Source organism: Armigeres subalbatus, chromosome 1 (assembly GCF_024139115.2).
Source record: "Armigeres subalbatus isolate Guangzhou_Male chromosome 1, GZ_Asu_2, whole genome shotgun sequence".
In the NCBI taxonomy this organism is placed as follows: domain Eukaryota; kingdom Metazoa; phylum Arthropoda; class Insecta; order Diptera; family Culicidae; genus Armigeres; species Armigeres subalbatus.
Window position 1 is genome coordinate 311,848,228 of NC_085139.1, and position 288,358 is coordinate 312,136,585.

The 288,358-nt window shown below is 40.9% G+C and overlaps 2 protein-coding genes and 1 non-coding gene across 4 annotated transcripts; 2 read left to right on the forward strand and 1 right to left on the reverse strand.

Annotated features, from left to right (window-relative positions):
* The first annotated feature begins 12,922 nt into the window (after positions 1-12,922).
* Positions 12,923-216,556, forward strand: LOC134207928 (protein artichoke). Its single transcript, XM_062684005.1, has 7 exons — positions 12,923-14,489; positions 163,087-163,619; positions 163,951-164,288; positions 182,434-183,120; positions 183,362-185,669; positions 186,299-186,582; positions 214,506-216,556. Exons 2-7 carry the CDS (start codon positions 163,310-163,312, stop codon positions 215,253-215,255), a joined length of 4,677 nt encoding a protein of 1,558 aa, XP_062539989.1. The 5' UTR covers positions 12,923-14,489; positions 163,087-163,309; the 3' UTR covers positions 215,256-216,556.
* LOC134217814 (cuticle protein 18.7-like) lies at positions 129,589-130,867 on the forward strand. 2 transcript variants are annotated; one of them, XM_062696634.1, is made up of 2 exons: positions 129,589-129,732; positions 129,842-130,864. In XM_062696634.1, exons 1-2 carry the CDS (start codon positions 129,721-129,723, stop codon positions 130,370-130,372), a joined length of 543 nt encoding a protein of 180 aa, XP_062552618.1. In that variant the 5' UTR covers positions 129,589-129,720; the 3' UTR covers positions 130,373-130,864. The 2 variants fall into 2 exon arrangements, with proteins under 2 accessions (XP_062552618.1, XP_062552625.1); XM_062696641.1 differs by having other exon boundaries at positions 129,591-129,745; positions 129,842-130,867.
* Positions 195,439-195,513, reverse strand: Trnad-guc (transfer RNA aspartic acid (anticodon GUC)). The gene has a single exon. It is a non-coding gene; the product is annotated as a tRNA-Asp (tRNA).
* Positions 216,557-288,358: the final 71,802 nt, after the last annotated feature.

Here is a 288,358-nt window from a genome sequence, read left to right on the forward strand (position 1 = left end):
TAAGATTTTAATATTTGATGCCGTAATTGGGTGATTTTCCTTATACACATGCTCTGCTACCTTAGATCTAAATTCGTAATGTAATCCCTTATCGTTTTCTCTTTTCGCCTTACTCACTTCCGCCATATGTTCCTTGAACCTTATATCTAATGATCTTTTGTTTGGCCTACATAGATTTTTTTCACATTGGGAACAACTTATCTTATAAACGCCTGCCTTATTCAACATTTCTACTTTATCCTTCGTTGAACCCAATAGAGACTTGAGTTGGTTGCTTCTACTGGAGAATACTAGATCGCTGCCGAATTTCCTTAGTCGAGGGCGTAGCTGGTTGGTGATGTGTTTATCATATGGGACCGAAACTCTTTTCAGCGGCTCCTCTATCGGTGTCAGCGTTGTATGTCCATTTCGTCGTAGGGTCCTTTCCTTCTTGTTGATGATCGCTCGTATAGTCCTCTCCTGGTATCCGTTGATCTTCGCTGTTTCCAAGATGTATTGTAGTTCCTTCGTTTTTCCTTCTTCGCTCAGGGGTATCGTCTGCATCCTGTGGATCATGTGATGAAATGCTGCCATTTTATGTTGGTATGAATGGTTCGATGTATATGGGATGACTCTCATGGTGTTCGTGGGCTTCCTGTAGATTTCGAGGCTCAATGTTGTATTTGCTTCCCTGATGACTAGTAGATCCAAGAAAGGTAGTTTACCTTCTTTTTCCTCTTCGAAGGTAAATTTGATGTCCTTATGCACGTTGTTTATCGCTTCCAAAATCCTGGGTAGATCCTTTCGGTTGATGATGCTGAAAATGTCGTCGACGTATCTCCACCACTTCTGGGGTAGTTTTTTTATGGGAAACAGTCCCAAATCCAGGATTCTTCAGTGCACATATTCATATCCAGGATTCTTCAATTGGCGCAAATAAAAAATCGAGAAAAAAAGTCAAGCAGTTGCTCGTAATGTATTCTTTGTTTGACCTGTTTTAAACCTAAAACTGAGGAAATATTGAGGTAATTACATAGGTATTTGATTTTTCAAAAATACCAAAGTAACTTTTATTTCTGGCGGCATGTTTTTCTTAGGCGACTATCTGACGCTCATTTTCTGTTGCGATTAAAAATAAGCGGAGGAGTAGATTTTTTTTATGAGCGGTACAGTACTGGATACGGTTTGCAATATTTTCTTCTTTGTATACTTGATAAAGCTCATGATTCATGCGTCAGCGCCACACACCATTTTTTAGTTTCCCTCCGAGTATTGTACGCAGCTTTTTTTTTTTGCTCGAGAACCCCGAAAGCTCTCCGGTCCGCCTCTTTTAACGTCCATGCTCCATGTCCATAAAGGGCCACTGATCAGAGTTTTGTATAGTACAGCGGTTCTCAACGTGGGGGTACCTTCGCTGGCCTCTGGGGGTACCTCGAGCAAAAATGCGTAATGCCGAATGTATTACAGCCTCCTGTTAAGAGGCTCGGAAGCCTCCTTTCAAGATGCTCGGAAGCCTCCTTTCAAGAGGCTTGGAAGCCTCCTTTCAAGAGGCTTGGAAGCCTCCTTTCAAGAGGCTTGGAAGCCTCCTTTCAAGAGGCTTGGAAGCCTCCTTTCAAGAGGCTTGGAAGCCTCCTTTCAAGAGGCTTGGAAGCCTCCTTTCAAGAGGCTTGGAAGCCTCCTTTCAAGAGGCTTGGAAGCCTCCTTTCAAGAGGCTTGGAAGCATCCTTTCAAGAGGCTTGGAAGCCTCCTTTCAAGAGGCTTGGAAGCCTCCTTTCAAGAGGCTCGGAAGCCTCCTTTCAAGAGGCTCGGAAGCCTCCTTTCAAGAGGCTCGGAAGCCTCCTTTCAAGAAGCTCCAGCCTCCTTTCAAGAGGCCCGGAAGCCTCCTTTCAAGAGGCTCAGAAGCCTCCTTTCAAGAGGCTCAGGCCTCCTTTCAAGAGGCTCAAGCCTCCTTTCAAGAGGCTCAGGAAGCCTCCTTTCAAGAGGCTCAGAGCCTCCTTTCAAGAGGCTCAGGAAGCCTCCTTTCAAGAGGCTCAGAAGCCTCCTTTCAAGAGGCTCAGAAGCCTCCTTTCAAGAGGCTGGAAGCCTCCTTTCAAGAGGCTCAGAAGCCTCCTTTCAAGAGGCTCCAAGCCTCCTTTCAAGAGGCTCAGAAGCCTCCTTCAAGAGGCTCAGGAAGCCTCCTTTCAAGAGGCCTCGGAAGCCTCCTTTCAAGAGCTCAGGAAGCCTCCTTTCAAGAGGCTCAGAAGCCTCCTTTCAAGAGGCCTGGAAGCCTCCTTTCAAGAGGCTCAGAAGCCTCCTTTCAAGAGGCTCAAGCCTCCTTTCAAGAGGCTCAGAGCCTCCTTTCAAGAGGCTCAGGAAGCCTCCTTTCAAGAGGCTCAGAGCCTCCTTTCAAGAGGCCTCAAGCCTCCTTTCAAGAGGCTCAGGAAGCCTCCTTTCAAGAGGCTCAAGCCTCCTTTCAAGAGGCTCAGAAGCCTCCTTTCAAGAGGCTCAGAGCCTCCTTTCAAGAGGCTCAGAGCCTCCTTTCAAGAGGCTCAGGAAGCCTCCTTTCAAGAGGCCTGGAAGCCTCCTTTCAAGAGGCTCAGAAGCCTCCTTTCAAGAGGCCTGGAAGCCTCCTTTCAAGAGGCTCAGAGCCTCCTTTCAAGAGGCTCAGAAGCCTCCTTTCAAGAGGCTCAGAGCCTCCTTTCAAGAGGCTCAGGAAGCCTCCTTTCAAGAGGCTCGGAAGCCTCCTTTCAAGAGGCTCAGAGCCTCCTTTCAAGAGGCTCAGGCCTCCTTTCAAGAGGCTCGAAGCCTCCTTTCAAGAGGCCTGGAAGCCTCCTTTCAAGAGGCCTGGAAGCCTCCTTTCAAGAGGCTCTGGAAGCCTCCTTTCAAGAGGCTCAGAAGCCTCCTTTCAAGAGGCCTGGAAGCCTCCTTTCAAGAGGCTCAGGCCTCCTTTCAAGAGGCCTGGAAGCCTCCTTTCAAGAGGCTCGGAAGCCTCCTTTCAAGAGGCTCAGGCCTCCTTTCAAGAGGCTCAGAAGCCTCCTTTCAAGAGGCTCAGAGCCTCCTTTCAAGAGGCCTGGAAGCCTCCTTTCAAGAGGCCTCGGAAGCCTCCTTCAAGAGGCCTGGAAGCCTTCTTCCAAGAGGCTCAGAAGCCTCCTTCCAAGAGGCTCGGAAGCCTCCTTCCAAGAGGCCTGGAAGCCTCCTTCCAAGAGGCTCGAAGCCTCCTTCCAAGAGGCTCGAAAGCCTCCTCCAAGAGGCTTGGAAGCCTCCTTCACGAGGCCCGGAAGCCTCCTTCCAAGAGGCTCGGAAGCCTCCTTCAAGAGGCCTGGAAGCCTCCTTTCAAGAGGCCTCAGGCCTCCTTCAAGAGGCCTCGGAAGCCTCCTTTCAAGAGGCTCAGGAAGCCTCCTTTCAAGAGGCTCAGAAGCCTCCTTTCAAGAGGCTCTGGAAGCCTCCTTTCAAGAGGTTCAGAAGCCTCCTTTAACGAGGCTCGGATGCATCCTTTCAAGAGGCTCGGAAGCTTCCTTTTAAGAGGATCGGCAGATTCCCTTCATGAGGCTCGGAAGCCTCCTTTCAAGAGGCTCAGAGGCCTCCTTTCAAGAGGCTCGGAAGCCTCCTTTCAAGAGGCTCGGAAGCCTCCTTTCAAGAGGCTCGGAAGCCTCCTTTCAAGAGGCTCAGTAGCCATATAACCATATAAACATATAACCCGTTAGTTTCCAGGTCCGTTTATTATATACTATCTTATGAAATACTGCCGTCGTGGGTGACAGTGGGTCAAATGGGGGTGAGAATAGGTCACCGTTTCAACTACTTACACCTTCAGACTGTCGGTAAGAGCGATTACCCATTCTCACCCCCCAGACGCATTGTCACACCCGAATACGGTACGAGTATTGCTGATCGGGTTGATACCCCAATTTAAAAAAAAAACATTTTTAAAACAAGTTTAAAATTATCAAATAATCAAGAACAACAGTCTTATACGTTCTACATGTGGCAGTACTCGTTTTAAAAATATGAAGAAAGCTATGACTTCACTAATGGGGTAAATGTTTACAAAACAATTAATAAAATGATCAATTATCAATAATTTGTTTTTTTTTTCACGTTTATCATTCACGAACTTTTTAAAAGATGAGTTAGACGTTATTTATTTCCACTATTGGTTTATGTTAAATTTGTGTAAAAAAAAACAAAACAAAGCCCACATATTTTATAACCAAAACTTTGAAACCATTTGCATTTCATTTTATGTATTTTTGTTCCAAAACTTTGAGCACATATTACAATAATGTGATCAATAAGCGTCCTGCATATCACGGGACGCCTATTTGGATGTCGACACTAACTATAAAATGAATACGCCTGAAGTGCATTATGCTTTTGTTTTATCCTAAAAAATATTTGGAAATATTTGTGAGGCTGCATAAATAAATTGGTATAGCTGAAAAAATGAAGATAGAAATGGTCACATTATATTAGGAATTAAAAATCTCTGGATTTCTATTGCGCAAGTTGGCATTCTATATTTTTGTAATTTTTTTTCCTAAATTTGTAAAAAAAGAATGTTATCACTTATTTGTCTCTTAGCTGCAAGTATCAGCATTGAAGATTTTGAAACTTGTCATTGGAAATTAGTTTGAAAAAATATGTTTTGTGTGGCATACATTAAATATTAGAATGTTTACATTTTATATAAACAATCGCTTTTCCTTCGGATTTGTTTGTTTGTTGCGTTGAGTGCGATTACACCAATAGCCAAAAAATGAAAACAGTATGCAATATCCGGTCATGGCGGTGATTATTTTTGTTTAGTGTCAAATATAATCTGGTAAATATAAAGTAAAAATATAGTATAATTTTATCGTCTCATGAGTTTTTGCTTGTTTTTCATCGTTCCAGAGAGCGAGAAATGGCGCTTAAACGTAGGCCTATATGTACACTATAATATTTAGTAGAGAACCCGGAAAAGGCCGCAGGCTTCGTGGAAGGCCGCGTACACGATGGCTTTTTGCAGTTGAAGAGGACAGAGGAAGAGGAGGGCGCTCAATGCTCAGGGCGACTGGAAGCGATTGGCCCAGGATCGAGTCCAGTGGAGAAGGATACTTCATTCGGCGTAAGTTCATCGAAGAGCTGTAGCCCATCAAGTAGGTATATGTACACTAGACTGATTCAAATTTTGACTTTTTCGCTCCCATGTGCTCAAGCGATTATATTTGCTATTTTAACAATCATCCTACATTTTTAGCTAATTTGGTTGTAATTTGAGTGAGCACGCGCATTATGAAGTTTGTATGAAAATCGATATGAAAACAGTAACTTTTGGGCAAACCGTTCCACAACGTTTTCCATTAAACTTCAAAAACGTATGAATACATTGGCTACATAGCAAATTTAGAAAGGAGGCAGCTCATCTTTGTTGCGAATCGATTTGATGCTTACAAGAAAAGTTATTAACGAAACACTGAATCGTGGGAAATTCAATTTAACACGTAAAAGAATAACATCAATATCAATAATGAGCATTCTTGTTTTCTATATAACTTCGCTTACAAAAGTCAAATCACTTCGCAACAACAACTGTCTTTCAGCTTAGGAAGTGTTCTATGAAGTCTGCGCCTTAATTATATTCAAATAGTTCATGGGCCACCTCACGGAACGATCTTTTACATAAATGGCGATTTCCATAGTAATTTTCATACAAACTTCAAATGACGTGTGCACAATCAAATAACATTCAAATTAACTAAAAATTTAGGAGGTTTATTTAAATAGCAAATGCAACCGTTTAAGCATGGGGGTGCAAAAAAGTCAAAATTTGAATCACTCTAATGTACACTGATGTACATAATTATTTGTCATGCTATCATAGTAATCTATCTAATACTTTTGCCCATCAGTGAATAAACCAGGATACTAGACTAAAAACTGTGTCCCATACCACGACGTCGAGGACCCAAGGAGTGTACATTAATCTTCTTAGCAAAGTCACTCCCAACGATTCGTCAATTATATTTCCCCCTGAATGTGAAAAGGTTGGTACGGCTGTCCCCGTTTCTTCCTTTCGTAAATTCAAAACTCTTCGTTGATCATGTTATTTGATACATTATAATCTGATTGCCGGGGTGTTATGGATTACCTCCCAAATTCAAGCCTGCACGGTGGGCCTGACCGTTTTAATACTTGTGTTATATTTATGGCTTGCTGCAAATATTAATGCAGACCTGGGTGGTGCGGATAAAATCGATTTGGTTGTCAAACTGAAGCCAAAATTTTCTATTGTGCCGGAGCCAAACATTGAAGATTGTGGTTATGTTCGTTTTAGATCTTATATTCAGAAGTATTGTTTTTATGCCCCGTAACGCTGGGTAGACACCTTTGCGTGATGTGTTACGGTGCAAGATCTATCACGATCACACATTGTCAGCTACAGGCAAATCCTGACCCAACGAATACCTTCCCCAATATCCAACTCCGTGGTATTTATGAGGGTGTCGCTAAGTCGGGGGCCTCTCGTTAAGTAAGTACTACATCAACACTTCCTTCCCCTCCCAAGTTATGGTGAAGATGGGCGTGGCCAGGAGTAGTAATCCTCATGCTTTTGTGATTTTTATCCCAGATTGAAATCAAGGACCACACCCACCTTGATTTCTGATAGCAATCTGAATAGGGATTTCAAAAGAAAAACATAAGTATCACTAGTGTCCAATCTACGAAGTACACCGTAACTATGCTGTGCTATGCTATGCTATGCTTATATTGAGAAATATTTTTATTATTTGGGGAAAAAATAAAAATAAACTTAGTTTGAGTTTTGCATTCTTTGTAACAAATATATCCACATTATATTTCGGGTGGATAATTTGTAGGAATGCAACTTAAAAGCACTAGCTACGGGATTTCACGAGATTCAGCAGCTGATTGGAGCAGGAATGTATGTAAATCATCGTAAAGTCATGTAGAGTCTCGTGCATTTGTGCGCTTTCATGCAGCATGGAAAGAGAAATTCGAAGAGCGTGAAATGTTTGACAGCTGAGTAACTGCAACATAATTTTGCTTATGGGATTGATTTCAAAATATCCCGCTACTCGTTTGAGAGCAGAAAAGCGGGTCTATTCGCAGCACCCAGGTGCAGACAAGAAAATGCTCGGAAATACAACCGACATTTCCAGGATGCTTTTCAATACTGACTGTGCAAGACAAGACAAGACGTGAAAGCTGGCTTGCAGGGCCTGACACCAACCCCCTAAATTTGCTGAGGACCATTCTGCTTAAATTTCCGGTGGTCCATGGTGCACAATTTTGCTTATAGTCCTTCGCTGGCACTTGGTCGATAATCCAGCCTCCCCTGATATGGAGAACAGACGCACACTGGTTCAAAAGCCCCCCAAACGTGCGTTTTTTTGTTTTCGACCTGAAAACTACGTTTTAGAGTCAAGATGTCTTCAGAAGAAGTTGAAGGATATTTTTTGAGCTTTCTTTTGATAAGAAAACATCAATGATCTATCCACCTTAAAGGGCGGTATGAAATAAAAAAAATACGCAGATGTACAAAATCAGTGGTTGTCCTCTACAATGTTATAAAGAATGTGAATTTGAACATCTTTTCTGAAGACACAATATTGGTATAACGGTTTTGTAACGAGTTAGAACACATTTTGTATGAATGACCCCCAAAAATCATATTTTGATCATAACTTTTTTGAAAATGATTTTAGCAGTATGGTTCATTCTAGAAAGTTGTTCATAATGCCAAAAAACATGTTCGTCCAGAAGACTACTTTGATCTATCTTGAAACCTGTCCTGCCCATGATTCCATAGTTGACGTAACAGCCATTGCACTTTCACATGTATTTCGAATAATTTAGGGACAACCATCGCAAATTTAAAACATTTCAAAGCACTTAAATGAGGCTTGGAACAAGAAACGTGTCGATGTTGCAGCGGTCGAATTATTCTAGTAAATCTATATCTGTCTGTCTGAACTTTCTGACTCGGAAACTACTGAACCGATCGACGTGAAAATTTGTATGCAGAGGTTTTTGGGGCGGGGGAAGGTTCTTAAGATGATTCGAGACCCCTCCCCGCTTTGAAAAGGGGGGCTCCCATACAAATGAAACACCAATTTCTTCATAACTCGAGATGTAATCAGAGAATAAATCAATTTTAGGCGAAACGAAGTTCGTCGGGTCTGCTAGTGCGTAATAAAAGAAACCCAAGGAGCACACGCAACTTCTTCCTAAAAGCACATTGTTGCTTTTTTTTTCCAAGTTCGTTTATTTGGTAGGCTCAGGCGTGTATAACACTTTACGGAGCCATATTTCTTTGTGATATATACAATCAATGTCAATTTTTTCAGTTAGTAAGAGAGGCGCGATCCCGGGGAAGACGGTTGCTTCCTCTTTTCTACCATGGCAGCTGAATGCAACTCCTTGCAATCCAGAATATCCACAGTAGACTCCATTGCATTCTTTAAGCGGCCTTTTCCCGCAAGTACATCCTTGAAAGTCAGGCTCGCTGCGTTGATCACACCTTCGATTTCGACCTCCCGCGAGGGGACATAAACAAAATATTCAACATTGTAGGCCTTGTCTTTAGCGATTTCGTTTGCATCCTTGTATGTAGGTGCGGTTACGCGTAGTTTGTTCCGATTTACCTGATGGAAATCAGTTTTCGGAAAACGACGCGTCAAATCTCGCTTAATGCCGAGAAAATCTAGGCTTTTCACTTTCTGCCGAAAGTAAACAACCCAAGGCCCAGGAGAAGATGCATGGTAGAATCGTGTGCGACCACCATCTTTGGGAGGCCCACTGCCCTCCGCAGTTTCCGCCTCCATTATCACCTCGCAAGGTGTTGGAAGTATAGTTATTACAAGCTAAGAACAAATAACTATTAACTAATTAGAAAAAAAACTAATAAAAAAACTAATTCAAACTATTTTAATCAGACCCACTCTATGGGAGAACAATACAACAATCTTTGCCATTTATCTGCGGCTGCTGCTGTAGGTAGCAGCAGTAACAATAGCCTGCTTCACTGGCGTCGCCAGAAGCAGCTACTTCCCCTCGCCGACAGTGATCGCCTTGGATCCGTAGGTAGGATACGCACCACACAATAGCACTCGCACTACCGAACACAATCCGCGATGAGACACAGCACACACGTCTGGCTCGTTCGAACTATCGGCACGGAATGAACACACATTGTTTCTATTCAGTTTCATTAGAGGCATTCGAAAAACATCAAAGCACGATAAAGTTGCATCAAGATGTCAAAAATGTTCGAATTGTGATCAATGTTTCATTAAAAATGAAATGCAGTACGTGTTTGACATTTGGAAACAAACAACCAAAGAATAATGCACTTCATGTTGCAAACACGAAACAAAATCATTAAATTGCATATTTTTTGCCATGTAACTTCAATGCATCTTGCAAAATTTAATTGTTTGTTAAAATTAAGTTGCAGATAAGTTGAGTGTGTCTTCATGTTTAATTTAGCATCGTTCAATGTTTTGACAACACACATTTTTTTTCCTGTGATGGTGGAATCAAGTAACAGGAAACCCGAGAACAAACTTCATAATCGTATGGTTTTTATGGTAAGTCAACATGCAGTCCCTTCGAAGTGTTGAATGGTGCTGTGGTAGAGTGAAGGACTATCAAGATCCATAAATCGAATCCAGTTTTATATTTTTGTTTTACTTTTTTTCCGCTGTAGTATTTTGCAACATTATTGCAATTTTACTGCAATCGAATGATGTTTCCGTAGGCTCCACCTCTTGCGCTTTTTAGATTGCAAGAGAGTTATATTTGATTGCACATACGCAAAGATTGTTTCTTTCCGAATAGTTGCAACACAGTGAAATGTTCTGTAGTGAAACAGTTTGTGCTGCTTGGGAATTCGCTTAAATTTCGAATGGTTGATACGTAAACTATGAAATCATGGGCAGTGTCAAAGTTATTGAGGAATATTTAGAAAAAATAGTCAATTTTCACATCAACATACCATGAAAAGCGGCAAGAAGGGACAAGCTAAACAACCATCATCTGAAATATTCGGTTTTAAGCTACCGAATGTACAATGTTTTGTTTTGTTCCGCCGTGTTCCACTATTATTTTGAATCAATTTGAAATAGTCCTTAATGTACGTTTTTCAGTACAACTCTTACGTAAACAATGAATAATTCATAATTATTATTGGCAGTGGCTGATTTACTACCCGCCGCTTCTACATCCAGGCGCTTTCGTATAGGCGCAAATAGCCAGCATGAGTGAACCGCCAGAAATTTGTATGGCGGAAGACATCTAACGCGGGTTTTCTCAAATTATGAAACTTTTCATGAAAAATTATTTGGTACCGGTTATGAAGGATGGTGTCCGCTACTACGCCTACCAAATATTTTTTCGTTTAAGGTGCTTAGTTTTGAGAAATCGAACCTTAGATGCCTTTTGCCATACTGACTTCAGAAAGTTAACTCCTAGTGCGCCGCTGTAAGCACGCTCATAGCAGGCGATTCATTAAAAAGTGGCTAACATGATTAGTTATTTATTGCATGGATACAATCTCGACAAATGCCAGCCATTCGTCTTACATGTGGATGTTTCGTGTTGAAAAAGATTGTTGTAATAAATAACCAATCATGTTAGTCAACTTTAAATTGTTTACGTAAGATTTATACCGAAAAACGTACATTAAGAACTATTTAAAATTGAATCAAAATAATAGCGGAACACGGCGGAACAAAACAAAACATTGTGCATTCGGTAGCTTAAAACCGAATCTTTCAGATGGTGGCTGTTTGGCTTGCCGCTTCTTGCCGCTTTTCATGGTGCGTTGATGTGAAAATTGACTATTTTTTTTCTAAATGTTCCTCAATAACTTTGACAGGTTTCAAAATAGATAGTCTTCTAGACAAACATGTTTTTTGTCATAATGAACAACTTTCTAGTATAAACCATACTGCTAAAATCATCTTCAAAAAAGTTATATTCAAAATATGATTTTTGGGGTTCATTCATACAAAATGTGTTCTAACTCGTTACAAAACCGTTATACCAATATTGTGTTTTCTATATAACATTGTAGAGGACAACCACTGATTTTGTACATCTGCGTAATTTTTTTTATTTCATACCGCCCTTTAAGGTTGATAGATCATTAATGTTTTCTTATCAAAAGAAAGCTCAAAAAATATCCTTCAACTCTTCGAAGACATCTTGACTCTAAAACGTAGTTTTCAGGTCGAAAACTAAAAAAACGCACGTTTGGGGGGCTTTTGAACCAGTGTGAGACGCTCAGTAAGATTTGCACCTCCGGAGAGGAGCAAACCTCTCCTTCCCTGTCAGCATACGACCATAGTTCCCATCGGAGTTGGTTGCCCGATCTTTCCTAAGGTTGATCGTATTCCAGCCAGCACCACGAAGAGGTAGGGAAAGGAATTGCTGGGTAAGATGCTAAGGACCGCGAGATGGGGTCAATTTTATTCCTACAGGTACGCGAAGTACTAATTGTACGCTTTACACAACCTTTGCCGTGTGAGTATCAATACTCGGTGAATCAAGTTGGGTTTGTTTATTGGTATTCTCGAATGCATGTGCTTTTTTCATTAATTGCGTCCCCGGAATCCATGTGCTGGCCATAACAAACCGCTTGGTAGACTGTCAAGTTTTGTCAGAATATCATAACCGCTACTACGTAACTTAGGCCAACTCCATTTTAGTCGCTACAGAACTTCACACTCTTCCACATCTTTTCCATGTATGTATTTACCTTGATAATACCCCTTAACTTGCTACCCTGCAACCGAAGGAAGCGTTCTTTCCATACTCCGATGATACAATCTGCGTGTCCGAACGGCCGATAATGTTTAAACTACATAAACCCGTCCGTAAGCTTTCTGTTTTCGAACATTCGATTTGTAGCAGTTTCTGGTGGGCAGAAGCACCCAAGATGAATACAGTAGTAGGTGCTCCAACCTGTCAAGTTTGTAGAAGAGAAGACGGCGGGGGTGAAAAATTCATTTTCAGTGCAAAACGAAAACAAACCGGCTGGCTCTCCCATACTAAAATCTAAGATGGCTGAATCGTGAATTTGGCAGATTGGAACACCTAGTGGTGTATTCATCTTGGAAGCACCCACGCGCTCGCTGTGCGTGGAGTAAACTTCGATGTTATTGTTGTTGTCTAGCAGTAGGCGATTTGTCGCGCGTTGGTAGGTGCAAGTGCGCAAGCTCGGGAACTTTCGATTGGTTCGATTTAACAGTGTAAAAAAGCTGGAGAGCAGCTCATGCGGGATGCATGTTTTCCTTTCTCGCGAATGAGAATTGAGAAAATGGAATGGAGAGAGCGGCGAACAGCTGTGCATTGACCAAAGAAGCGGGCGCACGGTAGTATGATGGGTGGTGATCCTACAGTCAGTGGGTGATCGGGCGGGTGACCCGAGAGCATGGATTGGTTTCATCCGAGGAGCATCAATTTGTAATGCTGCATGTTTATTTTCTCGGTGTCCGTTTATTTTGATACAATAGCATAGAAGTAACGTGCGTTGGTGTAGTAAAACCCGATGATGAGCGGGGGTGGCGTAAGAGGAGTGGCAGTGCTGCAACAAGTATAAAAGAAAATTGACGCGCATTGAGCGCTGAATATTTACTCATTTGATGTTTAGAATGGCTAATTTCAGAAGTAGACATACGAATTGGACATTTGTTTTCGATAGCATAGTACCATTCCGGCAGAAAATTGATAAACAGTGATGCGTCTCTCGCGAATTCTGCTCGCACGTGTGACTCGATGCTCGCGGGGGATAGGAATCTCAAATTGCGTGCGGGTTTTCTCGTTTTTCTTCGGGTCGAGCCTACCGAAGCGCCAGCGAGGACAGAGCGATGCTGGCTGGGTGGAAACAGCATCTGACGGTCGTTCTTCGACTGCGGAGTCAGTTATTCATTTACTCTCGTCCGGTTCGGTCGGAAAACTGCCAAAGTTCTTGTAGCCAGTGACTTGCTCCAGTGCTACAGAATTACAGGTGCTGGGAGCAACAGAGACACTTGGAAAGGTGTTGTCTTAAAATATCATTATCTAGAACGGGTCTGGCAAAGCACACACTCAACCTGAATATAGGCAAAGGATTATAACCACCCCCCAGGATTCGGTTCTGCAGCGTCATCATCGTCCGTGGCTCGGGGGTACGGATTATCACTCCCCGGTATCTATACCAATGTTTGACGTTCGATTTTTCCTCGGATGCTAGTTTGCTGCTGCAGCGAGTGTGAGATGATAATGCGAAAATATCGATTCGTAATGGTGTCATTCGTGCGATTCGGGTCGTTCTCGTGCTAAATGAACGCGAACCTCCCTACGTTGTTCAGAGTTCCGCTCAAGACGAAGGGAGCGAGAAGAGTTGCATAAATTATATAACTTTTTGGTGAAAAACCGGCGAAACGGCATTTTGGAAAGCGTGGTGGTGTCATGGATTACTGGGATTGCTATTCTGAATGTGAACGCTTGGTGAAAGAAATTCACATCACAGCCAGCTGCGTTCGTTCAGGGAGCGTGCATTTCTCGCGTTTTGCTGAGTGCTCGCGCAAGTGGAAGATAATTGCTTCTAAGTGAGTTGTAAATTGAACAAAAGCGTTCCAGAAAGTCGTCTCAATTGAGGAGATATGCGTTGACAAGGGACGGGGAGCTCCTTGACTGTCACCGGAAAAATTCCATTAGTGATCCACTTAAGACAAGCGTGAAAACCAAATAACATCGGCCAATGGTTCGATTCAAGGTTCCTGTGTGTCGCGAGTCTCACCGCGGGAGTGAGAGTGATTGATGGATCGATGACCCTCCGCCTTCGATTCCGGTGCGGACGCCAGTAGTGCCCGATCATTGGCTGGTTGATGGTTAGTTAATCGAGAGCGCCAAAGTGAATTGGCGGTTCGGGAGGCGGAAAATTAAAGCGCAGCACGTGTTGTTGTTGTCGTCTAGGCCGGAATAGACGCCGTTGACGACGGCGGCGTGGTGCAAGGAGAGTGCTGCAGCTGAGGGAAGATTAATGATTTTGATCTCCGTTGTTGTCATCGCGCGGTGCTACTCTATAGGAAGTGCGTGAAGACGTGCGACGAAGGAATTCGTGCTCGAGAGGAAAAATCTGTGTAGTGGCAAGAGTTCACGGTAATAATGATGATGTCGGTTGCTGGAGTTGTTTGCTAGTGGCCGTAGATTACGCGTGGAGTCAGGAATACTGCTGGAAGGGGAACGGACGCGCATAGCAAAGTAGAGCAGGAAATAGGAAAATAATACGATTATAAATAAATGCCGTCAGCAGCTGTTTGCGGCAAGTGGAAACCGTGAATGCACGCACGACATAAAGAAAAGCTAACAGATGTTATTGTTGATGTTATTTGGTGATGCTTTGGTTATTGTTGTTGGGATGTTCCTTTGGTGCGTGAACCACAACGAACAGCTCTGAAGGAGATTTTGTGAAGAAAAGCGGTGCTGCAAAGGAGGAAACGGAGAGTGACGGAGGCAGCGGCTCGCAGTGGAAGCTTAAAGTAGGTAAACCCATACATTTAAGTCGGAGCCAGGTTCGACCTAATAACTTTAAACTTTATTGACTGCGGTTGTCAGGTTTAATTGAAACGCTTTCACGTCAGATGGTTCGGATGAGCCTATGCGGATAATGGTGACTGAATTAATTCTGCTATAATTTTCAACGCTAATTGTTGCGCTATCGGATTGAGCTCGGTTATGGCGTTTAAATTTGCAGCCTTCAAATTGGGAAAATGTTTCGTATGACGAACGACATTGTAATAGGTGTTAGCAGTAAGTTAATTGAAATGTTGAAAGCAATTGTATGGAAATGGCGTGATGGTAGCTGCGTAATTAATGATAATGATATGGCGGAGATCATTATTGGAATCTTATTATCATTGATATTGAGTTGCATTCGTTCATTCTGCACGCACGTTTTGTGAAACATTACAAATAGGTAGACTTACCCTTCACTATATTATCCAGAAGTGTAGTGATCGTTTTGAAGAGACTTATTTTTTGTATTGATAGCAACATTTAGCTTTCAGTGAAGGTCGTGACCATCTTTTTATAATCATGAGCGGTATCTCATATTGTAGGGTAGCGATATTGTCGTGATAGTATCGAAGTAGCAATCGTATCATGCAAGCATTAACTCGGGGCATAATTGTGTCGAGCCTTAAACCTTCAGCATTAGCCACATCATCGTTTCTGAACGGATTACTCAATGCATGTTTCTTAGCGAGCGTTATCATGCTGGAAGAGAAAATCGGTATGTCATGGCTAAGCAAAATATGATTATGATGCTTCATTTGTTACGACAGTTAATGAGCGTAGCTAAATAGATGCCATAAAATTGCATTAAAAAAATGATATGTTTTGTTGACGAGAATCTCATGATGCAAAACGCCTATTTAAATGGAATTCCTTACAAAACAACACAAAGACGTCTGCTTTTCCTCTTCTAGAGCGGAGGCGCGTGGTTCATTGTAGCTTAGTGTCGCGAAAACGTTTTGTCGTACAAAGTCGTTATTTGTTTGTCGACTATTTTTGCTAACATGCGTGATTAGTGGTCACTTGAAGCTCTATACGAATAAGTGGCAAACAATATTATCACGTCAATTCTGCAATATTTCTCGGGTACTTATTCAAAAGGACGTATGTGATTCTGTAAACAAAGATTCAAATGTCGATTTGTTCAATCTGACGGAACTCCCACGCAAACCAACACCACCAACAGGTAGCCAAAGGTTTCCCCTATCTGTCTGTGGTGATAGTTTGCGTGGGAATGCTATCAGATTGGACAAATCGACGTTTGAATCTTTGTTTACAAAATCACATACGTCCTTTTGAATAAGTACCCGAGATTTCACACTTATTTCAAAGATTAATGTCTAAAATTTGTGAAATAACTGTTTTACAGATCACTTATACTTCCAAGGTTTCCATAACCCAAGGAATATACCCCTTTAATCTCCATAGGATGTAGCCCTTCGATCTAGGCGCGTAATATGTGCCCTGCAGTGGCCTACACAATCAAATCTTTCCGTCGATCTCGGCTTTTCAAATCTCGGTTTAAGTTCGTTTGTTGAAATATCAGCAAGAATGGACGATTGATTACGACGGCTCCTTTGAGTGCCGCGGCTGTACGGATCTTGACAAAGAAATCAAAAAAAAGTCGCGCTGAACTGAGTGTGTATGGATGTGTTTCTCAATAGCATAGATCTGTAGAATTCATTCTAGGAAATCGTTTATTGATTTGAGGTGTACATATGTTCTAGGTCGCTTAAGGATTCCATGGAATACGTTTTACAAAGATCCGAAAAAGCCTGCGAAGTTTATTAAAAGTCTGTGGAGGTTAACGAAGAAAAAGATCCGCATAGATTTGTAAAGGTCTACTAAGGCATTCCTTTGAGAACGCTCGCGAGGGGTCTGGAAGGTCTTTGAAGGTTTACAAAGTTTTGCGAAGGTCTCTGAAGTTTCATGAAGATCCATCGAGAACAAAGAAGACTGTGAAGGTCTTTAAGAGTCTGTAAAGATAGCTTCGAAAAGCCTCTAAAGGTCTGTTAAAGGCTTAGGCAAAAATTCTACATTTTGAGAAATAAACTCAAATATATAGCCCGGTAACTTTTCGTTACCCTAATGTGTGGCCTGATTCCGCCGAACGAGCTATCCGTTGATTTGATCGCTTGTGTGCTGTCTTCTCGAGCGTGCAACTCCGGGCGTGCCCGATGAGGAAAGAGGCAAAGTCATGGCCTTCTATTCACTAGTCAATGTTGGCAACCGAACCGTTATACGGATGATATTTACATGTTTGTCATCAATGCACGCTCAGAGTGAATTGCACAATTTCTATTAAATCTCACCCTCACATTCCCCTTCTTCTTTCATCAAAAAAGAGAAAAAAAACATTGACTTGCGATTTTCACAAAACAACTATTTACATCATTTTTTTCACGCATTTTTTTTTACATTACAGCCAAATTTAATTTTACAATTCAGTCTCCAATTCCCATATTCAAAATCATCCTTATTCAAATAGTTTAATCCTCCAATCCATATGCAAGTGCATATTTACTAAACAAATTAATCCAGCATTTTTCTGAGCCTTCTGAACTGTCAACTTTTTTTTATGTTTATGATCTTCCATCTGTATTCCTTCTTATCCAGTATTGCAATCCAAAACCAAATAGAATTCGAGCCGGCAGACCATATCCAATACAATTTTGATGGCCTTCCAACAGGAAAATTCAAGACAATATCGGTGGCTCTCCAAGCATACTCTGTATTGGTCTTTCAAGCCAATCAGTCCGGCACCCTCACACAACACCTTTGAAATTCAAATTTGAAACGTTGCGTTCTGCTGGTCCACCGCATTACCGTTTCTTTGACGCGAACAATCCGCCCCTCTTTTACACAACCATCAAAAGCTGCAACAATGCGATAATCTTCCAGAGCACTTTCGACAACACAAGCAAAAAATCCCATGAGAAAACAAATCATTTATTCCGAAAACAAATCATGTTTAATCAAAACCGATAAGAACAACAAATCATTCAATCTGGTACCTTCGACATTACAAGTGGAAACCGATGAGAAAACGAATCACTTGCTTCAACGCTACTTCAGAGTTCTTTCGATATTTAAACTCGTTTAAGTCAAACCGATAAGAAAACATATAAATTATTTCAGCGCTCTTCCAGAGGGTATTCGACGTCACAAGCCAAAACTGATGGGCAAATCCGCAAATCATTCAATCCGGTGCATCACATATACAAACCGATAAGAAAATAAATCATTTATGCTGGCGCTCTTGCAGAGCACCTTCGACTTTTTAAGTCGAAACTGTTGAGAAACAACACATTTTTCAATCAAGAGTCCCTTCGACACTACAAGTCGAAACCGATGAGCAAATCTTTCAATTCGACGTTCTTCCAGAGCTTCTTCGATATCACAAGTCTAAACCGATTAACAAATCATTCAATCCGACGCTCTTCCAGAACGCCTTCGACACTATAAGTCGGAACCGATGAGCAAATCATTCAATCCGACGCTCTTCCAGAGCGTCTTCGACATTACAAGTCGAAACCGATGAGAAAACAAATAATTTATTCCGGCGATCACAAGTCGAAACCGAAGAAAAAAATGTCCCAATCACACACACAGCCCACAGGATACAGAACAATAATTCCCAACCAGCAACAACCTGGCAGGATCGCCAAAAGTGTGGCCCGATTCCGCCGAACGAGCTATCCGTTGATTTGATCGCTTGTGTGCTGTCTTCTCGAGCGTGCAACTCCGGGCGTGCCCGACGAGGAAAGAGGCAAAGTCTTGGCCTGTTATTCACTAGTCAATGTTGGCAACCGAACCGTTATACGGATGATATTTACATGTTTGTCATCAATGTACGCTCAGAGTGGATTGCCCAATTTCTATTAAATCTCATCCTCACACCTATGAGAGCTTTTTTACATTTTATCACATAATACTTGATACATAATGGGCTGCCTCTTCTTGGTGCGCCTACGCCTAATGGAGTACCATTCGCCAGCTGCAGAAACCATCCTGTACACGTACTACTACGAAGCCTAACGTGTCTTTCGGGTTCTCTATTCTCTCTATTTTTATCTTCACTTGATGCTCTTCTGGTATACAAATGAAATAGGTGTTCAGCCCGCCGCAGTCTATCGTTTTTCATAAGAATTTCTAATAAAATCAATAATTTGTCAAGAGATTTGTATTTTGGCCAGAACATCGGATCACATAGGTCGATCCGGCTTATTTGCAATAGGGAATAATAGAACAGCATTCTGCGTCGAATGCGACCTGTTGCGAGCATTTCGGTAGATGACAAATGCTTGATAAATGAGTGACATTTTTTGCGCGCAAACACACACATCACTTCAATTTTTCAGAGGTGAACCAGCCAAGAGCTGAAAGCCTCTTTAGTAAAGAAGAAAAAAAAACATCACTTCAATTCGCCAAGAAGAACTAAATAAAAAAAAACTAAGCACGACATTATAGCGCTTGAACAATCTTTTTTGTAAGAGGTGAGCCAGCCAAGGGCTGAAAACCTCTTTAATAAAGACGATAATAAAAATCTTTTTTGTGTGCTTATTTTCTTTTTGTTTTTACGTAACAGGACATGGAATTGTTGTATATTTTCCAATACTGGACGCATATTGATTCCACAATCGGTGATCAAATTTTGCAAGCAGATAATGATGATTTACAATTACTTTTTACTGCTTTCATTCTTGATAAGAGTTGTTCATACAGATATGTACTTCTGAAGAGAGAAAATATCTTACAAGAGATGTGTCTTTCTGAAATTTAGATTTGAGCTCGTTGTTGCATTGGAGGTCAATTATCTCCATTTAAAACATTTCAGGTACATTATTCACATCAGTAAACGGTGTTGAGGAACTGTGTCCTCAAAAATTAGAAAATAGGTCTGAAAATTTCTGTCAAAAGGATTCGAGTTTAACAGCATATTTAACAGACTTGCATGAACTGCTTTCTACAGGATTAGAGAAATGTATCTGTTTTCGAAAATCAATTGTGTCAAATTGTTTCAATTTTGTTTCGATAGTTTGTATGTTGAATAATAAAAGTTCGACGTGTTGATCCCTGACTTGCAGCTCTATGTTCAAGTCATTGAAATGTTTGGTAACATGTACTATAAAGGTCAAGCCACTCACCCATTCAGGACCATGCAGCTTGGACATTGGTTTTGCTTTATCTTGTAAAAATAGTGTACCATAGGTTACGGCCAACGGCCAACGAACTAACATAACAAATCTCCGTATTTTGCTTCCATTCCCGTCAACATAATTTGGAATTAGTGGTGGTTGAGTTTCCTCGCTTAGGTAAAGTTGATTTTCTTAATAGCGAGCGTCGCTACATCACGAATATTGATCGTTTTTGCAAAAGATATTTTAGTTACCAGATAAAGATTGTCGCTTCGGTTCCCTTTGTTCTGCTTTCCGAAACATGTGTGGTATCTAAGTGTCAAATCGTATGTATTTTTCCTTCATTGTCATTTAGATCCCCCATATTTTCCCCAGCAAAAGATGTTCCGGACAGCGACGACAGCGACAATCTTTATCTAGTAACTAAAATATCTTTTGTTTTTGCAGATAGATCTGTTTTGGTGAAACAATCAATGTACAGAGAAATATCACAAATCAACTCTTGTGGCTGATTAACAATTAACAAATTGCTTTAATTTTCAAGTGTCACAACGCCCGTGTTCTTTATCGTCATTGTCGGAGCTCCATCAGTTTTCAGGCTTTAAGCTTTCAAAGAAGTGTTCCATCTCCTTCATACAGAGCTAAACAGCTTTTCTCAGGTCTATACCAGTCTTCAGATGATCATTGTTGGCACGGATTGTGACGTAGAAATAACCAGTCACGGTCTTACAAGTAATCAATATTTTTGTTCTGTTCTTCTCAATAATGCTGTCCAATAAGCAGCTCGAAGTAGCTCGAAGTTGTTCCCGTCCCACTCGTTCTTTTTTGTTAACAAATGGGCATGAGCAGGACAGGGAGAAACTTCGAGTTACTTCAAGCTCTCATTGGACTGCACTAATAATATTTTTGCCTTTCTCGTATACTAAGTATACGGTAAAGGCTATATGATCGCTCCAAAAACAAACTTTTTATAGAAGGCCCGGAGACCCATAGTGTTATATACCAATCGACTCAGTTCGACGAATTGAGGTGATGTCTGTCTGTGTGTGTGTGTGTATGTGTGTGTGTGCGCAAAACTACTAAAAAAATGTCACTCATTTTTCTGGCACTTATCCTCAACCGATTTGCTCGCAACAAGTTGCATTCGACGCAGAATCCTGTCCCATTGTTTCCTATTTGAAATTGGCCAGATCGGACTATGGGATCAGAAGTTATGGCCAAAATACAAATTCATACGAAAAAACCGCGTAAAAAATGTCACTCATTTTTCGGGCACTTATCCTCAACCGATTTGCTCGCAACAAGTTCGACGCAGAATCTTGTCCCATTGTTTCCTATTTGAAATTGGCCAGATCGGACTATGGGATCAGAAGTTATGGTCAAAATACAAATTCATACAAAAAAATCGCGTAAAAAATGTCACTCATTTTTCGGGCACTTATCCTCAACCGATTTGCTCACAACAAGTTGCATTCGACGCAGAATCCTGTCCCATTGATCCCTATTTGAAATTGGTAAGATCGGACTATGGGATCAGAAGTTATGGCCAAAATACAAATTCATACAAAAAAATCGCGTAAAAAATGTCACTCATTTTTCGGGCACTTATCCTCAACCGATTTGCTCGCAACAAGTTGCATTCGACGCAGAATCTTGTCCCATTGTTCCCTATCTGAAATTGGCCAGATCGGACTATGGGATCAGAAGTTATGGCCAAAATACAAATTCATACGAAAAACCCGCGTAAAAAATGTCACTCATTTTTCGGGCACTTATCCTCAACCGATTTGCTCGCAACAAGTTGCATTCGACGCAGAATCCTGTCCCATTGTTTCCTATTTGAAATTGGCCACATCGGACTATGGGATCAAAAGTTATGATCATAATACAAATTCATACAAAAAAAATTGCGTAAAAAATGTCACTCATTTTTCGGGCACACATCTTTAAGATCACTCCTGACGGAATCCGAGTTTCAAAGTACTCGTGTTTTCGGGGGCACACCACTCGATACGGAAGCAACGCACAACTGTCATTTTTATTTTTTCACGCATGCTGCGACGCAGCAAAGCTAAATCAACAAAAATGACAGTTGTGCACCGTTTCCGTATCGAGTGGTGTGCCCCCGAAAACGCGAGCACTTTGAAACTTGGATTCCGTCAGGAGTGACCTTAACCGATTTGCTCACAACAAGTTGCATTCGACGTAGAATCCTGTCCCGTTCCTATTGAAAATTGGCCATATCGGACTATGGGATCAAAAATTATACCATTTTTTATGGAAAAATCGCTAAAAAAACTCACTCATTTTTCAGGCACTTTTCCTCAACCGATTTGCTCGCATTCAATTGCATTCGACGCAGAATGTCTCATATTTTCTTATTGAAAATTAGCCAGATCGGACTATGGGCTTAGATGTTATGGTCAAATTTCTATTTATTGTGAAAAAAAGTTCAAAAAAGTCTAGCTCACTTTTTTAGCACTTAGACTTCATATATTCCCCAAGCAACACAAGTTCAACAAATCTGGTTGCAGCAACCACATTGTGACTGAATACGGTCATATATAAGTTACTGTGATTGATGTGCAATATGTGTGCTTCTCAGGTCGCTCGCATTAGATTGCATTCGACGCAGAATCTTGTCCCATTGTTTCCTATAGAAACTTGGCCGGATCGTACAATTGGGTCAAAAGTTATGGCGAAAATACTAATTTTAAAACTACAAAATTAAATGCCATTTTTTGTTCTTATGCTCATCCGATTTGTTTGCAACAAATTACGTTTGGCGAGAAGAAGAAGAATTTATGCATATAAACAAATATGAAAAATAAGACCAATCCACATGTTGGTGTTATTTGAGATTTTTTCAAACCTTTTGAACGAACGAGAAAGGCACCATCACCGCTAGGTGGATTAATCTGGGTTTTTTTTCCTTTTGTTGACCTTTCGTTGTCATCCCCATGCACACCAACGGTGCTGTTCGTAGACAAGTGATCCGTCAGATCTGCACCTGTGGTGCATTTCTGTTGAACGGTCGTAACGCCTCCCGATACAATCATGAATGCTTTTTATGAAGATTACATGCGTCTTGTTTTTACATTAAGTGTTTTCATCGATTGTGAGCAGGTAGAACGTAACGTAAGTTTCAAATCTACTGTGAGAACTTTAACTCTTCACCGTGCTTTAGAGCACACGATATCGCCAAAAATCGATATGCATTCCCTAACAAGTTCTCCATTCTGGAAAGGTTGCATCCGTATTGCCAAAACCTCATTAAGGCTTCTTGACATATCAGTCAGAATGGCTGCCTTGCGGCTTATCAACACAGTCAAACAATCAAAACCCCACCCACCCCAATATGCACGGATAAATTTAATTCATATATTGACTACATACCTCACCATCTTCTCACTAAAAAAGTAAATCTGGACTTAGTTCGAAGTTCAATCTACGCGGCGGTATGATTATAATATCACATTTTTATAGCCTATTCAGATTGGGCTATTTATGACTTTGTTAAGTGAGAGGGTATCCAATTATTACGAGGTGTTCAGACTGCAGCAAGATAATATATCTTGACGTTTCCATGTTTCCTCATTTGCACGCTAATACAGGGTTGAATTCAAGGAGAGTTTTAAAATTTTATTTGCGAAATCAAGCATTTGTGTGGCGACAATCGAACATTTTTTTCTGAACAAAGTTTCTACGAAAAAAAAAATATTAAAAAAAATATTAAAAGGGATTTTCGAAGAATATTTGAAGCTCTCATTAAGGATAATGAGCGAAGCTACATTCATTAGTTGGGTGCGCCGTTCTTCTGGGAATCAGACTATTCCTCAATTTATGTTTAAGTTTAAAAAGTATTTTGATTCTGTACTATGATCGAACGGAGATTTGATAGAAAAATTTAGATACTTTTGGGAATTCTCACAAATAAATAAAAAAAGGACGATTGGACCAATTTTCAAGAAATATTATCGAACTAAAATGTATTTCCACCAGTATCTCCATGTATGAAGGGCAACTCAGCAATTTAATTTTTTTTCAAAAATGGAAACTGAACCATTGCGTTCTACTCGACAATCAATGATACAGCTTCTAACAAAATCGAATCGTGTGAATGTGATATAATTTAAACTGGATGTTGGATGAATTAATGCATTACCAATCCATGTTTTATTGCCTTTCTCGTATACTAAGTATACGGTAAAGGCTATATGATCGCTCCAAAAACAAACTTTTTATAGAAGGCCCGGAGACCCATAGTGTTATATACCAATCGACTCAGTTCGACGAATTGAGGTGATGTCTGTGTGTGTGTGTGTGTGTGTGTGTGTATGTGTGTGTGTATGTGTGTGTGTGTGTGTGCGCAAAACTACTAAAAAAAATGTCACTCATTTTTCGGGCACTTACCCTTAACCGATTTGCTCGCAACAAGTTGCATTCGACGCAGGATCCTGCCCCATTGTTTCCTATTTGAAATTGGCCAGATCGGACTATGGGATCAAAAGTTATGGCCAAAATACAAATTCATACGAAAAAATCGCGTAAAAAATGTCACTCATTTTTCGGGCACTTATCCTCAACCAATTTGCTCGCAACAAGTTGCATTCGACGCAGAATCCTGTCCCATTGTTTCCTATTTGAAATTGGCCAGATCGGACTATGGGATCGAAAGTTATGGCCAAAATACCAATTCATACGAAAAAATCGCGTAAAAAATGTCACTCATTTTTCGGGCACTTATCCTCAACCGATTTGCTTGCAACAAGTTGCATTCGACGCAGAATCCTGTCCCATTGTTTCCTATTTGAAATTGGCCAGATCGGACTATGGGATCAGAAGTTATGGCCAAAATACAAATTCATACGAAATCATCGCGTAAAAAATGTCACTCATTTTTCGGGCACTTACCCTCAACCGATTTACTCGCAACAAGTTGCATTCGACGCAGAATCCTGTCCCATTGTTTCCTATTTGAAATTGGCCAGATCGGACTATGGGATCAGAAGTTATGGCCAAAATACAAATTCATACGAAAAAAATCGCGTAAAAAATGTCACTCATTTTTCGGGCACTTACCCTCAACCGATTTGCTCGCAACAAGTTGCTTTCGACGCAGAATCCTGTCCCATTGTTTCCTATTTGAAATTGGCCAGATCGAACTATGGGATCGAAAGTTATGACCAAAATACAAATTCATACGAAAAAATCGCGTAAAAAATGTCACTCATTTTTCGGGCACTTATCCCCAACCGTTTTGCTCGCAACATGATGCATTCGACGCAGAATCCTATCCCATTGTTTCCTATTTGAATTTGGCCAGATCGGACTATGGGATCGAAAGTTATGGCCAAAATACAAATTCATACGAAAAAATCGCGTCAAAAATGTCACTCATTTTTCGGGCACATATCCTTAACCGATTTGCTCACAACAAGTTGCATTCGACGCAGAATGTCTCATACTTTTTTATTGAAAATTGGCCAGATCGGACTATGGGCTTAGATGTTATGGTCAAATTACTATTTATTGTGAAAAAGAGTTCGAAAAAGTCTAGCTCACTTTTTTAGCACTTAGATTTCATCTATTGACGCTCGCAACAGATTGCATTCGACGCAGAATCTTGTCCCATTGTTTTCTATTGAAAATTGGCTAGATCGGACTATGGGATCGGAAATTATGGCTGAAACACCATTTTTGCCTTTTTCTACGAAAAGGCTGTATGTTCGCTCCAAAACCAAACTTTTACAGAAGGCCTGGAGACACATAGTGTTATATACGTATAAGCTCGATGAACTGCGATGATGTCTCTGTGTGTGTGTGCGCACCAAAAGTGCGAAAAGTTTAGCTCACTTTTTTGGAACTTATCCTCAACCGATTTAATACCAACTATAGATAGTAGAATATATAGATGAGCGAAAGCATCTTCTTCTTCTTCTTCTTCTTATTGGCATTACATCCCACACTGGGACAGAGCCGCCTCGCAGCTTAGTGTTCATTAAGCACTTCCACAGTTATTAACTGCGAGGTTTCTAAGCCAGGTTACCATTTTTGCATTCGTATATCATGAGGCTAACACGATGATACTTTTATGCCCAGGGAAGTCGAGACAATTTCCAATCCGAAAATTGCCTAGACCGGCACCGGGAATCGAACCCAGCCACCCTCAGCATGGTCTTGCTTTGTAGCCGCGCGTCTTACCACACGGCTAAGCGAAGCATGGCTGAGTCGATTTTTCTGCCCGTGCACACGCACATATGACGTCACAGCCCTTAACGTTTCCATTAAAATCGTGACGTCATGCTCGTTTGGAGACACGTTTGACAGTTCGTTTGGAGACAGAGGATTTATCTTCACTCATCTATATATTCCACTATCTATAATTCCAACAAGTTTCATTCGACGCGGAATCCTGTCGTATTGTTTTCTATTGAAAATTTGGACCATGGGCACAGAAATTATGGCCAAAATATACTATGTGTTATAAAAAAGCGAGTAAAAAAGTCTAGCTGACTTTTAATGGACTTACCCTCAACCGATTTACTCACGACAAATTGCATTAGATGCGGAATCCTGTTCTATTTAGAAAGTTGGCCAGATTGAACTATTACCTTTGAAATTATGACCAAAATACTTTTTGCCTTTCTTGTGCAACAAAGTTGTACCGAAAGGCTATAATTTCTTTCCGAAAACGAACTATCGGATGCTTCCACACTGATACACTTCCCTTCCTCTTCATACGGGAGTTTGGTAGAAAGACGGTCATGAGATTTATATCATAACAAATATTGCCCTCCGCTCGCTTGATGGGAATGACATTTTCGTTTTCTTTTTGTGTAGTCGGAGCTTCAGTTCAATTTACATCCAAAAGTGATATCCTTAAAATATATGACTGGGTAAAATAAAACAGGGGTATGTACGTCAAAAGATTGGAAAAGGAAACAAAAATGTCGAAATTCTTATTAGCATATTGTAGATCAAGCTGAAAACCGAACCGAGGTTTCGCGACAATCGCATTTTCTCGCATTTCCGGATGTTGCAACTGCATCGCGAGTAGTGCGCAACGGACAAAGAAATTTGTCTTTTTTACTCCTAGCTACTAGCTCATCTATTTTCAAGCACACACATTTTACGAAGGTCGAGAAAGGCACCATCACCGCTAGGTGGATTAATCTGGGTTTTTAATGTTATTCTACTATTATATGTGTTGAAATAATAGAGCTTGCTGACGTTTGATCATCTTTCTCTTGTACGCGCACAAAATGGATAGGATTTGTTTTCATCGGGAAACGCTTCGGAAGCGTTTCCGATGAAAACAAATCTATCCTCACCGTGCGCGTGCAAGAGAAAGACGATTAACGTCAGCAAGCTCTATAGCAAACTGTGTGGCAGTTAGTTTTTGTTAATCGTAGTAAGCCATCAGTAACATTTGAATTTGTAATCGAAGCAATCTAGTCAAGATTTGAATTTATACATAACGTCACCATAGCAACACCGGTTGCTATGCACTTAGTATATAACGACTGCAACTATAAAACCGGCCTCTGTGGCTAGATTCTTTTAGTCGTAATTGAATAAACCTCCAGTGTTAAAGTTATTAAAACGTGTTTCTCTTCAATATGTATATACCCATTCAAATCGTACAGTTGTCCCACGTGAAAAATGTTGAAATCCAAAGTATATTAAGCCATTCAAGGAGCAGAATTGAAACAATTTATGAAATCATGTTTATTCATCAAATATATTCGTTTTACAACCATTCCTACGTTTTAAATTGTCTTCCGCATTGGCCCTTGAACTTTAAAAATTTATTCGATTTGTTCTATTAAATCTAGGTTTAAGTTAAATACTTCATGTTAATTCTAGAGAGCATCTGTTTTTTAAACAATTCATGTTGAATAAGTGGAGAATAAATAATTATCATCATTATTTTTCATCATATAAAATGCTTTCCACAAAACCATCACAATCCGAGTTATTCTTCAGCGCTCAGAAGATTTCCATCTAACATGCATTCGACCCTGGTGCGACAGAAAGAGCATGACTGTCAACTACGAAACGAAATGAAAACAGAGAGAATTTTCTCTCTGGCAAAGAGAGCGTGACGCTTGTCAGTTTTGTTTTGTTGAATTTCTCCCTGCATCCCAGTTAGAACGAAAGCTCTCTCGTAATAATTGTTCGTAATAAATTCTTTTTAGAGGGTATCTTTTGACAGCGCAAAATGTATGGAATATTACGTAAATAATGACATCATAAAGCGTATTTACCCTGAAACGCCAATTATTATGTCATTAATGGCGTAATCTGAATAGGCTATTAGGGAAGATATATATATTATATAAGCACAGAGCACAGGATAAACAACGAAAACAGATTCACTTTGGGCATAAAAAACTATTGCTTTGGTCTTATCGAACACAAAAGTCGAAAACCTGTACATTACATACAGCTACGTAGTTCAACGTCTCCTTTGTGTACAACCCGATTGGGCTGCACCTTTGAGATTTCATGATTTATATACACTAACTGTTAGTTTTGGGGAACCGGAAGACTCGCGGTGTGGCCGAGGTTAGGGAATACAATATCATACAATAGGAAAGGAAGGGAATTTAGGATCTTCCTTCTTCTTCTTATTGGCATTACGTCTCCACACTGGGACAGAGCCGCCTCGCAAGCTTAATGTTCATTAAGCACTTCCACAGTTATTAACTGCGAAGTTTCTAAGCCAGGTTACCATTTTTGCATTCGTATATCATGAGGCTAGCACGATGATACTTTTATGCCCAGGGAAGTCGAGACAATTTCGAATCCGAAAATTGCCTAGACCGGCACCGGGAATCGAACCCAGCCATCCTCAGCATGGTCTTGCTTTGTAGCCGCGCATCTTACCACACGGCTAAGGAGGGCCTGGATGCTTAATAAATTACAATATAAAAATACATTTTACCTATAAATACTTGTAAAACTATCATACTATGTGAATATGGAAGTATTTTTGTATTACATAATAAAAAAAAGCAAAATACAAAAAGTTACAGTTTTGATGTAACTTTCAATGTTAGTTAGCTCAACATTATGGAGCGACGCTAGCATACTGTCCGCAAAACCTGCACTGGAACACTCAGTTGGGCAACAAAATAACTTTTCTCAGTGGTTAATATGATATAAAATTGCTTCCATCTTCAAAAATGTAACGTTTTTCAAAAATATGTTTTACTGGACAAAACGCCCCAGTGTGGGCAGGGCGATATGTCTTTACCAACTGGACACAAGCGCGGCGAGCTTGCGGCAGTTGCTTCCAAATTATATAGAAACTATTGAAATGTAATTCAAACCTGCTTAAATGGACTTTGTTGGTTTTCCAATGTCAAGCACATAAGGATTTGTAACATTTTTATAATGGGATTGATAAAATGCTAATGAAGGGCTATGAAACGTATTTGGTTAAGGTGGGGTGTATTGCCCAGGCACTTTTTGAAATCCATGTTTTCACGACTTTTCGAAAAAGCTTTATTTCGTGTTATCTGTAATATTTTTATATGACAACTCATGGGCAATGCATTTGCGACTTCCTGGACTACCAAATAACACAAAGTTTGCATAAATTGCGTTGAAAAGTAAAAAGTTATCAAGGAGTTGCCTTAGGCGGGGAATATTATATCGTCTTACGCTACGCAGCGATAGCTTCGATGAATTTTCAGAGTTAGCCGCATGCTGCCTTAGATTTTGTCGTAATTGTCGGACAAGCAATGATCGATCGTCTGGAGATTTGACCGGTATGGAATTCAATGATGCTCAAAAATCATTCATTCCAGTGGCACAATAAGAATCCTTTCCTACGGAAATCAGAACTATACAAAAGATATAAGGTGATGATCACAATTCCAGTGAAATTAATTTCAATTTGTTGTTGTAAGGACTAAATGTAATTTTGCTTGAAGGTAATTTACTGCGAGTAAAGAGTCGACTAGAAAAATTATCTGCTTCGGTCGACACTAAATATCCATTATTGTTGCCATACGACCACCTATTATCGAGATTAATTGCACGATCTATCCATTTGCAAACCATACATGGTAATCCTATGACAGTGCTTGCGACCATGCGACAGCGATATTGGTTTACTCGAGGAAGTGCGCTTGTAAGGAAGATAATAAGCAAATGTTTAACATGTTTCCGATGTAAGGTCAGGATCACTCCGGCTCGAGTATTTTCTAACTGCGGCCTAGACTATCGTGGTCCATTTTCAGTGCGTGCTCTAGTCGGTCGTGGCCCATCAGTAAAAGTGTATGTCGCATGTTTTGTGTACATGGTGTCGAAGGCAATACACCTTGAAATAGTTCACGACCTCACGTTATTATCTTGTATAAATGCACTAAAACGATTTATTTCGAGACGAGGAAAATTGAGGAATCTTTATTGTGATTACGCTACAACGTTCGAAGGGTCAAATCGTGAGCTTAAAGCACTTAGGTCCCCGTTCTTACAGCAATTCAAAACTGACACGTGTACTCTTTTTCTCTGACTCAAGGGATAACGTTTCATTTTATTACTACTCGTTCACCTCATTTCTGATGGTTACGAGAAGCGGGTGTTAATTCGTTTAAATAGCATTTTCGTTGTGTGTTCAATTGAAGGCTCTGAATGTAGAACAGATGTCGACTGTGGTTACGCAAATAGAAGAATTGCTTAATTCGAGATCCCTAACACCTATGCCAAACGACTCCAAGAACCTAACAGCTTTAACCCCAGGTTATTTGTTTTCCATACCAGAACCAGTTTGTTCGGATGTCGACATGAATCGCTTTCGAATCGATTCCAGGAATTGAAACGTCCGGTTCAAGATTTGTTGGCGTATGTGGATTCGAGACTACATCAACCAACAACATCAACGTTCTTATGGGGAAAACAGCGGTGCCAATCGAAATATGCGTAGGCCCGTTAGTTTTGCTGAATGACGACAGATTGTCCCCTATGCAATTGAACATAGGGCGAATCGAAGAAATATTCCCAGGGAACGATGGACGAGTGCGGGTAGTTCAAGTACGAACATCAACAGGACTGTTCAAAAGAGCTATCACTGCGGTATGTCTGCTTCCAATAGATGCCCCAGCGAAGATCGGAGACGAAAGAAGAAAGGAGTTACAGACGTCAATAAACTCAAACCATGCAATGAAACCAGGTCCAAGGATCGAAGGGGTAAGGCATGATTAGCAATTGGTTGAAGTCATTATCTTCAACGAGGTGCGGTGTGTTTAGACTTAATTAAAATTGAATTTTAAGTTTTTATTTGAATTTATTACATTGCATTACCTTTATAATTTAATAGTTAAATTGCGAAACCCCTCGATCACCGTTAAGGTCTGAGGGAAGGGTTTTCCGTTAAAAAAGCACGTGGTAGCACTCTCTGAGAGAGAATATTGCCCAATTCAGCCCGCCAGAATGACGCTGGCAGCGTCGCCAAAATTATTTCATCATTATGCAGTTTACAATTGCTTGAGAATTTGCCGTAAACGAAGAACAAAAGGAATTGGCAACAATGGTGAAGAAATTTATCACTCATGCAGTGGTTCGGCGAGAGAACAGCAGCAGCGCCGACCAATCACGCAATGAGGAAATCAAAATAAACAAACTCCAGCTGGTTTTGGAAAATGAAAACATGAGCCGTTTCTAGAACACCATTAGAAAATATCGTGAGAGGATTTCTTTACAAGGTTTTCACACAAGCTTTGAAAAGTATTTGGGTGATAACAGTGGTTGTGTTAGTAAGACAAATGAGAAAAATAAGACAAATAAGACAAATAAGCCAAATAAGACAAATAAGACCAATAAGACAAATAAGACAAATAAGACAAATTAGACAAATTAAACAAATAAGACAAATAAGATAGATGAGACTAAGGAGTAAAATAAAGTAAGTTCCTCCAGGAATTCTTCCGAAAGTTCCTCCGGGAATTCTTCCGGAATGCCTCCGGAAGTTCCCACGGGAATGCCTCCGGAAGTTCCTCCGGGAATGCCTCCGGAAGTTCCTCCGGAAAATCCCCCGGGAATTCCTCCGGAAGAATTCCCGGGGAACTTCCGGAAGAATTCCCGGGGGAACTTCCGGAGGAATTCCCGGGAGAACTTCCGGAGGAATTCCCGGGAGAACTTCCGGGGGAATTCCCGGGAGAACTTCCGGAGGAATTCTCGGGAGAACTTCCGGAGGAATTCCCGGGAGAACTTCCGGAGGAATTCCCGGGAGAACTTCCGGAGGAATTCCCGAGGGAATTTCCGGAGAAATTTTCGGGGGAACTTCCGGAGGTATTCCCGGGGGAACTTCTGGAGGAATTCCTGGAGGAACTTCCGGAGGAATTCCTGCAGGGACCTCCGGAGGAATTCCTGGAAGAACTTCCGGAGGAATTCCTGGAAGAACTTCCGGAGGAATTCCTGGAGGAACTTCCGGAGGAATTCCTGGAGGAACTTCCGGAGGAATTCCTGGAGGAACCTCCGGAGGAATTTCCGGAGGAATTCCTGAAGGAATCTCCCGAGGAATTCCTGGAGGAATTTCCGGAGGAACTTCCGGATGAATTTCCAGAGTAACTTCTGGAGGAGTTCATGGAGGGACTTCCGTAGGAATTTGTCTTATTTGCTTTATTTGTCTTTCTTGTCTTATTTGTTTTATTTATTATCAATTGTTTATCTTTTATCTTATCTAGTTCCTATATTTGATTTCAATTTATATATTCGGTATCCTCGTGTCCACATTGTCAGCTGGGATAAGCGAAATTCGTTTCCAATTCCGAGTTATAGACATTTTAGTACGAAAATAGCGCTCTACCGCGAGAGAGCTTCCCTCAGACCTTAAGGTCAACGGTGAGGGTTTCCGGTGAGAAATAAATTGTTTTGAATATGTTTGTACTATTTGAGGAAATGAAAGGTGGGCAAAATCTATGACACTACTACTACAAAACTAACTCTGAGAAGTGCTGTACCGTGAAAGAAGACCTAAGGAAGCGCCCACAAAAAACGTAACGCTTATAGGGGGAGGGTGGGTTGAGCGAAGTGTGACGGTCTATACAAAATTTTGAGTTATTTCATACAAAAAGTGTGACCTCCGTCCCGGAAGGTGGAGCGAAAATGTCCAATTTTTGCTTTACGTAGTTAATGAATCAGGGGCCCTCCTTAGTCGTGCGGTAAGACGCGCGGCTACAAAGCAAGACCATGCTGAGGGTGGCTGGGTTCGATTCCCGGTGCCGGTCTAGGCAATTTTCGGATTGGAAATTGTCTCGACTTCCCTGGGCATAAAAGTATCATCGTGCTAGCCTCATGATATACGAATGCAAAAATGGTAACCTGGCTTAGAAACCTCGCAGTTAATAACTGTGGAAGTGCTTAATGAACACTAAGCTTCGAGGCGGCTCTGTCGCAGTGTGGGGATGTAATGCCTATAAGAAGAAGAAGTTAATGAATCTTTCCTAAGGGGAGTATCGTTCCACATCAAGTTCGCAGACAAAAGCGAGGTGATTACAAAGGGGATATTAAATCTACTATCGTGTAGATCAGCGGTTCTCAACCTGGGGTACATGTACCCCCGGGGCGGGGGTACCTTCGCTGATCCCTTGGGGTACCTCGGACAAAAATGCGTAATGGCGGACGTATTACAATTCTAAAAAAAACTATTGGTTAAGTTTTAATAATAGTATAAATTTATATTCCAAGACTTTGTATTATGTACTATGCATAACAATAAGTAAATCAAAACATATCGAATCATGTCCACCACACCCAACACAGTGTGGGATAAAAGATTTAAAAAATCTTCAAAGGCAATCTACTTAATCGAAACAAAATTATGGAATATGTTAATAATATACTTCCAAACTAAAATATTAAATTTGAAGGTTCAGAAGCCTTGAGGCATAAAGGCATAAAAAAACTCTTGGAAGCCTTCTTCTACGCGGTTCAAAAGCCTCCTTCCAAGCAAAATAATTGAAATATTAAAATTGGAGGTTAGGATAAAGGAGGTTAGGCCAAAAAACAAGCCTTCTTGTACGCGGTTCAAAAGCCTCTTCCAAGACACCTTCAAAAAACTTTGAAGACTCCTTTTTTGGGGCTCAGAATTCTTCTTTCAGCTAGCCCCCTTTCAAGTGGTTCGGAAAGCCTTTTTTTCGAAAGGGTCATAAGCCCCCTTCAGGAGACTCGGTAGTCCCCTTTTCAAGAGAGTTGGAAGCCCCTTTTCAAAAGACTTGGAAACCCCCTTTCAAGAGGCTCAGAAGTCCTATTTCAAGTGGCTCGGAAACTTCCTTTAAAGGGGGTCCGAATTCCACCTTCGAGAAGCTTGGAAGCCTATTTTTAAAAGGCTCAACAACGTCATTTCAAAAGGCTCGAAAGTCCTCTTTCATGAGGCTTGAAAGCCTCCTTTTAAGAGGCTCGGAAACCTCCTTTCGAGGGGCTCCAAATTCTTTCAGCCAACCCCCACAAGTGGTTCGGAAGCCTAATTTCAGAAGGGTCGGAAACCCATTTTCAGGAGGTTGAGAAGAGGTTCAAGAGGTTCAGAAGCCCACTTTTAAGAGAATCGGAAACCCCCTTTCAAGTGGCTCGGAAACTTCCTTTCGAGGGGCTCGGAATTCTTCCTTAGAGAAGCTTGGTAGTCTATTTTTAGAAGGCTCAGCAACGTCATCTTAAAATGCTCAATGCCTCTTTTCAAGGGATACGAAAACCCCTTTCATGCGGCTCGGAAGCACCATTTTAAGAGGCTCGGAAACCTCCTTTCGAGGGGCTCGGGATTCTTTTTTCAGTCAGCCCCCTTTGAAGTGATTCGGAAGCCTCTTTTCGGAAGCCCCCTTTCAAAACAGATAGGAAGCCTTCATTCAAGAGGCTCAGATGCCTCTTTTTTAAAAGGAATCACAAGCCCCCTTTTCCAGGGGGCTGGAAGACCCGGAAGCCCCTTTTCAAGAGGCTAAAAAGCCCACTTTCAAGTGGCTCGGAAACCCAATCGAGGGGCTCGGAATATTTCGTTCAAGAAGCATAGAAGCCAATTTTCAAAAGGCTTTCAAGTGGCTCGGAAGCCTTTTTTTCAAAAGGGTCGGAGGCCCAGTTTCAAGAGGCTTGAAAGCCCCCTTTCAAGAGGCTTAGAATTTACAGACCAGAACTTCCAATACCATAGTCCGGTCCATTCAATTTTCAATAGGAAACAATGGGCACGATTCCCCGTCGAATGTAACTTGTTGAAGCAAATCCGTTAAGGGAAACAATGGACGGGATTTTTTTGCGCACATACACATACATACACACGCACACACACAGACATCATCCCATTTCGTCGAACTGAGTCGATCGGTATATAACACTATGGGTCTCCCGGCCTTCTATGATTTTCCAAATGATAATTGTTTTGATCAAGCCCTATTACGCAAATCATTCGATTCACGAATGATTCTTGAAGCCCCTAATGTAAAAAGCATTCCGCCCTGGACATTTATAGTAATATTCTATAATATTATAGATTGCGTTTGATATAGCGGGAAGAAAAGAAAAGGTACAAAAATAATGTTTGGTGAGTTCAAGCGAAAAAAAAATTGTAGTTAGATCTGTGCCATGATGGCCGAAGATGACAAGATAACAAAGATGGATTATCGTTCTTCTGGCTCATCTGTCGCTTGTTTGCGAAAATCAATACGAAACGTTTCGCTCGTCATAGTATCGCAAATTGCGCAAATTTCAACGCATCCAACTGAGAGTCAATGCTAACCTAAGAAAGGGCTTTTACAAAGTTTCGCTGCCCGTATGCACCAAAACTGTCACCAAATAAATGCAAAACTGCCGAAGATGTGAATGTACGCTACGGCTGAGGTTTAGTTTAAATGATGTCCCGTTTTAGTTGCGATGGTTTAAAAAATGCGATGATCTGTTTAACCTCATAAAAAATATTGATTATAAATATTATAGGACGAGCATCCCGACTAGCACACTTGTCATATACCGGTCACTGTAACTTATATGCAACCAAATCCAGTCACATTGGAGTTGCTGCAACAAAATCGATCGGAATTGTGCTACTTGGGATTTAACCTAGTGGTTGGTTGTGAAATCAAGTTGAGGAACAAGGATTGATTTCCACAGATATGGTAAATAACGATGAATCACATGCAGTTTGGTGTTTCACTCACTCGACTGTGAAGGTCTTCCTGTGGGACTATATTAACCAGACCATCGACAAGCATCCTCGAGGATCCTAAGATTTGTCTAAGGCTAACATTTTAAAACATAACAACAAAAGTTATCATCATTCCAGATAATTTCAATTTTCTAATAGTCGACATTATCGATTTCTATATTCACATCGAACCGACGATCATTTTATTTCATGAGACGCCTTCGAAAATTTCCTACCTTATTCGACTTTCCCCATCTCACGTAACTAGTTGAATGAGCCCAAAACTTATTAGAATTCAGATGTCAGCCACCCAATTCCCAACATCATAATATTTTCCATCTGAAGCAGTCAACTTGTAAGAGGCATTATGTTGGTTAAAGCCATCAAAGCGTGTTGTGTGCGAATTAGATATGGTACATGCGTGCTTCCTTGTGACCCTCTCAGAAGGATATCATCGCAGGCAACAGGAACAACACCATAAAACGCGGCCGCGCTTCCGTTTACTCAAGCTTTATGTTCTGATATAAACATTAACCTTAATGATTATGAACAGCAATATTTTTATGATTAAAATTTGAACAGATGGTTCCATCGAAGCTAAAACCACGCGAGTCCCCCATGACGTAAGCCGGGCGGAATACCATACCAGGGACCATTTTCGAACGTCACGTTCGAGATTTCCCTCCCCTTTGCGTTCTATCGTGCCAAGCGATGAAGGTTCGCATAAGAGGGCATATACGGGCTACGCAATTTCTGCAAATCCACTGTCTGAAAGAATCGAACAAATCAAATGAAACTTTTGTTTGAAGGTCATTACCAAGTCAATTGGGCAAATTCTAAGTACGGCATCATCGAATGATTCGAAAATTTGCGAATTCAATTAGTATAATTGGATTGAGTCGAGTAAGAATAGACGAATGCGAAAGTCATTCTACTCAATAATAAAGAGCAAATGTGAATCGGTTGATCATTTATCGATTCATTGCAATAGAAAAATGTCTTCGAGCAATTTTGTAAAGCAATTTAATGGCACTTGAGAGATATAGCCGATTGAAGAAATCAATTCAGATACAATTTTCCTATGTTTGGTATCGTGATACCCATCGCCTTTACAATGGTTGGAGCATATCCTTGAATAAGTATTTATGAAATTTGCTTTGGTTTCGATGGGATACATCAAATAAATCAGTATCGAGGAATGCAACTACCAAAAAGGAAAGGTATTCACAATTTTGTGAAAAATCTTTGATGTTTTTTTTTCATATAATTCCACTAGTTTAAGTTTGCACGTACATCAACATCAATTGTAAAGTCGTCCCTAGAATTTAATACTAAATTCGACTACATCATATTGTTGATTGGACTGAACACTGGATTGAACAAATTTAATATTCAACAGCCGATTTTGATGAGAGAATTGTAATCCAATCCTCTTAAAAAACGACAGGGACACAACTTCAGGTCAACTGAGTCCGACTGTTCGCTTGGTTAACTTTGAAGTGCATAAATTTTCACAACAATTACTTACATTTTTATCTCCCCTAGCCTCGAGGGAAGGTTTTCCCACTGATAACAAACTTCCACTCGAAATATGGTAATCGCATGGATGTTGCTGCCCAATCGACAAGGAACGCCGTAGGCGTTAAATCTAAATAGACCGTGAAATTGTTCTCTGCCCGTGGAGCGACGCAATCCGCGTTAAACAAGCTGCCCGTTGGGAATATTTTTGCTAACCTCTCCACACCGGCGACGTTCTTTTCCCGATGGACAGAAGGCGAACAAGCGGGAGGTGTCGCAGAATTTCCGCGCGCATCATGTTTACTATCATGAGGTTGACCTCGTTCGTTCGTTCGTTCGTTCGTACTCTCGTGTGACACGTCCAACCCGCTGCGGAATCGCCCGTCCACTGGGAATGGCCGGCACACATGCCAGCACTTCCAGATGTATGAAATTAATTAACTAATGTTAATTCATTATAGGACCCTGGTTCAGGAGCCGAGGTAAAACTACTATTTACCGGAAAGGCTAATGGACTGCGGACCACGACAGCAGAGGAGATGGTTCCGTAATGAACGTTGGCACCTGCGCTGCTGGTGCCAGAGCAGTGGCACTGGGCGGTGCGTGCGCTCGAATCGGAGCGTCAAGGGTCTTGAATGGAAATTATGCCACCCAACCTCAGCCAGCGAGCGAGCCAATTTTCGGGCGAGTCTGCGGTGATAAAATTTATTAGCCACAATGGTTAAAGCTAGTGCTCTGCTAATTACATTAGGGATAGTGCTATATGGAATCGACTCAATTCGAAGGGGCAGTTTGTTTTCGGTGTAGGGAAAATATTGTAATTGAAAGTGAGTTTAATTGAACGTGATTCCCTGGGAGTGGTTTCAATGAAGTTCGAAAATATGCAAAATAGGAATTTGGGCTTTTTTTCATTTGTAGAGTGAAGAAGCACAATTAAGACATGCCGAGCATGGTTTGACGTGAAAACATGGTATTTTTATGAAGTTTTGTTCAGCTATCGATTAGACTTGATCCCACATTTTCTATTGAGTTCTTAAGCGCGTTTCCATTTATAGCTAAAACTAAACTGAAATTGTAGACGGTTAATAACGTTGGTCAACATAAAAAATAAAAAGTAATAACTTGGTGATTGGGGCTCCCCATCGACCATTGACCGTGTCAAGTGGGTCTCTCGTGATGGACATACTGAAAATTAAATAGACCACATCTGCTTCAGCTGAAACTGGAGACGGAGCCTTCTTGATGACCGGAATAGAAGCAGCTGACAACGCGTCTGATCATCAACTTCCAATTGGCGAGATCCAATGCATTTCTTGGATTCAGCACACTCCGACTTGAAAAATCAGCTATCGAGATATTGTTCATTAAAGAATTTGGAACTCGAGTAGCGGATATTCCGGATGGTGGCAGTACAGAAAAGCTGTGGACGGTCAATAGGCATTTATCTATACCAGCGGTTCTCAACCTGTTCCTTGAAAGGTACCCCTTCGAACTTTTGCACTTTTTGAGTTACCCCTTCATAATAAGATACACGAAAAGAGGACCTGGAACTTTCCAGTTCATATTTTGTTTATACATCAAGCTTCCCAAGTGGCACATTTTGAAAAGATTTGGTTGCAGCACCTTAAATGTGACCTAATATGGGTTGCGGCAACTGACTTGCAACAAATGTGCTACTCGGGCTACTACAAGACAAGGGAATTTTGGAGGCTTCCGAGCCACTAGAAACAAGGCGTCTATGCATCTTGAAAGGACGCTTCAGCCATTTGAAAGAATTCCAAGCCTCTTGGAAGGAGGCTTCCGAGCCTCTTGGAAGGAGGCTTCCGAGCCTCTTGGAAGGAGGCTTCCGAGCCTCTTGAAAGGAGGCTTCCGAGCCTCTTGAATGGAGGCTTCCGAGCCTCTTGAAAGGAGGCTTCCGAGCCTCTTAAAGGAGGCTTGAGGCCTCTTGAAAGGAGGGTTTCGAGCCTCTTGAAAGGAGGCTTCTGTGCCTCTTGAAAGGAGGCTTCCGGGCCTCTTGAAGTGAGGCTTCCGAGCCTCTTGAAAGGAGGCTTCCGAGCCTCTTGAAAGGAGGCTTCCGAGCCTCTTGAAAGGAGGCTTCCGAGCCTCTTGAAAGGAGGCTTCCCAGCCTCTTGAAAGGAGGCTTCCCAGCCTCTTGAAATGAGGCTTCCCAGCCTCTTGAAATGAGGCTTCCCAGCCTCTTGAAATGAGGCTTCCCAGCCTCTTGAAAGGAGGCTTCCCAGCCTCTTGAAAGGAGGCTTCCCAGCCTCTTGAAAAGAGGCTTCCCAGCCTATTGAAAGGAGGCTTCCCAGCCTGTTGAAAGGAGGCTTCCCAGCCTCTTGAAAGGAGGCTTCCCAGTCTCTTGAAAGGAGGCTTCCCAGCCTCTTGAAAGGAGGCTTCCCAGCCTGTTGAAAGAAGGCCTCCGACCCTGGTACATTTTTAAATTCATTCGATTTTTTGTCCTTTTGATCTTTTGTCCCATACACTGTGCCACCCCTTCATATGGTGGTTGGGGTGGGCAGGATTTAGAAAGAAGGCTTTGCTTTACTAATCCTCATGCACATTATGCACAATATAATGTTATAATGTTAGAGAATAAAAATAATCAAACCTTTATCAATAAGTTTTGAATCAAACGGTAATACATCCGCCATTACGCATTTTTGTCCGCTGCCACTATTTTCGGCTTCTGTGAGGGCTTGTTTAACTCACTCTGCCCAGGCCGCTGCTCCTGCTGCTGCTGTTGTTGCTGTAGCACTACTGCTACTGGTGGCGGTGATCTTACCAACCCACTACTAGTGAACGGGTTCGCCGCTGCTGAATCTGCTTCTGTGTGGTATGTCGATTCACTCACCAAACCGTTATTTCCACCCGTCGTACGTAGTCGCTTATGACCTATGGATTGTCAGATTTCAGTTTTGTGATGTATTTCGCGGGAAGTAGTAGTGCTTCTGAGCTGCTGCGGATACGACAATGGCCAAGTCGGTACATTGTGATTAGTAGTGCTCCCGAAATGACAAGCTCGGTCACAGTAGCGTGGAAAAAGAAAAAAAATCAGAAATCGTGCGTGCTTGTCAAGGTTGAAAAAAAAACGCACGGAATTTTTTTTTTAAGTTTTCGTTCGAGACATTAGTGACACTGAAAATAAATGTTTGCAAAAATAGAATGTGTGTCATTAAAGAAATCTCGCTTAACTTTCTAAAGGACCTACACTCAGGAAAATCGACACATACTTTATGGCAAAAATCCATGTATTTTTGAAATATGCATATCATGCGTCTGCACATACTTCATTGCATACAAATTCACACATGGATACTATGACCAACATGGATAGTATGTGTGAACACTCATGCAATGCATGTGGGCGCATGGAATATATGTGTCGAAAATATAGAATCCATTTCGTTAACCCCATTGCACTATGGTCCAGGATTCAGATTTACGCGGAAAGATGCATTTTACGCCAAAACTATATTTTTTAGAAAAAACTGTTGTTCTACAAAATTGTTCGAAATAGTAAGGCCATTATTATGGTTTTACCAAAAAATAGGGTGGCCCATCATATAAAAAAAATTAGAAAATATTTTTTTTATTTCTCAGAATATTGACATGTTATGTTCTACAATGTTGTAGCGCAGCTTATTCCAATCAATTTTGCTAAAAAAACTTTTTCTGTAGCTCTTAAGTTGGCTGATTTAGAGCAATTTTACCTAATTGGATTAGGGTGTACCTCAAAAAACTGTATTTTTGATCTACTTTTTTTGTTTTACATTTCTCGAAAAAGTCGTCTTCAGGTGACTTTTAGAGCTCAAAAAAATGCAACTTTTGATGGGTAAATACGCTCAATATCCCTTTCCGATCAAAAGTTATAATCGTTTTTCTGTCAAAATTACATTTTTTTTATAAGTTTATATCTCCGGTTAGGGCAGACCAAAAAATATATTCACACGGTATTTAAAAGAGAAATTAATATTCTTTATTATGTCAAAAAATTGGGGATATGTTATTTTTTTATCTCAAGTGTTATCAATTTTACTAAAATAATGTTTTTTTAAATAAACTGATATAACTCGACAACGGAAGAAGATACAGACGATATTCTTATAGCAAAACACGCGTTTTGAAAAGCCCCAAAAGTTTTCAGAAGACGACATTCGTGAGAAATGAAAAATAGAAAATGTACAGCTTAAACACTTTTTATAAATTTTATCAATATCATCGTATTGCAAGATTTACGAGAAAAGATGCATTTTCGGTCTGAAGCATACTTTTAAGAAACAAAATTTGTTCTACAAAGTTGTTCTGGATACTTGGGCCTTTATTATAAAGTTACTGAAAAATAGGGTGGGCCATTTTATAAAAATGTGAAATTTTTATTTTTTATTTTACGGAAAATTGACATAAAATGTTCTACAAAGTTGTAGCGCAGCTTTTCCCATCAACTTTGCTATATAAACTTTTATGTAGCTCTCAAGCTCACTTGTTTAGAGTAATTTTACTTACCAGGATTAGGGTGTCCCTCAAAAAAGAATATTTATGATCTGCTCATTTCATTTTTCATTTCTCACGGATGTCACCTTCTGAAAACTTTTGAGGCTTTTTAAAACGCGTGTTTTGCTATAAGAATATCGTCTGTATCTTCTTCCGTTGTCGATTTATATCAATTTATTTGAAAAAACATGATTTCAGTAAAATTGGTGAAACTTGAAATAAAAAAATAACATATCCCTAATTTTTTGACATAATAAAGCATATGAATTTCTCTTTCAAATACCGTGTGAATATATTTTTTTGGTCTGCCTTTACCGGAGATATATACTTTTGAAAAAAACGTAATTTTAACAGAAAAACGATTATAACTTTTGATCGGAAAAAGATATTGAGCGTTACCCATCAAAAGTTGCATTTTTTTGAGCTCTAAAAGTCACTCGAAGACGACTTTTTCGAGAAATTTAAAACAAAAAAAGTAGATCAAAAATACTGTTTTTTGAGGTATACCCTAATCCAATTAGGTAAAATTGCTCTAAATCAGCCAACTTAAGGGCTATAGAAAAAGCTTTTTTAGCTAAATTTATTGGGATAAGCTGCGCTACAACTTTGTAGAACATAACATGTCAATATTCTGAGAAATAAAAAAAATATTTTCTATTTTTTTTTATATGATGGGCCACCCTATTTTTTGGTATAAACATAATGATGGCCTTACTATTTCGAACAATTTTGTAAAACAACAGTTTTTTCTAAAAAATATAGTTTTGGCGTAAAATGCATCTTTCCGCGTAAATCTGAATCCTGAACCATAGTGCATTGCAAAAATCCATGTTTGAACTCATGAATATAATGCGGAGTTTTTTTGTGAGTGTAAGTAACCTGAGTATTTATTTTTGGTAAATGTAAATTAATTAGTCGGGACACATTATTTATGTTATGGATAGTATGAAGAATATTTATGTGCGCACTTATGAAATTTGTTGATTGCATTGATTTTACATATAACAAAGTGTGGTATATTAGTAATGTTGACTAGACAATTTTCCGAGAGGTAAGCCCTGATAGGGTAAATAATAATTCCCCAGAAAGGGTATGTTCAGTAAAGTAAATAATGATTCCCCCGAGAGGGTATTTTTCCGATTTTGATTCAAGATTGATGTTTTAGAGCCTGGTAAGTTCTATTTATGACTGTATTCCGAGATCAGTTCAGTGTTAGAAATAGTAAACAAATCATGAGAACAAGTAAGGAGAGAGTTGCTTAGAATGTTGTTGGGGATTATTTTTTTCTGTTTTTGATGTTCTGGAGCCTGGTAAGCTCTATCCATGACTGCATTCCGAGATCAGTGGTTGAGTCGAGTTCAGTGTTAGAAAATATAAACAAAGAGAAAATATAATAAAGATTTGCGTTGAATATTGGTAATGATTTTTTTTTCTGATTTTTGGTACTAGATTGATGTTCTTAGGTATAATATAAGTAGTAGAGTAAAATAATAATAATATTGTAAAAGAGTAGAGCAGCGGGAAGATGTGAGATTGAATTGAATAAGAAGGCATATTCTTTAGTCATGAGAGCCACATGCGAGAGTGACAGATGATCGAAGTCAGATTTCAGTTTTGTGATGTATTTCGCGGGATGTAGTAGTGCTTCCGAGCTGCTGCGGATCGAACAGCAGCTGGAGATGGCTGATTCGGATGCAGCCGTCTCCTCCGGACACGACACAGAGGACTGCTAGTTTTTTACCGGGACGGGTGCGGCCGTACTGTTAGCCAACTGGCCATTTCAAGATGGAGTCACCCTTCCTTACTCAGGGAGTAGAACAGCACGACCGTGAGCCCAATGTCGTCGTTTCCAATCTACTACCCAGATTCTGTCCGTTGTCGTAAGTCGTAACCAGTGTATCGTAATTAGGACCATACTGGTATCGATCCTAATGTGCCGGTTGGCACTCCTGTTCAGGAGCTGAAGTGCTTGTACAGAGCTGCTTATAGACTTGTGGTTTTTTGTAGGGATTGAACAGAGCCCACGGTCAAACCTCCACCACGTCCCCTTGGCAGATTCCGCTTGGGCTGGCTGGGAACCTGTGAACTGGTACTAGGGCCCGGTCATCTCCCGAAGGAAACGCCACCTGGTGGTTTTTCATTGGCGCCCGGGAACAAGTCCCGAGCTACTACATCTTTTTTTGATTGTTGATTAAATAGATTAAATATTTTTGAATTAAATTGACAAAATTGATTAAATTTTTCATGAACAGTAAACGCTTCTAAAGAAGGGGCCATCAATGGAAAAAATGCTCAGTTTTATTGCTTTTATATATTTGAGTAATTCTCGCTGAAACCGGGCCACTATATGCACGAGGTTCTTAAAAATGCCTAAATTTATATTCTTTCCAAAGCTTTCAGCGAGTATATTAAGGATCCGAGTTAAATTCTTCAGAAAGATGAACCCCTTGTTAGTTATACACGAAATCATTTTAATGGACCCCTCGATTTTTGTCAATTCTTGACTGTTATAACTCCAACTCCAAATTTATTAATATTCAATATATATTGAAAAATAGTATTCAAGAATAGTTTTCAAAAAGAAATCCAAGATGGCGGCTAAATTCAATATGGCTGCTTATATTTTTATTATTGCAAATTGAGGATACACTCTTCCTCTTTCCAACGATATGCTGATCTCTATGATCGGTTGAAAAATGTTGGAGTTATGACAGTTTTGGTGAGTCAAGAATTGACAAAAATCGAGGGGTCCATTAAAATGATTTCGTGTATAACTAACGAGGGGTTCATCTTTCTGAAGAATTTAACTCGGATCCTTAATATACTCGCTGAAAGCTTTCGAAAGAATATAAATTTATGCATTTTTAAGAACCACGTGTAAATAGTGGCCCGGTTTCAGCGAGAATTACTCATATTATTAATGGAAAATTTTATATATTTTTTATTGTTCTCTACTGATTTTTTGTGGGAAAAATGTTTATTTTGTGTGAAATTTTTCAATTGTTTATTGCTAATATTGATCTATTTATGGATTCTTTATATTTTGTTCCTGCCAATCGATTAGAAATTTTCGTGAGAATCATTTTTTTTATCTATCGTTCAGTTGGAAGGCTCGTTTGCCGTGAAGTGTTACGAAGCCGAAACCATTTGTACAGGGTCCGGCAATTGAAGTGCCACATTAGAAAGAACAGATACTTTTATCAAAACAAGAATAAATATTTCAATTTTATAATAATTCTCTTACAAGGTTGTGACAATTAAATTCTTCCTATCGTTTGAATATACAGTTCTATTACACTCGGCCACAACTTGTATAATAGCTTTGTATTCTGTGTCTACAGGTTGTACATCCAATTAAAGGATAGTCTCTTGAAGTTGTTTCATTCACTTTTTAAGCACCAACAATTCCCACCTTTTGCAATCAACATCTAATTTAATCATGTTCCTATACATCAATATTATAACTGATTTTTAAACCTTCTAATGCTGTCGTAACGCTCATAGTGTGGTTCATACAACTTGGATTTGATGTTATGGCTACAATCTCAATTTTTGTCTAAAGACAGTTTTATTTATTTCAGAACTGACGCACACTTTTATTCATTTGGAGAACTCGACTAGGCCGTTACAAATATTTAATTAAAATTAACATTATGTCCTTCTGGTCTCCGAAAGGTCAAGAAGGGGAGGGGGATGTGGAAAAATAAATATTAAAATTAAAAAAATTAAAAAAATCCTCCGATTTGTTAAAGAATGTTTTGAAAACCCTCAAAACTATCCAATTTGTTTGTGTTGTCCCCTCAAAATATTATTTTAAGGCAAAAAAATCCGATTGTTTTTAAATATTTTTATCGGCCTTATTTAGAAAACTGAACCAAATTTAAGTTGAGCCAAATGAGCGTGCGTTTTAATTCATCCAGTGGTGAACATAAAAAAATAACCACTTGTTTTCTACTTTCACTGTAAAAAGCCTACATCTGACGTAATAAATTTCGTATTTTTTCAATGCCTAAAATTGATCTGATTGTTCAACATAAGTATGCAAATGATTTCTAATTGTTTAAAACTTATGCACGTTATGGTACTGTCAACTCGAGCTCTTAAAAAATGCTTGAAAAGATGTCCAGGATAGCCAATATGTGGATTATAGTACAACAAAAACAAATCACCTGAATATGGGTGACTTTTTCTACTGAAAACTGTAAGCAAACGGTAAATGGCACCGATAATTTACCATTTTTCTACTACAATGTCTGGTTGGCAAATAAAATGATTGCTGCTGACAATAGAAATTGCATTGCCAATAAAACAAAGAGGACTTATTTCTCCGGTTTTCTTCATATTAACTCCAAGGTAAAACTAAAAAAAAATCTTGGAACAATTTTAGACAACATATGAAATGGTAGACAAAATCTAAGAAACAGTAAGAAACCTACTGCTCAGAAAGTATTATTGCTATTATTTTCCAGAATTTTTTATTTCCTCACCACCCAACTCAAAATTGACTTCACTAGCAACAGTCTAAACAATTTGAACTTCATTTCGGGTAGATGGATTCCTTGGAATTTCCGAAGGATTTCCCGCTGAAATCCAATGAATTTTACGTTGAACTCAAATGTTTGAACGAGGAAGGGTCGTATTTGGCCGGAAGTCATTCGGCTGAAGGCCAATTGGCCGAAGGCCACAAGGACGAAAGTCGTTTGGTCGAATATGTCATTTCAACAAACAAACCCCACGCCGCACTATGGGGAATCAGGTGGCCGAAAATAAAAAAAATCGACTTTCTCTGATTCGTAATTCAAGTTGACCTACTAAATGCTAATGCTTTGGAGCATTAAACCCCAGCATATCAGCACTCTAAGCCATATGGTTATCAAGATATAGGCATTAGAGCCAGACACTTTTTAGTTCTTGAAAAATCAATGCATTATTCAACTGTCAATATCTTCGGCTACAGTAGCTCTTTTCCAACTCTTTAAAAAGTTTCTGAAAGCTTGTTTCATGGACTTGCGTTTCATGAAGAACGGGTTAGTTATGGGAAAATAGGTAGCGAAACATCCGAAAATGACCCGAAGAAATTTTTTTTTTCATACAGAAAGTTCCATACAAAAAAAGTTTCTCAAAGTTTCGCTTAGCGACTACCACTACGACTTTCTTTGGACCTCCCAGAAGGCATTAAAACAAATTCCAGCTGCTTATGGCTGCAAATCTGCGATTCCGATCACTTTTTCGAAAAAAGTCATTAATTTTGAAACATTAAATGTAATTATTCTCATAATACACGGCAGACTGTGATGGGCTGGATACAAATCCCATGCGTATGACAAAAGAGCATCAAGAACAGTTAAAATAGAGATAGAAGATAACACAAAAAGTGTCGTAGGCTTCGTGGTAGGCCGTGTACACGATAGCTTATGCAGCTATATGATACTCCATTTGGCGTAGGCTCACCAAGAGGAGGCAACTCATTATCTATCAAGTATCAAGCAAATAAATATGAAAAAAAACAATATACTCTTGAGGGTTACGAAAATACTCTAGGCTTCATTTGAAATTATTTCATAAAAAGTAAAATTTTGATATTAATTAAAATCCAATATGTGAATACAAGAAGCAAAAATGTCTGTACCTGGATTTTAAAAAGTGGCAGGTATCAAAGATATTAAAGGAAGCGTACTTGAAGAGAAAACAACTTATACAGAAAAGGCTTTATGATAGCTTTGGTGTGAGAGTCGATCAGCCAAGGCAAGGTGGAGCAGGATCAAGTACAACTGGAAACATTTGTCGACGAGCGTTTTCGAATCCAAATCTGTTAAGTGAAGCATTAAATGTCAACGAAGAGCTAATTCACCGGTTCTGGAACATTCTGATCGCGATAGCCATCAAGCGCGACTGTCAAGAGCCAATCAATCCTGAAAAGCTAGACAGTTATTGTAAAGCAACCTACCGGTTATATTTGCAGCTGTATGATTGGTATAAAATTCCTGCTACGGTGCATAAAGTCCTTGCCCATGATGGGGATATAATTATTCATTCACCAGCACCACTTGGAATGATGGCTGAAGAAGCAGCTGAGTGTCAACACAAGCACTTAAAAAAAAGTCGGACTCATCATGCCAGGAAAGCCTCAAGAGAAGAAAATTTACATGACGTTTTCATTCGTGCTATGAACTCGTCGGATCCTTTGATAAGCTCCCTCAACTTAGGTAAGCGACTTCAAAATAAATCTAATCTGGAATATACAGAAGATGTTCAAAGTTTTTTAGTGACTGAAACTTCTTGCAATACAACAGATTCGAGTACAGAAAAATATACCATCGCAGATATTTTAATCGATCTTGAAGAAATAAATGATGATTTTGTTGAGGATGTTCATGTACATAATGAATAAATAAATGTTGTTGCAGTATACTTATATATCTTGAAGCTTTCATTGCATGGAGTTCGTTTAGCTTTAATAGAGCTTTATATTGTATTCCCTTTACTTGTTTTACGGGTTAAGAGCCTGAACCAATCTGAAAAATCCTACAAAGACAACCTGTTACGTATGTAGATGCAATGGCCTGTATTTGACGGAGTCCTTGTGCAACTTAGAACATCTGTACAACTCAATTCACATGAAAACAGTTTACAATTTTCTAGTTTGAACTCTACAGGTCTGCGCTGCAATAAAATACACATCTATAGACTGCTGTGTACATGAGACATTCGTAGATAAAAGGGATATATTCCATAGAGATCAAAGGTCTGTATTCCAGGGAGTTTGGAGACCTTAGAAGTAATAACGACCTGCAAAACAAGTAATTCACATCTTTTAGACAATAATCTACGATATAAGTGTGAAATATTGCAGAAATGAAATGAAAATATTTTCGGCCACCTACTTGTATGGAGCCGCTCCATAGTGCGCCGGTCGGCTGGCAGTTATTCAGCTGAAAATGTTATTTGGTCGAGAATATCGTTTGGCCGGACTGGTCATTTGACCGATGTTGTCGTTTTTCCAGAAGGGCCGAAAACGTCATGTGGCTGAAAGTATCTTCGACTGAACGGCTGAAGGCCACAACGCCGAAAGTTATTTGGCCGAATCCCGTCTAACCGAAATAGTAACAAGACGGCCTTACTGTTGAGGTGGAAATTCGTATCTGTCAAAGGTACAATGAAGTAGTTGAATTAAATGGAATTGTACATACTCCTCTTATGACAAGCATGCAAGCGAAAATGTCATTTGACCAAAATGGGCATACGGCCGAACTGGTCATTTGGCTTAAATGGACAAATGGCCGAAAATTTCGTTTGGCCGAAATGCACATTTGGCTACTCCACCTCTCCAGATGGAAAACGATGCATTATTACGCCTCCCAGTTCGTACTTGGAAGCGTCGGTAGTAACAATGATCTTTTTTAAAGCTTAGTAGTTGGTCAGCAGAAAATCCGAGAGGAACCGGTCGAACGATTTTTGACACTCTTCCGGCCTATTTCAACGGAGCTTATGGTCCAGAAGCGCTCTGAGCTCCTTCATCTACTTGATAACCGGCAGTAGTAGTACACTGCACCAAGGAATGACCGGAGTTGCTGAACGTCTTGAGAGGGTGGCATTTGAGAAATGAATTTAGTCTTCACTTTTTTGGAGCAGATGCCACAATTCTCCACATTGTGGTTTTCGGACATGCAAAATGGCGCTTTTCGAACTTCAAGTAAAACCCATACTCACGAACTCGTTCTAAAACTGCTTGAAGAATTTGGTAGTGTTCTTCTCTAGTTCGACCAGCTATAAGGATGTCGTCCAAGATCGATCAGTTTCATATTATCTCTTCTGAGCACGTTTAAATTGGGGTTGTCTGCAACGAAGATTAATCCTTTCTTGGTAATGTTACAAATTGTGATGTCTGTCCAGAACTCTGCAATGAGGTTGAAACCGGTTGAAAGTGGCTGGTATTTCGATGACGTCCCACATGTGCTCCGAACTGACGGTGATGTTGGTCCAAGTGTTGGACGCAGAATAATGCTAGAGCTTGAGGCTGACACCGTTTGGAAGAATTGGAAAGAGTTGATTGCTTGTGAGCTTCGATAATTGGAATTTCACGCAATGCATAACGACGTGAAAACATCCGCATCATTCTGCAGGCATTGAAACCGGGCTTAAAGCTTGGATTAAGCCGAACCTTAGCCGCGTCGTCGAGGCTCCAAACATTCTTCCTTGAAAACGTCTTCATAGTGTGCGGACCATCCGGACCATCATATTCCTGTACCGTATCCTGTACCCGATACAGTATGTTGTTCCGTTCGCCATCTGAAGAAGTAGGCTTATCTTTATCTTCACCACCAAATGTTGTAACGGGTGGCCGCTAAATAGCGGGAATAGAAAGAATGACTCGGGAAGAAAACTACAAAGAAGTACAGCACAATCTGAATTAAGATTATACAAAGGGTAGTCCTCAGTATTTCAACATAGAATAATAAATAATAGTATGTTCCGTGGTCCGCTGTGCGGCGTAGTTTAATCTTGCAGGTTCAGACCCCATTCGATTTTGGCAACACGTTCGGAACATTTTTGTTGCCAAAATCGAATGTTGCCAAAATTGAATGGCTTTGTTGCCAAAATCGAATGTTGCCAAAACCGAATGTTGCCAAAATCGAATGGGGTCTGTATTATATAACCGCTGGACGGATTCCATTACCGGATGCTGCTGCTTATCCTATTGATGAATTGCTTCGTGTCTTTGGCCTTCCAATCACTTTTGTATACAATGGAGCTCAGTAGACCAAAAATACTTTACCAGTTTTCGAAACATTTTCACGCTTAATATTGTCCACCGTGTTTCTCACGTTTCATTCACATAAAGTATTATTCCTCTAAATGCATTAATGTTCTCATAGAAAATAATTGAAGTATTGAAATTTCCGCTTTCAGTGGCAACAGGTGTTCATTGAATAGTTGGTTACATAATGAATATAAGAAAAGTCTCTTACTTCCAACAAAGCAACCTCATGCTACTCTGCTACAAGAATTGGGATTTATTGATACATATTCTGTCACAGCTCTAAACGGAGCCAATGTTCATTAAATTTAATGAAAATATTTGCAGATTTATTTATTGAACGTGCTCTGGAAAAACAGTTTTGTATACGCGTTAAACTCATTCGAAACACATAGCCCAATAAAGAACTTGGGGCCGAAAAAGGCTTTATCGGAGGCTTCGATTCGGAAATAAATTATCTAAATCGGAGCATAAAACCCAGCAAGCCTTGCTCGCCATGTGGTTCAAAGTACCATTACGACCGTGAAGCAATCAGACAATGCCCTGTGTCTTGCCTTGGCCGCTGGCTGCGTGCGGATAATCGATGGGGACGCCCTTCTGCTTCTGATGCCGCCATGCATCGGTTGTCATGACACTCCTTCGACGACGGAGTCTCGCTGGTCGGTCTGTGCGAAAGCAAACCGCAACCGCTGAAGGGCCGAACGTGTTTGAAATAATTTCGTTTATTAACTCAATTTAAATTGACTGAGTGAAATTATCTATCCGGACGTTATGCCTTCTGGCTGATGGAAGGGAAAGAAGGGGAATCTTCGCTGCTGGTCCGCCCGGGATTCCGTTTCCATTCTGTATCGTATGCGAGTGTAGGATTGGAGATGTGATTCAAGCTGCAACATATGGAACGTGAATACGCATAAATCATTCCCTGCTGTGGTGCGGTTGGCACAAGTTCTACTGGCGATGGTGGCGCCAGCGGCGGTAGAAGGGGGACATTGTCATAGTAGGCGTACGGCCCCAGTCGGGCTTGTGATGCAGAGCGTAGGTACCTCTACCTCTTGACTATTTGCATTTATCTGTAACAATATAGCCTTTCTATTGTGATGGAGCATGTGGTGAAAGACGTACGGCAGCAGATAGAGAAGGAACTCGGAATCCCGGTGCTTGATTCCCCGAAGGTACAGAGCAAGGAGGAAGACGTGCATAGTTGGAATAATTTAGAATACTTGAGCGGATCCTGGATTGTTGGGCGGGACGAACGGGCGGCATCGGGTCGAACGGGGCTTGCTAACGAGAAGCGAGAACGGACGTTAATTCAACTTTAATTTGAGAAATAAATTCCCCAGGTTCGGGCTGTGAATGCGCTGCTCCGGATTGCACATATGAATGCATCGACGGAGAGAGATACTACCCGGTGATGCGGATGAGAAATGTGCCAGTGCATGTGCTTGCCGTATAATGTGCGGAATAGGCAATACCGGGAATCGGACCACTACTGGTCGTTGGAGGCTGTTTGTGTGGTTGTACACAAACAATTTGTACATTTAAGGGATATAATTGGAATTTATTGGAGCCTTTCTATTCGGTGTGGAATCATTTGAATAAGCGGCCTTTAATCGGATGTTGCATCGGAGTTCCGAAGGGGTAATCGAATGGGGATTCGATTAATATTGGGAAAGGATCGGGAGTAATTAACTGGGAACTTCGATAGAATTTTATCGATAATCTTGTTTATCGTCTATTGTTTGGCCATGCTGTTAGAAATGATACTACCTTAATTATGAATTGTTAAGAGAATTGTCGTCGTGGAATGGTTTGCCATTTCCTTCAAACCTTGAAACTCAGTGAAGGAGTTTGATCAAATTGATTAGCTCTTGAAGAAAATCTATGTCTGTATTGTCGGCTCGGTCGAAAAGATCTTTTGGGCAAAAAAATTCTCGATTTCTCTGGGCAAAGCTGCAACTGCAGTTTTTCCGGGGTTGACGATCGTTGACCGTTCAGCTTCATCCTGTCCATCATTGCGGTAAGAGCCAGCCCGTCAAAGCCGTTTGCAAAAACATTAACGTCGTCGTAAAAACTAACAACGCAGTCCAACCCTTGTAGAACGCACTTCATGCGTCGATACACGAACTCATTCGTCCCACAAGAGTTGGTCTTGTGAGACGAATGAGTCCGTGCGTCGACGTGTTAGAATGAGCACATGGCGGAACTCATCATCGATTGGCAGGTGTGCGTAGGCAGGTACGTAAGGGGGCTGGGGGTAATATGGACACTCTAAGGATTCGTGCCATTTTCACAAGGAAAACGTCGTAATCTTGGGGACCTAAACCACTTACGTGAATCTTAAATATTGTGATTTTTTTGACAATGAAAATCAAGATAAAAAAATGTTTGTACTTCATATGTTCATCCGTTTACCCCACACAGTTCGAACGAATCATGTACATTTACATCAAATAGCATGCACATAATTGGAGCATGATAAACGATAGAAATTTGCATTTCATTTTTACATCACTTATCATTTCCAATTTATGTGTTGTTTTAAATTTACATAATCTATTTTATGCTGTATAAATAAAAAAAGGTCAACATGAGAATCGAACTCAGGCCCGCAGAGTGATAGTTCGTTCTGATACCACTCTACCGTTTTTACTTCTTGAAACCAATGTTGCTCAAAGAGTAACATGTTCTGAGTTATGGCGATTCTAACATACAATACCGAACCCGTCGTGATCGGGTTCTGGCTAGGTAATGTAAATTTACATGATCTGAGTAAGCGTATCGTCAAGGGAAAATATCTGATGGATGAAGTGCAAGAAGTTGTTCAAAGTTTTCAAAGTACTTCAAAGTTTTCCATCGATTTAAGAAAACGCCTGATAAAGTACACCAATGAAATGCAGCATCATGGATGCTGCTTTGTAGTCGCAATGGAAAATCTTCGCTTTAGTATGACGGTGGCCGAAAACGATGGTTTCCCGCTGCATTTGCAGCTGCCTTGATGGAACTGTTGATTTGTTTACATTCTACCGAGATCGTCGCAAGCGTGGCCACCTTTTGTTTCGGTTCACATAATTTCATGTAAACTTAATGGTTTATAAATTAATTTTCAGGGTGGATAAAGTATTGTTTTCAATAGAGTGTAGTTATAATGGTAAGGTGATGTATCTATACGGTTTGATTCATGCTCCGTTTATGTGCATGATTTTCAACCCATAATTACATTGAAAAACGATTACATGATCTGTATTCACATTAGTTTTATTGATTACATTACCAGTAAAAGTCAAATTTATTTGCTGTGCACCATGATCCAATTTCTTAAAAAATATTTAAAAAAAAATTAAGTTTGAGCTAATTCATCAATTCGACCCGTACACAATCTTTGGATAGACAAAGTTTGAGATCCTCGAGGATCATGCGGATTTCTGTTTTAAAAGCGACCACAAATACTGCACATCAAAAATAACATCAGTTTTCATTATTTGAATGAAGTAAAACATGTTGCACTCATAATTTGAAACAAGCAATAAGATCCACTTTATAGAGTGCCAAATTTGTAACGATTTAGCTCAAACGGGACCTCTGTCCTGTTTTACCCCGACCTCCCCTATGACAAAACACGGCGTTTCAATCTTGGGTATTAATGATGGGTAGACGACTCCGAGGCACTTTTCTTTATTCCGGACGAGAGAGCTCCGAGGCAATTTTTGTTTATTCCGGAGCCAGAGAACTCCAAGGCGCTTTTTGTTTATTTAGGAGCGAAAGAAGTCCGAGGCATTTTTTATTTATTATGGAGCGAAAAAACTCCGAGACAATTTTTCATTATTCCGAAGCATGAAGAGTCCGATTCACTTTTTGTTTATTCCGGAGCGGGGGGACTCCGAGGCAATTTTTGTTTATTCCGGAATGAAAGGAGTCCGATGCATTTTTATTTATTACTGAGCGAGAGGACTCCGAGACACTTTTTGTTTATTATGGATCGAAAGGACTTCGAGGCATTTTTATTTAGTTATTTCGAAGCGAGAGGACCACAGGTAATTTTTTATTTATTCCAGAACGAGAGGGGTTCGGAGCATTTTTGTATTTATTACGAAGCGAGAGGACTTCGAGGCATTTTTCGTTTATTCCGGAGCAAGAGGACTCCAAGGCACATTTTGTTTATTCCAGAGCCAAAGTTCTCCAAGGCTTTTTTTGTTTATTTCGGAGCTTCCGGTGCGATAGGATTCCGAGGATTTTTTTTATTATGGAGCGAGAAGACCACGAGGCAATTTTTGAGTAAGAGGGCACCGAGGCACATTTTGTTTATTCCAGAGCGACAGGACTCCGAGGTACTTTTTGTTTATTCCAGAACTGTAGGACTACGAAGCAATTTTTGTTTTTCCTGTGCGGGGGGACTCCGAGGCCCATTTTGTTTATTCCGGAGCGAAAGGAGTCCGAAGTACTTTTGGTTAGTTCGAAGCCATAGGGATACGTGGCTTTTTTTGTTTATTCCGCAGCGGAAAGCACTTCAAAGCACTTTTTGATTTTTCCGAAGCAAGAAGGACTCCGGGCCTTTTTAACGTAGGGCTTATGTCTTTCTTCACTATACTGGGTGTCATTTAGATTTTTGGAAATCGAGAGCGTTACGCTGAAAGGGAAGATTTCGCACGTTACTAACGCCTTTATCTTTCCATGGATTTTTAAGATTTATATTTCAATCGACTCAGAAGCTCTTTAGCAACTTGCCTATTTAATTGAAACTTAGGAATATTAACGATAAGCTATTGAAAATTTCATTTTTTGCAAAGCCAGCAAAAAATTCATATGTAACCAAACCCGTGTATTCCTAACACGGACATCATAATGCGAAATGTCACGGGCCTTCGGGTCTACCGCAAGATTTTCTTTGTGTATTAAAGAAGCAGTGCCTGCTGTGTGCGAGTCATTACAATGGTGACAGCAGCGCGTACTAACGTGCTTTTTGCTCGCGCATTTTTCGTTTCGTTCGTTCGCTGTGCTAATCTACACAGCATGCAGTCGCCAGCGGTAGAACTGCCGGTGGGTCTGCGAATATGCATGTAAGAAGTGGGGGCAGTTTTTGTCAATTGTGCTTGACGATGGTCGGATGCAGTGGTGTCGGTTCGGTTCCTACATACACACTTAAAAAGGATTTCGGACTTCGGTAATTTCGGTAACCTTGTAAATCACAGATTTATCGGTAATTTAACGTCTGGGTACTGGCAGCTGTAAATAAAATTTCGGTAATTGTAAATGAATTAACCGAAACCAGTGAAAAATTTCACCGAAATTATTGTTGGATTACAAATACAGATTTCGGTAAATTATTGAGCTGAACTTTCGGTAAACTGCATGATCACACAGCAGCACATCAGTCGATGACATCGAACACGCCATTGCTTTTTAGTTCGACGCATCCGATCTGTGCGTGGAGAAAAAGAAGTGATATACTATTTTTTGGAATTGAAGGTGAGTAACAATTTATTTTTCAATATGTGCTAAGCGCATGAGTGCTGTAATACTTCTTTCTGGCTGTTTTTGCGCAGGCACTGACAATCTGGAGAATAACACCCTTGTTGTAGGTACAAGCAGCTAATACACCAAATTTTTTTTTTTTGGTATTTTTTAAATTTCCCGGTTAACCTGATCGTTCACTGCTTTTTAAATATCACCAGAATTTTCTTTGATTTTTCGTGAATTTGTCCATGGGAATAACTCATAGTTTCATCAACGCTAAAGATCGTAATCAACTAAAAGCCACCCGTGTAAAAAAACCGGGTGTACAGCGGAACCGAAACTACAGGGGAAAAATGTTAACATCATGTTCACATCTTTTCCAGCATCAAAATTCACGGATGCATGCCAAATACCAGCACCGAAAACAGTGATTAACACTGAAAAAATGAAAATAAAATGAACATGAATACATACAATTGTGAATTTAATTTTCAACCGAAAGCAAACCCCCTTTTTACAAAGAAAATTATTTTAGCAGTTTCGGACATTTTTCTTCCAAATTACAGTTCTTCGGTAATCTAGATTACAGAAAACGCAACTTTTTTTCGGTGAATGTTACCGAATTCTCAGTAAATTTGACGATTCTTTCCTCTGCTGTAATTAACCGAATTCCGAATACCGAACACATTACCGACTGTTCAGCTGTTGATAATTCGGTAAACCAATTACCGAAGTCGGTGATTTTGGCTAAGTGTGTACGCAGCATGGAAGTTGTCGTTTCCAATATCAATACCTATGATCAAACTCCATAGATCCAAAAGTTAGAAGTTAATTGTAAATACGTTACGTTTATACAAGTCCTACGGCTTCTCGCTGTTATGTTAAAAATATTACCCATTGCTCGTTTTTTTTTTATTCCGGAGCGAGAAGGCTCCTAGGCTTTTTTTTGTTTATTCTGGGGCGAGGACTTCGATGCATTTTTTGTTTATTCCGAAGTGAGAAGGATTCCCAGCTCTTTATTTGGTAATATTCTACTTTTGAGAAAACGATATAGAAAATCAAGTCAATAATCAATGATGGCGATGCATGGATTAGTTGATTTGAATTTACTCACAATCTGCAAGTACAAACGCACAACTTTGCCACTAAATGTCAAATTTCGTGAAGAACGAAAGAGAAAGAGATTGGTCCGTGCAGTGCCCTATCAGAAGAATGGGACGACACTGTTGTTTCATAAAGGTGAAAGTCGCAAACGTGAACAATGCCTTCTCCTGTAAATTCCTCAACAACTAGGACCACTTCCGGCTAACAACCACTTGAAACTGATGAAGGTCTTTGCCTTCTACCGAACGGAAGTGGAAAATACCGCCAGAAGTCTACAATCCATTTGAAATCGGCAGAAGAAGTCAATGTTTACGTTTGCGACTTTCGCCCTTATGGAACAACATTTTTTGATTTTTTGTTTAAAATTTTAAAAATCCTTAGAGGCATGAAGGGTTCTTTGGGAAAGTTGATCTTAAATGAAATAAGGAATCGATTTAGCGAATAAAAACTTTGACGGGAAAAGTCAATAGGACTGTTTAGCTCAGAATTTTAATATCAGGGTTTTTGCAGTTTAGCATGCTTTTCTGAACTTTATTATGTTTTTATTTTATTTGTGAACCTTCTATTTATATTTTTAAACATAAAATTAATAATCATTGATATAATAAAATGACACTAATATGACGTTTGGCCCATGCAGCATAAGAACAAATTATTTACTTACTTACTTATGGATCCTGTACACCTCCGGTGGTGCAAAGGGCCGACTTGAAAGATCTCCATCCTGAGCGTTGCCCGGCTATCGCTTTAACTTGTTACCAGATTAGATTTCGGACGACTTCTTTTATTTCTTTATTGAGGCTTCGCCGTCATGAGCCTCTGGCTCTGCTGCGATGTCCCGCTGGGTTCCAGTCTAATGCTTGTTTACAGATTTCCTTTCCGCCCCTAAGTAGAGTGTGGCCGACCCAGCCCCACTTCCGATCCCGAATTTCTGTTGCTATCGGCCTCTGGTGATAACGACGATGGAGCTCGTTGTTTGAGATCCAGTTGTGAGGCCATCAGGCCCGAATTATATACCGCAGGCATCTGTTGATGAACACCTGCAGCCGTTGAGTGTGAGTGTTGTTGAGTGTGTCCACTGATTCACACCATGTTTCGCTAGCGTATAACAGCACAGATTTCACGTTAAGCCCTCTGTACACCTCCCGTGAACATGAACATGAACAAGAGGTGAGAAAGAGCGATAATTTCACAGTGAACATCGTCGTGGACAATCGAGTCTAGTTGGAAGTGTTGAATTATTGCCCACGAATGCAGGCAGCAAGTAAGTGTGCAGTAGTAAACGAAGAAAATAAAAATGAAACATATTGTCGCATATATGTATATGAATTATTTGAGTGGGTAATCTACGGAACGATATTGATCAAGTTGTTTAATTTTAAACATCTTTTCGTTTAAATGTTCGGGAATTTTGTTATGAAAAGCCAGTAGGTACATATACTTAATGATTTCTGAATGGCAAATTTTCAACTGTGCTACCAAATGTATACATTTTGCACCGTTCAAAGCTGAATTAACAAGTTCCGGTGATCAATTGACCTGAATCCAAATATTATCTTTCGATTGGTTCGCATCAAAGGAGTTCTGGCAAAACTACCCACGAAACATTAATACAATAATGTTCAATTATGCAATTATCAGGGACGGGAATGGTTGACATTTCTTTTTACCATTCCTTCTTCTATGCAAAGAAATAAAAACAAAACCACGGCAGCCACAGCAGCAGCCACGCTAATACTATCGACAGACATATGATTTCCGCACAATGATTTTCGTATCACGCTGTACGCGTACAGTGACAAGATGACACACATCTTTTCCTATTTGACAGCTTGTTTTGAAACTGATTCTACCGCTTTCCAAAACTATATTTTTCATCAAAATGTATAGAAATCATAAACTGTTACTATAGTTCTTATGAGTATTACACAATATTTACCCATATTTTTTGAATAAATTGTGAATTCGCGTCAGCAGTTCATTCATCGATATGAAAGCTGTTCTATGGTTTGGAGTGATTTCAGTGCAAACGACACTGATCGTTCAATTCATTTGGACATTATGAAGGATAAAGCCAGCACCGTTCAATAGGGTCATAGATCCAATTTCGAATTTGTCCGAAACAACGGTACAAAATATTTTTCCCATATAAAAAAGTAGATGCTGACTAATAACAAATCAAATATCCTGCATCCTTCGCAATCCCCAGACCTCATTCCAATTAAAACCCATGGGATCCTTGCACAAAATGTTCGAAATCACACGATACAGAACTCAAACCATTGAATATCATACAAAAGTGACGGTAAATCTTCCCGGAAACAACCCAAGAACTGGCAAAATCAATAGAAAGACATCTTCAGAGCGTAATTGTAGCAAATAATGGGCTTACGAATAATTATTTTGCCAATGTTGTGAAAAATATCATCCGGAATTGCAGAAAAACGAATTTTACTCAGTCAGCTTGCAAATGTTTGTTTTTATTTCATATGTCAAACGGCGGATTTGTCATTTGAAAACAACAAATTATGTTTTGTTTGGTACAACACAACGGTCGAAGGGCAGGGTACGGAAATCATCGTGCTATCGTGATACCAGCGTGATTCTGGGTGACAGACTTATGATTTTATGCTGTACAGTGATATTGGTATCTTATATGTGTCACAAGTATAAGCAGACGATAGTCAGCACATGCTTTTACCATTTTCTCTCCCCACAATTAATGTCTTCGTACAATAATTTCACAGCGTATCCAGTTTTCCGCGAACGGTAATGGCCGCCAACTTGCCTGCGGGTTAGTCTCTGATTTGACTTTTCTGGAGGTCAACTGCACCCACCGCTCCGAGCATTCTGACCAATGTGGCATATAAGAAGGTGCTGATTAAGTGAATTCAAGCCTTCTTATATACCACATTGATCAAAATGCTCGAACGGTGGGTGCAGTTGACCTCCACAAATGTCAAATCAGAGACTAACCCGCAGGCAAGTTGGCGGCCATTACCGCTCGCGGAAAACTGGATAACCGTTTTTGGTGGGAAATATTCATTTCATTACTACTTGCTTGATTTAGAGACAAGAACGAATAAATCAGTACCTACGGATAGCACTCCTTCTAGGCTTTGCGCCACAGGTAATTAAACTCGATTCTGTGCTGTTTGCTCTGCGCACGAGCCGAAACAAAAAATCTCACGCAAATGTTGACCGCGCGCCGGCACGACTCTAACGTAGCAGCAACCAAACAGTTTGCTTCATCGGAAAAATAAATGTCACGATGTCGCGTAAATTTTTTTGACAAACTGTTTCGGCTTGTTTGGCGCAAGAAATTTGACTGAAAAAAAGATAAACATTCGCATAATCAAAGTGTTTTAATGTACATTTCCCAACACTGGCAATTATAGTTAAGAAAATACGAATTTACGAAAAGAGAAGTAATTTCTTCTAATTTTCTATCTAGAGACTTCTATCCCATTTGAACGATTGACTTTGACATGTAGTAACAAGTTTAATTTAATGAGGAGTTATTTTTTTTTACTTTTGTTAGATATCATTTTTGACTTTCCCTTTTGGCTTACATTTGTTTAATACTTTTCTTCATCTCATTTTTTTAAATTTATTATTCATTTGTTCGAATAGTGTTAATTAATGTTTGAATATTTGACCAGTTCGCCAATAAAAAATCCCAATTTTCGCTCAAGTTTTCGTGTATAAAATTCAATTGATCACGTATCGTATATCCGTACCGTATTTAATTGTTGTGTTTACTATTGAAAGTCTTAATATGTATTCAATAATTTTTGCTGTGCTAAGATTTTGTTGATAGTCATTATCCAAATTATGTAAATTACTCACATAAACTGTTTCAAATAAACAACTTTATTGTATAAACTCATATAGGGGAAAATACCTATTCTTGGCAGTCTAAGACATTCACCAAATTGAATGATAAAAATAATCAATAATTACACTAAAAAATAGGTACAGTTTAACTGGTATACATTTGTATGCTCTTTCTTTTATGATTGGTATTCACTAAATATAGCAGCTTTTACCACAAACTCAGTAAATTTAATATAAAGTAACAGGTCAACGTTTCTTCTATTGGCATAGCAATTTCTATTATTAGCAAAGAGTCTGCTCCCTTTAGCAACTAGACATGGAAGTAGAAAACTGGTAATGTATTGGTGCCAAATGCTGTTTGTTTATATCCTCCAGTAGTAAAATTTATTCATATTAATCGGCCGCACGCTCATCTCGCTTCACTCAATTTTGGAAAAACTTTATTATTTATCAAAACTGGCTTAAAACAAAACATGAATTTTTAGCCTTGGCATCAATTTTATGTCTGTAGACGAATAGGCAAAAGCATTTAAACACATTGTAAAATAAATTTAACCCTTATGCGTCCAACAAAAAACAGACGTGAATGGCAGATAGGGTACTAGTGTATTCAGATATTGACATTTCCATAACTTTTACCATTTTCAACATATTTGAATAATGTTGGCCATTTTGGAGAAGAGAACTTATATGCTTTTTGTCCGCTGCCAAGATTTACATCTTTTGTCTTTTGTAATGCCTTAGAGTCGTAAGCAAAAGTCTATCAACCAGTTTCAAATATACAACTTGCTCTTTGCGGTCCTTACGTGATATGTTTGTTTCATCAAAAAAAAATCTTGGTGGTTGTGTACAAGACACGACCGCTCGACGTAAACTACTTAAAACCAAATCTTTACACTTAAGAATTAATTTTTGTCTGTCTGCCCTTATAGATCAGGAAACGGCATGAACATTTGTATGTAGAGGTTTTTGGGAACGATAAAGATTCTTATGATGGTATTAGACCCCTCATCTTCTGGAGGGGGACTCCCATACAAATAAAGTACAAATTTCTGCTGTAATCGAAAATTAATCTAAAAAATGGAATCCAAATTTGCAAATTTCGAATACTTCTTTTAAATGATGTAAAAAATATATAATTAATCAATTTTAGGTGAAACGAAGCTCGTTGGTTCTGGTAGTATAGTATATTAACAATATATTCTACCTCGTAAGTCTTCATATGTTGAATAATGGGCAGCACTGTCTTATCCAGCTGCTGGAGCCACCCCATTCTTACACTACGTTTCACAGTTGAATAATAGATAATACCTTAAAAGTAGGCAATTATTTATGGTTGAAATGCGCTATGTAGGAACGGCCATAGCAGCACAATTCACGTTGATTTGGTTGCAATAACTCATATATGACCAAATTTGGTCATATATGAGTATCATCAACTGATTTACAACATGTGTGTTGCTCGGGGGGAATGGTTATGATTTTTTTGATGAGCTTGGAAAGTATTGAAGTTGCAAAAGGAAAACGGTCCTGTCAGCCACATAAGGGTTAAAATACTACGGTGTTACTATCACTTTTGATATAATGCATGGTTTGCGTAAAAATATGAAGCATTTGTATTTTAACACTTTTTTTTAAATAAATGCCATCGCCGGATATTTTGTTCGTATTTTTGCTAAAATCAACTCACATAGAATTGTGCGTGGTATCTCCTAAGCGTGTGTTTGATATGCTCACAAACACATTCTCTCGCTCTATTCCGAAGTGTGCTGCTGTCAAAGAAAACGAACAGTCCCGATTTTATTTAGTGAAACATAGAGCAAATATTGCTTAAATTTGCTCTTTGTGGTGATAATCAAGTGGTGATAAAGTGTAAAAAGTAGTTTACGTACTTAATTTGTCGTGTCATACGCAATTAAGAAGAGAAACAGGCGATCCAAAAAAGTAAGTAACAGTTTGCTTTTCGTGCGCTGCTTTCTTTGGCAATGCAATAATGGCAAGAATTTCGTAGGTGCAAATTTGTTTCGGTGATTAACACATCAAATCTTGCTACTTTTACACAAACAACTTATTCAAATGAAAGCTTAGACTTGAAATTGTTTGATTGGATTAAAATTATGTTTCTAAATAAAGTATGTTTGCTGGAAAATGCAAATATTGTTGAGGGTGCCAACAACTGTCGCACCCTGACAATGCCGTATTCTACCCTAGGTATATCTAATCACAAACATTCTGAATGATAATTATTATTAATATCTGTACCTCGTGGATGGTCATAACGCAAAGAGCATACGAGCATGTGTGTACCAAAAAAGCAAGGGCAGACAGACAGGCAGGATGAAAACGACAGAGAGGCAATCTACACATCTTGTTAGATTCTTCATTCTCCCTGTATTGCTGTGGTGGATATATGGCGTATATGGTGTATATATCAGAGAGGAGAGAAGCTTTCTCTGGTAAATCAGGTAAAAAAAATCCACGGGGCTCGTTCACGTTCGAATGGCAAAAGCATTCTGAAAATCTGTTCACCGTGAACAACAGAGACGATGCACAAGCATATCGGAAGCATATCAAATGATTCAGTAGTAGCAAAGCAGAAAAGTATGCCAAGCATTTATAACTAATATAGCTAAGACTTTGAATAAACAAAAGAATAAATAAATAAATAAATGACTTCAAATTAATGGGTTGATAAATTAAAAAATGAACAATCGATTAAATTACAAAATTATTGATTTGAAAAACTAATAAATGGATAATTTTTTAGATTAATAAATTCAGAAATGAATGAATTTATAAATTATTGAATAAAAAAAATAAATAAATATAATAAAATAATCAAAAATAAAATAGTAAAATAATTAAAAATATTTCATAATAAGTTTATAAAGGTATGGTAATAAATTATTAAATTACCAAATTGATAAATAAACAAATTTATAAATCAATGCAATAATAAATTAATAAATTGATGAATAAAAAAAATGATAAATTAATCAATTAATAATTAATAAATTGATAAATTGCCGCTGCAAGCATAACTGTCCAATATTTACATGATTTTCTATCTATATGGTAAAGTTATGCTTTTATGAACAGTAAATTAATAAATTAAAAAGAAATTAATAAACTAATCACTCAAAAATCTAATATATCAACAATAAAAAATAATAAATCAATAAATTTATTTTGAAACCTAGTAAATCAGTGACTCAATAAATAAGCAAATGAACGAATTATAATTAATGAACAATAATGACGGTGTTGTAAAAAAATCACAAAAAAATGATATTTTCTCCTTCATTGCACATTAGGTAATCCGCTTTCAAAAGAAGAAAAAATAATAACTTTCTTTACGAACAACTTACAGAAGAGATTAAGGGCTTATTCAAAAAGGAATTTTCCAAAGAATTTAAGAATCAAGGACGTGGAACACTTCTGTATGTAGTTATGAGGCTCGTTTTGCCCCAATTCCCATACATCACGAGTTTACATATTTTTTTTCATTTTATCTTTAGGACGTTCCTCTAAAATTGTGTTTATCACTTCACTGTGGATCGACAGAAGAGCACTACATATATTTTGCTGGAAAAAGTTGAAAATTTCAGGGATTTTGGTGTTTAATAAGCGTCAAAATGCATTTTATTTGATTTTTTCGGCCGCGATTTCTAATTGAATCGTCGCAAAGCATATTGTCGCCAGCAAACATAGCCATAAGATCTGTCAGATCAACTACGAACAAAATTGTTTGATTTCAATAATCAGATTTTTTTTTTTGCATGTTTTAATGATTTGGCTTTGCATTAACACAGATTTAAATTAAAGATATTGGCGACGATTTTAAAGGTGCATAAAAAGTGATCGACGCGATTTGTTACCAGCGAAACTGAAAATACTATTAATTTAAATGATATTTGCCAATGATATAATGAAAATAACAAATAATCATATATTTCATTGAATGTATTGAATTATAGGGGAGTTTGGGGTCATACAAGTCTAAAAGCTCAATAAATATATTTTTTTTTACAAAATAGGATAACTTTTTTCACGGACGACAGAGGAGAATGAGAGCTTATTCAAAAGAAAATTTTCAAATAAATTCAGTGAGTGATTTTATTTATAGACGCGGGATACTACTGTATGTAGTTATTGAGCTCGTTTTACTCAAATGTCCCATAAATCTTTTTTTTTCATATTTTTCGTCCTTTTATCTTTAAAATATTGTACTAAAATTGTGTTTTCCTCTTCATTGTGGATCCTCAAAAAGCACTATACATATTTTGTTGGCAAAAGTTGAAAATTAAAGTGTTTTTGGGGTAAAATAATCATCAAAGCGCATTTTTGTGAATTTATTTTTAATATAAAATAAGCTTCTGAGCTTGTTGACCTCAAAAACCCCTCGAATCAATTTTTTCAATGCAATATACGAGTATTTGTTATTTTCATAGTATAATTGACAAATTATCATTAAATTAATATTACTCCATCATCTATTAACTCACAATTATTGAGCTATATAATTGCATAGAGGAATTTGGGCGAAAAGGCATGAGAAACGAATATTTCCGATCTCATCCTATCTATTGTCACATCGACTCTCAAATAATATGATAACTCTTGTCTAGTTGTGCCTTGTGCGATCGGGTATGGTTTGGAAACGTTCGGCATCAGCTCTATCAAGAAGTATTTAAAAACCGTATTTTATCCAATAAATCACAAAACAAAACATTTGCGAAATGATTTACTTCATTAGTTATTGTTTCATAAACATTTATCAATGTCTGTACAACATTTTTGGACAAGAATATCAACAATTATCTGTAAATATTATTTATTTTTACAGAATACATGGAAAATTCACATAAAATGCACTTTGATGCCTATTTGACCCCTAAATCCCTTAAATTTCTAACTATTACCATATTTAGTGCACCTCTATGGATCCACAGTGAAGAGATGAACACAATTTTAAAGAAATTTCCTAAAGATAAAATATAGAAAAAATATGTAAACTCGTGATATGGAACATTGGGGCAAAACATGCTCAATATCTACATACAGAAGTGTTCCACGTCCAATGAAACAGCACTCACCGAATTTTCTTGGGAAATTCTCTTTCGAATAAGCCCTTGATTTTTTTCTGTAAATCGCTCGTAAAGAAAGTTAAAAAAAATTTCCTCCTTCGAAATCGGATTTTCCCATTGTGCATTGGCTCTACATTCCACTGAAACTTGGCTTACCTTCTAGAGTAATAATTTAAAAGCTGTCAATCGCATAAGTATGTATCTTGTGTAGCAAGTAAAATAGATACACTATACACTGGAAGGGAGCCGATAATCTTTCCAACCGCAAACATTCTAGGCCGGACCGAGAATCGAACTCGCCATTTGTGTTGGGAATCTTACGCCTTTGCTCGCAAGGCTAACTGGAGACCCGTATAAATTAATATAATTTAATAAAAATGAAACACCAATAAAAAACCAAATCATCCAGTCGTATTTCTTTTAGTAAAGAAGCAGGCCAAGTTTCAGTGGTATTGAGAGCCATTGAAGAGGAAGAAGAAGAAGAAAAAGAATGAATTATTTTTTTTTATGACTGAAGTAATCTATCTATGAAAATATAAATTTTTCGATTGAATATACGAATGATTGTAGTATTAAAATAAATATTTAAAACAGAAAAAATAATATTACCAAATAATAAAAAAGAAACACAATTCATTTATGAGAAACTACTGAGTTAGTTTCTTTCCGACCAAACCGATACGAGTAGTAAAATGAGCGACAGCGACACACAAATCAGGAACCCACCGAAACCGATTCAACGAGAACAGTAAACACTCTCGGTCGGTGTGAACTCCCAATCCAAATCAATCTATTCTCCTTGTATTTTTGAATTCACCACAGCTCCACGTTCATGTTCACCGTCGCGTTTACACTTGCGATGAGTTCACCGCAGATACGATTTCACGATGATTTGACAGGCATGACCGTGGAATGCTCATAAATCTGATATTATTGATGTTTTCATGTTTTATGCATCTCACTACTAAATGCAGCATCTGCCTTTCATTTGAACATGATTCCCTCACGATTTGAGTATGTATCAAGAAGTTATTATCAAAAAACAGTTTGTTCACGTTCACGTTCACAGGAGGTGTAAAATGCGCTTTAGAGTCGAAAATTCGTATTTTGGTGCGTTCACTTATCTGCCTGTTTTTCCAGATATTTCTTAAACTCGCAAAGGCAGCCCTTGCTTTCTTGATCCGTGCGTCTATGTCGATCTTGGTACCGCCGTCTGACGCCATTTGGCTACCAAGATATTGGAAGCTTTCAACATTCTCCACTGGTTGCCTGGCTACTGTGAAACTGGAAGGAGTCACCGTGTTTTCATCCAACGATTTGGTTTTGTTGACGTTGATGACTAAACCTGCCGAGGAGGAGCGCTCGGTAAGGTCGTTGAGCTTACTCTGCATATCAGAGCGCCGTTGCGCGAGGAGCGCAACGTCATCAGCCAATTCGAAGTCGTTTAGGTGCTCCATGGTTATAGGCTGCCATAACAGCCCGCGGTTTGGTTCACGGTCAATCGCATCTACCAGAATCTCATCGATTATGATGAGGAACAGTAACGGTGATAGAATACATCCTTGCCTCACACCAGCTACGACCCGGATAGGGTCGGACTGGACCCCATTGTGCAGCACTCTACACGAGAAGGCCTCGTACTGTGCTTCGATGAGGCCGATGATTTTCTTAGGAACCCCCTTGCGTCTCAAGGCGCCCCACATATTCTCGTGATTGAGACGGTCGAAAGCTTTTTCATAGTCAATGAATACCAAGTAAAGGGACTCTTGGAATTCGTTGACCTGCTCCAGGATTATGCGGAGCGTGTCAATGTGGTCCACACAGGATCTTTCGGCACGGAATCCGGCCTGCTGCCGCCGGAGAGTCGCATCGATCTTCTAGTGAATCTGGGCTAGGATAATTTTGCACAAAACTTTGAGAACGGTACACAGCAACATAATGCCTCGCCAGTTATCGCATACAGTCAGGTCACCTATTTTGGGCACCTTCACTAGGATACCTTGCATCCAGTCGACCGGGAAAGTTGCGGTGTCCCAGATATTACGAAATAAACGATGCAATAGTTATGCGGATGTCATGGGGTCAGATTTGAGCATCTCGGCTGATATGTGGTCGACCCCTGGGGCTTTATTCGATTTCATGCTTTGGATGGCTGTTTGAATCTCTAGCAGTGATGGAGCTTCGGTATTGACGCGTGTTATACGTCGGATCCTAGGCAAATCATGCCGAGGTGGTGATGGCCAGGTTGGCACTTGAAAAAGTTATTCAAAGTGCTCGAACCAGCGTTTCAGCTGGTCAGTTGGGTCGGTCAATAACTGATCATTCGCGTCTTTCACAGGCATCGTTGCATTCATGTCCAATGTCCATTCAATGTTCCCGGTTGCAACGGCTCTCTCTCCTTTGTCGGCCAGAGAGTCCAAACACGCTCGCTTGTCCCGTCGACATGAGCGTTTTACTTCCTTCTCAAGAGCCGTGTATCGTTGACGGGCTAAAACTTTGGCTCCTCTGGTTTTCGATCGCTCTATCGCGGCTTTGGCTTTTCTTCGCTCCTCTATCTTCCTCCAGGTCTCATCGGTGATCCATTGTTTTCTCTGGGTGGGCAGTTCGCCCAGATTGTTCTCGCTGGTGGCGATGAAGGCATTCTTGATGGCGGTCCATTGGCCTTCCACGTTGCCACCTTCCGGAATGTCTGCAGCATGCGTCTCCAGTTCTTCAACGAAGGACCGTTTCACCGTGGCATCTTCCAGTCGGCGTGTGTTGAATCGTCGTCCAACTCTTTTCTCCTGCCGACGAATCCGCGCAATGCGCAGGCGTATTTCGCCGATGAGGAGGTGATGATCAGACGCGATATCGGCACTACGTTTATTCCGTACAGCAAGAAGGCTCTGTTTCCATTTTCGGCTGATGCAGATGTGGTCGATTTGATTTTCTGTAAAGCCGTCACGGGAGACCCACGTGACCTTGTGAACCGGTCGATGAGGGAAGAGCGATCCCCCGATCACCATGTCGTTATTACCACAAAATTCTGCGAACAGCTCTCCGTTTTCGCTCATTTCTCCGAGACCATGGCGTCCCATAATGCGCTCATGGTTCGAGTTGTCGGATCCGATCTTCGCATTGAAGTCGCCCAAACAGATCTTGATATCACCCTTCGGAATTCTATCTACGACGGCATTGAGTTGGCTGGAGAAGTTCTCTATGTCTTGCAGATCGGCAGCATCGCATCGGTTGGCGCATAACATTGGATTATAGTAAGGTTTCGGACCCGTGTTCCTAATTTGGCAACGATTATCCTTTCACTTATAGGTTCCCACTTCATAAGGGCAGAATGTGCCTGGGCGCTTAATAGGAAGTCGACTCGATGTCGGGGAGCGTGTTCACCTCGTAAATCAAAGTATAGCAAAATTTGTCCCGACGGCATTCTGTGCTCTCCAAAGTTTGGCCAACGGACTTCACTCAGTCCCAGGATCTCAAGCTTCATGCGGCGTGTCTCAATGGCAAGTTGTGCCAATTTACCCTGCTGGGCTAGGGTTAAAACGTCCCATGTTCCTATTCGTGTTCGTTGTTTCGCGCTAAGAGTCGTCGCTGTAAAATTAGTCCGTATTCCTTCATTATCGGATTCTCGAACAAATTGATGTTTCGGGAGCAGTAGGTTGTTGGCCCAAGGTTCCCTATCTACCGGGATGGGGCTGCCATCTCAGGTATAGCTTCCGGGGAATAGCATTTCATACTCAGCCGCTGGATGCCAGAACAGACGCTGTTAGAGCTGAACAGGCGCTCGATTAGTCGGGTCAAATTTGTTTAAAGTCCCATAATTGTCAGTGACATCATTCATTTCAAAGCAATTCGAAATAGTTTATTCTCTTGATCTCCACTGAGAAAATTTTAGATTAAGGGCAATTAAACGTTATTTATTACAGTTTATGTATATCTTGTCAATCATCTGTCATGAAGAACATTTTAGCGCCTTTTTTCAAAACTCCAGGCTCTTTTTTTCTTTCCGAGCTTCCAGCAATACATTTTAAAAATTCCTACAAAACAAATTCAGAATTCTCACGAAAATTTAATCAGAATTTCCATAGATTTTTTTTTAAATTTTCTTTGGATACTCTTCGGAATTTCCTCGGGAAATTCTTTGAAATTTCGTCGAAAAATTGTCCGGAATTGAATTCGAAATTTCTTTAGGAAACTTTTCGAAATTTCCTCGGGAATCGCTTCCGAATTCTCTGGACAAACTTTCCAAAATTTCCTTTGGAAACGCATCCGGATTCGCAGGGAAGAGTCCCTCCGGTAAAAATCATCGGGAAACTGTTTAAAATTTCCCCGAGAAATACTTCGGAATTACTTTGTGAGTTTCTTCAAACTGTTTTCGGGAAACTCCTCAAAATTCGTTCAAAAAACTGTATGGAATGTGATCGACTCGTCGGAATGTTCTATAAAAACTTTATCGGGAAACCTTTCGATTTTTTTTTGGAAAACGACCGCGCCTCTGAGCACATCTGTATATGGAGGCCCATATACAGATGTGCTCGACTTGCGGTTAGCGGCAGTGAAGCGAAATAATAAAATTGTAATTTGGTATTGTTTTACACCTCAACATAGTCCAAAAACACAATTTCATCTAAATGATAATCCTTGAATTAAAACAAACATCCAAAAATCACGCAACGCTGAGCTCAGAGGGGTTGCGGGATGTATGACGATTCATAGAATTTTTAGAGGATTCTTACTAAAAGTATAAGATAGGGGGAAGAGATGATTAAATGGTCAAATTTTCCGTTACGTAATTAGTGGTCTTTCTTTAAAAATAATTCCTTTTTTCAATCCACGCGAAACCAGGTATATTTTTTACCTTTGTAGTTTTTTTTGTATATAATAAAAAACAATGGTTTTTCGTGTGAAAGTTCATATTTCTAGGACCCCCTCCTCCTTTCAGAGTTACGTAATCTTTAAACATTCTTTAATATACTTTCAATAATCATCAATTAAATGTTATTGTGTGTCCATTTTATTCATTTGTCCACGTGGTGATCCAGTGATCGTTGCTTTGTTCGGTTGCCATTAATTGAAGTACGCTGGAGGAGTGCCTCCGAGAAGAACAGTTTTGTCAGTCGTCATCAGGCAGCCGTATCGATGAGGCGCGTTCCCTAAAACGCCACCGTATGGACGCGCTTCTGGCGTCTGATGAAGGTTTGGTGGAGGGGCTGGAAATCGAACTCATGACCATTCGCTTATAAGGCGAACGTGTAGCCAACTACGCTACAGAACCCCCAACAATCGATTATAATTGATTTGTTTTCCGAATAAAACGCATAGTACCGTTTTTCTTTCACTTCGTCGCTTGTGTCCCGGTCAGTTGCTTCTGTCTCTGTTTGTACTACACGAACCTTTTTGTCCTGTCTATCAGAAGTGAACTTAAACGACAAGCGCTTTTTATTCCGGCAAACCGTTTTAAAATGTCCCTTCTGTCTGCAATTGCGACATATTTGATTCTTTGCTGGGCACTGTGGTGACTTTGCCCAGTGTCCGTTGTATCCACAATTGAAGCAAACAGTTTTATGCAGGTACGATGGACGTGTTGCCAAGGGCTCTTTCTCTATCACTTGAACTTGAAAAACTTTCTCATCCACCTTTTGGTCAGTACTAAATCCTTTCACTTGCTCTTCCACTCCTTCAAGCATTGCACACTGGGGATTTTCAAAAGCAAAAGGCTCGAAATTCAATTACTCCAGCTGTGCTGCAAAATTTCCAGAAAGTACATGTTTCCTGAAGGAAAAAAGTGCGATGAATCGATTGCGCGGGGTTTCGTGCTGGGCAGACTACTTTAAAGTGCCCATTTTGCCCCAATTCCCCTAAAAATCACAATATTTCTACTATGCCTCAGGCTGACGCTGATATTTCTTCAATAAATATATGTTTCCTGAAGGGAAAAAGTGCGATGAATCGTTTGCGTAGGGTTTCGTGATAAGCTGATCCTTTTAAAGTGAGCATTTTGCCCCAATTCCCCTGAAATCACAAAATTTTTACTATGCCTCAAGCTGACGCTGATATTTCTTCGATAATTATAGGTTTTATGAAGCTAAAAGTGCGATGAATCGATTGCGCGTGGTTTCGTGGTGGTCAGACCACTTTGAAGTGCTCATTTTGCCCCAATTCCCCTGATATCATAAAATTTCTGTTATGCCTCGAGCTGACGCTGATATTTCTTCAATAACAATAAGTTTTCTGAAGCGAAAAAGTGCGACGAATCGATTGCGCGGGGTTTCGTGCTGAGCGGACCCTTTTAAAATTACCATTTTGCCCCAATTCCCCTGAAATTACAAATTTTTTGCTGTGCCTCGAGCTGACGCTGATATTTCTTCAATAATTATAAATTTCCTGAAGGTAAAACATGCGACGAATCGATTCCGCGGGGTTTCGTGCTGGACAAACTACTTTAAAGTGACCATTTTGACCCAATTCCCCTTAAATTACAATATTTCTGTAATGCCTCGAACTGACGCAAATATTTCTTCAATAATTTGAAGTTTGCTGAAAGGAAAAAGTACGATTAATCGATTGCGCGGGGTTTCATGCTGGGCAGACCACTTGAAAGTGACCATTTTGCCCCAATTCTCCTAAAATCACAATATTTCTGTAATGCCTCGAGCTGACGCTGATATTTCTTCAATAAATATATATTTCCTGAAGGGAAAAAGTACGATGAATCGTTTGCGTGGGGTTTCGTGATGAGCAGACCCTTTTAAAGTTTTTTTTGCTATGCCTCGAGTTGACGCTGATATAAGTTTCCTGAAGGGAAATCGACGAATCAATTCCGCGGGGTTTTGTGCTGGAAAGACTACTTCAAAGTGACAATTTTACCCCAATTCCCCTTAAATCACAATATTTCTGTAATGCCTCGAGCTGACGCTGATATTTCTTGCGAAAAAGTGGAAAAAGTGCGATGAATCGTTTGCGTGGGATGTCGTGCTGGATAAACCACTTTAAAGTACCCATTTGCCCCAATTTCCCCAAAAATCACAATATTTTTACTACTACTACTTACTACTACAGCGTCAGCTCGAGGCATCAATTGTATATATTGTGAATTTGGGGGAATTGGAGCAAAATGGTCTGTTCAGCACGAAACCCCGCGAAATTGATTAATCGTACTTTTTTCTTACAGCCAACTTAAAATTATTGAATAAATATCAGCGTCAGCTCGAGGCATAGCAAAAAAAAAGCGATTTCAGGGGAATTGGGGCAAAATGGTAACTTTAAAGTGGTCTGCTCAGCATGAAACCCCGCGCAATCGATTAATCATACTTTTTCCTTTCAGCAAACTTAAAATTATTGAAGAAATATCAGCGTCAGCTCGAGGCATAGCAGAAATATTGTGATTTCAGGGGAATCGGGGCAAAATGGTCACTTCAAAGTGGACTGCCCAGCACGAAACCCCGCATAAACGATTTGTCGCACTTTTTCTCTTCAGGAAACTTATTGTTATTGAAGAAATATTAGCGTCAGCTCGAGGCATAACAGAAATATTGTGATTTCAGGGGAATTAGGGTAAAATGAGCACTTCATAGTGGTCTGACCAGCACGAAACCACGCGCAATCGATTAATCATACTTTCAGCAAACTTAAAATTATTGCAGAATTATCAGCGGCAGCTCGAGGCATAGCAAAAATTTTGTGATTTCAGGGGAATTGGGGCAAAATGATCACTTTAAAAGGGTCTGCCCATTACGAAACCCTACGCAAACGATTCATCGCACTTTTTCCCTTCAGGAAACATATATTTATTGAAGAAATATCAGCGTCAGTCTGAGGCATAGTAGAAATATTGTGTTTTTTAGGGGAATTGGGGCAAAATGGGCACTTTAAAGTAGTCTGCCCAGCACGAAACCCCGCGCAATCGATTCATCGCACGTTTTTCCTTCAGGAATCATGTACTTTCTGGAAGCGGGCTTGGTAGTCATATGGCTACTGCTTCTGCCTCATACGCAGGAGGTCGTGGGTTCAATCCCAGGTCCGTTCCATTCTCCTACTTTGTATCTTTCTCTTTATTTCTCATGTTCTAGCAATCCCATACCGTTTCCATTACTATTCCTATACCTTCAACTTGAGTTTTCTAACAGTAATCTGCTAGAATTGGAAATGAACTATAGAGCTCGTTTCCTACATCCAATTAGAAATTCCATCAGTTACCTTCTCCTATCTATCACATTGGCAGCTCGTTAACCAAGACGGACCTCTGCCTCTCCAACCTAACCCAAAAATTCCAACAAATTCCGCATGAACTCGTGGCAAGTGCAGAGGTATATTCGGCTTGCAGTGGGCGAGTTATTGCATCATCATTTCCTCCCCCTTCCCTACATTGACTTGTATTCTGACGTGGCAGGCGCCAGCATGACCTAACAAATGAGATCACCAGTACTTGCACATTGAAGATGTGTGCTAGTCCCAAGCAAACATCTGTTGGTTCCCTGTGCAAGAACAGCTGATCTGGTCATAATGGAGTAGCAACTACGAGCAGTCAATCAAGCTAAAAAAATATTTCGTTTAAGCAAGAATCAAACACTTTTTGGATCCATTAAATAAACTATCATTGAAAATATTTAATAAATAATTCCAATAGTCATAACAACGCAGCACTATAAACTGACTGCTTTCGATCTGTGTATTGCCTCTTCCTACTACGAAGGATTCGTTTGTGCATATTCTAATTTAAATACTTGCTCCAATCTCCCGATTGGGAATAACAACACGTTACCGATTCCAACCTCTTTATCACAAATTACATCTGTAATCCAACCTCCCGGCTGCGGATAATTATTTCCAATAGATACCAACCTCCCGGTTGCGGATTCCAACTTATCATCTATCCAATTATGCATTTCAATCTTTCGGGTACATAAATGTTCCAACCTCCCGGTTGCGGAGATCGTTTTTTTTCATGTCGGCCTAACTTCATTTTTTTTTTCTTTCAATGGATTGATAATAACGTATCCATTTGAAATTGTTGAATTTCTTACCTGTCCTCGCTTCTAGGCTTCTAGAAATCTAGTAGATCGGCCTTTTTTTAACCCTTCGTCGCCAATTGTAGCGTCCCGGAAAAACTTCCTCTCGCGTTCGCGTCTCAAAACTGTCTCCCCCTTCCTCTCCCAAAGTCTCCTCCATTCAGGTCATCTTTCAAGTAATGTTTATTTTCATAGCAGGTATAACAATTATTTGCACACTACCTCTACAGAAAGGAGGTTTACGAATCTCTTGAAAGAAAGCTTCCAAGCCTATTGGCAGGATGTTTCGGAGTCTCTTGAAGAAGGCTTACGAGCTTTGAAGGAGCCTTTTGAATGGAGGCTTCCAAGCTTCTTGCAACGAAGCAACTGAGCTTTTCGAAAATGCCGTTCTACAGGAGCCTTCCGAACCTCCAGATTCTAGATTTTAGTTTAAATGCAACATTTTGTCTCGATAGATTACATTATCGATACATTACATTGAAGATTTTTAATTGCCAGCGAATGTACCCCCTGGGGTACATGTACTCCAGGTTGAGAACCGCTGCCGTACGTAATACAAATGTCACAATCCGCAGATTCAAGGGATTGATAATAGTAATGTTATTATATTTGCAATTTGACAGAAGAATACGGTTCTTATGTTTATATTTCGGTCCTACTACAAATTCCTCCTATAGCTAAGCTTTTGACTGACTACACATATCTATGGTTGCTACTCCGTGATTGACCAGAATCAGTGAAATTGCACAAAGAATCAACTGAATCATTGACTGGGATTGTTCAAACATTCTCAGTGTGCAAGTTTCAGTGACTCAAATGTTCAAATGATCAACAATGGCGTCGGCCACGTCCTTGTAGTAAGTTAGGAAGAGGAAAGAAATATTAGTAGGTGGTTTTTTGTTATTTGAAGACCGTGTTTACCTCTGCGTCTCCACAAAAAGCACAGGAAGGATTATGAGTTAGTCGGTGGGCATAATTAGATCTGGATTCACTAAGCGGTAAGACCGTGCCATTCTTTTTACACTAACTTACCATGATTCGGCTGCACAAAGCAGAACAAATTAACTACCTGCACACCGAGCAGGAACACGATCAAACGCATATCAATTGATTTAGCGAACACCAAATAGATATTTTATCATTTTCGCGACGACTAATACTTGTGATGGGACTACAATTTGGCACATCGACGATTGTTAATGCATTGAATAAATATGGTCATGATCGGAAAACGGCACACAATAGATTAGGCTCGGCTTATAAAGGATACGAAAGAAAAGCACCGCCCAGGCGGCCTTAATCTGGCACAGGATTTTTTCCTAGCTGGGGGCCTAACAAGAACAAAATCTATTCAATTGAAATTCATAGCGGGTGATTGCTCTGGGGTGATCAGTGCCAGGTTTATTTGGTCAACCCACACAAAAATAAATAGGTCGATATACAGTTGCAATGCGTCGAGAACGACAAAAATCACATTTCGGTCGATTGAAAACCCATAAACAACAATAAATCGACTATCTTCACTCATCCGTTGACAATATTCCGATTTGTGCGAACCGGCTAAATGCTACCAAGCTCGACGGAAATCCCGTAGGACGGGATAAACCAGTTGACGCTAAATCATATTCCACGGACACGAAATGATAAAAAATGACACAAAGACGAGAGGTTTATAAACGGCTAAACGAGGGGCACCTCCCGGCCCGGCAACAGAGGAAACAATAAAACAATATTGATTGTGTCTCTGCAGGTTTTTCTTTCGTTTTGGAGAAAACCCCATCGCCGGAAGGTCCCCAGAGCAAGGACCAGAGAAACAAGCGCTCTTCCACAAGCGGAAAGACATCGCCAGATGAATAAAACATTGATTCTGTCGACATTTTTCGGGGCATTTCTCCCTTGGGGGGTGAGGTGTGCGGGCGACTCACTTTGATGTGACATTCTTATTTCGGTCGGACCGAATCTTTTGTGCTGCTCGCGCGGAACCCCAAAAGCTTGCACCAGCAGCACCAGAAGAATAACCTCTATCTTCTCTTTTTTTGCGGTCCCGTGTCACCCGGGACCACTCCGGGGACCGAAATTATTGTTTTAATTTTCGCCGCGCGACTTTTTGTGACACGGAGCCGAGAGGCCAAGCGAATTGGGTGGGACCAGAAAGAAGTGCCCGCCGGGTGTGCTTGTGGGTGGGTGTGTTTCGATTCTTAGGGAAATTGTATAAAGCGACGGTGCTGACTATGCGGGAAATGGGATGTTTGCCGTTTGTGCAATGGTGTAGGTAGGTTTTCAAGAAAAGGGGGGAAAATCAGAAATAAACAGGAATTAATAGATACAAAATATCAATAGAAATAAGTAAATTATAAGTGCAAAATAAAGAACTCTGAAACAAGTCATCGACATCTTCTAGTTACGTCAACGCGTCCAAGCCGAAAGATATCGAACAGTAGTAGTGACAGCAACAGCAGCAGGTCCTGGCACGAGGTCGGCGGGGTGATAAAAATATGTTCCGCTTGGAACGTGAGCTGAATCAAAACCGAACCGACAGTTGTTCGGTAGTGAATGAATGGCGACGGGTGCGGGGAACGCACCGACGGAGCACATTTTCGCGTGTGAAGAGGAGGCCTCCTTCAAGACCGGGCTGATGCGTAAAAGTCCTTATAGGAAAGGAAGGCAATTTCATTTTGATAGTTTATTCTGGGACGAGAGCTTTTCAGAGGCTTTTATGGTCTTATCTTGGGGTCTTTCGTAAAGTACTTATGGTATCATGGCCTGTTTGTAGGTTCATGGCATGCTAAGGCTGCGTCGTCGTTGTCGCGGCCGAGTGGTATCACCGTGAATCAATTTTCAATGACAACTTGATTGGTGTGCCGAAAGGGCCGACAGAAGCTATCAAGGGATGTGGCAAGTAAAAATAATAAAATTTTATCGTGAAACATGCTCGGCAGTTTTGGTGATATTTTATTAACCATTACGACATTGTATGGAGAAGCGTACCCGTGGCGTAAATTTTGGGACGCAGTAGATTATTCTTCCGCCGAACTCCGTAGGCGTTTGGATGTTCGTTTCATCATCCAACCGAACGGCCTAATAAAGCTCGTTAATCGATTTCATTAGCCTGGGAATGTGGCAGCGCTTATGTGAAAACAATTTGGAATTTAATCGAATTTGCTGGAACTGTTTGATGTCATTTAAGTGCTGCATTTTAAGGTTCTGACACATACGTGTCAGACCATGCTTGATTGGATGGATCGTGCGTGCGTTCGAGGGGATGGGGCATTTACGTCGATGTATTTGCGATAATTAGAGCACAAACGCCCTTTCGCTACGCTAAGTAAATTGCAGTAGGGAATGGTCTGAACAGTACAGCTAGGGTCAGATTATTCATCAAACAGAATCATTCGTGGAAGCCGGATATTGATAAAAATTGTTTTTTTTTATTATTACTCGACATCCAAGAGCATATTGAAAAATGGATCATATTGTAGTTATTGTGCCTTCGTGAAGCATGATACAGACTTGAAAGTCCATATTGTACTATGCTCCTCAGGCGGTGGCAGTCAACATGCAGAAGGTGCCTCATTGCCAGGAATTCTATCTTTGATGGAATCACTTTATGTTCTTTGAATGAGCAGAAGGAATCTTATCTGTGATGATGATGTTGATTGAAGCTGGATGGGAGCGGGACCGAGAAGTATCATTAGGAGAGCAGATGAGATCACATGCACTGACAGCACGTTGTAACTGGAACAAGGTTCTCTCTAGCGTAACGTAATCAGACAACGGCTTCGTTCGACGGAGATGAGTTGGCTTTGTGCGGAGAAAATGCGTGAAGGGTTCTTATGATTGTTGAACAATTACGCAACGACGTAGGCTCCCATATCTGCATCACTTTAGCCCTGCTATGTGCCGGCATAAATGCAGTTATTTTTTTGTAACCGGGACAACCTTTGAATACTTTGGATTAATTCGCTGAAAGTCTCCTCATGAACGATACAATATTGTGAATTCCGTTGGATGTAAAAGAGATATGCAAAGTACAAGTGAACGACTTCACAAATTAGGACTAGACAAATTTTGAACTATTATTTATTTCATCTTCATTATAGCGAATTGTAGTGAACTATTCTAGAGAATTAAAAGTCATAAGGGTTGTGTACATGACACGACCGTCCGACGTAAACTACGTAAAACGTAAAACGTAATACATGAAGAGTACAAAATACTCCAAATTAAGGATAATTACTGTCAAATCGCTGAGGAGGCACCTTGATAAATAAATTTTCTGTCGCAATCCACCAAAACGTACTTGAAATTTCGCCATCGATGACTTCGTTTTGGTTGAACTGTAGTCAAGCGAATGTGTTTTGCAAAATTATTTCGGATCAACAATCACTTCACAACATTCACAAGAGGCTCGGGAGCCTCCTTTCAAGAGGCTCGGGAGCCTCCTTTCAAGAGGCTCGGGAGCCTCCTTTCAAGAGGCTCGGGAGCCTCCTTTCAAGAGGCTCGGGAGCCTCCTTTCAAGAGGCTCGGGAGCCTCCTTTCAAGAGGCTCGGGAGCCTCCTTTCAAGAGGCTCGGGAGCCTCCTTTCAAGAGGCTCGGGAGCCTCCTTTCAAGAGGCTCGGGAGCCTCCTTTCAAGAGGCTCGGAAGCCTCCTTTCAAGAGGCTCGGAAGCCTCCTTTCAAGAGGCTCGGAAGCCTCCTTTCGGAAGCCTCCTTTCAAGAGGTTCAGAGCCTCCTTTCAAGAGGCCCGGAAGCCTCCTTTCAAGAGGCCTGGAAGCCTCCCTGCAAGAGGCTCGGAAGCCTCCTTTCAAGAGGCTCTGAAGCCTCCTTTCAAGAGGCTCAGGAAGCCTCCTTTCAAGAGGCTCAAGCCTCCTTTCAAGAGGCCTCGGAAGCCTCCTTTCAAGAGGCTCAGGAAGCCTCCTTTCAAGAGGCTCAGGCCTCCTTTCAAGAGGCTCAGGAAGCCTCCTTTCAAGAGGCTCAGGCCTCCTTTCAAGAGGCTCAGAAGCCTCCTTTCAAGAGGCTCAGGAAGCCTCCTTTCAAGAGGCTCAGGAAGCCTCCTTTCAAGAGGCTCAGAAGCCTCCTTTCAAGAGGCTCAGGAAGCCTCCTTTCAAGAGGCCCGGAAGCCTCCTTTCAAGAGGCTGGAAGCCTCCTTCAAGAGGCTCGAAAGCCTCCTTTCAAGAGGCTCGGAAGCCTCCTTTCAAGAGGCTCGGAAGCCTCCTTTCAAGAGGCGCGGAAGCGTCCTTGCAAGAGGCTCAAGCCCCCTTTCAAGAGGCTCGGAAGCTTCCTTTTAAGAGGCTCGGAAGCCTCCTTTCAAGAGGCTCAAGAGGCCTCCTTTCAAGAGGCTCGGAAGCCTCCTTTCAAGAGGCTCGGAAGCCTCCTTATAAGAGGCTCGGAAGCCTCCTTTCAAGAGGCTCGGAAGCCTCCTTTCAAGAGGCTCGGAAGCCTCCTTTCAAGAGGCTCAGATGCCTCCTTTCAAGAGGCTCGGAAGCCTCCTTTCAAGAGGCTCGGAAGCCTCCTTTCAAGAGGCTCGGAAGCCTCCTTTCAAGAGGCTCGGAAGCCTCCTTTCTAGAGGCTCGGAAGCCTCCTTTCAAGAGGCTCGGAAGCCTCCTTTCAAGAGGCTCAGAAGCCTCCTTTCAAGAGGCTCGGAAGCCTCCTTTCAAGAGGCTCGGAAGCCTCCTTTCAAGAGGCTCAGAGCCTCCTTTCAAGAGGCTCAAGCCTCCTTTCAAGAGGCTCAAGCCTCCTTTCAAGAGGCTCAGGAAGCCTCCTTTCAAGAGGCCCGGAAGCCTCCTTCAAGAGGCTCAGAGCCTCCTTTCAAGAGGCTCGGAAGCCTCCTTTCAAGAGGCTCAGGAAGCCTCCTTTCAAGAGGCTCGGAAGCCTCCTTTCAATAGGCTTGGAAGCCTCTTTTCAAGAGGCCCAGAAGCCTCCTTTCAAGAGGCTCAGAAGCCTCTTTTCAAGAGGCTCAGAAGCATCCTTTCAAGAGCCTCAGCAGCCTCCTTCAAGAGGCTCAGAAGCCTCCTTCAAGAGGCTCGGAAGCCTCCTTTCAAGAGGCTCGGAAGCCTCCTTTCAAGAGGCTCGGAAGCCTCCTTTCAAGAGGCTCGGAAGCCTCCTTTCAAGAGGCCCGGAAGCCTCCTTTCAAGAGCTGCGGAAGCCTCCTTTCAAGAGGCTCGGAAGCCTCCTTTCAAGAGGCTCGGAAGCCTCCTTTCAAGAGGCTCGGAAGCCTCCTTTCAAGAGGCTCGGAAGCCTCCTTTCAAGAGGCCCGGAAGCCTCCTTTCAAGAGACTCAAGCCTCCTTTCAGGAGACTCGGAAGCCTCCTTTCAAGAGACTCAAAGCCTCCTTTCAAGATACTCGGAAGCCTCCTTTCAAGAGACTCAGGCCTCCTTTCAAGAGACTCAGAGCCTCCTTTCAAGAGGTTCTGGAAGCCTCCTTTCAAGAGGCTGGAAGCCTCCTTTCAAGAGGCTCAGAAGCCTCCTTCAAGAGGCTCGGAAGCCTCCTTTCAAGAGGCTCAGAGCCTCCTTTCAAGAGGCTCAGGAAGCCTCCTTTCAAGAGGCTCAGGAAGCCTCCTTTCAAGAGGCTGAGAAGCCTCCTTTCAAGAGGCTGAGAAGCCTCCTTTCAAGAGGCCTCGGAAGCCTCCTTTCAAGAGGCCTCGGAAGCCTCCTTTCAAGAGGCTCGGAAGCCTCCTTTCAAGAGGCTCGGAAGCCTCCTTTCAAGAGGCTCGGAAGCCTCCTTTCAAGAGGCTCGGAAGCCTCCTTTCAAGAGGCTCGGAAGCCTCCTTTCAAGAGGCCCGGAAGCCTCCTTTCAAGAGGCCCGGAAGCCTCCTTTCAAGAGGCTCGGAAGCCTCCTTTCAAGAGGCTCGGAAGCCTCCTTTCAAGAGGCTCGGAAGCCTCCTTTCAAGAGGCTCGGAAGCCTCCTTTCAAGAGGCTCGTAAGCCTCCTTTCAAGAGGCTCGGAAGCATCCTTTCAAGAGGAATCACAAAGTTCTTAATATTTCAATTGAAATGATTTTGAAATAATTCTTACTTTTATATTGCATTGTATTTATTCATATTTCTCTCTTCGTATTTCTTACTTCTCATTTCACTTTGCACTTCTCACTTCTCATTATACCTTATTATACATCACATCTGATTTTTCTTTTGTCAACTTCGCTTCTAACTTCTAACTTTTCACTTCTCACTTTAACTTTTTTTTTCCTCACTACTAACTTCGCACTTCTCACTTCTCATTTCTCCCTTGCCACTACTCACTTCTTACCTCTCACTTCGCACTTCTCACTCCTGATTTGTCACTTCTCACTTCTCATTTATCACTTCGCATTTATCACTTCTAACTCTTTACTATATCGTGCATGTAACATCGAATTAGCCAGGTGCATGCATTGCATTGCAAAATACTTCGAGTTAGAGAATATCGAGTAAGGGAGATATCGACTTTCGGAGGGAACGCAGTATGCTAGAGTCAAGAGACTTTGAATTTTACCGAGTCAGGGAAAATATTGAGTTTCAGAACATCGAATTCGGGCGAGTTCACTTTAGTTTCTTTTATTTTTCAATATTGACGAAGTCAACTGTGAACATTTAGCGGCAAAAACTAAAGCGTATGTGTTTTTATTTCGCGGTTTAACATATTTTAAATTTCTAAAACCAAACATATTTTTTGCTAGGGTACTAGTCCCAAATTTAACAAAACCTTCGCTTAGACCGATTCGTTTACATCCCTCACAAATATGTATGTTTGCTTAAAGGCAAAGGTATGCTGCGGACAATTGTTTTCGTATAGTAAATTCACATCGCATTTTATCGTCCACATTCCTGGCGTTTCGTTCATCGTTCTGCATGTTTCTGTGAATGTTTCTCTAGGCATGGCGTGGATAAGCAAACATCGAATTACATATTTGGTTTGCTACACGAAACGCATTGTCCGGCATGTGCCCTTCTTGGAACTAAGAGATGGAGATCAGAAGGCTGACAGTCATTTTTGCAACTCCATCCATTCTTGTCTTCAAATGAGTTCGTTGTTCATTTTTCAATCAAAAGCAAAATATTTTTACGACTTCGAATTTTAGAATTATTTAAATATTTCAGTCAGTGTTTGTGTCAATTGTAAAATTAGACATTTCGAATAAATAACTTTTTTCCCCAACTTGTAATTAAAAATGCTTTCGATTTTTGGTGGTGCTATCCTGTCATGGTTGAACATGCATCCACAGATAGATTTCATACTTCACTATTTCATCATCCATCAAACTTCTCATGAATCATGACAGAGCCCTCGGTATATGCTCGGATGCTGGTAGCCACACACCGGTCACACCGCATCTCATTTTGATACCCCCGCGCGCGCCCCCAATCAGCCACAGCTGCGCTGCGTTGCCGCGTCGCGTCAAATTATGCCACTACACGACCCATTTCCACGCACTGATGTGGTCTCATGGCAACCATAAAGCTTTTCGGCGCTTGCCGGTCGCCATCGTCGCGTCGCCAGCGCTGGAAATTTTCATATTCTGCTGCCTTGCCCCTTCAGGCAGAACCACTATCTCTTCACTGAAGGCTGCTGACTGGGAGGACACCGTAACCAGCGTGGTTGACATGAGCCACAAATTAGTCCAGCATTTTCGGAAAACTGAATTTGGAGAATGCTGATGCGCTAATAAAAGTGGCCCGGAAAGGAGTGCGCCCGGGATGGTGGAGCACAACGTTGGCCGCATAATTTTGACGTGCTCCAAATGTTGTGTCGTTGTTACTCTGCTCACAACGCAACGGTGCCATAGCTATATTGCCATCATCCGCGGCGCGCTGAAGTGCCATGATAATGAGTCTGACACAGTTTATGGCATTTATGGAGCAAGGGTTGTATACGCATGAATATGCGCTGTCATGTACGTTTAGTCGCTCCTCCGAGGAGAGTTGTCAATTGAGCCGAGACTAAAAATAGTGCCACTCGCTGCACACAAGAGGAAACCCAGTGGGGCGTAGCATAGAGTTGCCGGCGGTCGTTCGGGATGAGTGAAGCCCAAGAAAATTGAAGTTTTTGGCGACGTAGTTTTTCGTACGAGAATTCAATTACTTAGAATGATGAACAATGGCCAAAATCTGTGCAGTCTACCAGAACCTTTTCCTTGTGTACAATTTATGAGATCGAATGCAAAATTTTTCGTTATCGACGATAACAAAACACCGAAGAAGTCTTCAAGTAGTAAACAAAATATGTTTTTGATGATACAAACAAACATAGTGGAACGAAATGAAAGAGTTGTAAAGTATAATAAACTAGTTTATTTGTCTGTGACATCAAATGCTGTGTCCGGTTGTCTAAGGTTGTCACTGGTTTTGTTTTCTGCATCTGATAGTAAAAAGAAGAATTGAAGTGTCAAATATTTTATTTTTTGTGGGAATTTCTCCGTGTGCTGCGTCTGGTTGACTAATCACCGGACAGACAAACAGGGCTATCATATTTTTGATGATGATTCTAAAATTCTGTTTTAAAATCCTTAAAATTTCCATTGGATATTTCTTCGAAATATCCAATCAAATCCTTCAAGAGGTATTTCCAGAGGAAATTCATTCGAATTTCCAGAGGAAATTCATTCGAATTTCCAGAGGAAATTCATTCGAATTTCCAGAGGAAATTCATTCGAATTTCCAGAGGAAATTCATTCGAATTTCCAGAGGAAATTCATTCGAATTTCCAGAGGAAATTCATTCGAATTAATTCATTCCAATTTCCAGAGGAAATTCATTCGAATTTCCAGATGATATTCAATTGAATTTCCAGAGATTATTCATTCTATCTTCCATTGGAAATTCATTCGAATTTCCAGAGGAAATTCATTTGAATTTCCAGAGGAAATTCATTCCAGAGGAAATTCATTCGAATTTCCAGAGGAAATTCATTCGAATTTCCAGAGGAAATTCATTCGAATTTCCAGAGGAAATTCATTCGAATTTCCAGAGGAAATTCATTCGAATTTCCAGAGGAAATTCATTCGAATTTCCAGAGGAAATTCATTCGAATTTCCAGAGGAAATTCATTCGAATTTCCAGAGGAAATTCATTCGATTTTCCAGAGGAAATTCATTCGAATTTCCAGAGGAAATTCATTCGAATTTCCAGAGGAAATTCATTCGAATTTCCAGAAGAAATTCATTCAATTTTCCAGAAGAAATTCATTCAATTTTCCAGAAGAAATTCATTCGAATTTCCAGAGGAAATTCATTCGAATTTCCAGAGGAAATTCATTCGAATTTCCAGAGGAAATTCATTCGAATTTCCAGAGGAAATTCATTCGAATTTCCAGAGGAAATTCATTCGAATTTCCAGAGGAAATTCATTCGAATTTCCAGAGGAAATTCATTCGAATTCCAGAGGAAATTCATTCGAATTTCCAGAGGAAATTCATTCGAATTTCCAGAGGAAATTCATTCGAATTTCCAGAGGAAATTCATTCGAATTTCCAGAGGAAATTCATTCGAATTTCCAGAGGAAATTCATTCGAATTTCCAGAGAAAATTCATTTGAATTTCCAGAGGAAATTCATTCGAATTTCCAGAGGAAATTCATTCGAATTTCCAGAAATTCATTCGAATTTCCAGAAATTCATTTCGAATTTCATCCGAATTTCCAGAGGAAATTCATCCGAATTTCCAGAGGAAATTCATCCGAATTTCCAGAGGAAATTCATCCGAATTTCCAGAGGAAATTCATCCGAATTTCCAGAGGAAATTCATCCGAATTTCCAGAGGAAATTCATCCGAATTTCCAGAGGAAATTCATCCGATTTCCAGAGGAAATTCATCCGATTTCCAGAGGAAATTCATCCGATTTCCAGAGGAAATTCATCCGATTTCCAGAGGAAATTCATCCGATTTCCAGAGGAAATTCATCCGATTTCCAGAGGAAATTCATCCGATTTCCAGAGGAAATTCATCCGATTTCCAGAGGAAATTCATCCGAATTTCCAGAGGAAATTCATCCGATTTCCAGAGGAAATTCATCCGAATTCCGGAAGGAATTCATCCGAATTCCGGAAGGAATTCATCCGAATTCCAGAGGAAATTCATCCGAATTTCCAGAGGAAATTCATCCGAATTTCCAGAGGAAATTCATCCGAATTTCCAGAGGAAATTCATCCGAATTTCCAGAGGAAATTCATCCGAATTTCCAGAGGAAATTCATCCGAATTTCCAGAGGAAATTCATCCGAATTTCCAGAGGAAATTCATCCGAATTTCCAGAGGAAATTCATCCGATTTTCCAGAGGAAATTCATCCGAATTTCCAGAGGAAATTCATCCGAATTTCCAGAGGAAGTTCATCCGAATTTCCAGAGGAAATTCATCCGAATTTCCAGAGGAAATTTATCCGAATTTCCATTCGAATTTCCCAAAGAATTTTATTCGAATTTCCCAACGAAATTCATTCGAATTTCCCGAGGAAATTTATTCGAATTTCCCTAGGAAATTCATTCGAATTTCCCGAGGAAATTCATTCTAATTTCCCGAGGAAATTCAATCGAATTTCCCAAGGAAATTTATTCGAATTTCTCGAGGAAAGTCATACTAATTTCCCGAGCAAATTCATTCGAATTTCTCGAGGAAATTAATTCGAATTTCCCGAAGCAATTCATTCGAATTCTCCGAGGAATTTCATTCGAATTTCCCAAAGAATTTCATTCGTATTTCCCAAGGAAATTCATTCGAATTTCCCAAGGAATATATATTCGAATTTCCCAAGGAAATTCATTCGAATTTCCCTAGGAAATTCATTCGAATTTCCCGAGAAAATTCATTCGAATTAGAATTAGAATGAATTTCTTCGAGAAATTAGATTGAATTTCTTCGAGAAATAAGAATGAATTTCCTCGGGAAATTAGAATGAATTTCCTCGGGAAATTCGAATGAATTTCCTCGAAATAGAAATAAATTGAGGGAACGAATTGAATGAATTTCTGGGAAATTCGAATGAATTTCCTCGAAATTCGAATGAAATTCGAAAATTCGAATGAATTTCTGGGAAATGAATGAATCTCGAATTGAATGAATTTCCTCGGGAAATTCGAATGAAATTCGAATGAATTTCTCAGGAAATTCGAATGAATTTCCTCAGGAAATTGAAATTTCCTCGGGAAATTCGAATGAATTTCCTCGGGAAATTCGAATGAATTCAGGAAATTCGAATGAATTTCGGAAATTCGAATGAATTTCCTCGGGAAATTCGAATGAATTTCCTCGGGAAATTCGAATGAATTTCCTCAGGAAATTCAGAATGAATTTCTCAGGAATTCGAATGAATTTCCTCAGGAAATTCGAATGAATTTCCTCAGGAAATTCGATGAATTTCCTCAGGAAGAAGAAATTCGAATGAATTTCCTCGGGAAATTCGAATGAATTTCCTCGGGAAATTCGAATGAATTTTCTCGGGAAATTCTAATAAATTTCCATGGGAAATTCGAATGAATTTCCTCGGGTAATTCGAATGAATTTCCTCAGGAAGTTCGAATGTATTTCCTCGGGAAATTCGAATGAATTTCCTCGGGAAATACGAATGAATTTTCTCGGGAAATTCGAATGAATTTCCTCGGGAGATTCGAATGAATTTCCTCGGGAAATTCGAATAAATTTCCTCGGGAAATTCGAATGAATTTTCTCGGGAAATTCGAATGAATTTTCTCGGGAAATTCAAATAAATTTCCTCGTGAAATTCGAATAAATTTTCTCGTGAAATTCTAATGAATTTCCTCGCGAAATTCGGATTAATTTCCTCGAGAAATTTGAATGAATTTCCTCGGAAAATTCGAATGAGTTTCCTCGGGAAATTCGAATGAATTTCCTCGGACAATTCGAAAGCATTTTCTCGGAAAATTCGGGGGAATTTCCTCGGTAAATTCGAATGAATTTCCTCTGGAAATTCGAATGAATTTCCTCTGGAAATTCGAATGAATTTCCTCGGGAGAAATTTCCTCGAATGAATTTCCTCAGGAAATTCAGATGAATTTCCTCGGGAAATTCAGATGAATTTCCTCGAAATTCGAATGAATTTCCTGGAAATTCGATGAATTTCCTCGGGAAATTCGAATGAATTTCCTCAGGAAATTCGAATGAATTTCCTCGGAAATTCGAATGAATTTCCTCAGGAAATTCGAGATGAATTTCCTCGATTCGGAAATTCATTCGATGAGAATTCTGATTTCCTCGAGGAAATTCGAATGAATTTTTTCAAGGAAATTCGAATTTCGGAAATTCGAATTTCTCAGGAAATTCAATGAATTTCCTGAGGAAATTCGAATGAATTTCCCGAGGAAATTCATCTGAATTTCCTGAGAAAATTCTTCTGAATTTCCTGAGAAAATTCATCAGAATTTCCCGAGGAAATTCATCTGAATTTCCCGAGGAAATTCATTCGAATTTCGATGAAATTCATTCGAATTTCCCGAGGAAATTCATTCGAATTTCCTGAGGAAATTCATTCGAATTTCCCGAGGAAATTCATTCGAATTTCCCGAGGCAATTCATCTGAATTTCCTGAGGAAATTCATTCGAATTTCGAGGAAATTCATTCGAATTTCCCGAGGAAATTCATTCGAATTTCCTGAGGAAATTCATCTGAATTTCCCGAGGAAATTCATTCGAATTTCCTGAGGAAATTCATTGAATTTCCCGAGGAAATTCATTCGAATTTCCTGAGGAAATTCATCTGAATTTCCCGAGGAAATTCATTCGAATTTCCCGAGGAAATTCATTCGAATTTCCTGAGGAAATTCATTCGAATTTCGAGGAAATTCATTCGAATTTCCTGAGGAAATTCATCTGAATTTCGAGGAAATTCATTCGAATTTCGAGGAAATTCATTCGAATTTTCAGAGGAAATTCATTTGAATTTCCCGAGGAAATTCATCCGTATTTCTCGAGGAAATTCATCTTTATTTCCCGAGGAAATTCACCCGAATTTCCCGAGGAAATTCATCCGAATTTCGAGGAAATTCATTCGAATTTCGAGAAAATTCATTCGAATTTGAGGAAATTCATTCGAATTTCCTGAGGAAATTCATTCGAATTTCCTGAGGAAATTCATTCGAATTTCGAGGAAATTCATTCGAATTTCGAGGAAATTCATCTGAATTTTGAGGAAATTGATTCGAATTTCGAGGAAATTGATTCGAATTTCGACGGGAAAATGATTCGAATTTCGAGAAAATTCATTCGAATTTCGAGGAAATTCATTCGAATTTCCTGAGGAAATTCATTCGAATTTCTGAGGAATTTCATTCGAATTTCCCGAGGAAATTCATTCGAATTTCCCGAGGAAATTCATTCGAATTTCTGGAGGAAATTCATTCGAATTTCCCGAAGAAATTCATTCGAATTTCCCGAGGAAATTCATTCGAATTTCCCGAGGAAATTCATTCGAATTTCCCGAGGAAATTCATTCGAATTTCCCGAGGAAATTCATTCGAATTTCCCGAGGAAATTCATTCGAATTTCCCGTGGAAATTCATTCGGATTTCCCGAGAAAATTCATTCGAATATCCCGAGAAAATTCATTCGAATTTCCCGAGGAAATTTTTTCGAATTTCCAGGGGCAATTCATTCGAATTTCCAGGGGAAACTCATTCGAATTTCCAGAGGAAATTCATTCGAACTTCCAGAGGAAATTCATTCGAATTTCCAGAGGAAAGTCATTCGAATTTCCAGAGGAAATTCATTCGAATTTCCAGAGGAAATTTATTCGAATTTCGAGAAATTCATTCGAATTTCGAGGAAATTCATTCGAATTTCCCGATAAAATTCATTCGAATTTTCCGATGCAATTCATTAGAATTTCCCAAGGAAATTCATCCAAATATCCAGGAAATTCAATCGAATTTCCAGGGCAAATTCATTCGAATTTCCAAGACAAATTCATTCGAATTTCCTGAGGAAATTCATTCGAATTTCTGAGGAAATTCATTAGAATTTGAGGAAATTCATTCGAATTTCGAGGAAATTCATTCGAATTTCGAGGAAATTCATCTGAATTTCGAGGAAATTCATTCGAATTTTCGAGGAAATTCATTCGAATTTCTCGAGGAAATTCATTCGAATTTCCTTGGGAAATTCATTCGAATTTCCCGAGGAAATTCATTCGAATTTCGAGGAAATTCATTCGAATTTGAGGAAATTCATTCGAATTTCTAGGAAATTCATTCGAATTTCTAGGAAATTCATTCGAATTTCGAGGAAATTCATTCGAATTTCCCGAGGAAATTCATTCGAATTTCCCGAGGAAATTGATTCAAATTTCCCGAGGAAATTGATTCGAATTTCCCGAGGAAATTGATTCGAATTTCCCGAGGAAATTCATTCGAATTTCCCGAGGAAATTCATTCGAATTTCTCGAGGAAATTCATTCGAATTTCCCGAGGAAATTCATTCGAATTTCCCGAGGAAATTCATTCGAATTTCCCGAGGAAATTCATTCGAATTTCCCGAGGAAATTCATTCGAATTTCCCGAGGAAATTCATTCGAATTTCCCGAGAAAATTCATTCGAATTTCCCGAGGAAATTCATTCGAATTTCCCGAGGAAATTCATTCGAATTTCGAGGAAATTCATTCGAATTTCGAGGAAATTCATCTGAATTTCGAGGAAATTCATCTGAATTTGAGGAAATTCATTCGAATTTCCCGAGGAAATTCATTCGAATTTCGAGGAAATTCATTCGAATTTCCCGAGGAAATTCATCTGAATTTCCCGAGGAAATTCATTCGAATTTGAGGAAATTCATCTGAATTTTCGAGGAAATTCATTCGAATTTCGAGGAAATTCATCTGAATTTCGAGGAAATTCATCTGAATTTCGAGGAAATTCATTCGAATTTCGAGGAAATTCACTCGAATTTCCCGAGGAAATTCATTCGAATTTCCCGAGGAAATTCATTCGAATTTCGAGGAAATTCATTCGAATTTCGAGGAAATTCATTCGAATTTCGAGGAAATTCATTTGAATTTCGAGGAAATTCATTTGAATTTCGAGGAAATTCATTCGAATTTACGAGGAAATTCATTCGAATTTCGAGGAAATTCATTCGAATTTCGAAGAAATTCATTCGAATTTCCGAGAAATTCATTCGAATTTCCCGAGGAAATTCATTCGAATTTCGAGGAAATTCATTCGAATTTAGAGGAAATTCATTCGAATTTCGAGGAAATTCATTCGAATTTCCCGAGGAAATTCATTCGAATTTCGAGGAAATTCATCTGAATTTGAGGAAATTCATTCGAATTTCGAGGAAATTCATTCGAATTTCGAGGAAATTCATTCGAATTTCCCGAGAAATTCATTCGAATTTCGAGGAAATTCATTCGAATTTCCTGAGGAAATTGATTCGAATTTCGAGGAAATTGATTCGAATTTCGAGAAAATTCATTCGAATTTCCTGAGGAAATTCATTCGAATTTCCCGAGGAAATTCATTCAATTTCGAGGAAATTCATTCGAATTTCCTGAGGAATTTCATTCGAATTTCCTGAGGAAATTCATCTGAATTTCCCGAGGAAATTCATTCGAATTTCGAGGAAATTCATTCGAATTTCCCGAGGAAATTCATTCGAATTTCGAGGAAATTCATTCGAATTTCCTGAGGAAATTCATTCGAATTTCGAGGAAATTCATTCGAATTTCGAGGAAATTCATTCGAATTTCCCGAGGAAATTCATTCGGATTTCCCGAGGAAATTCTTCCGAATTTCCCGAGGAAGTTCTTCCGAATTTCCCGAGGAAATTCATCCGAATTTCCCGAGGGAATTCATTTGAATTTCCCGAGGAAATTCATTCGAATTTCTCGAGGCAATGCATTCGAATTCTCCGATGAATTTCATTCGAATTTCCCAAAGAAATTCATTAGAATTTCCCAAAGAAATTCATTCGAATTTCGCAAGGAAATACATTCGAATTTCCCGAGAAAAATTATCCTAATTTCCCGAGGAAATTCATTCTAATTTCCCGAGGAAATTCATTCTTATTTCTCGAAGAAATTCAATCTAATTTCCCGAGGAAATTCATTCGAATTTCTCGAGGAAATTCATTCGAATTTCCCGAGGAAATTCATTCGAATTTCCCGAGGAAATTCATTCGAATTTCCCGAGGAAATTCATTCGAATTTTCCGAGGAAATTCATTCGAATTTCCCGAGGAAATTCATTCGAATTTCCCGAGGAAATTCATTCGAATTTTCCGAGGAAATTCATTCGAATTTTCCAAGGAAATTCATTCGAATTTCCCGAGGAAATTCATTTGCATTTCCCGAGGAAATTCATTCGAAATTCCCGAGGAAATTCATTCGAATTTCCCGAGGAAATTCATTCGAATTTCCCGAGGAAATTGATTCAAATTTCCCGAGGAAATTGATTCGAATTTCCCGAGGAAATTGATTCGATTTTCCCGAGGAAATTGATTCGAATTTCCCGAGGAAATTCATTCGAATTTCTCGAGGAAATTCATTCGAATTTCCCGAGGAAATGCATTCGAATTTAACGAGGAAATTCATTTGAATTTCGAGGAAATTCATTCGAATTTCGAGGAAATTCATTCGAATTTCGAGGAAATTCATTCGAATTTCCTGAGAAAATTGATTCGAATTTCCCGAGGAAATTGATTCGAATTTTTCCGAGGAAATTGATTCGAATTTCCCGAGAAAATTCATTCGAATTTCCCGAGGAAATTGAATAAATTCATTCGAATTTCCCGAGGAAATTCATTCGAATTTAGAGAAATTCATTCGAATTTCGAGGAAATTCATCTGAATTTCCCGAGGAAATTCATTCGAATTTCCCGAGGAAATTCATTCGAATTTCGAGGAAATTCATCTGAATTTCCTGAGGAAATTCATTCGAATATCCCGAGGAAATTCATTCGTATTTCTTGAGGAAATTCATTCGTATTTCCCGAGGAAATTCATTCGAATTTCCCGAACAAATTCATTCGAATTTCCTTGAGGAAATTCATTCGAATTTCGAGGAAATTCATTCGAATTTCCTGAGGAAATTCATTCGAATTTCGAGGAAATTCATTCGAATTTCCTGAGGAAATTCATTCGAATTTCGAGGAAATTCATTCGAATTTCGAGGAAATTCATTCGAATTTCCCAAGGAAATTCATTCGAATTTCCTGAGGAAATTCATTCGAATTTCAAGGAAATTCATTCGAATTTCCCGAGGGAATGCATTCGGATTTCCCGAGGAAATGCAGTCGAATTTCCCGAGGAAATTCTGTCGAATTTCCCGAGGAAATTCATTCGAATTTCCCGAGGAAATTCATTCGAATTTCCCGAGGAAATTCATTCGAATTTCCCGAGGAAATTCATTCGAATTTCCCGAGGAAATTCATTCGAATTTCCAGAGAAAATTCTTTCGAATTTACAAAGAAAACTCTTCCGAATTTCCCGAAGAAATTCATTTGAGTTTCTCTAGGAAATTCATTCGAATTTCCCGAGGAAAATCATTCGAATTTCCCGAGGAAAATCATTCGAATTTACCAGAGGAAATTCATTCGAATTCCCCAAGGAAAATCATTCGAATTTCCCGAGGAAATTCACTCGAATTTCAGATGAAATTCACTCGAATTCCAGAGGAAATTCATTCGAATTTCCTCGAGGAAATTGATACGATTTTCTAGAGGATATTCATTCGATTTTTCAGAACAAAATCACCCGGGAAATTACAGGAGATTCATCCGAATTTTAGGAAGAAATATATTTACAGGAAATACTTTCGAATTTTATGAAAAAAAAAAATCATTAGAATTTCAGGACGAGATTTTTCTGAATTCGCAGTGTACCCCAATGTTGCAAAGGACCTTTAAGAAAAATTTCCATTCTGGGTGAAGTCCAGCTATCGACCAAACTTGATGCCAGATATTTCCTCGTTTTGCTTCTAGGCTTATGTTTGTTTATAGAATTTATTTCTTCCCTACGTAAATTGGCCGACCCTGTCGCACTTGCGCTCCAGAATTCTTGTTGATATCGTCTCTGTTTGAGATCAAATAGAGATCAGAATTTTATGCCGCAAGTATCAGTTGGTAAACACCTGATTTTATCGACTTTTTGTTTTGAATTTTCAAATTGCTTTCCTCCTTTTGAAACTCATCCGGAAATTCCTCCTAGCTGTTCCAAAGAATGTCCATTGTAACTTTAAGAACTTTACTTTGAAAACACAATTTCAACAAATTCAATTACGATAATGTGCGTATGTGTAATGTGTAATGTGTGGCTTTTTGGTATCGAGCAAGTTGTCATATTGCGCAATGAACATCTTTCACAGAACGAATGCCGGCCGGAGAGACTGGATGGATTCGGCAGCTCCACCCCTCTTATAAACGATACCAAAATAGAATCTTTATATCCATCGACAGACGAAGCGCACGTTCGGCTTTCATCAACGTGAAATAAAACTAAATCAATTCACCTAATCTCTTACTTTACTATATGGCACCCGGGACACAAAGGCCCGGTCCCTGCTGGTGCTAACCATAATCGGAGAACGGCCATTGCGCACAGCGTTCTTTCTTCGTTCTTTGATTAATTACGACATCCGCCTCCGGAACTGAACTGGAACGTGATCCTCCTGTAGTTTGTCCTCCCATCTAATGCCGGTGTAATATTCCCCGACTCGACAACGTTACCCCCACATATCCCTCCCCGGTACAATCGAGTTTTGTTTTGTTAGCCCTCTTCGGCTGGGCACTTTGCCGGCAGCCAGTAGGTAAATGGATATCTTCTTTCGTTTCCATCATTAGAACAGACGTGGTGGGATTTCGCCGTAACGACGACAGCGACGATGTGATCCAGTCGAATCCGCGACAGGGTCCTCTTCACAGCGCAGCAGAGCATCAGCAGCCGCAGTGGATCCACTACAAGCGAGACGATTGTCACTGCTATGTGTAGTGACGGTTTTCATCAACTCGTTTGCAGAGTTATCGAACCGGAACCAGATCCATCCGTTGAAGGGGCCACGTGCGCGGAAATGTTGAACGTTTACATTTGTTTTTTTTTTGCCGAGCTCGCTCCATTCGTCCATCGATTTGTTGAAAGCTATATTTACTCCATGTGAGCGACGCGACAACCACGACGCGATTCTATCGCTTGGCGACTGCGATTCTGTCGCCTTTGGTATGGAAGCGTAAGTGGAACATTGCCGTCGCGGCGATGAAATCGTTTAGGTCTGGCCTTTATACATACGTATTTGTGCGAATTTAATTTTTCCCTTAAGGGCTTGCCATCTGTATGTATATGTATATCGCATCCATCAGAGGGAATGACCCAATGTCATATGTGGAAGCTTCGGAACACATTCCACGAATTGTTTCACTCATCCTCGTCTCGTGGCAACGCATCACAGCAGGCGATGATGTCCCACCGATCGGCCGCCAGCTGTCGAGCAAACCCAGCAAGAATGTTGTCCGAATGAAATTCTCGACCCTTGTCATTTGATCGAAAACAAGATTAATCCATCTAGTTGTGATAGGATTGCTTTATCTATAATATTTTTCCATTACATGAATGATGGTGAATTCATTTCGGAAAGTCTAAAGGCAATTGTTTCGCATTTCTACCGTATTCCGGTAAGTTCTTGACAACAATATCTGTCATATCTGCATCTCATTGCAATATTTGTTTTTTTAATATAGACTTTCAGCCCAAGGCTGGCTCGTCTCAAGCTCCCCCTCCCAACAAATTGTGCTCATTTTAGATAACTGGCTTTTCATTTTCATTTTTAAATTATCAATACGTTACCCGAGATGTACAAAATATTAAATTATTCGGAAGATATTCAGCATTTGACGACATGGGTGACACCGTGATAGTTTTACTCCATCTCATTTTATTTATTTATTATGGCAATGCCACGCAATGCTCAAAAAAATTTTGCTGAGATATTGATTGGATTATTCCACACAAATAGATACTTCCATTTAAACACAGCATGTTTTCATAAACTCGATGACCTTTCCGATCACGAGGGCTGCAAAACAGTACACCCCGGAATGTTCGAGCCAAACCAACTGACCCACAGATAGACAGACACTGCACTACAAAAGGACGCTGAGATATGCGGGATTATCGGTCGGCTGGGATCTTCCGGGGACTAATCCAATATCACACTCTCAATCGACAGCGGCAGCCATCGAACGGTTCGTTCGGCTGACCAAACCGATGATGGTGAGTTATTACAAGCAATGATGCCCACACCAAATGGGCGAGCGAAAAAGATTCCATCCTCAGCATATCCCGATAACCGCTGCTAACCTCCGTCGTTGTAGGCGCCAGCGAAGCCACCAACCGCCATAATAGCACGGACCGATTCGATATGCGGTCCTCTGTGTCGTAGGGAGCCGGAATACATATCTGATGATGTCTGCTGCCCAGCCAGCGGGCCGGTTGCGTCGACAGTTGTAGAAGGAAAGCACGTCTGGACAATCATATCATGAGGCACCCGGAGGCAGCTGCTGCCACCAACAACGGATGGAACGAATGGTGTTTGACTTTTGTTCTCCAACTCTCCGCTTGACTTTGATTCTCCTTCGACTCCAATTTGGAACAAGTGGTCAGCAAGAAAGTGCCGCCCGGAGGGGGAGAACAAAGAGGAAGTGCTCACACATGCTGCGAATTGGATTGCTGTCGAAGGGCCTGCTGCTGCGTACGGGCTGATGTCCACTTCTAGAGTCGGCCTATGGACAAGAACCGTATAGGCAATCCAATGAGAATTTCCCTATGGGGACAATAGAAAAAAATATGCTCCAATTGTGGTCTGCTTGTCGATCGGGATGGGGCACGAAATTTAGGGCCATTGATTTGGGGTTCATCGTCAATTTGAGATTGAAGAGTAATCTTCGGTCGTAAAAGTCGATGATTGGAAACCGATGGATTGTAAGCACGTAGTTTATTATTCGAGATTCGGCAAGCACGGCATGTCGCAACCATTTGGGTGGGAATATTTTCACGAGCAGGTCGTCTATCACGTGCGCAACAGTCACGAAACCAGCAACGGCCTTGGCCAAGATAGCTGAACGAGCGTTATTATTTTCTGCTTTTCTGGAACATAACTAACGGTCTGATAGGAAGCCTGAGGTGTTTAATTTGGTCGAAATGGAGCAATATTGTTGATGTTTGATGACTGATGATGTATTTATGGGAAGGGCAAACAAGATTCAAAGTGAGATCCGGAGAAAATAACTTGAGGCTCATAATCTGTTTGTTCAGAGTACGGCACACGGTTTAATGAAATGAAGTGAATTGTGGTATGCATGTTTAGTCTAACAACTGTACTAATCCACTCTGGAATGGCTGTTATTAAAAGTTTCTTCACTTTAACAGATCTTTATTTTAACTTATAATAGTGTTAAACATTATTTTACAATAAATTATACTCGACCCTCTTTTAACGGTACTTATTGGGGGGACATAACAAGAATATTTGCTTAAATTACTTGTTTTTCACTTAATTCATTGATCTTTGGACAATTTTAAATACGATACATAATCACAGCAATCCAAAGATCCAAATTGGGTATGTTTTAATCAAATGCTCTGGGGCTTCCAAGAGCTCCCTAGAGGGCTTTCAGGCCTCCTCGCATAATCTAACATCTATAGATATTTTAGATATGGTACATGCTTCCAACGATCCAAACATCAATATTCCTTGCGATTGTTTAATCAAATTGGACATGCCTTCAACATTTATTCCATTCCAAGCCAGCCCAGAATTCAAAGAACTGGAATACTGGAGGACCTAAAATTCAATACGCGCATTGATAGATCTGCTTGTTTCTTTTAGAAATTAAAAATGCTCGTAGAGGTCATTTGAACTAAATTTGATATTGAATAACTATTAATTACTATTACAATTAATACTATTAATTGATAATGAATTCCTGGGGGAATCAGAAATGAATTCTTGGTGGAACTTAGAATGAATTCCTGGGGGAATTCAGAATAAATTCCCGGGGGAATGAATTTGGAAAATGAATTTCCGGGCGAATTCAAAATGAATTTCTGGGGGAATTCAGAATTAGTTTCTAGGGAAATAAGGAATGAATTCCTGGGGTAATTCAGAATAAATTTCTGTGGTAATTCGTGAATGAATTGTGGGAATTCGGAATGAATTCCTGGGAGAATTCAGAATGAATTCCTGGGAGAATTCAGAATGAATTCCAGGGGGAACTCAAAATTAATTCCAGGAGGAATTCAGAATTAATTCCAGGAGGAATTCAGAATGAATTCCAGGAGGAATTCAGAATGAATTCCAGGAGGAATTCAGAATGAATTCCAGGAGGAATTCAGAATGAATTCCAGGGGGAATTCAGAATGAATTGCAGGGGGGATTCAGAATGAATTGCAGGGGGAATTCAGAATGAATTCCAAGGGGAATTCAGAATGAATTCCAAGGGGAATTCAGAATGAATTCCAAGGGGAATTCAGAATGAATTCCAGGGGGAATTCAGAATGAATTCCAGGGGGAATTCAGAATGAATTCCAGGGGGAATTCAGAATGAATTCCAGGGACAATTCAGAATGAATTCCAGGGGGAATTCAGAATGAATTCCAGGGAAATTCAGAATGAATTCCAGGGAAATTCAGAATGAATTCCAGGGGGAATTCGTAATGAATTCCAGGGGGAATTCAGATAGAATTCCAGGGAGAATTCAGATAGAATTCCAGGAGGAATTCGAAATGAATTCCAGGAGGAATTCAAAATGAATTCCAGGAGGAATTCAAAATGAATTCCAGGAGGAATTTAAAATGAATTCCAGGGTGAATTCAGAATGAATTCCAGGGTGAATTCAGAATGAATTCGAGGGGGAATTCAGAATGAATTCCAGGGGGAATTCAGAATAAATTCCCGGGGAATTCAGAATAAATTCCAGGGGGAATTCAGAATAAATTCCTGGGGGAATTCAGAATGATTTCCTGGGGGAATTCAGAATGAATTCCTATGGGAATTCAGAATGAATTCTAGGGGAACTCGGAATGAATTCTAGGGGGAATTCAGAATGAATTCCAGGGGGAATTCAGAATGAATTCCAGGGGGAATTCAGAATGAATTCCAGGGGGAGTTCAGAATGAATTCCAGGGGGAATTCAGAATGAATTCCAGGGGGAATTCAGAATGAATTCCTGGGGGAATTCAGAATGAATTCCTGGGGGAATTCAGAATGAATTCCTGGGGGAATTGAGAATAATTTCCTGGGGCAATTCCGAATGAATTCCTGGGGGAATTCAGAATGAATTCCTGGGGGAATTCAGAATGAATTCCTGGGGGAATTCAGAATGAATTCCTGGGGGAATTCAGAATGAATTCCTGGGGGAATTCAGAATGAATTCCTGGGGGAATTCAGAATGAATTCCTGGGGAATTCAGAATGAATTCCTGGGGAATTCAGAATGAATTCCTGAAATTCAGAATGAATTCCTGGGGAATTCAGAATGAATTCCTGGGGAATTCAGAATGAATTACTGGGGTAATTCAGAATGAATTCCTGAAATTCAGAATGAATTCCTTGAAATTCAGAATGAATTCCTTGAAATTCAGAATGAATTCAGAAATTCAGAATGAATTCAGGGGAATTCAGAATGAATTCCTTGAAATTCAGAATGAATTCCTTGGGGAATTCAGAATGAATTCCTTGGGGAATTCAGAATGAATTCCTTGGGGAATTCAGAATGAATTCCTGGGTGAATTCAGAATGAATTCCTGGGTGAAATCAGAATGATTTCCAGGGTGAATTCAGAATGAATTCGAGGGGGAATTCAGAATGAATTCCAGGGGGAATTCAGAATAAATTCCCGGGGAATTCAGAATAAATTCCAGGGGGAATTCAGAATAAATTCCTGGGGGAATTCAGAATGATTTCCTGGGGGAATTCAGAATGAATTCCTATGGGAATTCAGAATGAATTCTAGGGGAACTCGGAATGAATTCTAGGGGGAATTCAGAATGAATTCCAGGGGGAATTCAGAATGAATTCCAGGGGGAATTCAGAATGAATTCCAGGGGAATTCAGAATGAATTCAGGGGAATGCAGTATGAATTCCTGGGGTATTCAGAATGAATTCCTGGGGAATTCAGAATGAATTCCTGGGGAATTGAGAATAATTTCCTGGGGCAATTCCGAATGAATTCCTGGGAATTCAGAATGAATTCCTGGGAATTCAGAATGAATTCCTGGGGAATTCAGAATGAATTCCTGGGAATTCAGAATGAATTCTGAAATTCAGAATGAATTCCTGGGAATTCAGAATGAATTCCTGGGGAATTCATAATGAATTCCTTGGGGAATTCAGAATGAATTACTTGGGGAATTCAGAATGAATTCATGGAAAATTCAGAATGAATTCCTTGGGGAATTCAGAATGAATTCCTTGGGGAATTCAGAATGAATTCCAGGGGGAATTCAGAATGAATTCCAGGGGGAATTCAGAATGAATTCCTTGGGGAATTCAGAATGAATTCCTTGGGGAATTCAGAATGAATTCCTTGGGGAATTCAGAATGAATTCCTTGGGGAATTCAGAATGAATTCCTGGGTGAATTCAGAATGAATTCCTGGGTGAAATCAGAATGATTTCCAGGGTGAATTCAAAATGAATTAATGGGGGAATTCAGAATGAATTCCTGGGGGAATTCAGAATGAATTTCTGGGGGAATTCATAATTAATTCCTGGGGGAATTCTAGGAAGTGTTCTTAGACTTTCTACAAATATTCCTACTGGAAATCCTGAAGAACCTTCTCATGAAAATCCTCCTGGAACTACTTTTGGAGTTTCTGCAGGAATTAACATTTTTTTCCTGATGTGTTCAATGAATTCCTGAAATGTTCAATCAATTTCTTTAGCTTTATCTCCCACAAATGCTTTCCAGAATTCATTGAATTATTGATTCTGTAAGCAATGCAAAATTGAATAGCATGCCGAACAAATTTTGTACCATTTTCCTCAATTTCAATCATAACAAATTATTTTATTCACTTTTGTTGTCGGTTGTTTGTTATCATCTTCTACTCATTTAAAAATTGCTCTGCTCTGCTAAACAAGGATCTATAACGTTGGGAAACTGTTCCGTTTTCCATCTAACTGAACATATAATCGTCTTATTGCAAGACAAAAAAAAATGCAACAGCAAACTCGTCGCTAACAGATCCTGTAGACATTAAGGCCTATACTCCAGGAAATTATTGGATGACCTGATACTTAACGTTTATTAAAGGCATATCCAATTTTATTCTACGTATTGAAAAGGGCATGGACCATTTCCAAAAAGAAGTAACAATACTTTGGATGCGCATGTAGACCTATATAAGGCCTAGATTCCAGGGAATTCTTGGACGATCTAGGACGAAACAGTTACTGATGGCGAATCCAATTTGGTTTCCTGGATCAAATAGGGCATGAACTATTAAAAACAGATAAAAACCCTTTGGTTACCCCAATTCTTTGATAAACTGGAAAGCAACAGCTAGTCAAGGCGTATTTAATTTGGTTCATTAGATTGAATATGACAAAAACCATTTTTAAAAAGGGATAACAGCCCTTTGGTTACGCGTTAAGGCCTTGTCGTGTTCGGAGGAGACGGCCTCACCCGAATCAGCCGTCTCCAGCTGCTGCTCGATCCGCAGCAGCTCGGAAGCATTACTTCTTCCCGCGAAATACATCACAAAACTGAAGCTGACGCCGCTCATCTGTCACTCACACATCTGGCACTCGTGTCCAATGTAGGGTAAATCACTACTTGGGCCTATGGACCCCATTCCCGGCTCACTGCACAGAAAGCTAATGATTTATACTGTTTAGTAGCCGTAGGTTTATGATTGATCATTTTAAAAAAGTCTCCTATTTATCTCGCACAATACTCAATATTTTTCAACCATTTATTTCACTCCTAATCGATCCAATTATAGAAAATAAAAATGTAGATTTCAAACTTTTGCTCTTCGTTGCAACACCACTGAGCCGGAGTGATTCTTTCCACTTTTACAAAACGGTATCATCAAATAAACACCTACCTGAAAATCGTCACAGTGCTCGATACAACCATTGCTTCAGGCTGTTTATCACCACACAATAATGCTAAACTCACGCACTTTAATCTTTTGTAATTGTTCGTATCACTAGATTTTATATAAACATATTGGAATACATTTAAAAATGTATCCTCAAACCGAACAAAGAATCACCTCGGCCCAAGAACTTCTAGCTGTACAGTGCTGCCAGAAGGCCATAAGTCTTATTTTAGTATGAAGATAATCCTTTATCATTAATAGGAAAACTGTCTAATACGTTGACGCTATCATGTTATTTATAATTCTCTTGATTTCAAAAGGTGGAAAAGATATTGTTTTTAAGTGTTTGGAAGAAATTTGGATGAGTAAATATATCTTCTCAACCAAATAAAAATGATTATGAATAATACCATCTGGCATCTTGTTGTCGTGGAACGTGCATATTTTTGTTTACGTCGCCTTTTCTACCGTCCCGAAAGAGAGAATGAGAGTAAGAAGTTGAGAGATTGAGTAAAATATTGCGTATGCCGAGGAGATTTGGGGTATGCCGGATAAGCAATCGCCTATGACTGAAATGAGTGCTGCACCATGTTGCCGGATAAGCAATCGCCTATGACTGAAATGAGTGCTGCACCATGTTAATTTAAATCAAATAAAATCTTTTTCAAACAGTGTTTAGCAAGGATAACTATTTTTGAAGCAGAGGTGAACCCCATCGCAGTATTACACGGCCCACAAAATTCAGAAAAGTTGCCCCTAGTCTTCTTCTTCTTCTTCTTCTTATTGGCATTACATCCCCACACTGGGACAGAGCCGCCTCGCAGCTTAGTGTTCATTAAGCACTTCCACAGTTATTAACTGCGAGGTTTCTAAGCCAAGTTGCCATTTTTGCATTCGTATATCATGAGGCTAACACGATGATACTTTTATGCCCAGGGAAGTCGAGACAATTTCCAATCCGAAAATTGCCTAGACCGGCACCGGGAATCGAACCCAGCCACCCTCAGCATGGTCTTGCTTTGTAGCCACGCGTCTTACCGCACGGCTAAGGAGGGCCCCTAGTCATAAATATCAATTAAATAATGCAGTCGTGCGCATGTTAGGCCGGGAATGGGGTGAGAAACCCTATATGCCCTCTTATTCTGTTTATATTTATATTATCAATACCCGTCTCAATCCCTACATCTTCCGCCTGTTCTACTCTCTTATAAATTCATTATCATTATTTTGTTCTACTATTTAATTCAATCTACTATTTTATAATGAGTTTTTTTTTCAGTTGCGAGCTTTTAAGTTCCGACCGAACAGAGAACTGTGACATTCATGAGATTCACAACAAATTAAAAAAATTAAACAAATAAACTCATCAAGTTTTTTTTTCTACTCATATATGAGTGTTCACTAATTCCACATAAGATTTACATAGTTTCAAACCGATTTCCATAGAAAGTGTTCAAATCATGCAATTTAAAATTTCAAATTCACACACAAACACGTAATTGGAATCTCCAATTAAACTATTAACAACATTCTACGCAACTCTTCGCTTACTTGAACCACCTTGAACTTAATCTTTGATACCATTTTCTAACACTGAACTCAAGACAAACACTGATCTCGGAATGCAGTCATGGATAGAACTTACCAGGCTCTAGAACATCAATCTTGCATCAAAATCAGTAAACAATCATTAACAACATTCTACGCAACTCTTTGCTTACTTTTTCCTACTTTTTGTTTACATTTTCTAAAACTGAACTCAAGACAAACACTGATCTCGAAAAGCACTCATGGATAGAACATACCAGGCTCTAGAACATTATTCTTGCATCGAAATCAGAAAACAATCATTAACAACATTCTGTGCAATTTTTTGCTTACTTTTTCCTACTCTTTGTTTACATTTTCTAAAACTGAACTCAAGCCAAACACTGATCTCGGAATGCAGTCATGGATAGAACTTACCAGGCTCTAGGACATCAATCTTGCATCAAAATCAGAAAACAATCATTAACAGCATTCTATGCAATTCTTTGCTTACTTTTTTTCTACCCTTTGTTTACATTTTCTAACACTGAACTCAGACAAACACTGATCTCGAAATGCAGTCATGGATAGAACTTACCAGGCTCTAGAACATCAATCTTGCATCAAAATCAGAAAACAATCATTAACAACATTCTATGCAATTCTTTGCTTACTTTTTTTCTACTCTTTGTTCACATTTTCTAACACTGAACTCAAGCCAAACACTGATCTCGGAATGCAGTCATGGATAGAACTTACCAGGCTCTAGGACATCAATCTTGCATCAAAATCTATTGTCAGTTTCGTTGGTAACAAAACGCGCCGATCACTTTTTAAGCACCTTTAAAATCGTCGCCAATATCATTATTTTCAATCTGTGGCAGTTCAAAGCCAAATTATGAAAATATGCATGAAAAATAGTACTAAATTTCGAGAAATAATGTGATTATTGAAGTCAAACAATTTTGTTCACAGTTGATATGACAGATCTTATGGCCATTTTTGCTGGCGACGATTTCGGCGACGATTTGCTTTGCGACGATTTCAAATCGTCGCGGCCGATAAGGGGGGAAATTGATAATAAAAATGATCATTAACAACATTCTACGCAACTCTTTGCTTACTTTTTCTTATCTTTGTTCACATTTTCTAACACTGAACTCAATACAAACACTGATCTCGGAATGCAGTCATGGATAGAACTTACCAGGCTCTAGAACATCAATCTTGCATCAAAATCAGAAAACAATCATTAACAACATTCTACGCAACTCTTTGCTTACTTTTTCCTACTCTTTGTTTGCATTTTCTAACACCGAACTCAAGACATGTTAAAATTACTGGCAACACGGTCGTGAAGATATCATGACAATTCCAACATTCAATACACACGTTTTCAGTGAGCGAGCTTTTCCTATAAAAGTTCGATTAAAAGCTCGCGCTGATGTAACGCACAGTCAGTGTGTAGACACACATATAGATATAGACAGTAGAGATAATGTTATCAATCACTATTGGAATATGCACTTCTTATATGACTATGACTTGTAGAGATACTTGTGTTTTATTTTTGCGTGGTTAACGCTGAATAATACCTGATTATTCTAACAGGTTATGAGCCCAGTAGTCAACTGTGAAAGAAGAAATTCGAAACGGCAATTGTTGAAGAAATGTCAGTGGAAGCAGAAGCTGTCAATCAACAAGCTAGTGGTCATACTAGCAGATTCTTATCCGAACGCGGACTGAGTAGCAGTGCGGCAGTTATTCGAAGCGAGCGGTGCTTCGTGTTTGATGGCACGGAGGGTAATTTTCCCGCATGGAAGTGGAGAATAGAACACCGGCTGACAAAAATGAAATTGATTCATACTTTGTTGCGGACGCCGGAGGAAGAGCAATGTGCAATTCCGATCGCTGGGGAGACGGCAGAGCCAGCAGAAGCAAGAAAGGCAGAGTATCAACGTCGTGTGGATGAAGACATCGAGGCGGTGGATGAAATAGTGATGGCGGTTAATAATGATGTTCTAAATCGGATTCTTGGTCTCACATACGCGAAAGAAGTTTTCTCCGTGCTCACGCAGACGTACCAGAAGGTAGGCACGGGTGCGCTGATCAATATGCGTCAGCGTTTGTTTTCGTTGAAAAACCGCAACTTTTCTTCGTTGAATAGCCTGTTCGACGAATTCGACATGATTATCAGGGAATTAGATCGCATGCAAGCAAACCTCACGGTTAGTGAGAAGATGCATGCGCTTTTAATTGCTATTCCTGATCGCTATAACCATATCAATATTCTACGCAACTCTTTGTTTACTTATTCTCACTCTTTGTTTACATGTTCTTACTCTGAATACAAGTTAAGCGCTCATATCAAACATGCCATCATGGATTACCAAGCCTAGAGATACCCTCTTGGGGGAATTATTGTTTATCCTCTCGGGGGAATTCTTGTGTACCCTCTCAGGGGAATGATTGTTTACCCTATAAGGGATACCCTCTCAGGGGAATGATTGTTTACCCTATCAGGGATACCCTCTCGGGGGAATGATTGTTTACCCTCTCGGGGGAATTCTTGTGTACCCTCTCGGGGGAATTCTTGTGTACCCTCTCGGGGGAATTCTTGTGTACCCTCTCAGGGGAATGATTGTTTACCCTATCAGGGATACCCTCTCAGGGGAATGATTGTTTACCCTATCAGGGATACCCTCTCGGGGGAATTATTGTTTACCCTCTCGGGGGAATTCTTATGTACCCTCTCAGGGGAATGATTGTTTACCCTATCAGGGATACCTACTCAGGGGAATGATTGTTTACCCTATAAGGGATACCCTCTCGGGGGAATGATTGTTCACCCTATCAGAAACCGTCTCTAAAAATAATTTGATTAAACAAATTAAAATAATTCTATTTCACAAACATCGTTTAATAATTTTCACATTTTTTTCGAGTGTAATAGAATTTTTGTTTTCAAATTTTCTCACGATTTACAGTATCACAGAACGCACTTTCACTTTTTTTGGTGTAATAGAATACAAACATATATTTTTTTTATGAGTGTCACTTTTGCTTTTGCAAAATTATATTTTTTCCTGAGTGTACCAGTGATGAATGACGTTTAGCGCACGCAATGTTCGTGATGTGTTTACCTTACCTTTTTTTCACAACCTCAAACCGACACATTTGGATGTGATAGTCTCAGCACACAACTCTTTTTTTTCACCAAAACAAACGCGGTTTTCATTTTTTTTCTCGCGAAAGACCGAGCTCATTTTATTGGAAGCATCACATTTGTCACAACAAACCGACTTGGCCAATGTCGTGTTCGGAGGAGACGGCCTCACCCGAATCAGCCGTCTCCAGCTGCTGCTCGATCCGCAGCAGCTCGGAAGCATTACTTCTTCCCGCGAAATACATCACAAAACTGAAGCTGACGCCGCTCATATGTCACTCACACATCTGGCACTCGTGTCCAATGTATATGCCCTCTTATTCTGTTTATATATATATATTATCAATACCCGTCTCAATCCCTACAGGCCTATACTCCGGAAAATTATTGGAAGACCTGAAATTGATCAGCTATTGAAGACATATCCAATTTGATTATTTGGATCAAATAGGACATGAACCAGTTTTTAAAAGAAATATCAGTCCTTTGGTGATGTGTGCAGATCTCAAGATCTTGGTTACGTGTGTAGACTCCAGCGAATTCTTGGATGACCTGGAATGGAACACATGTTTAAGATGCAAAACAGCTACTTAGTTCTTTGGGTTTCTAAAAGTTCATTCCATTAGGTTTACTTTTGGATGACAATATTGCTTAAAATTCTTTTTTTTTGCAATTCCTGATCATAATATCTTGTTTACAGTTCGTATTTCTAGTGATCAAACGGCTTACTTTTCCATACCATACTCAAATGGGTTGCATAATATTCATAGTAACACTCATTTGGGTGCTATAATGAAAAACCAACAATAGAACAGTAGTTACATGACTAGTTTTTGCTGAATGAGGTTGGGTAAGTGTTCAAATAGTGTATTCTCTTCTCTTCTCGTCGCGTAAAAAATGAAATAGTTTCATGGACATGAGATCAAAAATTTCCAAAGGCAAGTACATCTATCGCTTAGGCACCCCTATAACCTCCCTGAAGAAGGCCCAAACCAAGGGTCGAAACGTCGGATGTTGCAGAATCACTCCGCTTTATAAATTCTATGACCAGAAAAGCCAAAACAGAGGGATTTCTCGCAAAAAATAGCGTGTGCAATTCGTTGCAAAACTTGATTTTTCAGCACTCGTAGTTTCACGTACAACTCGTGCTAAAAATCATCTTTTTGTAACTTTTTGCACAAACTACTTGTTGGGGAACTGAACTCTTTCCTTGGCCTTCGATCACATAGATCTCCAACACTCGTAGGAGGCAATTTTGTTTATTTTGTCTCCTTCCGAAACCAATTATATGTTCTATAGCATGATCCTCAAGGAAACGACCTTATTAGGGCCGTATTTAGGGGGGGCCGTGGGGGGGGAATAAAATAATGGACATAGCAGCAGAATCAGCTGCAATGTAGGTCACATTTATGCATCCTAAGTGCAGGGTTGAAGCCTGGGTTTATTGTTACTCTCAGACACTACTACATATTACGGCACGTGTCGTAAAAAAAAGCCGTAAAACGAAGTGACGTATAAAAAAGTGTGAATGTACTTGTCCTCTTCATATTTGTAGTTATGTTTTTCGTCAGCTACACAATAAACAATAAACAATAAACAATAAACAATAAACAATAAACAATAAACAATAAACAATAAACAATAAACAATAAACAATAAACAATAAACAATAAACAATAAACAATAAACAATAAACAATAAACAATAAACAATAAACAATAAACAATAAACAATAAACAATAAACAATAAACAATAAACAATAAACAATAAACAATAAACAATAAACAATAAACAATAAACAATAAACAATAAACAATAAACAATAAACAATAAACAAAAAACAATAAACAATAAACAATAAACAATAAACAATAAACAATAAACAATAAACAATAAACAATAAACAATAAACAATAAACAATAAACAATAAACAATAAACAATAAATAATAAACAATAAACAATAAACAATAAACAATAAACAATAAACAATAAACAATAAACAATAAACAATAAACAATAAACAATAAACAATAAACAATAAACAATAAACAATAAACAATAAACAATAAACAATAAACAATAAACAATAAACAATAAACAATAAACAATAAACAATAAACAATAAACAATAAACAATAAACAATAAACAATAAACAATAAACAATAAACAATAAACAATAAACAATAAACAATAAACAATAAACAATAAACAATAAACAATAAACAATAAACAATAAACAATAAACAATAAACAATAAACAATAAACAATAAACAATAAACAATAAACAATAAACAATAAACAATAAACAATAAACAATAAACAATAAACAATAAACAATAAACAATAAACAATAAACAATAAACAATAAACAATAAACAATAAACAATAGACAATAAACAATAAACAATAGACAATAAACAGGGTTTTAGAATACGGTCTTTTCACAACACGACACAATAGTTTATTTCACAACATTACACAACCAAAAAATTGGTGGGGGGGGGTTTTCTGAACTTTTTTTCGAAAAACAAAATTTTCTTCTTAAAATATTGTCTCTGGGGGGGGGGTTTATGTCCAAAACCACCCCCGTGGCTACGGTACTGACTAGACATTCTAACACTTTATTTACAATTTTCACACTACATTTACTACATTTATTACCTTAATATAATAACAAATTTTCGGTCCCTGACCGGCTATCGCAATGGCTAATTCGTTTTTCTCTGATGGTGTATGTCAATCATTGTGCATTGCCGCCTCCTGCATTCTTCGTGGCTCGCTTGTCGTTGTTTTTGTTGAGGGGATGGCGGATGGATAAATTAAGCGTTGTACAACTAAACATACTCCCCCACCCTGAAATTACGGAATTTCTGAAATGAAAAGATCATACCTCTACGAACGCAGAATAGATGGCTTATGATTGATTCTGTAGTTCTGGCTTCATTTAACTTAGAGCACGTTGTTGCTTGTCAGCTATGGATTGCGGCATTGTTGAACTTCATGCTACCGGTTCTGCTTAGAAAATGTGGACCGCAATTGCCATAACTCCTTACGCTTCACGCAGCATGTCCTTTGTTGTGCAGGACGTCGGACCAGATGACCTCTCTCTTGGATTCCTAAGCCGTTTCCCAAAACCATCTTGTTGCCTGCGCAAAACCTTTTTTCTAGTGGAATCCGCTTCTTTTCGCCTTCACCTGTTTATCGCATTTCAAATCATAGTCTATGCCGGCAATAGTCGCCACGTAATACTCATGCTATCCGTCCGACTGGGTTACTGTACCATGCTCGTATGGTTCGGCTTGTCCACCGACATCCCTGCCAGCAACGCACCCTGAGCTGCCACGCATGTACTTGCCTTACAGAACGCATCTAAAACCACCGGATCTTGGTGATTGTGCTGCTCTTCTCAGCAACGGAATGGCGGTGTAAACAACTGCCTGCCCTTTTGGTTGACACATCCACCCGGTGCATGTGTCTTCACTTCAGACATTCCGCCACGAACCGCTCGTGTTACTTTCACAACCGCTATTCCTGAAGCAATTGTTTCTTTATCCCTCGAGAACATCGGATGGCAATATCCCTTGATTCGCCTTTTATTGTTTGGATGATGGTCCTACTGGATCCAAAGGTGGCGGCAGCACTACGAAGAACACCTGAATGGCGATGTGGCAGACGAAGATGGCGGTATGGTGATGGACCTGAGAGAACGTGCGCAGGACATAATTCTACCGGCTCCGGATCTCCAGGAAATCCAGGAGGAGATTGGCCGGCTGAAGAACAACAAAGCCCCTGGGGTTGACCAACTACCAGGAGAGCTTTTTAAACACGGTGGTGAGGCACTGGCTAGAGCGCTGCACTGGGTCATTACCAAGATTTGGGAGGAGGAAGTTTTGCCGCAGGAGTGGATGGAAGGTGTCGATAAGCTGGATTGTAGCAACTACCGCGCAATCACATTGCTGAACGCCGCCTACAAGGTACTCTCCCAAATTTTATGCCGTCGACTAGCACCAACTGCAAGGGAGTTCGTGGGGCAGTACCAGGCGGGTTTTATGGGTGAACGCTCCACCACGGACCAGGTGTTCGCCATTCGCCAAGTACTGCAGAAATGCCGCGAATACAACGTGCCCACACATCATCTATTCATCGACTTCAAAGCCGCATATGATACAATCGATCGGGACCAGCTATGGCAGCTAATGCACGAACACGGTTTTCCGGATAAACTGACACGGTTGATCAAAGCGACGATGGATTGGGTGATGTGCGTTGTTCGAGTTTCAAGGGCATTCTCGAGTCCCTTTGAAACCCGCAGAGGGTTACGGCAAGGTGATGGTCTTTCGTGTTTGCTATTCAACATCGCTTTGGAAGGGGTAATACGAAGAGCAGGGATTAACACGAGTGGTACAATTTTCAACAAGTCCGTCCAGCTATTTGGTTTCGCCGACGACATAGATATTATGGCACGTAACTTTGAGAAGATGGAGGAAGCCTACATCAGACTGAAGAGGGAAGCTAAGCGGATCGGACTAGTCATCAACACGTCGAAGATGAAGTACATGATAGGAAGAGGTTCAAGAGAAGACAATGTGAGCCACCCACCGCGAGTTTGCATCGGTGGTGACGAAATCGAGGTGGTAGAAGAATTTGTGTACTTGGGCTCACTGGTGACTGCCGAAAATGACACCAGCAGAGAAATTCGGAGACGCATAGTGGCTGGAAATCGTACGTACTTTGGACTCCGCAAGACGCTCCGATCGAATAGAGTTCGCCGCCGTACCAAACTGACAATCTACAAAACGCTAATTAGACCGGTAGTCCTCTACGGACACGAGACCTGGACGATGCTCGTGGAGGACCAACGCGCACTTGGAGTTTTCGAAAGGAAAGTGCTGCGTACCATCTATGGTGGGGTGCAGATGGCGGACGGTAAGTGGAGGAGGCGAATGAACCACGAGTTGCATCAGCTGTTGGGAGAACCATCCATCGTTCACACCGCGAAAATCGGACGACTGCGATGGGCTGGGCACGTAGCCAGAATGTCGGACAGTAACCCGGTGAAAATGGTTCTCGACAACGATCCGACGGGCACAAGAAGGCGAGGTGCGCAGCGGGCAAGGTGGATCGATCAGGTGGAAGATGACTTGCGGACCCTCCGTAGACTGCGTGGTTGGCGACGTGTAGCCATGGACCGAGCCGAATGGAGAAGACTCTTATATACCGCACAGGCCACTTCGGCCTTAATCTGATTAAATAATAATAATAATGATGATGGTCCTACTGTAGTGTGCCCCGCACTCTGCTCCAGTAACTGCCATGTTGCTGGAAACTTTCGGATTTGGACGATCAGTAATCAACTGACCGAACACCACCCAGCCGAATACTGATTCCGTTAACGTGGGAAGACCGTTACCCAGATCCATTTCATTGCCGGTCTTGAAGCACGCGAAGAAATGCTGGATTCCGAGGACCAAGTCCACCGCATTGGAATTGAAAAATGCTGGATCCGCCAGCTGCACGCCTTGCGGAAGCTCCCAGCATGCCCCTTGGATGTTTGTCGTTGGAAGATATGCCGTAACCTCTTGCAAAACGAGGAATTCCATTTCACGAGAAAACTCGGAAACTCGTGATTTGATCGTTGCCACAGCTTTGTGTTTGATCCGCGTATTAGACTGTCCTATACTTAGGACGGATACATCCGAACGCCTTCGAAAAAAACCTTATCATTGTTAGAAGAGTATATTTGAGGAACACTGAAGCAAATCAGTTGGGTATCAAAATTATATCACAATTATATTAATATGTGTTACAACTAATAATATCTGCGTTAGTTTTGTTATAAACTCTCTGACTCTCTGATTATATGGAAACCATCCTATCCTTTACGTTGCCTCGGAAGAAGTATCATTAGGAGTATTTTGAATATGTTTATATTATTAGTTTCTGGCTCCATTGAGTTGTTTTTACGACATTTGCGCCTACCAAATAAATGAAATAAAAAAACATGATTATAGCAAATTGCGATATAAATAATAACTTTGTTCTTTGCAGTTTGTTACCGCCATCGGGGGTGACAATGGGTCTGGGAGGTGAGAATGGGTCATCGCTCTCACCGGTAGCCTGAAGGTCTGAGCAAAATCACTCAGACCTTATACTTTAGTCTTCTCAGATACATTCAATCCATTCTACAAGCATTCTAAGTAGTTGAAACAGTGACCCATTGTCACCCCCGACGACGGTATAATTTTAGTTTTTTTTATCACTTTTAGGGGTAGCGGGGGTAAAGTGACCAGGCGGGGTAAAGTGGGTAACGGCTTGTTTATCCCCTATTTATGGATTTATCGTATAATTTTCCATGCTACACCATAAATCAAGCATTTCATGCTTTCCGAGCTATTTTAAATCATGAAATATCAATTTAACAGCTAGATTTTAACAAAATTCTGCGCACTTTCCCAAAATGTTTGTTTGATGTAATTTCGGCACTGTTGCATTTAAGCCATGAAAACTCGGAGTTAGTAGTTCTAAACCAAAATTTCGTTCACATCGTTCATTTTGCTTGTTATGAAGCGGAACTGGTTGATGTAAGATAGTTTTTTAACTTTTTTCTTAGTTTAGGTGTTATTTGAAAAACATGTAGCGATGGGGGTAAATTGATCATGTCGCCTGGGGGTAAAGTGAGCAATGTTCTGACAGAGAAAAGGAGATAAACTAGCTCAAATTTCAAACTTAATCGGTTCGGTTGATAGTGGTTTAATCAATCAGGGGTGAAGAAAAGGGGGATCTGGTCATTTACGCTCCACACACACATTTTCGTACAATTTCTACATTCCTGAGCGAATATTTCCATACAACGCACCTCGTTCATGGAAACATCCATATCTCAGATGTTTGTCATCCGATCTGTGATATCCATATATCAATCAACTCAGTAAAAGCTCTAGTTTCTGTAAAAGAGTATAACAAGGGCCAACATTTCATCCATTTTAATAATATAGGCGCACAAAATCTAGCATGTTTGACATGCCCTCAAATAATCCGAAATTTCTTCTGCGTTCAGAACATGATTTTAACCCGTTTTTCAAAACTAGATGAATTACCTGCCGAACCATGCCAAAACCAAAGGAACCTGGTAATATTTCACTGAGCAATGGTCAATTTAATATTAAAAAAACGCCCTATCATTTTGACCAAGCCCGGTACGTCTGCTTGTCTGTGATGAAACGAAGGGTTTATACATGTCAGGTAACATTTTGAATATTATTGAGAATATGTATTTGGTTTAAAATATTTTGATCGACTTATTTGCTTTATTTACAATATTGTTCACTTTACCCCACCGCCTGACCATTTTACCCCGCCCAAAATAAAATTGAACTATTTTGGACTAATTTTAAATGATCAAAATAACATATTAAAATATTTTTTCAATTTTTTTTTCACAACAGGCTTTGGTAACCAATAAGATAAGCTTCGACACACCTGCATTGAACAATGCAATTTCTTGATAGCCACTTGATAATCAGCAGTAGCTCTTAAGGTGTCCAATTTACCCCCACCACCCCTATGTAACACAACGAGTTATGTTTTTGTTCAATTGAAAACTTATTAAGTAACATTTTTGTCAAAACTTGAAGAAATTTTATTTTAACTACTAATGGTACATGTTTTATAATAACCTCTGTTATAGAAAATAGCTGTAACAAAATAACAGATTCTGTTATAAATCTGTTATCATCTACTAGTCGGGAATATAAACTTATTGCTAGTTTTCGTTAGGAAAAGTTTTATTGCCGATAACTGAGCAGCTAAATTATGGTACAACACCCAGAAGTACAAAAACCATGAGATATAGACAGCCAATGTATCGCGTATGACAGGAGCTCTAGCGCTCTGCGTGGTTTGTATGGTAGGGTAAGTGGGTAGAAAGCCCATAAATGTAACTCCTGAAAGATCCTGTAAATGTCCCAAGAAATCTTTATAAGATGTTAAAAAACTGGAAGGGTGTCTTTTGACTGGATAAGATGTAATACTCAGAAGTTGGCTTTCTCAACCTTTATACTTGCCCGGCGTCTCGGCTGATTGGTTGTGGCCTTTTTCAAAGGCCGTAGATGGTAGACTATACGATCCTTGAAAAAGGCCATAACCCATCGGTCGAAACGTCGAGCAAGCAAAAAAAACATCGCCCTGATTCTCCCGACTGAGAAAGCCAACTTCCGAGTGTTATGTTTTAAAACTATTTCATGAATACTTCCTTGAAAAAAGTTTTGGAATATCAGTTAAATTGAAACTACATTTAGATATTCAAAGTTTTATCTTGTTTATTTGATATGGTTTGTTTCTTGAACTTCCGCCTCACAATTGCACAACTTTAATCATAAATTTGTGCAAGTTTGATACAAGTGTTCATTTTACCTGCATACATACAATGTGATAAATAACTCTTCAAACAAACCACAAACCACAAACCAACCAAACAAATTACTATTTACCCCTGCAACAACTTTGTGAAGACTCTACGACACTACCCTTAATTCCATTACCCATTATGCCATTACCCCGAAGGCCACTACCCCGAACGCCACAACCCCGAATGAGTCACTGCCCCGAATACCATTACCACTAAAAGAACACTACCTCGAATGAGCCAGTACCCGAATTAGTCATTATTTCAAGTTTATATTTCATTTCAATTAAAAAAAAGTTACTCATTAAAAGTTTATTCATAATTCATATGAATGAACAATAATTGGAACTGAAACTGTTTCAATGCAGTATGAAATTAAGTATTCTTACTCTGTAAGATCCCGTTCCACTTCGTATGGCACTCTTCAAGAGTCCTGAATGGCAGGAAGAGATTATGCAGCACGTTTCATGCACAATGCAGAGAGTTGGAGGCAATTACGGTCCATGTCAGCATAGCTACTAGGGCAACAAGGTAGAAGTTGTTCCTTGATCGCTTTAGTATGTAAAAGCAACGGATTCTGGATGAAGCGTGGTCTAAATCTCAGAGTGGGTGAATGGGTGAGTAAGAGTGAGTGATTAGGTGAGTGAGTAAGAGTGAGTGTGTGAGTGAGCTAGTAAGAGTGAGTGAGCGAGCGAGTAAAAGTTAATGAGTAAGAGTGAGTGAGTAAGAGTGAGTGAGAAAGAGAGAGCGAATGATTGAGAATAAATGAGTGAGTAAAAGTGGATGAGTGAGTAAGAGTGGTTAAGTGAGTAAGAGTGGGTGAATGAGTAATAATTAGTGAGACGAATGAAGTGAGTGAGTAAGGGGGTGTGTGTATGAGAGTGAGAGAAAGGGAGATCTTGTTTGTCGGCGGGAAGTTGCGTTGACTTAAAGAAGGCATCATCTCGTTTCGCCTTCTATTGAACAGATGTTACTTTTAAAAAATCAGTATTTCCTCTGTGTGCCTTATCGCGGTATCATCTCCTCTGGCTGCCTTATACCGGGCAAACCCGTCCATTTAAAGAAGGCATCATCTCCCCTGTTTGCCTTATACCGGGGAAACGCATTCATTTAAACAAGGCATTATTTCGTCTGTGTGCCTTATACCGGGCAAATACTTTTGCACATAAACAATAAAGACGGATCCATAAAGAAATGAAAAACAATACATAAATAACATCTGAATATTCCATGAGACGCTACCATAAATCCATAAAATAGTTCAGGAAATTCCATAAGGAATAATTTTTCGATCCATAACTGAGCTAAAATTGAGCAATTAATAGGGAAATATGTTCCATTATTATGGTCAAGAAAAACAATACAATTCTTGCTATTTTCCCATGAACGTATGACAAATGATCTATAAATCTTTGGAAAATGATCCATGAAAAAACATGTTTTGCGCATTTTTTATCGTGATGATGATCCATAATGGTCCAAAACATCAGTCACATGATCCATAGTTCTGGCCATCTGATCCATAACTTTGTTCAAATGATCCATGGTTTTGGTGAAATGGTCCATAAATTTTACTAAATGATCCATAGATTTTAAAAAAAGTGTCATCATCTCCTCTGTCTGCTTTATACTTGTCCAGGATGGTCTCAGTTATCTTGTTTTATATTATCTTATTTTGAAGTTTGACATGTCGCACGTTGACTTTTAGAAGTGCTAGTCAAGTGTTCCTACTGGTGCCAAAAAACCTACCACAGTACACCCCGGAATATTTCCGGCAATAAGTGGCCAATCCAAAATATTATCTAATTCCCAGAAACTAGAGATTTAACCGATTGTTTTGAGGGGTTGATGGTTACAATCGGTTGAGAAATGCAGCAGTTATGATTTTTTTTAGTGATTAAATGAAAGCGTGAATCGTACTCCACGTAATCAGAATGCATTCGATTGATTCTTTTAAATTGATTAAAGGGGCGATTCAAATATGACGTTCACTACTTTTTGGGATTTCTAACCACCCCCCCCCCCCTCTATCACCCTTTTATGTATACCAGGTACATGTACTGTCACAAAATCTTAGACCCCCCCTACTGGGAGAACTGCCTAGGGCGTGGTGGGATTTAGCAGTGGGCTCTGTTAAAATCCCTCCCAAAAAACCACAAGTACCCGTAAGCAGACTCTATCAAAGCGATTGTGTGCCGCTTCAAAAGCACAAGCCCAGGGAGTGCCAATTGGCATGGGGAGTGTCCCTACTTCGGTAGGGTAGCGCGTGAGCTGCTTCGGCAGGGAGTAAGTGATCTGTTTGTGCTGAGGCAGGAGTGTCATAGCGCGTCACCGCTAGTGTTAGAGTGAGCACCCGAAAAAGGGTCACATGGAGCGAATGGTCTTTGGAGAAGCTGCTTCGGCGGCAGGGTAGCAGTGGGTTGTACCCACACACCTACAGTTGTGCACATGTGGTGCATGGGGAGTGTCCCTGCTTCGGCAGGGTAGCGTGTGGTCTGCTTCGGCAGTGGTGTGATTGATCTGCTCGTGCTGAGGCAGGAGTGTCGTAGCGTAATATCTGTAGGCCCAGGCAGTTACCGCTATTGACACCTCGAGGCATGGCAGCGGAGCGCCCGGGAGAGCATCCAAGTAAGACTCAAATGGAGTGAATGGTGTGCGAGCACCCAAGTCAGTCTCGCGTGGGACGAGTGCCTGTGTGAGCGATAATGAGCGAGTACGCTTAGTACTGCCGTCCCCCCAGAAGTAGTACTGCGAGGTAGTTCCTGGGGGAAACGATGGTGGAGCCCAAGGGAGTTTAGTCGGTATTACCGGTATGGTCGAGTCCGACACTCCAGTACACTTCCGTGTGGTAGTTTGGCAACTACAATGCACGTGTACTGGGTTAGTGTGTAAATGCATTCTCCCTTGTAAAAAAAAAAAAAGACCCCCCCTAAAACGTGTGACATCATTTTTGAACGACCCCAAATCACAGCTACTTTCAGAGGATTTTTAAAGAATTTGTTCAAAGATCCTTCCAAGAAATACTTTTAGCATTGCTAAGTTTTTTAGATAAGATAAATCCACAACAACCAACCAAGAGTTTTTTTTTCCAAAGTATATTACTTTCCAATGCTGTCATTCGTTATCCACCTACTCATACCAACTTCATGATCTTGAGTACACATCTTTCAATTTTGATCCTCACTGATATCATTTATTGTCATTTTAATTTTATTTTTAATAATTTCTATACATTTCCAAGACACATTTATTTTCCGCACAGTTTTTCATGTTTTCCTACATTCATTTTAATTAGCTGTATAAAAGATCCTTTGTCTTTCATAAACTGAAAAAAAATCAGTGAGTTTCTATCCGATACCTCATTAATCAACGCCCTACAATAAACAAACCCGTCATCGTGCAATGGATATCGATTTCCTAATTTTCATTAGCAGTTTGAAAATTCTTTTGATTTCAAACAACATTTTTCGCTCAAAAATAGACACTCCTCAATCAGAGATGTCAGGTGCTAGCAAAATCTTTCCAATCCAGCAAAGTTTTCTTCAAAGGAGGGGCTGTCATCGTGTGGCATCAAAATCACATTTCACTGCTGCTTTCTGAAGTTGTTCCCTCTGTAATGTCTTCAAATCCCGTGCGGCCCGCTTCACCGCACCACAAAGAACGTGATGATTGGCTCTTCCGGCAATCAGCTTACCCAGTGCAGCTGAAAAACGGAGTTACCGACCGTCCTCGTCCGTCAGGCACGGGAACGAAGATGATGATGATGATGATGCTGGTGATAGACAGCAAAACCAAGGTGCGAGGTAGGGGTAGAGCTGGCAGGTGAGAGCTCGGTCTGGAATTTATTCACTTCATTAGAATCATTCTAAATTTAAGTAAACTCCTGACACTTGTTCGACGCCGCATGGTACTGGTGGTTATCAAGTGGTTGGCTGTTTGTTGGGTTCCTGCTCGACGAACGAACGTTCATGGTGGTACGCCGGTTCTGCAAATTTCCTTCAATCTCCTTTCGTCGCCGTCGGTAGGTAATTTGGGAAATTCCATCGGTGTACTCGAAACGATGACATCGTTGCCATGAGAAGTTTTGGCACTTTGTGCTTGACCGAAGGCATGATGGTTTGTGGATAAAATCTCCTTCCGTTTGTCGCCAACGTTTCGAAGTGATTTCCAGGGAATTCGCTGACAGGCTCCGTCAGGGAGCAATGCATTAAATTTGATAGGTATCCATTTTCGCAATTTTCCTCGCTATCCTAACTTTTAAACGAATATTGCTGCTGGCACAAAGCCATGACGATTAGGTATCTCCCAATCAATCTGCTGGAGCATGTTATTTTAGCCAAGAAAGAAAGCAAAATTCTCAATTCTTGTAACACCATGTATTCGGTGTAATCCCCCGCAGTGGAAGAATTCGATACATCCAATGCACAAAAACTCGTTCGGGAATCTTATTTATAAAGTCAACACAACCATCAGCGACAGCAGCAGCAGCTCCGCATGATCCGTTGAACTACATTCCAGATTATTTCACCCATGCTTGGCAGACGTTCTGTCCCTGCCCGAAGCCATCCGTCGCACAATGCATCTATGCATATTAGGGTGGCGTGTGTTGAATAACTTGAGAAGATTCTTGGAATAGTTCCAAAATCGATTGCTAGTTTTGTCAAACATATCATTTTTACAAAAAACTGATTGACTGAATAATCTGTCAATAAAACGATTTGTTCTACATCAAATTGAAATTCATAAGCAAGAATGTAAAACTATTATAAGATAATAGTATAAAATGGAGAGTTGTGTAGGATGAAAAAGAGGAAATACTGAAGAACATTTAAAACAACTTTTAAATCGTATTTCAAACGCACTGAGAGCAATCTGAATCGTATTTTAAACATCGACATAAATCACCCTAACGCATTTCTCAGCTGTTTACTTTTCTTCAATCGCGTCGTTCTTTAGATTTTTCGTCGTTGTTCATTCGCTCGTAGCAGGTTCATATCGTATGTAGCACTGCCCTAGTCTTGCCGTTGCATACATTTTCCCTAACTCCCAACAAATTTTCACGTTCTGCCAAGCATGCATGCATGCTGCCAGTTCCATGTGGGGACAACGCGGGCTTGTTCCGTACATATATGTAATGCAGCGCCGCGAGCTGCTGCATCCATTCGTCCCGATTCGGTCTGTTTGTTTTGCTAGTCAACCCCAACTGCGTCCGCCCATCCGGCGCACTGCTGCTGGTCCACGCTCAGCATCATATTTTTTCCGTAGGGAACTAGGGAGGCAATGAATGAATACGCCTCTTGAACTAGTTATTTTTTTTCAGCAATTGCAGTAAATTTTTCATAGAAAATTTGGTAATATTCAATATGATAGAAGGATTAATTTGAATCCCTAGAAAGAGGGTCAAAAGGTTTTTTTTAATGAAGTATTATATTTTTGTGGGCCCTTCTTAGCCGTGCGGTAAGACGCGCTGAGGGTGGCTGAGTTCGATTCCCGGTGCCGGTCTAGGCAATTTTCGGATTGGAATTTGTCTCGACTTCCATGGGTATAAAAGTATCATCGTGTTAGCCTCATGATATACGAATGCAAAAATGGTAACTTGGCTTAGAAACCTCGCAGTTAATAACTGTGGAAGTGCTTAATGAACACTAAGCTGCGAGGCAGCTCTGTCCCAGTGTGGGGATGTAATGCCAATAAGAAGAAGAAGAAGAAGATTATATTTTTAAATATTTTTCTTGCATTATACAGGTAATAAAATATTGTAAATTACTTTGGTTGAGTCAATTTGACGATATTGTGCCCAAAGGGGTAACAAAAAATAATTTATATAAGAAGCGGTTTCTATTCCATTCGTTTTCATTTATTGAACTTACACCTAAACAGATAACACTGAATCAACAATTCGACGCCACAATACACGCCGCATCTTTCCATCTTCGAATGCGCCCCACGCTCGCCAAGTCGTTCTGTATCTGTCGGGTCGGAAGCTAATTTCCACGGAAAATTCTTCAGAATTTCCGCAGGAGATTGTTCAAAATGTAGATTTCAACAAAAAATTCTTTGGATTTCAACGAAAGATGAATCGAAATTTTCAACACGGTTGGCCGAAATGAACCTTTGGGCGGAACGGTTATTACATTGAAAACAGTTTGGTCGAAAACTTCTTTTTCTCTTTTTTTCTTTCCAAGCGTTTTCCGGCGAACAACATTTCGGCCTTATTTTCATTTCGGCCATACGACATTTTCAGCCAACCTTCTGGCCTTCGCCCAAAAGTCGTTCAGCGGAAAGCCATTCGTTCGAATGCCAATTAGTCGAAATTCATTTGGCTGAATACATTTGTCCGAATCGATTATTAGATCGAAAATGATATGATCGAAAATGTCATTTGGTCGAAAGCGACATGCAGCTGAAAAAAACATTTGGCCCAAGGAATTGTTTCCCCTAACTGGTCATTTAGCTAAAAAAAGAGTTTGGCCAAAATGGTCAATTAACCGAAAATGTCGTTTGACCGAAATGGTCTGGTAGTTTGGTCTTTTGGCAGAAAGAGCCATTTGGACCAACAGAGTTTTTTCTGCCAAACAACCATTCGGCGAAAAGACCTTTTCTTAAAAACGACTTTTCCGACAATATGATCAGTTCAACCAAACGACACTTTCGGGCTTTCGGCTGATTTTTTATTTCGCCCAAATGACCCTTTCTGCCAAACGACCATCTCGGCCAAATCAGCTATTTAGCAAACCGACTGCTGAAAAAGTCGTGGTTCTGCCGAACGACAGAAGTGCAAGATTGGACGCGTTCATATTATGACGCAAAATAGTCGCGAAATCCGGGTTTATGCATTGTGCGGTCAAAGAGTAAATAAATTAGTGCAAGATTGAACGCATTCATCGACAGTTTACATATGCCACCAGGCATGCATGGTGTAACGTTTTTCTCGCCGAGGGCAGCGAAGGTAATTGATTAGTATTTGGAAGATCGTGTGTTACTGTTGCGAACGTTCGGTCAAATTGCCACCGGGCGTAAATGGTGTGATTTTTTTTTCTCGTCGAGGGACAACGAAGTTAATTGATTTGTGTTTGAAGGATCGTGTGTTAGTCTAATGACCCTTTCGGCCAAGTGACCCTTTCGGTCAAACGACCCTTTCGGCCAAATGAACCTTTCTGCCAAACGACCCTTTCGACCAAACGACCCTTAAGGCGAAATGAGCCTTTCGGCCAAATGAGCCTTCCGGCCAAACGACCCTTTCGGCCTAATGACCCTTTCGGCCAAACGACCATTTCGACCAAGCAAGCCTTTCGGCCAAATGACCCTTTCTGCTTAATGACCCTTTCGGCCAAATGACCCTTTCGGCCAAACGACCCTTTCGGCTAAGTGACCCTTTCTGCCAAACGCCCCTTTCGGCCAAATGACCCATTTGGCCTAATGGTCTGTTCGGCGAAATCGTATATTCGCCCAAACAACTTTCGGCCAAATGGCTTTCGGCCGAATGGATTTCGGCCAAATGGCTTTCGGCCGAATGGATTTCGGCCAAACGACTCTTCCCTCATAGAGTTATATACCAATCGACTCAGCTCGTCAAACTGAGCAAATGTCTGTCTGTCCGTGCATATGTATGCATGTTTGTGCGTGTGCAAAGTAGCTGTCACCAACATCGGTTTGACACTTGTAGTACCGGTAATTTGGCTGGCAGATCGAAGTAACCTAGATGTTAGTCACGCGTACAGGAACGACATTAGCGATCTTATACTTTTGAATCAACTGGCAATACTGATGGTGTCGAATACTATTGCTTACCTAGAACAGTGGTAGGTGCTAGTGTACGTTCTTTGCTTCGCTCTCGGACGTACCTACACTGCCGTGCGGACGTTTATCGTTCGGGTCGTCGATAGCGAAAAGGCAACAGCATCAGCATCAGTAGCAGCGAATGCTGCAAAAACTAGTGGTAAACAGTCCGCCGTCTCGAGGGGTGAACCATAGACAAACAGACGTAACTGCTTGAACATTTGGCTAAAAATCCACCATCCATCTTAACGCATTGGAAATGTCAGAGAAGAGAGATGCGATTAGGTTTATGTCACTAAATCTTAATGCAAAACAATTGAATTAAATCTCGTGCCAGGAGTGTGAATTGTTTAATCCAGGCCTTAAATTGTAAGTTATGCGAAATTAATTGAACTATTTGCCCATTATCTAATTGAAATTTAAACCGTTAGACTCGCAGAACGAAGACTACCATACTAGCTACAAATATTTGTTTGTTGACAACATAGTTCGAACACTAAATTGTAAGTAATATTGCTTCAAGAATATCGAACGTCGAAAACAGCACGCCTAAATATATTTGAACTTTTCGATGCATTTTGGACTGTTACGAGTCGAAAGATCTACGGACAATTATTTTGCTAAAGCAGGCAATTTTTTAAAACTTCATTGGTTGTTCTTTCCCTACGGCACAGGATTTGATCAACTGACACAATTTCGTGTCAAACTGCCAGCTGATTGGAGGTGTTGGTCATGATATGGATTTGTAAACTAGGCTACCAGTCTAGCCGAAGTTTAAATTGATATACTGCATCTGTATTTCCACTCCCTCGCAGTTGCTGCCTAGTATCGGAATCTGATGCATTCGTCCGAATATTGGAGGTCTACTCAATCGGAGAATTTGCTGTTTTGGCTTCGACTGCGCCACTGTTTCTTCTCACAGGTGAGCTGAACAGTATATGTCCTGCCGACACTATTGAGTACTACATCTCCTTTTCTATCAATTTTGGATTTGCCGACGATTCCTCGATTCTACGTAACCCACCTGACTAACGACATTGTTCGAGTTTCCGTGGTGTGACGACAGCAATCATGAAGCTGTCGCGGATTCTCTGAAGACTTTGACGACGAGACTGAAGGTGTTAAAGATATCTTTAAGTAACATCAGCCAGTATGTTAAGAACTTTAGGGAGGGTACCGCTGTCGCTCAAATCAATATTCGTCTCGAGAGGTTAGATATATTGTGGGTTCAGATAAGTGAGGCAATCTGGGAAATACAAGCGCACGAGGACTTCACAGAGCCTGTAAGTTTAGAGAGGGAGCAGTTGGAGATGGAGAATCGCTACTATGATGCGAAATTGTTTCCAGGGGAGAAGGTGGGAGAGTTCCAAAACAATTCCGCTCAGAACCAGTCACCCTAGCAGCACAATGCAGACCAATTTGGTTGCAGCAACTCAAATGTAACTTAATTTGGTTGTATATGGTGTTACAGTAACTTTTGTGCAACATGTGTGCTGCTTCGGCATCTCGTCTTGGAGATGTCACTCTTCATTATGGTATGGATCACGTTCGCCTGCCTCAAATCAAGCTCCAGAGTTTCTACGGCAACATCGACGACTGACTCAGCTTCAGGGACAACTACCAGGTTGCTTGGCAGTGGTTGCTAAAACGCTACAATAATAGCAAACTTTTGAAGAAGATAGCAAGTGCAGGCTCTCTTCAAACTGCCGTCCCTCACCAAGGAGTCATTCACGGATCTCCATGGGATGGTCGATGGATTCGATCGTGGGATTCTGACCCTGGATCAGATCATCCAACCCGCCGAATACAAAGATCTGTTGCTGGTCGAACATCTAAGCTCTCGCCCCGACCTCAGCACACGACGAGGATAGAAGGAGCACTCGTCGACGAGAGAACAAGACACCATAAAGGACTTGCTGGAGTTCCTGCAGCGGAGAATTAAAATTCTAGAAAGCTCTACCACTTCCTCGTCCAGCAGTCGCTACAACCTAGGAGATGTCCGTTTTCAGCAAAGGTCAGTATCAAGGCCGTGCAGTCGAACAACGCTAAGTGTCCCTCGTGTGTGGAGATGATTGAACTTCACACGTAGGGTCTCCAGTAGCCTTGCGAGCAAAGGCGTAGGATTGCCAATCCGGAGATGGCGAGTTCGATTCTCAGTCCGGTCTAGGATGTTTTCGGGTTGGAAACTTTCTCGACACCCTGGGAATAGTGTATCCATTGTGCTTGCCACACAATATACAAACTCATGCAATGGCAGGCATAGAAAAGGATTCAATTAAAAACTAAGGAAATGCTAATAGAATGCTAAGTTGAAAAGCAGGCTAAGTTCCAGTTGAAATGTAGAGCCGTTGAAGAAGAAGAAGAAGACGTGTCGAAAATGTCACTGTCCAGTCGGGAATCTTTCTTGCGCGGCCGTAATTGTCTCAAACGTGGTCATCTGGCTCGAGAATACACGTCGATATTCTTCTGTTGGCATTGTAAGGGTCGACACCCTTCTTTACTATGCTTCAAGGGAAGAGAACGCAAGGGTAGCCAAGGATCTCCCAGGATCCGTAGTGATCGAAGACGATGCGAGATGTCGCTACCCAGCACGAGCATTTCTGGATTCAGGGTCAAAGTGCAACTTTATTTCCACTAATCGGTGCCAGGCGATGAGACATCGCACAAAATGAAAGCTGTCGCCAAGTCCTGCGTTTCATCATACGCTCGACCTATGGAATTTCTCGTTCTACCAAAGGTCATAGCGAGCCTTCCAACGTTCACCATTCAGGCAAGTGGACATATCGGTGGACATCGAGCTGGCAGATCCCGAGTTTTTTTTAGGTCGAGGAAGATCGAATTAGTGTTAGGCATACAAGCTTTCTTTACTATTTTCTCGTCAGGAAAAGTAATCCAGTTAGGCAAGAGTCTGCCTGTATTGACAGAGTCCGTTTTTTGGGTGGATAGTGACAGGCGAAGTCACATCGGATAGTAAGGTGACACACAATATGACAGTGTCATGGCATTCTCCAGAAGAAAGCCGCTGCGAAGGGCTGTACGAAAACACGGTGAAGCGGTAAATGGATGGAAGTTAGTGCTAGCGAAACTTGGTGAATCGAAAGACATCGATTTGAGGCAGCTACGAGCTATTGTTGTTGTTGAGCGAAGCTTGTCGAAAGTTTCTGATTTACAGAGGCAGTACAGCGACTTCATGACCAAATATCTCGATCTCGGTCACATGCGAAAAGTAGACGAACCTGAGGAGAAGGCAGTCAAATGGTGTTTCCTGCCACATCATCTGGTGATCAAAAAGTCTAGCATCACGACTGGTGCTTGCAAAACGAGAAGGGTGAAAATCTTCAATGGGATGACCTGCAACCCAAAATGGTGGGTAAGGAATGGCAAAAGTTTCTCGAGCTAATCCAAGTACTGAACGATGTACGGGTTCCTCGGTGCGTTGTAGTTCTAGGATCGGTATCCGTAGAATACCACTGTTTCTCGGATGCTTCGATAGTCGCATATGGCGCGACAATCTATGTGAGGAGTCAGATAGAGGATGGCTCGGTTTTGGTCCATCTGTTGACCTCGAAATCACAGGTGGCGCCGCTCAAGACGCAATCTCTACCACGATTGGAACTCTGCAAGAAAAGGTGGCAGAATCGCTGAAGACTCAACCTGCGTTCTTCATTGGATTAAGTCGTCACCAGGAACTTGGACTACTTTCGTCGCAAACAGGGTGGCGCAAATTCAAGGTTTGACGGGAGTAGACAAATGGAAGCACGTTCCAGGGAACACCAACCCAGCAGACCTAAATCGCGTGAAGTACTACCCAATAACATCCGTGAAAACAAAGTGTGGTGGCATGAATCCATGGTTAAAGCAAGGTCTCGGAAAGTGGCCTCTAGCCACGGTAGCACCACCGAAGGAAGAATTGGAAAGGTGACGCAACGTGGTGGTTTGCGCTACATCGAAGGATTCCGATTTTTTCGCGGATTATCTAGTAAAATTTTCGACGTTCACTAGGTTCGGATGACAGCATACTGGTTGCACTTCCTGAACAACCTACGGTGTCCAGCCTCAAAAAGGCAAACGGGTTTTCTATCTTCGGGTGAGCTGCTTCTCTCTAAGCAGATGATAATTCGAAAGGTTCAGGTGGAGTCTTTCCCGGACTAGCTATGCAAGTTAAAATCGGGGGCGTCGGTAGCACGGAACTCACTTTTATGGTGGTTCAATCCTCGGATCGATGAGAACTACGTTCTGCGAGTCGGTGGACGATTAGCTAATTCGGAAGAACCACTGCATACCAAGCATCCAATCATCCTGCCGGCAAAACACGGTTTCACCGAGATGCTTCTTCGCCATTATCATCAGAAGTATTTGCACGCTGGACCACAGCTTCTTCTTAGCTTAGCTTAGATCATTTGCACGCCGAAGACGTTGTACTGTTGTCTATTTAGACAACGATACCAATTTTGTGGGCGCAAAAAACAGATACGAGAGGCTATTCGAGTTACAGAAGGAGAAGAAACACCGATCCACTGTAACGAGAGATTGTCTTTGAACTCGAGGCCATTGACTGCAATATCCGATGATCCATTGGACTTGGAACCTTTAACGCCGGCTCGTTTCTTGGTTGCAGGGTCACTCCATGCTTTGCCCGATCCAGATTTTGGAGACTGAATCGTTTGTCGCGGTTCCAGCTCGTACAACGACAACTAGGCTAGATGTACCAGTTGTGACTATAGCACCAGTTGTCGCACTAGTGCTTTAAATGACAAATCACCTATCAAATCACCGCAAACCAAGTTCATATCGATAAACCATATTCATATGATGCGATATCACCTTTGATTTCCTCCAAAACAAGCAAAGCATAATTGTAAAAATTTATTTTGCTTAATTTTTGACGTCCTTTGCACCAGTTTTCGCACTAGTGGTCCCAATTTGGCCAGTCCCATAAGAAAACAATGGGATTTGCCAAATAAGGAACCCAAATTAAGAATAGTGCCACAACTGGTGCATGCGTTCCTATTATGGATTAATCAATTTTGATGATAATAACAAATTTTATTGTGGTTTTCACAGCTGTTCTAAGGAGCAGGAAGTAAAACCTTTCGCTTGATATATAAAATCCACCCACATGCCTTTTACTTATTTTTAAAAAAATAGTTGTTCTTATGTATGGCGACAATTGGTACACTGACCCTACAAGATTTCTGAAAACGTGAGTTCCGTGCTATTATAAGCTTCAGCATTAAACATTTCAATTCCATAATCTTTTTATTTTGCATTTCTCGTACATTAAGAATACGTCAAGGCTATAGAATCATTTAAAAAAATAACTTTTTATAGAAGGACCTTTCAGACCTATGGTGTAATCTACCAATCGACTCAGTTCGACGAATTGAGGTGGTGTCTGTTTTGTGTGTATGTTTGTATGTGAGTGTGCATGTGTAAAGAACTTGTAAACACACTTTTTGGAACTTAGCATTGACCGATTTACTCGCAACAAGTTTCATTCGACGCGAAACGCTATCACTAATGATATTTCAATCACAAAAAGGGGAATTCAGCATCCAATTTGAAACAAAAAATAGTAGTTTGTGCAACTAGTTTCCAAAAGATGATTTTTTCAGCACGAGTTGTACGTTTATCGAGTGCTGAAAAAATCGAGTTTTGCTACGAGTTCTATACTAAAATGATACAATTTTATTTACTTCGCATGATCAGTCTTGCCAAAAAATCATCCAGTTCAATCTAAGTTAATTGCCTATATTCCGGGGATCAAACCACCCGATTTGGATTTACAATGGAAGATATTGATTTGAAAAATGTATTCGAGGTAACCACTTTCCCTTCGATGGGACTCGAACCTACGACTCTCAGTTATAAAAAACTTACGAAGGCTTTCATTGTTAAATTTGGATTGTTTTGCAAAGCAAAAGACAACAGTGCACAAAACTATTGAGTGCTCCTCCAAACCTCCAGGTTGATCTGAATCAAACGAGGACTGTTCGTTGACTGTGCCTTTCCAAGAAGCGTGAAAGCAGTTTTATACAATTCAGCAAGTATCCATCATTTTACTCATTTTTCGATTAATTTATTTCCATGACCAACCAACATAAATCACACGTGACGCCTTTCTGGAATTTGTTTACTTCTCTCACGGCATGATTCGAGTTTAAACATAGTCATAGAAAAATTGCAATATTAAAATATTTGTTATAGATGATAAACGTCACTTTTGGTGTAGCACCCAAAATAGTTTTACTCATTGAAGGATCAAATTCTTACTCAGTACAACAAAATGCTCGAAAAATACTGTTCTTGCATAGTTTTATAATCAATATTTTGCTAGTTCTTGTTAGGTAGAATAGTTCTAAATCTTATATGGATGACTCTCTCATCTTTCATTGCTTGAGCAATCAGGAGCGAGTTTCCACCCATCTCGAACGTCGAAGGAAAGAATTCGTTCACTAATTACTGAAAAGGGAAAGGCATGCAAAGCAGCCACTGATGCACGAAGACCAACCGGGCGGCGGCGGCGGCGCCTTGAACGGTAATGAAAACACGAAGATAAAAACGCTAGGTGCACAACATTTTCAAAAATGGTCAGCTAATGAGTGGCGATGATGGTTAGTTGCTAAGCTGTATAAAACTGCTTTGTGGCCACTCGGAAAGGCACAGTCCGCGAACAGTCCTCGTTTGGTTCAGATCAACCTGGAGGTTTGCGTTTTCAAGAGCACTCAATAGTTTTGTCCACTGTTGTCTTTTGCTTTGCAAAACAATCCAATTTTAACAATGAAAGCCTTCGTAAGTACTTTCGGTGGTGATTACAACTTATTAATTAGTGATAATAAATTTAAAGACTTTACTTGAAGTGATTAATTAACCATTGTTGTGTTCTACCCGTCCGTGCCAGGTGTTGGGATCAGTGCTTATGGTTGCTTCGGTCTGCTCCGGATCGTACATTCCTTTGGACACTCCAGAAGTAGCCGCTGCCAAGGCTGCTCACTTTGCCGCCCATGCAGCCGCCGGTGTTGGTGGTGGTCATTGGGATCATCACGACGTCCATGTACAGAAGTGGCATGGACCCATCCATATCCCAATAATTCACAAGGGCGTCCCTGTGGATACCCCCGAAGTTCAGCACGCAAAGGCCTTCCACGCTGCCGCTCACGCTAAGGTCGCCGGATATGCTCACCATGATGACCACTATGGAGGCGATGTCCATGTGCAGAAGTGGCACGGACCAATCCACATCCCAGTTATCCACAAGGGTGTTCCAGTCGATACCCCCGAGGTCCAGCACGCCACAGCTTTCCACCTGAATGCTCTGGCTAAGGCTGGCTCATATGGCTCATATGGAGCAGGAGCATGGTCCGACAACGGCATTGAACATGAAGATGATGGCTCCTACAAGCCGCATTTGTACGAGGGTGAACAATACTAAGCCATGCAAAACAACGCACTCCTAGTAGTCGAATATGCCAAATCTTAGGAAATAGCCAATAGTAAACCGTTTAACATTCTGACCATGTCTGGTACCTTGAAGCGACTGTATTTTACAAAGTATGTGCACGCGACGTAAATTACACACAACTATTGAGTGCCACACAGACTTGTCACAAAGGAAGAATTCTTCCACAAATGTCATCGGAATAACATCTTGCCGGTCGTCAGCACACCTATTGTAGAAATTAACATCTATCGAAATATAGTTTGTGCTAAACAGTTTGTGGAAGTAGCTTCATAGAAACGTCAAATTGACCAAAGATCCAAACTTAGATAATAAGAAAATCAAAGAGATTGTGCGATAGAATAATAAGTGAGTCACGATCAATTATTAGACGCGCAGCCGTGTACATACTTCGAAACTGATCTTGCTTACTGAACTGAATGAAACCACTGAATGCAAAGCAAAGGATTTAAAGAATCTAATTATCTGTGTTATTCTTATAGTTGTAGTTGTGAGTTGATGACAATTTATTCCCATGCCGTGAAACCGTACCTTAACCATTCCCAACTCAATTCAATTAAAGTTCATTGACTAATATTACTAAGTATGTTTTGATCATCCGGAAAAAACACTACTGTTATATATGTTGGAAAGCTCGATGTGCATAACATTAGCTCGAAACATATATTGGAGATAATTATTTCCTTCGGTAGTTTTCGAACCCCCAGTATGATAGACAGGTGCGTTATCTACTAAGCTACGAATGACCTCCGTCGTCCTCAACAACTTGGCGGGTACTGTCGACCAACTGACAGCAATCTCACACAACCTCCACTTGATCGAGCGGAACTGTTTCAATTCATATCCTCTAATATCTATAATATCCCTTTTCACAGTACTTTCGTTATGGTACTGTTACAAATTTATCATGATATTTATGTTTTGAAATTTTGATGAATTTGTGACAGAAATTCAGGTAATTTGTCATCTAAAACTCAATTGTATGAGTACTTACAAAGGACGACTTTCTATTTGTTGGAACCTGAAATCGAACCTGAAACAAACAAGATAGAATCGGTCCGATCAACGGTTTTAATTGCAATCGGATTACAAATTCGTTAATAAAAAACAGTGAAGATTTCCTTTCCTAACTAATTTAAATTTTCTCCTATTTCCATCAAGCAGTGAGGCAATTAAAAAATATTTAAGTTCGCGAGCAAGCATGGGCTACAAATGGTGAGTTGACATCTGGGACCCTAATCCATGTCAGACCCATCTAACACCCTACATAGCACTGGTTCTTACAAGTTCCGAAGGAATTCCTAGATGAATTTCCGATGGAATTCCTAGATGAATTTCCGGAAGTAGTCTTGATTGAACTTCTGGAGTAATTCCCAGAGAAATTCCTGGAGGAACTTCCGGAGGAATTCCTGGAGGAACTTCCGGAGGAATTCCTGGAGGAACTTCCGGAGGAATTCCGGCAGGAACTTCCGGAGGAATTCCTGGAGGAACTTCCGGAGGATTTCCTGGAGGAACTTCCGGAGGAATTCCAGGAGGAATTCCTGGAGGAACTTCCGGAGGAATTCCTGGAGGAACTTCCGAAGGAATTTCTGGAGGAACTTCCGCAGGAATTTCTGGAGGAACTTCCGCAGGAATTCCTGGAGTAACTTCCGGAGGAATTTCTGGAGGAGCTTTCAGAGGAACTTCCAGTGGAATTCCTGGAGGAACTTCTGGTGAAATTTCTGGAAAAACTGCCAGTGGAACTCCTGAAGCAACTTCCGGTGGAATCCCTGGAGGATCTTCCGGAGGGTTTTCTGTAGGAACTTCCGGAGAAATTCCTGTAGTATCTCCCATCGAATTTCCTGGAGGATCATCCGGAGGAATTTCTGGAGGAACTTTCGAAGGAATTGCTAGAGGAATATCCGGAGGATGTTCTTTATTAACTTTTGGAGGAATTCTTGGAGAAATCTCCAGAAGAATTCGTGAAGAAATTTCCGGAGGAGGTTCCGGAAGCACTTCCGTAGGAATTCCTGGAGGAGCTTCCGGAACTTCCGGACGAATTTCTGGACAAAGTACCGGAGGAAGTAAAGAAGGAATTACTAGATGAACTTCCGGAGGAATATTTGGAGAAGCTTCCTGAAGAATTTTTGGAGGAACTTCCGGACGAATTTCCGGCAGAATTCCTAGAAGGAATTCCAAAGGAAATCCTGAAGGAACTTTTGGAGGACCTCCTGGAAGAGCTTCCGGAGGAATTCCTGGAAGTTTTCCCGGATTAATTCCTGGAGGAACTTCCGGAGGAATTCATGTAGGAGCTTTCGGAGAATCTTCAGGAGGAATTCCTGGAGGACCATCCGGAGGAATTCTTGAAGGAACTTTTGGAGGAGCTTCCGAAGGTATTCCTGGTGGAATTCACGAAGGAATTTGTGGAATAATTTTGCAAAATTTCTATTGCTCCAAATAAAATCACGCCGACCCAAAGGAATTCTTGAGAAACTTCCGAAGGAATTCCTGGACGAAGTTCATGAAGAAAATTCCGAAGGAATTCCTGGAGGAACTTCAGAAAAAAATCATGGAGGAACTTTTGGTGGAATTCCTGCAGGACTTTCGAAGGAATTGTTTGAGAAAATTCCGGAGGATGTTCTGGATTAACTTTTGGAGGAATTCTTGGAGAAATCTCCAGATAAATTCATGAAGAAATTTCCGGAGGAACTTCCGGAAAAACTTCCGTAGCAATTCCTGGAAGAACTTCCGGAGGAACTCATGGAGAAATTCCCTAAAGAACTCCTGGAGGAACTTCTGAAAAAAATTCAAATTTATTTCTGATGAGCTTAAGAGAAATTTAGGAAAATTATTAATGAAATCAGTTCACGCCGACCCACGCTGCCGCCGATAAAATTTCAATCGGCGCACAGGTCTAATGGATTCCATGATGGATTTTTTGTGGGAATATTCGGAATATTCATAAAATAGTTCCTGGTGGTATTCTAATAATTTTCCTGAAGAACTTCACGAAGGAATTTCTGGTTCAAACCTTCAAAGTATTTTTTTGATAATTTTATGTAAGAATTTGAGATGAAATTTCGGAGCCATTTCCTAGTGGAGTTCCTAGAGAAATTCTTCGAAAAATCTGAAAGGACTGTTAAAGAAATTCTTAATTCGAATCCTCAAGAAATATTTAGATGAATCTTTGAAATAATTTTGGGTGGATTTCGCTGAACTACTTATTTCAAATAAAGCTCAAAAGAATTATTCAAAAAACTTTATATTGGATTTAAATAAAAAATGTCGGTGGGTCGCCATCCAATAGTTTCGGTTTAGATATAAAGTTCATTAAAAATTAATTAATTTTTTTTTACCGAATTCTCTTTTTCACCCGCTAAATCGTTTTCTGTGGGGCCATCATTGCTCCATCATCTCAAATAGGTACTGCTTCAGGTTCTCGGTAATATGCGACGAACGGAAAATGCTGGTACGATTCCACAGGATTGTTTGATCTGCAACAAAGAAAACCAGGTTAACGAGTAACTGTTTGAAAATAATAGATATACACCCGATTCTGTTTTTACACGGATTTTTTTTACACGGCCGTGTAAAAAAAATCCCATACAAAATTTTTGCAAAGTTGCTCCATTTTGCATGATTTGTCGAGAAATCATAAAACTTTTTTTACACGGATTTTCAAATTTTGAACTGAAAACTTTTTTTACACGGAACGCATCCCCCGTGTAAAAAAAGAATCGGGTGTATAGGAGATTTGATTCAGCTTTCATGCATCCGAGAATATCTTACCTGAATTCCTTGCTTCCGAATAAGGATTTCCGCTTTCCGTCCAGAGTCCGTGGTGTGATGTTTCGATGGTCTTCCACAAGATTTATGCTAACGCAAATTGTTTTGCTCCAGCCGGCAAATTGAAAACTGATAGCTGACTTGACAGTTGTGATTCGGTTCCGGTAATATTACGTTGATTACACGCAATTTATCGCTTTTTCATGTAATATTATGCTTGTTTTCATACTTACATAATGTGCATATTTTCTGATGTAGTAAATTACAAAATTTAAAGGTAATATTGTGATTCTTTTAAGCAAATATGAAAACATCTTCACCAATCATGTTTTACATCGATCCATGTACATAAGCATCAATCTGGTGTAAAAATACGTTAAATCTATGTTTACGTAGAATTATTGAGTACATTCCGTCGTTGAGTACATTACGTCGCGGCATGTTAATATTGTTTTTACTATGTGCAGTTAAATGACTTTTAGTCTAGTGTATAGAATTTCGTTAGAATATATTTTTTTACTAGCGATATAAGCAATGTTATCGAATCTCAAAAATTATTTTCTGAATAACCTAAATAACCTTTTCTATTTACCTAACAAAAGTAGATACGGCGATTAAGAATTAATTAGATCATATCATAAGTCCATTCTGGTTGAAGCTTCTATACTTTCAGGAATATGAACCACGATTTTTGTTCCAATTTATATCCAAAAAGATATGACTGAATAGATTTCGGCTCAAAAAATCAAAAATTCTGTTCCATTTTAGATACTTAGAGACCAGATCCCGAAATGTAAGGTTACCTTTATATTCATATTTTTAGAGCACTTTTAGTATCAAGTTATTCAACGTAACTGTCGGATCTATTGCCATTGATATCCAATATCAACACTCTAAAGGTCGCCTTCCAACTGGAGAAAATTTTTCGCAAGATTTTGGTCTGAAGAAATTTAAATGGAGAGGGACGTTTTGGACGTTCCGTGTCGAAATCCAGTCAATCAGCAGTAAATACCGTGGGGCATCGAAATCCGTACACTTAAGCACCTTAGTATATGAAAAAGTAATTAGAAAATAGGAATCGAATGTAAATAAAACGTCTGTGATTGACACAGGCGCATGAAGCCTTCTACTTTTGAAGTGTTTCACATTTACTCATTAAAAACTACGAAAAACATGATAAAATAATTAATTAAATCAACTACTCCTGACTCGAAATCCGTCCACCGTGGACGGATTTCGAATCAAAGCATCAAAATCCGTACAGCTATTTCTTAACTAAATATTTAAATTGAAACAGCCTGATTGACTAAACTACCACTGTAAATATTTCGATATGCACCTTGAGAAGCGATCCCTTCGAATTGTATTCTGCTTATCTTATGTAATGATTTGCAATTAGCAATTTTTGGTACTTTTGGTGCAATTATGCTCTACCCGAAAACAAAATGGCTGCACAAACTCCGCGTTTGGTGGGCGAAGATTTGTTTTTGATTTTTGTGGTTTTAATTTCAAAGCCTTCTTACCAATTATATGCCCTAGAGACTTACTATCAAGTATCTGAACAGGATGGGATTAATTATTCCTACATTAATTACCTTTAACCTCCTTTAATTTATTGATATCTCATGAGGTGGACGGATTTTGGTGCTGTACGGATTTCGGTCCCGCACGGTACATGGAAGCAAAATCTGCGGACAAGATTCCCAGGGTATAGAGCTTGGGTAAAACAAATCTATGTATATAAAAATGAAATGGTCTGTGTTCGTATCCGCATAACTCGAAAACGGCAGGATAGATTTTTTTCATTTCTTCAGCAGATATGTTCGTTATTGTTTCCGACTATAGATAGTAGAATCTATAGATGAGCGAATGCATGGCTGAAACGATTTTTTTGCCCGTGCACACGCGCATATGACGTCACAGCCCTTAACATTTCCATTGAAATCGTGACGTCATGCTCGTTTGGAGACACGTTTGACAGTCCGTTTGGAGACAGAGGATTTATCTTCGCTCATCTATATATTCCACTATCTATATTTCCGACGGGTTTATATGATATTTCCTCATGCGAAAATGACGAGTAGGGTTGAGTAAATAGTGAAAAACTAAAATTATGATTTGTATGGAAATTTTGCAACACGCCTTTTCGCCTACTATGCAGGACAACGTCTGCCGGGTCGACTAGTCTATATATATAAAAATGAAATGGTCTGTGTTCGTATCCGCATAACTCGAAAACGGCTGGATGGATTTTCTTCATTTCTTCAGTAGATATGTTCGTTACCGTTTCCGACGGGTTTATATGATATTTCCGAATGCAAAAATTACGTATAAGGTTGTACAAATCGTGAAAAACTAATATTAGGATTCGTATGGAAATTTCACATGGGCATTTTCGCCCACTACGCAGGGCAACGTCTGCCGGGTCAACTAGTTATAAACATAATTTTGACTGAGTCATTAGAAGCATATTTTAATCATGACTTCTATGATTGCTTTACAAAATATTTCCTTTAGTCAAAATTATAAATTTTAAAAATTAAATTATTTCTTTGAAAATATTCACTGAGAAATAGCTAATTATGTATTCGCGGGTCATTATCTAGAAATAAGTTGAATGCGGGACGTTTCGCGGGACGCTTTTCAGCGCGGGACAACTAGTGAGAATGCGGGACGTCTAGTCACATTAATTAAAACACCTATGTCAATGGTGGGGGCAGCAGGGACTATGTCCAAGCGCTTGACGACCCCTCCCCAGCTGTCTGCGAGTCAGGGAGAACTGCCTAGGACGTGGTGGGATCTAGCAGTGGGCTCTGCAAAATCCCTCCCAAAAAAACACAAGTATCCGTAAGCAGACTCTATCAAAGCGACTGTGTGCCGCTTCAAAAGCACAAGCCCAGGAAGTGCCATTGACACATCAGGGTTAATCCCAGTAAGACCCTGATTATGGTATACTGGTTGGTGTTATTGGACTTTGTCTCTGGATATTGAAATATTGTGAACGCGAGAGGGCTGGTAGTCTGGTTATTCTATATTCTTAGTAAGGCCGGGTGATACCGATCTGAAACGGCGAATGGGCTAATGGCCAGGATGCTTCCGTCCCCTAAAACCGTGGCAGGCCTTGTAGCACGCGGTACAATCCGGTCGCTCAGCTGGTAGCTGAGTGGGAGTTGGCTCAGATGCTCTTTCTTGACTAGCGCAGATCTGGCTCTGAACACGAAAGTGTTAACCCTCGCATGGCCTCCCTGCATGCCGCAAGGTATGTATAGATAACCATGGGATCGCGAAGGCGACTACACCAGCAGGATTCAACAGCAGCCGCAAGGGGGACCCAACAGCGATGATTCCAGCAAAAACCAAATTTTGAGGGAGGTAGGTGAGGCGAATGGCGGGAAGGAGAACCCTTTCGCCAGGTGCAGTGGCCTTGATAGACCACCCCAAAGGTCGCCGGGGGGAGGCGATGGTGAAGCTAGGGGTGGGTCAGACGAGGTGCCGGTCGATGTTGAAATGGACGGCCCCACTCTGACCAGGGTCATGAACTCGGTGATGACCAACCGTGAGGATAGTAGAGGCCAGACCATGGAGGTAATCACGGACGTTTCGGACGTAATTATGTCCTTCCTGGACAACCGAGTCAATTACAGTAAGGACTTGAAACAGGCCGTACTGACCCTCTGCGCTCTAGTCGTGGAGGCGAAGTCGGAGTGGAAGACCTTGCTAGAAGCCAGTAAGAAGGCGGAGCACAAGATCCGCCTTCTTACTGAAGAGAAGGAGTTGGCGGTGAGCCAGCGGTGAAGACCTCGAAGGAGGCCGAATCGATGAAAAAAATCGATGAGCTTTAAAAGCGTATGGCAATCAGCGGAGCAACCCCTAAGCTAAGAAAGGTCACGCAGGAGGCGGACCTGAATGTAGCTAAAAAAGCCTCGGTTCGGACAGTCGAGAGAGTCCGAGTGGATAAGACCGAGAGAAAAATGGTACCTCCACCAAGGATGATACCAGAGGATCGCCATGAGGAAGACCTTCCATGGACGGAGGTCATGAATCCAAGAAAGGCGAAACGGAGTCGTCAGCAAGTCGCAAGTAGTGCGACAAAAGAAGCGGAGTAGGTCACTGCTAAGAAGGGTAGAGCCCGCGTGAAAAAGGGTGCGCCTTCCAATGGCAGTGCCAAACGAAAGGACAGAGGCGAAGCGTCAAGGCTGACGATAAAAGCTATGCCGATGTCTTAAAGACTATGAGAGGCAACGAGAAGTTCTCTAATCTAGGAGGGGATGTCAACTGCATCCGAAGAACGCGGACAGGCGAGATGATTCTCGTCTTGAAGCGGAATGCTGCTTGGAAGAGTTCCGAGTATAAAAAGTTGACAGAGGAGGTCCTGGGTGATGGGGTTCAAGTTAGAGCCCTGTGCCCAGTTTTGAACAACCAGCGCAAGGGCATGGATGAGATAACCGAAGCCGGAGACCTGGTAGACGAACTGAGGATTAACTGTAATGTCGAGATCCAGGAATCCGCGATTCGGTTACGCAAAGGCTTTGCGGGAATGCAGGTTGCCTCAATTCAAGTACCTATGGCCGAGGCCAAGAAGGTGGTTGATAACTGAAGGTGGGCTGGTCGGTGTGCTCGTTGAGCACAAGCCAACTCAGGCCTGTCCGGCCTCTAGACATGCAAGTAACACAGCTAAACTTGAACCACTGCGAGGCGGCTCAACTGCTGCTACAACAGTCGGTTATCAAGTGTAAAGCTGATGTTGCCCTGCTGTTCGACCTATACCGCATCCCTGCTGGAAACGGCAGTTGGATTGCGGACAAGTCCGGTATGGTGGGAATTTGGATTTGTGGGCGATACCCCATCCAGAAGATAATATCTTCTCCCGACGATGAGGGTTTTGTTATAGCAAAGGTAAACGGAGTTTACTTTTGTAGCTGCTACTGTTCTCCTAGATGGAGTATAGAGCAGTACACTAGGGTAGTTGATATTCTTGCAGCAAAACTAACTGGCCAGTAGTTGTAGCAGGTGACTTCAATGCGTGGACAGTGGACTGGGGTTCCCGGTTCACTAACGCTAGAGGTCATATCCTGCTAGAGTCACTAGCGGTATTGAACGTAGTTCTGCTGAACGAAGGTCAAGTGCCAATGTTTAGAGGACCAAGCGGTGATTCATGTATCGACGTCACCTTCTGCAGCGCAGGATGGACGGAAGAACCAGGATAGATGGTCCACGAGGGTCATACTTCTAGCGACCATAAGGATGTACGTTTTATGGTCGAGTATACCCGGGAAAGTACGACAAGACGAGGCGGTGCAACTGATCCCGGATGGCGCACCTCACAGTTTAATCAATAACTGTTGGAGGAAGCGCTGCGCTGGGAAAGTCGGACTACAGGACTGAACGTTCTAACACGTGCTTATTGCTATATAGCGATGCCAAGGAAGACCCAGCCCCCAGGCAATCAACAACCAGTGCACTGGTGGTCTAACACGATTGCAGATCTCCGTAGAACCTGTCTTAGAGCTTAAAGAAGGTTGCGACGTGCTAGAACAGACGTTGAGCGAATCGATAGACGAGGGGTATTCCAGACAGCGAGCAGGGCTCTGAACTACGAGATTAAATGCAGCAAGCGAGCCTGCTTTGAACAGCTGTGCAAGATGGTGAATGACATCCCATGGGGAGATGCGTACAGGATAGTGATGTCTAGGACCAACAGTACACCTCCTGAGAGATCCCCAGAGATGTTAGCCGGAATAGTAGAGGGATTGTTTCCGAGACATGAATCATCGGACTGGCCCGCTACACCGTACGAGTCAGTTGACGTGGTACCGCTAGTGGCTAACGAAGAGCTTATCGTAGCCGCAAGAAAACTTAAGCTCAATAAGGCGCCAGGCCCGGATGGTATTCCAAATCTGGCCCTTAAAAACGCCATTCTTGCTGATCCAGATATGTGCAGGAGCTGCCTCCAGAGATGCATGGACGAAGAAAACTTCCCAGATCGATGGAAACGGCAGAAATTGGTGCTATTGCCTGGCAAACAGCCGGGGGACCCTTCGGCATACAAACCAATTTGCATACTCGACACAGCTGGGAAGCTGCTAGAGAGGGTCATCCGTAATGGACCAACCAGTATGGTTTCCGTAAGGGCCGTTCTACCATCGAAGCAATTCGATCGGTAACGGATACGGCCAAGATAGCGAGAGGTTTAAACAGACGAGGTATGCTAGCTGGGCAGCTATTGCTGACTCCCTGCACCGGTTGAGAGTTCGGGATCACCTGTGCAGGATACTGAAAAGTTATTTTCAGAACAGGGTGCTTATATACAACACGGATGCTGGTCAAAATTCGATCGTAGTGTCTGCGGGTGTTCCACAGGGATCGATCCTCGGACCGGTTCTGTGGAATATTATGTACGACGGAGTATTACGCTTAAGTCTCCCGACCAGTGTGAAAAAAGAAGGCTTCGCGGATGACGTAATGCTAGAGGTAACAGGAGACACTCAGGACGAAGTCAGACCGAAGGCTTCATACGCGATCGGCAGAGTGGAGGAATGGCTCAACTCGAGGCGGTTGTCCCTTGCACATCACAAGATGGAAGTCGTTGTTGTGCATAACCGCCAGGGGTTGCAGCAAGCGAGGATAAGGGTAGGGACCTGCACAGTTAACTCCGTGAGGTCTCTTAAGCATCTGGGCGTGATGATCGACGATAAGCTCAATTTTACGAGCCCCGTCGATTATGCATGTCAGCGGGCTTCATTGGCGATAAAATCTTTATCACGAATGATGTCCAACAGATCGGCGGTGCATAGTCAAGTGTGTAGGTTGATAGCTGGCGTAGTATTGTCTATCATCCGCTATGGCGTGCCGGCATGGGCCGTAGCACTAAAGGCCGAGTACAATGTAAAGAAATTGATCAGAGTACACCGGCTGATGTGCCTACGTGTCGCGAGCGCATATCGCACCATATCATATGAGGCGGTGTGCGTTATAGCTGGGATGATGCCGATAGACATACTCCTAGAGGAAGATGTGGAGTGCTACAACGAAAGGGACTCGGTGCAAGTGCGACGTGTCAAGAGAGCAGCCTCGTTGCTCAAATGGCAAAGAGCATGGGACACCGCAGTCAAAGGTCGTTGGACCCACAGACTAATTCCGGATGTGTCCACCTAACACAGGTGTTGTCTGAACATGGTTGCTTTAAAAAATTCCTACACAGGTTTGGCTTCGCAGATTCTGCGGAGTGTTCTGACTGTGTAGGTGAGGTAGAGCATGTAAGTCGGCCGAGCATGTGATGTTCGCATGCCCGCGATTCGAGATAGAACGCAATGCCATGCTGCTTGTTAGCGGTGTGGATACAACCCCGGACAACCTCGTCGAGATGATGTGCCGGGAGGAAGTTATATGGAATTGCGGTTCATGCGCGGTGCTTGTTGTCGGGGTGCTCGTCTCCAACGGACCGCTAGGTTACTATCATAGCTTGCGATCGACGGGTGGTGAGGTTACCACCCTTGAAGTCGATGTTGTGTGCATTAGCGTCAAGTGCGTTAGCATAGGCGTGAGCGTTCTCAATAGTCCCCCCCTGATGTAAATATTGCTTAATTGCAGGCGAAAGGGTTTTGGTTTTAGTGGGTCGGGTAAGAGTTACATGACATACCCATTCCCACACTACCTGAGTTACCTCCTCAGGTGTATGGTTGCAGATTTCCGTTTACCCTTGCTCCTGAAAAAAAAACCCATGTGGTTGGTATGGAAAAGTAGGCCGATTTATCACTCAAACACTCAAACCACGGTATACAGACAACAAGGTACTCTCGTAAGAAAAATGACACTTCAAGAGTGACGCATATTTTATCGCCACATGTTAGAGTACAAAAGCAAGCATGCTGAGACCGTAGAGCATCGTCTCGGTTCATCTTGTTCGAAGATAGTAATGACGACACATGTTTACATTCAAATTGAATATTTACATACGTGCTGAGCCTGCCTTGTTTTTTGTATGCCGTGACTGTAAACCAAGTTTTATGATCAGGAACTGCAAAAAAAATATTAAATATTGTATCACAAATTAGTAACAATTTACTTTATAAATACTCAATGAATTTAACTTTTTGATCAATTTACACTACTATAAAACACTAATCATATTATAAAAAAAAAAAACTTTTTGTTGGATTTTCACTTGTCTAAAAAATATTTAGTTCGTAAAACAAAACAGTTGCGACTGCTTGGTTTGGTGTATTGGGCACAAAAACATCGTACTGATATTACCCAAACATGGGAAGGTCAGATGGTTCGTAATTGTCTTCTGTCATAAGTTACGTTGGGGTGCCGACAACCGACCATTTCCGGCAACCGACCTTCCTCTACTACATATCGCACCGTTTTTTATTTCTAGTTTGTTTAAGTCTGCAATGCGGAAAGACGCGCGGCTACAAAGCAAGACCATGCTGAGGGTGGCTGGGTTCGATTCCCGGTGCCGGTCTAGACAATTTTCGGATTGGAAATTGTCTCGACCTCCCTGGGCAGTAAAGTATGTATCATCGTGTTAGCCTCATGATACGCGAATGCGAAATGGTAACCTTTCTTAGAAACCTCGCAGTTAATAACTGTGGAAATGCTTAAATGAACACTAAGCTGCGCGTCGGCTCTGTCCCAGAGTGGGGATGTAATGCCAATGAGAAGAAGAAGAAGAAGTCTGTAATGTTGCATGTCTTTATTAGTACCGAAAAGGCGCACTTATCATACGTCAACCTACCACAATTCTAAGCTTTGAAACACTCTTACCACCCTAAGTGGAAAAATATGTAGCACCATCCCAAAGTGGTGCGTTTTGTACCACTTTCTGTGACATTTTTATGCTATAGACAGGGCCGGATGTAGGGGGGGTCCGGGGGGGCCGTGGCCCCGGGCCCCCACAAATCTTATGTATTAAAACCAACCTTTTTTGTACATATTGGGGCCCCCACATACTGTCGGCCCCGGGGCCCCCTTCCGGCTTAATCCGCCCCTGGCTATAGACAAAAAGAAAACAAGCAAACACACTCATTCAACACAACACACAAACCCTATCTGCCGCCAGCGAAAGTAGCGAATGCTTTACGACGTGGCGAGTGTAACGCGTTTTCCGCTGACCGAACCCCATCCAACACGGACCGGACCCGATGCGCCCTTTTTTTTCGGCCGGCGGCGCGCCGGACATTGGTCCCCGCCCCAGGCGTCGGGTCGGATTTCGCTTTTATGTACGATATCCGACAGCACGAGCGACCGATTCGCTCCATGCAAACATAAAGTTTGGCGTTTGTTTTGAAAACCATAAATTTGCTGTGTAATTGAAGTTGTCAGGAACACCGCTGGTGAGCAAACTCCGGGTGCCGATGGCGGCGGGCCGGTACCCGGACGGAAGAAAACCCGGGACAAACGAGCCAGTAAAATTTTATCTTCGACCCAAGATTTGATGATGCACACGCGACACGATGCTGGGGCCTGTGCTGAACCGGCAGCTCGGCAGCAGCCTTGACCGGGACTTTTCGGTGTGTTCTTGATACATTACGGTTGATTTTGCGTGCAGCAATGGTGGTTTTGATTCATTCGGCACATGTTTACTGAAATAGAATTTACTCTGGCATTGGATATTTGTAGTCGGTAGAATTGGGGAAGGTGACGTGATGCCTTAAGAGATAAGAACACTTCTTGTTTTCACAAGAACCTGAATGAATTTGATCTTTTGGATAACTTCTTGATAAAATGTCTTTATGTAGGGGACACCTGCTTCGTTATTTTACTACACAGTCGAATTTCGATTAATTGACTTCCGGACAAATTAATATTATGATTTGTAAAAATGGGAAATTTATTCGAAAAAATCGATTTTATCGGCAATAGCACTTATCTAGGTACATAGAGTAGAAGCTGTTTAGTTTGCAAAAAAATCCGAAAACTGGAAGAAAAAAGCTTCGATCAGTTCTCGGATTTCTGGATATGTAACTTAGTTTTAAATCACTTATCCTATTGGTGACTTGCATCCGATACATTGGAGTCACAGCAAAATCACAGTGCGCGCAATGGTTTTTCAAATTTACATCAGCACTTGTCAAAAACGAAGGTTTACCCACTTTATCTATTTTCTGCTAAACTACAGACTTCTTCATCCAGCTCATGCTGGTCAGCGGTTTCCCCATCAAATTTGATTCCACAGCATATATCAAGGGTCCTTGCTTTTAACAGCATAACAAAATTTGAATCCATAATTCATTCTCAAGAAATCCTCTTCTGCTCCGTAAAATTTACGAGTAGACAGCGCTTCAGTCTTTTGACTTCAACAGAAGAATCTGCTGTATCGTGTCGAAGCATAATAACTGCTGCAGTATACTTCGTCCATCGGATATGTTTTGCCAAGCATGTTTAAATTACAAGCTGAGTAAATTTGATAGAATTAGTTCTGTTCAAACACGGAGCTCTACGAGCCGGAACGACTCATTCCGAGAATGGGCTTGCGAACCATGCCACTGAGTGAGTATCGTCGTCGTCATCGTCGGCAGCCGTTGAATCAAATCATCATCCGCATGACGTACCTCTTTGGGTCCCCATCATGCCTCGGTACCCTTCGCGGTGCTAATGGTCGAACGGCAAAAGTCGAAATGAAATATTGTGCACACAGAATATAAAGTCGACAACGATATCACTGTGATATTAGACTGTGGAATCTTGTGTAGAACGTATGAATAACTTTCAAATTCTTCGACATTATATACGTTCGAAGTTTTGTCCTAATCCTTAGCCAAATGGTAATCTTTCCACTATCCCCATATTTACATTCGAAAGGATAAGAGAAAACTTTCCACCAGCCGTATGCTTGGCCGGAAGTAGTGCATATTTCGAGCCTTCCACACGACGATGGTCCCGCTTCTCCGGAAACCTTTCCGTGCCGCCGTGTAATAACACGAGGCACGAGCGAATTATGGAAGGAAAAACAAACTTTTGCAAGACGAAGGATCGTCTCGCTCTCATCCGGATTATGAATCGAATGAGTGAAGGTTAGATCAAACTGGGGCTGTGCTCGGTCCGGCCAGCCAGTCAACTCTCCAACGGAGCCGCGCGCGCGGTGGCTGGAGGAATAAATTAGATTTTCCGATGAAAGACGTCGCCCAGACTCGTATGCTCGTGTTGTGTGTTCGGTGTGCGATTCCAGATGTGAGGCGTGTAGTTGAGCTTTAGTTGAGCAATTTATTCCGAGCATGTCCCCATTCAGGAAAATCGATTCTTGTGTCATTCAGGATCGCCAGGATGTAAGAAGGATTCAGGGTTGAGCCACGTTGTCGTCGTACAGTTGTCGATGGGCAAGAAGTGCTTATCCACATGGTCGTTCAGCTCGTATCACGACCGCACAAGACGTTTCCTAATGATTCGGAATTTCATTTAATGTTTTCTTTCAGTGCTGTTTGACCGGTTCGGTCGACGAGCGTCGGGGGAAGAAGGATGTTGCTGGAAATCCCGGCCTTGTTAGCATTTCCATTGTTGAGATGGATTTCGTTGGAATATTCAATTAAGGATTGGTCGAAAGCAGATGCCGAAGGCAGCTGGTTGCTTCGTGGTATAGATGTTGAGGTTATACAAATTGTTTTTTCTTAGAATTTGATCACTTAAAGTTATCTGGCCTTTCATGTTATGTTAACCGTTTTCAATTTGCTTTGTTTTCAATTCAAGGTCGTTATATTCACGCTGGTAACATTACTGATGGCTTTTAAAACAAACCAAACGAATATCAGAGCAGGAAAAATATAAATTGTTGAAATGAAGGTCGAAATGAATAAAAATAAAGGCAATACAATCCAATTTCATCACCATTAGGTGCATAACAAATAACATAACAACAAATAAATCAACCGTCTACAGTGAGTTTTTTTTAAACTAATTTTATTTGCTAATTATCTAATACATGCATTCATCTCTTAGACTAGGTGTTCCGTGTTTTCTTAACACTATCATCCTTATTTGCTATGTTACATTTTTAGTTATTATTAATACATTTCAATTGCCTCTGGCAGTTAGGATTTTTCCTCTGGTTGAATTGAACCATGTAAGATTTACAAATGTTTTTAACTTAAACTAAACCTAACCTAATTTATACTAAGGGTACAAGGAGCTAATCGTTGCTATAGAAGATTGCAACGATTTTTGTCTAAAATTGGAAATTATTTTGTTGGACATTTGTTGCAATGTCTCAATATTAGAAATTCTATGAAGTTCATTGGTACTGTACCACGGAGGCAACTTCAGAATCATTTTCAAAATTTTATTTTGAATTCTCTGAAGTACATTCTTTCTGGTATTGCAGCAACTATAGTCCATATTGGCACAGCATACAACACGGCAGGTCTAAAAAATTGTTTGTAAATCACAAGTTTGTTCTTGAGACAAAGTTTTAATTTTCTGTTTATAAGTGGATATAGACACCTAATATATTTGTTACATTTGGCTTGAAGCACTTCGACGTGATTTTTAAAAGTTTTTTTTTTATCTAGCAGATGTCCTAAATATTTGGCTTTGCTAGACCAATTAATTGGAGCCCCATCCATAGTGACAATATGTTTGCTAGAAGGTTTTAAATAAGAAGCTCTCGGCTTATGTGGGAAAATTATAAGCTGAGTTTTGGAAGCATTCGGGAAAATTTTCCATTTTTTTTTTGCAAGTAAGTGGAGAAAATATCCAAACTTTTTTGCAATCTACTACAAATGACACGAAGGTTTCACTCTTTGGCCAAAAGGCCCGTGTCATCTGCAAACAAAGATTTTTGACACCCTGGTGGTAAATCAGGTAAGTCAGAAATAAAAATGTTATACAATATGGGCCCCAGTATGCTGCCTTGGGGGACACCAGCCCTTACAGGTAATCTATCAGATTTAAAATTCTGATAGTTTACCTGCAGTGAGCGATCTGATAAATAATTTTGGATCAGTTTAATGATGTACAGAGGAAAATTAAAATTCATCAATTTTACAATCAAGTCTTCATGCCAAACACTGTCAAATGCTTTCTCTATATCAAGAAGAGAAACTCCAGTCGAATATCCTTCAGATTTGTTGAGCCTAATTAAGTACGTAATTATTTACAGTGAGTTTATGCAGAACAGCAATGTGCTACGTTATCGATGCGTTTATATGGCTAGCGTTAATGATTGTTGTACAAAAAAAATCAGCAAGCGGTAATATTTGTTTTCTCGTTCATTAAATAGTTTTTTGAATATAAATTTTCAAGCAAAAAATGAGAGGACTCCCCGTCGAATGCAATTCGGATCAATTGGGTTGCAACTCAAATATGACTTGATTCGGTCAAACATAAATCTCAGATTCTGTGACAAACGTATTGCTTGGGTGAGTTCAAAAAAGTTTGTTTACAAAATATTGTACACATACACACATACAGACAACATTTCTGTTCGTCGAGTTGAGTCGATCGGTACAGAACGCTATGGGTCTTCCGGCCTTCTATCAAGTTTGTGTAATGATTCCATAGCCCAAACGATCATGAGAAAAGCGAAAAAAAATTATACAAATTAGGAGCACACACTTTTTACCCTTCTTACACCCTAAGAAGGGTATAAAGATCGCTTGAAAAACCGACTTTTTATCCGAGGCTCGGAGACCCAAGTCGTATATACCAATCAACTCAGCTCGACGAACTGAGCACATGTATGTATGTGTGTGTGTGTGTGCGTGTGTGCGTATGTGTGTGCGTTACAAAAATCTCACATCAAGATCTCAGCCGTCCGTGGACCGATTTGCACGATTTTAACACTAAACGAAAGCTATGACTTTGTCATTGTACGAGTTCAATTTTTTTGCAATCGGACATTTGGTTCCAGAGATATGTGAGAAATACGAACATGAAGTGCATTTTCAGAAAACTAACAAAATAATGTCACATGAATATCTCAGCCGTCTGTAAACCAATTTGCATGATTTTATCTTGAAACAAAAGCTATGACTTTGCCATTGAACTCATTGTATTTTGTTTTGCAATTAGACATTGGGTTCCGGAGATATCTCTGAAATACGAACATAAAGCATTAGACGTATCAACTTCCCACATTGGTAAAATATGTCCCATCAAGATCTCAGTCGTCCTTGGACCGATTTGTGCGATTTTATCTTTAAACGAAAGCTATGTTTTGTCATTGGACCCATTCATTTTTCTGCAATTGGAAATTCGGTTTCAGAGATATCTGTGAAATACGAATATGAGACATATTTTCAGACTACTAATGAAGAATTGTCACACCAATATCTCAGCCGTCTATGACCCGATTTGAACTCTTTTGGGCTTAAACAGAAGCTGTAATATTGCCATTTAAGGCGGCAAATCAAATCTGCAGTCTATTTGTATTTTTTCAAAATTGTTAAATTTCCAGAAATATCCTTTTTTATTTTGAAATCGATAAAAGCATGATAATATCAGTTATTTTATATTCAATTGAAGGTCATATGCATAGAAATTGTAATATGCACTGGGCACACACAACCATTCAAAAGGTTAAGAAGGGTTGCGTTCACTGTAGGTGGATTAAGTCGGGTTTTACCAAAGAATCAGGTGAGATTCTGGCGAAAAATATAAAAAAAATCACAAGTTTAGCGAATGAATGATTTAATTTTAGTATTTTTTTTTCAGAATCTCAGCTGATGGATTCGTGGCAAAATAATTTTTGTATGCACGTCGGTTGAGGTTGAAATTCGGCAGTCGTAATAATATTTGAGTATATTAATACATTATAATGTGAAATGCTAGAATCTACTTATCTGCATAGCAACAATGCCCGCCATTTCTAAAACATCTTTTTTTTTGTGTCTACCAATGCGTATGGAACTTTAGTTTTAAGGATTTATTACGATTTCCTCATAACAATTTCGATTTCCTCATAACATACACTTGAGTTCAAACAATTTCAGATTGTAGACTGGCTGCGAATGGGTGTTTTGCTGTGATCTTTGATCCGTCATGTGATTGAGGAATACAAGTATACTAGACTTAATTGCGCCTGTTTTAGGCTGGATAATGCCACACATCTTTCATCGTCTCTGAAAAATGGATAACATTTTGAACTTCTGTGTGAGAAAAAAAACACTTCCGAGATTTTATGTATTATGGCGCCTCGACTCACAGTGAAAATAACATTTTAGAAACCCTTTTCCTTGTGAATTTCAAATCATGGCTACTTCTGCTGCTTCTATGACTTCGAACATGCGTCTGAATATACCCAAAAAGTGTGTATTTATAGTAGTCATTAAACCAGCATAAAAAAATTAAAATTGTTGCAGGAAAAACGTCGACAAACAACTTGTGACTGTGGGTGAAAAAAAAACTTCCGAGTACTTGTGACTCGGATCTAAAAAAATTATACTTTATGAAAACGTATCACCAGCGCTCTGAAAGAAGCGCTAATATAGGGGTGTCCTACCACGCAGAATTTAGATCATTTGAATCCACAATAACACAAGTGGGCGGCTCACCCATGCAGTGGAAGAAACTCTCTAATGTGGGCGTCCCAACACCCAGAACGTACAATAACACCATTCTTCTTGCGGATGGGGCTGTATTGTGATCGATTCGATCAACAATACATAGCAATATCCTTCTTATGGGCGTCCCACCAAGGCAAAAAAAACGCTGAATTGTGATCATTCCGATCCACAATAACACAATACTTCTTGTGGGCTGCTCACCCATGCAAAGGAAGAAGCTCTTAAACATTAGCATATCAGCACCCAGAATCTACAATAATACCATTTTTCTTGCTGACGTCCCATCAATGCAGAGGAAGAAGCTATGCGGGTGTCCCACTTCTCAGATTTGAGATCCATTCACAGCTACATACATCAATCACATCTTCTTCTTCACACTCTTCACTTCTACCACAGCCCGATATGTGTAAGGACATAAACGGGAACCTTCTTACGAACGAGCGTGAGGTGATCCAAAGGTGGCGGTAGCACTACCAAGAGCACCTGAATGGCGATATGGCAGACAACGGTGGCGGTATGGTAATGAACCTAGGAGCACGCGCTCAGGACATGCGACTTCCGACTCCGAATCTCCAGGAAATCCAGGAGGAGATCGGCCGGCTGAAAAACAACAAAGCCCCTGGAGTTAACCAACTACCAGGAGAGCTGTTTAAACACGGTGGTGAAGCACTGGCTAGAGCGCTGCACTGGGTGATTACCAAGGTTTGGGAGGATGAGGTTCTGCCGCAGGAGTGGATATAAGGTGTCGTGTGTCCCATCTACAAAAAGGGCGATAAACTGGATTGTAGCAACTACCGCGCAATCACATTGCTGAACGCCGCCTACAAGGTACTCTCCCAAATTTTATGCCGTCGACTAACACCAATTGCAAGAGAGTTCGTGGGGCAGTACCAGGCGGGATTTATGGGTGAACGCTCTACCACAGACCAGGTGTTCGCCATACGTCAGGTATTGCAGAAATGCCGCGAATACAACGTGCCCACACATCATCTATTTATCGACTTCAAAGCCGCATATGATACAATCGATCGGGACCAGCTATGGCAGCTAATGCACGAAAACGGATTTCCGGATAAACTGATACGGTTGATCAAGGCGACGATGGATCGGGTGATGTGCGTAGTTCGAGTTTCAGGGGCATTCTCGAGTCCCTTCGAAACCCGTAGAGGGTTACGGCAAGGTGATGGTCTTTCGTGTCTGCTATTCAACATCGCTTTGGAGGGAGTAATACGAAGGGCAGGGATTGACACGAGTGGTACGATTTTCACGAAGTCCGTCCAGTTATTTGGTTTCGCCGACGACATTGATATCATGGCACGTAACTTTGAGAGGATGGAGGAAGCCTACATCAGACTGAAAAGCGAAGCTTAACGGATTGGATTAGTCATCAACACGTCGAAGACGAAGTACATGATAGGAAGAGGCTCAAGAGAGGTCAATGTGAGCCACCCACCACGAGTTTCTATCGGTGGTGACGAAATCGAGGTGGTTGAAGAATTCGTGTACTTGGGCTCACTGGTGACCGCCGATAACGATACCAGCAGAGAAATTCGGAGACGCATAGTATCTGGAAATCGTACGTACTTTGGACTCCGCAAGACGCTCCGATCGAATAGAGTTCGCCGCCGTACCAAACTGACTATCTACAAAACGCTTATAAGACCGGTAGTTCTCTACGGACACGAGACCTAGACGATGCTCGTGGAGGACCAACGCGCACTGGGAGTTTTCGAAAGGAAAGTGTTGCGTACCATCTATGGTGGGGTGCAGATGGCGGACGGTACGTGGAGGAGGCGAATGAACCGCGAGTTGCATCAGCTGTTGGGAGAACCATCCATCGTTCACACCGCGAAAATCGGAAGACTGGTGATAATCCGGTGAAAATGGTTCTCGACAACGATCCGACGGGAACAAGAAGGCGAGGTGCACAGCGGGCAAGGTGGATCGATCAGGTGGAGGACGACTTGCGAACCCTCCGCAGACTGCGTGGTTGGCGAAGTGCAGCCATGGACCGAGCTGAATGGAGAAGTCTTTTATGTGCAGCACAGACCACTCCGGCCTTAGTCTGATGATAAATAAAATTCTTCACACTCTGAGACGAGACTTTCAAAGACGATTCATCTTGCGCCTTGTATTGGCTTTTATTATTTTGTTCATCACAGATGACAATAAATTTTCATGTTTCACGTAGTCTTTCCTTAGCGCTATAAAAGCGTTTTTAATTCGCGAAAGTATAAACTTTGTTTCACAATGATGTTCATATCGGAAATAAAGTGTATATTCTTAACAACAACATATCCAACAATATGAATCATATACTTAAACGAATATAAAAAAATGCATGCATTAAATGCGAGTGCGTGATCTCTTTTGTTCCGGACAGCAGAACGATCGTGCGGTCGCCCGAATTATTCTGTTCTGCATTGCGCGGCCGGTAATAAAATTAATTAGTTCAGTGCGTGATCTCTCTTGTTTCAAAGCGGGCTTGGTAGTCATAAGGCTACTGCTTCTGCCTCATACGCAGGAGGTCGTGGGTTCAATCCCAGGTCCGTTCCATTCTCCTACTTTGTATCTTTCTCTTTATTTATCATGTTCTAGCAATCGCTAGAACTGGAAATGGACTTCCATACCGTTTCCATTACTATTCCTATACCTTCAACTTGAGTATTCTATCAGTAATCTGCTAGAATTAGAAATGAACTATAGAGCTCGTTTCCTACATCCAATTAGAAAATCCATCAGTTACCTTCTCCTATCTATCACATTGGCAGCTCATTAACCAAGACGGACCTCTGCCTCTCCAACCTAACCCATAAATTCCAACAAATTCCGCATGAACTCGTGGCAAGTGCAGAGGTATATTCGACTTTCAGTGGGCGAATGATTGCATCATCATTTCCTCCCCTTCCCTACATTGACTTGCATTCTGACGTGGCAGGCGCCAGTATGACCTAACAAATGAGATCACCAGTACTTGTACATTGAAGATGTGTGCTAGTCCCAAGCAAACATCTGTTGGTTCCCTGTGCAAGAACAGCTGATCTGGTCATAATGGAGTAGCAACTACGAGCAGTCAATCAAGCTCAAGCTCAAGCTCAAGCTATAAAAAAATGCATGCATAAAATGGTGAATACCTTTTTGATAAAATTATTAAAAAGACACAATCTGAATAAAAAAAAATTGAATCTGTTGATCTTGATGTTAAATTTGTTTGATGTTGAAAAAAATTCAATTTCATTTTTAAAATGCGTTTGAAATGAGCATGAGCTTGAACATTGGCATGATTGACCGCCCACGGTTGGTACTCCGTTATTGCCAGGTCAGCTGTAATTACACAGAGAACCACCAGATGAAGTTTGGGACTAACATCATCCTCAATATGTAAGAACTGGTGACCCAAAATTAAGCAATACTAGCGCCGGCCGTTTCCGAATGCAGGTCAATTAGGGATTAGGAAGGAAAATGTTGACGTGATACTCGCTTTGATGGAAGCCGACGAGTCATCTGCACTTCCACGAGAAATCACTGGGATTTTGGATATGTGGGGAGGGAGTGTAGCAGGGTTCGTTTTGGTAAACGGTATGCCGAGTGTAGCGTGTAATTTGATCGAGGTTAAACAAAAACACAATCGTACGAACGTGCGCTAATTGATTTACCGACCGCACTAAGCAGAACAGAATTTTCCAATGATCGCGCGATCGTTCTGCGTGATAAACGAAATACGATGGGACACGCACATGTCAACCGCACAACGCAGAACAAAACATTTCGATGATCGCGCGATCGTTCTGCAACTAGTGAAAACACGATTAGACGCACAGTTTACTTTTACTTTTCTATAATTCCACGTCGTTCTGCTCTTTTAAGACACAGAGTAGAACAAAATAACACGGATCTCGAAGTTGTTCTGCGCTCTAAAATCTCGTTCGATCTCACACTCACAAAACTCAAGAATAAGCATAATAAAAACAATAACACCTAATGAAACTTAAGTACGTAAAAAATCTCTTAGCTGTCAATACAATTTGATCCTCCGGGAACGAGTATTCAAAAACAAATAATACTAACTAATACCTACTTACTATAGTTGCACTCTGGTTGGTTTTCATAAGCTTGGGGGAGAAAAGATGTAGTACAATTTTTTAGTTGCATAAAATCTACAATTTTAAATCACTGGCACTTTTAATACTCATTTTCGTTTATTATCAAAAACGTCAAACTCGGAATATTTGCCTATGTTCATATCCTAAAGTAAAACCCCTCTTCACCGACACCGGCGTTTTCTACTATTTTTAACTTAAAAAGCGATTTATGAATTATTCTTCGTACTATCTATACAAAGTATTTTCCATTGACGCGTCGACAACGATAACGCTTTATTATAATGAATAACGTTTATGGAAACTAAATCAATTATTTATAGGAACATTTTTTAATTGAGTTGTTCAGCAAAAATAAAAGTCAAAAAGGATAGATCTCACCAGGATTTTCAAGAAGCTTCAGAATCTTCATCAGCCCAGATCCAGGTCCAGAAAGCTCTTCTATTATTTGGCACAGATGTTTCTTGTACATATTGCAAGAGTGCAGATGTATCACCTTTTAACATGTTCACATATTCAAACATGTAGCTTTCAAGCCTTTTGAACGTGTAACAGTACAGGGGATAGACAAAAAGGTTGAGATAGGCAAAATTTTGTCGAAGTTAAAATTAGCATAACTTTGCGTAGAAATATCCGATTTTGTGAAATTGGAACCATCGGACGCGAAAACTCTTCTAAAATCATCGTAAAGATATGTTCTAAATCAAACACGCCTTATTTCCTTATAGGTGTTCAAGGATAGAAGGAAAATCGTCTATATTGAAATGACTAAAATAAATACTCCCCCTAAACAATCAGAAAATTCCCATAAAAAAACTGAAAATTGCCAATAAAGAAATCAGGGTATGAGCAATAAATAATTATAAAATTTCCACAAATAAAACAAAATTTCCATAAACAATTAAGAATTTTCCACAAAACAAAAATAAATAAGCACTTAAGGCAAAAATTGCAATTATAAAAGAAGAATTTTCCCTAAAAAAATTAAATGTTCCACGAAAAAAAAATATAAAATTTCCATAAATAAATCAATATTAGCAATAAAAAATTACAAAATTTTCCACAAAATAAATATATTTTTTCCATAAAAAAATAAAAATTTTCCACAAAATGATCAATAAAGAGCAATAAAAAAATGAAAATTTCCATAAAGAAATATAAAAAAGCGATCAAACTGTGTTTTTTTTCCATAGATGACCCCTTCTTTAAAAGCGTTTAAAGTTCATGTAAAATTTCATCAGCTTTATTGCTTTCTTGTATTTTTTACGGAAATTTTCTTTTTTTTATTGCTCTTTATTGATTATTTTGTGGAAAAAATTTAATTTTTTATGGAAAAAAAATATTTATTTTGTGGAAAATTTTGTAATTGTTTATTGCTAATATTGATTTATTTATGGAAATTTTGTTTTATTTGTGGTAATTTTATAATTATTTATTGCTCATACCCTGATTTCTTTATTGGCAATTTCCTAATTGTTTATGGAAAATTTTAAATTTTTAATGGATACTATATTTTGCTGCCATATTGAAATTAGGAGCTTTGTGATGTGACTCGTTATCATTCCATTATCGAGAGTTATTGAGATGTAATCACTATCTCTTAGATGGAAGCAATGTACTCTCCAATAGTCGAGATCTGTCCTGGCCACGTCTTTGCAAATGCTGAAGATGGGGAAGGATGGTTTGATGGACACCTACTTTAGAAAGACGCAGAGAACTCTACGACCTCTCATGGGTGCCCCGAGAGGTTTTGGAACAGTAGTTTATAACAGTAGGAATCGTTTTGGTAGAACGTGAAACACAGATAGGAATACAAAGTAGGAAACGGACGAGTCTGGACTTGAACCCACGACCTTCTGCTTATAAGGCAGAGGCAGTAGCCACTAGACTACCATTCTCGTCCAATAAAAAATATGAAAATTTTCATAAAAGAATACAAAAACAAAATAAAACTGAGATTTTTTTCCATAGATGGCTCCTTTTTTGAAAGCGTTTAAAGTTTATGGAAAATTTTACTTTTTTTTTGCTTTTTTGTTTTTCTTTATTGAATTTTTTAAATTTTTTATTGCTCTTCATTGATTATTTTGTAGGAAATTTTGTTATTATTTATTGCTTATATTGATTTTTTTATGGAAATTTTGTATTTTTTCTGTGGAACATTTCATTTTTTAATGGAAAATTCTGTTTTTATAATTGCAATTTTTGCTTTTAAAAACGTTAATTTATTTTCGTTTTATGGAAAAATGATTGTTTATAGAAATTTTGCATCTTTTGTGGAAATTTTGTATTTATGTATTGCTCATACCCTGATTTCTTGATTGGCAATGGCTTGGATTGGCTTCCAATGTTGTATGATCTGAATTTCCTTCTTTTTAGCAATACCGTGCTTGATATGACAGAAAATTCTCCTTACACTTTAAACATTTTCCTGAATGAGTTGTGCCGTTTTAGTTGTAGACCATCCACCAAAACATGATCGATTTTAGAACACGTATCGCCATTAGTAGAGTGGAATCTATTAAAGACGTAACATTCTGCAGTCCAAGTTTAGTCGGTGATGTGCAGTGAAGGGTTGACGACAGTTACACCCACAGTAACGATTTGGCTATCCGGTACATGATAAGCAGTGAGGCAAGGAGAGAAAGCTTGGGAGCTACTCTTACAACCCGGGCGTGAATGGTCGTTCTAGCCCGACGAACTGGTTGCGGTCTTGTCTCGAGCGTGTGACACGACTATGCCGAGGAAAGCGCGACCACGGAGCTGCAGGCCTCAGGTATACTGCTGGAGCGATCAAATTGCAGCACTTCGAGCAACCTGCCTCATGGATAGAAGAAGACAAAAAGGTCACGCTCGGCGGAAATGAGGGAAGAACGCATCGAGATTTTCAAAGCAGCGAGGCTGGCTCTAAACAAGGCCATCAAAGAGAGCGAAACAGACTGCTTCGACAGACTGGGCCAGTAATTTAGCACTGATGCGATGGAATTTTGTCAACAAATTTCGAAAAAATCTCTTCAGAAGATTTGAATGAATTTCTCAAAGAATTTCGACAGGTTTCACAGTAAAAATTATAAATATATAGGGGAACTGTTCCGTTTTCAATCTCACTGAACATATATTCATCTCATTGCAAAACAAAGAAATACAGCACCAATCTCGTCGCTTCTTTTTGCTAACACGCGTGCTCACCGCTGAAAAAAAATCACAAAAATAAGAAACAAACCAAATTCCTTTTCATTGCTCTGTTTTTGATGGGATGGAAATAGTTTGAAAAGATTCGAAAGGTTTTTTTTTCGTGAAAATTTGTATTTTTTGTGTGGATTTCGACACAACTTTCATCGAATCTATGGAAAAATTAAATATTTCTCTCGGTTACTGTATCCAGCTCTCCACGCTTGCCATAAAGGCGGATGCTATTAAAAGATTGACAATAACTGCTTCCGACACTGAACTGAAATCCCACTCTAAGCAATTGTTGATTTTTTTTTCATTACCAATGACTTTAATTGAGTTGTTTATCTCTCTATCATCAAACAAATTTGTGCAAGAATACATATTTTCCAACAGTCTTTTATGACGTTACTAGCTAGCTATTATATTTTTTCCAGATATTTTTTTGAATGAAGACGAGAATATGCCAACGAACGTGAATTCAGAGAACCTCCTAATGGTTAGAATTGTCACGATTCTGGTTTTCATTGACCCGACATCGCATTGAGCTTTTATGAAACAGTCCGTTCTGCTGCAATTCAGAACACCGTATACAACATGCTTGGTGGTCCACTGATGCGGATCGCACTTACAATCTTACCGCAATAATTGCCGCTATTTGAAATTCCAATATAAACCTTTGAATTCTTATAATCTAATTGGCTTGACCTTTTGAACAAAAAGACCATTGACCTTTGTGAATTTCAAGGTTTTGGTATTCGTACTAAGTTCAAGAGATCAATATTTTCTGTTTATGAAGGCATATCCACTATACCTGATATCTCGCGTAACATTTGAAAAGGTCCTACAGCGCCTACAGCCAAAACGTAAACATTGAGAAAATGCCGTTCGAAAAAAAATGCATCGCAATTCATATTCCTATTTCCCCGGTTTATGATATTTTAAGCAGCAAAAACTCCTAAAAGCACATAATCAACACTATCTATTCATCCATAACCTTAATTGCATCGAAACCATGCACCACCACCGAAATCATCCGGAATAGGCCTTCTTGGTAAGTCATTCTGCATTTGCTTGTCATTCATAGACCCTTTGTTTATGGCATTTTTCGAAAGTAAACACGGGATAAGGCTTTTCGGGAGGGGAAATTTTCTCTCTCCGAGGTCGGGCCGATGACGGTTCGGAAAAAAATCCCGTTATCGGCCCGAAGTTGGAGAAGGCTTATCCCAGACAGAAAAAAAACGAGTGGCTTGGCCGTTTTTTAGGGTGGACCTACACATATTTTGAAAATAACACGTTGTAGGCGCAATCAAAAAAATTTTGTTTTCTAAATGATTTAATTGAAGATGCCGAACATTTTGATACTATTAGTAGCTATTAGAGGATGCTATTGAATGGTGTTAAAATCGAATTTGTTTGATAAACGGATTTAATTTACGTGTGAGATAGCCTAAGCAAATTGAAAGTAATAAAGGGAATGAATTTAGCTTATTTTTCTAGTAGAAAAGTTAAAATAGTCGCTGTAGAACGAATCAATAATAAACATTAAGTTGACCTTCCCCGTCATAAATTGTTTCTCGTTTTACTGTTTCAGTCGATTCTTTGGTTTATTTAAGGTCAATTTTTCCGAAGAACCCATATTTTTTGAAGCCTCTAACCCTTAACAGAAGCCTTGTAACCTTAAAAATTTAAAACAAAAACCGAAAAAGTGCTGCACGTGTGAACCGACCTGAAAAATTCACCCGATGTTCGTTAAAAATCTGGCAAATGTTGAGCCAATCTTGAAAAACGGCACTTTTTCGATTTTTTGTTTAAAATTTAAAAAATATTTACATAGAGGTGTCAAAACATATGGGCTAGGTGGGAAAGTGGACCTTAAATAAAACAAAGAATCGAAGAAGAATTAAACGAATATAAAATTTTGACGGGAAAGGTATTTTTTTTATTGTCTTTATTAATGAGGTTTTCGGCCCTTGACCGGTTCACCTCAGACGGGAAAGGTCAATTGGAGAACTCAACATTCTTGCCTTAACGAGTAGCGTGTCACCTCACAATTTTCGTAGAATTGACCCAAAAATTTTCCCTGTTCACGTATTACAATTTAAATCACATTGTTGATGCACATGCGAATAGTCAAATAGGATCAGATCACGTTTTTGCGATGTTTCTAATTCCAGATGATACTCGCATAAAATAACTACAAAGGGTTGATTTACAGTAGCACAACAGAAGAACCTCGCTTCAACAGAAAATACAGCGTTTGAAAATGTTCATGAAACCGCGCATTAGACGGTGAAATCAAAATTTTGGTCGTGGCAATGATGTAGTTGAACCTCAACAGTTTGACAACAATCATATATCAACATATAATCTCCGCTGTTTAAATGTTGATTTCCAACGCTGATATTTGGCATACTATTTATCAAAATATTTTTTTAGCCACCAAATGAAATACCTATATAGGGGGAAAGACGGTTTTGGCAGGTTTTGTTCTATTATTGAAATGAATTTTATGAAATTTGGCCACAATATTCTTTGATATGCAAAGAATGCTTAAGCCAAATTTGAGCATAGTCAGTCATAAAAAACCCCTCTGCCAATAATAGAATAAAACCTGCCAAAGCCGTCATTCCCCCTAATAAAAATGAAATGGTCTGTGTTCGTATCCGCATAACTCGAAAACGGCTGGATGGATTTTCTTCATATCTTAAGCAGATATGTTCGCTATCGTTTCCGACGGGTTTATATGAAATTTTCTCATGCTAAAATCACGGGTAAAGTTGACTAAACCATGAAAAACGTAACTTATTTTGTAAACAAACATTAAAAGGCGAATTCCTGCTAAAGCAAGCATTTCATAACAAAACCACGGTATGGATCCGATAGTTTAAGCTTTCCTCTACCAGATAAGGGAAATACTTTGGGATAAAACGCTTGCATTCTCCGGAATCCATGGAACAATGTTTGTTTACAAAATAAGTTTCGCCCAAATCGCAAATCAGTCCCGAAATAAGGAATCGTATGGGCATTTTGCATGCGTAGTTCAGAACGCACTTTCTCGCCTACTCTGCAGGACAACGTCTGCCGGGTCGACTAGTCCAAAATAAAAAAAGGGTTAGTAATATTCTATGAATTGGTAATGAATGATTATGACATAATTTTGATTGTTGTTGGAAATTAAACAACTGATTAAATGTTGTTGGTAACAGGAAAATCATCGTTTGCTAAAAAACTAATTTCAATCCAGTGTCGGGAAGCAGTTCTTGTCAAAAAATTAATAGCATCCACCATTATGGCTAGCGTCGGGTCGTTATCAAGATTTGGGAAGAAGAAGTTTTGCCGCAGGAGTGGATGGAAGGTGTCGTGTGTGCCATCTACAAAAATGGCTGAATTGTAGCAACTACCGCGCAATCACACTGCTGAACGCCGCCTACAAGGTGCTCTCCCAAATTTAATGCTTTCGACTAGCACCATCTGCAAGAGAGTTCGTGGGGCAGTATCAGGCGGGTTTTATGGACGAACGCTCCACCACAGACCAGGTGTTCGTCATTCGCCAAGTACTGCAGAAATACACATCATCTATTCATCGACTTCAAAGCCGCATATGATACAATCGATCGAGATCAGAAATGGCAGCTGACGATTAATCAAGGCGTTGATGGATCGGGTGATGTTTGAGTTTGAGTTTCAGGGGCATTCTCGAGTCCCTTTGAAATGCGCAGAGAGTTACGGCAAGGTGATGGTCTTTCGTGTCTGCTATTCTACATCTGACATCAGACTGAAGAAGGAAGCTAAGCGAGTCGAACTAGTCATCAACACGTCGAAGACGAAGTACATGATAAGAAGATGAGAAGATGAGCTGCTCGGAGAACCATCCATCGTTTACACCGCGAAATTCGGACGACTGCGGTGGGCTGGGTACGTAGCCAGAATGTCGGACAGTTACCCGGTGAAAATGCTTCTCGACAACGATCCGACGGGCAGCGGGCAAGGTGGAGTGATCAGGTGGAAGATGACTTGCGAACCCTCCGTAGACTGTGTGGTTGGCGACGTGTAGCCATGGACCGTGCCGAATGGACTGTACAAGCCACTGCGGCCTTAGCCTGAATAAATAATAATACTAGTAGAGTCAAGTGCGAGACACTGAAGACGACCTTACTGTTGAGGTCGAAATACGTATCTGTCAAAGGTACAATAATTGTAGAGTAGTGGAATTAAATCGTTTTATGACAAGTAATAATAATAGAATAGTTGCAAGTTTGTTCGTGTTTTGTACGATCGCGCGGAAGGAAGTGAAACCATCAGTGAATGTTTGTTCGTGTTCTTTAATAAAAGACAAGATCAAAGTGCGTGTTGAGGTTTTAAGAAGTACGCAGAACGAAATAATGTGTTCTGCTTTGTGCAACCCTGAAATTTATTGACTAGTGGACGTATTCCCGTATTTTAGGTAACACGCCGGTTTGATATGTAAAAACGTGAGTACAGTATTTTTAATGCGCGTATTTATATTCCATCCTATAGATCACATCGCTTACCGAAGTGAATCCAGATAGAATATCCTTTATAACTAACACAATATCTTATCCCCAAGACAATCGTGGAGATGCAGAGGTATACTCGGCGCCATTATTGATTATTTGAGCTTCCGAAAATCACGGAGTAGCAACTAAGAATTTGTATGGTCGTAATGCTCATGCTCAACAGAAAAGTTAAAGATGTTAACCACTTTAACGAATGTTCAAGAGGACCATTTTTGGGTCGTGGAAGACTTTCACACACAATTCGCCGGTATAAATGAATATAAAAAAAAACGAATTTATCCCCCAGTGCTGAAGATGCCTTTCTCGATTCAATATGTTGATTTTGAATTAATATAATATTATGAATTGTCTACATTTTGGCAGTTGAAAGATTTGATGCAATTCTAGCAAGCTGTTTCAAAATTATTCAATTATGAGAGTAATGGGTTGCGTCACGGCTAAAGGGATTAATGATTTAATGTAAACAGTGTTTTTGATGATTGAAAAATAAAAATATAATCCAAACTTGATTTATTGAAAAACCAAAAACAATAGAGTCCAACTAGAAAATTTGCTCCGTCGAATGAAACCAGTTGCACTCGAATCGATCAAGTCCTTCTATATGAAACGCGTTCAACAAAAAATGGGCTACACACATTCACACACACAGACATGTGCTCAGTTTTTCGAGTTGAGTCGATTGGTACATAACACTATGGGTCTCCGAGCCTCCTATCAAAATTTGACTTTGGAGTGAAATTATAGCCTTCTGGTACAACTTTGTTGAACGGGAAAGGCAAAAATTGCGAAGCTACGGAATGAACTATTGGATTTTTCATCACTTTTACGGTTATTCCAGATCTTCTGGAGGGGGAGGATCATTCCGAGAACATTTGTGAGTCACAGAGGACTTTCACTATTGATTGTAGACACAATTCGACCGTATGAATGGTTATGGAAACATCGTGATGATCTTTTGCTCTTTAGGAATTGATTGATTTGGATGATCTTTTGGAATTGACAGTTTTTTACGGATGCCAAAAAAATCGAAAATTGGTTGAATTTTGAGATATTGGGATCGTGATAAATTCTTGGGTCCAAATGGACCCCAGTGCACAAAGTGTCAATTCTTTTTTTGCTGCCTTTCGTAAAGGTCGAAGAGGTCGTCGAATTGCTCAGAGAATCTTAGTTACCTAATGTAAAGGAAAAGCAGATTTAAAAAAAAATGTATCCCGTTGTGTCACAAAGATATAGCGTTGGTTTGGGTGTGCTTGGGAAATGCAGCATTTTATATCACACGAGAAAGGTATCATCACCGCTAGGTGAATTATAGCAGTAATAATGTGGAGAGGTGCCAAAAGCTATCGAGGCTTGATGGTGGTGTTGCACACCTTCAATTCCGCCCAATTAATCTCCACTATATATTCTTCAGTGACAAGAGCTCACTGTTTTAACCTTTTCACTTTAGAATTTTAAGTGCCGAAATAAATATTACCATTTTCGTAAGCTCTCGTTTATCTGACAACCGCATCACAAGTATTTTTTTTTAAATATTATCAAGCCAATCGAGACGCGTGCTAATTGACAAATGGATGCAAATACTTACATTTCCTTCTTCTCTCATCCCTTTCTAGATATTTGTCTCTGTGTACAACCGCACCATGCTGTGAAATCTGGCCTTCATCGAGCCACATCGTGGTGAATAAACCGCAAACACTTCAAGCATAAACCAACAATCTCCGGTTAGTAGAGCATCCGGAACAATCAGACCCTCCGGTAGGTAGGGAAGATGCTTCTTTCCCGTCTCCTGCCGCCGCAACGCTCGACAGCGGACAGAGGAACCCAAACGTGGACGGCATGATGCTACGGTGGCCCAAACTGGGGCTCACTCAGCCCTACTACAAATATCTTTGGCGCTGCTGGTTGCTGGTCGGTCTGATACTGCTGCAGCGCATCAGCTACGGTCGGATGGAGGAAGTCCTTCAGCTACGGAGCAGTGGGCGTGGTTCTTCGGGCGGAGGCGACAGCGGGGCCCAACACTACCAGCAGCAGCGGCAACAGTTGGAAGAACAAGAACTCTTTTCGTCGGCGTCGTCATCCTCGAACGAGATTGAATGTCCGAGTTTTGCCGAGAGCTCAGCCTGTCCGTGCTACAAATTTGAGGATGGTACGTGTTCGATTCGTTTCTGTTTTTGGGTTCAAAACGTATCGCAGCATGTCACGCATTATGCTTTTCCTTACATACCGAAGTAACCGGGGAATAACTCTAGCACATTCCACAATCCTTCGGTCGTTCATTAACGATGCTTACCACCATTTTTGTTTGTTTTGTTCCATCGATTTTATGTTTATTTGTCTGAATGTCTTGCTTACTTTATTTAGTCATAATAAGATAAGTTACCCACACGTCTTTTATGGATGGCCCCTTACATCTTAGTTCCACACAATCACAGCACAGTATCTAACGAGAGTGCTTTCTTTTCTCACCCTCCCCCCAGGACTTTTCCTCGAGTGCCCGAGCATCACTGCGGTAGCTCTGCGCTCGACGCTGCAGCTCATCTCGTCGCCAATCCAATCGTTGTCCGTGTACGAGTTTGACCGGTCGGTCAAATCTCTTACCGCGGACCTGTTTGCGACGGCATCGCACGCCTCGCCACATACGTCGTCGTTCGCCGGTAACGGCGCAGGGAGTGGCAGCAGCGGCACCGGTAACGACGTCAACATCCGGCATCTTCAGTTCTCCCATTCCAACCTCCAGCAACTGAAGGAGAACAGTTTGAATAATTTACGAGCGCACTTAGAGAGTTTAAGTATTGTAAATGGAAAATTGACACAAGTGAGTTTTTTTCCCTGTGAAGATAGTTTCCTCTGGGGTTAGCCCGGTGGAGAACGGAATTGGCAAGCACATGTCCACTCTGGTAAGCGAGCGAACTTTTAGTGAAATCGATTTAGGTGGTTTCAGTTAAAGTGACTGTAAGCGAGCAGAAGTTTTGGTAATCCCAGATGACATGTGTTTTCTGTTTTCGTTCCCGATCCGGTAAATGGATTTGCAATCAAGGAAAGTTTCAAACCGATATTCAAAAGTTGGTAAAGCTGGGATTTACGAATCATAAGTGAGGTTTTAGAGATTGTGGAAGTTATGATTGGACTTTGGTTATGGTGCGTGTAATAGTTCAACTATCTTGGAAATGCTTTACCAGATTAGACAAATATTTCCGACAGGACATCTTCCCCAGCGCAAATCAAAATCAACGATTGCATTCATTTTTTACCAAAATCTCTTTCTTAATTTATAGTGCTTTATGAGGAATTTGCTGAATATAGCGAAAAATGCATTTTCAAAAGGTTGAATTTGAGCGTAAAAGCCTTCCGGAAATATCTTTTGATTCCTTATTATGAAGTAATTGGCCGTTACATGTAAGTTTGCATGTAAGTTCCAGCATAACTTCTGAACCCATTGATTGATTTCAACCCAATTTGGAATACATACACTTTATCTTAAGGAGACGATGATAAACACAAATTTTTATTCGCTGGAAATCAGCAAAATTTTGCTGGATTTTGCTGAGCTGTAAAACCAGCAATCCATCCAGCAATATTTAGTTTGCTGTTCTTCCAGCAAACAACGAAATCATGATAATGATAGCTACTTAACTGTATTTTAAGTAATCTTATTAATGGTTTGCTGGACGTTCAGCAAAACAAAAATCAAAATAATTTGCTGTATTTCCAGCAATGCGACTTACGATGCGATTAATGAAATGTCACTTCAATATGAACGAAGAAGCGCATTAAATTAAGAAGATATCAATGACATGTATCAGTTAATGCAATCAAGTTAATCAATTAATCAATAGTTGATCAATAAAAGTTGGAATAGAGTTTTGCATGATCGACTGCTGATACATGACATAGGAAATCACTTAATATACAGATAATTTTGTTTCACATCATTTTTAATTTTCTGTTATTTTAAATCAAATTACTTTATCCAAAACAGCTACAACCAATGAAAATGACATTTTCGAATTTCAAAAATCGACATTGCTCACATGTTTCATTACCCCACAATATGACCCCATGCAAAAATTGAGCTCAATTGGACATGATTTAGGGAAACCTAAATTTAATCAAAGTTTTGAAATTTTTACCCATGAAAATTTTCCCAAGGAAAAATCGAAAATCGAATCTTTGTTTTGATGTCAAATAACTTAAACATGCATGAAACGTCGAAATCTGATGATATTTAAAAACAATTTTTTTTAGAAAAAATCGAATTTTCTCTTGGAACATTTTTGGGACTTTTTTTTTTCCAGATGATGAAATTTTTTTTCATCCAATTTTAACACCAGACGATACGCAAACGTTTTTGTAGCCAAAAATATCCTCATATGCAAAATTTACCTTCCCCTCGGATATGCTACCTTGCCGCGGTGGGTCGGCTTACGCCATTAGCACTGATATGGCAACCAAAGACATATCCTGTCGTGGTGGTATCACATGTTGACTATTTTTGTTTGGTGCCGCGTTACATATCTGGCATTGACGCACTAATTTACGGCATATGCATGTAATCCAACGGCCATCGTGTCTTGGAGCCTTGAGTGGTAGTGCAGTCAGGCAGAGGCCTTTTTCATCAGTGATAATGATGTGAGTTCTCTTCTTTTCGGCAATACTTTTCTGATGCGTTCCCTGTGACGATGAGTCGTAGCCACGCTTACATTCAGCTAGCTAGGCATTTGAGCTTGAGCTTGAGCTTGATTGACTGCTCGTAGTTGCTACTCCATTATGACCAGATCAGCTGTTCTTGCACAGGGAACCAACAGATGTTTGCTTGGGACTAGCACACATCTTCAATGTACAAGTACTGGTAATCTCATTTGTTAGGTCATACTGACGCCTGCCACGTCAGAATGCAAGTCAATGTAGGGAAGGGGGAGGAAATGATGATGCAATCACTCGCCCACTGCAAGCCGAATATACCTCTGCACTTGCCACGAGTTCATGCGGAATTTGTTGGAATTTTTGGGTTAGGTTCGAAAGGCAGAGGTCCGTCTTGGTTAACGAGCTGCCAATGTGATAAGATAGGAGAAGGCAACTGATGGAGGAATTGCTAATTGGATGTAGGAAACGAGCTTCATAGTTCATTTCCAATTCTAGCAGATTACTGTTAGAATACTCAAGTTGAAGGTATAGGAATAGTAATGGAAACGGTATGGAAGTCCATTTCCAGTTCTAGCGATTGCTAGAACATGAGAAATATAGAGAAAGATACAAAGTAGGAGAATAGAACGGACCTGGGATTGAACCCACGACCTCCTGCGTATGTGGCAGAAGCAGTAGCCATATGACTACCAAGCCCGCTAGGCATTTAGCTAGCTAGGCATTTATTGAAAAACAAAGTATTCAAGACATTCGTAGGGAATCGACTGCTGGATTCACTGAGTAGAAGTTTTTTTTAAACTAGGAACGTGGTGCCAGTTTTATTTTGTTATGTCTCACTTCGAAGAACCATAATAAAAAATACCACACATTATAATGATGGTATATGAACAATCTTATGACGGCTTCATTCTCGATAATTTTTACTAATAGTAGGGAATAGGCGAGATGAAGCTTTACTTTGCCACCGAAAAGTGAATCCTATAGCTGACTCATAGCTGATCATTAGTACATTATAGATATTGACAGTTTAGAAACGATTGAGCTACTTCTTAGAACATAATAATAGTCTTAGACTACCTTGACAAAGGAATAACAATAAAATAGACTAAATGCACGAACAGTTTCCACTTTTTACAAGACATAACTTACATTGTGTTTGATAGTATTGACACAACGAAAACCATGAAGAACCAATAACTTAGGTAAACAAAGTAATTCGAGGAACCCATACTTCATACCTTCTGACCATAAAGACAAAAATGACATCGTACACATCAATCTAAATAATTATGAATGAGATAATGGGAGAGAATATCTACTAAAGTTGAAAATATAATGTCTTTTGAGCCAGTTCAACAGTGTCTTTATGGACGACATGATCCTTGTACGGCTGGAAAACTGCTTCAAAAGTTATTAGCTAGTCATTTTTCATAAATTGAGGGTTGAACACTTTCTTATATTTGAGCTTGAGCTTGCTTGAGCTTGATTGACTGCTCGTAGTTGCTACTCCATTATGACCAGATCAGCTGTTCTTGCACAGGGAACCAACAGATGTTTGCTTGGGACTAGCACACATCTTCAATGTACAAGTACTGGTGATCTCATTTGATAGGTCATACTGGCGCCTGCCACGTCAGAATGCAAGTCAATGTAGGGAAGGGGGAGGAAATGATGATGCAATCACTCGTCCACTGCAAGCCGAATATACCTCTGCACTTGCCACGAGTTCATGCGGAATTTGTTGGAATTTATGGGTTAGGTTGGAGAGGCAGAGGTCCGTCTTGGTTAACGAGCTGCCAATGTGATAGATAGGAGAAGGTAACTGATGGAATTTCTAATTGGATGTAGGAAACGAGCTATAGAAGTTCATTTCCGATTCTAGCAGATTACTGTTAGAATACTCAAGTTGAAGGTATAGGAATAGTAATGGAAACGGTATGGAAGTCCATTTCCAGTTCTAGCGATTGTTAGAACATGAGAAATAAAGAGAAAGATACAAAGTAGGAGAATGGAACGGACCTGGGATTTAACCCACGACCTCCTGCGTATGAGGCAAAAGCAGTAGCCATATGACTACCAAGCCCGCTTCGAAACAAGTATCACGCACTGAACTGATTAATTTTATTACCGGCCGCGCAATGCAGAACACAATAATTCGGCCGACCGCGCGATCGTTCTGCTGTCCGAAACACGAGAGATCACGCACTGAATTGATTAATTTTATTACCGGCCGCGCAATGCAGAACACAATAATTCGGCCGACCGCGCGATCGTTCGGCTGTCCGAAACATGAGAGATCACGCACTGAACTGATTAATTTTATTACCGGCCGCGCAATGCAGAACACAATAATTCGGTCGACCGCTCGATCGTTCTGCTGTCCGAAACATGAGAGATCACGCACTGAACTGATTAATTTTATTACCGGCCGCGCAATGCAGAACACAATAATTCGGCCGACCGCGCGATCGTTCTGCTGTCCGAAACACGAGAGATCACGCACTGAACTGATTATTTTATTACCGGCCGCGCAATGCAGAACACAATAATTCGGTCGACCGCACGATCGTTCTGCTGTCCGAAACACGAGAGATCACGCACTGAACTGATTAATTTTATTACCGGCCGCGCAATGCAGAACACAATAATTCGGCCGACCGCTCGATCGTTCTGCTGTCCGAAACATGGGAGATCACGCACTGAACTGATTAATTTTATTACCGGCCGCGCAATGCAGAACACAATAATTCGGTCGACCGCTCGATCGTTCTGCTGTCCGAAACATGAGAGATCACGCACTGAACTGATTATTTTATTACCGGCCGCGCAATGCAGAACACAATAACTCGGTCGACCGCACGATCGTTCTGCTGTCCGAAACACGATAGATCACGCACTGAATTGATTAATTTTATTACCGGCCGCGCAATGCAGGACACAATAATTCGGCCGACCGCGCGATCGTTCTGCTGTCCGAAACATGAGAGATCACGCACTGAACTGATTAATTTTATTACCGGCCGCGCAATGCAGAACACAATAATTCGGTCGACCGCCCGATCGTTCTGCTGTCGAAACATGAGAGATCACGCACTGAACTGATTAATTTTATTACCGGCCGCGCAATGCAGAACACAATAATTCGGTCGACCGCTCGATCGTTCTGCTGTCGAAACATGAGAGATCACGCACTGAACTGATTATTTTATTACCGGCCGCGCAATGCAGAACACAATAATTCGGTCGACCGCACGATCGTTCTGCTGTCCGAAACACGAGAGATCACGCACTGAACTGATTAATTTTATTACCGGCCGCGCAATGCAGAACACAATGGTTCGGCCGCCCGCTCGGTCATTCTGCTGTCCGCAACGGGCGAGATCACGCACTGAACTGATTAATTTTATTACCGGCCGCGCAATGCAGAACACAATAATTCGGTCGACCGCTCGATCGTTCTGCTGTCCGAAACATGAGAGATCACGCACTGAACTGATTATTTTATTACCGGCCGCGCAATGCAGAACACAATAACTCGGTCGACCGCACGATCGTTCTGCTGTCCGAAACACGATAGATCACGCACTGAATTGATTAATTTTATTACCGGCCGCGCAATGCAGAACACAATAATTCGGCCGGCCGCGCGATCGTTCGGCTGTCCGAAACATGAGATATCACGCACTGACTGATTAATTTTATTACCGGCCGCGCAATGCAGAACACAATAATTCGGTCGACCGCGCGATCGTTCTGCTGTCCGAAACATGAGAGATCACGCACTGAACTGATTAATTTTATTACCGGCCGCGCAATGCAGAACACAATAATTCGGTCGACCGCGCGATCGTTCTGCTGTCCGAAACATGAGAGATCACGCACTGAATTGATTAATTTTATTACCGGCCGCGCAATGCAGAACACAATAATTCGGTCGACCGCGCGATCGTTCTGCTGTCCGAAACATGAGAGATCACGCACTGAACTGATTATTTTATTACCGGCCGCGCAATGCAGAACACAATAACTCGGTCGACCGCACGATCGTTCTGCTGTCCGAAACACGATAGATCACGCACTGAATTGATTAATTTTATTACCGGCCGCGCAATGCAGAACACAATAATTCGGCCGACCGCGCGATCGTTCGGCTGTCCGAAACATGAGATATCACGCACTGACTGATTAATTTTATTACCGGCCGCGCAATGCAGAACACAATAATTCGGTCGACCGCGCGATCGTTCTGCTGTCCGAAACATGAGAGATCACGCACTGAATTGATTAATTTTATTACCGGCCGCGCAATGCAGAACACAATAATTCGGTCGACCGCGCGATCGTTCTGCTGTCCGAAACATGAGAGATCACGCACTGAACTGATTAATTTTATTACCGGCCGCGCAATGCAGAACACAATAATTCGGTCGACCGCTCGATCGTTCTGCTGTCCGAAACATGAGAGATCACGCACTGAACTGATTATTTTATTACCGGCCGCGCAATGCAGAACACAATAATTCGGTCGACCGCGCGATCGTTCTGCTGTCCGAAACATGAGAGATCACGCACTGAATTGATTAATTTTATTACCGGCCGCGCAATGCAGATCACAATAATTCGGTCGACCGCGCGATCGTTCTGCTGTCCGAAACATGAGAGATCACGCACTGAACTGATTAATTTTATTACCGGCCGCGCAATGCAGAACACAATAATTCGGTCGACCGCGCGATCGTTCTGCTGTCCGAAACATGAGAGATCACGCACTGAATTGATTAATTTTATTACCGGCCGCGCAATGCAGAACACAATAATTCGGTCGACCGCGCGATCGTTCTGCTGTCCGAAACATGAGAGATCACGCACTGAACTGATTATTTTATTACCGGCCGCGCAATGCAGAACACAATAACTCGGTCGACCGCACGATCGTTCTGCTGTCCGAAACACGATAGATCACGCACTGAATTGATTAATTTTATTACCGGCCGCGCAATGCAGAACACAATAATTCGGCCGACCGCGCGATCGTTCGGCTGTCCGAAACATGAGATATCACGCACTGACTGATTAATTTTATTACCGGCCGCGCAATGCAGAACACAATAATTCGGTCGACCGCGCGATCGTTCTGCTGTCCGAAACATGAGAGATCACGCACTGAACTGATTAATTTTATTACCGGCCGCGCAATGCAGAACACAATAATTCGGTCGACCGCGCGATCGTTCTGCTTAATTTTATTGCCGGCCGCGCAATGCAGAACACAATAATTCGGTCGACCGCGCGATCGTTCTGCTGTCCGAAACATGAGAGATCACGCACTGAACTGATTAATTTTATTACCGGCCGCGCAATGCAGAACACAATAATTCGGTCGACCGCTCGATCGTTCTGCTGTCCGAAACATGAGAGATCACGCACTGAACTGATTATTTTATTACCGGCCGCGCAATGCAGAACACAATAATTCGGTCGACCGCACGATCGTTCTGCTGTCCGAAACACGAGAGATCACGCACTGAACTGATTAATTTTATTACCGGCCGCGCAATGCAGAACACAATAATTCGGCCGACCGCTCGATCGTTCTGCTGTCCGAAACATGAGAGATCACGCACTGAACTGATTATTTTATTACCGGCCGCGCAATGCAGAACACAATAACTCGGTCGACCGCACGATCGTTCTGCTGTCCGAAACACGATAGATCACGCACTGAATTGATTTATTTTATTACCGGCCGCGCAATGCAGAACACAATAATTCGGCCGACCGCGCGATCGTTCGGCTGTCCGAAACATGAGATATCACGCACTGACTGATTAATTTTATTACCGGCCGCGCAATGCAGAACACAATAATTCGGTCGACCGCTCGATCGTTCTGCTGTCCGAAACACGATAGATCACGCACTGAATTGATTAATTTTATTACCGGCCGCGCAATGCAGAACACAATAATTCGGCCGACCGCGCGATCGTTCGGCTGTCCGAAACATGAGAGATCACGCACTGAATTGATTAATTTTATTACCGGCCGCGCAATGCAGAACACAATAATTCGGCCGACCGCGCGATCGTTCGGCTGTCCGAAACATGAGATATCACGCACTGACTGATTAATTTTATTACCGGCCGCGCAATGCAGAACACAATAATTCGGCCGACCGCTCGATCGTTCTGCTGTCCGAAACATGAGAGATCACGCACTGAACTGATTATTTTATTACCGGTCGCGCAATGCAGAACACAATAACTCGGTCGACCGCACGATCGTTCTGCTGTCCGAAACATGAGAGATCACGCACTGAACTCGGTTGAACACTTTCTTATATTCGACAAAAAAAAAAAAAAAAAAAAAAACTTCCGGCTCAGTTTCTACGATGAAGCATTGGGCAACATGTTCCATGTGAGTCGGATAAACTGCTCCGGTAGATTTTGAGCGCGGACAATGACAATAGACGTCTAAATAGTATAAAAAATGGCTAAATAATTTGATTCTGATAAGAAAATGACAAAAATTACTTTATACTATTACGATGTTATTCAGCATGAGACCTCTCTGACTATGAACGTAATTCCCTCTGATTCAGTTGCAACAGCGTCTTCTTGGACGACATGTTCCGTGTACGGCTGGCAAACTGCTTCGAAAGGAATTATCCTACTGTATCATCAAAGGCCTGGTGCAGAGGTTTCTACTCTATTCAGAGTCCCGCCAGAAAACCAAAAAAAAAAAAAAAAAAAAAAAAATATCCTCCTATGCAAAATTTGATCTAAATCGGAAATGATTTAGGGGTGCTCAAAATCAATCAAAACTTTTTTTTTCTCACGTGTGGGAAATATTTTTTTGTTTTTTGATGCCAAAGAACTCAAAATGAAAAAATCATGGGTAAAAATTTCAAAACTGATGCATTTTAGGCACCCTTAAATCATGTCCGATTGAGCTCAAATTTTGCATGGGGTCATATTTTGGGGTAATGAAACATGAGCAATGTCGTTTTTTGAAATTCGATGATTTTGTCCCATACATTCCATTGGCACCCTAATAACCATCTTCTTTTTGCATTTGGGCCAACACTGGATTTTACCGCTTCGATAGTCCAAGACACCATGCATGCTTCAGCTTTAGCAAAAAGTAGTGTTAAATATAATTATAGCATTTTTTCATAACAAACCATTGCGGCTATCCAACGATGCCTTGTAAAAGGTTTTTTTTCTCGATCAGCCACTAGCTCTTTCGAGCCTTTGATTTTAAATTATTAAAACAAACAGATCACACGAAAATTCGGCAGCCGTGTTCTTTCCGTGTATTTTGAACTGTAGCACGCAGAGGGGCGACAACGGATTTGTTTCATATGGAGTTTGGCAAGTACCCTCTTATTTGGCGCATAAATTTATACTCCAATGTCAAAATCCTCTTATACTATCTCCTCACTAAATTGTCGTGGTATTTGTAAAAATTAGTATTGTTCACCGTTTTTACAAGAGAGAGTGGTGTCGAAAGCACATATTAAAATAAAGATTGCAACGAACAAAAATACACCAAATCCGTAAAAAACACTACATTTTACTTTATTTCTTACGCGAAATATGCAGATAATTAATTATGTTGATAGAAGAAACTCTGTGCTGAGCAGAAACAGTTGTTTCTTACATTATCCAAACTTTGTGCGTTTCAGAACATTATCACGATTATCACTCACTGCAGTGTTTATTTTTCATAGACTACGGCCCAGTGTAGAATGTAATGCCAATAAGAAGAAGAAGAAGAAGAAGAACAGTTCCCCGAAAACCAGTAGCCCAAATTCCTCAAAAAAAGCAAGTTCTCGGCAATAACATTTCCCCGGAAATAAAATTTCTCCAATGGTTACTCCTTCATCGGAATCATTGTTTGCCCAGTGAAAAGTAATAATTAGTGTGTTTCCTTCTGGATGGTGGATGTGGTCGCTTCCTTAAAAGAAGGCGTTCGCCCGGTATAAGGTATCGGTGGATGTTTTTCCTTTTTCAGAAATAGACGTTTGCCCGGAATAAGTCGATTGTGGGTTTGATCCCTTCTTCAAAATCAGTCAATGTTTCCAAAAGTGAAATCTACCTTCTTTTAATCAAATGATGAAGTATCAAAGAGAAAACACAATTACCTGTTGACAAATTGGTTTTATTATAATAAAAATAAATATTTAAATAAAATAAAATCGAAAAATTGCTCCGATTTGTTAAAGAAAATTTTAAAAATCTTCAATTGTTGCTGCCCTGCCAAGTAAAACCTATAATGCGGCACTTCAAACTTAATGATTTCAAAAGTTGCTGTATTCTATGATAGTTTTGTATTTCCTAGACCGTATTTGTACCGCTTGGAACCGGTAAATTAATTTGCCGAGTAACGATTTAAGGGTCAATTTTCAGAAGAAGTTGAGCCGGTACTGGGTTAATCCTTTTACCAGTTCCAATCGGTTCAAATTTAACTCAAGAAGTACAAAAATACCATATAATGCCATAACTTTTGAAATCATGAAGTTTGATGTGCCGCATGATGGGTTTTACTCATTTATCAAGATTTGCCTTTGAACCGGTACTCGGTAAATCCGTTTACCAGTTCCAATTGGTTCAACTGCGGCCCAGAAAGTACAAAACTACCATAGAATGCGATAATTTTAAAAATAATGAAGTTCGATTTGCCGCAGATGGATTTTACTTACTTCTCAAGATTGGCCCTTGAACCGGTACTCGGTTAATCCGTTTACCGGTTTCGATTGGTTCAAATACGGTCCAGGACGTCCGAAACTATCATAGAATGCCATAACCTTTGAAATCATAAAGTTTGATGTGCTGCATGGTGTGTTTTACTCACTTCTCAATATTAAATTTGAAACCGGTACTAGGTAAATCTGTCCACCGGTTTCAATCGGTTCAAGTACGGTCCATGAAGTACAAAACTATCATAGAATGCCATAACTTTTGAAATCATGAAGTTAGATGTGCCGCATGATGGGTTTTACTTATTTCCCAAGATTGACCTTTGAACTGGTACTAGGTAAATATGTCGACCGGTTCCAATCGGTTCAAATACGGTCCAAGAAGTACACAAGTACCATAAAATGCCATAACTTTTGAAATCATGATGTTTGATGTGTCGCATGATGGGGTTTATTTATTTTTCAAAACTTACCCTTGAATCGATTGTCGGTAAATTCGATTACCGGTTCCAATCGGTTTAAATATGACCCATGAAGTACAAAACTACCATATATTGCCGTTTCCAATCAAAATATCTAAAATAATCATTTCCGAAGAATGTGTTCTGAGAACTGGGCAAAATCTAACACCCAATTTAATTCCGGAATAACTCCGGAACCAAGTGTCCAATCCTTGAAACTCATGAAACTTCTACAACTTGAATAAATTCTGCCTCTTTTGGTGAAAATTGCGATAGAAAATGTTTAAAGACAAAAAAGTTACAGTCAAAAAGATTTTTTTTTGCAATTCCAGATCACAATATCAGGTTTACAGTTCGTCTTTGAGTTTTTTTTAAATCTTTATTTAAGTGATTGTTTAATTTTAAAATTAAGTTCATCACTGTTCGTTAGGGTGGCTCAAATTAGTATGGGAAAAACTTTTTTAAATTTTTTTGATAGGCCGCCCTCTTATTCGGTTCTATTTGATGCCCTAATGCTCTGGACAAAATTTCAGCCAAATCGGCCAACGTTTGGGCGGTGCTAAACTCGTTGGAAGTTTATATGCAAAAATGTATGCAGGAACATCCAAAAACAGTAAATTGCAGCTGGACTACACAACTTACCATGAAGAACTATGATACTCATTCAGATCTTGGGGAATTTAATACAGAATGTTATGCAGAAAACCGCGAGAAGATTAGAGTTTGCCCGGCTAAGTTATTAGCATTTCTCTGAAGTGGGGTTTGAGCAAATTTCGTTTCTTTTACCTTTGAAAAGAAATAAATTCACCCCTACAACATTCCAGTAAAATGCTCATATCTTTGCGTAATAAACTCTAATCTTCTCGCGGTTTTCAGCATAATATTCTGTATTTAATTCTACAAAAACTGAATGAGTATTATGGTTCTGGATCGTAAATTGTGCCATCCAACTACAAATCACTGTTTTTGGATGTTTCTGCATACATTTTTCCATATAAACTTATAACGAGTTTAGCACCGCCTAAACGTTGACCGATTTGGCTGAAATTTTGTCCAGAGCATCAGGGCATCAAATAGAACCAAATAAGAGGGCGGCCCATCAAAAAAATTGAAAAAGTGTTTTTTGAGCCACCCTACTGTTCGTCTTTGAATTATAAAACGGCCTACTTTTCCAACGAAATGGGTGCTTTAATGAACATTATGCAACTTGAATGGGTTGCATAAAATCCATTATAGCACTCATTTGGGTGCTGAAATGAAAAACCAACTTCAGAACAGTATCTACATAACAACATTTTGCTGATCAAGCTTGGGTGATTGTCCAAATAGTGTATTCTCTGCGTTGCGTAATAAATGAAATAGTTTGATGCCCATGACATCAGAACTTTCCAAAGACAAGTTCATCTATCGCTTCAAGGTTTGTTGACCTATGCAATGTGGCACGATAGCATGGAATATGATTGTTCTCTACAGCAACATGATTTATTGGTAAAAATGATCATGTGGAGTAAATCAGTTTGAACCGTTTTGCTACAAATTTACCATACTGAAGCAGTGTGATGATGATCTGTGTGATGAGGATCTTTGTTTGTGTCGAAAGCAGTTTAGATGAAGGTAGTGTTACGTTTTCGTTTACGTTGATGACCTGATTGTAGCAAGCGAGGATGGCCGGATCAGCAACGCTCAAATGAAAATCAGTTGCCTTGCCTTGGGGATGTTCGATCAATTATCTCTATTGTCCGACCGAAGATATGCTGTTCGACCTGCTGACTAAACCACTCTCTTGAGTTCTTGAGAAACTACGGATGCAGTGTGGGCTAGAAGAGCAACTATTGCTCGAATGTCAGTTCATGTTTAAGTAGCCCTAATAAAATTACTTCGTATCAAACCACAGCTGAAGACAGACGTGTTTTTATTACTATCTTCCTTTGAGAACCAAAACCGACTACTGTCGGAATACTGGGCGCTACGAATACCTCTCGGGGCTTCCCGGTTCATCCGTTTGGGAAGATAACAATTATTTAAAATGCGAGCTGATTAAGCCGTAACATCCCTTCTTATCCGAACTTTTGGTTTCTTGGGCGGGCACAACAACCCGGGCAATAAGTTTTCCAAATCCATGCAAACTCGACCCTTCAAGGGACTTATGCTGATAAAAGCACCTCATCCCCCTTGGAGGCCAAAACTCTGATCCTCACGATGGTATCTTTCCCTTGGAGTTACCAATACGGTGGCCACCTTGCGTCTACCCTCAACCAGCTCAGATCATGACCAGCTCAGCTCCAGTGGTACATAAACAGCTATTGGAATATCTTGCTTAACCTCGAGCTGTTGATTTACAATAGTCCAATCACCTCGTACTCATGTGAGAAGTGTCTTCCAACCGTTTTTGGATGCAACACTAAGTTCGATTTTATCAATGCACAGTGTTTTATTTCGTCGTTTTCACGATCGAAATTCAAAAACTCGAAAAGTGTTGATTTTTGATATAGGGTTCATTCACAGAAGTTTCAAGATATTTAGGAGCGCATCTTTCGATAAAAACAGTTTGATGATTAATCCCCCTAAAAGTGAGTTGAGAAAATTATTTTTCCACCAGAATGAGATAGACACATAGTGTCTTCCGCAAAGTTGTAGGAAATTGTTATACGAGCAACTTTGCTGAACATGTCGAGTCTCTATCTCTTATATATAACAAACTTAAGATGATTTATGTATTTAATCATATTTTTCATTCCAACTCTTTCCAATGATTTTTCCCATTTTCCGTCTCTTTTACAAAGTTGTTAAGCAAGCAAAATAACATGTTTTTGCCTTTCTTTTATCGTTGTTCATTATCTATTGAGAGCGACTTCTGCAAATCCTGTTCATGATTATAAGGCGGGAAGGCAGGGTGAATGTGCGGAAAATTGGTGGAAAGGTTCTCAGTCATGTTTTGTGAACAGACGAAGGGGGTAAAATTTGTAAAGAGAGGGAGGCGAGTCAAAAGAAACGGTAAAGGGTGGGTGTTAAAATTTGCACCGACAAAATCTTATGCGGAAAGTTAGTCGATAATTTTGTTGGTGTTTTGGAGGTAAGAAATGAACTTGGTGGTCATTTGGCTACCGCTTCTGCTTCATACGCAGGGATCGTGGGTTCAATCCCAGGCCCGTGCCATTCTTCTACTTTGTATCTTTCCCTATATTACTTATCATGTTGTAACAATTACTAGAACTGGAAAGGGAGTCTATACCATTTCCATCTTCTACTATATCTTCAACATACTATTCTAACATTATCCATGACGAATGTCTACCACAGAACCCTAACCCTAATTCCAATAAAATAAAAATTCCACATGAATTCGTGGCAAAAGTGCAGAAGTATGCTTTGCTTGCAGTGGGTGAGTGACTGCATCATCATTGCCTCCCCATCCACGATGACTGTAAGGACGTGACCGGCGCTGTAATTGACCATTGAAAAGTTTAGAGCTCTCGGGCTGTGGATATTAAGAGGACCCATATACGCTCCGACATGCTGTACAACTTTGAATCCGCCCCCAGGAAATTTGGTACGACTGTTGGACAGTACAACTTGCCCACAGACGGTCTGACTTTACTACGACCGAACCAAATTTTCTGGGGGTGGAGTCAAAGTTGTATAACATGTCGGAGCGTGTATGGGGCCCCTGAAGTTGGAAAACAACTCTCATGCTGCTGTTTCGGGCAATCAAGGAATAGCACAAGTTTGGTTGGTGTTTCGGAGGTAAGAGGTTTTTTCATCGCTGCCCGGGAAAGGGCTGTTTGGCCGAATACCATTTGGCCAAATACCTTTTGGTCGAAGGCCACTATGCCGAAAGTTATTTGGCCGAATATACCATTTAGCCGAAAGTCATGCGGCCGAATAAGTTATTTGGCTGAATAGGACATTTGGCTGAATAGGACATTTGGCTGAATAGGACATTTGGCCGAATAGGACATTTGGCGGAATAGGACATTTGGCTGAATAGGACATTTGGCGGAATAGGACATTTGGCCGAATAGGACATTTGGCCGAATAGGACATTTGGCCGAATAGGACATTTGGCCGAATAGGACATTTGGCCGAATAGTACACTTAGCCGAAAAGAACATTTGACCGAATGTAACAGTTAGCCGAATAGGTCATTTGATCGAGAAGGACATTTGGCCGAATGGGTCATTCGGAAAGTGATGAACGAGGCGTGAAAAGTGAGACGTCTCATTTCTTTTTACTTATTTCACACTTCTCACTGTAAAAAGTGGGTAGTGGAAAGTGAGAAAAGAGACGTCTCACTACTCACTTCTCATTTTTCACGTCTCTCTGTAAAAAGTTAGAAACGCGAAGCGAGTAGTGAGACGTCTCTCATACTTACTTAGCACATCTCACTTTTTACAGAGAGAATATAATATAATATAATATAATATAATATAATATAATATAATATAATATAATATAATATAATATAATATAATATAACATAATATAATATAATATGATATAATATAATATTATATTATATTATATAATAAATAAAAGAATATAATAAAAATGAGAAGTGAGACGTCTTACTACTTACTTTTCACAGTGAGAAATGAGACGTCTCACTTCTCACTAGTTATTTCTCACTTTTCACTGTAAAAAGTGAGAAGCGCTATGTGAGTAGTGAGACGTTCCACTACTCATTTCTCACTTCTGTTTTTTTACAATGAGAATTGAGAAAGAAAGAGTGATAAGTGAGACGTCTCACTTTTCAATCCTCATTTCCCACTTCTCACTGTGAAAAATTAGAAGTGAGAAGTGAGTAATGAGACGTCTCACTTCTCTCTTCGCTCATCTCACTTTTCATTGTTAGAAGTGGGAAATCAGTGAGACGTCTTACTTTTTAAACCTAATTTCTCACATTTCAAATGACCTATTCGGACAAAATGTCCTGCTCGGCCAAATGACATGTTCGGTCAAGTGATCTGTTCGGCCAAAAAACCTGTTCCGCCAAATGTCTTATTCGGCGTAACTCTTAGTAAAAATCAGTTGAAAATTCCTCCTCCATGAAAGAACTAGCGCCATCTGTTGCACAATTAACTCGAATCAATGGGGTTTTACGTCTCTTTTCTAAAATCAACGCCTTAGTCATGCACTTCTAAAGCGATACAACGCGTACATGCAAAGCTTTGAGCATTGCCAGTCATTATCCATGGTGATTCCTCGATGGTGTTTATTTATTTCAAGGCTACCATCGATATGTTGCGAATTATAAAAAAAAATATTTATAATACTTTTAGTGGAACGACATAAAGCAGCTCCGCTCACATAACTCCACAGCTTAGAAAACAACATCGCCTGGACTTCATCCCCATGATTTCACATGGGACGAGATTTTAGATTATTCGTACCAATCAATATGTCGTGCATCCTATACTTTTGAACACAGGGCAAAATCCGTTAACTTTTTGCCTTTCTCGTACAACAAAGTTGTACCGAAAGGCTATCATTTCACTCCGAAAACGAACTTTTTATAGAAGCATCGGAGACCCATAGTGTTATATACCAATCGACTCAGCTCGATGAACTGAACACATGTCTGTCTGTCCGTGTGTATGTGTGTGTGTATGTGTGTGTGTATGTGTGTGCACAAAACCTAAGAAAAACATTAGCCAACTTTTCATATAGTAATTTTTGACCGATTTTCTCGCAACAAGTTTTATTCGATAGGGGACAAAGCCTTGTTGATCACTATTGAATTTCATAACGATCGACCGCTGCGTTTGAAAGTTATGAAGAAAATGGTACATATTACCATATAAGCCTCACATAAGGTTGGTGTCTTGACTAAAGGCGAGAAAGGCAGCATCACTACTCGGTGAATTAAAATGGGTTTTTTTTGTAATATTTAGCTTGTCAAAGAATAGCCACAAATGACATTAGTTTGTTTGTTGATTCCGCCTCTCCGAGAAACGCATGCTATGATCGCTATGATGTAACGTGAAGCGTCGCTTTGGATGTTTGATTTTTCGCGCGTCAAATGCTAGAGTTGATATTGCTAACCTAATATATTGGCCTAACAGGCGGAATCACGCAAAAATAGTCATGATCGATGAATAAAAATGTTACGTGTTAAGTGTTACGCCTGTTTGCCTATGACCAAATGTTCTGTTCAGCCAAATGTCATATTCGGTCGAATGTCCTGTTCGCCCAAATGTTCTATTCGGCCAAATGACTTTTTCGGCCAAATACCTTATTCGGCCAAATGTCCTGTTCGACCAATTGTCCTATTCGGCGAAATTTCCTATTCGGCCAAATGTCCTGTTTGACCAAATGTCCTATTCGGCAAAATGTCATATTCGGCCAAATGTCATATTCGACCAAATGTCCTAATCGGCCAAATTTCTTATTCGGTCAATTGTCCTATTTGGCCAAATGTCACATTTGGATAAATGTCATATTTGGCCAAATGTCATATTTGGCCAAATGCCCTATTCGGCCAAATGTCCTATTCGGCCAAATGTCCTGTTCAGCAAAATGTCCTATTCGGCCGAATATCCTGTTTGGCCAAATGACTCGAGTCGAGTCAACTGAAATATGTATCTGTAAAGGTACAATCAAGTAGTGGAATTAAATGGGATGGAACAAACTCGTCTTATGACAAGTGATGTCCCGATAGTTTTCTCCTTAGATTTGCCAGATAGAGAGCAGCTGCATTAACTCATGTTTCTGGAGCTCCTGCTCTGCAATGCTTTCGTGTGGGCGTATTCTGAAAGGCAACGTATGATTATAATTACTGTCCTGAGCATCGCAAGTGGAGTACTCACACGTCACACCCATTCTAATGTAAGAGAAGATTGACTACTTGGAACTTTCCAGCTTAAAGCAAATAACTTTAATGCCCACGTGATTGCCTGCCCAGATGATTCGAAAATCACGGGGAAACGCACATTAAAAATACAAGCGATTGCGTCGAAGGGTTGAAGCTCTCACTAACTCGCGTCACGGCAATAGAGATACCTAACTTCGTTGTACATGGTTTAGTTGATGTAAATTAAACAGTTAATAATAAATAATATTGGTCTTAAAGTATCTGACGCTAATTTGATTGCAAAACCGTTTCTACCTATCTATCTATCAGATGAAATTGCTCACATTGTCACATCTTCCTTCAACAGGTGCCCACGAAAGCGCTCGCCGGCATGAAGAAGCTAATGGTGCTCGATTTCGAACAGAATGAAGTAGCCACCATCGAGGAGTACGCCTTCTACGGGCTGCATCTGGTCAAGCTAAACATGAAAGGTAACCGTCTGGAGCGAATTCCGGAAACCGGCCTCGTCGGGCTGGAGGATTCCCTCGCCGAGCTGGACATCTCCGAGAATCGGCTGAAGCAGTTCCCTACGTCGGCGTTGAAGCGACTGGAAAACCTCCGTTCGGTACGTCTCTCGATGAACGAGATCAACTCGCTCGAGCAGGACGACAGCTACACGCGGTTCGGGTCGTTGGTGTTCCTCGATCTGAGCCTGAACAACTTCGTCGAACTGTACAGCGACGTGTTTGGGGCGTTTCCGTACGTGAAGACGCTGTCGTTGTATAACAACTTTATCGAACTGGTGCACCGGGACAGCTTTGTGTCGCTGAAGGAGCTGCAGTCGCTGGACTTAAGCCACAACCGGATCGTGTTCGTGGACGCGGAAGTCTTTGCGGCCAATCGGAAGCTACATACGGTGGACCTGAGCCACAATCACATACACTACGTTAGCGGAGTGTTCGCCAATCTGCCTCTGTTGAGGGAGATATTTTTGAGTGAGAATAATATCCTGGAACTGACGGATGATTGTTTTAGTAATTCTAGTAGTATTAAGGTAAGTCCGTTGTAAATTTGGGCATTTTTTTCGAATAGTATAAGTTTTAAAATCAAGTTGGTCAAAGGAAATAAGAAAAATTAATAAAACAATTGTAATTGGCATTCTTCACGTTATGAATATCATTCTTCGTTTCTATTCACACAAATTGGGTCTGATTACCGCTTCCAATCCTGAATCCAAATTGGTTTACTCATGCGTTCGTTGTGTCTTTCCATCTCCCATCTCCCCAAACACGCAGGTTATTTATTTAGAGAATAATTCAATTCAACGGCTCGACGCAGAGGCGCTGTCGAGCTTATCTAACCTGGAGCAGCTGTATCTGAGCGGTAACCACATTCGGCGTGTTCCGATGGGATTCTTCGAAACGACAGCCAAGCTGCAGTCACTGAGCTTGGATAATAATTTGATCAGTGAGCTGGATGTGCGGGTCTTTCGGCGGTTGCTCAATCTGCGTGAGATTCGCCTGAACGGCAATCAGCTACGGTTGATCCAGGAGCAGCTGTTCGGAGCATTGGGTGCTTTAATGGAGCTACATCTGCAAAATAATGCTATTAGGGTGATTGAAAGGAACGCTTTCAAAAATTGCCAGCTGCTTCAATACATCAATTTGCAGATGAATGCGTTGGACGAGATTGACATAATTTTCTCCTATACCACGGAAACGTCGGCCAACCATCTGCAACAGCCCTTGACGGCACGGGGGAAGATAATTACGACGAAAACCGGTATAAGTGATCCATCAATGTTTGGTGAATCGGATTCCGAAGCATCATCGGCGTTGATCTCGATTCAGCTTAATTCCAACGCCATCAAATATCTCCACGGCCACTCGTTTCAGGGTCAGAGCAGTGTACAAACCATATGGCTAGAAAACAACCTACTGAAGAGTTTGGATAAGATCCTGTTTACGGATTTGGTTCAGTTGGAGAGGCTATATCTGAGGAACAACACTCTATCCAGCATAGAATCCAATGCGTTCAACTCGCTTCGAAGGCTGCGGTATTTAGATTTAAGTCACAATAGACTATCAAGTTTAAACGAGAAGCTCTTTAAAAACTTGGTGGAGCTAGACGAACTACTATTAAGTGAGAATCAGCTACAGAAATTACCCTCTAATGTTTTTGGGTCGCTACAGAAGCTACGTGTCCTAGATCTTAGTCTGAATCCTTTAGGGATTTTGGAAACTAATGTTTTCCACCAAAACTTTTCCGTCAGTATAATAAATCTGAAAGGCTGTGAACTAACTCGCATCGAATCCGGAGCTTTCAAAGGTCTCCAAAACCTGAACGAGCTAAATCTAGACAACAATAACCTTAAATCCGAAGACATCAAACAAATTGATGCAAGTTCTCTGAGAACTCTACGATTAGCGTCCAACAACTTTACAATCGTTCGAGAAAACACGTTGGAGCGATTACCCTCTCTGCAAGCACTCGTCCTCGTGAATTGCTCCATTCGAGATCTTCCCTACTTACTATTCAGTAAAAACAACAATCTTGTAAAGCTGGATCTGAGCCATAACTACCTGAGAACGTTAAAGCGCAACCTCTTCAACAACTTGAACGTCTTCAAAGAGCTCCGCCTACAAAACAACCAAATCAACGACTTCCCCCACATTGCGCTATCCAACGTTTCAACGCTGGAAATCCTAACCCTATCCCGCAACCAGTTGACCAACGTTGACTTCTTCAAACTCCACGGCCTCCCAAATCTTCGTCATCTGGATCTCCAAGCCAACACCATCTCTTCCCTAACTGGATTCAACACGGCCACTCTCCCTCACCTGGATATGATCGACCTCAGCGGGAATCTACTGTTGGCTCTCCCGGAAAACTTCTTCAAACACTCGATCAGTCTTCAACGCATCGATCTGTCCGGCAACCGCTTCAACCAAATCCCGAACGCAGCCCTGTCGGAAGCCTCCCTCGCTCGTCTGGCATGGTTGAACCTCACCGGAAATCCACTGCAACGAATACACCACACCATGTCCTCGGATGCCGACCAGCGCCGTTTCCCGTTCCTCAAAGAACTCCACATCAGCCAAACGAACCTGACCATCCTGACGAGCAAAGACTTCGACATCTACCCAGCGCTGCAGCGGCTCTATCTGGTCCAGAATCGCATCAACCGAGTCTCGCCGGGAGCCTTCGTCGCCCTGTCCAATCTGCAGATCCTCGATCTGAGCGTCAACGAAATCGAAATGCTGCCCAAGGAGCGCCTCCAAGGTCTTCGGCTGCTGGAAATTCTGAACATTTCCAACAACAACATCAAAGAGCTGGACGAGTTCACCGACGACCTGCAGAAGCTGAAAGTGCTGGACATATCGTCCAACCAGCTCGAGCGCATCCAGAAGAACACCCTGCGCCACCTGGTGGCGTTGCAGGAGCTTTATCTGAACGGGAACCGTATCCGGAGCATTTCGTCGGATGCGTTCCGATCGCTGCGAGTGCTGGGTACGTTGGACCTGAGGAAGAATTTTTTCGAGGATGTTCCACTGCGGGCGCTGAAGCCGCTGGAAACGCACCTGAAGCAGCTGCGATTGGAAGGTGAGTTCGTGTTTGTATGTCGGGAATGGAATGTGTGTTTGATTATTAATGTTTTTTGTTACCGTTGGGAACATATTCCGATGAATCACTAAACGAGATGTTGTCGAAACGAACTTCTAGTCATATTCAGGCAAATTTCTGAATTTCTCCACTTGATACTTAGAGAGTCAAAAGGTTTAAAATGTCATTAATGACATTATGCTAATTCAACTTTTTCCTAACCTTCAAACGTAATTGTTATGGTGGGTAAACGAAATCGTTTTTTTCCTTCCTCCAAGTATGCTTGCCTAGCTACCATATTCCAAACGCTCCTAATTATGGTATGAAAATTTGCATTCATCGATTCCGGCAACAGGTCATAAAACCATAACAAGCTTAATAGGAAGCAACCTTTTTCTGCTAAACGGAGCAAATTGTGGATCAATTTCAGTGCCGTTCGATGTCTATTATGCGAAAGCTGGAAATGAATGTGAAGCATTCCCCACTTAGAATTGATTGCGATTGGCAAAAGTTGGCGTGAAAGGGTACACAATTGGGTTCGATCCTGGTCCGCGATAATGATGTTGAACGATTATGATTATGGCATATTTTCCTGTTCTGCTTGTTTCACCCCCTCCAATCATCGCCAGAGAACCATCTGAACTGCTCGTGCGACACGCAGGAACTGTGGGAGTGGCTGAGCGATCACCGAAAATGGACCAGCGAGAACGTGCGCTGCGAACAGCCGGCGGAGGTGCACGGGAAAAATTTGCTGGCCATGGAACCGCTGGAGTTTTGCGACGTTCCCATGATTATGAAGATTGCCATCCAGGACATTCAGCCGTACTCGGTGCTGGTGTCGTGGCAGAGCCGGGAGCACTCCGGTCTGCATGGGTATCACGTGATATTCCACTCGTTGGACACGGTGGAGGATGTAAGTATCGTGGCAAACTTTTTAGATGATGATTGATTCTTTTCGACTGTTTTATGTTTAGTTCATTAGGCGCAAACTTTCCTATATATTAACACGGTTGTCATAATCGATCATGTGAGACCTTCTCCCGTTTTCAATTACCTAATCCTAAACCAATGAATGTTAGCAAAGAAATTTATAAAGCGGTTGTGGTTGTTGTTGCTTCCTTGTAGATGAAAATACGTGTCGCTGAAAATGCGAGGTGGTTTATGGTTATTTTAATTGTGATTCTGAAGTGTTCACAATTTAGTTTATTTAGTTTAGCTTGAAGATTAAAACTAAAATCAATAACTTGAAAACCATACTTGCAGGAACGGTTTGCTCAAATATTCTTAGAGATTCGAAGAAGTCTTGTTATAGAATTTAGAAAGAGTTTCCCATGGAATTTCGATGGAATTTGCGTCGAAAGAAAAACCCGAAAGATGGTTTCGAAGAATTTCGGAAAAATTCCTCATGAAAGTTTGGAAGAACTTTACGTGGCAAATAGGAGCAATTCGTATGGGACTTTGACTGTAGAATTCTCTCAGATGTAGAGAAGAGCAGGTCTTTATAATAAAAACATGAAAAATATTCGCGCTGAGAATTCGGAGAAAGTCTCCTTGGAATGAATTTCATATGAAAATCCAAAAGAATTGTTTGTGGAAATTCGAAGAATCTGCACACTTAAAAAATTTGACCGTACTCGGGTTCCAGTTCCTACCGAACTCGATCGGTTTATCAGTGGGTTCGTACTTTTCATTTCGATGAGACGAAAACAAGCGATTTTTGGGTCGAAGGCGAATTTTTTTTCGGAATTGGTAGTAAAAAACATCTTTCTTCCACTCTTCTTTTCTCTCGAGCGTCCCTACACGCTTAAAATCAATAACACAGAGATATGTTTGCTTCACACAAAACGGACCTAATGCAGAACAACACCTAGATGAGCGACAGTTACACAGCCACAAAAATAGCTCGTGTGGTTTTATTGAAGCTTGCACACTTAAAATAAATCGCAGATTTCTGTGAAATTTCACCGAAATCTCAACAGCAGAATTGTTCGGTAAAAATTTTTACAGATTTTTTGGTGGCTTTGACAGTTGAACAAAGAAAAATACCGCAGAAAATCGGTGAAATAATTACCGAACAAATCTGCTGTTGAGATTTCGGTGAATTGAAGCAAAATTCACCGAAATCTGTGAAATGATTTAAGTGTGTGGATTTCAATATTTTCAACAGTATTTGGTTCCTCATGAAACAAGGAATCTGTACAAACGTTAACATGTTAAAAAGGACCGTTATCACGACCGTACGAGGCATTTTTGTGCCTGTGTAACTGTCGCTCATCTAGGTGTTGTTCTGCATTAGGTCCGTTTTATGTGAAGCAAACACATATCTGTGTTATTGATTTTAAGCGTGTAGAAGATAAGCGTAATTCGTGTCTACTTGAAGAATTTCTTTTTTCGTTTCATCACTTTAACGCCTCACTCACTCGTTTTCGGTAAGTAATTACAAAAATTGTATGACCGCAACGGGACTCGAACCTAGAACATCAACAAAAATTGCGATGGGATGCGGTAACTATGGGCATATCACCACATCGACTGCATGTAGGGATTAGGTTGTTTGTTCCATAAAGGCTACACTTTTTGCACTTGGTAGTGGTACGAAAAGGAAGAAAGGAGTGAGGAAACGAGCAAATCAGCTTTTTAGTTCAGCAGCACTGGTAGTGGGGTAGAAATGGTTATCTCTCATCAGACCTTTTTTCTGTTCCCGCAAACCGATTTCTCGGTGAAAATCAGCGTGAGGGAGCATTTTCTACTCGTGAGATTGAGTGAGAATTACGATCCCTAGTTATCACTAAAGAACAGAACAACTTGTTTAAAAATAAGTCTTTCCGAATGTTTTCAAATTATAATCGTATGATCGGCTTCACCTAAAAACCAATTTGACAGAAATAAACCGATCGGTTCGGTAATATGTAATACATTTTTACCTTTCTCGTACAACAAAGTTGTACCAGAAGGCTATAATTTTACTCCAAAAGTGTGTAGGGTAACGATGGTATTTTGGACATCTGAGGCAAAACAGACACATGATTTCTATTTATTTGACAAACGCTAAGTATAAAAACATGCAAAATATAGCCAAAAGTTCAAAATATATTCAAATGTCCAAAATATATCATTTACCCTATACATATATGTAGCCCATAAATATTTTTTGCCAATCGAGTTTCATATAGAAGGACTTGACAGATTCGAGTGCAACTGGTTTCATTCGACGGAACAAATTTCCTAGTTGGACACTATTGTTTTTGTTTTTCAATAAATCAAGCAGTTTGGCTTATATTTTAATTTTTTAATAAACAAAAACTCTGTATGCTCACACATTGAATCATTAATCATCTAAGCTGTGGCCACGGTGCCCCGGTAGACCGTTATTTTAAAATAAAAATGTCCATCAAAACCAAGTACAGGGCTCGATTCCTATGGTAGTTCTGCACCTCTGGACCAATTTTTAAAAAAATCCCTAGGAGGAGTCTCAAGAAATCTTGATTTGAAGTTTTTAATTAAGAAATTTCAAAAGAATCTGTATTTAAATTCAATAATATCCCTAAAATAACTTCAAAGCTTTCCAAAAAGTGGTCCAAGTTGTTTTCAACCAGTTTGCATTTGTTGCCTCTATTACAATTATAAATTTTTACAACTGATTAATCTCACCAAATAGATTTAGGTATGTTTTTTGTATGGCTTGAAGCCGTCTATCTTCAAGAATACTACCTCTCGTTTAGAACCATTCATGAATTCACGTGCAGGCTGCAGATTCTTTGTTGAATGCCATTCAGATTAAAGTTTGTATTTTTTATTGTATTCACAAATGTATTCGAGCATCAGAAGTAAAGATTGGAGTACGGAAAAAATTGATGAAAAAACCAACAGATTAAAGATTAGTTTAAAGTAGTGTAGTTGTTTAGCATTATATAACAGGTTAGATCTTCGTCAGATGCTGTAACAATTGAATTGACGGAGCTTTATCATATTCTGAAATTTCCCCGCAAAAGGATCATCGGACTGATAATGACTCCAAAGATAGCGGTAAGGAAAAGCTACGATTTTCAAGAGTGAGCTCGGCATATAGAATGAGATCTCGTGAACCAAGGAAAACATCAGGAAAAATGCACATTACAAAGAAACAATTTTACAAGCTTTGTGCATATTCTTTTGGGTTTTCGGTTACGACGAAGATAAAATATTCAATTTTTGAACTTTTAAAAACACTTCAATAAAGAAACAAAATGAACCTTTGCTTATCTCCGTCACTACACATCTAGTTCGGAATTGTTAATACGATTTTAAAGTTGCTCGAGAAGTGCCATGTTGAGTAAATTTATGGGGGAATCAAGTACAGATGAGGCATCAACAAATTGCATAGAGTTCACTAGAATCCCGATCTTTCGGATTACGTCATTACTCTGCTTAAACAATAACAATTTTCTAATTAATATTTCAATCAGCAAGTTCTGAGTGATTAAAAAAAAAAGGTACGCAAGATACAGCTCTTTGAAACTCGAGCATGGTTTTGAGGAAGCAATTGATGGCTTTGCTAGCAGCTGAAAAAAGCCGCAGCTTCCATTCATGTCAAAGTACCATATCTTGAATTATCATGTTTCAGAATTCAGTAGAGGTACCGGAATAGGTTTTGGCTTACACATCAAACATGCTTTTTCTAGTCCGTTGATTAGAACTTTGACGAGATTTGGCCGCAAAGATCGGTTTATAAGTGCTGTGATCGAGTATAACAGCTTGTAACTACTATTATTCTACACGAACTCTGGTCTTACTTCTCTCCTTTATGAACATAAATACTAAATTAAAATTAATTTTTACCTTTTATTGTATTAAACATTGGAAACAACACTTATACTAAACTCGAGCAAGTTAGCCATACAAAAACATACTTAAGTCAGTTTGGTAAGATCAGAGCCGTAGCGTGTGGTTGGCCCCCGCCAAGGGCGCCAGTCTTCAGGGGCGCCAAAATCAATGCTTATATAATAGTATATATATAATATATAATAATTTTATTACTCAGGAATAATCTAATAACTTAATCGACTGTGAGTTAATCTAAAAGTCTAAGGTAAACACATGTAAAAATATTTCTTATTTGCTTGCTTCTCCGGGTTTTCAGGGACTTTCGGAATCGGGTGGTTTGTTAAACAAGAAACAATTCTGAGTTTATCATATTTTAAAAGTTATTTGAAAATTATGAAGTTTGATACCCATATTGTGTGGATGCAAATAGTTGAATTTTTATCCACTAAATATTACGGTCTTTGAGGGACTACCATAACCATAATGTTTAATATACGTGGGAAATAAATTCTGGAGAGAATATTTAGCTTTTCTATTTGAATTCCTTCCAGGAATAACCGACCATAACCGACCGATTTACAAAATTCAGGAAAATCCTTAACTGAAACCAGGAAGTAGTTGTATAAGATTGTGTAGATTTAAGATATATTATTCAGACCTACTTCATGCAGTCCAAATTACCTTTGGTACCTGAAACTTTGCTTTGTTAAATTGTTAGTGGGCATTAATTGATTGGATAAGAATGTTCATTACAGATTATTCTTCTTTTCTTCTAGTAACAATTCTAGATTAGTCCTGGGTTGGATTTTTTTTTATCTTTCTCCTACCGATGGTAATTCCGACCATTTCAGAAAGTTAACTCCTAGTGTGCCGCTGTAAGAATGCTCAAATCAAGCGATTTATTAAATTTGACTGCATTTTACAAGCAAGCACGGTTTGAATTTATTTCGATTTCAAAGAACGATTGAATGTTGCTACGTTTATTTGCATGCTCCAAATATGTGCATGAAAATACATTTAAAATCTCAACATATTTTTATCTGTGTAGGTCAAGTAGTGGTTCCAAACCACTGTCAGACCCATTCCGGAGTTGTTTTTTTCTTGATTCGAATAGATTCGATGGCGATTTCATTCACATTCATGTCTCAAAACCATTGAAAGACTCTCTCCAGCGTTGGACTTTTCTTGATCTGAATAGTTCCAATGGCGATTCCGGTCAACAACCTACTCAAAATAGGAGTTTTTTCCCTAGACTATAGTTGGACTTTCCCCATGTAACCAAAAGTTCCTTTGAGAGTACTTTTTCGCTTAATCAGCTTCACTGTGCTGCTTAAGCGAAAAACGTACTCTTAAAGGAACTTCTGGTTACTTGGGTCTTGACCCATCTACAGTAGCCGTTCGATAACTGCAAAATGTTTACTTTTCAGTTAACGAATGCCGTTCGATAACTGCAACGCATTCTAGACGTCAAACGGTTGTCAATCGGACAGTTATCGAACGTCTACTGTACTAGATCTAGCAAGACATGGGCTCTGGAGAAAAAGCAAACTGCGTTTGTTTATTTACGTAAACATTTCTAGGCATTTTATGAATATTTGGTCGGGGTTCAGCGAAACCGCGCCTTTTTGACTGACTTTCGATATTTTGTTCGTAGAATGAAAACCGAAAGTGATTCATATCAATTCATTTGTACATTTTATGTTGGATATCATCAACTATAGGGTAGAAGAATATATGTGCAAGAAAATGGTTAATTTTGTTTTGGCGATTTGGCTGAACCCCGACCATTCAGCCCCTGAATGTAAATATTGCGCTTTTTTTCTCTTATTTAGAGAAGGGCGCCCAACGATGGTTTCGCCAAGGGCGCTGGCACTTTACGCTACGGCTCTGGGTAAGATAAGTCAGTTGAAAATATTTATAGTTCTAATAACGGCAACGCGTGCTTAGAACCATATTTGGTGTTGTGCAAGAGAACGATGTGTGGCGACGGATGAAACAAGAGCTCGCCCAGCTTTACGCTGAACCCTGTACCCAGAAGGTAGCTAAAGCTAGAAGGGTACGATGGGCAGGGCATATTACAAGAATGCCGGACAACCCTGCAAATCTGCTGGTTACTTCCGACCGGCAGGTACAAGAAGAATTGAAGGACATCTATCTAGGTGGATTAATCAGGGTTGTTGGTGATATTATTGGATTCTTATATGGATTCGTTTGAAATTTCTTAACTTTAAACTTCAAATCAAGATTTCTCGAGATTCGTCCTAGGGATTTTTTAAAAATTGGTCCAGAGGTGCAGAATTACCACAGGAATCGAGCCCTGTACTTGGTTTTGATGGACATTTTTATTTTATAATAACGGTCTACCGGGGCACCGTGGTGGCGCAACCCATTACTCTCACAATTGAGTAATTATAGTAATTATAAAAGCAGCGTACTAGAATTACACGAAAGCTTTTAACCGCCGAAATGTAGGCAACAAGCACTGCATTTTCAACATTAATTCGAATTCATGCTTTTTACGCGGATTTTAGGATTTACGATTTTTCGAAAAAGTCTTGAAAACACGTAAAATTTACAATGATATGGAAATGCTAATATTATCTTCCAAACTTAGACGTACATGTTCATGATAGAACTAAAGGCGAAAGTATGGAATTGATAGTTCCGTTAGGATACGGCAGGCATGAAGAATGTTTTTATAGAAGTCGATTTGAAAGCGAGCGGAGGGCAATATTTGTGATGGCACATATCGCACGACCTTCCTTCTGCCAGACTCCCGTATCAATGGGCTGAGGGAAGATTTTTAATGGAGGTACGATGCTGGGTCATAAGAGCGAAGGCCGTCAGTCCCGAAGGTCATTTGGCCACAGCCGTTAGCCCGAATAAAAAGTGAGAAGAAAGAAGTGAGAAATGAGAAAAAAGGTGTAATATGTGTGGTCAAGCGAGACAGAAGTGAATAGTAAGTGAATCACCACTTATGTTCCACACTATCGTTATCACTAGCTATCCTTTTTCATTTGCCAAAAACTCTTGGCCTGTTTCACTTCCAGTGTTTTGCTGGTCGTTTTTACATGTGATAGTGTGGTAGTAGGTGCAACGATCACCTTTCGATCGTTCCACAGCTGATTTTTGTATATAGAATTAGGCATAAGTCAGTTCAGAATAAACCACCGTCGCGAGAAGATACACTCGTTCATACTTAGTAGTGAAAATAAAGCTAAGTTTTTTTTTCTGTTCGCGTAATAAAGGCAGTGTTTTCTCAAACGTCGCGACTTTCTTTAAGTGTCCGAAAACCGTCTGTTCGATCACGAACTGTGCTCATCGTCGTAGCTGCTGTTGAAGCCTAACAGTGCAGCGTGTGTGCGCCTTTTATTTTGTGTCACTTTTGTTATTCACTGTTCTCGCGCCAACTGCTTGCGTTATGTGCATAGCAGTGGCGCTCTGTGTAAGTCCAATTAGAATTTAAATTTGAATGTTTGTGCACACGTCCCCAATAGTTGTAACATTATTATATAATTGTCCTGCCGTACTAAGAGTCGCCTATAAAAGGCGACTCCTCAAACCATGTGATGTACAGTATCGTTAACGTAACCTCCGAGCTGGCACGCTGCCTCTTGGAGGTAATAAATCAATAGTAAAAGTCATCAAGCAGTTGTTGTTACTCGTCGTCGGAATCCCAATAGAAGTGAAACACAACGTAGGGTCGTCCCACCCTGGACGAAACATTGGCGCCGTGACCAGGATGGCACTTGGAGGATTTCTGGACGACTACAAGCAACCGCTGATGAATTGCACTCCAACCCGTCGGACAGGAAGCAACATCCGTTCACTTCATCCCTCGCTATTCAGTGTGGACTAGTAGCGATCGAACCGGACTGCCACCTTCCAGCCAGTGTGCACATCGATTCGACGGAGGAATATCATCACGATACTGTCACCACAGCCACAGCGCTGTTTTCGGACCGTCAGCGTTATTCCCGGCCGCAGCGCCATTTCGGACAGTCTGCGTCAATCTACCCGGCCGTAGCGCCATTTTGGACCACCAGCGTCAACTCACCCGGCCGTAGCGCCATTTTGGACCACCAGCGTCAACCCACCCGGCCGTAGCGCCATTTTGGACCATCTGCGTCACCTTCCCGGCCGTAGCGCCATTCCGGACCACTGCGTCCAGTTTTCCCTCGGACCGTTAGCGTCAACCCATCCGGCCGTAGCGCCATTTCGACCCTTGCGTCATTTTCGTGGACCACGTCCAATTCCGTTGGCCGTAGCGCCGAATCACAACCTCGTCAACATCATCATCGGATCATCGCATCGAATTCCGTTGGCCGTAGCGCCGCATCTGCAAATTGTCCAATTCATCACCGGACCGTCTGCGTTACCGATCAATATCCGGTAACCGCCCTGCATCAGCCAAACCAAGCGTGTGCACAAATTGATTGCACTATCAGAAACTACATTAGCAATAGAACGATCAACAACAGCAGCCCGAGCCGACCGCAAAGAGGAATCAGAAAACGTTCGTTTTGGGGGGCAGTATGTTCGATCACGAACTGTGCTCATCGTCGTAGCTGCTGTTGAAGCCTAACAGTGCAGCGTGTGTGCGCCTTTTATTTTGTGTCACTTTTGTTATTCACTGTTCTCGCGCCAACTGCTTGCGTTATGTGCATAGCAGTGGCGCGCTGTGTAAGTCCAATTAGAATTTAAATTTGAATGTTTGTGCACACGTCCCCAATAGTTGTAACATTATTATATAATTGTCCTGCCGTACTAAGAGTCGCCTATAAAAGGCGACTCCTCAAACCATGTGATGTACAGTATCGTTAACGTAACCTCCGAGCTGGCACGCTGCCTCTCGGAGGTAATAAATCAATAGTAAAAGTCATCAAGCAGTTGTTGTTACTCGTCGTCGGAATCCCAATAGAAGTGAAACACAACGTAGGGTCGTCCCACCCTGGACGAAACATTGTGGCTCCCCGACGGGGAATCGAACCCCGGTCTCCCGCGTGACAGGCGGGGATACTGACCACTATACTATCGAGGCGCTCGACGAAGACGGAGTAGCAGCATTGGATCTGTTGGAATGGTCTACATAGGCGGCGTGGATGAGCGAATGATGACGTTTCTGACAAACTTTACAACTGTACTTGGAATTGCAGTTTCGCGCGAGGTGATCGTTGCGGAAGCAATTGAGGCAAAGGCGTTTGGAATTAATGAGACTCATTTTCTCGGAGATCGGCAACTTTTCGAATTTGTAGCACTTGATTAACGGATGACGTTGATCGCAAGCATAGCATTTCAGGGAAGGACTTTCGACGGCAGCATGGGAAGAAACTTTCATCGGGAATGACCTTTTGGAGAAAGAGGCTGGGGGCTGCGCTGGCTCTGGTTGATGGTGCTGATTGACGGAAATCGATTCGAGGACCCGCATTAGTGCGCAGCATCATACATGCCTGTTTCCGCTGCACCCGAGCAAGTCCCGTTCCCGCAACGCAGCAGCTAGGACAACTTCCGATTCATCGCATACGACCCAGCCGTCCCTTCTGCATCACCGGCATGGACTTTGCCGGCCCAGTGTACCTGAAAGCAATCCACAAACGAGCATCTCCAGCGAAGGCCTATATTTGCATCTTCGTGTGTTTTAGCACCAAAGCCGTCCATATCGAGCTGGTCGGAGACCTCTCCACATCAGCATTCCTGGCAGCATTCCGCAGATTTGTGTCTCGTCGGGGACGACCTACCGATGTCTACTCCGATAACGGGAAAAATTTCGAGGGGGCAAAAAACGAGCTGGAGCACATTCAACGTTTCTTCTTGGATAGCAACCAAAATATTCACTCCTTCTGCGCGAATGAATCCATCACCTGGCATCTGTGTCCACCAAAAGCGCCGCACTTTGGTGGACTATGGGAAGCGGCCGTAAAAGTCGCCAAAACGCACCTGTACCGACAGCTGGGAAATTCTCGGCTGACTTTCGAAGAGATGACGACACTGCTAACCCAAATCGAAGCGGCAATGAACAGTCGACCACTGGTACCTCTATCTGAAGACCCGAACGATTTATCGTGCCTCACTCCTGCTCACTTCCTAATCGGATCAACAAGCGATTCCAGAGCAAGATCTCACCAGAGTTTCCATCTGCCTGCTCGACCGCCTTCAAGCTACCCAGCGAACGTACCAACAATTTTGGCATCAATGGCGGCGCGAATATTTGCAAGAGCTGCAGCTGTGTGTGAAAATCACAAGCCGAATGACGCTTTTCTGCCTGGTCGAATGGTGATCCTTGTCGACGAACAGCAACATCCAGTGAAATGGCCACTAGCTCGCATCGTAAGTATCCATCCTGGCCACGATCAGCTGACGCGAGTGGTGACCTTGAAGACTTCCGTGGTATCATCAAGCGGCCAATTACAAAAATTTGTCTGCTTCCTTCCTACAACGATGGCGACGACGAAACCGTTCCGGGAGACAACAGCGAACGAAATAATCCTGATGCCGAACGAGATGACAGCGACACCAACAACGGAAAGCAGTAGAAAAACGTCAAGAAGAAAGGGAAATTAGTTGACAGATTGTTTTGCATATAGTTAAGCACCGTACACACTTTGTTTTTTCCTTTTTTCCTGTTGTAATTTTCAGTAGCGGGTATGCACAGTGGGAGAAATTGAATTAAAAATTTAAAATTAAATTATTTCAAGGTGGCGGCGATGTTTAGGATTAGCAATAAATGTAAAACTAGCTTTACGTTAGGTCAACTGGGAGATTGGGGGAGAAAAATATCGTTTGATATATGTACTCATATTGCTCACCAACACACGAACCTACTTCTACTCTGCTGTTAAAATTAAAATAAAGTCAGTTGATAATCGTTGCCCAAATAAAACAGTCGCTTTAAGATTAAAATTCTAGTAGTGCCAATAAAGTGGACTTGTTATTTGCTCGCCGTATTTGATTAAGTGTAACTTGGTGTCCGGAAGTGCTAGTGAGTCAGTGCCGTTCGAGTAGGGTCCTCTGAGGCCACATCCTGCCACTCCCGAGCCGTTGGTGCAACATAAACTGTTTTTCGCTGTCGTCCGATTTGGAATGGTGTTTGCTTTCTCGTAGGTACAATGGGTTGGATTCGATTAATTATCTCACTGTGGTGACGATGTGGATGGATGATGATTGTTGGTTTGGATGCTGGACTTTGGGGGGTCCTGTTGCATATACTAACAACATGACCTGGCTTCACCCAGTTTCAGGTCGGATTCCCAGGTGCCAGCGGAACGGATGATGGTCGAATCAACAGTGAAGCGGGTGCTTCGGAAACACATTACTGTTGGACGGGATACCGGATGATTCGACCAGCAGGAGAATGGATGTGTTATCGAATTGAACACGCCGGTTCGGATGGCTTTCTATCGGTGATACGCCACTGAGCTTGATGGTTCGGGGGCCGCTTCTTACGGCTAATCCTGGTCACGGCACCATGTTGCGGCCAGAGATTGGGCCCTACGTTGTGTGGAAATGGTTGGATCGACGACGACGAATAAACGACACTTTTTACTTTTAAATTTTGAATCTAATTTATTGCCACCGAGAGGCAGCGTGCCTACTCGGTGGGGAACGATAAACACTATATATAAAGTACGGACAAGATTTGCCTTTTATAGGCAATAGAACAATTAAAACAGCACAGACAATTAACAATTAAATTCGGGCGCGTGATCGTTTGGCGCGCAAACCGTGGATGCAGCATTTGCGCGCGTAGCTGTCTATCGAAGCAGGGATGATGTGATGAATGGCTACAAAGCAATATTGTTTCCTATCTGCGCGCGCTGCAGCTCGATGACGCCGTTCGTTGGTGCGAGCGCAAACACCGTCTTAAAGTGGCGCGCGAACATTTGGTCCTTTGATCCGGATTGTGAATTCCCGGTGAAGGTTTTCGGACATTTCGTAAAAGTGGACAATAAAAGTGGATAGTCACGAACAATTCACGGACTAATGGACAAAAAGTGATGATCACAAAGCGGTGAAAATTGTATAGCGGTGACGGTGAATAACAAAACGACAACAACGGTGTTCACCATTTTTCGACACGAAAAACGCCATCGTCAACTGATAAACGCGCCAGAGTGCGGTATTGTGTGGAGCTGATCTGGAGCATTGAAGTTGAGGACGGACATTGCGAAAAGTTGCTGATATACGATCTGGAGCAGGATCGGATTTATGGAACAAGAGCGGAGAAAAGGGAGTAGAGTGCATGATTTGGTGGCGAATTGCATGTATTGCACATTATAGTCTGTGGCTGAATGGCAAATAAATTGATTAATTGCATGTGAGTCCATATTCTTTTGGAACAGTAGCCCTGGTGTCCGCCCGTTAAAGTTTGTTTGGTCTCGGTTTTCGCTGGTTTTTTCTACGATTTCGTTGGTTACAAGGTTGATTCCCTCTGCTGCTGTCAACTAGGGTGGCCAGTTCTGTCATTCCGTGGTCGCGTTGGGTGGTTCGTCGAGTCGATTGTTGTGCAAAGTGAGACAAGAAAGTGCAGTGTTGTGAACTTGGCTTCGTCAGTGCAGTGAAGTGCATTTAATATGAGAACAGTGTTTCCCAAGCATTGTTTCAAGTGCCAGTGAAGTGGAAAATGCCAGATCTCAGAACGCTGAGTAAAAAGGAGCATCAGCTCCGGAAATCGCTTGAAGGAATTCAGCAGTTCGTCGCAAGTTATCAAGCATGCAGAGATGCGCGACAGGTCTGTGTACGTCTGGAGGCATTAGAGAAGGTATATGGGCAGTTCGTCGAAATCCGTATGCAGATTGAGCTTCTTTTAGAAGACGCAGTCGAGAAGGGCGATATTCAAGAAGAAGAAGCGCTGACGGTGGCTAACGACAAAGTGAGGCAGGAGTTTGAAGATAGCTTTTATTCCCTGAAGGCAGACCTGCTAGCCTTCAAAACGGTAGGCTCAAATGTATCAGCGGGTTCTACAAGTCAGCAGCCGGCATCCCAGTTTGCAAAGGTGAAACTCCCGGAGATAAAGCTGCCATCGTTTAGTGGGAAGATTCACGACTGGGTGCCATACCGAGACAGTTTCCGAAGCCTCATCCACGATAATCTCCTGCTTTCGGATGTCGATCGTTTTACCTATCTCCGGTCTTCTTTGGCTGGCGACGCTCTGCAGGAAGTGAGTTCCATCGACTTGTCTGCGGCCAATTATGCGGTAGCATGGAAATCGCTTGAGAGTCGCTACGAGAACAAGAAGCTAATTGTCAAGGCGCATCTCGATGCTCTCTTTGCGGTGGAGAGTCTCAAGAAGGAGAGCTATGGGGGACTCAACCAACTAATAGGTGACTTCGAGAAGAACCTGCAGATGCTTGAGAAGATCGGAGAGAAGCCGTCGGATTGGAGCACCATTCTGGCTTACATGGTGTGTGCCAGATTGGACTTGACGACTTTACGGCAGTGGGAAACCCACCACAACAGCAAGGAAGTGGCTAAGTACAGAGACTTGATGGACTTCCTCAAGAGCCATTGTTCTGTATTGCAGTCTGTGGTGCCGGTCAATCCCATTAGCTCCAACCAGCAACGATCAACACGTCCGGCAATTTGCCACACAACGGTTAAATCGGTGGCGAAATGCTGGTTTTGCAACGAGCCGCGCCATTCCGTGTTCCAGTGCATCAGATTCCAGCGTATGAGCGTGTCGGACAGAATTGAGGCCGCCAACAGGAACAAACTTTGTCGAAATTGTTTATATCCGGGTCATTTTGCCAGAACGTGCGAGAAGGGAACGTATCGTCAGTGTCGTCAGAAGCATCACACACTGCTGCACACTGAACAGTCTGGATCCTCCGATCCACCCACGCAGTCAAGACCTCTGACAGTCAACCAACAACACAGACAGCCACAACAGCGATTTACACCACCGAACCAACAGACTCGGACCGCTAACACTGCCAATACACAAGACTCACACACACAGCCAGCCACAGAACACGCCACCACAAGCCAAACACATGTAGCCTTCCCCATAACACCGACGCAAAACATAATTTTATCCACCGCATTGGTCAGCGTTAAAGACCGCTACGGCAAATCCGTGCTTGCCCGAGCGTTGCTGGATTCGTGCTCGCAGCACTGTCTAATGACTTCAAGTTTCGCTAGCAAACTAAGGCTAGATGAAATGCCAGTCTATTTGGCGATTCAAGGCATTGGATCGTCTCAAATTGCTTCCACCAGGCTGGTTACCGCCGTAGTGAGTCCTAGATCGTTAAATATTTCATCGTTCGTCGAAGAGATGCAGTTCCACGTGCTGCCGGAGCTCACCGTGTCACTGCCTATGGCAAGCTTCTCTGTTGCAACGTGGAATATCCCAGATTCGACGCTTCTTGCGGATCCCAGATTCTTCGAAACAGGACCGATCGACCTTATCATCGGAGCTGAATATTACATGGAGCTGCTAAAGGAGGAAAGACGGAAGGTTACGGATGATGGTCCGACAATGCAAGACACTGTATTAGGATGGATTATTTCTGGTCGTGTTCCTGAAGGTCCTGTTAGTGCTTCATACTCCGTGGTGCACGTGTGCTCAACGGCGGAGATACCGGATCAGCTGTCAAGATTCTGGGAAGTGGAATTGTCATTCAGCTAGTACATTTTCGATCGAAGAGTCGGCCTGCGAGGAATTCTTCGACAAACAACGTTCAGAAACGAAGAAGGCAGATACGTGGCTACATTGACGAAGAAAGAAGGAATAATCAAGTCAAGCAGTCAAGCGTTTCATGAGGATGGAACGGAGGTAAGCAATGAATCCGGAGTTGAAGGTATATTACACGGAGTTCATGGGCGAATATTTGGCCATGGGTCACATGCGAGAGCTTTCCGAGGAAGAAACGAGTGCGTCGTCATATTACTTGCCTCATCATGCTGTTTTGAAGCCGGACAGCACTACGACAAAGTTACGAGTCGTTTTCGATGCGTCGTGTCGGACATCTAGCGGCATTTCCCTGAACGATGCTCTGATGGTGGGACCCGTTGTTCAGGACATGATAGTAGACATTGCACTCCGCTTTCGAACACACCGATTCGCTCTCGTAGGAGACGTTGCCAAAATGTATCGTATGATACTGTTGAATCCTGCCGATCAGCAGCTGCAGAAGATCGTATGGAGAAATAGTGCAGCGGAACCAATTCGAACATTCGCTCTTGTCACGGTTACGTACGGTACGGCATCAGCTCCATACTTACCCACAAAGTGTCTGAAGCGCCTGTCAGACGAAGGACAAGGTGCATACCCCAGAGCTGCCAAGCTCCTCAGGAAGGATTTCTACGTGGATGATATGCTGTCTGGTGTAGATAATATCGAAGAAGGGAAAGAGCTCATCGGCCAGATGATAGGATTGCTGCAATCTGCTGGATTCTCTCTGCGAAAGTGGAACTCTAACAGCAAAGAATTGCTGTCAGCGGTGCCGGAGGAATTGAGGGACGAGCGTTCGATTTTGGAATTGGATTCATCGACCGCTGCTGTGAAAACTCTTGGTTTGACCTGGGAGCCCAACACCGACTGCTTCCGGTTTAGTTCGCCAGAATGGGACGAGTCTGCAGAAATTACCAAGAGAAGTGCCCTGTCGGATGCGTCCCGACTATTCGACCCGCTGGGTCTAGTAGGCCCGGTCATCGTTCAAGCAAAGATTTTCCTGCAGGAGCTCTGGAAATACGACTGCGAGTGGGACGATCCTTTGAACACACCATTACAAGAGCAGTGGCGTGAATACCGGCGGAATTTGGTAGGTCTAGCCGAAATCGCTGTCCCACGATGGATAGGTACTAGTTGCACCAACAAGTTTGTTGAGATCCACGGCTTCTGCGACGCTTCAGTTAAGGCTTATGGAGCTTGCATATACATCCGCACTGTAGCGGTAGACGGAAGCGTACACGTGCATCTACTGACCTCCAAATCTCGAGTGGCGCCGCTCGAGAATTTAAATAAAAACAAGAAGTCGCTGTCCATTCCCCGTCTAGAGTTGTCGTCGGCACTGCTACTGGCACACCTGTACGAAAAGGTCGTCAAAAACATCCACATTGTCGCCAGGCGTTACTTCTGGACCGATTCAACCATTGTCGTTTGCTGGTTGTCATCGTCGCCCTCAAGATGGAAGCAGTTTGTGGCGAATCGCGTCTCCGAAATTCAGCATGTTACGAAGGATGGTGAATGGAACCACGTTGCTGGAGAAGACAATCCTGCAGATATTATTTCCCGTGGCATGTCCCCGACACAACTGCAGTACGAAGCGCGCTGGTTCCACGGACCGAGTTGGCTGATGTTGGATCGGCAATTCTGGCCTGATTCCAAGCAGATCGACGAGAGCACCATCGACAAAGTGAATTTGGAAGAAAAGGCTGTCGTCGCTGTTCTTCCAGCCGTTTCACCAAGTGAGATTTTTGGCCTTCGTTCGTCGCTAGCAGACCTGGTGCGGTTGACAGCCTATATCCGTCGATTCAAATGGAATTCTTCACCAGAAAATCGGTTAGACAAGAAAGTTGGCTACATTAGCCACCCTATAACCAGAGACCGGCGGAGTGAAAAACTGTCGAAATGGCAACGTATGAAAATGCATGAAATAGTGAAAATAATACTGGCATCACTTGAACTTTTTGCTTGCTTCTTATGGATGCAAAAAGTAAACAAGTCGAATTGGAACCGCTTTTGACGGTTCGATTGGAAACAAGATGGCGTCTTCGCCGATCTCTTATTGTAGTATTTCTAGGCTACATCACTTCTCAGGAGTACAACGAAGCCATGAAAGGACTGGTAAAGCAATCCCAGCGAGAAAGTTTTGTTCAGGAGTTTGGGGACATCGCTAAGTATGAGCAGGTACAAGACTCGTCGAGAATAGCTGGACTAAACCCGCAACTTGTTGGAGGGATATTGTGTGTTGGCGGCCGGTTGAAGAATGCAGTAATTCCAGACAGTCGGATGCATCCGTTTATTCTCGACCACCGACATCCCTTCACAAGAGCACTATTTCTTTGACCGACGAGCAGCCAAAAACTTCTTCAGAATTTAAACAGAATGTGACTGAAGTTTCGATATATTGTCAAAATTTCAATCGCATGAAAAGTCCAGCTAAAATGAAAGAAATTTATAAAAACATTTTGAGCACGTCTTTTTCGGCCATTTTGGCTACCGAAACTAGCTGGGACGGAAGCGTAAAAAGTGAAGAAGTATTTGGAAGCGGCTTTAATGTATTTCGAAACGACAGAAATTTTCATGAGTCCAATAGAAAATCAGGTGGGGGAGTTCTTGTAGCTATTTCGACTACCTTTAATTCAGAAATGATTCCTACATCTAAATTTAAAGAATTTGAGCATGTTTGGGTGAAATCATACATCGCAGGTGAAACACACGTGTTTGCCTCGGTGTATTTTCCACCTGACCATGCTCATAAAAGCACGTATGAAAGTTTTTTCCAATGTGCTGAACAAATTTTATCACAACTCCCTCCAGAGGTTAAAGTTCACATCTATGGTGACTTTAACCAACGCAATACCGATTTCATTCTGGACTCTGAAAATGAAAGTATTCTACTCCCAGTCGTTGGGGACAATGAAACATTGCAATTTATTTTCGATTCAACCTCTAAACTTGGGCTTAATCAAATTAACCATATAAAAAACAGACAGCAATGCTATTTGGACTTTTTATTAACTAACGTATATGAAGATTTCTGTGTGACTGAATCATTAAATCCATTGTGGAAAAATGAAGCGTTTCACACAGCAATCGAATATTCTTTAATCATTCACGCCACCAAAGACCCAACGAATATGAGTACGAGGAAGTCTTCGAATACCATTCAGCAGACTATGAAAGAATTAAACTAAGATTAAATAGTATTAATTGGCAGTCAATTATAAGGAATGAAGGAAACATCGATACTGCTGCATACACTTTTAACGAAACTTTACAGCAAATAATTGAACAAGAAATTCCACTTAAGAAAAAACGACGACAAAGAAATACAAAAAGTCCAAGCTGGTACAATAGTCAAATCAAAAACTTGAAAAATCGCAAACAAAAAGCACATAAAATCTACAAGAAAGAAGAGAGTGATCAAAACTTAGCGAAATATTTGGAAATCTGCGACCAACTGAATCTAGCCATCAGTAATGCACTTGAAAAATATAATTCAAAAATTGAGCTTGAAATAAAGTCCTGTCCAAAGAACTTTTTTAATTGCGTAAAAACAAAATTAAAATCAGACAATTTTCCATCTGTAATGCACCTCGACGAAAATGTTGGCGATAGCTCGGAAAAAAACTGTAATTTATTTGCCAGTTTTTCTCAAGAAAACTATACTACATTTTCGGAAGAAGATCGCGACCGCGATTATTTAGAGTTTTATCCAGAATTTTTCAGAGATGTTGGTGTGAATCAAATTCAAGTTCAGGAAATTTTCGACGCTCTAATGAACTTGGATGCTTCGAAGGGACCTGGCCCGGACACGATTCCACCAGTATTTATTAAAAAATAGCAAAAGAACTCACTACTCCTCTATATTGGCTTTTCAATAAGTCTCTGGAATCTGGAATCTTCCCAAAAATATGGAAAAGCTCTTTTCTAGTACCAATATTTAAATCTGGTCGAAAATCAGACGTACGTAATTATCGTGGCATAGCCCTTATCTCTTGCATTCCAAAACTTTTCGAGGCAATTGTCAACGAGAAGCTATTTTTGCAGATCAAAAACAGAGTAACTGACACATAACACGGCTTTTTTAAAGGTCGTTCGACCTCAACAAATCTGCTTCAATTCGTAGACTTTTCATTGAATGCAATGGTTAACGGCAACCATGTAGAAGCTCTATATACGGACTTTAGCAAGACATTCGATCGCATTGATATACCGATGCTGCTTTTTAAACTACACAAAATTGGAATTGAACCACGACTCCTGAAATGGCTTGAATCATACCTAACTGACCGCCAACAAATTATCAAATTTAATGGACACAAATCAAAACCAATTCAAGTAACTTCGGGAGTCCCTCACGGCTCTCATTTGGGCCCTCTTCTTTTTATCTTGTACGTAAACGACATTTCCTTCATTCTGAAAAACATTAAAGTGTTAATTTATGCCGATGATATGAAGCTCTTTATGGAAATAAGAAATGAAGTCGACATCAATGTATTCCGCAATGAAATAGACAAATTCTACATATGGTGCAAGAAAAGCCTATTAGAACTGAATGTAAAGAAATGCAACTTAATATCATTTAGCAGAAAAAGAACAATACCAAACATTTCAATCGCATTAGGAAATCAGAATGTGGAAAAATGTGAAAGAGTAAGGGACTTAGGAGTAATCTTAGACTCTAAACTTTCTTTCGTAGACCACTGTGGGAGATATGATGAGCATGTAATCATTGCTTTGGATTAGTAGAACACATTTGCTTATTCTTAATAACAGTGTAACACAGAGGTTTTACAAGAAGGTAGGAAGTAGATTTGTTTTTTACAAATGTATATTCATCTTGGCAGGATGCCCTGAAAACTGAACGAAAGAAGATGAAAAGATGAGAATTGACAAGAAGGGGTATGCGATTAGGATGTGATTGTGTATGCCAGAAAGAGAAACCATCTATCCGATGAATGCGCGTTGATGATGAAAGGCATTATGATCGTCATTCATTGTCCATTTCTTAGAGCGAAAACACGTAGATTTGGTGTCTGCGTCCAACGCGAGTGGATTCGGCTGATGGTTTAGCTCGGCTACGACAACCACTACAACACAATCATTCACAGGGCTAATAACATGCTAGGGTTCATAAAGCGTTTCTGCTATAACTTTCATGACCCATATACAATTAAAACACTTTATGTAGCTTATGTTAGATCAATAATGGAATATTGCAGTATTGTATGGTCTCCTTTCTCAATCACGCACGAAGAGAGATTAGAATCTGTACAAAAGCAATTTTTACTATTTGCTCTTCGTGAATTAGGCTGGACATCATTTCCACTCCCATCATACAAAGCACGCTGCATGCTTATTGACATACAGACTTTGAAAGAGCGGCGTAAAATAGCAATGGTTTCCTTCGTAAATGATATCGTTTCGCAACGTGTTGATTCACCTGAAATCTTATCAAAATTAAACTTTTATATTCCTTCAAGGCAACTTCGTAATCGCACCTTATTTATAACAAACTATCATCGAACAAATTATGCCAAATTTGGACCTTTGAATCGAATAATGAACATTTACAATCAACACTGCGAAGCTATCGACTTTACAATGTCTCGGCAGAATCTTAAAACATATTTTAATAGAATTCGAAATCGCAACACATAAGACAAAAGATATAACATTTTTTATCTGTACTATTTAATCTCTAGTTAATTTGTTATTATAAATATATGGTAAATACTTCACAATTTATGTATATTAGCATTAAGAAATGAAAATTATGTATATTTATATGTACTAGTCTACGACGGTTGACGAAAATTAATAAATATGGGAATCCACCTAGCGGTGATGGTGCCTTTCTCGTGCATTATAAAAATAGTATTTTGGCCATTTCTCTTGAGCCCAGTCCGATCTGGCCAATTTTCAATAGGAAACAATGGGATAGTATTCTGCGTCGAATGTAACTTGTTGCGAGTAAATCGGTTAAGGATAAGTGCCTGAAAAATTAGTGACATTTTTTTACCCAATTTTTTTTAGAAAAAAAGTGGTATTTTGGCCATAATTATCGAGCCCATAGTCCGATCTGGCTAATTTTCAATAGGAAACAATGGGATAGTATCCTGCGTCGAATGCAACTTGTTGCGAGCGGTGGAGGATAAGTGCCTAAAAAATGAGTGACATTTTTGCATAGTTTTGCGCACACACATACATACATACATACACACATACACACATACACACACACACAGACATCACCTCAATTCGTCGAGCTGAGTCGATCGGTATATAACACTATGGGTCTCCGGGCCTCCTATAAAAAGTTCATTTTCGGAGCGAACATATAGCCTTTATACGTATGTATACGAGAAAGGCAAAACATGCAAAACATAGCCAAAAGTTCAAAATATATTCAAATGTCCAAAATTTATCATTATCCCTATATATGTAGCCCATAAATATTTTTTGTCAATCGCGTTTCATATAGAAGGACTTAACAGATTCGAGTGCAACTGGTTTCATTCGACGGAGCAAATTTCCTAGTTGGACACTATTGTTTTTGTTTTTCAATAAAACAAGCAGTTAGGCTTATATTTTTATTTTTTAATGAACAAAAACACTGTTTGCATTCACACATTGAATCATTAATCATTTTAGCCGTGGCGCAGCCCATTACTATCACAATTGAGTAATTTTTAAGCAGCGTACTAGAATTGCACCAAATCTTTCAACCGTCGAAATGTGGGCAATAAGCACTGCATTTACAACATTAATTAGAATTCAACATACACTGGGGTTGCTTTTTACGCGATTTTTTTACGCGGATTTTGGGATTTACGATTTTTTTAAAAAGTCTTGAAAACACGTAAAATTTACAATGATATGGAAATGCTAATATTATCTTCCAAACTTAGACGTACATGTTCATGATAGAACTAAAGGCGAAAGTATGGAATTGATAGTTCCGTTAGGATACGGCAGGCATGAAGAATGTTTTTATAGAAGTCGATTTGAAAGCGAGCGGAGGGCAATATTTGTGATGGCACATATCGCACGACCTTCATTCTGCCAAACTCCCGTATAAATGGGGAGGGAAGAATTTCAATGCAGGTACGATGCTGGGTCATAAGAGCGAAGGCCGTCATTCCCGAAGGTCATTTGGCCACAGCCGTTAGCCCGAATAAAAAGTGAGAAGAAAGAAGTGAGAAATGAGAAAAAAGGTGTAATATGTGAGAAGTGAGTAGCAAGAAGGGAGAAGTAAGAAGCAAGAAGTGTGAAGTGAGAAGCAATAAGTGAATAGTGAGAAGTGAGATGTGATGGGTGACGAGTGAGAAATGAAAAGTGATAAATGAGAAGTAATTTGTGAGAAGTGAGAAGCAAGAAGGGAGATGTGAGGGGTGGGAAGTGAGAAGCGAGAAGTGAGAAATAAGAAGGGGGAAATGAAAAGTGACAAGTGAGAGCCGAGAGGTGACTAGTGAGATGTGAGAAGGGAGAAGTGAAAAGCGAGAAGTGATAAGTGAAAAGCCAGAAGTGAGAAGTGAGAAGCGATAAGCGAGACGTGACAATTGAGGAATTAGATACGATAAGTGAGATTTAAGGTCAAAAAAGTGAGAAACGATAAGAGAAGTAGGAAATACGTAGTGAAAAATGTGAAGCACGAGGTAAGTTGTGTAAAATGAGAAGTGAGGAGTAAGAAGTAAATAGTGAGAAGTAAGTACTGAGAAGTGAGAAACGAGTGGTGTGAAACGAGAAGCGAAAAATGAAAAGTGAGAAGGAAGAAGTAAAAAGTGGATGTGAGAAATAGGAAGGGAGAAATGAGAAGTAACAAAACGGTAGCGAGAAGTGAAATGTTAGATTTGCAAATCTGTAAGTGTGAAGCGAATGATATGCGAGAAATGAGAAGTAAAAGGTGGAAAGAGATTTTTGAAAAGTGAAAAGTGTGATTTACTTCACACTTCGAGAAAAGTGAGAAGTGAGATGTGAGAAATCAGAAGTGAGAAGTAATATGTCAGATGTGAGATGTAAGAAGTGAGAAACAAGAAGGGAGAAGTCAGAAGGTAGAAATTAGAAGTGAGAAGTAAGAAGTGGGAAGTGAAAAGTGAAAAGTGAGAAGCGGGAAGTCAGAAGTGAGAGATGAGACGTGAATAGTGAGAAGTTACAAATGAGAAGTGAAAAGTTAGAGCCGAGAAATGAGAAGCTACAAGTGAAAAGTGAGAAATTCAAAACGAGAAGTGAGATTATAAGCGTACGATCCGCCTTCCGCGCCTTCCGAAAGGATTGGCGGATGGTTTAAGTGCCACTCCTAATGGAGACCATCCACCTGTTTTAGGGTTGCCCGGCCTAAGACCTTTCAGGGGAAAGGGTTATTATTTTCCAATAATGGAAGGAAGGCGCGTAGAACGACAGGCTATAGGGATTCCAAAGAAATCACTTCCTATTCAAAACACGATCGATCGTTAATAGGATCAAATACAACCTAGTTGATAGCAGAATATCCGCTTAAAGTTGTTATCATCATCGGTTGGCTATCATCTGCTTACCCCGATCAAAATCTGAAAAAAAAAATGGAGAGTGTCCGTCGGTTGGATTCAGGGCCAACCTCCCCAGTAAAACAATCTCAACGGAAAACTACTAAAAAACGATCCCGAGTGACATGAAAAACCTCTACATTACCTCTTCTCGTTTCTGTGAACTAAACAAGTCGGTTTGTCTTTGGTACCCTTTAACATTTTATTCAACCTCTTGATACGGATTTACGGGCTCCTCTGGTTCCGCGCATGTCGAAACTCTCCTCGTCTTCCCGTATGACTAGTCCAATGGGTTACATACACGCAATCACACAAGCTGCGTCCCGTGATACCGTGCGGTATGGCACTTATCACTTTGAGACACGCTAGCCTGTGTACACTCTCCAGCTTCTGCAGGTTACGTTCGACGCTAAGCGCCGAGGCCCAAGCTGGGCCGCCGTATCTAAGAATAGATACTGCAACCCCAGCTAAAAACCTGCGTCTACAGGAGCCTGTACCGACTTACGGTTGTTAACAACAACCAACTCCGTTTTGTGATGAGCTAGCCCCTGCTGCCTTGAGCTCATCCATTCCTCTACTATAGCAATCGCGTGGGCCGCCGTCAGTTCCACCTCCTCAATCGATTCTCCGTAAACCTCCAGTGTTATGTCGTCGGCGAAGCCAACGATCTTAACACCTGGGGGAACTTCAGTCTTAAAACACTATCGTACATTGTGTTCCATAGCACCTGGCCCAGGATAGATCCCTGAGGGACTCCTGCGGTGATAGAAGCACTACCCTCCCCTTCATCGGTCTCGTATAAGAGTACGCGATTCTGGAAATAGCTTTCCAAAATGTTGTACAGGCCCACCGGAATGCCCAACCGGAGAAACGAGAGCGCGATGGCATCCCAGCTTGCGCTGTTGAATGCGTTCTTGACGTCGAGCGTCACTATCGCACAGAATCGAGTTCCCCTCCGCTTGCGTTGTATCGCTACTTCCGCAGTTTTCACAACCGAGTTGATAGCATCCACCGTGGACCTACCCTTACGAAACCCAAACTGATTGCTTGACAGGCCGTTCGTACCTTCGGTGCACGGGGTAAGCCTGTTGAGGATAATCCTCTCAAGCAACTTCCCTGTGGTGTCCAGTAGGCAGATTGGTATGTACACCGATGGGTCACCTGGTGGTTTCCCGGGCTTCGGCAACAGCACCAGCTTCTGTCTCTTCCACCTATCGGGGAAACTGCGCTCGTCCTGGCATCTCTGCATCGTTGTCCTGAACATGTCAGGGTTAGCCATGATCACTGCCTTCAGAGCGAGGTTTGGCACTCCGTCGGGACCCGGAGCTTTGTTCGTATCAAGGGTTCAAGCCACCGCAAGCAACTCTTCGTTCGTCACCGCTGCCGCTTCAGCCGCTTCAGCACTCGCGTTCTGTGGTGCTGGAGGTGGCCAAGGGCTTGTGGCATGGGACGGGAAGAGAGCCTCGATAATGCGATTCAACCTTTCCGGCGACCGTTCGGGAGGTGCCAGCCCCCCTCTGGTCTTTGCCATTACTATCCTGTATGCATCGCCCCAAGGATGAGCATTGGCGTTCAGACATAGGTTGTCAAAACACTTTCTCTTACTGCTACTGATGGCCTTTGGGCCAACTTCGCAGCTTTGAACGTCAAGCGGCGTTGATCCCTCAACTGCTCAGAGCGAGCTCTCTGCATCCTTCGGCCAGCCCTAAGGCAGGTTGACCGAAGGTCTGCGATTGCTGTACTCCACCAGTATGCTGGAGGTCTACCGTTCCTCGGTGATGCCCTGCTCTGCATGCTGGCATCGCATGCACGTGACAGGACAGCTGTCAGTGCGTCCCCTGTAAGACTGTCGGTGTTACCCTCCAGTCCCAGCGCCGCGGTGAAAACTTCGCTGTCGAAGCTTTGGGCCTTCCACCCACGGACCTGACGGGGATTCCTCAACCTCGGTTGCTGCACACCACAGCTGATCACGTAGCGGATGGCTAGGTGGTCGCTGTGGGTGTAGCTACAGAAGGTAACATCAATGAACGACTCCACCCCATTCCTACGAAACGTGCTGGTTGAGCCGTCATTGGCTAACACGACCTCCAACTTTGCTAGAGCCTCAAACAAAGCTTGGTGCAGCGGCTTCCCCACTCCACCGCCCAAGCATTGAAGTCCCCCGCTATGACAACCGGCTTCCGACCTACAAGGTTGGACGATAGCCTATCGACCATCCGGGTGAATTGCTCTATTGGCCACCGTGGTGGGGCATAGCAGCTACAATAAAGCACCCCGTTGATCTTAGCTATGGCGACACCTTCAACAGGTGTGTGTACGACCTTTTGGACCGGAAACCGGCCCGTTGTGCAGATCGCCGCCATCTTGGAGTCGTCCGCGACTCAGTTTCCGTTATTGGCAGGGACACGGTATGGATCTGCAAAAATACCGAAAAAATTAGGCAAAACGTCGAATGTTAATCAACCATTCTTTTGCAAATTTATGTTTTACCTGATAATATTTCATTATTGAATTTTTCCTTCTTTTCGTTATAGGCCGTTCTTTCGAGATTCGCATATTCATATTCATTTGTGTTTCACCTGATTATATATTACAGTATTGACCCGATTTTGTCACTCCCCGATTTTGTCTACCCCCGATTTTATCACGTTTTCGACCCGATTTTATCACGTCCCGATTTTGTCACGTTTTCGACCCGATTTTGTCACCCCAAAAAAGTTTGTCATTCTTTTTATTTTCGTAAATAATACCAAAAACAACATTGATTTTCATAAAATAACTTTCACCGCCTGTAGTTTATTACGAACGGCTTCTGAGTACCTGGGAAATATTCTGTAAGCAATTTCGACAAGAAATAACGGGTACCGTTCACGCATTTGGCCTCTCCAAGGCATAAAATGATTCATATTTGTGGAATGAATTAAAAACAAATGAATATATTTTTTTTCCAATTTTGTCACATACCCTGTTTTATCACCCCAAAATTCACCAGGGGGGTGATAAAATCGGGATATTACTGTATTGTTGAATTTTTCCTTCTTTTAATCAAAGGCTTGTCATTCGAGTTTCGCACATTCATATTTATTTGTGTTTAACTTTATTTTGATTGTTGATTCTTTTCTTTCTTTTATTCATAACCTTTTCTTTCGAGTTTCGCATTTTTATGCCGCATGTGAAATACCAAAAACACTTTAAAACATTTCATTCTAGAATTTTCCTTCGTTAAAACATAGGGTATTTTTCAGAGGTGTATTGTCGAATCAATATTTTTATCAAGGTATTGCTAGGCCTTATTAACTTTAATTATAGTTCCTGAAAATAGTTCTTTACTCATTTTCATCAAAACATATAATTTTTTATATCATTTTAGCTTAACATACCATTTTCTGATGACAGTAATTTTATTTTTATGTGGTCAAAAGATGATACGTTTTTGTTCACGAAATTTACGAATAAACATACATTTATTTTTATTATTAGAAATCGTAACGTTACGCTGCAAAGTAACGAGGGGTATGGAATTGCCAAAATTTGCGTTAGTGAAGATCCATTAATTACGTAACGCAAAAATTTTGAATTTTAAACCCTCCCTCCCCATTATGTCTTACTTTTTGTAAGAAACATTTAAAAAATATGTATGGATCATCACACTTCGCTCAACACCCCTCCCCCTTTAAGCGTTACGTTATTTTAAGGACGCTCCCTTAATTGATTTGTGAACGTTTGTGTTTCATTTTGAAGTCAACTAGTAACCCTCTAACGCCCAAGACCGCCTTCAGACGGGAAACTTATTATTTTTTTTAACTGAACAATAAGATTTCAAAATTGATTTTTGACCTGTTTTTCATTCAACCTTCTGTCATTTTTTCGACCTTTTTTACTTCGATCTTTTGTAATTTCCACCTTTTGTCCTTTGAATTTTTCGACTTTCGATCTTTTTTCCTTTCAATTTTTTGACCTTCGACCTTTTGTTCTTTCGACCTTTTGTCCTTTCTACATTTTATCTTTTCGACCTTTTGTATTCGAACTTTTATCCTTTCGACCTTTTGTCCTTTCGTCCTTTTGTCCTTTCTACCTTTTGTCCTTTCGACCTTTTGTCCTTTCTACAATTTATTTTGACCTTTTGTATTCGACCTTTTATCTTTTCGACCTTTTATCTTTTCGTCCTTTTGTCCTTTCTACCTTTTGTCCTTTCGACATTTTTTCCTTTCGACCTTTTGTTCTTTCGACCTTTTGTCCTTTCGTCCTTTTGTCCCTACGACCTTTGCCCTTTCGACCTTTTGTCCTTTCGACCTTTTGTCCTTCGACCTTTTGATCTTAGACCTTTTGATCTTAGACCTTTTGACCTCTTTTGACCTTCGACCTTTTGACACAGATTCGTTTTTTTCATAGTCTATTGAGGATGAACATATTTGAAAGCAATCCATTTAGCACAATGTTCAGCTAGGTGATGGTAGAAAAGAATATGACATACGTTCATATTAGACTACAGAGAATATTTGATGATTGCATGTGCTCTGTCAAATTTTATTAGAACAAAATTTCAGTTTGAGTAAAGTTTCCTTATATTATGAGGGATTTCACTCGAATTGATATAAATATGAATATCAAAAAGTCGTGTAACATATTTTTCTTGTGTTAATATTTATGATCTCCTAAACCTGAGAAAGTTCAATTGAAAGCAAATCTAAATTTGGTGATTTGAAGCTGCAACAAATGAAAGATTATCTCTGATTTCTGATAGTGTAACAAATTGTACACTGCATGTTCTTATTTTTTCAGGAATATAATCATAACCATAATTGAATGTATTTTCTCTGTTCTATTTTATCATTTCTACAGTTTCGCGGAAAAACCTTAAACCGACTTGCTAATTCCGCTAAATTGGATCGACTGACATCGAACACGCGCTATTTGATTTGCGTGCTGGGGCTGGGAAATTGGCTCTCGTACCAGAACGACATCCACAGTCTGCTGAACCAATCGAACCAGATTCAAAATCAAGTTTTGAATAACCAAAATGGCTTCATGACCGACGAGCTGGATACATCGTTTTCGAACACGCTCCTGTCGCTGATGATGGACACGCCGACGTCGAAATGCACCGAAGTGCGAACGCTGGATGCTATTGGGCCGAATCCGCTCGCCGAGGTGGACGGGATGTCGAGCCAGGGAATTATTCATTCAATTTTAACCCGTCGACTGGGTTTGATAGTGGGCTGCTGCCTGGGGATAATCGTGTTCATTGTTCTGGTTTCGGTCTTGGGTTACCTGAAAATCAAAAAGCAACGGCTGGATGCGGCCAAGCGGCAGCAGCAACCGATGGCACCGGAATTCATCTCGTACCGGCATTTCTCCATTCCGAACGACGAGCACGGTCGGGACGGAGTGGCCGCCGGCGGAGGTGGCACGAACAGTTTCCTGCATAATAATCATCACCATCAACATCAGCATCAGCAGCCAGCCACGACGGTTGATGGACATCCGAGCTTTATATCCGGGGCCGTGCTGGGAACGACCACCACCCTCAACGGTGGAGGCGGAGTCGTCCCGGGCGCAGAGGAACGGAAGAAGATTTATATCGACAGTTGAAAACAGTGAAAGGACCACCTACAAAACGTCAAGCTTTGTCAATTAGGTTGTTGATTCCGCCATCTTGTTTTATGTTTTTGTACACCGATTTATACACGCATACACAAATCGCTAGTCTACTAAATCAGTAAATAAAAGAACGGTTCTGCTTCCTTCTACGAAAAAAAAACACAAATCTACTTAGCAAGACGACATACGGTTCCATTCGGAAGCCGGGGGACTGAACAACGAGCAAAATGCAAACTTACGAAACATACCAATTTAAATCAAAAGCGAAAAAACAAAATCAAAGTAGAAGCAAGCATTCATAAATATTTAGCGGAGAAATCAAAAGTGTTAATGAGCTACAAACAAACCGAATCGCGAGCGAACGAACGAGCAACAAAACGGTATAAATCAAAGTGCAGGCGTCGAAGCGTATATCAGCGCCAACAGAGGGAAGGTGTCAAATTTATGTAAATAGCTTGTCGCGGGGAGGGGCGCCCTTTGGTTGTTCTCGGGCCCGTGCAGCGCCGCGCCGGTCGCAACGTGATCGGTGGGTGGTGGGCGTGGGTGGAGGGGGAGGAAAATCGGAAGAAGTCATTCCCGCTCGCAATGGGGGGAGCGTATCGAAATTTCCAAACTGGAAAAGCGCGAAGAAGATGAAAATGGCTCGCCAAAGTTTGATGATACAACAAGTGAGAACAAACAACTGGGCGCTCGCTGTACGGTACGTTGCGTCAGACTGGATGGCGAGCACGAACGGTAGGTAAATAAATTTTAAATTTTTTCGAGCGCAACAGCAGGCCATGAAGTTGGAAGTGAATTAAGTTCGGGGATATGCTTAGGGTTACCAGAGGCGGTTGGGAATATTGCGTATTTTTGAATGTTTATTTCTTGGTTGACTTACTTCACGATGAAAATAGATTTCAAGAAGAAAATCAGATTATCAATATAATTTGTTTTCCAATCATATGTTCGTTGTAAAACCTGTAACAAGGACAAATTTAAGCAAGATCTGAATATGAAACAATTTTTCTGGGTTTTTCAAACCCCCTCCCCTCATGTAAGATTTTACCCATACGAATCATTTTTTTATATGAAGCGTAAGCAAAAGGAAGACCCCCCCCCTTGCCCATATGTGCTAACGTAATTAATGTACGACCCCTATGAGCTTTCATACGACATTGGAATGAATCTCTAGACGATTTGGATTTGGATGCATCTTTAGACTAGATTCGAATGAATCTCTGGACGACATTCGAACGATTTATTGAATGAGATTTGGATGAATCTCTGGATGAGATTCGGGTAAATCTTTAAACAAGATTCAAATGATCCTCTAGACGACTTTCGATAGATTCTATAGATGGGATTCGGATGAATCTCTAGACGAGATTCGGATGAATCTCTAGACGAGATTCGGATGAATCTCTAGACGAGATTCGGATGAATCACTAGACGAGATTCGGATGAATCTCTAGACGAGATTCGGATGAATCTCTAGACGAGATTCGGATGAATCTCCAGACGAGATTCGGATGAATCTCTAGACGAGATTCGGAAGAATCTCTAGACGAGATTCGGAAGAATCTCTAGACGAGATTCGGAAGAATCTCTAGACGAGATTCGGAAGAATCTCTAGACGAGATTCGGAAGAATCTCTAGACGAGATTCGGAAGAATCTCTAGACGAGATTCGGAAGAATCTCTAGACGAGATTCGGAAGAATCTCTAGACAAGATTCGGATGAATCTTTAGACGAGATTCGGATGAACTTCAAGACAAGATTCGGACGAATATCAAGACGAGATTTGCATGAATCTCTAGACGAGATTCAAATAAATCTCTAGACGAAATTCGGATGAATCTCAAGACGAGATTCGGATGAATCTCTAGACGAGATGCGGATGAACCGCTAGACGAGATTTGGATGAATCTCTGGACGACATTCGAGTGATTTATTAGACGAGATTTGAATGAATTTCTAGACAAGATTCGGATGAATCTCTAGGCGAGATTCGGATGAATCTTTAGAGGCGATTCGGATGAATCTGTAGAGGCGATTCGGATGAATCACTAGACGAGATTCGGATGAATCTCTAGACGAGATTCGGATGAATCTCTAGACGAGATTCGGATGAATCTCTAGACGAGATTCGGATGAATCTCTAGACGAGATTCGGATGAATCTCTAGACGAGATTCGGATGAATCTCTAGACGAGATTCGGATGAATCTCTAGACGATATTCGGATAAATCTCTAGACGAGATTCGGATGAATCTCTAGACGAGATTCGGATGAATCTCTAGACGAGATTCGGATGAATCTCTAGACGAGATTCGGATGAATCTCTAGACGAGATTCGGATGAATCTCTAGACGAGATTCGGATGAATCTCTAGACGAGATTCGGATGAATCTCTAGACGAGATTCGGATGAATCTCTAGACGAGATTCGGATGAATCTCTAGACGAGATTCGGATGAATCTCTAGACGAGATTCGGATGAATCTATAGACGAGATTCGGATGAATCTCTAGACGAGATTCAGATGAATCTCTAGACGAGATTCGGATGAATCTCTAGACGAGATTTGGATGAATCTCTAGACGAGATTCGGATGAATCTCTAGACGAGATTCGGATGAGATTTAAGACAAGATTCGGATGAATATCAAGACGAAATTCCCATGAATCTCTAGACGAGATTCGGATGAATCTCTAGACGAGATTCGGATGAATCTCTAGACGAGATTTGTATGAATCTCTAGACGAGATTCGGATGAATCTCTAGACGAGATTCGGATGAATCTCTAGACGAGATTCGGATGAATCTCTAGACGAGATTCGGATGAATCTCTAGACGAGATTCGGATGAATCTCTAGACGAGATTCGGATGAATCTCTAGACGAGATTCGGATGAATCTCTAGACGAGATTCGGATGAATCTCTAGACGAGATTCGGATGAATCTCTAGACGAGATTCGGATGAATCTCTAGACGAGATTCGGATGAATCTCTAGACGAGATTCGGATGAATCTCTAGACGAGATTCGGATGAATCTCTAGACGAGATTCGGATGAATCTCTAGACGAGATTCGGATGAATCTCTAGACGAGATTCGGATGAATCTCTAGACGAGATTCGGATGAATCTCTAGACGAGATTCGGATGAATCTCTAGACGAGATTCGGATGAATCTCTAGACGAGATTCGGATGAATCTCTAGACGAGATTCGGATGAATCTCTAGACGAGATTCGGATGAATCTCTAGACGAGATTCGGATGAATCTCTAGACGAGATTCGGATGAATCTCTAGACGAGATTCGGATGAATCTCTAGACGAGATTCGGATGAATCTCTAGACGAGATTCGGATGAATCTCTAGACGAGATTCGGATGAATCTCTAGACGAGATTCGGATGAATCTCTGGACGATATTCGAGTGATTTATTAGACGAGATTCGGATGAATTTCTAGACGAGGTTCGGATGAATCTCTAGACGAGATTCGGATGAATCTCTAGACGAGATTCGGATGAATCTCTAGACGAGATTCGGATGAATCTCTAGACGAGATTCGGATGAATCTCTAGACGAGATTCGGATGAATCTCTAGACGAGATTCGGATGAATCTCTAGACGAGAATCGGATGAATCTCTAGACGAGATTGGAATAAATCTGGACGATATTCGAGTAATTTATTATACGAGATACGGATGAGTTTCTGGACGAGATTTGGATGAATCTCTAGACGAGATTCAGATGAATCTCTAGTCGAGCTTTGGATGAATCTCTAGTCAGTATTCGAGTGATTTATTAGACGATATTCGGATGAATCTCTGGACGAGATTCGGATGAATCTCTAGACAAGATTCGGATGAATCTCTAGACGAGATTCGGATGAATCTCTAGACGAGATTCAGATGCATCCCTAGACCAGATTCGGATGAATCCATAGACGAGATTCGGATGAATCTCTGGATGACATTCGAGAGATTTATTAGACGACATTAGGATGCATCTCTAGACGAGATTCGGATAAATCTCTAGACGAGATTCGGATGAATCTCTAGACGAGATTCGGATGAATCTCTAAACGAGATTCGGATGAATCTCTAGACGAGATTCGGATGAATTTCTAGACGAGATTCGGATGAATCTCTAGACGAGATTCGGATGAATCTCTAGACGAGATTCGGATGAATCTCTAGACGAGATTCGGATGAATCTCTAGACGAGATTCGGATGAATCTCTAGACGAGATTCGGATGAATCTCTAGACGAGATTCGGATGAATCTCTAGACGAGATTCGGATGAATCTCTAGACGAGATTCGAATGAATCTCTAGACGAGATTCGGATGAATCTCTAGACGAGATTCGGATGAATCTTCAGGCGAGATTCGGATGAATCCCAAGACGAATTTCGGGTGAATCCCTAGACGAGATTCGGATGAATGTCTAGACGAGATTCGGATGAATGTCTAGACGAGATTCGGATGAATGTCTAGACGAGATTCGGATGAATGTCTAGACGAGATTCGGATGAATCTCTAGTCGAGATTCGGATGAATCTCTAGTCGAGATTCGGATGAATCTCTAGACGAGATTCGGATGAATCTCTAGACGAGATTCGAATGAATCTCTAGACGAGATTCGGATGAATCTCTAGACGAGATTCGGATGAATCTCTAGACGAGATTCGGATGACGAGATCCGGATGAATCGCTAGACGAGATTCGTATGAATCTCTAGACGAGATTCGTATGAATCTCTAGACGAGATTCGGATGAATCTATAGACGAGATTCGGATAATTCTCTAGACGAGAGCCGGATGAATCTCTAGACGAGATTCGGATGTGAATGCATCTATAGTCAAGATTCGAATGAATCTCTGGACGACATTTGAATGATTTACTGGTCATGATTTGGATGAATCCTTGGACGAGATTCGGGTAAATCCTTAAACAAGATTCAAATGATTCTCTAGACGACATTCGTATGATTCTCTGGACAAACGTTGGTTCAATTTCTAGACGAGATTCGGACGAATCGCTAGACTAGATTCAAATGAATCTCTAGAAGAGATTCGGATAAATCTAGACGAGAATCGGATGAATCTGAAGACAGAATTCGAATGAATGATATGGTGAGTATCAGATGTTTCCCTTGTTAAAATTTGGGAAATTTTCTGGACGAATTCCGGATGAATCTCTAAGCGAGATTCGGATGAATCTTTGGACGAGATTGGGATTGATCAGTAGACGATATTCGGATGCATGTTCAGATATGATTAGGATGAATTTCTAGACGATGTTCCGATGAACTTTCAGAAAAGATTCGAAGGAATTTTAAGACAAGATTGGGATTTACAATGATATGGAAATGCTAATGTCATCTTCCAAACTTGGACGTACATGTTCATGATAGCATTAGAGGCGAAAGTTTAGAATTGATAGTTCCGTTAGAATACGGCAGGCATGAAGAATGTTTTTATAGAAGTCGATTTGAAAGCGAGCGGAGGGCAATATTTGTGATGGCACATATCGCACGACCTTCCTTCTGCCAAGCTCCCGTATGAAGGGGGAGGGAAGAATATCAGTGTGGAAGCTGATATATCTCCACTGGCAAAAGGAAGGTGGTTTGACTTGCTCATATGCCATCGCGTGCGGAAGGATTTGCTATCGACGAGTACTGTCTCCAAATTTCTAATATGACATCAGCATTTAGTCGAATAGGATTTTTATTGCACAGTTCTGTTTTCTCATCTCATCATGATTTTTTAGGTGAGGCTCAGATGATTCTTCAGCTGAGATTTCGAGCCTAATCTCTGGGCAAAAACTTTCCTATTAAACTTTTCACATAAAACTATTTATGCATAAGTTCCAACTGTTATAAAATTTGAATGATTTTGAGGTTGGCACTAAATCATCAATAGACTTGACTGACGTATAAATCTGGTCTGTTGTTTTTTCGAATGAAATTTGCACATGGGAAAATCTATTGAATACTTCTGGTAACCCTACAGCTTAGTTCCATCAACAAAGAACATCGGGGGGTGAATGCTTTAAAATGCACTTTTGTAACACCGTAGGTTTTCTTCTGATTTCTTCAAATTCAAATGACTTATTCGGGAAATTTTTTATCGAATTATCCTTCAAAAAATGGTATTCACAAATTTGTGTTATTCAGACAAATTACGATTTCCAATTCTTCTTCTTCTTATTGGCATTACAGCCCACACTGGGACAGAGCCGCCTTGCAGCTTAGTGTTCATCAAGCACTTCCACAGTTATTGGCTGCGAGGTTTCTAAGCCAAGTTACCATTTCTGCATTCGTATATCATGAGGCTAACACGATGATACTTTTATGCCCTGGGAAGTCGAGACAGTTTCCAATCTGAAAATTGTCTAGACCGGCATCGGGAATCGAACCCAGCCACCCTCAGCATGGTCTTGCTTTGTAGCCGCGCGTCTTACCACACGGCTAAGGAGGGCCCAATTCCAATTACATTATTTATTAACTCTTGTTATGTTTTTCAATGGAGACGCATGGTGGCTCGATTTTTGTTAAATAGTATCTTGTTCTATGTGTTTTATTTTAAAACTAATATTCACGAAACACAGATTCGTATCGATTCGAGAAACACGTGTAGCATCCGGCACCGTCCTCCCACACGACCCACGAACCGACCGAGCGAAAGTCTGATAATAATTAGCGCGTGGAACAAAGAGAATTGACTTCAACTTGGTTGTAGCAGCAAGATGCCAGGAACTTAAAAAAGTAAGATACAACAAGAAAGTAGTAGTTCGTGGAGGTCCAGCTTTTCTTTTTTTTTATTATCGTTTTGTGAGTTTCCAAGTTTAATCAGTGAAATCGCTGTTCGGAGGAGATCGGGCACCGGGAGTTCACAAGAACTTGCTACGGGACACGGGAGGTTAACGGTAATAAGGAAACTTTGTGCGCCACGCTCGACGGGAGTAATGGTTATTGCAATTAGTTTTTTTTTCCGCTGGCAAAGATGCGCGAGCGCTGGATCTACACTATAAGTTAAAACTATGTACGCTTGGTTGCTGATGAGTGCTTGCGATGAGGTGTTGAAATGGGTGCCATGGGTGATTGGGTTAAACGAGCGGTTGTTTATGAGATCTTATGATGGTTTACGATGTGCGGCAATGATGATTGCCAATGAGCGAAAATAGTTAAATTGTAACGATCATAAATTGTAGATATTTGTTAAATCACTGAGTTCAAGTTTGGAAACTGAGATTTTTTCACTGCTTTGTATTTATTGAATGAAAAATTGGGAGATCAGAAGCGAAACGATCCTGATGAAAGGTTGAATAAAATAACAGGAAAATTAAATCAAATTTTATAAATCAAGCTGAACATTAAATTTTAGAGATTTTGACAAGTAAGAACCTTCTGTATCCCACTCTAGCGTAGGAATGTAAAAAAAGTAACAAAATACGTGGGCATGAGAAAATGTAAACAAAATACTAAACAAGTCAACCGTGAATAGAAATGAAAACAGTTACGTACGTACTAACGGAAAATTATAATTAAGAAGAAGTAAGGTGAATTAAACAAATATTAATAATCAAACGACAATCTTGTTCTTTCGATGTATTTAGAGAAATCCATTTATTTAACAGGTAAGTAAAAACCCATGTCATTTTGTGTTCATTGTGTTTTGATTTCTGGAAAGCAATTGGTTTAAAGCACATCCAATTGTGAATTGTGACAAAACCGTAGGAGTCTGAAGTTCTGATCATCATGATGTTGAATCAAATGGTACCTTCCCATTTCATGAGAAAATCGTCGATATATGCTTCATCTGTGTTGTACATCACGTTCAATAAAAAGAAGAAAAAAAAATTCCGATGCTAATTATCGTGATGACCACAATCAAGCGTGATAAATTGATTGCCCATCGAAATTAATTTCACCGCAAAACTTTTCCGGTGTCCATGTAGTGCAACCAAGGCCTACTTATGTGCTCTGCACAGCCTGTTGACATAGCAATTCTTGCTAAACTTTTCAAAAGGACCCAAGTAACTTTTTTTTTCGTGATTTTATTTGAATATTGCAATCAGCAGACCTCAATTGCAGTACTCAAATTAATTAATGAAAAAAATATTACTTAGGTCCTTTGGAAATGTTAAGCGAATATTGTAATCAGGTGGCGGCCATCCATCAACTACGGAACACAGCTTCTACCCTCATTCACCTCATTTTTTTATTCGTTCGACGTAACCAACATTGGCTGCCCATTCTGCAGCCAGCTCTTCATCTATTATGGACTCTGCTGAATACTTTACGCAATTTCGACCACGGAGCGTTTGCTTATTAATTAAAATAACTTGTTTGTGTGTTACATTTTATATAGAACGAAATTGAATGTTTCTCTGGTGGAAACTCTTACATTAATTAGAAGGTAAACCGACTACGCGAAGGTTCTTCGCAATGAATTGCGGAATCATTCTATGGTTCACAACCACAGTTCCGTTACGGACAATTCACTTATTCACTTAGACGAAATTGTGCCATAAAGGGAAGGATATCAATTCCAGCTCCATGCTCTTACCTTTATTTCGGTTGTGGGAATAATTAGTGCTTCCACTGCTGGAATCCGGAGAACTTATGACCATATGTAGTGTCCAAAGCAAACTAAATTGGGGTTGAACCCGATGCAATTCATTGTAACAGTTAAGGTTTTGAGAAATAATATAATTGTGGGCATCACAAGCATAAATCACCCATGGAATGGAACGACTGATAGAAGTACATTTTGGATTGATACTGAATTTTTATTTCCAGTTTATTCGCTTTAATTTTTGTTTGAAATGGTTAATGAATAAGCAAAATCGGCAGTGATTTAAATAGTTTCCGGCTGTCGTTTTGAATATGAATCTGAAACATACATTCTCCCAGCAGCTTCATTTTTATAACAGTTGAGCTTGTCTCGCTCAGTTCTATTTTCTGCAGATTTAAACCACGAATGAATCACGAGATTCGAATACTTTTCATTTGTTTTGGTGTATGAAGGCGCATCAATTCACATTGCAACTATGGTGTCTTTCCTTGCAACAACATAATGATTTCAATTTATTGACAAATTTTTCAAACATTAATATAACACTGCTGAGGGAACCAGCAACCTTGTTCTATTTTGCCCCAGATCCAAACTACAATAGTGTTAGAAAATGTGCAATGAAACTGAATCACTACTGATCTTACTCTAAAATCTGTATAATAGTTTCAATCGTATCAATCATTCCTGAAGCGTGGCGGCAATAATGGCTCTTACTAAAACTAAAGAAAACATAACATAAAGACTTGATACTCATTTTAATATATATTTTTTTAGCAATGAGCAGAAAAAACTAACAAAATGGTTGATCAATTATGTTTTAAAAATTAATTTATTCATTTATTTTTTGCACAATTATTCCTTATTAACTAAAATGACGAGCTCGATGGTCTAGTGGCTATCGCTTCTGCCTTATAAGCAGGAGGTCGTGGGTTCAATTCCAGGCTCGTCCCTTTCCTACTTTGTATTTCTATATTAGTTCTTTCTGTGTTTCACGTTCTACCAAAACGATTCCTACTGTTATAACCTTCCACACAAACCCAAAAACCTCCCGTGGCATCTATGAGAGGTCGTAGAGTTCTCTGCATCTTTCTTAAGTAGGTGTCCAACAAACCATCTTTCCCCTTCCTCAGCATTCGCAAGGACGTGGCCAGGACAGATCTCGACTATTGGAGAGTGCATTGATTCCATCTAAGAGATAGTGGTTAGTCCCAAATCAATATTTGTGGTAACGGATGAAAGTGATGCTACTTTCATACAATAGTCTTGGTTTGTACCACCTACGAATTTGTGCGAATTGCTCAATGCTAATGCTAATGCTAATTATTCCTTATCAACTAAAATAATTTTAATTCTCTAATCCAAACATCAACAACATTTTGAAACAGAATAAAAACGAATTTATGGCTCTAGCTGATTTTATGTTTTGGTTACCACATTATTTTTGCCTTTCTCAGTGAAATCTTCCGATGTTCTGTAACTCGATATTTTCCCTTACTCGATACAATTCAATGTCTTTTGTATATAGCATACTGCGTTCCCTCCGTAAGTCGATCTCCCTTACTCTATAGTCTCTAAGTCGAAGTAATTTCTCAATGCATTTCACCTCGCTAACACGATGTTGTCAGAAACAGTTCACATGCAGGATATAGTTAGAAGTTATAAGGGAAAAGTGATAATCGATAATTGAGAAATGAGAAGTGAGAAGTGTGAGAGAGAAGTTATAAGTGAGACATGAAAAGTGGGAAGTGAAAATATAGAAGTGAGAAATAAGAAATTCGAAGTAGAAAAATGAGAAGGGAGAAGTTAGAATTGAAAAATGATAAATTAGAAATGAGAAGTCAGAAGGAAGATATAAGAAGTTATAAGTGAGAAGTGAGATGTGAAAATTGAAAAATGAGAAGTGATATGTTTGACGTGAGAAATGAATAGTGATAAATGGACGTTGAAAGTAAGAAATGAGAAATGAGAAGTAAGAAGTGCGATATCAGAAGTGAGAAGTTAGATTTGAGAAATTCGAAATGCGAAGTAGTAGTGAGAAGTGAAAAGTGAAATGTTGGAAGTTAGATGTGAAAAATTGATAAGTGCGGAATGAGAAGTCAGAAGTGAGATATAAGAAGTTATAAGTGAGAAGCGAAAAGTGAAAAATGAGAATCGAGAAGTGCGCAGTGAGAAGTAAGATGTGCGAAGTGAGAATTGAGAAATGAATAGTAAGAAGTGAGAAGTGCGATATGAGAAGTGAGGAATGGGAATAGGAACATGAGAAGCGAGATGTATGACGAAGTAAAAAGTAAGTAGTGAGAAGTGAGAAGGGTGTAGTATCAGTAAGAGAAATGAGGACCGAAAAGCGGGAAGTAGGAAACGTCCTCAGTCTTCCTTCTTCTTTCTGTCTTATATCTCTTCACTCACCTCTCACTACTCAACATCCCGCCTCTCACTTCCCAATTATTTGTGGTTATTCTGCGTCTCGTCTGAGACGATATCTCCCATTTGAATTACACTGTCGTCTCACGTGTGACGTGTCGAAATCGTCAATTCTCGAGTCATTCGAGACGCAGAATAAGCACAATTATCTTTCACTTCTCTTGTTTCTGTTTGTCTCACTACTCACATCGTACTTCTCACTTCACAACTATAACATCTCACTTCTCACCACTCACTTCTCATTTCTCACTTTACACTACTCACATGTTACTACACACATCTCACTACGTAATACTCATTCCGCTTCCCAGTACTCACTTGTCACTACTCTGTACTCTTTTCGAACATCTCATTTCTCAGTTCTCACTTTTCACTATTCCCTTCGAACGTCTCACTTTTCACTTCACTTAATAATGAAACTAATTTGAACTAATCGGCCAAATAGAAATGTGATCCCTATCTCGATATCTCCCGAACTCGATGGTCCCTTCCAATATCGAATAGGGGAGAGTTCACTGTACTAAGTGTACGTAAGGGCTGTATGTTCGCTCCAAAAACAAACTTTTTATAGAGGGCCCTACGTGTGTGTGTGTGCGTGTTTTTTTATAGAGGGATGAAGGCAAATCAGCAAACAGACACCTGAAATTATCACTCAGAGAGTGGGGTTGACGGAAGGCCGGACCCACTAAACCCACCCAAGCTATGGAGGGTTACTTAAGTTACCCTCTCTTCTAATGCCCTGGTCCCTCCGGAACTTACTGGATGTCAATACTGCGGAGTGGGGCTGTGCTCTTGCACTTAAATTGTTCAGCCGCTAGCAAGCGCTGTTTGTTCGCTGCATTCTCCTCATCATTACTGATTACAGTATGACTGTCCTACAATTGCTCACAATCCACGGCACGACACGGCACTTCCCATACGGTTAACTTGATCATAAGGCGGCACGCGCCGAGGTCGGTTTGAGTGCCGAGGTCGGTCCAGTGATTCCGGTTGGCTTCCGGTTAACTGGTGCCTCGAACACTCCGAACTGGTTGTTTCCCACGGTCGGCTACTATTCATCATCTTTGTTCACTTTCCACTGTGCCCCCTGGTCTTCATGCCATTTTCTTTGCAACGACAGCATGATCTGCGTTACTACTCTGTTCACCACGTTCCACGTATTCTCATATTTACACATTTCCTGAACAATGTTGTCGGGGCTCGTGCCAGGAGTTCTAACAGTTAAGATCCAACTCTTTCTTCACAGTTTGGATAGGCCGGACAAAGTGGATACTCTGCGTGTCCGAATCTATACAAATACTTCTTGAAGTATCCATGGCCTGGCAGGAACTGTGTCAGGCAGAAACTAATTTCTCCATGTTTTCTGTTCACCCACGACTGCAAGTTCGAAATGAGCCAACAGGTCCACCTTTCTTTCTAACTACTGTCCCAATCCAGCTGCCACTTAGGCATCGAATCGACTCTTGCAATATTGCAGTCACAATCTTCCTCCAATAAAATTTTGATGTGGGTTATGCCTACTATGACGCAGACCGGATCCATCGATATGTTCCGGTATGCACTTGCCACCCGCATAGCCATTAACCTGTATGTGCTATTGAGCTGTGTCAGGTTCCTCTTCGTAATTGCTCCTGCCGCCAGGACGGATGCATCATATCTAAGGACAGACAAAGAAACGCTGGCTAGGAGTTTGATCTTACTGCTACTAATCGCAAAGCTATTTGACATAACTCTGGTCAATGCTGTGGTGGCTTTTGTTGTCTCATCGCCCCATCATCGATCATCACCCCCAGATGCTTTAATGCATGCTTCGACTCGATGGTGACCTTCCCAACCGTGATTGTAGTCTGCTGAACTGCTTTCCGATTGCTGATTTTCACTTCGGATCTATGGTGGGATAATGCCAGCTTTTTTTCTGCACATCCAGGTCTCTACTAGCACTAGCACGTACTTCCACTTCATCTACTGTTTCTTCGATTACCTAAAGCACCTCGTCGTCCGCAAACCCAACTATCTTCACGCCTCTTGGTAGTCTAAGCTGCAATAACCCGTCGTACATCGCATTCCACAACGTCGGTCCCAGGATGGAACCTTGTAGAACACCAGCTGTTATTCTTACTCTCTTCATGTCCTCATGTGTTTTGTGTGTCCGATTCTCAAAATAGCTCCTTAGAGATGCAGAGATTTCCCTCTTCTTATGTAGAGAACGAGCTATTGCTTCTCGTTATCGCCTTCTATGTAGATAGCCAATCTGTTGAGGATGACCTTTTCCTGGAGTTTTCCGACCGTGTCTAGCAAACAAACAGGTCTGTAGGACGATGGGTCCCCGAGTAGCTTACCCGGCTTCGACAGCAATACTAGTTTTTACCGTTTAAAGCAATCGGGGAAGTTTCCTTCATCTATGCACTTATGCAACGTTGTACGGAACATATCCTGGTTCGCCTGGATCGCTGCTTTCAAGACCAGGTTCGGGATGCTTTTCGCAGCCGTGATGCGTTCTTGATTCGATCCATACTGGTGTTATTCCCACCATACGGTGTGGGTGATCAGACCGTTGGCTCGTGATGTGGAAACCCTCGATAATTGTTTGAACCGTCTGTAATAAATGAGCTGCGAGGAATCCCTCGATAAATAGAATAGGCAAATGAAAGACAAAGTGATAAACGTCAACCTGGATGATTATTATTTTGTGGTGGATAACATGCTATATCGAAGAAACGTGTAGTGCAAATGTTATATTTGGAAACTATATTTTAGTTATAAATATTGATTTATTGGACTAATTGGCGGGTGAAATAGTTCCAGTGGTAATTCTGTGGTAACAGGCATTGGTCGGTGAGTCAATAGTTCGGAATATGTTGAAAACCGTTACTGTATTCGATAAATTTATACTGCAGGTTAACCTAAAATTGAAACAAAGGTCTGCTATCAATAACACCTCCAATACGTGTTTGGTACAGAGAAGTAGGTCTTAAAAACGTATTGTTTAGCTAATTCTAACATGTGATTACTTGTAGGCGAAACTGCCAAAACTGAAATCGTTTTGAGCTAGTGCTTGAGCCCAGTGGAAAGGGGAAAAATTAATGTAAGATATTACACCTCAAGGAAGGAGCGCCCAACAGAGCTCTGGTCCCCACAAGTTCCTATCTCATGCTTCCACGGGTCGTCCGATGACAAAAGACCCCCAGCTAAGGGTTGTGTACTTAGCTGGTAGTGCAGCCTGGGCACTGTTGTCCTTCTGACATCAGCTAGAGTGAGAAGGTACGTACCCAGCGGCTGATCAACGAAATGCTGTATCGCGTCAGCTATACCTAAGGTGGCAGCCCCACCAGCGCGATGTAAGTAACGCGACCCCGATAAGGTAGCTTACTGAAGCCTCTCAAATACCACGAAAAATGGAGATAGAAGAAAAAGAGAGCGTTATTTTTGGCAACCAACCCGGCAACGAAATACGGATTATGATTGGAAACTCGGTACCTGGAATGTCAGGATCCTAAATGAACCTGGACAAGTGAGCCTTCTGGCTCGCGAACTGCAGAAGGCTGGAGTGAACGGTGGCCGCTATTCAAGAAGTCCGATGGTCCAGATCCGGAGAACGTGAATTCCGAGCCGTGGGGTCGACCAACACTGCATTCAAGTATAACATCTATCACAGCGGCGGTGGAAAAGCAGAGCATGGAGTTGGTTTCGTAGTGATGGGCAAGTAGATGCAGCGAGTGATGCGGTGGAAACCCATTAGCGAACGAATCTGTGTGTTGAGGATACGGGGCAAATTCTTCAATTACAGCCTAATCAACGTTTACGCACCGACAAACGGTAAATCCGATTACGCGAAGGACACGTTTTATGAATGTTTTGATAAAGCCTATGGAGTGCCCAAAGCATGACGTGAAAATTGTTATCGGAGACACTAACGCTCAGGTCGGTAGAGAAGACTTTTTCTGTTCCATAATCGGTAGGGGGAGCCTTCACTCCGCTACCAATGACAACGGCCTACGGCTAGTAAATTTCGCTGCTGCCAGAGGGATGGCCATCAGTAGCACTTACTTTGCACGAAAGAACACCCGAAAGCACACCTGGAGACACTCAAATGGTGAAACTTGCAGTCAGATAGACCATGTTCTGGTCGATGGGCGCCATTTCTCAGATGTTATCGATGTGCGGACATTCAGAGGTCCGAACATTGACTCTGATCAATACTTCGTTGTCAGTAAAATTCGATCGCGGTTGTCAACTGTATCGAACGAAAGATCACAGCGTACGATGCGTTACAATATCCAGCGATTGTCGGCGGAAGGAGCATCGGCTGAGTACCGCCAGAAGCTCGACGAACGGATAAGTGCAATCAACATTAGCGACAACATCAACGATCTATGGGAGCCGATCCATGGAGCGGTGAGCACAACAGCACGAGAAGTGGTAGACACTGCACAGAGGCGACCCAGGACGGGTTGGTTCGATGTGGAGTGTCAGAGAGTGACAAACGAGAAGAACGTTGCCAGTAGCCGGATGTTGGTGTCGGGTACCCGATCGAATAGAGATCGGTACAAGGAAGCAAGAGCAGCCGAAAAAGGGTTAGTGACAAAAGGTCGAAGGACAAAAGGTCGAAAGGACAAAAGGTCTAAAGACAAAAAGTCGAAAGACAAAAGGTCGAAGGGACAAGTGGTCGAAAAGGACAAAAGGTCGAAAGGGACAAAAGGTCGAAAGAACAAAACGTCGAACGTGACAAAAGGTCGAAAGAGACAAAAGGTCGAAAATAACAAAAGGTCGAAAGGGAAAAAAGGTCGAAAGGACAAAACGTCGAACGTGACAAAAGGTCGAAAGAGACAAACGGTCGAAAAGAACAAAGGTTCGGAAGGGACAAAAGGTCGAAATAGACAAGAAACTGAGACAGAGAGAATCATTCTCACACAATACAAGTTCAATTTATTTCTTAAATCAATAATCTTTTTATTTCCAACAGAACTATCTAGATATTCATAATATTGTTTCATATTCATAGTAATTACTCCTTCTTTGAAAACTGCTCATTCTTCAACTTTGATGGATGAGATAAGTGTATTACTTCCGCTTGAAGTTGAAATGCATCACAAATTCCTTTGGAATGCACTCAACTTGTTATCAACATGTTCTTGATCGATCTTTTGTTCTTTTCGACCTTTTGTCCTTTTCGACCTTTTGTCCCTTTCGACTTTTTGTCTCTTTCGACCTTTTGTCCCTTTCGACCTTTTGTCCTTTCGACCTTCTGTCCCTTTCGACGTTTTGTCTTTTCGACCTTTTGTCCTTTCGACCTTTTGTCATTTCGACCTTTTGTCTTTCGACCTTTTGTCCCTTCGACCTTTTGTCTTTCGACCTTTTGTCATAGATTCGCCGAAAAACGAACCCATCGCAGGAAAAAGAAAGAATGTTAAGAACAAGTGATTAACGAGGCGCAGGAAAAAATGGGGCAGAACGATATGCGAAGGTTCTAGAGTCTGTCAGTGGCGCGCGGAGAAAGACAGTGACATCTCCCGTCATGTGCAACGACCAACAAGGGAATTTGCTGACAGATAAAACCGAAGTGGCTGCCAGGTGGAAGCAACACTTCGAGACTTTGTTGAATAGTGGAAGTGATGGTGCATCGGTGAGCAGAATAAATATTAGCGACGATGTACAAGCTGTGGAGTCGCCTACACTAGATGAGTTTAAAAAAGGTGTTAAAGAGCTGAAAAACAATAAGGCTGCGGGGAAAGACCAGCTCCCGGCTGAACTTCTCGAACATGGCAGTGAGCAGCTTTACGAAGTTCTGCACCATATTATGTCGAAAATATGGGAAGACGAGGAAATGCCTGCTAACTGGTTGGACGGCCTCATTTGCCTTCTCTTTAAGAAAGGGCACAGACTGGAGTACGCCAATTACCGAGGAATAACCCTCCTTAATTCGGCGTACAAAATTATGTCCCGTATTCTGTTCAACAGATTGAGACCGCTTGAAGAGTCCTTCGTCGGCGAATACCAAGCAGAATTTCGTGAGGGCCGATCAACGACGGATCAAATGTTTACCCTGAGACAAATCCTTGATAAATTCCGGGAGTACAACTTGCAGACACATCATCTGTTTATTGATTTCAAGGCGGCGTACGATTCAGTGAAACGGAATGAATTATGGTAAATTATGCTTGAACATGGTTTTCCGGCGAAACTTATACGGCTGATTCGTATAACGTTGGACGGATCGAAATCAAGTGTAAGGGTTGCGGATGAAATATCGACGTCATTTGTTACCTTAGATGGATTAAAGCAGGGTGATGCACTCTCGAATCTTATGTTTAATATTGCGCTCGAGGGAGCGATTAGTAGAGCTGGTGTGCAAAGAAGCGGTACCAGTATCACAATATCGCATATGCTCCTGGGATTTGCGGACGATATCAATATTATCACGATCAATACTAGCAAACCGAAGTACATGGTCGCTGGCAATTAACGTGGGTTCATTAGTGGTGGTGGTAGTGAAATGGTGCTGGATGGTGAAAAATTTGAAGTGGTGGAGGAATTTGTGTATCTTGGAACATTAGTGACGTGCGATAATGTGAAACACTAGGTGAAAAGCGTATTGCAGCTGCAAATTGGGCTTATTACGGACTTCGTAACCAGCTTAAGTCCCGTAGTCTGCAAACGAAGACAAAATTCGCGCTGTATACTAATCTGATTCTTCCGGTGGCTTTATACGGCCATCAAACATGGACGTTGAAGGAGAGCTTTCGGGTTGTTTGAGCGAAAGGTGCTGCGGACAATACTCGGTGGTAAACAGGAGAACGGTATCTGGGGGCGTCGAGCTATGTGTATAAAGTGTATAAGAGTGTATAAAGGGCTGGATATTGTTAAGCGTATGCAACACGGCAGAATACTTTTGGCTGGATACGTTGTTCGTATGCCGGAAAAACGTCAAGCGAAGATAATATTTATTAGAGAACCCGGAAGAGGCCGCAGGCTTCGTGGAAGGCCGCGTACACGATGGCTTTTTGCAGTTGTAGCAATTGAAGAAGGATACTCCGTTCGGCGTAGGCTCATCGAAGAGCTGTAGCCCATTAAGTAAGTAAGTTGCTAGGCTTTAATTCTTTAATTTTTAATTCCTGAAACAAATTCTTTACTCATTTTCATTCGAATGATCTTTCGAAATATACAATTTTAGCTTAACATACCATCTTGTGATGATAATAATATTAATTTTTGTGTGCACAAAAGACCACACATTTCAATGAGAGTAAAATTTGTTTTGAAGTAAATATAAACGAATATAATAAGTGATTTTTTTTTATTGGAAGCCATAACGTTACGCTGTGAAGTATGGAGGGGTCTAGAAGTGCCCAATTTTGCGTTAAGTAATTTGTGAACGAACCCTTATTATTGTTTTATTTAATGAAGTCAACGAATAGCCCTCTAACGTCCAAGACCGCCTTGAGATGGGGTACTTTGAATAATTTTTGAAATTTTTAATTGTTCAGATTTCAAGAAGTTTTTGATGTTGATCAATAATAGAAACTTCAATTCTTGGGGGCTGTCCATAAACCACGTAGACTCTCGAAGGAAGGGGGGTTTATAACAGTCTACGTTTGTCTACGAAGGGGGACGGGGGATACACCAGTAGTCTACGTTGCCTTTTCTTTAAACAATTAATACTGTTAAAATTTCTCCAGAAAAATCTAATGGTTTTCATTTCTAAATTTCGACTTTAAACTATTTTGGATTTTCCCAGGAAGTTCTTTTTTGTTGAGCTAGAAAATTGTTATGAGTTTTCTACAAGATGTCGGAAAACTTGTTGGTATTTCCACTTGAAAATCTGCTACTAAAAAAGAAAACGCGTGTCTTACGTATTTTCATGAAGACTGATTCGATATCTCAACTACTTCGCGATGACTAAAACACGCGCTGCACAACGCTGCACAATATTTCGGCAGATCACGCGATCGTTCTGTTGTCCGAAACAAGAGAAAACACGCACTCGTTGTCCAACATGCTGCCCAACTCACGGGAAAGTATTTGAATTTCTTACCAAAAATTCAACGATTTTCCTTAAAGAAATCTCCGAAATTTGCACAGGAAAGTCTTTGTAGGCAAAAAAATTACCTCTAGCATAGGACGCAATAATTTTGTCCTAAGTTATTTGCGCGGTATTAAACTACCCGACTTGGACATTAATTTATAATGTTCTGAAAACTCATATGTGTATGTGAATACATTATGTGGAAGATATTTATTTGAAAAGGACCTCCGTCTTCACGCCCCTCTAATGTGAACTGGACGCTGGATGTACGTGTGAATTAATGAAAAGAAATTTCAACGATAATGAACATTAGTAATAAAGAATAATTTAATTTTTCAGCAATCATTGCATATAATCAATGACAATAGAATCACCGAGTTGCTGTCACTATGTAATTCGATGTTTTCAATAACCAGTTTTGATGGTAATTATATTACGCACTGATTATTTCATAATTTATCTCAATATCAATATTCATCTGCTCAGTCTGACATCAAGAGCCTTTAGCCGCAATTCGACAAAATTGAATTGAATTTTGTTTGTTCCAGATTCGCTCAGCATCATTTGTCATATGCTGCGAAATGTTTGATTACGTGCAGTAACATTACATGGCGGCCCACAAAATTCCCTCGCGAACCCCGACAGGGAACAATATCAACCACGGGTTACGGCCTGCAGCCGAACGTTATGTGTTTTGGTTTTTTGTCTCTCCTCCGGCCGGATGGCAGCAACAGCAGCAGTAAATCAAATCTATCACAATTTTTATGCCCGTTGACACGCGGGGATTCAGGCGTACGAAAATGAAATCCCTACACGGCAGCCAGCTGTCACAATAAATAAAAATAGCCACATTTTTTATGTTTGAGCTGGTGATGTTTTGACGCTTTCCAATCTACCTCAAAAGCATAAAAAACAAACCGATTGATAGCGAATGACATAAGTCCAATACTTCAATGAATAGAGAAAGCGTAATAGAATGATAGATAGAATGTTTCTGTTCGCAAACCTTCGTGATAATTGTTCTATTTGATAAGATTTCAGAAACAAATTTCCAACTTTGAATTTTCAAGCTCAATTTACTTGGTAAGCTCCTTCTAATTTCCAGATGAATACTTCAGAACATTTTCGAGAAAATCGTGTCAATTCTAAAAAAAGCCGTTTTTTAAATTCTTTACAATGAATCGCCTACTTTGAGCGTACTTACAGCGGCACACTAGGAGTTAACTTTCCGAAATCAGTATGGCGAAAGGCATCTAAGGTTCGATTTCTAAAAATTTAGCACCTTCATCGAAATAATAGTTGGTAGGCGTAGTAGCGGACACTTTCCTACATAACCGGTACCAAATAGTTTTTCATAAAAAGTTCCTAATTTTGAGAAAAGCCGCGTTAGATGTCTTTCGCCATACAAATTTCTGGCGAGTAACTCATGCTGGCTATTGGCGCATATACTATAGCGCTATTTTTTAACTAGAAGTTTAAATTCAAGCAGACTGATTGACTAAACTAGCACTGTAAATAGTTAAATGCGTACCTGGAGAAGCGATGCTTTTGATTTTCATGCTTGAGGTGAACCGGTCAAGGGCCGAAAACCTCAATAATAAAGACAATAAAAAAAAAAAAAAAAAGATTTTCATTTCGGTTAGCCATTTTATTATTCGCAATTTGCAATTAAAACACACTTATTTTTTATGCAATCATGTTCGACACGCTTAAAAATGGCGCCAGAAACTCTGCTTTTGGTGAGTGGCTATTTGTTTTGTATTTATGTTGTTTTAATTTCATAGCCTACTATCCATTTCAATGGCCTAAAAGCTTACTGTCAAGTTTATGAACAGGATAAGATAAATTACCTATTTGTAAATTATTAATTGTAATCCCTTTTAATTTATCGATATCTCGGTCCCTCACGGTAGTAATCGACAATGGACATTTTTGGAATTCTATATGGGGGAATTCCTTAGAATTTCAAAAGACAATAATTCTTCGAAATTATCAAAAGAAACTAGCAATGAATCGCCTGCTTTGAGCGTGCTTACAGCGGCACACTAGGAGTTAACTTTTGGAAATCAGTATGGCGAAAGGCATCTAATGTTTAATATCTCGAAAATAAGCACCTTAATCGAAAAAATATTTGGTAGGCGTAGTAGCGGACACTTTCCTACATAACTGGTACCAAATAGATTTTCGTGAAAAGTTCCTGCTGTTGAGAAAACCCGCGTTAGATGTCCTTCGCCATACAAACTTCAGGTGGTTAACTCATGCTGACCAATTTTACATATACGTTAGCGCCTGGATACGGCAATGGTGGGTAGGAAACCAACCACTGTATGCGATTCATTGGCAGAAATGCTTTGGAACTGAATTCCACGAGAAGTTTTAAATAGTTTCATCGAGAAATTGTTCAGAATTTATATCAAAAATAGACCGAAATGACTTATGCATTATGCCGAAACCCATTTGGCCGACTCCCACTAGGCCGAACAAACCATTAGACCGAAAGGGGCATTTGGCCGAAAGGGTCGCTTGGCCGAAAAGGTCATTTATCCGAAAGGGTCATTAGGCCGAAAGGGTCATTTGGCCGAAATGGACATTTGGCCTAAAAAATCACTTGAAAAGTGAAAAATTAGGAATGAAAAGAGAGACATCTCTTCTCACTGTAAAAAGTGAGACATTTCATTACTCACTTCGCACTCCTCATTTTTTACAGTGAGGAATGAGAATGGATTAATGAAAAAGCAAAATCTGCCGCTATGAAATGAGTAGATAGCGCCACCGTGGACCAGTTTCTTCACAACCTCTCGCATGTTAACCTACATATATAGTAGCGGCTTTGTTTCGATGCGGTGAGTGCAAAATGAGTTACCTAAAATAATCCATTGAGACGTGTCTATTCTTACTCTTAATTTCTCACTTTTCAAATGACCTATTCAGATAAATGACCTATTTGGCCAAATGACCTGTTCGGCCGAATAACTTTCCGCCAAATGACCTATTCGGCCAAATGACCCTTCCCCGATTTCATGTTAGCGGAACATTTAATTTCTAGCCTCTGAGCATGTTGAAAAGATGCTTCTCAGCCCCTTGAAAGGAGGTTTTCAAGCCTCTTTAAAGAATGATTCGAGCTTTTTGAAATAAGGCTTCCGAGCTTTTAAAAAGAAGGTTTCCGAGCCACTCGAAAGGAGCTCTCCGAGCATATAGGATGGTTGCTTCCGAACCTTTTGAACGAGGCTTCCAAGTGCCTTAAAGGAAGACTCCAAGCCTCTTGTAGACTTACGATCCTTAAAACTAGGCTTCCGAGCCTCTGAAAGAAGGTTTCTGAGCCTCTTAAAAATTGGTTTCCGAGCCTCTTGGAAGGAAGTATCTAAGCATCTTGGATGAAGATTTCCAAACTTCTTGAAATAAGGCTTCCGAGCCTCTTAAAAGGAGGCTTCCGAGCCTCCCTAAAAGAGGCATCCGAGCCTCTTGAAATGAAGCTTTTGAACCTCTTGAAACGAAGCTTTCGAGCCTTTTGAAATGGGGCTTCCGAGCCATTTGAAATGCTGCTCCCGAGCCTCTTGAAACGAGGCTTCCAAGCCAATTGAAACGAGGTTTCTGATCCTCTTGAAAGGAGTCTTCCAAGCCTCTTGAAACGAGGCTTCCGAGCCTCTTGAAAGGAGGCTTTCAAGCCTCTCGAAACAAGGTTTCTGAGCTTATTGAAAGGAGGCTTCCGAGCCTCTTGAAACGAGGTTTCTTATCCTCTTGAAAGGAGGCTTCCGAGCTTCTTGAAGGACGTTTTCGAGCCTCTTGAAACGAGGTTTCTGATCCTCTTGAACGGAGGCTTCCAAGCCTCTTGAAACGAGGCTTCCGAGCCTCTTGAAAGGAGGCTTCCGAGCCTCTTGAAAGGAGGCTTCCGAGCCTCTTGAAAGGAGGCTTCCGAGCCTCTTGAAAGGAGGCTTCCGAACCTCTTGAATGGAGGCTTCCGAGCCTCTTGAATGGAGGCTTCCGAGCCTCTCGGAAGGAGGCTTCCGAGCCTTTTGAAAGAAGGCTTCCGAGCCTCTTAAAACGAGGCTTCCGAGCCTCTTGAAAGAAGAAGGCTTCCGAGCCTACCTAAAAGAGGCTTCCGAGCCTCTTTAAACGAGAGTTCCGAGCCTCTTGAAACGAAGCTTTTGAGCCTCTTGAAATGAAGCTTTCGAACCTCTTGAAACGAGGCTTCCGAGCCATTTGAAAGGAGGCTTCCGAGCCTCTCGAAACAAGGTTTCTGAGCCTCTTGAAAGGAGGCTTTCAAGCCTCTTGACACGAGGTTTCTTATCCTCTTGAAAGGAGGCTTCCGAGACTCTTGAAAGGAGGCTTCCAAGCATTTTGAAAGGAGGCTTCCGAGCCTCTAGAAACGAGGCTTCCGAGCGTCTTGAAACAAGGCTTCCGAGCCTTTTGAAATGCTGCTCCCGAGCCTCTTGAAACGAGGTTTCCAAGCCAATTGAAACGAGGTTTCTGAGCCTATTGAAAGGAGGCTTCCGAGCCTCTTAAACGAGGCTTCCGAGACTCTTGAAAGGAGGCTTCCAAGCCTCCCGAAACAAGGTTTCTGAACCTATTGAAAGGAGGCTTCCGAGCCTCTTGAAACGAGGTTTCTTATCCTCTTCAAAGGAGGCCTCCGAGCCTCTCCGAGGCTCGGAAGCCTCTTGAAAGAAGGCTTCCGAGCCTCTTGAATGGAGGCTTCCGAGTTTCTTGAAAGGAGGCTTCCGAGCCTCTTGAAACGAGGTTTCTGATCCTCTTGAAAGAAGGCTTTCGAGTCTCTTGACATGAGGTTTCTTATCCTCTTGAAAGGAGGCTTCCGAGCCTCTTGAAAGGAGGCTTCCGAACCTCTTGAATGGAGGCTTCCGAGCCTCTTGAATGGAGGCTTCCAAGCCTCTCGAATGGGAGCTTCCGAGCCATTTGAAAGGAGGGTTCCGAGCCTCTTAAAACGAGGCTTCCGAGCCTCTTGTAATGCTGCTCCCAAGCCCCTTGAAAGGAGGCTTCCGAGCCTCTCGAATGGAGGCTTCCGAGTCCATTGAAAGGAGGCTTCCAAGCCCCTTGAAAGGAGGCTTCGAGCATCTTGATAGGAGGCTTCCGAACCACTTGAAAGGAGGCTTCCGAGCCTCTTGAAACGAGGCTTCCGAGCGTCTTGAAACAAGGTTTCCGAGCCTTTTGAAATGCTGCTCCTGAGCCTCTTGAAACGAGGCTTCCAAGCCAATTGAAACGAGGTTTCTGATCCTCTTGAAAGGAGTCTTCCAAGCCTCTTGAAACGAGGCTTCCGAGACTCTTGAAAGGAGGCTTCCAAGCCTCCCGAAACAAGGTTTCTGAGCCTATTGAAAGGAGGCTTCCGAGCCTATTGAAACGAGGTTTCTTATCCTCTTCAAAGGAGGCCTCCGAGCCTCTTGTAATGCTGCTCCCAAGCCCCTTGGAAGGAGGCTTCGAGCCTCTCGAAAGGAGGCTTCCGAGTCCATTGAAAGGAGGCTTCCAAGCCCCTTGAAAGGAGGCTTCGAGCATCTTGAAAGGAGGCTTCCGAGCCACTTGAAAGAGGCTTCCGAGCCTCTTGAAAGAAGGCTTCCGAGCCTCTTGAATGGAGGCTTCCGAGCTTCTTGAAACGAGGCTTCCGAGCCTCTTGAAACGAGGTTTCTGATCCTCTTGAAAGGAGGCTTTCGAGTCTCTTGACACGAGGTTTCTTATCCTCTTGAAAGGAGGCTTCCGAGCCTCTCGAAACAAGGTTTCTGAGCCTCTTGAAAGGAGGCTTTCGAGTCTCTTGAAACGAGGTTTCTTATCCTCTTGAAAGGAGGCTTCCGAGCCTCTTGAAAGGAGGCTTCCGAACCTCTTGAATGGAGACTTCCGAGCCTCTTGAATGGAGGCTTCCGAGCCTCTCGAATGGGAGCTTCCGAGCCATTTGAAAGGAGGGTTCCGAGCCTCTTAAAACGAGGCTTCCGAGCCTCTTAAAACGAGGCTTCCGAGCCTCTTGTAATGCTGCTCCCAAGCCCCTTGAAAGGAGGCTTCCGAGCCTCTCGAATGGAGGCTTCCGAGTCTCTTGAAAGGAGGCTTCCGAGTTTCTTCAAAGGAGGCTTCCGAGCCTCTTCAAAGGAGGCTTCCGAGCCTCTTGAGAGGAGGCTTCGGGGCCACTTGAAAGGAGGCATCCGAGTCTCTTGAAAGGAGGCTTGCGAGCCTCTTGAAAGGAGGCTTCCGAGCCTCTTGAAAGGAGGCTTCCGAGCCTCTTGAAACGAGACTTCCGAGCCATTTGAAAGGAGGCTTCCGAGCCTCTCGAAACAAGGTTTCTGAGCCTCTTGAAAGGAGGCTTCCGAGCCTCTTGAAAGGAGGCTTCCGAGCCTCTTGAAACGAGGTTTCTGATCCTCTTGAAAGGAGGCTTTCAAGCATCTTGAAACGAGGCTTCCGAGCCTCTTAAAAGGAGGCTTCCGAGTCTCTTGAAAGGAGGCTTCCGAGCCTATTGAAACGAGGCTTTCGAGTTTCTTCAAAGGAGGCTTCCGAGCCTCTTCAGAGGAGGCTTTCGAGCCTCTTGAAAGGAGGCTTCCGAGCCTATTGAAAGGAGGCTTTCGAGTTTCTTCAAAGGAGGCTTCCGAGCCTCTTCGAGGAGGCTTCCGAGCCTCTTGAAAGGAGGCTTCCGAGCCTCTTGAAAGGAGGCTTCCGAGCCTCTTGAACGGAGGCTTCCGACCCAAGTAGCACACGCAACATCTTCCTTAAAGCACCTTGTTTCTATTCAGTTTCATTAAAGGAATTGGAAAAACATCAAAGCACGAAAAAGTTGCATCAAGATGTCAAAAACGTTCGAATTGTGATCAATATTTCATTAAAATTGCAATGCAGTACGAATTTGACATTTGGAAACAAACAACCAAAGAACACTGCACTGCATGTTGCATACACGAAACTAAATCATTAAGTTGCAGATTTTTCACCATGCAACTTCAATGTGTCTTTCAAAATTTTATTGTTTGTTTAAATTAAGTTGCAAATAAGTTGAGTGTGTCTTCATGTTTAGTTCAGCATCGTGCAACGTTTTTACAACTCACATTTTTTCCTGTGATGGTGCAATCAAGTAACAGAAAACCCGAGTACAAAACTTCATAATCGTATGGTTTTTATGGTGAGTCAACATGCAGTCCCTTCGAAGTGTTGAATGGTGCTGTGGTAGAGTGAAGGACTGTCAATCACAAGATCCATAAATCGAATCCAGTTTTATATTTTTATTTTATTTTTTTCCGCTGTAGTATTTTGCAACATTATTGCAATTTTATTGCAATCGAAGGATGTTTCCGTAGGCTCCACCTCTTGCGCTTTTTAGATTGCAAGAAAGTTATATGTGATGGAACATACGCAAAGATTGTTTCTTTTCTAACAGTTGCAACACAGTGAGATGCTCAGTAGTGAAACAAGTTGTGCTGCTTGAGGAGCCTCTTGAATGGAAGCTTCCGAGCCTCTCGAAAGGAGGCTTCGGGGCCACTTGGAAGGAAGCTTCCGAGCCTCTTGAAAGGAGGCTTCCGAGCCTCTTAAAACGAGGCTTCCGGGCCTCTTGAAAGGAAGCCTCTGAGGAAGCTTCGGAAAGGAGGCTTCCGAGCCTCTTGAAATGAAGCTTTCGACCCTCTTGAAACGAGGCTTCCGAGCTACTTGAAAGGAGGCTTCCGAGCCTCTTGAAAGGAGGCTTCCGAGCCTCTTGAAAGGAGGCTTCCGAGCCTCTTGAAAGGAGGCTTCCGAGCCTCTTGAAAGGAGGCTTCCGAGCTTTTTGAAAGGAGGCTTTCGAGCCTCTTGAAAGGAGGCTTTCGAGCCTCTTGAAAGGAGGCTTTCGAGCCTCTTGAAAGGAGGCTTCCGAGCCTCTTGAAAGGAGGCTTCCGAGCCTCTTAAAACGAGAGTTCCGAGCCTCTTGAAATGAAGCTTTCGAGCCTCTTGAAACGAGACTTCCGAGCCATTTGAAAGGAGGCTTCCGAGCCTCTCGAAACAAGGTTTCTGAGCCTCTTGAAAGGAGGCTTTCGAGCCTCTTAACACGAGGTTTCTTATCCTCTTGAAAGGAGGCATCCTAGACTCTTGAAAGGAGGCTTCCGAGCCTCTTGAAAGGAGGCTTCCGAGACTCTTGAAAGGAGGCTTCCGAGCCTCTTGAAAGGATGCTTCCGAGCTTCTTGAAACAAGGCTCCCGAGCCTCTTGAAGCGAGGATTCCAAACCAATTGAAACGAGGTTTCTGATCCTTTTGAAAGGAGTCTTCCAAGCCTCTTGAAACGAGGCTTCTGAGCCTCTTGAAAGGAGGCTTCCGAGCCTCTCGAAACAAGGTTTCTGAGCCTATTGAAAGGAGGCTTCTGAGCCTCTTGAAACAAGGCTTTCGTGCCTCTTGAAAGGAGGCTTCCGAGTCTCTTGAAAGGAGGCTTCCGAGTTTCTTCAAAGGAGGCTTCCGAGCCTCTTGAAAGGAGGCTTCCGAGTCTCTCGAAATGAGCCTTCCGAGTTTCTTCAAAGGAGGCTTCCGAGCCTCTTCAAAGGAGGCTTCCGAGCCTCTCGAAAGGAGGCTTTCGAGCCTCTCGAAGGGAGGCTTTCGAGCCTCTTGAAAGGAGGCTTCCGAGCCTCTTGAAAGGAGGCTTCCGAGCCTCTTGAAAGGAGCCTTCCGAGCTTTTTAAAACGAGGCTTCCGGGCCTCTTAAAACGAGGCTTCCGGGCCTCTTGAAAGGAAGCTTCTGAGCCTCTCGAATGGAGGCTTCCGGGCCCCTCGAAATGCTGCTCACGAGCCTCTTGAAAGGAGACTTCCGAGTCTCTTGAAAGGAGGCTTCCGAGCCTCTTGAAAGGAGGCTTCCGAGCCTCTTGAAAGGAGGCTTCCGAGCCTCTTGAAAGGAGGCTTCCGAGCCTCTTGAAATGAGGCTTCCAGGCCTCTTGAAAGGAGGCTTCCAGGCCTCTTGAAAGGAGGCTTCCGAGCCTCTTGAAAGGAGGCTTGAGGCCTCTTGAAAGGAGGCTTGAGCCTCTTGAAAGGAGGCTTCTGAGCCTCTTGAAAGGAGGCTTCCAGGCCTCTTGAAAGGAGGCTTGAGCCTTTGAATGGAGGCTTCTGAGCCTCTCGAAAGGAGGCTTCCAGGCCGAGCTTTTTGAAAGGAGGCTTCCAGGCCTCTTGAAAGGAGGCTTCAGGCCTCTTGAAAGGAGGCTTGAGGCCTCTTGAAAGGAGGCTTGAGGCCTCTTGAAAGGAGGCTTCCGAGCCTCTTGAAAGGAGGCTTCCGAGCCTCTTGAAAGGAGGCTTCCGAGCCTCTTGAAAGGAGGCTTCCGAGCCTCTTGAAAGGAGGCTTTCGAGCCTTTTGAATGGAGGCTTCCGAGCCTCTCGAAAGGAGGCTTCCGAGCCGAGCTTTTTGAAAGGAGGCTTCCGAGCCTCTTGAAACGAGGTTTCTGATCCTCTTGAAAGGAGGCTTCCAAGCATCTTGATACGAGGCTTCCGAACCTCTTGAAAGGAGGCTTCCGAGTCTCTTGAATGGAGGCTTTCGAGCCTCTCGAAAGGAGGCTTCCGAGCCTCTTGAAACGAGGCCTTTAAGCCTCTTGAAAGGAGGCTTCCGAGCCTATTGAAAGGAGGCTTTCGAGTTTCTTCAAAGGAGGCTTCCGAGCCTCTTGAACGGAGGCTTCCGACCCAAGTAGCACACGCAACATCTTCCTTCAAGCACCTTGTTTCTATTCAGTTTCATTAAAGGAATTGGAAAAACATCAAAGCACGAAAAAGTTGCATCAAGATGTCAAAAACGTTCGAATTGTGATTAATGTTTCATTAAAATTGCAATGCAGTATGAATTTGACATTTGGAAACAAACAACCAAAGAACACTGCACTGCATGTTGCATACACGAAACAAAATCATTTAGTTGCAGATTTTTCACCATGTAACTTCAATGTGTCTTTCACATTTTTTCCTGTGATGGTGCAATCAAGTAACAGAAAACCCGAGTACAAAACTTCATAATCGTATGGTTTTTATGGTGAGTCAACATGCAGTCCCTCCGAAGTGTTGAATGGTGCTATGGTAGAGTGAAGGACTGTCAATCACAAGATCCATAAATCGAATCCAGTTTTATATTTTTATTAAATTTTTTTTCGCTGTAGTATTTTGCAACATAACTGCAATTTTATTGCAGTCGAAGGATGTTTCCGTAGGCTCCACCTCTTGCGCTTTTTAGATTGCAAGAAAGTTATATGTGATGGAACATACGCAAAGATTGTTTCTTTTCTAACAGTTGCAACACAGTGAGATGCTCAGAAGTGAAACAAGTTGTGCCTTCCGAGCCTCTTGAAAGGAGGCTTCCGAGCCTCTTGAAAGGAGGCTTCCGAGTCTCTTGAAAGTAGGCTTCCGAGCCTCTTGAAAGGAGGCTTCCGAGCCTCTTGAAAGGAGGCTTCCGAGCCTCTTGAAAGGAGGCTGAGCCTCTTGAAAGGAGGCCTGAGCCTCTTGAAAGGAGGCTTCCAGGCCTCTTGGAAGGAGGCCTGAGCCTCTTGAAAGGAGGCTTCCAGAGCCTCTTGAAAGGAGGCTTCCAGGCTTTGAAAGGAGGCTTTCAGGCCTCTTGAAAGGAGGCTTTCGAGCCTCTTGAAAGGAGGCTTACGAGCCTCTTGAAAGGAGGCTTCCGAGCCTATCTAAAAGAGGCTTCCGAGCCTTCTAAAACGAGAGTTCCGAGCCTCTTGAAATGAAGCTTTCGAACCTCTTGAAACGAGACTTCCGAGCCATTTGAAAGGAGGCTTCCGAGCCTCCCGAAACAAGGTTTCTGAGCCTCTTGAAAGGAGGCTTTTGAGCCTCTTAACACGAGGTTTCTTATCCTCTTGAAAGGAGGCATCCTAGACTCTTGAAAGGAGGCTTCCGAGCCTCTTGAAAGGAGGCTTCCGAGACTCTTGAAAGGAGGCTTCCGAGCCTCTTGAAAGGATGCTTCCGAGCTTCTTGAAACGAGGCTTCCGAGCGTCTTGAAACAAGGCTTCCGAGCCTTTTGAAATGCTGCTCCCGAGCCTCTTGAAGCGAGGATTCCAAACCAATTGAAACGAGGTTTCTGATCCTTTTGAAAGGAGTCTTCCAAGCCTCTTGAAACGAGGCTTCTGAGCCTCTTGAAAGGAGGCTTCCGAGCCTCTCGAAACAAGGTTTCTGAGCCTATTGAAAGGAGGCTTCTGAGCCTCTTAAAACAAGGCTTTCGAGCCTCTTGAAAGGAGGCTTCCGAGCAGAGATGCATCCTGAACAGAACATGAGCCAAGAGCGTGCCTTGGTGTTCTAAGTTTTGAACTCTGAACACAGTTCAGTGTGCACTGGGTTGGTACGCAAGCAAAACGATCATGGTAACTAAGATTCCTTAGATTTGGAACTATGCAAAAATATACGAGCACGCTTGATTTCTATCCGTTAGATGCCCACGTGTTCCATTACTAACCGAAAAATGAGTAGCATGCCGTCGCTTGAGTTTGTTTTCCTAGGATACAAGTTGCTAAGTGAGGTCAGTGCTCTTGAACAGTGTGCAGTGTTCAGAACGTTTTGAACACGAACACGCGTTCTCGTGTTCAGATGCATCTCTGCTTCCGAGTCTCTTGAAAGGAGGCTTCCGAGTCTCTTGAAAGGAGGCTTCCGAGTCTCTTGAAAGGAGGCTTCCGAGTCTCTCGAAATGAGCCTTCCGAGTTTCTTCAAAGGAGGCTTCCGAGCCTCTTCAAAGGAGGCTTCCGAGCCTCTCGAAAGGAGGCTTCCGAGCCTCTTCAAAGGAGGCTTCCGAGCCTCTTGAAAGGAGGCTTCCGAGCCTCTTGAAAGGAGGCTTCCGAGCCTCTTGAAAGGAGGCTTCCGAGCCTCTTAAAACGAGGCTTCCGGGCCTCTTGAAAGGAAGTTTCTGAGCCTCTCGAATGGAGGCTTCCGGGCCCCTCGAAATGCTGCTCCCGAGCCTCTTGAAAGGAGGCTTCCGAGCCTCTTGAAAGGAGGCTTCCGAGCCTCTTGAAAGGAGGCTTCCGAGCCTCTTGAATGGAGGCTTCCACGCCTTTTGAAAGCAGGCTGTCGAGCCTCTTAAAAGGAGGCTGAGCCTCTTGAAAGGAGGCTTCCAGGCCTCTTGAAAGGAGGCTTCTGAGCCTCTTGAAAGGAGGCTTCCAGGCCTCTTGAAAGGAGGCTCTGAGGCCTCTTGATGGGAGGCTTCCAGGCCTCTTGAAAGGAGGCTCTGAGGCCTCTTGAAAGGAGGCTTTGAGCCTCTTGAAAGGAGGCTTCCAGGCCTCTTGAAAGGAGGCTTCTGAGCCTCTTGAAAGGAGGCCTGAGCCTCTTGAAAGGAGGCTTCGAGCCTTTTGAAAGGAGGCTGCTGAGCCTCTTGAAAGGAGGCTTCCGAGCCTCTTGAAAGGTGGCTTCCAAGCCTTTTGAATGGAAGCTTCCGAGCTTATTGAAAGGAGGCTGGAGGCCTCTTGAAAGGAGGCTTCTGAGCCGATTGAATGGAGGCTTCCGAGCCTCTCGAAAGGAGGCTTCTGATCCTATCTAAAAGAGGCTTCCGAGCCTTTTAAAACGAGGCTTTCGAGCTACTTGAAAGGAGGCTTCCGAGCCTCTCGAATGGAGGCTTCCGAGTCTCTTGAAAGGAGGCTTCTTAGTTTCTTCAAAGGAGGCTTACGAGCCTCTTCAAAGGATGCTTCCGAGCCTTTCGAAAGGAGGCTTCCGAGCTTCTTGAATGGAGGCTTCCGAGCCTCTCGAAAGAAGGTTTCTGAGCCTCTTGAAAGGAGGCTTTCGAGCCTCTTAACACGAGGTTTCTTATCCTCTTGAAAGGAGGCATCCTAGACTCTTGAAAGGAGGCTTCCGAGCCTCTTGAAAGGAGGCTTCTGAGCCTCTTGATAGGAGGCTTCCGAGCCTCTTGAAAGGAGGCTTCCGAGCCTCTTGAAAGGAGGCTTCCGAGCCTCTTGAAAGGAGGCTTCCGAGCCTCTTGAAAGGAGGCTTCCGAGCCTCTTGAAAGGAGGCTTCCGAGCCTCTTGAAAGGAGGCTTCTGAGCCTCTTGAAAGGAGGCCTGAGCCTCTTGAAAGGAGGCTTGAGCCTCATGAAAGGAGGCTTCCAGGCCTCTTGAAAGGAGGCTTCTGAGCCTCTTGAAAGGAGGCTTCCAGGCCTCTTGAAAGGAGGCTTCGAGCCTCTTGAAAGGAGGCTTCCAGGCCTCTTGAAAGGAGGCTTCCGAGCCTCTTGAAAGGAGCCTTCTGAGCCTCTTGAAAGGAGGCTTCCGAGCCTCTTGAAAGGAGGCTTCCGAGCCTCTTGAAAGGTGGCTTCCGAGCCTTTTGAATGGAGGCTTCCGAGCCTCTCGAAAGGAGGCTTCCGAGCCTCTTGAAAGGAGGCTTCTGAGCCGATTAAAACGAGCCTTTCGAGCCTCTTGAAAGGAGGCTTCCGATCCTATCTAAAAGAGGCTTCCGAGCCTTTTAAAACGAGGCTTTCGAGCTACTTGAAAGGAGGCTTCCGAGCCTCTCGAATGGAGGCTTCCGAGTCTCTTGAAAGGAGGCTTCCTAGTTTCTTCAAAGGAGGCTTACGAGCCTCGTCCAAGGATAATTCCGAGCCTTTCGAAAGGAGGCTTCCGACCCTCTTGAATGGAGGCTTCCGAGCCTCTCGAAAGGAGGCTTCCGAGCTTCTTTAAAGGAGGATTCGGGGCCACTTGAAAGGAGGCATCCGAGCCTCTTGAAAGGAGGCTTCCGAGCCTCTTGAAAAAGGCGTCCGAGCCTCTTAAAACGAGGCTTCCGGGCCTCTTGAAAAGAAGCTTCTGAGCCTCTCGAATGGAGGCTTCCGGGCCCCCTGAAATGCTGCTCCCGAGCCTCTTGAAAGGAGGCTTCCGAGCCTCTAGAAAATTAGTTTCCGTGTCTCTTGAAAAGAGGTATCCGAGCATATTGGACGGAGATTTCCAAACCTCTTGAAAGAAGAATTCTGGGATTTTTGAAAGGAGGCTTCCTTTTCCGATCCTTTTGAAAGGAGGCCTCCGAGCCTCTTGAAAGCAAGTCTCCAAACATTTTAAAAGGAGACTTCCATGCCTTTAGGAAGAATAATTTTAAGTTTCTTGAAAGAAGGCTTTCGAGCCTCTTGAAAGAAGTTCTCCGAACATCTTGAAATTAGACTTCCAAGCCTTTTAAAAGAAGATTTCTGAGTCTCTTGTGCTTGGGATAAGCAGGATTCAAAAGTTTTTGATTTACTGATCGCCATGCATATTATGTACAATACAAAGTAGTAGAATCCAAAATTATCAGGACTTTATTTATTTAAAAAAAATTGACGTTTCCGCAAGTTTTCCGCGAGCGGTAATGGCCGCCAGCTTGCCTGCGTGTTAGTCTCTGATTTGACATTTCTGGAGGTCAACTGCACCCACCACTCCGAGCATTCTGACCAATGTGGCATATAAGAAGGTGCTGATTAAGTGAATTCAAGATTTTCTCATATATCACATTGATCAAAATGCTCGAACGGTGGGTGCAGTTGACCTCCAGAAATGTCAAATCAGAGACCAACCCGCAGGCAAGCTAGCGGCCATTACCGCTCGCGGAAAACTGGATACATCGGCCAGTACGCATTTTTTTCCGAGGTACCCTTTAAGGGGAGGCGAAGGTACCCCCAGATTGAGAATCACTGCATTAGATTATACAGTCGCCTCTCCACTTCTCGATATTGAAGGGACCGTCGAGATAGGGAGAGATCGAGGAATGGAAGGAAAACTCAAATGGGTACTAGATCCAAAAAAGCTCGTTGCTATGAAAAACGAAAACAAAACTAATGTCATTTCTTGTTGCTGATGTGTTTGTTATTGACCAAAGATGATCTAGAAGCCTAAAAATTTGAACATATCGACATAAGGAGAGTGAGCCTAGAACAAAATATGATCAGAACACATCGAGATAGAGAGATATCGAGATTGGGAGGTTATCGAGATGTAGAATGCCCAAATGTATGTAGATTGAAGGGACCGGGGAAACTATCGACATAGGGAGAGATATCGAGATATAGAACATCGAGATGTGGAGAGTCGACTGTACTAAAATAATTCCTTTAAAACACCACAGAAATTTGCATTGATGCTTCGAAGATTTTTTGAGAAAATTTTAATGATTTTCCTTGGTAATACCGAAAAGTTTTTCCATTTCACAGTCTTCAAAATGTATAAGATTGGTTAATCCGACGTTTTGTCAAAATCATTGTATTTTTTTCCTCAAAACCACTAATCGTACAAAAATCGCCAAACCAAAGAACATTTTTGGACCCGTGCATATATGTACCATTAACATGCAGACCTACTAGAAAATCTACTGTTATTGTATAATGTATTGAAAATAAAATAATTTCATAAGCCAATTAACAAGACCGAAATCCACAATCATTGTACTGTTAGAGCAAGTTTCCTTATATAAACTGCTGTTAATGGACTTATTAATCTCCGCGAGCAAACAATCCGAAACATGCCATCGATAATTACGACCCAGTAGCGCGGGTCCATTCATCCGGTTTTCCCTTGACAGCCGGGGACGCTCCAGGCGACGAATTGTTTTCTTCGTCTCGGCAACGGGAAAACAAAGCGTTCCCATCAAAAAAGGTAGAGAAACGTTTCAAAAGCATAATTTATTTCAATTAAAATTCATCTGTCTTCCCATCACTTTCACGGAGAAACATTTTGTCCACCTCGGTACGTGCCGTCCTCCCGCGCTGACCGTACCGTACCATTCATCATTCCCGATGCTTTTGAATTACCGGAACAAAAGAAAACTGATGCCGGGATGGTCCCGTGAATTTTTCTTTCATCATTTATTTTTTTCGGTGTATTTTATTTTTCTATAGAAAATGGTGAAAAAAACGCAGTCGTTAAAAACAATAATTCATCTGTAACGACGTAATTACAGAAAGATGATACAATGCATATTGTATTGTGCGAAAATGTGAGATTTTGCGATATCTTTAGAATTTCAAAACTCACTCATGGGGCACTTTTAAAGCAAAAACTAAAAGTAATATTTTAAACATATTAAACAATTATTGTAATGAGAATAAATTAAAATCAATTAGACAATTAATAAACCACTCCAAAACCCGCAATTAGCGTTGAGAAAATTAAAGAGTTCAGAATTTCTGGGAAAACGAAATATTTTAGAATAAGCTATATTATAAATGCATATTTTAAAATGCCCTCAAAAGTTTGCCCACTGAGAGTTGTCAGCATCGTGTGTAGCTCCAGTTACTACCCCAGAATGGGGTTGCCGCTGCTCCAAACCACTCGTTACAAGCGCGGTAGATGCCACTATTATCGAAAACATTTGCAACTGTCACTCTCGAGATGGAAATAGTTTCCAGAGTGGTTTGGCCGAATGGGAAAAGTTTGCCAACTGTCTGTCGCAAAGAAGCCGCTCGCACTGCCTCAACCGTCCAATATCTATACCAAACTTTGGGCGATAGCGAGAAAAAAAAGTCTTCGTTTGATGACAACGAAGGTTAACCACGCTGAGGTTTTCCCCAGTTTTCAAGCTTGATGCGATTGGAAACTTTGTCTCACCGTGTGGCACCCGCACACATAACACCACCACCGTGCCCGGTCGGATGGCGTGATGTCGTTTGTCGTTGCCAACACTTTCGATGATTGTTTCGCATTTTGCGGGTTGAGTTCTTTATTGGAAAACATGGTTCCCGCTTCTCACCGCCGGGATTCGTTCTGTGCAGATGTGGTCGAGTGCATGAATTACATGTGTTTGATGAGAAATTTTCAACAAGCGTTCAATAAGGACACGTCACTCACCTCACTAGCAGCTAAACCAACTTTAATTACTTTGGCACTTTTGAATTGACGCGATCGTTAATTAAAGGATTAATTAAAAAAGGAAAATCGAATCTGTTGCGTATTATCGTTTAAAAATTAATGGGGGATAATGCGTGAAGCGAAAAGTGTGACAACCAAAAAGTCATCATTAAGCTTAATGACCCGCGGAAAAGACCATAATGAGGTATTCATCGAGGGAATCAATTAAACCGACGTCAAAACCGGTTAAATATAAAACAGAAATACTAACTTCACAGATATCTATCCTCAACAGCGAGTGTTTCTTCAATCTTCTAAAATGCATAATACGCCAATTAACTTAGCTTAACAAAAACACTCTTTCATAGACATGTGCAAAGCTTTCTGCTTGTTCTTGAGGTTTCAAGAAAGCAAAAGCTTCAGTCCGCCTTTAGTGAACATCTTAATACTAATTTCTTCTAGTGTCTATTTAATTATTATTTTTAAACGTGTTGCTCATCAGAAATGCTTTGTCTATCTCGGCGTAGTCGTTGCTGTTCTCTAATACAGATTTTCCGCTGTGCTGTCTTCGATATCATATATTGAACCTGTAATTGAAGTATTGGTATGAGTTCTTCATCCAGTTACCCTGTACAGAACAATCAGTTAATTGATATTGTACTTCGATTAACGGCGCGATTGCGCAACGGGGGACCAAAATTTACCTCAACTGGAGCCTGCGCTGCACAATGACGCATGATTGTCGCTGGATACGCCAAACGTTCTCGTGCCTTGCGCTTCAATAAGTTCCTGTACCGTTCTGTTTCAACGTCCAGAGCGCTGGGAAGATGGTAGTGTGCTGCAGCCGACACTATGTAATGCTTTCCTCGACGCACTTTGGTTTTAGCGCGAGACAGGCATTTCAGACCGGAGTCATTTTCACGGTACCGAACACATACCCAGTAGCACGTTTCTGGAGTCTTTTTGAAACAAATTGAAATAAAGTTGATTTTATCACCACAATGAAACCACCTACCTGTTTATCTTTGTAGTATAAGTATCCTTCATGTGCCAGTTTTTCGCCACCTCTTTGCGATTTAATGATTTCACAAGGTTCGTCGAATTGATCACCGCCATCTTCAGCACTTTTGAAATGTTTGCCATCTTCGCTTGACATTTTAACTTACAGTCGGATGATGGCAGGGAACTTGCCACTCTGATATTTGAATTGAACTAAGCTCTGTTCTCTTGAAATCGATCTATGGAAACATCTAGTTGTATAGACAACTTACACAATTACACAAACAAAAGATGATTATTCAATATAACTAACAGAGAGTGTTTACATTGTTACCATGACCTTCAACAATAATCGGCATCCAGATGGATGGATGTATGAATAAATATTCATTTTATACATGGAGACGCATTGTCTTTGAATTTAGAGACACATGGGACAGGCGAGAATAAGAATTGTTTCATGTCAGAAGACAATGCGTCTCCACGTACATAGACATCCACTGGTGCACTATTGAGAAGAATGGTGGATTATATATTTTTAGATTGTTGATTTTTTTCCGGTGAAAATGTATGTAAAAATGTAAATTTCACAAAAAAAAATCAACAATTTAAAAATTTAAAAATTCACGGTGACCAAAACCCTACTAAAAGAATGGTGGATTGTAACTGATTTTTGCATTTTGTTGAAGGTCATGATAACAAAGCGAAATAATAATGGCTAGCGTAATCTCTCTGTCGTGCCTATCTGTTTGGTACTCCTAAACTATTCGCATTTAAAGGATCGTCTGCAGCGCAGGCAAACACTATCAATCTTACTTGTAAATTGAATATGGGTTGTATGAATAACGTGTCTATACATGCTACCCAAGGGTAGACCTGAGCGCCGATTTCAATATTAGGGTCTCGCCGACATTTCTCACCAACACGAACGCACGGTTCGTGGTTGCAAACAATCCCATTTGATTTTGCCGTGACAGCTGCTCGTGGTTGCAAACAAACTGAGTAAAAGTGTGAGTGAAATGTTCTCCTAACAATTATTATTTTAAGACGTTTAGAAGAACGATACATGTGGAGTAGGGCAGTTCAAATATCAAAAATGTTCGAAAATTCCAACTCCCATATGTCTATTAGCATCATTTTGATAATATAGGAGTCCTGGCAAAATTTCAGGCAATTCGGTGGCCATTTAGGGGTGGCGCGAAGTCAATTTATGTTTATATGGAAATTTGTATGGAAAAAACTTAAAATTTATTCAAATCCCCCTACAACTCTTAAATCGTGATGAATTCAAATAAACATCCCCAACCTCAATTTTTGGAGTCTATTTGAGCTCAACCAGTAGATAACTCATTAATTTGATTTATATTTTCACTGCTACGTTGAGGCTAATTACACCATTCTAGACATTTATCTCATATTCGCACTGTTAGTAATACCGTTCAATCCACTCATAACTAATGTGTTGTCCGGGGTCCCTTTTATATAAATTCCAAAAGGGGAGGTTGGGGATGTTTCTTTGAATTCATCACAATTTGACAATTGTAGGGGGACTTGAATAAATTTTAAGTTTTTTACATACAAATTTCCATATAAACATAAATTGACTTCGCGCCACCCCTAAATGGCCACCGAATTGCCTGAAATTTTGCCAGGACTCCTATATTATCAAAATGATGCTAATAGACATATGGGAGTTGGAATTTTTGAAATTTGAACTGCCCTAATGTGGAGGTATTGGTGAAACCACAAAAGACATGATCATTTTGAAAAAAATCGATAATGAGGGATTAGCATTGAAAAAACAATATAACACAAGCCATTACGCAATTAGCAAAACTATCCCGCATTTACCTCATTTATGGACCGACGGTCTTGCAAGTCACAGTACGTTTCCTCTATCGCTAATTTTTATTCCAAGTTCGTTTATTTGGCAGGCTCAAGCGTGTATAACACTTTACGGAGCCACGTTTCTTTATGATATGTACAATCAATATCATCTTATTATTAATTTACTAAGAGAGGGATAGAAGCCAACCTACTTGTGGTGACTCGAGATTAGATTAAAATTTTTTTTGATGAATGGGGCTTAGGATTCGGGATTAGGGAATTACAGCAGCTCATCCGGGCATTTGGCGTCAGGGACGGTGTGGTGTGTCGTCCTGCTCGAGGTGTGGTTCGACTGGGAGCATCTTCCGGATGGACAAGTTACAGAGTTCTACGGAACAGAAAACAGAGACAATACAAAAAACTTTGAAGAAAGAAAAAAAAAACAAAAGTTTTTGATTTTAGTGTCCGAACAACAAAGAAAATTATAGATAGGCTGCATATAGACAACAAATCATCCAAAACACCTCTTATCTCCTGGAAGGGTTGTTTACCTCGGGCCACTATAGGGTATCCAATAATTGCTCTCTGGAGACGTCGCTTTCCGAGCAGAATCAAACTACGTGTTCGATGTCATCGTAACCGGCTCCGCACCTACATAAGTTGCTATCGACAAGGTTTATTCTGTACAGATGTGCGTTTAGAGAATAGTGATTGGACATAAGCCTCGCCATCACGCGTATAAAGCCTCGACTTGAGTCCCCACCTCTGAACCATGCTCGCGCAGAGACTTTAGGAATTATGGAAAATAGCAAACCCGAGCAGCACACATGTTGTTCATAGATCACAGTAGCTTATATGTGACCCGATTTAGTCACAATTAGGTTGATATAACCAGTTTCATTAGACTTGTGCTGCTTGGGAAGAGTACTCTGACGGACTAATGGGGTAAAATTCGTTGCTCGAGAATAGACTATCATAAACCTCACCTTCCTGTGAGCCCACATTTGACAGCGAGTTCGCCTTCTCATTGCCATAGATTGAGCATTGCATCAAATCCACCTCTCGGAATTTTTTCCCGAAAATTCAGGAATTTTTGAAGAGCTTCTTATGGAAATTAAATTGCGGAACCGAGATCTAGATAATTCCTCTGGGAATTCTTACAGAAATTTGTTCCAAAAACTCCTTCACGAATTTTCTTCACCTCCCAGGAAGCTCCCATGGAAACTTCTCCAGAATTTCTCCAAGAATTCGCCCAGAAAACCTTCCAGGATTTTTCTGGGAAATACCCTTCAAAACTCCTTCGAAATATCGTAAACATCATTACACTCCGAAAATTATCCCGGTGTTCTTCAGACTTCTTCTGAAATTTCCCAAAAATCTCATAAATTCCTATCAGAATATCCGCGAAAATCCCTTCAAGAACTCTTCCAGAAATATCTCTGTGTGTTCTCCCGGAAATTTTTCTAGAGAATTCTCCAAGGAACTTTTTTTTTTTTTTTTATTAATTTTATTTGCTAATTTTCTAATACATGCATTCATCTTTTAGACTAGGTGTTCCGTGTTTTCTTAACACTATCATCCTTATTTGCTATGTTACGCTTTTAGTTATTATTAATACATTTCAATTGCCTCTGGCAGTTAGGATATTTCCTCTGGTTGAATTAAACCGTGTAGGAATTTCAATGTTTTCTACTTAAACTAAACTTAACCTAATAGTACAAGGAGCTAATCGTTCCAATAGAAGATTGCAACGATTTTTGTCTAAAATTGGAAATTATTTTGTTGGACATTTGTTGCAATGTCTCAATCTTAGAAATTCTATGAAGTTCATTGGTACTATACCATGGAGGCAGCTTCAGAATCATTTTCAAAATTTTATTTTGAATCCTCTGAAGTGCCTTCTTTCTGGTATTGCAGCAACCAGTCCATATTGGCACAGCATACAACATGGCTGGTCTAAAAATTTGTTTGTAAATCAAAAGTTTGTTCTTAAGACAAAGTTTTGATTTTCTGTTTATAAGTGGATATAGACACTTAATATATTTGTTACATTTGGCTTGAAGGTCTTCAATGTGATTTTTAAAAGTTAATTTCTGGTCCAGCAGAAGTCCTAAATATTTGGCTTCGCTAGACCAATTAATTGGAACCCCATTCATAGTGACAATATGTCTGCTAGAAAGTTTCAAATAAGAAGCTCTCGGCTTATGTGGGAAAATTATAAGCTGAGTTTTGGAAGCATTCGGGGAAATTTTCCATTTTTGCAAGTAAGTGGAGAAAATATCCAAACTTTTTTGCAATCTACTACAAATGACACGAAGGCTTCGCCCTTTGGCTGAGAGACCTGTGTCATCTGCAAACAAAGATTTTTGACACCCTGGTGGTAAGTCAGGTAAGTCAGAAGTAAAAATGTTATACAATATGGGCCCCAGGATGCTGCCTTGGGGAACACCAGCTCTAACAGGTAATCTATCAGATTTAGAATTCTGATAGTTTACCTGCAGTGAGCGATCTGATAAATAATTTTGGATCAGTTTAATAATGTACAGAGGAAAATTAAAATTCATCAATTTTACAATCAAACCTTCATGCCAAACACTGTCAAATGCTTTCTCTATATCAAGAAGAGCAACTCCAGTCGAATATCCTTCAGATTTGTTGAGCCGACTTAAGTTCGTAACTCTTAATAACTGATGAGTGGTTGAATGCCCATGGCGAAAACCAAATTGCTCATCAGCAAAAATAGTATTGTCATTAATATGAACCATCATTCTATTTAAAATAATCTTTTCAAACAGTTTGCTTATTGAAGAAAGCAAACTGATTGGGCGATAACTAGAAGCCTCAGCTGGATTTTTGTCCGGCTTCAAAATTGGAACAACTTTAGCGTTTTTCCATTTATCTGGGAAGTATGCCAATTGAAAACATTTGTTAAATAAATTAACCAAAAGGGATAAAGAGCTCTCGGGAAGTTTTTTGATAAGTATGTAGAAAATACCATCATCACCCGGGGCTTTCATATTTTTAAATTTTCTAGTAATAGATCTAACTTCATCCAAATTAGTTCCCAACGAAGGGTCAAAAACATTATCTTGGTTGAGAATGTCTTCGAAGCTTCGTGTAACCTGATCCTCAATGGGACTAGTGAGACCTAGACTAAAATTATGGGCACTCTCGAACTGCTGAGCAAGTTTTTGAGCCTTTTCGCCATTTGTTAATAAAATTTTATTTCCCTCTTTAAGCGCTGGAATTGGCTTTTGAGGTTTTTTGAGAATTTTCGTTAATTTCCAAAAGGGTTTCGAACTGGGATCCAACTTCGAGACATTATTCTCAAAGTTGGTATTTCTCAGAATAGCGAAACGTTTTTTAATTTCATTTTGCAAATCTCGCCAAATAACTTTCAACGCGGGATCGCGAGTTCTTTGGTATTGCCTTCTTCTCACATTTTTAAGACGGATCAGTAGCTGAAGATCGTCGTCAATAATAATGGAGTTGAATTTAATTTCACATTTAGGAATTGCAATGCCTCTGGCTTCGACAATTAAATTTGTCAAAGATACGAGCGCATTGTCAATATCACTTTTGGTATCCAAAGGAATATTAACATTAAAATTACTATCGATATATGTTTTATATAAATCCCAATCAGCTCTATGATAATTAAAAGTAGAGCTGATTGGATTATAAATGGCTTCTTGTGAGATTTCAAAAGTCACAGGAAGGTGATCAGAGTCAAAGTCAGCATGAGTTACCAATTGGCCACACAGCTGACTTGAATCCGTTAAAACTAAATCAATTGTAGAAGGATTTCGACTGGAAGAAAAACAAGTAGGACCATTGGGATATTGAATAGTATAATATCCCGCAGAACAATCTTCAAATAAAATTTTGCCGTTGGAATTGCTTTGAGAATTATTCCATGAACGGTGTTTGGCATTAAAGTCACCAATTACGAAGAATTTTGATTTGTTGCGAGTCAGAATTTGAAGATCAGCTTTCAACAAATTCTTTTGCTGCCCATTGCATTGAAAAGGCAAGTAGGCTGCAATGAAGGAAAATTGTCCAAAATTTGTTTCAACAGAAACTCCCAAGGTTTCAAAAACTTTGGTTTCAAACGAAGAAAATAATTTATGTTTGATACGTCTATTAATGACGATGGCGACCCCACCACAGGCGCTGTCAAGACGATCATTTCTGTAGATAAAATAGTTTGGATCTCTTTTAATGGAGAGTCCTGGTTTTAAATACGTTTCAGTTATAATGGCAATATGCACATTATGAACTGTTAGGAAGTTGAATAATTCATCTTCCTTACCCTTTAGAGAGCGGGCATTCCAATTTAGAACTTTCACACAATTATTTGGATCCATTGAAACGGAGTCCGATAACAATTTTTTGTGTGTACTTTATACCAACCTGAACAGCTTCAGGAATGGTATTTGCTTTGAACATTGCATCAATCATGTGATGCAATTGTTCAGTTAAAAAATCAAAATCGGAAGCAGTCATGCTACCTGAATCGGCATCCGTTGGGACATGGGTATAAACCTCATTTTGAGAAGAGAAATTTTGTCTACCAGCAGCGATGTTTGCATACGTAGGTACATTCGAAAAATTGGAATTTACTGAAGTGCTTGCTACCCGTTGACGAGCGGCAAAATTTGTTTGTGAATTGTGGTGGGTATGAATTACTCGACCGGTAACCGGTTTCGAAATTTGAGCGTTTGAAAAATTTCTACCCGTCGAATCTGGGATCCGATTGGAATTTCCCGTCATCAATTTTGCACGGGAATTCAAAACTTTTTTGCGTGAAGGGCATTCACAGAAATTGGATTTATGATTGCCCCACAATTTGCGCATTTAAATTTATTGGAATCTTCTCTCACAGGACATGCGTCCTTGGCGTGAGAGGTTCCACCACAAATCATGCATTTAGCATCCATGTGACAATGTTTGGTTCCATGACCCCACTTTTGGCACTTACGGCACTGGGTGGGGTTTTGAAATTTCCCCAGGCCTGCGGAAATGTTCCCATGTAACACGGACATGGGACATAATACAGGCCTTTTCCAACTTTTCATATTATTTAGTTCACTTTGTTAAAATGAACTAAATAAAATTCTTGAGAAATGTCCCTCTGGGAAGTACCAGAGTGGGATTTCTTTTCATCTTAATTACTTGGACTGGTGAAAATCCAAGTAATTGAGAAATTTCAATTTTAATCTCATCCAGTGATTTGTCATCACTGGGGAGACCTTTCAAGACGACTTTGAACAATCGCTCAGTTTTGTCGTCGTATGTGAAGAATTTATGGCGCTTCTCAGTTAAATACTGAAGAAGACGTTTGCGATCGTCAAAGGATCCCGGCAAAACGCGGCAGTCACCCTTCCTTCTTCTTCTTCTTATTGGCATTACATCCCCACACTGGGACAGAGCCGCCTCGCAGCTTAGTGTTCATTAAGCACTTCCACAGTTATTAACTGCGAGGTTTCTAAGCCAGGTTACCATTTTTGCATTCGTATATCATGAGGCTAACAACGATGATACTTCTATGCCCAGGGAAGTCGAGACAATTTCCAATCCGAAAATTACCTAGACCGGCACCGGGAATCGAACCCAGCCACCCTCAGCATGGTCTTGCTTTGTAGCCGCGCGTCTTACCGCACGGCTAAGGAGGGCCCCTATCACCCTTCCTAGCAATCTGAAATGAAACCTTGATCCCATGAAGGTTACTCAAGATTTCATTCCGAAAGCCAGAAAACTCGGCAACAGATACCACAATTGGCGGAATTCGTTGTTTCTTCGCATGAATCGAATCACCTGGGCTAGAGATAGATTCGATTTTCTCAAATTCGTCGTTAATCAAATCGAACTGATTGCTCAGTTCGATAGGAGATGAAATAATGTCAACGTAAGAGTTAGAAGGAATATCTGAAGTCTCCAGCTTCCTTCTATTTTTCCGCGCTTGGGCAGGACGGTCTTGAAACCTTGTTTCTTTGAAGGAAGTGGAGAATTCAGAGACTCCCCTTCCTCTTGTTTTTATTAATGCTCATTGCTGAGCGTGGAGACGTGACCTTCTAAGAGGTTTTTTCCCAGAACGGTGTCCCTGCAGGATTACCACCGCTTGTCGGAATTTTACTTCCGCAAACGGGTCCAACGTAAAACGAAGGCACGGGTCCTTGCAAAGATCGTAACGGGATCAGTGGGTACAAATAGCGCTAAGAAGCACCGTTGAAATTAAAATAGCTTCGGGTAGTATTAAAAACTTCCTTCCGCAAAGAGAGAAAGAACCGCACAGCACGAAAGCACGATGCGGTCTGATTCTCCAAGGAACTGCTCCGGGATATTCCTCTTTCATGAATAATTCACGACTGAAATTTTGATGATCATTTCATGAAGTATTTCTGGAAGATATTCGCAAAGGAATTCCTGATTTGAAACTCAGAAGGAATTTTTAAATAAATTCTTGGATGAATTTCGTATGGATTTCCCGGTGGGCTTACAGTAGAAATTTTGAAAAAAAAAATCCTAAAAGAGCTTGTTAATGCCTTTGTTGTTGAACATTATCTCGATTCGTTTTGAAATAGATTATTTGATCACCCCTATTAGTAAAGTTATAGGGAGCGGGACCATTTGGGCAGCACCCCCTATTCCCGTCTGCAACGTTAATAACTCAGCCGCGTTCCAATCAAATGGCTTGATTTTTTTGTACATCACTAGATATCGACAAAAACTAACCATGTACTAAAAAATAAGTAATTCGGTTGTAATGCGCTGGAGTAATTAACGTTGCGGATGGGAATAGGGGGTGCCTACCCTACTTTCAATCCATCTCTGTGAATTAGTGTACGAGTGATCGCTGCAGACCTATATTTATCCATAGTTAGTGTCTCTGTGAGTAGCATATAAATCAAAGCGATCAAGACAATTGAAATTGCCTTCAACTAAAAATATATGAATATGAAACCATATTTGTTATCTGCAACACTATTAAACAGGAACCGTATAAAAGTCTAAGTGACAGTCAGAAATAGTTAGTCTTTGTCAGTAGGTAAAACTCAGCCGCCACATATCATGTGGCTTAACAATAACAATAGTTAGTCCAAGAGTTCAAGTGTACAAGTGTACAAGTAGAATAGTCCTCTCTCATACTCTCCCACTGATCTTATGCAACACAAATAGTGACGTCACTATTTGCGTTGCATAAGAACAGCGGGAGAGTGAAAGAAATAACTAGTGGTACACATCGCCGATCTGCGCCACCTTAGTAAAGTCTAGCTCCTTGTCTAGTACGTACACGTACTAGTACGTACGTACGTGCCGAAGAAATTCTACGAGCAATCCATTAAATTCCTGAAGAACAATTTCCTCATTTTCTGAATAATTATATGTCATGCATTTTGTTTATATACTATAGTATTGTTTGACCGAGCATATGTTGCACAACAAGGGATCTAGTTGTTCCCCAACAAACAATTCAGGCTACTTTTTAAGCTTTATTTGGGTCTAGACTTTATTGGACATGAGAATATATGCTGCATATTTGTAAAGAAGATACTTGTCATATAAACTTGGCTGAAAATATGTATTTCCGACAGGAGCTAGATAAATCTTGACTTAACAGTAAGAATGCCATCGGCATGGTGAAAAATACTCGGGAGCGGCGGCGTGAGAAAACCGTTGGTGGCGGCGGCGCACAGAAAATAGGTGCTCTGTTATCGTCTCTAGTTTTGCCCCATGCAATACCATGTGCCTTCATATCACCCAGTATTAAAACTGGGGATGATCATCTTCAGAAGAAAGCCATGATTCACAAAGTGACATGTTCCAAAAACTTGAACACGTCTAAATTATTTTTTGGACTATGGCAGTTTTACTGTATCACAGTGATCGTATCTTCTATATAGTTTTTCTTCAAAGCTTCATCGGTTTTGAATGAGAGTCTATGTAGGCAGTGCGCGAGATGGCAGCAATTCAAATGTGCTGTCACGTTTTTTCGATGAATGTTAGGAAAAATATGTTGTGTAGTTACCATCGGAAAATAACACTATGCCTCAATGAATTATTGGCAGTGGCTGATTTCCTACTCGCCGCTGCCACATCCAGGCGCTATAGTATATGCGCAAAATAGCCAGCATGAGTTAACCGCCAGAAATTTGTATGGCGAAAGGCATCTATAGCGGGATTACTCAAAAGTAGGAACTTTTCACGAAAAAATATTTGGTACCAGTAGTGTAGGAAGGTGTCCGCTACTACGCCTACCAAATATTTTTTCGATCAAGCGATCATGCCTTTCGCCATACTGATTTCAGAAAGTTAACTCATAGTGTGCCGCTGTAAGCATGCTCAAAGCAGGCGATTCATTCATGCGGATTACGACGCGAGGATTCCCCTTAAAAGCGGCGGACGAATTTCTCATCAAATTGACGCAGCAAAGTTAAACATTATGGAAGTTCGGTGAGCCCTTTCCGAGTACTTTTTTGTGTTGTTGAATTATAGGGATTTTTTTTTAAATTTGACTTTAACTCGAGGCAATGACAGCTATTTCCACCATCAATTATAGAAGTATTTGCAGTGCAGCTGTATAATTTCTGGGTAATTTGCAATGCTGCTGGAACCGAACTTACACCACAACTGCTCTTTATGAAGGTGTGTCAAAGTGGCAAGAATACACGTCACTTGCTACATAGGCATACATTCAGACATTTTCAAAAACAAAATTTCATTTTGAATACATTTACTTGAGCAAAATGTATAGTAAATGCAATTACTAGGTCTGGAATCACCGTCAGAATTTGATTCGATTCCCACCGGTAGGTAGTGGATTATTTAATAAATATTTTCCTCCCCAAAACACATGTTTTTCGGTACTCAGTATCAGAGGCGCATCCACATTCCAAGACGTGGGTAGGACAAACTAGAAATACTACAATAAGAGATCGGCGAAGACGCCATCTTGTTTCCAATCGACTTGTTTATATTTTGCATCCATAAGAAGCAAGCAAAAAGTTCAAGTACTGCCAGTCTTATTTTTACGATATCATGCATTTTCATACGTTGCCATTTCGACAGTTTTTCACTCCGCCGGTCTCTGGTTATAGTGTTGATAGGACAAACAGGGGAAATATCGATTTGGATGACAGTCCTGGTGTTGAGAAATCGATTCCCATTTTACATATAAACAATTCTATATATAAAAAATCTGGTCGATGGTAAATGTAGGATATAGAGAGAACAATTAATTCGCCAAACATTGCTACAAGAGGGATGGTAATACCACAGATAACAGATATTGAAGCTAGAACAAATTTTATTGAAAATCCTGTGTAAACTTTTGAATTGATATACGTTGGCCCACTACTGCCATCTACTCAACTGATTGCGGCAGTACCTAAGGATGCAGCTGAATTACAACCGTCGAACGCAGCCAATGCATTTGACAACCGCAATCGGGCTGCGTTTTCAATAACAATGATCCTTGCGCCATCTCCAATCGATTGCCAAACGCGGTCCCAATTTAAAATACATTTGAATAAACAGTTGCGGATGTTTACACACATATGGGATGTCAGCCTCAATATCTGTTATCTGTGGTAATATACAAGCCTTGGAAAGCAACTAAATATTTCATTTTACGACGCTACTTCAAGACATAAAGACGAAAACTATTTTCACTCAAACGCCCTCTGAATGCGTATTTAAAAACGGGTTAGGGACAAAGAAAGACATAAGGTCGAAAGGACAACAAGTCGAAAGACAAATCGTCGAAAGACAAAAGGTCGAAGGGACAAATGGTCGAAAAGGACAAAAGGTCGAAAGGGACAAAAGGTCGAAAAGGACAAAAGGTCGAAAGAAAAAAAGGTCGAAAGGAAAAAAGGTCAAAAGAAACAAAAGATCAATAAGATCAAAATTACACAATTTTAACAATTAATTAAAATTAATTAATTAATTCATTCAGTGAGTACAACTAATAGATGGATGTTTGGGTTTTCTAAATATAACATCGATCTGTCGAAATGGCGCACGCCGCTCATCAAATGCATCAATGTGTGCCCTATTTTGACAGATCGAAGTGAAAAATTTAGAAAACCTTGATATTCATCTATTATTTACACTCTGTTCGGATACGATTTGAAAATTCTCTGCAGCGGTCACCTCTTCAGTGTACGCAGCTCAAAGCTGAAAAAATTATTTTATTAGTTTCAATGGCATTATAGAAATCATTCATCTTACATTTAGTTTTCCTCGTAACGATCTACCCGAACTATCTTCAGCGACGTGTCAGTTATGCAATACACAGTATCTACAGGTAGGTGTTGAATCGGTAAGTATTCCCCAGACAAGTAGGTAAATTATTTTATCATTTATCTCGTCTTCTACACATATTTACCTTACAATTATCCTGAGCAACTAGACAATGCCAATTTACTGCACACAGTTAAATTCAGAGTGGGGTCCTGAAGATAAACGATTGAGGTTACATATTTATTGTTCCCAGTGCCACTCTAACTATACAGTTCAAATTCACTTCTGCTAGCTAATCATACTGAAAATTCAACACAATATTACCTTAATTCGTAGTATTTCAACGTAATCATGGGATTTAGGACTCAAATTACTTTAAATAAATCTGCTACTCACAATCGATTTTAGGAAATGTGATTCGTCACGATGACAACTTAGACTGACGTTTAAGGTTTGTTCTTCAAAGGGCCGGACCGGCGACGTCCTTACTACCCACTTTCCCAGTGTTGCCAGGCGCTGCAACACACTCATTGAATGCATTTTATTTAATTGTTAAAAATAGTGAAAATTTAAAGGGCATTTTTTGCCAACTGTATAGGACAACTCTGCCTCGCGCAATACAAGTTTTATTCATTTCCAAAATCAACAATCTGCTTTATCTCTAACAAAACTATCTAGACAATCAAAATATTGTTCCATAGTAATTTCTCCTTCTTTAAAAATGGCTCATTCTTCAACTTCAACAACAATTCTTCAACAAATAATGAGATGAGTGTGTTATTATTTCTGCTTGAAGTTAAATGAATAGCACAGACACCCAACTTGTTATCAACTTGTTCTTGATCGAAATTTTGTCCCTTTCGACGTTTTGTCCTTTTCAACCTTTTGTCCCTTTCAACCCTGTTGTCTTATTCGACCTTTTGTCCTTTTAGACCTTTTTTACCTTTCGACCTTTTGTCCTTTCGACCTTCTGACCCTTTCGACGTTTTGTCTTTTCGACCTTTTGTCCTTTCGTCTTTTTGTCTTCTCGATCTTTTGTCTTTCGACCTTTTGTCATAGATTCTTTAAAAACGATAACGCGTGCACTCAAAGTGTTCCGTTTGATAAGCGAAAGCACATTCCATCACGTACACTGCGAACGCTTTTTACACAGGTCGTTTTTATGTTGTGATGTTTTGGTCGTTTTTATGTTTTTTACGCGGTTTTTGGGTGTTATGCGTTTTTTACGCAACTTTAGTGTACTTCAAACGCTCCAACGGCTTGTAATGAATTATTATTTTTATTTCGACAGAAACGACACGTTCTAGAAGCATGAGGATTACTACTCCTGGTCACGACCATCTTCACCGTAACTAGGGAGAGAAAGGAAGTGTTGCTGTAGTTCTTACTTAACGAGAGGCCGACTTAGTAACACCCTCATAAGTACCACGGAGATGGATAATGAGGAAGGTATTTGTTGGGTCAGGATTTGCCTGTAGCTAGCAATGTAACCATGATAGATCGTACCCCGTAACACACCACGTAAAAGTGTCTACCCAACGTTATGGGTTAGACTTCTATTAATCTATTTAAACGAATACAACGTTGAACTCCCTCAAATTTGGTTACATTTTTATAGAACTAGTATTCCCGTATAAAAATGTACCATAGAGCTTATCGAACAAACAATACATGTTCGATTTATTCTATGGTAAACAATAAATTCAATGGTATGCGTATTGTTTTGAAATTTAGTATCAAAATTGTATTACTGTTTTACAGTGAGTTTATAGTACAATATATGGTAACAATTTATACTAATGTATTTCTAATGTATTGTAACAGATTTGCTTAGTATCTAATTTTGATGTTTTTAATTTAGTGTGATGGTGTTACTAAAGAAAACTAGATCCGATATGTATTCCCGGTGAAGGCCGTTTAGTATATAATCCAAGCACAGATCCCCGCACAGAATAGTAATGAGATCAATATTATTACCATGTTTAAGTTATTCAAAAACTTTGGAAAATCTTTCTGTCGAATTTTGGTGTATTTTAAATAAGAGATTTTCTTAACCATCCTTCCTCCCTCCCCGCGCATTGCTAATATGTGCTTTAGAAAATTTCCCACAGTTGCTATCTCTTTTTGAAATAATAATATCATCCGAAGCTATCATCGGAAAATGATATTTAAAGTATGCTATTATCCCACCCAATTCATAATTATTTTACAAGATCCAAAGTAATAGCGTGAATATTATCATGTTATTATTGTACCCATCATTTGTAAAAACGACATGCATTCCCTTCAGGCTCTTCAAATCCTTCTACAGAATATTATTGATTAGCTTTGTGCAAGCACAATCAATGATGAAGTTTTCTTCGAAATAGCATTGCAATAATTGGTTTTATGTCGAGAATAAGAGTCCCTGCCGGGAATTGCCAATCGTTAACATTCGGTAGTGGTAAATCCACCTGACGGTTCTTCATCATTTGGCTATCAGGGAAATAGTGATGGAATTAACATCCTACAATCGATTAAACATAATTTAATATTTTTATCCCTGACGCTAGATTGGGCAAGTGAATTGAACAAGTTATTTGGCTTGTACGTGAATTTAACATCTGAAAAACTCTATAATTCACTTCAATTGAACCAATATTAAAAACGTTCAACTTGGCTACTCAATTGAATTCAACAGAGCTATTCAAATCACTTGCCCATTCTCAAACATTACATACCTGAAAAACATCTTCGCTTCCAACTCAATCCCCTCTAACGATCTCACATGGACCAGTGAGGAAAGGCACAGGGAAACACACACAACACTACTAAGCATCATTGGTTCAAAACGCAAAATTTAAATAAATGCAAAAAAAAAAGAATGTAAACATTGATATGGAAATGCTAATATCATCTTCCAAACTTGGACGTACATGTTCATGATAGCATTAGAGGCGAAAGTATAGAATTGATAGTTCCGTTAGGATACGGCAGGCATGAAGAATGTTTTTATAGAAGTCGATTTGAAAGCGAGCGGAGGACAATATTTGTGATGGCACATATCACACGACCTTCCTTCTGCCAAGCTCCCGTATGAAGGGGGAGGGAAGAATATCAGTGTGGAAGCTGATATATCTCCACTGGCAAAAGGAAGGTGGTTTGACTTGCTCATATGCCATCGCGTGCGGAAGGATTTGCTATCGATGAGTACTGTCTCCAAATTTCTAATATGACATCAGCATTTAGTCTAATAGGATTTTTATTGCACAGTTCTGTTTTCTCATTGCGTAATGTAAACATGTCAAAATATTATTTTTGGCGGAATCAACTTTTAGCTCTGCTTTACCGACCTCGCATCCAACACTGGAAGAAAAATGTGAAATATGTCACACATTTTTTTCCAGCTTGTAATATTTCATACAATAGAAAAACATTATAGTCTATAGTTTTTCAAATAAAAATGTATGGAAAAATGCTAAATTTTGTATTGTTACGATGCTTAACCACCCGTATATTCTATTATGAAAACTTCGATTACGATTCATTGAATGGCTCATTACAATAAATCGTATTGTGATTCTACAGTTATGCCAACATTAAAATTTAATGGAAACCTATTGTTTTCAATAGTAATGTTACATTACGTTATATAGTTTTTTTATTATATTTTTTATTCGGGTTATCAGACCTTCCAGGCAGTATTGCAACTAAAATAATTACCTAAATAATATCTTCTCACCAGAATCATGAGTAGGACAATGCCTTGACTGTCTTACCCAGGAAAATTCGTGAGTAGGACATGTTCTACTTGTCCTACATATTCCCGACGCCACTGGATGAACCTATGAAGTCGTAAACTGAGTAAGTCATTCTATGTTTTGAATAAACGAAACACGATTGTCAAAACTCGGAGCGAATGTGCTTCATGAAAGTGAATATTTTATGCTCTGGCCAACACCATCAACTTGCTGGTAATCTACTTTTCTTCGTAAACCTTTTTGTTAATCAGACATGTTTAACTCTTTTTGTTTTGTTCAATTTAAAATGTTTTCATCACTTCCATACAGTCCTACATCGATTTGATCCGATTTAGATTATCTATAATAAACGACAAAGGTCCTCGTTGAAGTTATGCACCGAGCCGGAAGATTTATCAACGATGTGGAACATTAACAAATAAGACCGGATGTAAAATAGGCCAATTCCGATCGTATTAGATACAATCCACACACTTCTAGATGAATCTATACCAACAGTGTACAGTTTAATTTACTTCTCATGATCATTGTTGCCAATAAATCATGTTGCTTCAGAGAACAATCAGATTCCATGTTATCGTGCCACATTCTATAGCTCGGCAAACCATGAAGCGTAGATGAACTTGCCTTTAGAAAATGTTGATGTCATGTCCATCAAACTACTTAATTTATTATGCGACGCAAAGAACACATTATTTGAACACTTACCCAAGCAAATTCAGCAAAATGTATCCATGTAACTCCTGTTCTCTAGTCTAGTTCTCTTAAGGTCTTTAGAAGCCTGGCGAGCAAAGACGTAGGATTGCCAATCCGGAGATGGCGAGTTCAATTCCCGGTTAGGCCTAGAATGCTTTCGGGTTGGAAACTTTCTCGACACCCCTGGCATAGTGTATCCATTGTACTTGCCACACAAGATACATACTCATGCAATGGCGGGCATAGAAAAGCTTTCAATTAATAACTGAGGAAATGCTAATAGTTCAAAAGCAGGCCAAGTTCCAGTTAGAATGTACAGCCATAGAAGAAGAAGAATAAAAAGAAGAAGAAGAAGAAATAGAAGAAGAAGAAGAAGTAAAAGAAAAAGAAGAAGAAGAAGAAGAAGAAAAAGGAGAAGAAGAACTTCTGTTCTGAACGTTGGTTTTTCATTATTGAACCCAAATGAGTGTTAGAATGGATTTTATGGTACTCATTCGAGTTGCATAATAGTCATTGAAGCACCCATTTCATTGGTATGGAAAAGTAGGCCGTCTCATCACTCATCACACGAATATTATGTGTGTGTATGTGCGTAAAAAAGTCTAGCTCACTTTTTGGGCACTTACCCTTAACCGATTTGATCACAACAAGTTGAATTCGGCTGGGAATTCTGTCCCATTGTTACAATATACAATCTTTTTAAACCAAAAACGAGCATAAAAGTTTAGCTTACTTTGTTCGCATTTATCCTTAACTGATTTGCTTCGACTGGGACTGGGATTTGCTTTGACTGGAATGCGAATGGGATTGGGAGCGATTGAAAATCGGCCGGATCGAATTACGGGCTTGGAAGTTATGGCAAAATATTATGTTTGCTTTTCTCGTATACTAGGTAAACGTTAAGGCTATATGTCCCATTGTTCCCTATTGGAAATTGGGCTGATCGAACTCTATGGGCTCGGAGTTTTTGGCCAATATACTTTTACAAAAAAAAACAACTTTTTTCTATATCATTTTTTCATTCGTAGAATGTATTTCAAAAACTCACTTGTTCTTAAGACACTTAGTCTTAACCTATTTACTTAGGGGCTATACACTATTTACGTAAGCAAATTTTCTGGGTTTTTTACAATCCCCTCCCCCCATGTAAGATTTTTCGCATACAAATATTTTTATTTAAATGGAGCGTAAAAAAATAGCAGACCCCGCCTCCCACCATGAAATGCTCACGTAATTAGTGTACGACCCCTTACATCAAGTTGTATAGGTTGGGAAATCCTGTATCATTGTTTCCTATTAAAAATAGGGTATATCGGAGTTCGGACTCTGGGCTCAGAATTTAAATTAAAAAATATTTTTTTATATGCAAAATGCGTTTTAGAAACTCTCTCATTTTACAGACATTTATCATGTATTGCAACAAGTTGCATTTGACGTTGCTCTTCCATTGTTTTGTATTAAAAATTACCATACAAGTTATGGCCAGAATATTAGGTATTAAAAACTAACTCATTTTTCGAGCACGTTTAAAGAAAGATCTGAGTAGGCAAAGCCGCATTGTCGATAGTAGTTCTGTTCTGCTGTCACGTATTTTTCCATGATTATTAGAAAATGTGAATTCGTAACTAGTGAAGTCTCATTAGAATATTAATACAAATACAGATTGAAGGTTTTTCTTAAGTCACGAACAGGAGCAATTTCAATGTTCATAAAAGTGAGCGTTTTTCAATTGCGTTTATTTATCTTGAATTTTTTGATTAATATTATTCATAACTCTTGTTCAATTCGAATTTCTTGGACATAATTAAAGCCTTGAAATATTATTCCAATAGCCAGTCACCGCAAATTAAAAAAATCCGAAAATCGCTAGCTCGGATGGTGAATTTTAAAACCCTTTGTAAGACTAGTTGTACATACATCAGTGTGAACGATTCATAGTCGACTTTCTAGAAACAAATTAGTATGTGAGTTAGAAGATGACGAGTTCTTCTTTAATCAGAAAAAAAATCTAAGTTAGCTTCTGGCGTAATGCACTCCTATCTTTCTCTAGTTTCTCATATGCAACCGTGAACAGGATTTGAGCTAATTTTGTCTGTTAAACGTTTTGTCTATCGTTAAACGAATAAATTTCATCAATAATGAGCATTTGTGGTTTTAAGGGAAAGTTTACTATTCCTCTTTTACTATTATCCGAAGATGGTAAAGCAGGCCCGAATTGTTATCACATCCTATTTAGTGTAGTTTGTCAAAAAGGCTTCCTGCATACGTTTGAATATTCTTGGTTTTTTAAAAAGTGATGAAAGTAGTTAAACCGTTTGTTCGAGAAACTGCATATGTGCACGCCCTTTGAAGAGCATTTATGGAGTACTTCTTACAGTTTTCAAACTAGAAGTGCTCCCTGGTGTTGAATTTTTCCAAAAACTATTGATCTGTATCGAAGAAACCGAAAAATTCGATGCCTATTTGTTCAAAAACAGGTTTTTGTTGTTTTCTCGAAATTGTGTAAAAAGGATACGTGGTGCTTAAAGTCTGTTTAGATCAAGAGATCTATAACTTGATATAATGTTAAACGACAACTTTTCAATGAAATTGTCATAGCATCATTCTGTAAATGAATATGTGATGACTCGTTTTTTAACATATTCAAATTTTGTCTGCTCTTGATTTTGTCTACACCCGATGATATAACAGTTTTGATATGATTTATTAACGATTCAATTTTGTCACATTTTTTCTCAGAAAAAATACTGAAGACAACTAATAATTTTCATTGCTTGTTGCTTATAATGAGTTATTTCAAATGTTTTGGAAGTCTATATGACAGTCAAAAACCAATAATTGCTTTATATTTGGTCGGGGTTCTGCCAAAACACACCAAGCGCCAACAAGAAAAGCCGCTTGGTGCGGTTTGGCTGAACCCCGACCATTTGTGCAATTTTGACCTCTCTAAAGTACTTTTTTTGATACATTTATAATGAACGAGAAAGGCATCATCGCCGCTAGGTGGCGCTCTACAAAGTTTTTAACATAAAATCATCACACAATTTTTGTTTTAGATTTATGTTTTCCTTATATCTGAATGCTTATGTTGGATTCATTTTATGGAAGCAGACAGGAACGACGATTATTCCAAAACTTATTTACTACCTACTGTGTTATACCTTTTTAACTAGGTATCCTTCCTTCCTTGACGTTATTGGTTGCTAATTATTTACATTATTTTCAAATTAAATTTGAGTATTTTGACAAATCATATGATCCGCAGTTTGAGCACCTTACACTGTGGTGTTTTTTAAACGAAAAAGATTATATTTTACTAATATGGCTGATTAATTTTCACTGGAAATACAGATGGGGAAGGGAAAAGGAAAAGAATTTGCTTATGGTATATTCCTAATCTTTATCCCCTACCAACCATCCAACTCCTTGACATCTTTGAGGGCGTCGGTGAGTCACTGGCCTCTCGTTAAGTAGATGTCATAACATCATTGCCTTCCCTTCCCTAGTAACAGAGAAGATGGGCGTGGCCCGCGATGGTAACTTTCATGCTTTATCATTTTGGACGTTCAACTGGGTTACTATCAAATCCCAAATAGTAACCCATAAGCAATTGGGGTAAGAAAGTTAAAGTACATGACAGCTATCAGTGTGCAATCTACGAAATACTCCGTTTCAACGCAACGCAACGCATTTGCTTTTGATTTGTGTCCATGAGAGCCGTGGATATTCGTCAAATCCCTTCCCTTAAACAATCACAAGGTTACTGACCTTCAACTCAGAAGCTTGAATCTTATCAAGAACGTAGAAAATATCAAAAGATATTGATTATGTGCCATCATTAAGCTTTCCTTGGAAAAATTCGAAAGTACGTATGCTGATTTTTGGGATGTGATATGTAATGTAAGATCAATAAAAAAACTTTTTAAATTAAGCCTTTTCATATAGATTCATGAGTCGCAATGCAATTTATAACATTGTCACAGCCCTTCATGCACAATATGGTTGTTACATGTCGATGAGGTTCAGTCGAATCACTTCCATGCGATCGGCAAGGGAAGGGCACGCATTTACTTCGCTCGAATGGTTTTACTTCTATAAATACATTCCCTCGAAAGTGCTCCCTTGAATGGGTGAATAATTTTCCCAGATAATTTTCCACCGCGTCAACCCGCCAATAATGTTTGCCCTGGATGGCGGGTGGGTCCACGATTGGCACTGATGATTATTGCCCTGTTTCCAGGTTCCAGCGCTGACATCGCCGGCCAGCCCCGTGCCGGAAGATATTCGGAACACGTGCGCTTGTTTGTCACTTTTTTCCGATCGATTCCAGGGTGTCGCAGATGGCGCAAACTGTGTCATCGTTTGATTTTATAGTGTGCAAGCCAATGTTCGCACTTAATGGTTTCGGGTGGCATCCCATAAAGATGCGTATTTTGTAGAAGAAACGTGTTTTGGAGCAGGATGTGTAACAAATTAATCGAGTCCATTGAGCGGCAAGGCAACGTTGCTGATATTTATTTTTCTTTTTTTCCGGACGTGTCAGATGTCAAAACCATAATCGGAAACGAAACAGCATTGTATCAAAATGTGGAACCACCGCCACCGGCGGCTAATGGCAATTGATTTGTTCAAGAGTTTTTCCTCTGAACCAAAATTTCGTTACCAGATCAAGTTTGGAAACTTTTATTGCTTCTGTTTTTCGCCCGATACTTGAGTGCAGAAATAAGTTCCTAGAACTGTTATTACCTATTTATATTGGCATCAAGTGCCGGCTTGTGTTTGTTCACGTATGCAAAACCGAACCGGAAAAGACAGGACGAGGCAAAGAAAAAATACGACACAGTACTCTACAGTTACTCTTCGATAAAACGAAGCATTGGCCTTCAATATTAGAAGTTATTTATTTGCAAAAATCGGCGATATTTATTTGGGAAACAAATTTATTCCGCTCTATGCATGTAACATTAACTTAATTTTTGTAGCTAAAGTTTCAATTTAGCGTACATAGCGGTCTTGGTAGTCATATGGCTACTGCTTCTGCCTCATACGCAGGAGGTCGTGGGTTCAATCCCAGGTCCGTTCCATTCTCCTACTTTGTATCTTTCTCTTTATTTCTCATGTTCTAGCAAACGCTAAAACTGGAAATGGACTTCCATACCGTTTCCATTACTATTCCTATACCTTCAATTTGAGTATTCTAACAGTAATCTGCTAGAATTGGAAATGAACTTATAGAGCTCGTTTCCTACATCCAATTAGAAATTCCATCAGTTACCTTCTCCCATCTATCACATTGGCAGCTCGTTAACCAAGACGGACCTCTGCCTCTCGAACGTAATCCAAAAATTCCAACAAATTCCGCATGAACTCGTGGCAAGTGCAGAGGTATATTTGGCTTGCAGTGGGCGAGTGATTGCATCATCATTTCCTCCCCCTTCCCTACATTGACTTGCATTCTGACGTGGCAGGCGCCAGTATGACCTTACAAATGAGATCACCAGTACTTGTACATTGAAGATGTGTGCTAGTCCCACGCAATCATCTGTTGGTTCCCTGTGCAAGAACAGCTGATCTGGTCATAATGGAGTAGCAACTACGAGCAGTCAATCAAGCTCAAGCTAAAGTTTCAATTTAGCGTACAACAAAGGAAACTGCATTCTATCGAGACATGACTGTACTCACATGAGAGCTGCTTCGCATCACCATTCGAAAAGAGCACATGACACAGAAAGGAATAAAAACTAATTCATATAAATCTTGCTTTCGTTCATGAACATTTTATAAACAACTATTATTTGCTCATAAATCAATGATAACGGATGCCTGCACACATTTTCGTTCGATTTGGTAGTCCACTATTATTGGTGTGAAGTTTTGTTTGCAGCTCGTATGCAGTGGCAGTTTTTCGCTCGCAGATGTCATGAAATGCATGTGACAGTTTGATTGCAGTTAGAATTATGGTTTTCTGTCTGTTTCCACTAAGACTATCAAATTCCTATTACGCAGGAGTCGTTCGCCTGTGGTTTCTTGTTGAGCAACCATTGTTCCATGAACATCATGAACGATGTTTCAATGGATCAAAGCAACCCACACTTGAAATCAATTTCAATGCAAAAAGGATCGATCAAAGTAACCATAACCCGATAGGCGATTGTTTCGCTTGACTTTTGTGACCCACAACTACATCATTTGACCCCGGAAGCGTATCTCCATATCTCCGGCTAAATTAGGGTCAAACCATCGAATTGGGCATTACGTTCGCCGCAAAAACATCCTTCAGCGGATCCACTCGGTCAACCACAATTTCAATGCAAATTGGCTCTTCTGTCGAGGCCCACAATAGTGCGGCAATTGACCCCCAATCGGCATGAGCGGAAATTGGCAAATATTAGGTTTGTGTCGAACAATACCCGGCATGTTCGGAGGGTTGGTCTGCGGTAGCTGGTGGCGGGTAAGAAGGCCTTCTTGTGGTGGGCATCAATTTTCATTCAAACACCACAGCACCCGGGCTTCGATAGAGTTCGCCTAAGGTGGCGTGTTGAGGTAGCCATCAAGCGAAATGGGGGAGTAATCGCTTCAGGAACTTGCGGTCAAAGAAAGGTTGACCGAGAGGGTAAGAGAAGGTTAAAGTTCTGATTGATTCAATTTCCCATCAATTGAGCTGCTTCTTGGTTCTACCGTTTATAGATCACAAGTTGACTGGCTGTCGTTTGACGTTGGACAGATAAAATTGATAGCTATATGCTGATGTTGGGGGATGACAATATGCAGATTAGGCAAGCATAACTGAATCTTTGGGTCGCATGATTCAAAAGCAGTCCCATGACAATGTTCAATAAACTCTACATGAAAAATTATAATTCCGTCCTCCATCATTCTCAATCTATAGGAAATGCAATAAACAATAGTTTTAAAATGTTTGAATTATGCTCACGTTTAAATGAATTTGTTACCATTTCTTATAATATTTTTAAGACTCCAGAATTTCTTGGTCACAGGAAATTTTGACGCACCAGCAAACAAAGCGAAGCCGCTATCCCTCCTTGAGAAAGATAATTAACTTTTTTTACGCGACCAAGCTTCCTCCATTGTTTCATATACCTACTTTATTCAACACAACATGAACGATGTTCGCGTGGCTGGTTGTGAAGTTTGCGTTGATGGAAACGAACAGACGGCAACAAAGTGAGTAAGTTAATTGCATGGATAGTTGCAAACTCGTTCGCTTCCGCCGCCGACGCGCCGCCATTCCGGGAAAGTTTCAAAGTGTTAATGTCATACTCGAGATTAAAACGACTGAATGGAACTCTTTGTGAAGCTGACAAATTATGTCGAGACTGATGCGTACTGGAGTATCAAAGTCTAAATTCATCAGAGACTCAAGCAGACTCAAGTGATGCCGTCGAAAAATCCGTCAGGATTTTCTAATAGAAAATTGCTAAATTGATAAATAAAATATTATTTCTGTCGAAGCAGAAACATGAACGGGAAAAATGAACATAATTTAATGTAAGAGATAACTCATTATTACTTTCAATCTTTCAAGGTACGAAAAGCTTATACAGTACGTAATATCCTGATTTTTAAATTTGGGTAAATTTTGGGCCGATAAAATAGAAAATGTGACAAATTTAGGGGTAGACAAAAGTGGGTGACAAAATCGGGTCAATACTGTATTTAAAAAAGCAATCAAATCAGTGAACCAGTGAGAGAAAGTAAATCGCCCGGTTGAAGTGTTTTCAACAATGTTGCAGCAATAACTAATTCAAACGCGCTCCAATTCCACAAAATGATCTTGTCGCAAGACGAGTTAGGGTTTAGGAACGAAAGCTCGGAGGTCGAAGGTTCTTCTTCTTTCCCTCAATTCTTTTTATTTTCACCCATTCTCCTTTTTTCTTCTTTTCTTCGTTTTTTTCTTCTTTCTTCATTTTGCTTCATTCTTCTTTCATCCATCTTCCTTATTCCTTCTACTATCTAGTTTCTTTCTTCTTCCTTTTGCCTCCTTTTTTATCCTTTCTCATTTCTCCCTTTTTTCTTATTCTTTCTTCTTTCATCCTTTCTCCTTCCTTTTTCTTCTTACTTATTTCACTTGTCCTTTTTTTATTTTTCTATCTTCTGTCTTCATCCTTCTTTCTTTTTCCTTCGCCCTTCTACCTTCTTAATTTTTCCTTCTTTCTCCTGCCTTCATCTGTCTTTACCTTTCTTCGCATTTCTACCTTCTTCTTCCTCCTTCTTCTTTCTTCCTTCTTCTTTCTTCGTTCTCTCTTTTTCCTTCTACTATTTTCATTCTCTCGCCGCCCTTATTCCTTTTTCATGGGCGATGAACGTGTCAAGTGGATTAAACCATTGTTACTATCATTGATATATAAGTTTATCAGTTTGACAGGTAGTTTGATCAACTATTGTCATGTGTAATTGTAAACGACTTGAAGTAACATCAGCGGGGATATGAGTAAATATAATTTGCTTGTCTTTCTGTTGAAAATAAAAAACCGTTATCCCACGCGGGATATAGTGTAAATGTATACAATATTTGACGAATATCGTCATTTTTGCATACAATTTGTAAGCAATCTTGTTAGGAAGAGGACCATTTCAGCGTAGAATTGTGTAAATTCCCGCATGTTAAGTTTTACACGTTGTCTATTTTTCATTCACGAAAAATACTACTGAATAAACTGATATGAATATTTCCACAAAAATTCCGTCGTGAATTTTTCATGAAAAAGGAATTCCCGGAGCAGTTCCTTGGAGTATTCTTTAGAGAAATATCCAGGAGAGCATGTAGAGATATTTCAGGAAGAGTTCTCGAAGAAATTTTTTCGAATGCATTTTTGAGAGAATTCTTGGAGACTTTCTAAAGAAAAGTCTAAAGAAAAAGTAGGAGAATTTTCGGAGTAATTTTCTTTATGTTATTTTGGAGGAGTTATCAAGGGAATTGCCCAGAAAAATCCGGTATGGTTTTTTGGGCGAATTCTTGGAGAAATTCTGGAGAAGTTTCCGTGGGAATTGGCTGGGGGGTTCTTGAAGGTTTTGAAGGAGTTCTAAGGAAAATTTTCGGAAGAATCCCTAAACAAATTTCCGGAGAAATTATTTCCAGAATAATTTATTTATTTATGAACAACTCTTCGGGAGAATCTCTGGAGGAATTTTGGGGTGGGAATCTCGGTAAGAATAACCACAGGAATGCAAATAGGTTTTTTTTATCAAGATTTCGCAATCTAATTTCCATAAGAAGTTCGTCAGGTATTCCTGGACAATTTTCTGATTTTCAGAAGGAATTTAAAAAAAAATATCTGAAGAGCCCTCGTGGTAATTTATGTAGTGTCCTTGGAGGATTTATTTGAGGAACTCCAGAATAAATTTCAGGAGAAATTCTATGAGTTATTATTCAAGAAGTTACAGCACTTTTCGGGGATTTCTCGAGCAAACATCCCAAAGCATTAAATCAGCAATTTCCGGAGGAATTCCTGGAGGAACTTTTATACGGAATTACCAGAAGAATTCCTGGAGGAACTACCGGATGAATTCCTGGAGGAACTTCCGGAGGAATTCCTGGAGGAACTTCCGGAGGAATTCCTGGAGGAACTTCCGGAGGAATTCCTGGAGGAACTTCCGGAGGATTTCCTGGAGGAACTTCCGGAGGAGTTCCTGGAGGAACTTCCGGAGGAGTTCCTGGAGGAACTTCCGGAGGAGTTCCTGGAGGAACTTCCGGAGGAGTTCCTGGAGGAACTTCCGGAGGAGTTCCTGGAGGAACTTCCGGAGGAGTTCCTGGAGGAACTTCCGGAGGAGTTCCTGGAGGAAACTGCGGAGGAGTTCCTGGAGGAACTTCCGGAGGAGTTCCTGGAGGAACTTCCGGAGGAGTTCCTGGAGGAACTTCCGGAGGAGTTCCTGGAGGAACTTCCGGAGGAGTTCCTGGAGGAACTTCCGGAGGTGTTGCTGGAGGAACTTCCGGAGGAGTTCCTGGAGGAACTTCCGGAGGAGTTCCTGGAGGAACTTCCGGAGGAGTTCCTGGAGGAACTTCCGGAGGAGTTCCTGGAGGAACTTCCGGAGGAGTTCCTGGAGGAACTTACGGAGGAGTTCCTGGAGGAACTTCCGGAGGAGTTCCTGGAGGAACTTCCGGAGGAGTTCCTGGAGGAACTTCCGGAGGAGTTCCTGGAGGAACTTCCGGAGGAGTTCCTGGAGGAACTTCCGGAGGAGTTCCTGGAGGAACTTTCGGAGGAGTTCCTGGAGGAACTTCCGGAGGAGTTCCTGGAGGAACTTCCGGAGGAGTTCCTGGAGGAACTTCCGGAGAAGTTCCTGGAGGAACTTCCGGAGAAGTTCCTGGAGGAACTTCCGGAGGAGTTCCTGGAGGAACTTCCGGAGGAGTTCCTGGAGGAACTTCCGGAGGAGTTCCTGGAGGAACTGCCGGAGGAGTTCCTGGAGGAACTTCCGGAGGAGTTCCTGGAGGAACTGCCGGAGGAGTTCCTGGAGGAACTTCCAGAGGAGTTCCTGGAGGAACTTTCAGAGGAGTTCCTGGAGGAACTTCCGGAGGAGTTGCTGGAGGAACTTCTGGAGGAGTTCCCTGAGGAACTTCCGGAGGAGTTCCTGGAGGAACTTCCGGAGGAGTTCCTGGAGGAACTTCCGGAGGAGTTCCTGGAGGAACTTCCGGAGGAGTTCCTGGAGGAACTTCCGGAGGAGTTCCTGGAGGAACTTCCGGAGGAGTTCCTGGAGGAACTTCCGGAGGAGTTCCTGGAGGAACTTCGGAGGAGTTCCTGGAGGAACTTCCGGAGGAGTTCCTGGAGGAACTTCCGGAGGAGTTCCTGGAGGAACTTCCGGAGGAGTTCCTGGAGGAACTTCCGGAGGAGTTCCTGGAGGAACTTCCGGAGGAGCTCCTGGAGGAACTTCCGGAGGAGCTCCTGGAGGAACTTCCGGAGGAGCTCCTGGAGGAACTTCCGGAGGAGCTCCTGGAGGAACTTCCGGAGGAGCTCCTGGAGGAACTTCCGGAGGAGCTCCTGGAGGAACTTCCGGAGGAGTTCCTGGAGGAACTTCCGGAAGAGTTCCTGGAGGAACTTCCGGAGGAGTTCCTGGAGGAACTTCCGGAGGAGTTCCTGGAGGAACTTCCGGAGGAATTCCTGGAGGAACTTCCGGAGGAATTCCTGGAGGAACTTCCGGAGGAATTCCTGGAGGAACTTCCGGAGGAATTCCTGGAGGAACTTCCGGAGGAATTCCTGGAGGAACTTCCGGAGGAATTCCTGGAGGAACTTCCGGAGGAATTCCTGGAGGAACTTCCGGAGGAATTCCTGGAGGAACTTCCGGAGGAATATCTGGAGGAACTTCCGGAGGAATTCCTGGAGGAACTTCCGGAGGAATTCCTGGAGGAACTTCCGGAGGAATTCCTGGAGGAACTTCTGGAGGAATTCCCGGAGGAACTTCCAGAAGAATACCTGAAAGATCTTTTGGAGGAATTCCTGGAGGAACTTCCGGAGGAATTTCTGGAGGAACTTCCGGATGAATTCCTGGAAGAAATTCTGGAGGAATTCCTGGAGGAACTTCCGGAGGAATTCCTGGAGGAACTTCCGGAGGAATTCCTGGAGGAACTTCCGGAGGAATTCCTGGAGGAACTTCCGGAGGAATTCCTGGAGGAACTTCCGGAGGAATTCTTGAAGGAACTTTTGGAGGAATTCCTGGAGGAACTTTCGGAGGAATCCCGATTGCTTAGATTATAGAATCGGCAGGCCTTTTCATATTTATGAATATTACGATGCTACAGTTACCTCCAATACATTTTTAAATCAAAATCTTCTACATAATGTACATATTCACATCTGAGTTTTCAGAACATTGTAAATTAATGTCAAATAACTTTGATTGAACTACAAGGTGTTAAAAATGCGTTTGTTTACGTTTTTATCCTTGCTCTATACTCTTCGCATGGCCATTAGTTCAACTGTATTGTTGCTACCAAACTGCTCGAGTCATTAGCGCAATAGTGAGAGGACTGTAGAATCCGTGAGATCGCAAATAGGGTATAAGTTTGTCACGCGTGGAGTCACTAAGCGCTAGAGCTAGTGACTTTTATGATTGAAATTAATTATCATTCCGTGTCCAGCCACCAGTCAGTAAAGATCTTTAAATAACCGCTCTGTAAAGTCCAACTGTAGTGTATAAGTGAATAAATGTATAGTCTGTAGTTTAAATAAATGTTTGATGTAGAGTATAATAAATGTAGTGTCAGTGAAATAAAGTGTTTTAAACATCCAAGCAATGAATTACTTACCTGAGCTACAGACTACCGGAAACAACTAGACGATCACAGGAAACACGATGGAACGCTTGGTAAAGGCCACACCATTGGTGCCGTGACCGGGATCAGTGTTCCAAGGATTAAAGGCGGCGTCGGTAAAGGACCTACGCCATTACACTATCTTTGCAACTTGGTGCATTGATTGGGGACAAAGGACTTACGCCATTGCGCCATCACTGCAAATTGGTGCATTGATCGGAGTAGAAAGGACTTTCGCCATTACACTACTAGCTATTTTCGCGCCAACTTGGTGGCGCAATTGGGATTCATTGGAGTAACCAGTAGATTATCAGCGTACAAGGCCTGCTAGACAGGTTCACAAGGTGAGTACCTGTCCAACAACTCCTAATAAGGTTTCAAATCTACCTGGTCCCTTTTTCTGTTCCAATCGGTATTTATTGTGGCTGACGGTTAAGTGCTTTTGGACGGAACTTCCAGAAGCATATTCTGGATCGGAAACTACCATTGACAGCTTGACGGTGGTCTTTTGGCATGCGCTTGTCCACTTTTGTGGTACTAGGAGGACTTTATCGGACAAGGTTCAACCGTTTGCGGAAGTTGCTGTTAAATCTAAAATACAAGGCCTATATAGACAGGCTCACAAGGTGAGTACCTGTCCAACTTCCTTTTGGTGTATCGTGTGGTGCTTCGCTTGTGCTATATTCGCAGTTATTTGCCCGGAACGGATAGTGGGTCGGTATCAGATTCGAGGAGTTGGATTTGCATCACGCTCTGAATCGCCATTTTGATTTGGTCATCCAGTTGATGAATGCAGGTTCCAGAGAGATATTAAATACAAGGCTTTGTTGACAGGCTCACCATGTGAGTACCTGTCCAAACCCAATACTCTCTCTTGGAAAGGTTCTCCGCTTTGCCATACATTCACAGGACCCTCCTGGCCGATATTATCATCATCTCGTGGCAGCAAGAAAGAAGCTGAAGGCTATGATTAACGTAAGGGACAGCGTCGTGGATTTCCTGACCCGAGCGGAGAAGTTCCTGAAAACCACGCAGGCAGCAGATGAGAACCAAATACGGTTTCGGCTAGAGAAATTGGAGGCCAAATGGGAGGAATTTGAGAGAATTCAAGCAATCATCGAATCAGCGGAGGAGTATGAGGATAACCTCAAGATACATCATCAAGTCAGGGCGAATTTCGAGGAAAAATATTTCGAGGTAAGGGCAGGGTTGGTTGGCAAGTTATCGCAACAGACACAAACTCAATCGACACAAGGGTCTTCTTTCGTTCCTCATTAGCAATCGACTTATGTAAACGCTTACGTAAGACTTCCTCAAATAAACCTTCCTGAATTTGAAGGAAGTTTTGAAAAATGGCTACCCTTCCACGACACATTCAAGGCCCTGATTGATTCCTCCCCGGAGTTGAGTGGTATCCAAAAATTCTACTACTTGAGGGCCTCTTTGAGGGGTGAAGCATTGAAGTTGATCGATTCTTATCCGATGAGCGAGGCAAATTACGTGGTTGCATGGAATGGTTTGGTTGCACGGTTCTCCAATGGCTATTTGCTGAAAAAACGGCATTTGAATGCGATGTTTGAGTTCCCAAAAATTCCGAAAGAGTCTGCTACATGTATCCACGATGTCATCGACTGCTTCGAACGTAACACCAAAATCAAATATAGGTGATTGTCCCTTCAAATATAGGTGCAGAACTTGCTCCAAGAAGCATCATACCTTACTACATCCGGGGTTCCCTGGTTCAGGTTCTACTTCCAGTCATGTTTCGGAAGCTTCAAGGATTCAGGGACATACTTCAACTGCTTTGGAAGGTACGAGTTCCGGAGGGTCGATTACTAGTTCTGTGGCATCCGTTTCAACAAACGCAGCAGTTGGGCTTTAAATTTGTTTCCTTAAAGCAAATCTAATTAGAGTGCGGCGGCGTCGACAAAAGTGTAGATGTTGACATGAGCTGTTCAGAATATTTCCCAGGTACCGTCAACTGGGGGGAAGATGATCATTGAGGTGAAGATGATCATTTGATGTGTCAGTCAAAAGTGCCAATTCTTTTTATGAAACGGTAGTCAACAATATTCTCCGTTCAAGTAATGTTACCGCTAGGTAGAAATCCGAGTGTTTCGATTATAATCATGAAAATGTATTTTGTGGAAGAAAGAGAGAGATAGTCATAAATGACGCTATTTTCGTTTCAAATATTGACTTCTTAGACTTCTTTACGTAGTAAATTCAACATTCATACAAATAACCTAGTGTATTTTGACTACTAGGTCATAATGATTTTAGTAGAGCTGTCTTGATCAACTTCACCCCAAACCAGATTATTCAAAAAATGTGTGATAATTTAATTTATTTTAATAAATGCGAATGCATTTCAGAAAACTAAAGTTGTTGATTATTGCAACGTATAGCAGTACATGTTTTGAAAATATTTGTTTCGATTTAAAATGTAAACACACATTGTTATTGCATGTTTTGTCTTAAAAATGATCATCTTCCCCCCAGTTGACGGTAACTAGGATTGTGATATAAAAATTGTGCACAGCATACGTCAAAATTGAATTGCCATGGTTTATTTATGGCTAACGTTAAAAGCTTGATACAGAATTGAGTATACCTAGGTTTTTGCACAGCTGAATTTTCTATGATTTTTTGTGATTTTTTTCGTGAGGTTAACTCATTGTTGCATTGCTGATGAAGGTTTTAAACGACAAAACCAAACCGTGTCAAAAACCTGGGTGTAGTTTCTTATATTATACGGCAAAATGACAACTTTTGTGATCATTTTCCAAGGCTCTCATAGATGTGTAAATTTTATCCGCAGTACAAATAGCACGTACTATCAAATCATTCATCGCCACAATCTACCACATGGTGGCAAAATTTTCAAAAATATAAAGGAGCTTTTTCTCTAGAGGTTTGTTTTTCTTAGGCGACAATCTGGCGCTTATTTTTAGTTGCGTCGAAAAATAAGCGGAGGAGTAGATTTTTTTATGAGCGGTACAATACAGAATTTTGTAAGAAAATCCAACAATCGCTGGTTGGCAGTAAATTACCCTAATCATCAGTATTCTTCGAACTTCACTCCTTGCAGCATCACACGGTAGAATGGCATGCCTCTATTGAATTCCACCGATATGAAGACATAAAGAAGGTATCACTTTTATTGGGAAAAATGCTGCTTCCCTCATCGTCGTAGACCGAAGGATCGATTGCTTTCTTTTGTTGCTGCCGTGAAGAAGTTTCGTGGAACGCGTTTCGATTAGGCCGGAACAGATTTCTCTTCTTGTCGAAAAATGATTTCTGCGAAAAATGAATCCATAGAGTAAATTGAAAAAAAGAATACGTGTTGCGGATTGCGTTTCCCGGGGTTTTGAAAGGAATCTGAACACACTGTCGGTATGCCGCCGAAATAGTCCTTTTCCCTATTACCGATTCTGGGTAGAATCAATGTTCTTCAAACATGTTACATCGTGTGTAAGAGAGACTACAAACAAGTTGAAATGAACGATACATCACTCTGCTGTTTAACAACATATTGAAAGACATAATTCAACATGCGGCACTTGAAGTTATAGAAAATGACGTATGATAAAACTGGGACTTGTTTGCTAAGCCCTCGGAACAGATGAACTCATTAGCAAAGAAAAAAATCGAGCTCGGCACAAAATCGATTTCGTGATTAATCAACTCCACGATCGCAAACGACATCATTCCAACGTTAATTAAGCACCGAATCGACACGGTACCTACGGTGCAACTGACTATCCGGGAAAATTTTTGCCCCAATGAAAACATGTTTTCTCGTTCTGCTGCAAGTCGAAAAATTGGTCCGACCGGCGAGGAAGCATGGGCCTGCGAGGCGGCACGCGGGCGGAATGTTTTAGTTGTTATGTTTCGATACTTTTTCATTTTTCATCTTGATCTCCCGGCACTGTGCTGCTATCAAAATGGGCGACGACGACGACGACGACATTGACATCGAAGTGTACGTGACATTGCTGCCATGGTCGGATTTCCCTCCCCTGTTCGAAATTGCCCCGTCCAAAATTCAATTTTAGTAAATTGATTGGGAAATTGCAAAATTGGGATTGGGACAGTTTTTTTATGCTTTTCTGACTTTTCTCTCTCTTTAGGTTGACCAGCGTTTGTTTTCGAGTCTCGCAAACCCTTTCCTGCCGGTCATGGATTCTGTTGATTGATTTTAGGCAATTACACTTTAATCAGTCCTTTCCATTCGGGGGGAGATGATTATTTTTTTTTCCGAAATGTGTTTCATTCGATTAAAACTAGGCCAGTTGGATCGGGGAAGTCAGATGTGAATGCAGAACAAATTGGTTGTGTTTTAAATAAATGTTAGGAAAAAAGCTGCCAGCTAAATTTAAATTTTATTAGAATTGACGGCAGTCAAATAGCAGTTTATAAATAGCAGATAGTTTTTCATAAGAATTTTATCATATATTCCATGGTAGGGGCAAAGAATTGTTTTGATTCACGATCAGTTAACAACTACTGGTCCAGTGTGCTCCGTATTTGATGTATCGGTTTGGCAGTTTTACATCGTGATTGCAGTCAAGCAAAATTTAGAATGGTTTCAGTTTTGTATTGACGTGTGCAGGCAGCCGACTGAGTCCCATCCTGGTGACCTATTCTCCTTGTCTTCTCATATACACGTTTATTCGTATTCTGGACGAGTCTACTTCATCTACACGTTATCTTATAATCTCTCTTTTGTTTCTCGTCCTATTATTTCAGTATCATCTCCGTTATTTGTCTTTTTGTTTTTTTCTTCTAAATTCTCATCCTCGTCCATTTTAGTTTTATAGACTTTCTTTCATATTCGGTTGTATAATGTGATACCTCCTGTTATTTGATTATAATATATTATTACATTACTCTAATTGCCATCTCGTTATGCTTTGGCTAGTTTAAACTAAAATTACATCCTGCGGTCGTTGTCAAGCACAGTAACATACGTTCGCCCAGGTTGGATTCCATTAATTTTCGAATAAATTAACATCGCAATTATGTTTGGCGGTCATCTACACGTGAACCCAGCACGTAAACGGGCGTTCTAATTGTGCTCTTCCGGGATGGCGCATTCTCCACTGCGATACTAAATTATTTGCAAATCTCGCCCTTGCGGTATATCCTCCGTTCATCGCAAAGCACCAACTCTGCCGTTCGACGGACAGCGAAATTGGTTCGTTCAAAATTGAAATTGTTTTGCGGTGTTGTGCTGCTGCGGTTCAGCGAACATTCGCAACTTCATTACAATATTCGCAATGACGCATTCCGTAGCGGACACTGGAGAACAATATCGAATGTCGCTTCTTCCTACTTTGAATCGTAATTGCATAAAGTGTCTTCAGTCGAATTCAAACGAAAAACATCAAAGAAACTTCCTTCGCAAACAGTTTAGGTTGAGATTCTTCCGATTTCGAAACCATTTCCGGAACGGTGAGTAAGAACAGTGCCTTCCAGCGATAATGCCATCACTAAAGCGCGCTAGATCCTGGCTATACAACAAACATGTAATCAACGGATGGATAACAATAGCAATAATAAGGGACTTGGAAGTTGGGAAGTGGGGAGTGGTTCCATAAGGACCTGCATAGCTCAGTGCACAAAGAAATGTACATTCAAACAGGAGTTTTCAACCGAATCAATCCACAAAGCACTAAGACAATGAGCCCAACAAGTAAGTTGAATCAAAGCGAAACTCCAGCGGGAATGTAGTGCCGCCCACAAGAAGAAACAGGAGAGCTTACGGCGAAGTACACGTTACTTACGATCCGTGCCGAATGCGGTTCGTTACAACCTTCAGTGTGCCAACATTCAGCATTTGCATCCGTTTGTTTATTCCCCATCGACGCCGACAGCACCAGCAGGAGGGAATGAATGATTGTGGAGCGTTCGCCGTCGCCTGGCAGGGCGGGACGAGCCACCATCAGACCCAGTCCGTGTCATGCTCCGCACTTCAAAGCAAATCAGCTGCGCTCAGTTCAACGGAAAATGTGATTCGGTGCGGCAAAATACATTCCATGGGATTTCCCTTCTGTTACCCCGACTCAGATAGCTTCGGATACGATGGTTCCTGAGTTCATGAAGATCTGCTGATGAAAGTTTGTTTAGAAGGGATGGGAGAGCTTGGTCAAGGGTCGAAACAACTCACCTGCCGGGGAGTCCGCAGGGGCATCGGTGTTTGTAAAATGTACACCTCGGCAACCCTAGGAGGAACCCATGGAAATTAGCCCGTACTTGCTGAGGCCGGGTGTGCCCTTAGCGAGGGATGCACGATGCTCGGTATATTTAGATCTTAACATCAACTTGCGTAACCCGCCTCGAATCCCACTGGCATTCTCAGCATAGCAGCGCCCAGTGAACTTCGAATGAGGCGAAGTAGGCCACCAGCCAGCCAGCAAGTCATTGAAAATTCAAATGAAGGCAAGGCTAACCTGATCACATTCGAAGGTAACTAGCTTTGGCTTCTCGCCGGCGGGCTGGGGGTGCGAATTTCCAACAACGCCAAAGAAAGCAATCACCAAATTGTAACGTAATATCATTGCTTATGCAAATTTTGTTATTTTAGGATAGAACGATCAATTTCTTTTCTCTGTCGCCGTACATAAGGGTGCTTTCTACTACTGACATGGCTCATCCACCCCTCATCCGATATATTTTTTTTCACCTAGGCGGAGCGACGCTTTTGTTAAGGCAAGCTCATTTTCGCAATTGAAAACCGGCAGCAATTGAATATTCAAATGTGCCTTTGTATGGATTCCGCTCCAATCCGAGTGGAAAGCTCAATTTCTTTTTGTGATGTCGTTGCTGGTATTGGGGGAGACAAACAAAAGGTGCAAACTGCGGGTCGGATTTTGAATTCGGAAAACGACGATTTCTCAATTAGCAATGAAGGTTTTTTTTGTCTTCTTCCTAGAGGCAAAATGGGCCTTTCCATTAGGTGCCTGTCGTAGCCAAACAAATCCGTCTTCCGAATTTCCTTTTACTAACGAAAACAAGCGCGGAACACCAAAGGATAATTCGCATGTTCACGCCTCAAAAACATAACACTGAATGATCGTTTATTTTCACCGTTCGAATCATCTAGAATTCCTGTCAGCCTACTGAGATTGAATTTCAAATTTCTTCTCATTAGCTTCTTAGTATGCTGGCATTTTAAATGCCAACTACGATTGAATTTCAAATTCGTTATCATTTTTCTATTAATGTCATTTTTTTAAATATTTTAGTTTATTTCATTATTTTTATCATGAAATAAGAAATACCATCAATGTAACCAACAAATGCAAATACTTTTTTCAGACTCACTTTATTCCCCACAATATTCACCGTCTCTACTCTTTCTTTTTCGGTTAGGAATTTTCTTTTTAGATGTTAATACGATAACATGAATTTAATTGTATTCTTTATTTCATACCGGTGCAGTTGTTTATATATCAATAACAGCTGTGAATTTATTATCTGTGGCTCATTGACGCTGTCCTTAAACTGTTCAGATAATTCTGTTTAAACTATTGATTTATTAAACCATTAACTAAACCAATCTAACCCAAATCCAATCCACATTCTACACAAATCCAATATAAATCCAAATCCAATCCAAA

Coding starts and splice junctions, on each gene's coding strand:
- LOC134207928 (XM_062684005.1), top strand. CDS start 163,310: ATGATGCTACGGTGGCCCAAACTGGGGCTCACTCAGCCCTACTACAAA. Junction 163,620..163,950: donor GTGCTACAAATTTGAGGATG/GTACGTGTTCGA, acceptor CCCTCCCCCCAG/GACTTTTCCTCGAGTGCCCG. Junction 186,583..214,505: donor CGTTGGACACGGTGGAGGAT/GTAAGTATCGTG, acceptor TCATTTCTACAG/TTTCGCGGAAAAACCTTAAA.